The 288,358-nt window shown below is 37.7% G+C and overlaps 2 protein-coding genes and 1 long non-coding RNA gene across 8 annotated transcripts; 2 read left to right on the forward strand and 1 right to left on the reverse strand.

Annotated features, from left to right (window-relative positions):
* The first annotated feature begins 269 nt into the window (after nt 1-269).
* tbpl1 (TBP-like 1) lies at nt 270-32,107 on the forward strand. Of its 2 annotated transcripts, none has more exons than XM_028797741.2 (7): nt 270-503; nt 9,528-9,707; nt 17,711-17,796; nt 22,212-22,275; nt 22,527-22,630; nt 22,719-22,813; nt 30,313-32,107. In XM_028797741.2, exons 2-7 carry the CDS (start codon nt 9,573-9,575, stop codon nt 30,390-30,392), a joined length of 564 nt encoding a protein of 187 aa, XP_028653574.1. In that variant the 5' UTR covers nt 270-503; nt 9,528-9,572; the 3' UTR covers nt 30,393-32,107. The 2 variants fall into 2 exon arrangements, with proteins under 2 accessions (XP_028653574.1, XP_028653576.1); XM_028797743.2 differs by having other exon boundaries at nt 272-503; nt 17,714-17,796.
* Nucleotides 32,108-46,953: 14,846 nt separating this feature from the next.
* Nucleotides 46,954-230,884, reverse strand: sgk1 (serum/glucocorticoid regulated kinase 1). 4 transcript variants are annotated; one of them, XM_051924958.1, is made up of 14 exons: nt 230,406-230,884; nt 205,236-205,454; nt 166,126-166,341; nt 100,676-100,742; nt 52,177-52,252; nt 51,119-51,194; nt 50,808-50,996; nt 50,559-50,690; nt 50,148-50,260; nt 49,890-50,013; nt 49,381-49,476; nt 49,093-49,248; nt 48,553-48,642; nt 46,954-48,080 (listed from the first exon to the last, which is right to left on the reverse strand). In XM_051924958.1, exons 1-14 carry the CDS (start codon nt 230,478-230,480, stop codon nt 47,913-47,915), a joined length of 1,797 nt encoding a protein of 598 aa, XP_051780918.1. In that variant the 5' UTR covers nt 230,481-230,884; the 3' UTR covers nt 46,954-47,912. The 4 variants fall into 4 exon arrangements, with proteins under 4 accessions (XP_051780918.1, XP_028653579.1, XP_028653580.1 ...); XM_028797746.2 differs by lacking the exons at nt 100,676-100,742; nt 166,126-166,341; nt 205,236-205,454; nt 230,406-230,884 and adding an exon at nt 57,643-57,794; XM_028797747.2 differs by lacking the exons at nt 100,676-100,742; nt 166,126-166,341; nt 205,236-205,454; nt 230,406-230,884 and adding an exon at nt 53,986-54,218.
* LOC127527176 (uncharacterized) lies at nt 52,743-70,340 on the forward strand. 2 transcript variants are annotated; one of them, XR_007934478.1, is made up of 3 exons: nt 52,743-52,968; nt 67,784-67,951; nt 69,773-70,340. It is a non-coding gene; the product is annotated as an uncharacterized LOC127527176 (long non-coding RNA). The 2 variants fall into 2 exon arrangements; XR_007934477.1 differs by lacking the exon at nt 52,743-52,968 and adding an exon at nt 59,765-60,173.
* Nucleotides 230,885-288,358: the final 57,474 nt, after the last annotated feature.

Genomic DNA, 288,358 nt, shown 5'->3' on the forward strand with positions numbered 1-288,358 from the left:
TAATTACATTTGGGATCTGGGGTTTGTTTGTTTATTTGACTGCAGTACAAATTATAATACATTACAATTGCATAAAGTATTTTTCTTCTTTCTCATATGTACATAATTTTATGCATATATGACTGACTGACTAAACATACAGTATTCTCAATATACTGTAAAATCCTTCAGAAGTATTTTTCTTTTCACATAGTGTATATAAAATACCTCCTATACCAAAGCGTGGCGCTGTGCGCGCTCCTCTCTTCGTAGGCAGTGCTGCGACACGCTCTTTCTCACTCTCGCTGTCTTGTTGACCTTTTCGCTCTTTCCTCGCCACGGCAGGGGTTTTTCGGTTTCCTCTTTGACCTCTTTGTTTGAAGCGTAGTTGAGCTCGTCATGGAAATGCGCCCAGTCAACTGTGTGTAACCATTTTCGCTTCATAGGTGGCAAGGCATAATTTGGATATCCGCCCATGTTCGAGAGAGTCGTTTGTGTTTGTTTGTTTTTATAAAGGAACAGCGGTAAGAATACTTCGATTTTTATTCTGACATACAAGCAATAATATTCTGGTGGGCTGGGGGTTGCGCTGCGTTTGTCAGTATCTGTCAAAAGACGCAAAGAAAGGCAATTGGAACTGTGTGCGTTTATGTTTATATAAGAGGGTACCTCTTGGACGGTCCATGCTTTTGCCCATTATTACAAATCTATTTTGAAATCGTTTTTTTTCCAGTATATTATTTTGCCTTTTAGTCTAAAATGGCTGATTGAAGATTATTACATATATTGTTGTAAGTATTGTTGTTATGTCTCTAATGCACCTGCTTCTGTTTAGCAGTTTTTATAAGCTGCTATGCATATGCTATCTTTGTGCATATGATTCAAATTCGAGGGTTTTATATGATTAAATCGCCAATAATTCAGTTTATTTCGTGTGAGTAAAATCCGTTAAACGAAAAATACATTAGATCAAAGCTTACCACATGATACATCGTTATGCACTAGGATTTGCTAACGTCTCCTGTTGTATTTTGTTTTGGATGCAGTTGAAAGTTATATCTATGTGGAATTTTTAAAGCAGCAGCTTGCTTACAGAACAAAGGACTGGCGGTTGGAGAGCCTATCGATCTAACCCATCTGTGGTCGTGATATTCGAAACTCCTGTTTTTATCTTTGGAGGTCATACAGTGAAAGAGAAAATACCGTTGTAAGGGGGTCGGGGATAGCCCAGGTAAAGAGCTTCAGATCATGAGATACTTTTTCCTTGCCTTTCCATTTTACAGGATTAATTTGGCAGGACTATAGAGTACATGCTCACACCCCACCAACGTGACACAGCGATTTGTTCTTCTCATCACGCCATCTGTGCAGAGACGTTTGTTCAGGCCAATACTCAATAGATTTGTTTTGGCCTAAATACATTTTGTTTGTATTACAGAGATGTCTTCCATGAATGACTTGCTTCAGGTGCATGCCACAGAAATTCAGCAGTGGGTAAAACTGTTACCTTGGTCATTCTAAAATGCAAAATTTGTTTAGTATAAACCACTTCTTTGATATAGTTTTTTGTCTGGAGTCACTGTCATGTTGCATAATCAAAACTAGTTTAAGATCTAGGTTACAGATAGTGCCTTGATATCTATCCACCTTAATAAAAGATTAAGTGTCTGTGTGTCCGTCCTGTTGCTATGCCTTAGTCCTTCCAAAAATTTGTGCATCACAAACATTAACACTTCTTTTACAAATCCCAAATGGCATATAGCGGAGACATATGCATTGCATGGTGCACTGCAAACGTTCACCTCCATGAGCACAGCACATCTGTCTTTTTGTTTCTTTGGCAGGAATGTTCACTCATGGGGAGAATAGTGAAAGTTTGGAATTTCTTGTGCCTCGCTTAACCCTTGAAGCCTATGTACCTCATTCATAAAGCTTGTATATACACACAAAAAAATACTTGAAATATGTGTATGCAACTTCCCATGCAAACAACCACATTTATCAAAGAAAACTTGACAGGGGAACATGCGTATATGTATGGCAACGGCGATCCACGTGTATGCAACATTTTGGAGAAACTGGAAAATGGCGACACCCTTGATCAAGGAGGAAAATTCAGCCAAAACAGATAAATGTAGTGTGTATTGACATAACATACATATTACACTTCAAAAATGATGACTATGATGTACAGATTGTATTTTAGTTTCATTTTAAGAAGGCCAATGCTGGATATTTGCACTTAAGAACTGTTAGTTTTTCATCATTTTTTATCGGCTACCAGTTTCACTTCTCAGGGAGCTGACTGATAGGTCAGGAATATCTTAGGCAAGATTCCCTCTATCATGCCCATAGTTCTGGAAATCATTAGCTGACTAGTGAGGTGCTACATCCAGTTTTTGTATGACATGGGTGCATATACCCTAAACATAACACATTGTTGCCAACATTAAAATGCAATTTGTGGCAATGTCTGATTCTTCTAATGTAATCAGAGCAACTTGCTGTACTCATATTGCAATAAGGGCACCTAGTAAGAATGAAGCTGCTTTTGTTAACTCTGAGCAGTGACATTCTATTAATGCACAAGTGACCTGGGATGCAAGATTGAGACTGACAAACGTCATGTCTTAGTGGCCTGTGTCAGCCCCTGTTTCCTTTATTTTGAGGCAAAGTAACTGACAAATGTGATCTATATTACTAAACGACAGTTGTATAATTCTATGCACGGACGCAATTATGTGCACGGACGCCCCGAGGCGCAGAGCACCTCAGCGCCCCAGAGTCAAACCCAGCGGCTTCCCAGAGTCGGTAGGTGGCGCCCAAACAACACAACCTGTAAACTAAACATGCTCTAATCCACTGTGCCAGCAGTCAGTGTGGCATATTTGAATCACATAACGGTAATTCAGTATTAAAAGTACGTTGAATTATGATTCCTAACAGGAAACGACTTCTACCTAACGACACAGCCACAGAAAAACAAAAATGACACCGCATCGATAAAAACAATAAACGGAGGCTCCTACAACGCTCTTCAGAAACACCAGAAGCAAAGACGTCACGGCTCCAAAATGAAAGAGCTCAACTAACGGAAATACAAAAACGAGCCCGTATGGATAAAAACAATGAACCAAGGCTCCCACAATGCGCTTCTGAAACAGCACAGGCAAAGGAGTCACGGCTCCAAAAAGAAACAGCTCAACGATTAGAGATACAAAAACGAGCCCGTATGGCTACAACCTGTGAACTAAACCTGAGGTAAAGCGTGCACGCCAGGTTGTACAGTATATATGCACAGATGCCAGAGGCAACAGGCAAGCCGTACGCACTGCCACCGCTGCCAAATGCGAGACTGCATGGATAGAAACAATAAACGAAGGCGCCTACAACGCGCTTCTGAAACACCAGAACCAGATGAGTCACAGCACCAAAAAGAAACCACTTTAGTACAAATATGTTTACTTAATTAAATGAAAACTTTACCAGGACGCTCACACCCTCCATCATTTTTCATTCCTCCACAGATCGAAGGGAATAGAAACTGATTCTTGCATTTGCGATTCTTTAGAGAATCGATGCCCGAACGCGACCGCCCACACCACCGCATATACCACCTTCGTTTAGTAATGTAGCCCTCCATGCCCGGATCTGTCGCCATGGTCACTTCAGCACGCGAATCCGCCGCCGTCAGCTAACGACACAGCCATAGAAAAACAAGACCGCATGGATATAAACAATGAACGCAGGCGCCTACAACACGCTTCTGAAACACATCACAGCTCCAAAAACAAACCGCTTTAGTACAAATATATTTATTTAATTAAATGAAAACTCTCCCAGGACGCACCCGCCCTCCATGATTTTTCTTCCGTCCAAATATCGGAGGGAACAGAAAGTGATTGCCATTCTTGGATTTGCGATTCTTTCCAGAATCGCGGGTTTACTGGTGGTACCATATGTGGTGGTTGGCTTATTGGTAACCAAATTAAATGAATCTATTTGTTTTTTTTACATGGCTTATGCTGTTCTGTGTAATGGTAATCATGTCATTACATGTGCCAGTTAATAGTGGCTACAAACTCAGACGGTGTCACCTTACCCCTTTCCCAGACCTCCAGAACGCAGAAGAGTGGCGGTATAATGGCATGCATGATCTTGCAATCTTAGTTGCGGAGCACAGCCAGATAGTCTTCAGTGCAGGTTGCGGAATCTCAGTGAGTCAGGTGGGAGGCTGCTCTACCAGCCAATGAAGTTGTGGAACATTGTTGTTACATATGTATGAGGTTGACTAGCATGCTCCATCTAAGGATGTTTCAGTGCAGTGTTTGAAGCATGTTCACTTATGCACATTTACAACAAAGTTGTGATTTATAAATAAAGTAAATTGAGTAGAAATGTCCATATGGCAGGTTTTATATATATATTTTTTTTTAAGTTACACATTTTCCTGATTTTTTGGCAGGCACATACTTTCATGCTCGAATCCACACAAATTTTTATAAAAGCCACCCCTGGTCTTTAGAAAGGCTTCTGTAGCCCTTACTAAATAGTTTAATAGCACTTCTTATGACGTCCTTTGAAAAAGTGAAGAATTAAGAATAAAATGTGTTCGATACATTTTGCTAGTTTAGAGTCGGTGACACAATCTGAAGAATGTAAGAATGTTCAATTTGTAGTAAAAACAGCACATTAATGCCCTTTCTTTCTTCTTTGATTCAGGATCACAGGGGAACCAACGCTTACCCCAGCAGCACTGTTCATATGAAGTATAGATGAATGGTAATGATTGTGATGGCCAGGGACCCCAATCAGGATAATGTGCCAGTCAAATACTGGGAGCACTTAGTGCATACCCGAAGATACTTTCACTATGCCACCTTAGAAATGCCACATGCATCTTTAGGTTATGTGTGAAAACTGCACTTCTCTGGATTAGGGCATCACTGATAATATTCATATTACATGTGAATCAGAATAAGTATTGGTTGAGTTGGCATGGATATTGTGATGCTGAAAATTTCTGACACAAAGTGTGTTTGTAACGTTATTTTTCTAGTGTAAGCTACCTCTGTTTGAAAAGCCACTCCCCTTGACTGACATGCATAATGTTGGTAAACAAACTGTGTCTTAACAATGTACATGTGCTGATCTTCATCCACATTCAGAGGCAAAATTTTACAGATGATGCATAAAATCATTAATTTGCTTACTGTTATACTTCAAGTTCACAATTTTCCTGTTAAAATTATGTAATCCATGTCTGTCTACATTTCCTCAACTGCCAAAATGGCTGCTGCTCAGCTTACTCGCACTGTACACAAGGTTTTCACTCTGTAACTAATGTTGTCTTTGTTTCAAAGCTCTGTCATTTACTCAGTGCAAAACAACAGAGGTTTGTCTTTCAAATGGTTATACATTTGTCTCTATGCCTCAGTGATTGCTTTATAGAGCACTTTCACTGTGAGGGTTCACAGATGAGCATTCACCACTATTCCAGAGTTTGTTTTCTTTTCAAAGTGATGTGTAATGCAGGTCGTTATTCAGTCTGATATTTGTCAGCAGAGGTTTGGTTTCTGAGACATACACACTTGAATCCATATTGCAGCGACTGCTTAATAAGATGATTTTTTTTTCAATAAATACATGTCAACCCGCTGTATTTGACTTCAACCCAATAGCACGTTTTTTGAACTGGCAGTTCTTTCTCCTAAAATGTTACTTGCAAAGAGTCTGCACATTTTACTCTGGTTCTTGAGCAAATTTTACTTCATATGCCAACAAGCTTCCCAAAATGACTACTTGGACAAATAGTAATTTTTCCGTGTGCATCAAAGAAATTTTCTTGTTATACGTCTTTACAAAGCATGTATATTTAATTTTACACAGAGCTATAATGAGAAAAATGTCTTTAAGTATCCAGTAATTTGGCTTGGCTCATGAGCCAAAGCAAGATCTGTTGGCTTCTTAAATGTCAATAACATTTTCCAATATCATTACTTGTGATTGGTGCCCTTACTTTGCTTATGTTGTTAAAACACATTTAGATGCTACTTATTTTGCCATGGTCACTCATCTTGTTTTCAATCTTTCTTAGCTTGCGGGAGTCTGGACGATATGCAAATTTAAATGTTCCAGTAGAATATCAAACAGCTATCTTTACTTTCAGCCATCAGAATATGTGTAAAAAGCTGGTAAAACTTTTAAAAGACAAAAAATATAAAGAAGTTGTAAAATCCTATGCATGTACACTCCTGGTTGTATAATAATATGTACAGTTACTGTATATGCAGATAAATACATTTGAATTCAATTAATTTCATTAATGCACCTCTCAGGATATATATGCATGAACACTACTTCATTAATTCATTTATTAATTCCTTAAAATATGTTATTTCATATACTCAACCCATAAGAGTGCATAATATAACTTTGTAATCCGTGAAGTTTACTCTTCATATTTTAAGGCAACATGAACTATATTGTATTGTTGTCTTATAAACAGCAAGCTTACAGCACCTGCAGTATGCACTTGGGAGAGTGACAAACTTCAGATGTCTCTGTGCTTGGGGTTCATTAAAAAACACTGTCCTTTAACCTGTTTAAAGTTAAATTAAAACGTGTTCATGTGAAAATGTCATACGCTTAAACTTTTTCTTTTCTTTCTGATTTTTTCTAGGAAAACGTTTCACTTAAACACATCAGAAATATTGATTCAACATGTATTGGTAATCTGTTATCTTTGCTGCCCTCATATCATTATCCGTCTAAAAAAATCTTTATTGGTTAGGAACTAATGTGGATTAATACTGGCTCGACCATGGATAGAATGAGTGGATTGTACGCAAGCATTACCCCAGTACCCTGGGGCTATGAGGCAGCAGTGCTATTTTTAAAATAAGTCAGAAGATTCTAAAAGTAAAAAATTGAAAAACAAACTTTTGGCTTAAACTATATTAATGCTCATTTTTCATGGATTTTATTGTCTGTCAATAAGAAAACTGGTTAAAAATAATAAAAAAGGCATCATCTGACTTTAAAAAGAAAATGTAGATGGAGTGCTAAATACTATACTTCAAAGGGAAGAAAAATTATTTAATTTGTGCATAATTCATGAGTGTCTAACTTAGGTCAGAGATGGTGGCTAAATTAGGTAAGCTGCTATGAAAAGGCGATTCTCAATTATACAGGCTATTGTCCTAAACTAAGGCAATGTTAACTGTGGGGTAAACTCCCTCTTCTTTGCTTTACTCTATAGCAAAATTGTACTTGTCAAGATGACACTTGGTGTGCATAGAAAAGAACAGCAGGTATTGTACCTGCCTTACATAACAGTATTGGGGAAAAAAAAAAAAACATGTTAATTAGGAAACAACAGAATTTCAGCCTGTTCTTTTCCACCCACATAACATTTACAACACTAAACTTAGTCACAGATGGGATGCTTCTTTTAGTAAGACGTGTACGGATTTCTTTAGGAGCACCAGAAAATGTTTGTTGTCTTCAGATAATATTCCAATTTTCCCATGTGTTTATTTGCCAGAAGCTCTTAGAATCATTCTACATACCCTAGGCAGGCTTTTGCAACACCCTGTGCCTTTGCTTCTTGGCAGTCTAGGACCACACAGTCAAAATTATAGACACTGCTAACATTGTAGAGAAGGTCACTCTTACTTTTTTGGTTTCCTGCTTTGTTGGTATTTGTTGGTGCTACTGTTGTTTCATAGGCCCCACTTCCATTTGTCTGTCTGTCCTTGTAGCTTCATGCATTACAATTCCCTTGAAGATGTGGGTGAAGGTCTTTTAGAGTTGTGAGTTGAATTCTTAATGAACAGAGGTATCCACTAGACATTCCTAAGAGTACTTCAGAAATCTTGTTAGTCCCCAAGGTCTGTTTTTTCAGTGCTCAGGCTATATGGTCCCACTTTCCATCAGGTAGTGCTCAGTTCACAGCGTAGCACTAAATTTTATTAGACTTGTGTAAAAAAAAACCAAAAACAACTATATGGTCTGCCATTAGGTGTTCCAACCTAGTGTCTCAGTCATTCTGTTTGTCCATAAAATACTTCATATCCAAATATATATATTTGAGAAACTTTTAGTGTGATGTTTATTATAAACAATTCACAACTACCACAGAAATACCTTGTTATTTCTCTTTATCTTGGCCGTTTCAACCAGTGAACAGTAGTCTCACTATAGAACTACATAGGCAGTATGCACTTTGAACACTGCAGCTATTGTCAAAAGCTGAATACTTGGCTTGATTAACATATCACAGCCAAAAGCAGAGATGCCAAAGCTTTCTTTTTAGCATTTTTCCTTAAAAATCTAATTTGATAGCCTTGTGTATGTACATAAACTCTAAATCCACGTGTCCAGCCAGGTGCATATAAGTGTCCTTGCACATGCTTTGAGTTTTTAATGTGCGAAAACTACGGATATGTCCACACTACTACATTTTCATTTAAAGATAGTGTTATTTGACAGTGTTACACCACAAATGTTAAAGCGACACTTAAAAAAAAAAAAAAAAAATGTGGTCAGCTCTGTTTATTTGTAACCCCATACACTTCATTAGTTATTAATTTTGCTGCAGAAAGAGACCCTTCTTACTGATTAGATCAAGTATAAATAATAAACATTGATAGGAGGCTAGCAACTGAGTTATTTATAATGCGATTTTCACAAGGCTTTGAATGTTTCACTACAATGGTAATGCCAATGGCCAAGGTATTTATCACAGAGCTGCGGCAACTGGTAACCTATTTGCCTTTTGCACATGAGTGCGGCATTCACACAGTACAAAACACAACTTAAATGCAGCATAACAAACGATATGGAAAACAATTCTTCAGTACCTGTTATTTTGGAATATGTGTTTCTTTTGTGACCTGTCAGAGAGTGAGACGTTGTAATGAGTAGGATCAAATCAGAGAAGATCCTTGTAATAAGCATTTACCAACCAGAGGCTGATTGGTGTCAGCATTTTCAGAAATCTTCATTTTTGCCAGTCTACACTGAGGCAGCCCAATGGTGTTTTCTAAAATATTCAGTTCTTGAGCTCTTGCAAAGCCATTCGCTTGTGTAGGTTGAAAATGAAGTTGTAGTGTATACAAAAGGTGGAAACAGGGACTAATGTCTGTTTTTAAACAACAACATAGACCCTGTCCACACTACTAAGTAGTAAGAGAGAAACTGTTGCCAGTAGAGAAGGTGGGTCTCTAGGTTAATTCTTTATGTACAGGCTAGTCCTGATAATTACTGGGTGATTTTTTTTCAACTTCCAGCTAATGCTTCAACTTGTCCTTTTAGTAAAGTGGTGTTCATTATCCCAAGGACAATTTTCCTTTACCAGAGTCACCTGATTGAAGCAGTTTATGTGCTCCATGTACCTTGTTTAGGGTCACATGGGTTTCCCAGTTGAAGGGAATGTACAGGTAGATGCCACCTCCTAGCCTGGTAAAAGTGGTGAACTTTTTGATAATGTATCTTGAAATTGCTTACATTGCACTGATCTATTGTAAACTTTTTTTTTTTTAAAGGAAACTCTAGCATGTATGCTTGAAGAGAAATAATCATCATTTCTCATGGAATCTGACAATGATGTTGCCCTGGATATCATCATTACGAATGTTGTGTGTGTTTTTAGAACAAGGTGCCATTTAAATTTAAGAAAAATTGCACTTGAAGGAACAAATGTTATCTACAAGAGAGATGTTGGGGTAAGCATATTAGTTTTTAGTTCTAATTTGTAAATGACGTTACCAGTATTTCAGGTTGTATCCTTTTGTGAAGGATATATACTATTAACAATTGTAATCTAAAGTTGTGAAAATTATACAAATACAAATGGTTCCTTGAATCCAATTGAAGGTCCCTGCCGGATCAAGTGGAAAAGTTTTTTTTTTTTTCTTTCTATTTTCTCAGTGATATGTTAACAAAACATTTTTAACTGAACCTTGTTCATACTTTTCTTCAGGGTGTCAATTTTAATGTATTATAAGGTTGAAGTCTGTGTGCTAATTATTGTTCATTCAAATGGCCAGTGATTGGAATTAACTGTTTTAGCCCTTAAAGTAAATCAAATTGTCTTATAAGTATCTAATTTATTGCTGATTTTATGGTATAAGACTATAAACCAAATTCATGTTATATCAACCTGCTCATAAGTTTAGTAGGTTTATAACTTTAAAAATGAAGATTATTGTTTCAGTGTAGTTTTTCTCAGTCTTGCTTAGCAAGAATAATCCATTAAATTGGCCCCTTCATGCTCTTTCTATAAGATCCAAGTTTTGTACTAGTGTTATGCTTCAAGCCAGCGGTATTGGAAGATATTTTCATTTCATATATGTGCAAGATTTTTGCATGCTCGATTAAGAATCGTATGTTAAAAGTAAGTATGCTGGATGCTGCTAACCTTCTCTTTCATGATATCATGTTATATCATTCATAATGTGATTTTGGGTAGACGCTGATTTGTCACTTTAGCAGTTCATGTTTGTTTTAGGACTGTGTGCCAACTGCTGTGCTTTTATTAAATCTGTGTGTTTGTGTCCTAAAACTATTGAAACTCCCATGACAAACAATTAAAAATAATGTATTTATTAGTATTATGCAGCCAGTATACAGTAACTAATGCATTGTTTAATAACTCAGTTTGTATCTCCATCAACAGCACTATATCCTTAAATTTCTCACATTCAAGATAACGAAGGAACCTATATTCTTGACTTGATGTAACAAAATTTGATTTATTTTTGTTATATCTTGATAAAACAACAAACAAGCTATTTCAAAGATAAATGAAAACTTTTATTATTCCCAAGAAATTTAAGACATCTTTTTTGTCTAATAGTTATCAATGTTTGGTTTCTTGGGACCTACAGTGTAATTTGTTTTACAGTACGTTAATTATTGAACAATAGATTGATTCTGTGATATATTGCCATTTATTCCAAGTTTCAATTTAACGCAAGTTAAAGCTGAAATCTTATCAACATTGGCAAATTTGTCACTCTGTTTCATCTAATCAGAAAAACCACTTGATTCAGTCCATCTGACAGAGGTCTCGCCGCAAATGTTAGCATTTCTGCTGCGATTCCTGTACCACATGTTGTGTCAGGTTTTGGAGTTTGGGTTCATTTATAGATTTAACAGAATTGTGAAAGAAATTGCTTATTGTGAAACTTGATGTTTGCAAGTATTTTCATGTTGAATTAATTTTCTCCAGTACTCTCTAACATCAGTACTGTCTAAGTTTGTCACTAATAATTTTGTTACTTAGATTAACTCTGTTAAAAAATCCTTGATTGAAATTTACCTTCTTGAGTAATTGGAAAAGGATGTAAGGTAAACAAAGCACTGATGAGTGTCCCAGCAGAAAGTCAGAAATTGGACGCACTTCAATTTAAATGAAAATGCAGTGATCTGCCAACACAGTAACAAATTAGTGTACCATTACAGCACTGTGATTCATTGTCTAATTTAAATGATATGAAAAGCTTAGACAAATACAGTACTGTGCAAAAGTTGTAGGCAGGTATGAAAAAATGCTGTAAACAAAGAATGCTTTCAGAAATATAAATAATGATTGTTTATTGTTATCAATTTACAAAATGCAAAGTGAGCGAACAAAAGAAAAATCTAAATCAAATCAATATTTGGTGTTACTACCTTCTGCCTTCAAACCAGCATCAATTCTTATAGGTACACTTGCACAAAGTCAGGGATTTTGTAGGATTATAGTCAGGTGTATGATCAACCAATTATATCAAACAGGTGCTAATGATCATCAATGTCACACGTAGGTTGAAACACAGTCATTAACTGAAACAGAAACAGCTGTGTAGGAGACTTAAAACTGGGTGAGGAGCAGCCAAACTCTGCTACCAAGGTGAGGTTGTGGAAGAGAGTTTCATATCATGGCAAGACTGAGCACAGCAACAAGACACAAGGTAGTTATACTGCATCAGCAAGGTCTCTCCCAGACAAAGATTTCAAAGCAGACTGGGGCTTCAAGATGTGCTGTTCAAGCTCTTTTGAAGAAGCACAAAGAAACGGGCAACGTTGAGGATCGTAGACGCAGTGGTCGGCCAAGGAAACAGTGCAGCAGATGAAAGACACATCAAGCTTATTTGAAGCTTGAAATTTTTGGCTGTAGCAGAAGGCAGTTTGTTCTTGAAGTGCTAGAGAGCGGTACAATAATGAGTGTCTGCAGGCAACAGTGAAGCATGGTGGAGGTTCCTTGAACGTTTAGATTTGGTCAGGATTATTGGTGTTCTCAATGCTGAGAAATACAGGCAGATATTTATCCATCATGCAATACCATCAGGGAGGCGTATGATTGGCCCCAAATTTATTCTGCCGCAGGACAACGACCCCAAACATACAGCCAAAGTCATTAAGAACTATCTTCAGTGTAAAGAAGAACAAGAAGTCCTGGAAGTGATGGTATGGCCCCCACAGAGCAATGATCTCAACATTATCGAGTGTGTCTGGGATTACATGAAGAGACAGAAGGATGTGAGGAAGCCTACATCCACAGAAGATCTGTGGTTAGTTCTCCAAGATGTTTGGAACAACCTACCAGCCGAGTTCCTTCAAAAACTGTGTGCAAGTGTACCTAGAAGAATTGATGCTGTTTTGAAGGCAAAGGGTGGTCACACCAAATATTGATTTGATTTAGATTTCTCTTTTGTTCATTCACTGCATTTTGTTGATTGATGAAAATAAATGATTAACACTTCCATTTTTGAAAGCATTCTTTGTTTACAACATTTTTTCACACCTGTCTAAAACTTTTGCACAGTACTGTATATAACTTTTTACATGTGTTAGTGAACGTATTATAGCCTAATGATAAGGACCAAAATAAAGTATTTTGCTGGTTCTTAACCTTCTATCTTCGTATTCACAAAGACAAAGAGTCTGGGATGATTTTCAAACCTGTACTGCAAGTTTGATCATTTTTGCAATCATTTGAAGTAGACCATGCTGCAGTCTGTACAACAGACCATGGCTGGATGTATGGGGTGTGGCTAGTTGTAAGTGATGCACAGTCCCAGTCTCAGTCATTCTTACAGCTGATGCTGCATTCAAAGAATGTACTTGCATAAGCCTGCTGAATGGGGAGAGCTGGATCCACAGACAGCAAGTAAAATGCAATTGTGCATTCACATGTTGTAGTTCATATGAAATGTTTCGTGTGTTACTCAAATGTCTTTTCACATTATCTTGAGCCTTATAGCTCCAAAAGAATAATGAAATATTCTAATACTTCAGTTAACAAAGTAGATGAATTCCAGGACTTCAGTTCATTACAAGAAACTTCGTTTTCAGGGATAGATTTGCAAAAGGAGGAATATGGATATGTATTGTAACATCTTTGGAGGGCTTGGCTTGGGTTGGGGTTATCACCAGTTCTGCTACCAGTATCACAATATACCACGGTTTCTGATCTGCATATACCCTTTCTTGCATATTCATGCTGCTGGCTCTGTCCTGCACCTCAGAGGCAACACTGTCTTAAGGCTGGTTTTATACTTCAGGCGATACGATGCGTGCTCCTGCAGACGTTACTGCTACTCAAGCAGTGTTCTGTTTATACTTGCATGTGTGCTTTAAGTAAATCTGGAAGATTCCACCAGATGGCAGTGCGAGATATCATCATGGTGAAAAAACAATTTTCGACTTCGCTGTGATGTAAATTCCCAGGACACCTTGCCACAATATCTTTGAAAAAGATGGATATTTAATGATTATGTCCATCAATCCAGGGACGTGCTCATTCCAGCAAGCATTGGGCAAGAGGCAGAAACAATCCCTGGACGGGGTATCAGCTGATCACAAGGAGAATACAAGTACACACATACACTAGCGTCATTTTAGCATCACCAGTTCCCCAAACCTGCATATCCTTGGAGGGAAACCCGGAGTACACTGTGATAAGCAGCCAGGAGAACATGCAAACTCCAGGCAGGGAACACCAGGGACATGACTCCCTCTGAGGCAGCAGTGCTTTCGCTGTGCTGCTTTGCCACTCCCACATGTGTAATTATTAACAGTATTATCTATTTAAATGAGTTAATGATTTATCTGTAAAATGTAACATACATGCTTTAAAACATTTCATCATCAAAGTGATATCAAGTATAAATCTATATAAGGTTTCTAAATGTGCAGACAGCTGGTATATAATACATTTAATGTATTCTGTGTGACATTTGCTGCCTGCTGCTGCTGTCAGTGCAGGGGGAAGCCCCCAAAGCACGTAGCAATTAACAACTGGGTCAGTTTTAAGATGATGTTCTACTTTAATGACAAAATAAACTACGAGGTTATAAAGTGAGCGATAGCAATAGATAATGAAAGGCATTTTTTATTGTTTTGTTTAGGTAACTAGTATTAGGAGGGATGTTCAAAACATTTCTGCACTTTTTGTAACTCTATTTATTAAGAATTTCAAAAACAAATTACATCACTTTTCTACATAGTCACCTTCCTTGGCAGTGCAATTTTCCCAGCGTCGTACCAAATTTTTAATGCCCAATTACTACTTCTCCCGCATTAACATTTTCCAATGAAAAGTGCGGTAACTTTATGAATGTCACTTGTATTAAACTAATTCTGTGAATTTTCATATGTTACTGGTTTATTTGATCAAATAGAGGTCAGATCACCTTATTAAGGGATATTCAAGAATGAATTAGTTTAATAAAGCAGGGGAAGCCTGTATATACAATTTAAGGGAACCTTTCATTTTCAAAGTCTAACACCAAGTCACTAAGGCTTTAGGGATATTGATCTTTCCAGTTAGGAAACATTAAGCGATTGTGAATCAACTTCACTTGCTTTGGTGCAAATGAAAGTGACAACAGGTGCACTGGATAGGCAACAGCAAGACAACACCCAAAAACAGAATGGTTTTGTAGGTGGTGGCCACAGACAATTGAGGAGAGAAGAGAGGTTGGGAGAATGCACTGATACAGCGTGTTGCAGCACTCGCCACACGACAAGCCACCTCATGATCTCAAATTAGGACCCAAGTGCAGCCATGCAACGGGTGACACCTCAGTAACACACTAGTTTGAATTGAATGGAACAGTGAAAGGTTTTTACAGTGGCTGGAGTGCTAATCTTTTCACCAACCCCCAAGTTTTCCGTGCAAGCTAGAAGATCTGCTTGCAGGGCTGAATGCAGATTAACGTAACACCAGATGGAGCAGTGATAGATTAAGGGCCTTCCTCAAGGACCATCAGATTTTGGTAGCCCGACAAGAATTTAAGTAGGTTGAATAAAAAAGACAATTTCTTGATGTAGAAAGTTCGATACAGTCAAAAAATCTAAAATATTTTTTTTCTAAACACAAATTGCAGCAATCATACATAAATTGTTCAACAATCAAGCAACAGTCATCAACATTAATTAACATAAATATACATTCAGTTCTAACTGAATTGAAACTAGTATAAACAATGTGATGTTTCAAACATGAATTAGTCTGTGTCAGATTCTGAATCTGAGATCTCAACTGAAATCATAGATGAGAGAGTGCCACTCGACTTTGAGGGCATCAGTTTCTCCCTTGGCCTCTATGCATTAGTCTTCACTTCTCTGCTCTTATATTGCTTGGGTGTTATGTTCTGGATATCTTGATCCTTTTTCAGAATACATCCAGGAACTAAATGCCCTGTCAGGGCAAAAAGTTTCAAACGATGTCCCATTTATTGAGAGATGCTTGAAGTCCTTCAGTGTTTCAGATAGTAGAGAGGTACGGTATGATATTTTCACTTGGTTCATGCAAGAAAATCCTCTCTCACAAATGGCTGTAGATCGACTCTGGATTCTCAGTGAAAAGATCTCTGCACAAGCAATCTAGCTTGATACCCCGGTTCTCTAAAAGCCACATTTTTTTTAGATCTGTCCATTCTTGAGGAATTTTCTCCTTCTCTTCCTCATTTAGCAAACCAGCAAGATGTGTTACAAGATAATCCACCTCTTCATCACCATAATTTGCCAGTTCTTCACCAGGGCGGGGAAGAGTGGAAGGGTCAAAAACTTTAAAACAATAGAGGTTTTTCAGACAGATTTTTAAATCTGCTGTTCATGTACTTAACTGTATTGTCAATAAACTTCTGAAACTCTGCACGAAGGGTGTCTTTGCCTCTCACTTCTTCTAGTAGCTCGTTGGCTTTTTGTGAGCTGAGCTCCACAGTAGCACATGCTACCATCATCTTTCACTGTGAACTTTGTTTCCAAGGCTTTCTGTTATTCTCCTGGTTTTGTTCTCAAGCTGAGTAAACATGATGTGGTGCGCTCTACTATTCTTTTTGCTGTTAGAGTTTGTTCAGGGAAAGAAGTTGTAAACTGGGCCTCCATACACTTCTTGTGATGCACAGATTTGTTATGCTTTCTGATAGGGTCTTTCCTAACATTACTGCTTTGAGTAACAAAAGCACTTGTCAAGTCAGAAATTGCGGGGAATTGACGACACACCCAACAGAACATTGTGTCTTTTACTTTTATCATGTTCCAGCGATGGTAATTCTTTTTTTCATGAAACCAAAAAGCTACACTTTCTTTTTGCCTCATAGTCACATATTTTTTAATTCTTACCCTTTGTGTCAGTCTTCTCTTCTTCTTCTGTTCCCTGTTCTTCATTCTAACCTGTCTGTTTTGGCCGAGTAGAGCTTAAATATTGGCTTAAATTCATGCCGGCTTCTTCTCAAATTTTCACAGACGTGTCAGCAATTTCGCAGTCTGTAATTTAATTACCTTCATGACCCATGCAAACTCTATGGAGCCCCTAAAAGAACATAGACAAACAAAAAAAACCTTTAAACTTTTCTGTGAGCATCAGAAAGTTTCACGTACACATTGAAACAGTCAACTTTTTAACAAGAAAATCTTGCACATCAAGATTAATTTTCGAAACAGTCTGTACATAGAAAAATAATCTACTTAGATTTCTAAATGGTGAACTTTCTTTCGTCTTGCCCAGATCTTCTGTTATCTATGTCTGGTAAAATTCTGTCAACTAGTTTCTTAATAAACTATAGGCATCGACTTGGTCTTGGTCAGTGATTTTGAGAGAAAGTTGGTCTTGTAAATAGATGTTTTACCAGAAAGGGGGAAAAACTTTTTTTAAAAAATAAAGTTTTTAGTATTATTTTGTTCATCAGACATCACCCAGATCTACTTGCCTTTAATGTTAGGATGGCCCCCTCACTTCATGTTTTTAAATTATGTCTTAAAACTTACCTTTATTGCCTGGCTTTTAACTGTGTTTTAGTGCTGCTTGTTTACCGTTTGTCTTGATTTTAAAATTGTGTCATTTACTTTTGTTTATTGTTGTTTAAATTTTCACTTTTTGTGTTACCTGGTATATGGGTTGTAAAGCACCTTGGGTTCAACTCCTGTTGTTTTAAAGTGCTTTATATATAAACATAAAATTAAAATCATGCATCATTGTATCACTAAAGAATTTGTACTTCTTCTTATGTTTGAGAAGCAGAAACAAAAATTAATTTCCATTTGGTTACTTATGGAATTACTCTGCTGAGTGCTGTTATTGTGGTATTTTTAACATTTTACTGCCCTCTTGTGTGAGTGAATGTACATAAAATTTGTACATCTTTGTGAGTCCTTTATACTGTATATCTCAATTAGAACATGATGTACTGTAGTTTTTGGTTGTCATATTTCTGTGTTTATTTTTATATTTAAGCAGAAGGTTCTGATGAAACTAAGGAAACCAAGAATAACTGCATCAATATGGTCATCAGGGAAAGTTATTTGTACTGGTGCAACAAGGTAAGAATACATTTTGAATACTTACTAAAAGGTGACTGTTGCCATAAACCTGTTTGCTGTTTATAGAATTAACGATTTAGTCACTGAATTTCGTTTCCATATTTGTTTCCTGCTTCATTGACTGCTTTATATTCCTGTTGTTTGTCTTGTACAGTAAGTAAAAGTAAAATAAAACATTTCTGAATGAGGAGGGGTGGCACAGTGACGCAGTGCTAGTGCTGCTACCTCACATTAAAGAAGCCGGGGTTTGTGTCCCAAGTCCTCATTGTATGGAGTTAGCATGTTCTCCCCATGTCTGTGTGGGATTCCTTCGGGTGCTCCAGTCCAAAGACATGCAGGTTAAGTGCATTGGTGGTGCTAAATTGGCCCTAAGCTTGTGTTTGTTGGGGTGAGTGTTCTCACCTGCAATGAAGTAGAACCCTCTCCAATGTTTGTTCTTGCATTGTGTCCTAGGCTAGCAGAGATAGGCTCCAGCCCCAAAAACCCAAAACCCTGAGGAATATATAGTTTAAAAATGTATTTATTACAGTCTTGAAACTTCCAGCTATACTTTAATTTATCCCGTTTATCATGTTAACAAGTAATAATCTTTTTTAAACTTGTTTCAGTTACATGTGTGTGTTAGTCATGTTACTAAACTCTTTGCTTTAACTTATATAGCAAAACTAATAAAATTATGGCAGGCAGGTTTTGTAAATAGATATTGAACATTTCTTGGGTAATTCATACATGGTGGTTTTTGCAGTTTTCATGGGCAGGCTTGGAAACCTGCGTTTTTTTACCCTTTGATTGCTGAAATTTGTCTTGTTTTTGAGTTAAAACTTATATTTTTAGTCCATTATATAGTACAATTTTCCTTGTATAGAATTGCACTGCTCCACATATTAAAAATAAAAATAGAGTCCATTATAACAAAAAAAAATGTACATCATATTTAGTCCCCAAAAATGCCAGAAGAGATTCCACTCCATTGGGCCCTTGAGTAAGGCCCTTAACCTGCAATTGTTCCGTCTTGCAGGGAAATCTTAGGGGGTTGGTGGAAGGACTTAAACTCCAGTTACTGTAAAAAAAAAAAAAAAAACTCCTACTGTTCCTCTCCATTCGAACTAGTGTGGTGCTGAGGTGTCACCCATTGCACGGCTGTGTTCGTATCCTAATTTGGGATCCTGAGGTGGTTTGTCGTGTGGTGGGTGCAGCAACGTGCTGTATCAGTGCATGCTCTCAACCTTTGACAAATAATGTATGTGACATCTTCTGTCTTTTCAATTTCAAATGTAAATATTCAGTTTTGTCTAGCTGCTACCTCTTAGGTGGATTTTTGCAATTAGTGCCATCATTGGGCTGAAGAGAGACGTATAAACAATACGCGTGGAGATGACCATGATTGAATTTTGCTTAAAAACTGGCTGGGAACAATTAGATGGCTCACTGAGTGTCACATTTCTAAACCAATCCAATGTCTCATGAAGGTGGCACTCAAAGTAGGGTTGGTAATTTTGAGCTATAAAGATTAGAGATGCTCTTGTTAACCCAGTCCGACAGAGAGCAAGCTTCTGTTCACGATTAACTTTCTACAGTCGACAATTCTCCTAAGAAATCCCTATTAGACATGCAAATGTCTGCCGCATGTGCAGAGACTGCAATGCATGTTTTAAAAATAAACATAACCTGATGCAAGGGAAAAACCTTTTTGTATCATCAGATACGAAAACATCAGTGGATTAGTGGTAAACATGAACGATAAGTTGTTGCAGGTGCTCTCTGCACCCTCTGTTGTTTAGCGTTAAAATGATCGTGCAGGAATCGATGTAAGCTTGAAAGAACTGGAAGCAATATTAATGAAATATATACTACCAAATATGAATATGAAGTAAACGGTGTGTCACACTCCATTCAAAGGACTGTTGTTAAGAGAGCTGATATCAAAGAGCCACAGGAAATGTATATTTCAGTGCTTAAAACACCCAAATCAACACATCTGCCTAACAACACCAGTAGATGCTCAGATTAGACTGCACAACATCCACCTTCTGACTGCATTTCTAAATGAATCACTAAAGAAATTTAACATTACTATCTAATTAAAACTGTGAACATGCCATGACAAAATAGCCGCTGCGTTTTAACACATATATCCATAGACCACTATGCTTATCTGACCTTTATTTACTGTTGTCATGTCATATAGTGATGCAATAGTTAAAATGACAGAGACGCTTCTCAAAAGCTACTGTGGAGCCTAGTAGCTGTGGTGGTCTTTGTGTCTGTCTTTCTGTGTATGTGTTGTACAAGTGGCGTTCAGTAATGTACCTCAGTAGGAAAGAAAAGAATTTTCAAAAAAGTTTGCTTTATTTTTCAGTATAGTCCCATGATAGCTCAATACATCTCAACCACTTTTCCTGCAATGACTTTAACCCCGTTGAAAATAAATCTTCCATTTGTGACCTTCAAACCAGGACGTCACAACTGCCTTAACGTCTTCATCACTTGAAATCTGCAGTCCACGGAGAGATTTCTTCAAAACTCGGAATAAGGAAAAATCTGAGGGATCCAGGTCAGGACTGTATGGTGGATGGTTCAGCTGCTTGTACCCACGTTCTCAGATAGCAGTCTGTTATTGACATGACATATGAACTGGCGCATTGTCCTGAAGAACCTTACGTTATTCACAAAGGGGCTCTCCTGACATCCTGTCTTTTGGAATGTTAGACTCACACTGAGCCACAACTGTGCATTAGTAACCTTGAGACGTCACAAGATGCCCATACTTGTTTCAACAGGCTTGCTGCTTTCTTTCGTACTCAGGTAGATAAATTATTGAACACCCCTCATATGTTACAGCTCTCATTACAATATAGTAATTAATTATTAAGCTTCAGTTACCTTGTGCTACTGAGCTCCTTAATGGATAACAATTTTAGCGTTTTATTTTCTCTCCGCATCAAATCTCTTTTGTTTAGTATCTTTTGCTGTCCTCGAAAAACCGGCAATGGTTTAAAATGCACGGCCTGGAAAAATTAGAGCATGGTGTATTAGAAAGAAACCCTGTTGATTTAGTCTTTTCACACTTTTTAACAGGTTGACCCAATTTGTGTATACTTGTTTGAAAATCACGTTTGCCCCCCAACCCCAAGACTAGAATCATCATAAAAAGGCTTGTGCTTTATGTTAAACGTTGGTATTCTGATGTTACAAGGTTTGCAACACGTTTACTTGCTAAATTTTAAGCTTTGTGGAGTACCTATTCTTTGAATTTAAACTGAATGTTTTATCTTAGGTAGACATTCTTGCTAGTGGATAGGTATCAATTATTACATTATATTAGTGCCACATAAATTAATAAATAGCAAGATTATTCAGGATATTGTCATTTTTTCAAACTCTTTAAAGTTGATTTTGCAACTTTTCAGACCAAGTTTGTCTGAAGATCACTTAATCTTAAGTTTGTAACATTTGTTGTTAGGGTGTTTGTTTTAGCAGAGAGATTTACTATGTAATACAACTTATTGACTAGAAAAGTTTAATGAATTTGTCATATTAATTCAAACTTCAAATGTTAATTAAGCTTTAAGTTACCAAGTCTTTCCCACATTTTTATGTTTATTCCAACTTTAAGGCTGCCTTTGTTGTGAAACTTGCCAACTTGTGATTAAACCATCATTTCACAATTTCTGTAAAACACTCTTAGTTGTGTTGTTTTCTGTTTACCTCACATACGTGATTAGACTTTATTATTGAATATGCCTGTGCACTAATCCAGAATTAGCCTTTGAACTGGGCTTACCTTACTTACTTAACCTTAAGTATCTATCTATCTATCTATCCATCTATCCATCCATCCATCCATCCATCCATCCATCCATCCATCCATCCATCCATCCATCCATCCATCCATCCATCCATCCATCCATCCATGCATCCATGCATGCATGCATGCGTTGCACTGTAATTCAGTATTCATGATGCAAGTCCCGGAGGAGGTCCCTAGCGACCAGGCAACATTTCCTACCAACCAACATTTCTGAAATGGTGATGTCATGCACTTGCATTTAAATGAGATTTTTTTTTACTATTTCTTAAGCAAAGAGATAAAATTCAAATTATATATAAAAACAAAACTCCAAAATGTAAAAATCTCATAAAACCTAAAAAAAATTATACAAAGCACAAAAAAAAACTTTCTGATGGGTTTCCCATTTCTTTCCAATGACTTTGTGTGGATTTTTTTGGGAGTGTACCTTAACATAGAAGATATCTTGTCCTGATTGAGTTCCACAGTTTCACACATTTCTCCAATAATAGCATGTTCCTTCCCACAGATGTGTACTGGTTCATAAAACCCATGGATGTCTGATTTAATGTTCTGTATTGCTCATTTTAAATAACCTAAAATACTACTTCTGTTTTTAATACAGTGAAGAAGAGGCTAAACTTGGTGCTCGAAGACTAGCTCGTAGTCTGCAAAAATTAGGCTTTAAGGTAAGTCCTTTTATTATTAATATAATTATGTGTAAAGAAATATGTTCGAAATAAGAATAATGCATTGATTTTCCTTTTCAGGAGACAAAACTTTGCATTTGCAGTTGTTGTTTACAATTGTGTAGTACAATTTTGTTGGCAACTTAATGTATAAAAAGTAAAGCTACAATTGTAAATATGTTCATTAGTACAAATTAGTCTGCATATTTGAGTGCCAGAGATGTACATATACTCTTATTTTTTTCCAAAAGGTGAAATTTACTGATTTTAAGGTGGTTAATGTATTAGCTGTATGCACGATGCCATTTGAAATCAGACTTCCTGAGTTCACAAAAAGCAACAGACCTCTTGCCAGGTATGTACTAGTCTTTACCATTGGGCCTTGTTCCTATTAACATTATCTGCCTGGAAAAAGACATTCATTTTAAAATTTGATTTTCTAGTTATGAGCCAGAATTGCACCCAGCCGCATCTTACCGAATTAAAAATCTCAAAGCAACCCTTCAAGTCTTTTCAACTGGCAGCATCACAGTAACAGGTTAGTATTTGTACTGTATTGAGGATTTGTTCTGTTCTGTGTATTGTATTGTATTGACCCCCTTCTTTTTGACACCCACTGCACGCCCAACGTACCTGGAAAGGGGTCTCCCTTTGAACTGCCTTTCCCAAGGTTTCTTCCATTTTTTCCCTACAAGGTTTTTTTTTTGGGAGTTTTTCCTTATCTTCTTAGAGAAAAGCCAAGCAAAATGACACCTTTTATTGGCCAACTAAAAAGATTACAATATGCAAGCTTTCAAGGCAACTCAGGCCCCTTCTTCAGGCAAGATGTCTTCTTAGAGAGTCAAGGCCGGGGGGCCGTCAAGAGGCAGGGCCTGTTAAAGCTCATTGCGGCACTTCTTGTGTGATTTTGGGATATACAAAAATAAATTGTATTGTATTGTATCTAATCTTAACATTTTGTTATTTGAATATGAGTATTTCCCATGTAAAAACATTTTCTAAGCCATACTGATTAGTGAACTAATGTTTTCTGACAAGAGCACCTATCAGGCATGTAAAAGAAGAATATACTGCATACAAAATATACTAGTTGAAATAACCAAAATTTTACAATAATACTATGATAAATAAAGCATTGATGACCAAAGAATTGAAATTAAATGAATGGCAGCAGTGCTAACATGGTAATCATCACTAGCTTGAAGAGATGGTTCAAAACAAGAAGTTATTGCCACTGTCGGCAGACATCCTATAGTCCAGCAGATTAATTGACATGAATGGAGCAAACATTTTACTCGGAAGCCAAACTAGGGTCAACCAAAGAACTGCAAACAAATACAACCAGAAGATAAACACATTAAATGTTTTAAACATTTTTTTATTTGTAATATACATTTTTATATTTAATATACATCAATCAAGTGCTATATTCTATAAAAATGAATAATGAACACAACAGCAGAATGAGCATCAACAAGGCACATAGAACACGTACATACAGTATAAGCAGTACAAACACCAAGGCAAGTATGTGAATAGCAGACGCACAGCAAAGCATTTAGACAACAATAACAACTCACCACGTGGAACTTCATCTGTGCGTGTTCAGTATAACATGTTTAAGATTGTCTGTGACCAAACCGTCCATAGTGTACAAACTTGACACTGGTAATTTAATCTGACTCTGGCACCTCTATCATTGCTAATACTAATACAAGCCCAACTACTTGTTAGTTGGATTTTGTCTCCAATCGCCATAAATAACCAATTAGGAGACTAAGTCTTTTCTAATCTTGCCTGTAATAAAAGTTGCAAGGATAATGTGATGCAGCTTCTAATACTCATGCATTATTTTTTGAGAAACAATCTCTGCTCTCTTTTTAATTTTGAAGCATAAACTTCAAATTGTCCCTAGTGTGTCTACAGTAATCCCTCGCTATATCGCGCTTCGCCTTTCGCGGCTTCACTCCATCGCGGATTTTATATGTAAGCATATTTAAATATATATCGCGGATTTTTCGCTGCTTCGCGGGTTTCTGCGGACAATGGGTCTTTTAATTTCTGGTACATGCTTCCTCAGTTGGTTTGCCCAGTTGATTTCATACAAGGGACGCTATTGGCAGATGGCTGAGAAGCTACCCAACTTACTTTTCTTTCTCTCTCTCTCTGTCTGATCCTGACGTAGGGGGTGTGAGCAGGGGGGCTGTTCGCACACCTAGACAATACGGACGCTCGTCTAAAAATGCTGAAAGATTATCTTCACGTTGCTACCTTCTGTGTGCAGCTTTTAAGTATGCTGCACGGTGCTTCGCATACTTAAAAGCTCAAAGGGCACGTACTGATTTTTTTATCTGTCTCTCTCTCTATCTCTCTCTAACTCTCTCTCTCTCTCTCTGCTCCTGACGGAGGGGGTGTGAGCTGCCGCCTTCAACAGCTTTGTGCCGCGGTGCTTCGCATACTTAAAAGCAAACAGCCCTATTGATTCGTTTGCTCCTTTGAAGAGGAAGATATGTTTGCATTCTTTTAATTGTGAGACTGAACTGTCATCTGTTTCTTGTCATGGAGCACAGTTTAAACTTTTGAAAAAGAGACAAATGTTTGTTTGCAGTGTTTGAATAACGTTCCTGTCTCTCTACAACCTCCTGTGTTTCTGCGCAAATCTGTGACCCAAGCATGACAATATAAAAATAACCATATAAACATATGGTTTCTACTTCGCGGATTTTCTTATTTCGCGGGTGGCTCTGGAACGCAACCCCCGCGATGGAGGAGGGATTACTGTACTTGTTTACCCTGTAATGGACTGGGACACTGTCCAGGACTTGTTCCTGCCTTGCATCCTATGCTTGCTGGTATACGCTCTAAATACCCTGTGACCCTGCTCTTGATGTGAGTTTACATAGTTAATGGATGAGTGGACTTTGCACATACACAGAAACCCCATAATATAATGCTAAGTTACTGTTAGTACTGAATCTCCAGTATGGTTATGAAACATATTTATTGTTGCTGGAAAGGCTGTTTTTGATACATATTTAAAAAAAACTGTTTAATTCTATGTGAATTCACAACTATCCTCTTTAATAAAACCCCTGTGTGCGTCCATGTCTCTGTGTCTTCTGGTGAAGTGTGTGTGCGCGGGGCACAGAGCGATGCTTCAAAGGCCGCCTGACGTGTCACACAAGACAGAGAGGGCGGGACCTATAAAATATCGCGCGGCAGATCCAATCGGATTTTGATAAATGAGGTAAGACCTAAAACAGAAAACATGAAAAATCCAATCGGGTACTGAGACGCGGAGACCAGCTTCCCCATTGTTGTGCAAGTGTTCACTCTGAGGATGTCAGATTTGCGATTAAGAATCTTAGCCCAGTAAAGTAGAAGTAGATTTATTTTCACGCACATTAAATCAGTTGCTGGGGAAAATCTGCTGATTGCCCACTGTTGTCACAGAAAATTAAACGCATATTACGGACATCAAAGCCAGTATTACTGTCAGAGAAAATTACAGGCATTTTACGGAAAAAATTTAATGAGGTTAAAGGTCCCTTGCCATTTAATATAGACTGTTCCTACTAATGTTTATGGACTACTGTTCTAGCGCCCATTATTGTAATGGGCTTAATGACTAGTTTCTTTATAAAGTATTTGAAAAATAATGTTTAAATACAAAATAATGTTTTTCCTCATAAATAAATCATTGCTGGATGGATCTAGAAGTCTGATTGGTCCAGGGCTCTTTAAGGCTCTCCCAGAATGATATGTCTGTTCTGTTTTAAGGACATGCAGTATGTAGGAGAGAGCTGCTTTGAGCAGGATAGATTTAATATTTATACATATTTACATTAGATGTGGCCTTAAAAACATTTTTGAGGAAAAAAATACCATATTTGAGATTTACTTTAGCACCATTGTGTATCTGTTAGGGTGGGCCAGATCCCCTGGCCATCTGTATAATTATGTCCGTGTAGTTAATATACTGTACCTCACTGGCTGCATCAGAGATCGCTTCCTACCACACTGAATAGAATGAGTAGCTTAAATGCCTGTAACACAGGTGCTGTTCTGACTTTCTATTTAGTGCAGTAGTATCTCTTGCCTCTAAAGTTCATGTCACATTACATGACTTTTCCAGCAATTTTAGTTCTAGATTTCATTTACATAATCTTAACCAGTTGGTGGCACTCAGCATCCACCTACTCTGTGACTGGCTATGACAGAAATGAACAGTTTTAATTTTCTCTTTAGTTGAGAGGTGGCCTCTGTTTGCATGAGAGCTGACAACCAGTAAATTATCATCTGGAAGTCCAGTGCAAGGAATATAGCGACAAGGAATAAGGTATTCCTGTGCCCTGTAGCTCAACTCACCATACCTGTTAACCCTTCACACAGCACCAGTACAGCACTAGATCTGTCAGGCATCACAGGAGCCATTGATGTTGCAAACAGAAGAGAGTCTTGTCTGTCTGATGTCTCATGTTTCATGCACTTTGACAAAATTGCCAAAAACAAAAGCAAAGATTGCAGCTGAACTTTCCACAGCTGGTAATCCTTCCCACAGTACCAGCTCTGACAGGCAGTGTGCTTTTGGCTTTCAGAAAAAGGGATGAGTAAAACTGCAATGGAAGATTGAAATTCTGTTAGTGAATGTGATATGGGCTGTAATTTTCAAAAAGTTGCGTAATGTGACATCAGCTTAAGTATTTTTGAGAGTCTTCTGAAAAACAGTAATTCACTTGAAGAAATATATATTCCTTCAGTACAGGGAATTTTTCATTCACTGAACAGGTATTTTAAATACAGCCAGATTTTTTTAATCAATTTATTCATTTCCCCCAAGAAATTTTCTTTACTTTAAAGAAGGAAGGATTGTGGCATATTCACATGCAGGGCCTTCTGCCTTAATTGTGCTATTGTGCACAGAAAAACAAATCTTTAGGTGTTATGTCATAATCACTAAAGTAGCTGCAGCTTAAAGTAGTAGTATGCAACATAAGCTGGACAGCTGAATAATTGTAGGCTAGTTCAGTAAAGAGCACACTAATGGGACAGGTAGATTTTAGGTGACTGAGCGAGTAAAGCACTGTGTGTGTGATCTGCTTTAATATTGCAATAATAAATGTATCTAGCAGCTTTATTTAAGGATAGGAGTAAAAGTAGCCATTTGTGGCTGAAAATATAGTAATGTAATGAAACAAAAATGAAAATTTACAGATAATTCATTATAATCAAAGTAAAAATATTCTCAAAACATACTCAAGTAAAGTAACGAAGTTGATATAAACTGCTGGTGCTGGCTAATGGCTCTCATTAAAGATAACAGTAAGAAATTATTAAAGAAAATGAAACTACTAATCATTAAAAACAATAAAAACTACTAATCAAAATACAGTGATCCCTCCTCAGTTGCTGGGGTTGCGTTCCAGACTCCCCCGCGAAAGGTGAAAATCCACGAAGTAAAAACCATATGTTTATATGGTTATTTTTTATATATTTTAAGCCCTTATAAACTCTCCCACACTCTTATAAACATTTCCCACACAGTTATAAAGCATAAACCCTTTGTATTCTCTTAGATATTAGGTAAGATTCGTTGAAATTATGTATGTAAACACACTGTTCATATACAGTGAAACCTAAATGTTATTTTAAAGATATCGAGCGTCTCCGATATCACATATGTTATAGCCATTACGATAGACAGGGCACCAGCAATAAATACGTACAATGCAAGAAAAATTGTATACAGTATAAGTTGTGTACAGTGACACTAAACGTATATACATGTACTAAGTACTGTATTTAGAAAATTAATTATGGTTACCAACAATGACACAACGACTTGTCCGATAACGATAAGTTTAATTTTACTGCACAACTAAGGAGAGCGTTCTAGCTCTTCTAAAGGAGCCTCTCCAGGCGACTGTGTAGCACCGCCATTGTTCCCCTTCCGACAGTCTTCAATCCAAATTCCTAAAGCAGATTCCATCCGGACTACCGCCTTATTACGTCCACTTACAACTCGTTTTGCGCCCTGGTTAAAGGACACTGCGGCCATAGATCTTATATTCTTTTCCTCCTTTATAATAAAAAGAATCGTGGACTCACTGATGCCGTAATGGTGTCTGTTCCCTTCCTTCAACATATCCAAAACTTTTACCTTTTTGGCAGTCATTAGCATCTCCCGTTGGCGCTTGGGCACAGCCCCTGAAGCAGTAGCAGATCTTTTTTTTAGACATAACGAAGGGCTTGACTATGCACAAAGATATACACAAAAGCACAAAAGTTAACCCTTTACCCAGCGAAACACGTTGATGCTGAATGAGTGAGATGAGACTTCCTGGTTAATGCAGCAGAATCAAATTCGCCGCTCTGTCACTGAGCCAGTCAGCACACAGGAACTTAACAGCGTGCTCTGATTGGGTAGCTTCTCAGCCATCCGCCAATAGCGTCCCTTGTATGAAATCAACTGGGCAAACCAACTGAGGAAGCATGTACCAGAAGTAAAAAGACCCATTGTCCGCAGAAACCCGCGAAGCAACGAAAAATCTGAGTTATATATTTAGATATGCTTACATATAAAATCTGCGAAAGTCGAAGCGCGATATAGCGAGGAATTACTGTATTCCCAAATGTGATTCTAACCAGTAACAACAAAGTAACTGCAGTGTCACTGCACAAATAAACTAAGCACAGCACACAACCTGTATTAACTGAAATGTGTATAGAGGCAAAGATTTAAAAAAATAATAATAATAAAATCTTCAGCCGTGTACAAATACCCTGAAGTCCAAGGTGAGTCCGAGACCAGGCTCAAGATCTAAGGTCACCAGCCCCCTTTTTAAAAGCTGCACTGACATTCTTTGACCCCAACAGCCCTAGCACCCTCAGCAGAAGACAAATCAGAGCCACTGCAGGGACTGCTGGGAGTTTCAGTTTCAAATTCTATTGGCTACTTTCACCATCCCAAGCCGCGTTTCCTCTACAGTTGCTTCCTGTTCTCTGTACAGTACAGTATTGCCACGAGAAAAGCCATAAAAATTGCGGAGGATATTTGCGGTTTCCGCTAACAATTATTAGATAGGTTCTAAGGAAAAATCCGCGAATGACTGAGGCCGCGAACTCTAAACCGTGACTTTGCGGGGGTCTACTGTACATGACTTTTCAAAGATTTTCAGTTATAAACTTCATTTACATAATCTTAGCGAGTCATGGTATGCTCCTATGACTACCACTTACATAGATTAAAATAATTAAAATAATTATTGAATAATTAAGTTTTTAATCTTTAGCTGTATGTGTTTTGGGATGGGGCTAAATAACTACAGATACACTATTTTAGAAAATAAAATCATTTTTATCATTTGTCTCATGTTTATGAAATTGTATAGTGGTTGTTAACGTTGTATACTACTAGTATTCTTCCCTCAGACAAGATCATGCCATTAAAATCTTAATTATTGCCAACCTGGTTTTCTCATTAACACAAAAGAGATGTTTTATGAACCCAGAAGCTATTTCGTAAGCATTAAGGCTTTTCTTTTTAATTTAGGTTTCTGCATTGTTTCATAATTATTACAGATATATTGACTTAGTAAAACAAAAGTGTGTGACAAACTAGAGCTTGCCAAAGTTATGAAAAGTAACCCAAATTTCAAAAATATCACCATATGCTTCAGGAATGGCCAGAAACAATAACCCCCTTTTAATTTTTTTTATGCTTCCGTCCTTAAATACATGACAGGGTGTAATGTGAGTGTATTTTAATAGGTATCAACTAAAAGATAAAGAAGCAGCCTTATTCACTGCTCTGGTGTTTTCTTTGTCCTCCAGAAGGAAAAACAAACTGAAATAGTGTCAGTTTTTCCCCCAACTTTTGACATTTTGCATTTCCAATCATTTTCCTTTGTTTTTTTTTCTCTCTGCATAAAGGAATAAGTATTTGTAGTGAAAGGCTGTCGTTTGCAGTAGAAATGATGCTAGAAAAGTATAACGTCAAAGTTACATATTAATTGTTTTTTTTCTTAAATTTGACAGCACCAAGTGTACAGTTTGTGGCAACTGCTGTTGAACAGATCTATCCTCTTGTGTTTGAATCCAGGAAGACGGCAAGATAAGGAAACAATTTGTTTTTTTAAACCGAAGCACCTTTTGTGTTACTGCTGGAATTAAAAAAAAAAAAAAAGAAGAACAGGATAATTAAAGAGGACTTGGGATTATCTCTTTGCACATGTTCGAGGCAGTAATACTTTTTTTTTTTTCCTTTTACTGTTTACATGATATAATATTGCTGCTTTTAAGGAACGTGCAGCGTAATGTTTGTTTTCAAACAAGCTGCCCAGTATGCACTACATGTAAAAGTAGCTCTCGTTTTTTATATCCTTCCTTCATTTGTGTGTTTTATTGGCGACGAGCTCTGGATTTTATTTCGTGAAGGCCAAAGAAGAAAAACTTTTAGAATTTGTTTTTAATCAGATATAAGACATTAAATCTAGCAGCATATCCCAGTGTTCCTCTTTATGACACCAGAGTCTGTTTTTTTTTTTGTTGTTTTTCTCTCTTTTCCAGCAGAAGCTTTTTGTTGCAGTATGTGCTTGATTAAACATTAAAATGGTTTCAACTGTAATTACTTATGAAATGGTGGCAGTGCTTGTGATCTTTTTGTAGCAGTGTTTAACTTTTCTTCTCACGGGCTGCTAGCACACAGAAGAAGAAAGGAAAGTGTGCTAATAAAGAAAATAATGTGGATCAACACTTTACCATCAATATTAATAATACATTTTGAAATGTTTCTGTGAGTTGCAACCTATGCATAAGATATGTGGCTGGCTTTTTCTTTTTTTCTATGGTTAGATTTGGGGGAAACTATAGTGTACCAAGTAGTTTTGTCACCTTGCTGGTGTTCTGTATGGAGTTTGCATGCCGTTTAAAGGCTTGCTTTAGTTTCTTCGAAAAATTCCAAAGAAATTATCATTTACTGAATAACAAGGCTAAAGTTAGGCGTTGTTGAAGCAATCCCTTCACTAATCTATGCTCCAGGCAGCTACTTCATATTTTGCAGCAGTTGTCATCAGTTTAGGCGCAGGCACCTTGTGGTTCTAAATTGGATGATGATAGTTTGGTTAATTACCAACTATTCCCAATCTGTGACTGGTTCCTGCCCTTTGTGAATGGAGGCATGTCAGAGCTCATATGAGAACACTTTATAAACCCTTTGAAGCTGAGTGTTAGATTATGAGACCTGACAGCTCTCAAGTTTTATTTTTTTTTTTTTGTTTTTTTTTTAAACAGGTAATGAAAAATAAGTCATGCTAATAAGTTGTGATTTTCATTAATTAAGAGCTCTATTGGAATTGTAAAAAAAATAAAAGGCAAAAATTAAAAAACGCTGCCCACTTTGTTCCTTGTAAATATACATGAATGGTTTATTGAGAGAAGAAACAGTGTTTAAAAGTGAATGCCTCAGCTGATATAAATGCAGATATTTATATTTTAAAATGTATTGTCACATTTTAACAAATGACAAAAAGTAATGGATACTTCATGTTGATGAGTTGCGCTAAAATATTATGTAAGTTGTTGGAATGTGAAAAGGGTATGCTAATCATTTGTGTGTGATGTATATAATACACAATATTAAATACTGTATGTACAGCATGTGTGTGTAAATATACACACGCATAATTAGTACCTAAAAAGTCATTCTTTTCATATTAATTGACATTAGGAAATATTTTGCAGCTTGTTTACAATGTCAAAAGTGGGGGGGGGGACTTTAACTGTACACTTGTCTTTTGTATTTTGTACATTAAATAAAGGATAATGAAAAGGAGTTTGAGAGTATTTTCTAACTTTGAGCTATGCATACCAAATACATATACAGTATACACAATTTCTTAAGACTAAAGAAGTGAGTTATTCAGCTGTAACATATCAGCAAAATATTCCTTAAATTAAAATCAATGTATATGTTTTACAAAAAAAATAAGTTATAGATGTAACATCCATATTTCTCTAAAGCACTTGTCTATAAAATGTCTGCCAAAAGGTCAAGTGAATAATCAGTTTTAGTTTATTGTATTAAGGATACATTATGGTGGGCTTTCTTTGACCCAGTACACCAGTGTGAAGTTTTCTCAATGGAGTAATTAAAGTAGTATAGGTTGGAGAATAATCCTTATGCTGAAAATGTTACACTTGTATGTTGCGCTATTTAGTACAGCTCGTTGGTCTCAATTCTAACAGTTAACGTTCTTTCAGACTTGACTCTATAATATAATCTAGATTCTATATGTATTCTTAAGCCCCTCAATTCATTTGTTTCTGTTGACATTTCTTTTTAACTGTGTTCTCATCAGAGCAGCTCATATTTAAATTATGAAAGACCTCTTTGAAATTGCCAGTGCTAGTACTTACTCCCTGTATGTCACATTTCTTCTGCCTCAATACATTTGACTACAGCTAAATATTCTGATAGACTTGCAGGATTTTTCTTATCCTTGAGTTGTGGCTATGCTTCGGGTTCTGCAGTGTGCTCATGCCTGTTGTAATATCATAAAATCAGAATTTTCTCTCATGGGATCTGTAAGCCTTACATTTTCTTGTAAAATTTCTAGTCCTTTCAGATTGCACCAGCATCCTCTGTGGCGAGTCTTGGAGTTTGACCCAAGAGTAACATAAATTACTCTGTCATACTCCATGTCATTCTCCACTTCAGACAATGGGATAGTTATAATACCTATTAAATCACCACAGCCCTAACCATGAGCTCAGCTGCACAAATACCTTGTCATGTTTTACTATGTCTTGATTTAAGTGTTTTTCCTGCATAAAAATCAATAAATTGCAACACATTCAAAATGGGTCTTAACAGAGTATTTATCACATTAAAGGAATACTCCACCCAAAAATATATTTTATATGTCACCCAATGTGTATTTTGTAATGATGACTGATGAAAATTTTAATCTCCTGTTTTCATGGTGAGCAAAGATTAAAAACAAAGTTTGTAATATAATACAAGCCAATGGTGGCCAATGCCGTACTAACAACAAACAATAATAAACTCGCATAACTCATGTATCATAATCTTCATGTCTGTTTTTAAAAAAGTCAGTGCATAAACAGCAGATGCAATTCACATAATATTGACTTTTTGAATTGAAGACAGAACTGTTGACCAATGAATGAGGGGGGAGGCAGAAAAATAAGTTTAATTTTTCTATCAGCTGATACAGCCTTCTCAATGAGAATAAAGTGGATGCTGAACATTATAACAAATGAACAAGTACCCCCGTTACCTTTTTTGTTTCATGGTCTATGGATTCATTTGACTATTTCAAATTGTGTTTTACTTGCAGACTAAGAGAAGCCTTGATTATCTTCTAGCTCGGAAAGATTTGACACTGCCTTTGCATGTCTGTGTTATTCTCAATAAGGAAAAGTCCAAGGTTAATCATTTGGGTGCTGCACCCTCACATGCCGTATTTCAGATGAACTGTCTCCAGAAAATACAAATGCATTGTAAGGCAACTGTCTACAATAACCTGTAGGTCTAAAATCCCTGCCCTTGTGATTCCTGATGATTTGTGAGATGTGTAGCTTTGACCAGGTCTAGTGATTAAAAATTAGTTTAGACTTCACCATTGCATGTCACTTCTTGCATATTTTTTTTTCTTTTATGTGCTGTAAATGTTTAGCCAGCTAATGGGGTTTAATTTAAACTTAGTGGAGCTCACTCTTGTATCTGCCTGCCACTCATTTTGAAGTACTATATTATTTTGAAGATCTCTTGGTTCTGTCTCCTTTAGCATTTTTCACACTTCAGTGATCAACCATTGCTTCCTTATTGTTTAAAATCACTTAGTGTTACACAAGTGGAGTACTATACAGTAATCCCTCCTCCATCGCGGGGGTTGCGTTCCAGAGCCATCCGCGAAGTAGAAACCATATGTTTATATGGTTATTTTTATATTGTCATGCTTGGGTCACAGATTTGCGCAGAAACACAGGAGGTTGTAGAAAGACAGGAACGTTATTCAAACACTGCAAACAAACATTTGTCTCTTTTTCAAACGTTTAAACTGTGCTCCATGACAAGACAGAGATGACAGTTCTGTCTCACAATTAAAAGAATGCAAACATCCTCTTCAAAGGAGTGCGTGTCAGGAGCACAGAATGTCGCATAGATAGAGAAAACAATCTCTAGCAAACAAATCAATAGGGCTGTTTGGCTTTTAAGTATGCGAAGCACCGTGGCACAAAGCTGTTGAAGGTGGCAGCTCACACCCCCTCCGTCAGGAGCAGGGAGAGAGAGATAGAGACAGAGTTTGTTTTTCAGTCAAAAATCAATACGTGCCCTTTGAGCTTTTAAGTATGTCGTTTCAGGAAGCAGCTGCACAAAAGATAGCAATGTGAAGATAATCTTTCAGCATTTTTAGACGAGCGTCCGTATCGTCTAGGTGTGCGAACAGCCCCCCTGCTCAATCCCCATACGTCAGGATCAGATAAAGTCAGCGCAAGAGAGACAGAGAAAAGTAAGCAATCTAGCTTCTCAGCCATCTGCCAATAGCGTCCCTTGTATGAAATCAACTGGGCAAACCAACTGAGGAAGCATGTACCAGAAATTAAAAGACCCATTGTCCGCAGAAATCCACGAACCAGCAAAAAATCTGCGATATATATTTAAATATGCTTACAAAAAAAAATATGCTTATAAAATCTGCGATGGAGTGAAGCCGCGAAAGGCGAAGCGCGATATAGCGAGGGATCACTGTATACACTTTTATTTATATTGAGCATCAATAGTTTCTCTAATAGCACGTGTTCTGCTCTTCATTTCCACAGCGCATCCTGGAGCACCTTTAGTTACTGACCCATTCTACTGCAGTGGTCTCCGTTTATCATGTGTATCAGCTTGGGGACAATTAAAAATGTATCTGTCTATCAATCTATCTGTCTAGAGTCCCATGTGAAGGTTTGGACACCCCAAGCCGTGTTACTTATGTTGTTAACGTTTGAAGTAAAAAAAAAAAAAAACAGCAGTACAAATTTTAACAGCAAACAAACTAAAACAATGACATTTTATGAAAATGTGAATGTACATTTACAGTTTATTTGATGAACTGAAAAAATGTAAAAAATAATAAAAAATTAAGGAATAAGTGTGGTATTTGGAAAAGGTTAGGCTACATTATGTGCACAACACATTTTTAGATTTACCCAAAGATTTTTAATGATGCTCAAGTCTGGCAACCTCAGATGCCATTCCAAAACCTTAATCTTGTGATTTTTGAGGTTCTTCCTAGTAAATTTTATACATTGATCCATTCAATGTCTTATACAGTAATCCCTCGCTATATCGCGCTTCGCCTTTCGCGGCTTCACTCCATCGCGGATTTTATATGTAAGCATATTTAAATATATATCGCGGATTTTTCGCTGCTTCGCGGGTTTCTGCAGACAATGGGTCTTTTAATTTCTGGTACATGCTTCCTCAGTTGGTTTGCCCAGTTGATTTCATACAAGGGACGCTATTGGCAGATGGCTGAGAAGCTACCCAGCTTACTTTTCTCTTTCTCTTGCGCTGACTTTCTGTGATCTTGACGTAGGGGGATTGAGCAGGGGGGCTGTTCGCACACCTAGACGATACGGACGCTAGTCTAAAAATGCTGAAAGATTATCTTCACGTTGCTATCTTTTGTGCAGCTGCACGGTGCTTCGCATACTTAAAAGCTCGAAGGGCACGTATTGATTTTTGCTTGAAAAACAAACTGTCTCTCTCTATCTCTCTCTCTCTCTTTGTCTGCTCCTGACGGAGGGGGTGTGAGCTGCCGCCTTCAACAGCTTTGTGCCGCGGTGCTTCGCATACTTAAGCCAAACAGCCCTATTGATTTGTTTGCCAGAGATTGTTTTCTCTATCTATGCGACATTCTGTGCTCCTGACACGCACTCCTTTGAAGAGGATGTTTGCATTCTTTTAATTGTGAGACAGAACTGTCATCTCTGTCTTGTCATGGAGCACAGTTTAAACTTTTGAAAAAGAGACAAATGTTCGTTTGCAGTGTTTGAATAACGTTCCTGTCTCTCTACAACCTCCTGTGTTTCTGCACAAATCTGTGACCCAAGCATGACAATATAAAAATAACCATATAAACAAATGGTTTCTACTTCGCGGATTTTCTTATTTCGCGGGTGGCTCTGGAACGCAACCCCCGCGATGGAGGAGGGATCACTGTATCGCGTATTATTGTCTTTATAGATTTTTCAATTATGTTTAGGTCGGGGGCCATGGCAAAACCGTCTGCTTGTGCCTCTTGAGGTATTTCATTGTAGAGTTTGTTAGTGTTTTGGATTATCATCTTGTTGTAGGACCCATCCTCTTTTTAACTTATTTACAGATGGTGTGAAATTTGCTTCCAGCATTTGCTGTTGTTCATTTGAATCCATTTTCCCCTCTACCAATGACATGTTCCCTGTGCCACTGGCTGCAACACAAGCCCAAAGCATGATTGATTCACCTCTGTGCATAATAGTTGGAGAGGTGTTCTTCTCCCGGGATCAGCACCCTTTTTTTTCTCCAAGCATATTTTTGCACATTGTGGTCAAAACTTCTATTTTGACTTCATCAGTCCACAGGACTTGTTTCCGTAATGCATCAGGCATGTTTAGATGTTAATTTGCAAGCTTCAGGCGCTGAATTTTGTGGCTAAGACTTAGGAGACATATTCTTCTGCTGACTCTACCATATTTGTTCAGGTGTCGCTGCACAGTAGAACAGTGGACCATCACTCCAGAGTCTGCTAAATCTTCCTGAAGGTCTTTTGCAGTCAGGTGGAGTTTTTTTATTTGCCTCCAACGAGTAGATCTTTCAGAAAGTTTTCTTGGTCTTGCAGACCTCAACTTGACCTCCACCGTTCTTGTGAACTGCCATTTCTTAACATTATGAACTGAAGAAACAGCTACCTGAAAACTGCTTACTATCTTCTTGTAACGTTCTCCTGCTTTGTGAGCATCAATTCTTTTACTTTTCAGAGTGCTAGACAGCTGCTTAGAGGAGCCCATGGCTGCTGATTGTTGGGACGGGTTGAGGAGTCATGGGGTTTCCTAACAATGACTGTGAACAAGCCGTAGCCCTACTGAGCTAATTAAGGTCTGACACTGTAGTACAAATTATCTGGGACCTCAAACATTGCTGTGGTGCTCCTTTCCTTTTTGCACTGTACAATTGTACGAAACAAAAACAGTACATTAATACTGCATACAATTCTGAAAAGAAATGTGTCATCTTTAACGTTATGCCTTTTGGTGATCACTTCGTCTTCTGCTCCCTTAACTATTCACATTAACAAACATTTTAATCAAGGATGCCCAAACTTTTGCATGCCACTATACAGCTAATATAGAGTTGCCTTTTCACAAACATGAGGTAAAGGTAGGTACATGGGCATGAAGAGAAGGTACAAAATGAACACAGTAACCAGGACAGAAGAATGATGGGCATAAATAACAAAAATGACATAAGGATTGGCAGCATTTGCTGCTTGCATCTCCTGCCAAGGTTACGCTACAATACATCCAACTCTTTACCATTTGCCCAGGTCACCAAATTTAGGTTAATGTTCAATTTTATTGTTGTGTATATCTCCAATAGGTTAGTTACAAACAACATTTAGTAAATACAACTTATTCTTTCGGCTGCTCCTGTTAGGGGTTGCCATAGCAGATCATCTTTTTCCATTTCTGTATCATATTAGTAAATACAACACTCTACTAAAGTACAGCATCATTCAGTATAATATAAGCCACGATTATTCACATAGTAGTAGTAGTCTATGTGTGGCTGTTGAGTAGTCTAATGACTTAGTATAAAAGCTACAAATTAATCTATTGGAGTGAATGCTACTTGTCCTGTAAAGAAAGCATATTGCAACTGTGCAGGACAGCTGAGGTGTTTAATAATAAGTTATCCCTGCCCAGATTTGAATGTTGGAGTAAAACGATTTGCCTTTCTGAGGGCATGACATTATGTGTGTGCTGAACAGAAGGCAGCAATTTGCCTGTAAGAAGCTGAGCTGACTTTTCCATATTACGTAGGGCTTTGCATTCCTGAGCTGAATAGATGCCATAACCAGATATTATGTAGCCAGTGAAAACAAATTCCATTGTGCACCTGTACTGTAGAAGAAAAAGAATCTACAGGTAAAGACATCTGAGGCACTCCTGAGCCTTCTTAACGACAGCCACTTCAGTTCATCGCTGGTGGTAACTGTGAGAAATCAAAATCTGCACACCCTTTCCACAGCATCCGCTCCGACGTTCTGTAGATGGAAGTGTGTCTGCCCTCTGCTTCCTGATGTCTATGACCAGCTCCTTGGTTGTGCTGGTAAGAACTTGGTCCTGATACTACTGAGTGGGTCTGAAGGCCTTTTCTCTTTTAGACATCTCATCAGTGTTGATGGTGGAGCTGCATCTTGCCTCACAGAGGTGAACAAGGAGCAGTTTAGGGGCCTCAGCACATAATCCTGTGAAGTGGTTGTTTTGAGGGTCAGCAAGGAGGAGGTGATGCTGCCAATTCCCTTGTGCTGTGGTATACCAATTAGGAGGCTCAAAATCCAACAGCAGAGGATGGAAGTAACTCCCAGGTCTGCCGTATCTAAGTACCTGGTGGTCGGTTACAGCAATATTAAATATAGAGATGTAATCTACTGTAAAAAGAGGACCCCAGCATGATTATTCTGGAATCTGTGAATAGTATGAAGTGCAAGAGATATGGCTTTCTCTGTGGACTAGTTTTGGAGAAAAGCATAGTCATCTGAACATGCAAATTTAAACAAATATACTATTAGAAGCATTGAGTGTTTCCTGAAAATGGGAAAATAATAAATGGACAAAAATAAAGGAGCTATGTGAAACAATTTAAAGAAAGGTGTTGTCTGTGGAAAAAGTAACAAACATTGTATCATACATGACCTGCTGGGCTAACAGATAAGGTGACACCCTTGGCCAAAGTAATCAGCATCTTGATAGTTCTCGTTTCAGATATACTGTAAATACCATGCACTATACAGTAATTGCAGTTCAGGTTTGGAGGGGATCCCACAGAGCAGCACTGAATGCCATCCCATCTCAGGGCACTCACACAGGGGCCAGATTAGAGTTGCCCATATTATGTCAGGTCTCCATGGTATTTGGACAGAAAAGTTAGGCAGTGACCCAGCATAAGTTTCAAATCCAGGACTGTGGGACAAAGAGAAGAGAATTCTTTTGTGAATTCTTTGTGCCATCAGAGAATGGAATGGAAAGGGGAAACACTGGATAGCACAGCTGTCTCTCTGTGCCAGAGTCCTGGGTTTTTAGGTCTAATCTCAGGTACTGTCTGTAAAAAGTTTGCATGCTTTCACCATGACTGCTTGGGCATTTCTTCCACATCCCAAGGATGTGGATGTTCAGTTAGTTGGCAGCTCTGGAATGGCCCAATATGAGTGTAGGTATGTACATTAAGTATGCCCTATTTGGACAAAGGGATTATATTATATTATATTATCCATCCATCCATTTTCCAACCCGCTGAATCCGAACACAGGGTCACGGGGGTCTACTGGAGCCAATCCCAGCCAACACAGGGCACAAGGCAGGGAACCAATCCTGGGCAGGGTGCCAACCCACCGCAGTATATTATATTATATTATATTATATTATATTATATTATATTATATTATATTATATTATATTATATTATATTATGCACTTCAGGACAGGTAATCCACCTGAAGCTAACCATGTTAACACCTGGCCAGCTGTTGGATTGAAGACCTTCTAGGAAAAGCTTGGGTTGCTGTTGGAAGAGGTTTTGCTGAAGCCAACAGGGGACACTTACCTTGTGGTCTGTGTATGGATCCCAATGCCCCGGTGCGGTGACAGGGACATTGTGCAGTAAAAATGGAATCATCCTTCGAATGAGACATAAAGCTGAGATCCTGACGCTCTGTGGTCATATAAAAAATCTCAGGGCATCCTTTCATAAAGAGGAGGGGGTTTCCTGATGTCTAAGCTAAATTGCTCACCATGGCCTGGGCATTTTGACCCCCTAATCATCCCCTGCCGCTAATTGGCTTAATTTCTCTCATCTGTTCACCACCTAAAAACTAATGTGTGTTAAGCATGCTGGCACAAAAATAACCTGCCGTCACATCATCCAAGAGGATGCTGCACCAAAAGCGCTATACATGTAATGTCTTTTTCCTCTTTATTACAGTTGAATGGCTACTTTTCATTTGACTTTAACTTCAAGTGATTAATTAACTACCAGTATCTTTCAGCCATATGAAAGTCCACTATCTCATAACATTGCTTAAATCTTACAGACAATGAACTAGCTGAAACGTGCGCTTAGTGAGAATGAAAACCTGGAATCCATGAAAACATAAACCGCTGGAAGCCATGAAGCTTAACACAGCAAGATATGTTACCACCAGATGGTGCTTTTGTACTAGGTAATGCTTTTAGAGCACATCACCTTAGGTCTAGAACATGAGAAAAAGACATTTACTGCATTAACTATATTGATTTCTATGTAATACTCTCTTTAAAGAATTATTTTCTATTCAAAACCCGCTTTAAAGAATTGTTAGACATTTCTCTGTATTTATATATAGTTTTACTGTTTTAAACACTTCATACAAATTTTGAAATGATTAAACTCTTGCCTATAAAGTTGTGTTGTGAACTGGACAGAAAGCAAGCTTATTCTCAATGCGCAGGAAATGTCTGTGGGGAAAGATTCTTTGGCTGCCCGTTGGACTACATGGTGTTGTGGTAGATAGATAGATAGATAGATAGATAGATAGATAGATAGATAGATAGATAGATAGATAGATAGATAGATAGATAGATAGATAGATAGATAGATATGAAAGGCACTAGATAGATAGATAGATAGATAGATAGATAGATAGATAGATAGATAGATAGATAGATAGATAGATAGATAGATAGAACAAACTTTATTTAGTACTGTAATATTACAGCTCAATATTCCTGGATTTGTATTCCAGCTTGGTATTGACACATTTTCTCTGTGTCTTTTGAGGGTCTTCTCCAGGGACTCCAATTTCCTGTCACATCCAAAGACAAACAGATTAGCGTGACTTAAAATGGTGACATCAGTATTGGTGCCGCCCTGAAATAGGAAACCATCTTCAGAAAATGGATGGATATGAAATCTAACAATAGAGTGCAGTAGTTGTGGTAGTATTGTCAATTGTGCAGAGCATGCTGTAATTCACTATTGTGGCACTTACAATTGTACATAATGATTCTATAGCATTTCTGATTTCTTATTTCACCAGCAAAGGTACAATTGGGTCTAGACATCTAAGGGGAACTGAGCTATGCAGCCATTCTGAGGTTGGTTACTTCAAATTTTCATGCTAAAATTGATTTTCCTCACATGTAAGTGAGTAATACAAGGGGGAGTCAAGCTAAAGTTAGAAAATGGGATTTATCAGAAAATGTTACAAACTTTAACAAAACTGATAATGCCATTTCTCAATGTAGTCTCCACCCTTCTCAATGTACTTGCACCACCTGCCTGGAAGTGCCTGGAATTACAGCAGAGTAAAAGGTTTTGTCTTGTCATCGCCACCACTTGTGCACCACTTTCTTCACATTGTCATCTGTCTTGAATCGACGACCACACAAATGTTTTTTAGCTGTCTAAAAAGGTGGAAATCACACAGTGCCAAATCTGACGAATTAGGAGGATGTGGCAATACGTCAAACTTCAGTTTCTCCAGACAAGCCTTGGTGTTCTTAGCAGTGTGTGGTCACGCATTGTCTTGCAGCAAAAGGACTCCTTGAGACAGCAGTCCCTGCCACTTGGATCGAATGGCAGGCTTCACATTGGTCTCCAGCAAGTCACAGTAACTTGCACTAGTGACTGTAGTACCCCTCAGCATGTAGTGTTCGACAATAACTCGGGTGCATGAGTGGTTGCGAGGACAAGACCAAACCTTTTATTCTGCTGGAATCCAGGCAGGTGCCGCAAGAGCATTGAGAAGGGTGGAGGCTACATTGAGAAATGGCATTATCAGTTTTGTTAAGGTTCATTCCATTTTCTCATAAATCCCATTTTTTAACTCCCCTTGTAGAAGTGTTTGCCAGATAAATAGATTGAAATGTAACTTCTATCTCAATGAAAAAAATGTTTGCTGAATAATGTAACCTCACTATGTATAAACAGCAAAAGTCACTTTATTTGATGCAGCATTCTCCTTCTTCCTGTTGTGGTGCCCGGCGGGCGTTCATGCCCGGCCGGGACACCCAGGAGGAGTGGAGGAGGGCTTGTGCCTCCTCCAGGACACGCGGGGGCATCCTCCCTGGTTGTATTGGGGGCCACGGGTACAGAGCTTGGAAGCTCTACCCTGTAGGGGCTCGTGGCCACCGCCAGGGGGTGCCCTGATGCCAGGAGGACCCCAATACCTGGAGGACCCTGGACCACAGCACTTCCGCCACACCAGGAAGTGCTGGGGGGAAGAGGAACAGGGACACCCGGAGTGCTTCCGGAGAGACAGCCGGCACTTCCGCCACACTGGGGCGTGTCGGTGGGAGATTGCCGGGAACACACCTGGAGCACATCCGGGTGCTTATTTAAAGGGGCCGCCTCCCTTCAGAAATGGAGCTGAGCTGGGAGGTAGGAGGGCGAAGTGTCTGGGCGAGGAGGATTGGTTTATTGGAGTAGTTTATTGTGATTTATATGAGTAGTGTGGTGTGTGGAGTGCTTTGTGCACAGTTTAATAACGAAATAAATAGTTAATATACTTTCATCTGGTGTTCAGAGTGGTACCTGAGGGTTCAAGAGGTGGACAAATACTCTATCTGTTACACTGTACAGGTAAAATGGAACAGAAAATATAATTATAGTTATATCATAAAAAGCACTTTGCACTAATCAAGTAGAAGTATAAGTGTGCAGCTTTGGGGACTATAATACAAAGCATGTCCTACTCTCACAAGCTAAGGAAATTAGACTTATTTAGTCATAAACATAGAAAGCTGTATCTGGGAATTCACCCATATCTTTAAAATTATCATACCTTTGATCTGGCAAAAGGAAAATGTGAATCCTGTACTCGAACACAGCAATGGAAATTAAGGAGAAGTTCTTTTAAGGTGGAAACTGAGAAGCACAGCATCCTAAAAAGGATCATAAGAATTCTACAAAATTTGCTAAATTACGTAGGTGAAACACAGACCTTGGCAGATTTTCAAAGCTCCTGATGCAACCAATCAGTTTTGCTGCCCCTTTGAAATAGCAGTATCATCACAGCCAATAGGCAACATCTCATAAGGAGTAAATAGTGTATTGTTATGGCACTTCAACATTAAACACTCAACCCAAGTGTGTTATAGGACAACGTGGACCCTACAAGATTTCTGATGCTTTAATGGCGGTCCAATAGAAACACGCTGCACCAATTCAAATCTCTCTCTCTCATGCATGTGATAGATAAATTGGACGTCTAGAGATAATGTTTCAGCACAAACCAGGCTTAAATATCTAAAATAGCAGTATTAAATTAATAAATATTATTGTATTAATTAAGCTCACCTTTCAGAGGAATGAGCACCGGACCTACATTAGAACTTGAAAAGAATTGTGATGACCATTCAACTCCGACAAATTCACCCATCCTATTCAGCAAGATTGTCCAAAATAACATCAAGTAGAGATCTGAATGTCTCTAATTTACTATTCCCCACCATACTACAATGTGTCTACCGTTCTTTGCCTAACCTTTTTAACATTTAACATCAACCTGAACTGCTTCTTCTGTATCAAATTTTCTGTGCCAGTCCACGCTCCATGGAAATTGTAGCCTGCTGATTAGGACCATCCTCTGTCATTGTACTTCCGGGGTAGTCTTGCTTTATTTATTTACTTATTTTAACATCAGTTTTAGCTTCAAGAAGCTGCATTCACCTAAGGTTATGTTTTTGGCTGCTCATTTACCACTCTAGTTTCTTATATTTACTGGCAGACTGGTTGATTTTAATGTGTTGGATTGACTGTGTCTCACTCCACTCCTTAGAATTGGAGCCAGTGTCTTAGAGTCAGTGGTAGGTGACCTCGGCCATTCAACATGATTAGAGGAGAGCTTGATAGGATGACATGCTCAGCCAACAAGTTCCTAATGAGTCACTTGATAGTTTAAAGTGATCAATTTGGCTGCTGGTTTTCCTGCATGATTGCCTGTTTTGTCTATATGGATGGTCCAGCCCTGGATAGGACATTTGGACAGCTGAGTTAACAAGTAACCAAAAAAAAACTTGATGAAAACTGTCATTCAAAAAATTTCTTGTAAGCTCCATTCTTTCCCTTGGAGTCAGTGCTGCTCCCCATCCAGTAGTCTTCTCATTTGTCACATTTCTAACAAATTTCCAGTGCTTTATGATGTGCTATGAACTGCAGGGGACGGCAAATATATTTACTTATCTGGCTGATGTCTTTATCCAAGGCAACATCTGAGATACAGGTGGTTACATTTCTTTGGCTTTTCTAGTAGGAGGAAAGACAGGTGAAGTTACACAGTGTCAATAGCAAGATTTAAACCCACAAGTCCAAAGCCTTATTCACTACCCCACACTGCCTGCCTGATGGGGTGTAACACACTTTACAGTCCTCTCCAGAGGCCATGCAACCTTCACGTTACTCACGAAGTTACAGAATGACAAATTTGACATGGAAAATTTATATTAATGCACTGGAGGAAGAGTAGCATGGTTCACTAATAGGAATTAAAGCTCTGTTCAGAACTTGATTATTAACAATAAAAAATAACATGTATATTAACACTAATAGCTAACACCCTCATGTTATTAAACAAACAAATCACAAGTGTAGCTGTGAGTGACCCTGCAATAGATGAGCCGTGTCCAGAGATGGGACATCCCTCACACCTAATACTACCAGGCTTGGTTCTGGCCTAGTTTGGTAATCGGTGGAATCAGCATGGATCCAGTGTCCTAGGTTTGAATCCTGCATCTGTTCATTCATTTCAGCCACCAAGACCCGGAACCAATAGAATGACCAGCAATGGCCTAGAATGGAAAGGTGAACATGGAATAAGGTAAATGTGACTTGCTCTTTCTCTGTTCTCGTTTGAAAAGATAAATATGAAGAATTTTAAAATTATATTGTTCAGTTCTCATTCTTGAACACTTGTGTACTACAGGTATATTCCCATGGCATTTACCTTAGTATGGTTAGCATGTTGTGGGCACTGGACACTCTCAAGATAAATTATTCTAACTCTTAAACATGTTTACTTACAAGATAATATTATTACTATTTGTATATACAATGTGGTTTAAGCTACAGCACATTTACCACATTGTTTAGATAATTGAATATTGTTGGAGAGTGAAGTACTTCTTGCCCTTAAAAGCCTTTAAAATTTTAACGAGAACAAAAATGGCCCATATTTTACACTGCTGCTGGTCTTTGATTTTTCTTCCCCCCCAAAGATTGTTTGAGTTTCCACAAAGCATTTGCCATAACATAATATTAATATAAATTTATTTATAAACATAAATAGATACAAGTAATCTTGTAATTAGTTTTTATTAGAAAGAATGAAATTAGGTTTTAATAGAAAGGAATTTATCTTATTTTCTTAAATTAGTTATTACATTTCTATAGATCATCCGCTGTGGCAACCCCTAACGGGAGCAGCTGAAAGAAGAAGAAGTTACTACATGTCTATGGTACTGTAATCAGAATAAAGTGCAAGGAAATAATTGTAATTGCCTTCCGTAACAGGTCTTTAAACTATATTAAGAGTCCAGTAGCTCTTAGGTGTTTGAAAACTTTGTAATTAAAGCAACTGATTAACTCAAAATGGACACTTACATAGTGCAAGCTGAGTGCAGAACCCTTGATTTGGAGAGAAATGTCACCTACTAGAAATCTCAAAGCCATCACAGAGGTTCAACTGTGTATAATGAAGTCAGGAACTATAGCCCAGTATATATATATATACACACACACACACACACATACATACACACACACAATCTGTGATAGAAACAGCAGACATCAAGCATTGCAAACATGGCTACATTGTGAGCACCATGCCCACATAGTTTACAGTACTGTACATATATTTCCACAATTGGAGCAGTTGCAGGCTCAGGCTCACCCATTGAATGAGAGGTGTAGACTGAAGCATTATTGTTGTCATATATGCAACATGGCCTGGCACATTAGAAGAAAATACAGACCACATTCTATATGGTGAAGAACATATACTGTACTACTGAATGGTGAGACTGGACAAACATAGAAAAAAGTAATTTTTGGGTCATTGCTAGTATTTGTGCAGATTTAAACAGAGATATAGTGATCTCAACAAAGAAAAATGTTCAAGCTTGTAACTTTCAAACTTGTTTTTTAACTTTGATAAGCTGCCAGTGAAGTCTTCACAAAACATCTGGGGGGGAGGGGGAGAAATTGAATAATTGGATTTGTGAAATCTGATCTACAAATACCATTATTACACTAGAATGGCATTATGTAAACAGGCACAAGTAGCAGATAATAGGAAAATGAAAAATTACTTGCTGTAGTGTATATGTTGGACAACTCATTGGATGAAGAAAAAGAAAAAAGTTCAAGAGTCAGCTTAAAAAGCATTCACATTTACTGCAAGCCAACATTGTCACAGAACACAAAAAGCACATTTAACAAAAAGGGAAAACACATGAAAATATGTAACATTGAAACAATTCTTGCAGTTTGTTATAGGTTTTATTTTAAATACACAAGTTAGGCAGTAAAACAACTCCTATGTACAGTTCAAACTTACAATATGATGGAATGTAAAGTGTAAAAATGTGGTTTAATGTCATTTTCACAAGACAATTTACACAAATGTAAAAGTCTGACTCTGCTTATGGGGCATTTTAAAAATGTATACATTTTTGGTCCAAGAATACTATATATACACACACACACACACATTTATAGCAGCAGTACTCCACAAGCAATTTGTAGATTTATAACCATTTTATTCCTTAGTAAAAATAAAAAAAAAATAAAACATTTAAATTGTTTTTCATCTTCCAAATGTGGAAGAAGTATCCAATGCCCCACGTTGTAGTGTCAGTCTAAGAAAATCATGTAAGCAATAGAAGACTGAAGAGACAACGATGCCACAATTAATCCACTCAGTTCGCTCCTTTGTAGCAGTCCAACACAACGACTCAAACCAAAAAAACCTTGTTTAACTGAAGTCCTCCTCAGGTGTTCAAAATTAAAAAAGGCACATGGAACAAAATTCTCAAACACATAAAAAAAAATCCTCAAGTGTTCTCCTCTGGTAGGTGGTTATTCAACCATTCAGATAACAAGAAGGTAGCACCAGTCATTCCAGAATCAAGTTTGAAAATGAATAGACACATGCTCTTCAAAGATTTGATGTATTTTGTTGTCAGAAATACAACCAACCTCATAACATGTTAAAAGACTGCAAAAGCTGCCGAAGGGACAAAAAAAAAAAAAGTGCAAAACGTCCACTTCCAACTTGAGCTTCTGTGAAGCGAGATGGATTCTGAAATATTTACTTTGTTAGTTACAATTACAAGAAGGAGTCCACAGAGGGCGCATAAGAGAATCCAAGAAAAGCTTCAGCTGCCTCTTTGATACTGGCTGAAGCCAAGGTGCTGTCTGGAGATTGTCCAATTGAGCCAGGAACAGGCTCATCTGTGAACTCTGGGTCAAAGTGCCTTAAGTCATTTGGACCAGTCTAAACAGCAAAACAAAAAAAAAAAAAAAAAACAGACGACCATTAACAAGAATTGAAACAGAATTTGCAATTCAAATGCACAACACCATCATTGTCAAATAAGTCAGTCTCTCTCTGACCGAGAAGAAAAGTCTTTGGGTTTGGCTGTGCATGCCCTAAAATAATTTTACATTAATAGGTTGTTTATAGACACTTTCTCCTAGTCATGAGTCTAGAGGGAGCTGAAGACTTGTTACGCCAACAGCCCCGGATGATGCAATGTACCATTATACCTGTCCATAGGATACGGTACACTCCCTACTTGGAAGATTTACAAAGTCCCCCCCAAAAAAAACAGCCTTGGTGAATGAGAAAAACTGCACATAGATACTTAATCTTGGAATCAACCAGGGCTATACAAATTGTGTAGACAACATGATCTGCTCAACAATGCTACCCTGTGTTCAGCAATGTAAAAACAAATAATACTTACTACATTTGGATTAAAGGGAGGAGTAAGTTTCTTGGCGTTCAGATCATCCCAGTTAATTGGAGAAAAGAATATGTGGACTTTAATTTCCATCTAAAAAACAAAAATGTAAAAATTAACATTCATTTGTATCAGTGGTATTTTGGATGGATCAGCATTACCTGAACAATCATTTTCTAAATAACTGATTCACTTTTACAAAATTTTATTAGCAATAGTGTTGTGCTATTAAAGTAGTATAGCAAGAGAAAAAAAAAAATTCCCTGGGAAAAAACTGAAACTAAAAATTTTCACAAAAACAGCTTTTACATTTTCAGGTACATTTATTCTACATCCTTCATACTAAGCAAAATATAACTATAAAATTTTGGACTGTGAAATGTTAAAATATTTTAGCTCATTAAAACAACAGAGGTTTTACAGACATGTTAAAAACGAAGAAACACTAAAAATAATGTGGATATTAAAAACAAAATGCAAATTTTATTGCGTGTCACTGGTTTTTAAAAAAAAGGCAAAATATTGTAATAACAAAATACGTACAAAGTCATCTTTGGCTCCTAGTCGCTTTGTCCGATCCTTTTGCAAAAGACCTTCTAGAAGATGTCGGGCAGAATTTGAGATGTTTGGTTTCAGTTGTAGTGGTTTGTTAAGAATGTTATCATACATTTCAGCTGTATTTCGGCTATAGAAGGGAGGCTATAAAGCAGAACAGAGAAAGAAATCAATGAAGCAAAAAAGCAACAAGTTTCCAATTTCAATCTAAAAATTGTATTGTACAAACATGCAACATTTGACATAAGCAAAAAGAACAATGTTTCTAGGGCTTACCAGTCCATATAGCATCTCGTACAACACTGCGCCGAGGCACCACCAATCCACTGTTCGGTCATATGGTTGTTTGTGCAAAACCTCAGGAGCTAAATACTGCATTTAAAAAGAAATTAAAAAAATTAAATACTGCAGCGCCTACTGTACTTAACAAAATTAACTACAAACTCAAAGGGAGTTCAATCATTAAAATAGATGAAAATCTATACCAAGATAGGGTTTTCTCAAAAACAAAAATGACCCCCTTATGTATTTTTAGATAAAAATGAAGGCCTGATCTTTGCCATCAAAGTACAATAGGCAGTACGGTGCTTTGGCTATTAATTACTGGTAAACATTCAGAAAGCACTACAAAAAGTCCCAACAACCAATTTAAACTTGGAATCCAGAATATACAAATTCCAAGAGAATCTCCATCTTCAGACACCTGCTACATCATGGACCAAAAGTACTTTTTTTTTTTTTTTAAACAGTACTAAAGTATTAATTGAAAAAAATATTCTATGTACCTCTGGGGTGCCACAGAACGTTGAAGTAGTGCCATTGGGTTCTATATTTTCCTTGCACAGTCCAAAATCAGTAAGCACAATGTGCCCTTGGGAGTCAAGCAGAATGTTTTCAGGCTTCAAGTCCCTAGAAAGAAAAAAAAAAATTGCAGGCTTGGTCATTATTATAATTTAAAAGTTACCACAGATATTATGAGGTCTACATGAACAAAATTTCCAACACATGAGATATGCACTTGAGAACATATTGAATTTCCTCACCTGTAAACAATGTTCAAAGAATGCAGGTAGCCAAGTGCACTAGCAATCTCAGCAGCATAAAAGCGAGCTCTGGGCTCCAGGAAGCACCGTTCTCTTTGGAGGTGATAAAACAGCTGAAAGGGATGACAGAAAATGCCAACATTTACATGCTATGGCAAGAGCTGGATAACAGCATAATTAATTAACGTTATCATAGCAGGCTGCTTGGACAATTGTAGGAAATGGCCTTCCAGACCACAAAACATTTGAATCTAGCAAATCAATGTGGAGATGCTAATTCTAGTTTAAATATCTCCCACTTCAGGAAAAAAGGCATATCCTGTCATTAGCTTCCTTTTGAAGCAGGGTTATGTCCATAACTCTATAGCCAACCATGACAGGATTTCCCCTTTGTGTTCTGTTGTTTCTTACCTCTCCACCATTAATATAGTCCAAGACAAAGTAGAGCTTGTCTGCCGTCTGGAAGGAATAGTGGAGCCCAACCAGGAAAGGGTGTTTCACATTCTTTAAAAGGACATTCCTTTCGGACATGATGTGTTTCTCCTGGAAGACACCAAGAAAGACAGTAAGAAAAATTTCAGGAACTTACATGTTCATCATTTTGCATTGTCTATCAGAATTTGGTGGCAGACAGTTTTACTTAAGAGTATGGACCATTACCTCTTTTTTCTTCAAGATTGCCTTTTTCTGGAGGACTTTAACAGCATAGAACTTTTCATCATTCTTATGTAGTGCAAGCAGTACTTTTCCAAAGCTTCCTTTCCCTATGACTTTTAAGAAATTGAAGTCTGATGGTTTGGCATGGGGGTTGGAGGATGGTCCCAAGTTGATCTGTTGGGATGGGCTTGGCTAAAAAAAAAAAAAAAAAAAAAACAACATACAAATAAGCAAAAAATAAATACAAAAAAAACCAAAAAAAAAACAGTATTGTATCCATTTAAAAGGGAGATGATCTCGTCAATTAAACTTACTGGAGGTGACGGGTTGGCATTCATAAGTTCAGGTTCTGGTGGTGGGTTCATGTTGAGAATAGAGTGAACCTCGGGGCTAAAAAGAGAAAAAAAAAAGAGGAACAATTTGATTATGAGCTACAAAAATTGAAACACAACCTATCTTTAAAGTGGACAACTAAGCACACACATTTTGTCAAGCTGACCTGTGTTTGTCCACTTAATTTCAATATACTGCGTTTCATGACCTTTATAAAGTAAATTGCAATTAGGGATGCTAAACTAGTTTTTAATACGAGAAACATTTGTTTCCAGCATAGTTATACAGACTTGGTATGGCAATATGGACTCACAACTGACTTCTTCAAAAACAATACAAAAGAAGAAATGTGAATTAACAGAAATTACAGTGGTCACCTCTGCTGCCTTATGGTTTTAGACCTCCAAGCCAACTACATTATGTGTGCAATTCACAATCTTTTGCTTTGGTGCAACACATTCCATCCATAACTCACTGATGTACATTTTCTTTAAGTGGCAATTCTAAATTGCTCCAGTAGCAGCAAGTATGGGTGTGTGGACAAGCGTGCTTGCAACAGCCCATCGAGAGGATGTGCCTGATGCATTGGCGTTACCCACTTGCAACTATGTGGCGTATCCAAAGATTATCATCCACAGACATTAATTATTTTCCTATATCTCCTGCTACTATTTTTGTACAAGTAATGTTCCTTCAATGCACCTATCAATACAGAGTCACTTCAGGGTAGTCATCTGGCACTATCAATGCATAGAATCTATATTTTTATCCATTAATTAGTCTATAAATGCATCGGATTGATCTAAGGAAAAAAAAGTGCACCGGCTTTATTACGAAATGCCCAAATGCCTAAATACCTAGACTAATTGAGCAGACGCTACCTTTCTTCATTACACTCAAAACAAAACTTAGGGTGCCTGACAAGTTCAAAATAGTGCAGACAGCCTCGTACATTTTTTCCACAATTTACTGCAATGTAGCTAGGATGTTCAGCTAAAACTAAAGCTTTTGTGCCCTCCACCCCAACATGTACACTTACTGTTTGCAGGCGTATGAGTTAGTGGCCAGCTTTTGAATGAAGTCATTCAGTCCCATTCTTCTTTGCTTCATGAAGGCTGAAAATGCACGAAAAAGTACACATCAATACGTCGTTATTTAAACCAACATACTGTTAACTACAGTGACAACGATTTACAAAAAAAAAGTTCTACTCTGCAAAACTAAAGTTTCACTAATTATAGTTTCCTTAAAATAATCACACTGTAATCGTTCAAAATGATTTTGCATTAAATTACTAGCTTGAACCTGAACATAGTCTAAAAAAAAAACTTTCGGTATTAAAGCCCTTGCATTTGTGCACTTACCAATAAGAATCGCGACTATACCCCTCATTTTGGAGTAAGTTAATGCTGGTCTGGCGGTGTCGGCTTTGATTGTCATCGTTGTGTTGGCTGCAAGTTATCTCCCCACCCCTCGCCAAGACCTTTAAGTACTGAAAGAAACTGAGGCAACTGGATGTACAAATGTCTAACTTGGTATATATAGTAAGTTGAGAAGGGAGGTGGGGGAGAGTCCTAGTACAAAGAGAACTTCCTAGGGCGGATCAGACCGCCTTAAGTCGGTCGGGCCCCCAAAACGTCGTCAAAGTGCTCAGCCCCTCCCCTGAGGCGTCATATTGGCTGACGACGGACGGCAGCAGGCCTAACGGACACAGCAATCTTAAAAATAACAGCGGCCAGACGGTCAAAGAATGACTTTGTGTACGGATTTCGGAGCCCGAGAAAACACAACACCTTCTGACGGGGCTGCCATTCGTTTAGCGCATGTCGAGGTGTGTTGCATCAAAAACGTGCGTGTAAGTTAGTAGGCCTCAGCCGGCGAAATCTGCCCTGCCTGCTGTTCTTGTGTTACGTTGCACTTAAAAGTTTGAAAAGTTGATCACTATTGAGATTCTGTTCATTTGTATACAGTGGGTTAAACTGTTTTATGTAGTTTGTAACTTTGAAGCGACGCGTTATAGTGGTGCGATTGAAGTAGATGTTTCCCGAAAAGTCTTGTCAGTTTTATCTAAACCTAACTTTTTGAGTGCAGTTTGTCAGCGAAGGGCCAAGTCCGGTATACATCTAAAAAGACAGTCCTAATTTTGCGCTTTTCCACGATTATCTTGGTGAACGTGTTAGAACTTTAGCACCTGTGGATTTTAGTTGGAATCGCGGCGGGGTGGAGGGAGAAGCTTGCAGGGGTGAGCATTTTGGTGTAAGGAAGTAACCACAGGGTCGCAAATTCACGCGTTCGTGTCAAATGTAAAGTCGGAATGTTTAACACCAACGGGAAAAATACTACAGACCTAGTAGAAAGATGCACGTTTCCAAGGGAAGAACACGCAAACTGCTGGCAGATGGTAGCCCAGACCGGATTTAATACAACATCGTAGAATGGGGCTGAACCTACAGCACCAAATGAATCTCCCACCCTGATGTATTGCACACGATTGTATTAAGTGAAACTTAAAGATAGCGCCTAGGAAAGAAACAAAACAAGCTAATCGAATATTCATCGACTGCAGTCCTAACTCCCATGGGACATGACGTGGTAAACCAGAGTACAGTCCGTTTTAACCAGAGACCTGAAGATCCGCAACAGTTAATAGAACTGAGAGCTCTGTTTTTTATAAAAAGCACCTTCAGGCACCGTCTCTTAATCACCATAAAACAAACAGGCCCAGAAACAAGTGGATAAACTCCCTAAATTAAAGCAACATAGAACAATCTGTACGCATGTTTACTGATGACATCTTTTACTGTAACCCGACCTTCAAAAAAACACTTCAAGATTAGTAGGAACCCACCTTGCCATAATCTTCACCGGTTTCCGAGCAGAGAATGTGTGCATTGGCTTATCTTTAAACAGCGCCGAGAGCCGGAGGTCCTGCGCGGAGAGGAAAGCAAAGGGGGATGGATAGAATAACGAACATTTTGTTCGTGGAGTAGAAAAGGGTGTTTGTTCGTTTAAACAATAACTTTGCAAGGACTGGTGGTGAACAGTCATCGGGTGACGAATAGAACTGTGCCAGGCAGTTTGGCAGAGAACAGTTTATTTTTTTTTAACTGTGTTAGACAGGCAAAGTGAGAGTCTGATGCGCCCACGGGGCGGTCGTTTTAACTTATGCATTCTTTACCACCATCCCTCCTCCAGTATAATACACTACGTCATCTGTTTCCTTATAAATCTTTGTTATATGGCTTATTTACAGTCCAAAGCTGTTTACAAAACAGTGGAAAAAATAAGCACTTCCACGATTATCTATCCATCCATTTCGTGAACTACATTTTTCCCAAGTTAAGAGTTGCAGCGAATAGGTGCCTTTGAATACAGGAGTGACCATAATGCAGAAACCAGCTTTGGCCTGAAAAGCAGCCCATCACAGACTAGACACACACACAATGATGGATGAAAATCATTCATTATATCGTTTGTTTTTCAAATGGATAGATTTTAATGCAGGATTGTCAGGGGCGGAATCTCTGACGTTGGCATCCGGCGTAAGTCCAGATCCTACTGTACACTGGACGGGTGCCAAACCATTCCTCTCGCACAAATTATTCTAGCCCATACTGTTCTCCAAACCAGCTTATTATAATATGGGTCGATAGTACAGAGTTTATCCTGGCCATATTGGCAATGTCGATGCTAAGTTATTTTGCGCCCTATGCCAAGCTTATTAGTGAGCCAACCGACTGTTCGGTAGCAAACCCGTGCGGCTGGGTCCTTCCACCTTTATTATCTGCACCCTAATTACCTAGTTCGCCTTAATGGTCCTGCATATAGGACTAAAGACTGACAAGTGTCGCCAATCCACTCAAGAAATGCGTGTACAGATGTATCCAAAAAACGTAAAAATTGGAAACTGGCACTGCAAACTAAAGTGGAGCGGTTCTGTTCGTCTAACTTGCTTAGTGGGTGCGAGGATGACAGATATTACAAAACACCATAGTGGCTTTATTGTTATACCATCCATATATATTATTTTAGCATACAGTGGCAATTGTTATACAATCAAGCCCACAACCTATACATAAACACAGGACAGGTGCAAGACAGGTAAAGAACTAATACTACAAATAGATAGTAATAAATAAATATTATTGTGTTGGTGCTTCCTTGTAAGCGCTATCATCTATAAGTAATTTCACTATTGTCCTGTGCAAAATATAATTTAATAATTGATTAATATGACCCACCACTCTCAGTGGGTTTGTACTGAAAATTTACTGTAGGCACTGCCATTTATCAAGAATTTTAATTTTACAATAATTTTGATAGATTTCGTTCGTTCCGTATTTACCTTAAAATCAATCAACAGTGTACTTAATATTATTGCACTTCTAATCATATGCAAATCGAAAAGGTAAATTTTATTTAAATGCTGTGCAAATTGTAACTTAATATATGATATGCAAACAATTAGAATCATGGATCGTTTATATTATTTGTGGATAAATTCCTGGTGCGTGTAAGTCGTTATTAAATATAGATTACACAGTAGATAAATACATTCACCACGTCCTCAGGCCATTCAACTCATTTTGAGTTTGCGTTTATGAAACTAAACAACTTGAACTGGTGGCAGGGGTCAGATCAAGATGTCACCTGGGGCATGTGCTGGGATATACAGTACTTAAAACTATTGGCGAAAGAGTATAAATATATAAGAGATACAGAATTTAAGGAAGTCATCGCAGACAGTTTAGGTTACTTCTGAGTTTAAGGATGCTGTACGTGGGTAGTATAAACGTCTGATTTGACTGCTTAACAAATGTGAAAAGTATGTAGCTTTAATGGCAAATGACTGCCGGTGCCGATGAACCACATTCTAAAGCGCACCTTTTGTAAATAACTGCATTTAACAGAGATAACCGCTAAGGGGCGTTTGACGAATTATTCAACAGATATTGTGTCAGGAGAACACTCCGCTTCAAAATCATAACGAGCCACTTCAACATTGTTATTCCCTATCATTATACCTATCCGAAACTATTTCAATCGTATCCAGTCCAAGAAAAACAGTTTCTTCAGCCCCCCAGACCTACTGTGACATTTAAATCTACTGAAACTATCCAAACCAGCGTTTCGCCCGCTCTAATTGTGTGATCGGCTGTTCAGAAATGAATTATTTTACACAACAATAGCCTTTAATGGGGTTGTTGTCGAAACCGTGTTAATCGCTTTCACGAACATTTTGTTAGTTTGCAGTACATTTGACCCTAAGTCGCACACAAAGTAATGTTAAGCACCCTTTTCACCTACTGCTAAAATCACACTACTTCTATCTTAGATGTACAAAACAGATAAAACCCTCAGAAGTACAGTATCAACATGAAGTGCTTATTTGATGCCATAGTACACCCACCCCCCATGTCCATTATGTATAAAATGTTTTGCTATAACGAAAACGTTAAAATGGTTCAGTTCTACAGTTTACAGTGTGTTTGGAGTTTAGTTTGACTTAATAGGTGGTTTTAAGAAATAGTCATATCCGAAGTTTGGCTCATGATTAGTGCCAGTGTCACCGGCTCGACTCACTAGTGGGATAAGCGAGTTCGGGAGCATTCTTGTTTTTTGTTCTGTTACACATGCTTAATTACCACTAAGGTCTAATTCAGAAGTTGCAGAGAAACCTGCTGCTCTGGGTTTTTACTGCTGTTGTTATGCACCACTTGAGAAAATAGCAAAACTACACCAGTATAAAATCCATTAGGGAACAGTTTAATCCTTTAAAGCAGACACTACAAAGGGACAGTTGGAAAATATTTATTTATTCACCGAAATATCGCCTTAAAACATATAATTTGGCGACGTGGCATAACAAAATTAACGCCTACAGTCAACTTTTTAACTTATGGAAGGGAAGAAAGAGCAAAGTATGCTCATTGGAACTGTAACTAAACTTTCCATAGAGCGCGTCGGCAGCGCTAGAGGGGAGGTAATGGTGTGGTGGGGGATTTATGACAGCAGCACTTGAGGGCTTCATTTGCCACCCAGTGAATCAGTTTAGTCACTGAAATCCCGTCCCTCTCCACACACTCAAACTCGGACGGTGATCGTTAGATAAAACTAACCTCTTAATGCCGTTTTGTCGAGATTAGGTGTCTTTGCTTCGTATTTTATTTCCACAGTGGAAGACGGATTTATCGTTTCCCGTAAAGTTTTTTTTAGCCTTTGCTTGCACTGCTACTATATTTAAATAAAAAGCCTCGCGATTATCCCCTATTTGCATACAGTAGATAAGAGTGAACTCTGCTGCCGCATTATCTAAATTGTGCTTCGCCCCACGACTTAGAGCCATTATCTCAAGGCTGGTTGGTGTTCGGGCGCCGGGGATGCACATCTCCTGACCTTGATCTCCAGGGCACAGGGCAGGGTGTGCGAGCTCAGCCCCGTAAGCCCCGTGGTCGTTACCCCGAGCCGGATAGAGCGGCAAGAAGTTAATGGAAAATGAACTCACAGGAACGTGTGGCAGTGCCGGAGCCAGAAAATTTTTCACCTGAGCGGCAGCAGACAGACAGGCTCCTTCTTCAGTTAAGATCCTTTTAAGGAATCGAGCTTTACGTAATCACAGACCTTTCTTGTGCCCTTTCTCTTACTACCGGATACCTTAGGGCGGGGAGAAGGCGCTCTCCAGACTGAGATTCAAAAGAACAAAGTTTCCTTAAAGGAAGCAAGGAGTCTGTCTCTTGCTAACTTTGTTTAAACTGTAAAGAGTTCTGACGCTTTGATTTGCCAATTGCATCTTTGTAATAACTTAGCAGTTGTGCAAATCCGGCTTTTGTGAAATCCTCAGTCCCAGTTCTAAGCAAATTTTGTGTAATACATGCAGCCCTTAGGAAATGTATAAATACATACTACATAAACCATTCAAGGTAATGTCAGCCGTACAGAAAGTGCTAGTGTAGCTGTAAAATCCTTATGGGCATTCCAATATTTAGTAAATACTGGTAAAGCCATGTGCATGAAAAATTCAGTCGTACCTTTGTCAATGATAATGGAAGTAGAGCACTGACATATCCATCTATTTCCCAAACCGGCTTAGTTGGTTTTAGGTTTATGGAGAGCCTATCCTTACAGTTTCAGGTGCAACGCAGGAATGAAGCTTGAACAGGAAGCAAATATGTCAAATGCTACACTTACATACATGAATACAGAGACTCCACCAGTCACTCTAACCTGGATTTATTTGTAATGAAAATCTACATGAACGCAGTGAGAACATGTAAATTAGATTAGATAAATTGTGTTAATCCCATGGAGAGGTTCAGATGCATACAGCAGCAGAAACATAAAAAACAAGGATACAAACACACAGGACAAATAACACAGCCAAACAAATATTTAATTATTAAAAAGTTAGTTAAATAAATGTATGTTGTGCAGATATTTTAAAATAAACCTAAAGAGTACATCGGGAGGAAACATTGAATTGCCTGATAGCAGTTGGCAGAAAAGACCCCCAGAGGCACTTCTTAGTACACAGTGGTGGAGTGAGCCTGTAATAATAATAATAATAATAATACATTTTATTTATATAGCGCCTTTCCCATGCTCAAGGAAACGGCAGCATATACAGTATATAGCATTGTACAAACCAGATAAATAAATAAAGAAGATTAAGACAGTGAATTCTGAAAAAAAACAGACAACATAATTGATGGTCTTGCACACACGCATACAGGTTACATTTGCATCTTGACAGAGAAGTAAACTGAGAGAAGGGTAATAAAGTCAAATAGAGCTAAAAGCCTTCCTGAACAGATGAGTTTTGAGTTGTTTTTTAAAAGAATTCATGGAGTTAGCTGATCTAATCAATTTCGTTAGGTCATTCCAGAGTCTGGGCGCTATACAGCTGAAGGCCCTGTCACCCATGGAGTGTAGATTAGTGTGGGGCACAACAAGATTGCCAGAATCAGGGGACCTTAGTGGGCGGGCAGGCACATAGTGATGGAGAAGGTCACTGATGTAGTTTGGTGCGAGGTCGTTTAAGGCTTTATAGGTTATTAGTAGGATTTTATATTTGATTCTGTAAGACACAGGGAGCCAGTGAAGACGGAGCAGGATGGGTGTGATGTGCTCGCTGCTGCTGGTTCAAGTAAGGACTCTTGCAGCTGAGTTTTGAATAAGCTGGAGCTGTGATATAAGATTAGAAGGGGCACCTGCCAGTAGGGAATTACAATAATCGATGTGGGATGTGATAAAAGCATGGACAAGTTTCTCAGCATTAGAGGAGAGGAAGGAGCAAACACGGGATATGTTACAGAGGTGAAAGTAAGAAACTTTCTTAATGTGATTTATGTGGGCAGAATAAGAGAGGGAGGAACATATTCCATGATGTTATTTATTTTACTTAAAGCCTGCCTTTAGCAGCCTGTTGCACTGTAATGGAATACACTTATTCAGAAAATAAATGAGTAGATATATTAATCTTAGTTGGTTCTGATATAATTTGAAAATAATTTATTACGTTACATATAATATTAGGATTCTGCAATGATGCTGTGAAATGTTAGCGGGTTCTAGCTTTCTGTAGGTAAATGTAAATACACGATTAAGAACTCTAAAGCATACTTGTAGTAAAATCTTTAATGTGTACAATCACCTGAAATATCATCCATTACTTGAGTTCTGTGAACCTGCTTTTCCTATCCTTTCAGTATCGGACACAAGGCAGATATTAGCCTTGAATGGATTGACAGTCCAATGAAGTGAACATTCAGGCAAATGTAGTCATTCCAGCCTAATTAAGACTCTCCAGTTATCCTAACACAGAAATCTTTGGGATGTTGAATGTATTTAAAATAGCAGAAAAAGGACAATATCAGACCAAGGTTCAAGTTTGAACCTTGAACTATTAGACACCAATGAAGATCACTTAAACTCCGCACAGACAGTGACTGGACCTAGAATCAAACCCACACCCCTAGCACTCTAAGGTAGCAGAGTTAACCAAAGTTTCAGAAGAACTGGTCCATGAAAAGCCCACAGGTTCTTCCATATAGAGTATGTAAGTTGTTTGAATATGTATATAAAAATACTTAGCTGACATTGTAAGCCACCTGTTTGTTAACCACTTCAGAACTGTGGTTACATGACCTTTTTCCTGAGATGTTAAAAAATGTTATTCATTTTTATGACTTATTTACTTTAAAATATTTTTTTAGGTTTGTTTGTTGTTTTAAATCAGTTACATTCAATGGTTTTATGTATTTTTCTGAAAGACTTCAGTGAAATGTTAATATGCAGGTTACATAAGACAGATATTGTAGGATCAGCCGTTCATTGTTTGTACTCATTTTGTCTAATTCATGGCTGTAGGTTCCATAACCCATCTTAGCGGCTTTGGGCACAAGGCAGGAACCAGACTTGTATGAGTGCAACAGTCCATTACATGGCAGACACATGAATTTCCACAAGGGACTAATTTATAGTTATCAGTAAGGCTAATAAAATACCGACAGAAAACACAGGGAGAGTACAGACAAGCAGAATATGCAAAGTCCACACAGACAGCAGATCAGAATGTCCCATATCACTGTTAGACAGCAGTAATAATCACTGTACTGTGTTACTTATGTGGTTGCATTTATTTGCAAATTAATTTAAGCTGGACTTAATTCCAATATGTATTGATTTAAATTTCCTTACTCTGTTGGTCTGATAAAAACAAATATGTTCTGAGATTACACTTACTAATCATAGTGTTTGTTACTAAAGTAACAAACATAACACAATCAGGTTACAAAGACTCACCATGAACCAGGTTTCTCAAACTTTCAGGAGTTAAAGGCGTCATGTATTAATAAGCCTGAAGTAAAGCTCTGTCTCATTCAGTTACTTTTGCCCAATTCTTTAAAAAGCACTGGTTCTAAGCAACAATTTGTGCTTTGGAACAGACAGTAATTCCAAATTTACCACACTAGATGTCTCAATGAGGGCAAACATGCAAGAAGGAAAAGCATGAAGCACTCCTTTATACAGAAGGCACTGAGAGCCACAAAGAAACTCATGCAAGAAATTACTGAGTGAGTTATATAGACCATTTAACTGCTAACCAGATACCCTAAATGTAAATAAAGATGTCTAAATGAGTAAAGCAGAAGCAACAAAATTGCTTATAAGCTACAAAATGCTACATTCTTCACACTAGCTACTGTACATACTACTCAGTGAGAGGCTGTTACATATGCAGAATCACAGCATACATATTAGTCAAACAAACAGTGCCTGAAAAAGACAACAACAAAACAACAGAATATATTTTAATTTTTAAAATCAAATATAAGGTTTTTAGAAAAGGGCTTCTATAGCATGTATACCTCAGGAACTTCTTTATGGTACCACGCAGCACACTTTTAGAAAGTAACACATTGCAACTTTGCAATGTAGTCTGGAGTAGGAGTAATGCCTCCTACATTCTCTTATTTTTGTTTTCTGAATATTCATAACATAACAAGCTATAAATCTGAATAAACTAAATAACATAGCTTGGTGGGATTAAATCCAGAACCCAGTTTTTACCAACTGTATGGGTTTTCATGTTATTTTCATTTTTCTTTTTCTTTTTTTATTTGTAGAACAAAATGACATACAATTAAGTCTAACTTATATAATAACATTACATACAATCAAGTCGAACTTAACAAAACAGAATTCAACCAATTCACGAGAGAAAGAGAGAAGAGCCAACAGCTAGAGCAGATCTTTAAAAACAACAAAAAAGGAAGAATGCCCTTTTCCCCTGATATAAATGCTTATGTTATTGTCATCCCTGAAGGCATTTTTTCCAAGTAGGCTACTCCAGTTTTCCTCCCACATTCCATAGGTGTGTAATTAGGTTAAATGGCGGCTTTAAACTGGCCAGGCGCGCTGATGTGTGTGAATGCGTGTGTTTGTATGGATGTGTGTGTGAGTTGGGTTCTTTATTACCTTGGCAGCTTACAAACCTAAATTGGACAGAGCAGGTGTGAGAAATGGAAGTACAGTTACATTACAGTTTGTTTACTGTAAAGTATTAATGAGTAATTAGAGAGGAAAAACAGCAGAGGACTGCACTAAAGTACTTTAAACAAATGAATGAACACATCAATTGGTTCATCTGACAATCCATTAAGTTTTGAAATGATGTATTCTCATTTTGCTTGTGGGAAAATTAGAACTATTTGAGTGACTAATGGGGTAGTGCAAGATCTCACTTGGCACAGCATGCCATTTTATTATGGGACATTTTTCACATATCCTTGTATGTACAATATATTGTATGCCCAGTAAATTCCTAGGCAAACACAGTCGCTTAAAACTACAAAGGCCAGTGCTACAGGTTGATCCCCCATCATAGTAAGTAATATGCTGGCATCAATGGCTGTGGACTCTGTTTGGATCAGCAGTCACCATCAGTTTTATTTTTTTTGCACCAAAATTTGTACAATGGTACCTACAATGGATCTACAACTGATATGGATAAGGTTGCACTAAATTGTCACATATCCCACCAAAGACTTATCAGGAATTTTTAGTTCCACCTTATTATTTACATATTTTAAAGCATTATTTATGAAACTGATATGCAGTATTTTTATTTTTTATTGCATGCATAATCACAAAATAATCTAGACATATGGTTCACTGCAAATTTTTTTTCTTGGTTTAGAATGTATTTCTGTAAACATGCTTATTGTAGACTCAGAATGTGTAGCATAATTGTACTTTTTTCTTTGTGAAAAATGTAACCATCTATAACCACTCTCTGGACATTAAGTGAGCACAGAGGGAACCTCAAAAAAGTGGGGTTGAGAGCTCTGGGTTCCTCAAAGTTTTTTTAGTTGTCTTTTTGGAACATAAAACATGCTTTGAGCATAGGAAAGGTGCTCAGAAAATCTCTAGAAGATGTAATGAAAAGTCAAGCAAAATGATACTTTATTGGCTAACTAAAAAGATTACAATATGCAAGCTTTCGAGGCAACTCATGCCCCTTCTTCAGGCATTCACTACATTCATAATGGCTAACACGGTACAACACCCTACTACTACTAGAAGATGTAAACAATGCAACACACAGGTTGCATGTCAGATGCACGTTGCATATTTTATGCTAAAAACATTTCTCTTTACTCAATGAATACTTTATACTGTTTAGTAAGTTATGATTATGACTTTGGAATTGCCAAATTAATTCTTAGATCTGCTGATTCTACTTCTCCTTTAAAAGGTGAATTAAAACCAATATGTTTAGAAAAGTGTCCAACTAACATTTTTATCCTATATTTCTCAGACCAATCTTCTGATCAGCTCTTCTATGATGTAATCTTATATTTAGAATTAATTTTATATTTCCAGTGTGTCCTAGCAGTGAATATTTTAGTGCTGCTTATTGTTTTCCAGTGTCATTGAAGAATTTTGTGTTTCACTCAGTAATCATTTTATTTGAATAATACTCTTGATGTTCGTGTCTATCCTGTGTTAATTCTTAGACAACTTTCTCTGTGCTTCTATTCCTGTTGTGCATTTTAAGTATTCACAATTGCAATAACAAAAACAACAGTGATAATAATAATACACCTAGGAGATGCAAATGTTCACCCACATTTTAAATTCATGTTTTGATGAATGTCTCTTATACATTTTTCTTGACCATTCAAAACTTGGCACATCAAATGATGTCTCCCAAGCAGAATTCAAATCATTAGAGTGTCCCTTATTATTTGTCTGGTTTGTCTTGTGACTCTTAAATTAATCCCCAAGTGCGTCTGTTTTCTTCCAATAATTTCTTTCAGCAGTGGTAAAAATAATGACCAGATATCTTATTTATTATCCAAATCACCACACCAAAGCATCATAAATGCACTCAATGGGGCCTATACACACATTTTCTAATAAATCTGAACTTAAGTCAAGTCCTCTGTCAGGTCAGGTCAGGTTAGGAAGTATGCACTGGTCCAGCGAGTTGCCGCACCCACCACACAACGAAACAGCTTGGGATCCTGGTTGGCAACTCCCCAGGCAGACATGCAGTCCAGTCCCACCCTCTGGAAATTACCCTCTGTCTGCCGCTATGTGGTTGTCCCCTTCGCACCAGGACTCTCAAGACTTTGACCTTCGTCTTTTTGCATAGATATCAGGAGCACCACACACCTTTTCAAGCGACCTCATGACCCCCCATGCTCTCATAATCCATTTACTGACTTAATAGGAAGAGTCACCAGAGAGATGAATGTCACTGCAGAGGTAAGTAAACCTCTCAACAAGGTCAACACTCTCTCCGCAGACAGACACATTGCTGATGGCTGTGCCTAAGAGGTCATTAAAGGCCTGGAGCCCAGATACTCAGATTCCTCGCTCAGTCTCTCGAGAGCCCTGATCAGAGCCTCCATTGACTCTGCGAAGATCACAGCATCGTCGGCAAAGTCAAGATTAGTGAATCTTTCTTTACCAACAAATGCCTCACAGCCACTGGACCCCACGACCTTGCCCAACACCCAGTCTATGCATAGCATTGAACAGAGTAGGAGCAAGAACACATGCCTGACAAACCTCAGAATCAACTGGGAAAAACGCAGAGGTTCAGCCTCCACTCTGCACAGCACTCACAGTACCTCCCTGATGTTTTGAATTTTTAAGAAGTCTGAATTTGGGGTTAAACTTCAATATATATATATATATATATATATATATATATATATATATATATATATATATTCTCTTCCATGTATCAATATATATTTATATTTGTTCTTTAACTCCACAGAAGTAAGATGAGAGCAGCCTCAGGATAGGAGTGGAAAATATAAATCAAGTTTTATGAAATTAACAGAACAGAAAAAAAAATGAAATGGCTGGACTTCCATAATGTGAAAAATAATCTAAAATATTTGTAGTTATTTGCATCTGTTATTCATCCTATTATAGTTATTTCTTTGTTATTGTAAAAAAATCATCACTTGCAAGGTATTTTATGATATTTATTTGATTTCTTTATACTTTTATCACATTTACTAGCTATGCTACCCATCTAGGACAAGTTGAAATCTAAGTAGTCAACGGAGACAACAGTATTAATAGTTGCATTGCACCATCTATTAGAATGTATTTTGTAATGCATGCAGTAATGAATACTTTACATGCGTCATTCCAAAATATAACACATCAAAATCATTTGTAATAATACAATGCAATACTACAAATGTTTGTGATGCATTGCAGATGTCTCTTTTGTATGCCATTTGGGATGGGATTCACAAGAGCAGTGTTAATGTTTGTGATGTGCCACCTGTTGAAATTAAAAATGCAGTGCATTTTATTACTCCAGCTATTTGTGGTGCACCTTCAGTTGGAATGACAGGGACATAATAATAATAATAATAATAATAATACATTTTATTTATATAGCGCCTTTCCCATGCTCAAGGCACTTAACAACTTAACTTAACAACTGGGCAGACACACAGACACTCATTATTAAAGTGGATGTTTACGAATTACTTTCCTCAAAAGACGATTAATCCGTCATCTTTAGTACAGGGATACAGGAAGCCAAAGTCTACCCTAGCAGCATTTGGGAGAACCAACCCCAGAGTTCACGCTAGTCCAAAAAAAAGGTGCATTTACACATGTATTCACACTTGGGCAATTGAGGTCACTAGTTTAACATAAGAGAAGTATCAGTGGAAAGTGGAATACCTGGTGAAACTCATGCACACACCAAAATAATATGCAGCACTATATATCAAACTGCCACTCAATATTTGTCTGTTCATTTATCAAGTTTTTAAGGCCACCTTTTCCCAGTTACAGGGTCTGACTGAGTAAGAGCCAGTCCATGCAACATCGGGTACAATTGTGAAACGAATCCTAGAAATGACATGATTTCACCTCCGGAGTAATCAATAAATTGAGTGAGTGACACTCATTGACAATTTGAAATGAATGAATCTTTATTGCCAAGTAAAATAATTGCTAGGAATTTCTATTGGCATTACAGTCATAGATGTACCTATAGTAATATAAAAAAAGATAGCACAATATGTAATATATGATATCACCACAACATAATAAACTTTATTAATAAATAAATAAACATCAGCAGGCTCCTATCAATTATGGAAAATCCACTGCATCCACTAAACAGTATCATCTCCAGACAGAAGAGCAGCTTCAGCAACAGTCTGCTGTCACTGTCCTGCTCCATTGACAGACTGAGAAGATTGTTCCTCCCCCAAACTATGCGACTCTTGAATTCCACCCAGGGGGGTAAACGTTAACATTATATAAAGTTATTGTCTGTTTTTACCTGCGTTATTATCAATCTTTAATTTAATATTGTTTTTTGAATCAGTAAGGTGCTACTGGAGTATGTGAATTTCCCCTTGGGATTAATAAAGTATCTATCTATCTATCTATCTATCTATCTATCTATCTATCTATCTATCTATCTATCTATCTATCTATCTATCTATCTATCTATCTATCTATCTATCTATCTATCTATCTAAACAACAACAAAACAAAAATATAACATGTATTATATAGTAAGTGCAAGATATAAAAGAAAAAAAAGTATAGAAATTATGGAATTATCCCAAATTCCATAAATACCTTATAAGTAAAGAAAACCAGTATGGAATTAACAGGTGTGATAAGACTCTAAGATGCAATTTTCCTAAATCATTTCTTTAATTACAGTGTTTTGGGGAAGCAGAGGCAATCTTAGAAGTGTTGGACACAGACAGGAACCATCACTGGGCACCATCAAATATACACTGTAAGAGCTAGCCCAGCCACAGACAGACATGCCATCGCAATGTCCAAACTCACACATGTTCATTCCACTATTTACAAAACTATTTACAGTATGCTCACAGTCCTTGGTCCTTTGGGCCACCTCCACTCCTGTCTCGCAAGCTCCATCCTCTTCCACCCAACTCCGGCTCCTCGAATGGAGTGAGGCGGCCCCTTTTATAACGCCCCGGATGTGCTCCAGGTGCCTGATGACGAACTTCCGGCAGCACTCCCCAGTGTGGCGGAACTGCTGTCCTTGCACCCGGGAAGCACTCCGGGCATACACCATCTCTGGTCTGTCAGCACTTCCTGGTGTACTGGAAGCACTGTCCTCCAGGGATCAAGGACCGTCCAGGTGCCCAGGGAAGAGAAGTGCCGCCCTCCCGGTCCTTCCTTCCTCCAGGCATCCTGGTGGGGCAGGGTTTTTGGCCGTCTATCACAACACACTTACTCATACTGGAGCAATTTAATGTAACACATTTGCTTCTGGGATATGAGAGGAAACTGGAATACTTAGGGAAAATCTACTCAGTGCTCTGGCTGGGAAATTCTACATCCAGCTGCACCACAGTGCTGACTTCCAGATGTAACACCTAATTTATATAAAATGCATATTTGTAAAGAAATACACTATAACTATTATTTCAACATCATACAAGAGCATTCATCATTAAAAAGGCAGTATACACCGACTGCGTAATCAAAGTTTCATGAAGGTAGAAAAGTTAGAATGCATCTTGGTGTAAAAAGGAAAAATGTTGCTAGAAGTTAATTTCCCTTCTGCAGAATTCTAAACAATTAAAACATGTTTTTATGTTTTTCAGTGTGAAATTAACTTTTTCCTATGTGATTCTTAAGAAGGCAAAGCTACCGCATGAATGAATTAAGTTTTCAGTGATGTGCTGGTGCTTTAACTAAGGTCTCTCCTGTCAACTCTTTTAATCGAAACACTGAGAAACAGACGTCAAGGACATGACGTGAAGCGAGCAAAGGTAGATATGAGTGATAACATAAATAGCTTTAACCCTGCATAATTGGCTTGTGGAATGTGTGACCTTATTTTGCCATTTATACGAAGAGAGAGAGATTAGAATCCCAGACCTCCAAAGGAAAAAGATGAAGCCTATAGCCTGAGTTCACCCCATATGCTTTTAATTTGTTTCAGATGGTTTCAGCTGAACTATGTTTTAGAATGTGCAAAAACCAGAAAATGTGCTCAAGCCATTATGGTATAAATCATTAAAAAACACTAATGTCAATGTTTCTGATAATAGTTTTTTCAGGAACAGATATGGGTCTATTTGTAATGAGGCTGATGAACCTTTTAAATAACTAAAGGCAGACAGCGTTGTAACTGATTAAATAACATGCATATATTAATAATGGGAATTAGCTGAAAGGCACACTAGAGCAATATTAAAATAATAAGTAATTCACATATTATACAGTATGTGTTGACATCTGAAGCAAGACAAGGAAAGCTGTTTATGTGTTCAACATATGATGTGCCCAATCGGGATTAATAATTCGCAATATGAATGCACCTATGTATTTTTTTTTAGCCTTAAAACAATTCTTTAAAAATGTATCACTAAAACCTTAGGCTATATCCACACTACATTTAAAAACTGTTTTTAAATAAAAACAATCTCTGCCCATACTAGCATTTTCATATCATTTATGAAAGCATTTTCATCCATACTAAAATGACCAAAAGTGCATATGATGTAATCGCCCAACTAAACTGGATATGTGCACAGCTTAGATGTCTAAAACTGGGTGTACACTGTGCAATTTTGGCATGATTTTAAGCCCAATTTGCAGCTACTGATTTTCTGAGTTGGTCCAATTTTCAGCTTCATCAGCTGCCATTTCACATGCAGTTTCAGAGTGGTTGTTATGCCTGATTGGCCGTCACACAATCAGAAGAATTTCTGTCATGTCACAACTTTCATTTGGCTGACTTGTAGTGTGAGCAGTCTCACTATGTCGCCATCAAATTTCCCAAAATGCATTGTGCATTGACCGTAATGAGCTTGCATCATAAATACAGTATATAGTCTGAGCACCCACGTCATGGCATGTCAATTGGATCGAATGTGCTTGTGCAGTTTAAGCACATATATGAACGATGACTCTGTGTGAATTGTCACTTGACCACGATTTCTAAAAATTGAACAAAACTTAATTCAGATACTTACAGGTAAGCAACACAAAAAAGTGCTATGGATAGCAAATCTTCTGCGCCCACTGTGTTAGAATAGGTTTTTCTTCCGTGAAGGGTGACCAATTAAGGAGTGAGACGTTGTAATGAGCAGATCCAATCAAGGAAGGGTCATCTAATAAGCACAAACTAGAGCTTTTATCAGCTTTTCCAGAAGTCTTGGTTTTTGGCCATTCATGCTGAAAGGCTGCACTGGTCTTTTTTTAAAGTAACAGGCTATAGAGAGGGTTTTTAGAAGAATTCATTTTTGAGGGTTGAAAACGCCAGAGTAGTGTGGACAAAAGGCAAAAACACATGTCTGTGTTTTTAAAGAAAAACAAATTAGATTAGATTCCTCCCATTGACAGTTTACACTAAAATAAAATAAAGGGTTGTTTTATTTACTTGTGTTAGCAGTGTGGGTGGAGGAGTATTAAAACAGTTACTCAGTAAGACATTACTATTGTTTGTTTCACACAACAATCTGTCAAGGTCATTTTCTGTCTTGTTTGACCAAACGAACAGTGATGCCCACGCAACTAATTCACTGTAGGCATCTTTTGTACAATATAAAATTAAGACTAACTCAGTCGTGTCTATTCTCATACAGTAGAGCCTGTCCTGGCAGCATCAGGTGCAAAGCAGAAACCGTCCTAGATGTGACACTAGTGCAACAAGTGGTACGTTTGTACACATATGGATACTTATTAAGGTAATATGCATTTCTTAGGGGTCATGGAAAAATAAAAATAAGGTATAGACAAAGAGATTGTGCAGACTGTACAAAGAAAGTTAGGAAATAAACCCAGGCTTCTAGAACCGAGAGGAAGCAATGCTACCATGCACCTCAATTTTTATCTATCTGTCCTGTTCATTCATTTTCTGAGTCTGCTTTTTCCATTTGTAAAGTCAGCTTGAGGGAATAACTTTACCAGTACCATCAAGTGTAAGATGGTGGGATGTCAGTTCAGAATGTTAAACAAAGAACACACTCAAACTTTGTTTGGCCAGTTTAACCTAACATGCACTCTGTTGCAGCAAGGGAGGTCACTAAATAATCAGGAAAAATGAGAAAACGAGTGGGTTTTGAATCAAATCCATGTTTTAGTAAACAGCAGTGCTAATGACTGTGCTACCAATTAATCTTTATATGATCTTTTGAATGGATGAGATTTATTTGTGTTAACAATTTTAAGTTAACATATTTACAGTGTGACATGCTTTTGATGGTTTAGGGTGGTGGTAGATGAATTCTTTCTCAGTTGCCATGGACAGCATCAGCTCTGTATGTGACACAATTAATAGCTGGGCATACACAGACCATTTCAGTATTGCCATTGAATCTAATAGTATGTTTCTGGACTGTGGGAGAAGAAGCAAACTCAATATTAAGGCACCCTAATACTGTATTGTGTCAGTGCACAAGTAGTACATTATGACTTATTACCTTTTTTGTTTGTTTTGTGTACTTTTGGAAGTTAATTTGAATAAAATCTAGTAAATGTTAGTCTGCATAAGTAGTCAGTAGTATAGGAAGATGATTTGTTTTGATGAGGATTGGGTGTGGGTGATACAGGGCCTTAACAATTTTTACACATAAGTAAGCATTTTGTTCTACAAACAGTACTAACAATGAATGGCAATTTGTGCTTAAAAGTGGGAGAGTCCTTGTTATAAAATATCCAACTATGTGTTCATGCTAAATAGATGCACACCATTAGCACCTAATTTTATATATTTCTTCGGTGTCATTTGCATTCACGTCCCCGACTGCTCAATACTTTAAGCCACAGGTGTCAAACTCCAGGCCTGGAGGGCCGCAGTGGCTGCAGGTTTTCATTCTAACCCTTTTCCTAATCAGTGACCAGTTTTCACTGCTAATTCACTTTTTTCCCCTTTTATTTTAACAGCCATGTTAGAAGGATTCAGTTCTCTGAATTGATTAGTTTCCTCATTAAATGACAGCCAAACAGAAAAGAGATGTGAAACGAGCCAACAGATGACCAGCTTAAACTGGGGCTTCAAACTCCAACAAGTTTCTTTAATGAGAAGCCGATGCTTGCTTGCTGTTAATTAAACCCGTTATTTAATTCCACGGCTTATTGCTGCTCTCGTTCTGCAACAGCAGACATTTCCAAAACTGTTGATTTTCTGTTTTTTATAAGAACATCATCAAAGTTTTTTGAGATATTAACCTTACTGAGACCATCACCTTTCTTTATTTTCAGATATTGTGTGATGTGGCGGCTTGTTTTGTCTCTTTATTGTTTGGCTGGTAATTAAGGAAAAAAACTAAAGGGCCTGAGTCAAGTTAATTAAAAAAGTAATTAGCAGTAAAAATTGGTTACTAATTAAGAAGATGGTTAGAATGAAAACCTGCAGCCACTGCGGTCCTCCAGGACTGGAGTTCGACACCCCTGCTTTAAGCGCTGCTGTGCTGCTTCAAGAAGAAACAGAGAAAGGCAGGCTATTGAGTGTTTTTCAACTTTGTCTCGATGCATGCTCAATAATCCAGGTAAGGAAATCCTAGAAATTTGATTCTGTTCATCTGGATGAACAGAATCAGATTTCTAGGTTTTTCAACTTTGTTTTTGCAAGTAAAGTCAGTTTTTTTAAGAAAGCCTTCTTTTTTTGCAAAAAAAAAACCAAAAACACACCTCACCATGACTGCAACCCAGAAAAAAGGGTTGTGGCAACCTCAGCTTTGCCGTGACTATCATTAATAGGTTTACTCATATAAATGTACTGAAATCACTTGACACAGAAGACATGGCTGTTTTTTTAAATACAGCTTAATGAAATTATGCATGCAGTTCCTGTCTATGCAGATACAGTGAAGACTGTGTTTCTAAGGAAGTAGCAATATACAGAGGATACTTTCTTGTTAATCTATCTATGCAGAACATTACACTGTCTTCATAGTTCAGCAAATGCCTACAGACGTGCATCCACAATTGTCTTATGATTCTCGTTCCAACGGTTCCTGTTTCAGCTTTAACAAAAGATTAGCAGCTGTAGCATATATAGAAATAATTAACCAGTTGTGCACTGGTCCAGTCACTTCAAGGGTATGCAAAGCAGGTAGAAAAGAGTCCTTTGAATGAAGTGAAATTGGGTTGATCATGAATGGAATAAACAGTTAATAGTTGAAGCAAATTCTTTAAAAGAGTTTGAAAAATATGTGATTTACTGTACAAAGCATTTTTTTTTCACATCCTATGTGTTGGTTTGCAGTTGCCAAAATATTCTTGCTATGAATTATGATTTCTGTCTTATACAAACCAAAACCTTAGTTTGGTTTAAGCTACACTTATTTTATGTTTTAATGTCTTCTTCCTTCTAAAGTGTTCCAAATAAATAAATGCATGCACAAATAGTTGATTAAACATCCATCCATCCTTCTCATTATCTAATCTATTTAATCCATTTCGTTGTATTCGTGAGTCAATGCAATCTCACAATGATATATTCCATTTCAGGATTTAAGGAGCCAGAGGCTATGGCTATGTCCACACTACTAAGTTTTTTGTTTAAAAATGCAGATATTAGTCTCACTATTTGCTTTTCGACCACACTACCCCTCAGTTTTAACCCCCTAACATGAACACTTTTGAATATACTTTCCAGAGCTGTATACTTCTGAAAATGCTAGCTCAGCATTGCAATATGGACAGGTGAAAACAGACTTTCGAAATCTCATTCTCTAAAAGCACTCTGATTTGTTTGTGCTTATTATGTAGCCTTTCCCCTTGGATCCTGCATATCATAACATCTCATTCCCTGTTTGAATACCCTGCACAGAAAAAAAAGATTTTCCAACATGGCGGACATTGAAAAGCTGCATTCCTTAGCACTTATTATGTTCCTTACATGTATGCATCTAAATTGCACTTTGTACAGTTTGAATGTTGCATACATGTCTAATAGCCATATAATTTTCCTTTTAATACAGTTTTGTTATAAATCCTGTGGCTGACCACGTTACTGCCTCTTCAAGGATTTTTTTTGCCAGTGCCCACATGCACAGTTTAAGTGAACATCTATGTCATATGCATTTTTGGTCATTTTAGTGTAGACAGTGATACAATGTGAAAATAGTAGTATAGAGAGAGATTGTTCTTGTTTAAAAGTTTTTATATGAAAATATAATAGTGTAGATATCTTTTGGCTTTTTTTATTATTATTTTTTGTATTTTTGACCTTTTACATTTCATAGTTGGTCACACCAGTTTAAACATCCTCTATAAAAAGCATTAACAGTATATAAACATTTTATTAACTGTACTATTAACAATAATAAATAATTATTAAAATAGTAAGATTTTTAAAAATACGTTAGTCGTTTTCTTTGTTTTATTGCAGTTTAAAATGGACCATACTACGTTTTATAATAAGCAAGCTGTTAATAATTGAAGTGTTACTGATATTTTAGTGTGTTACACTCACACTAATTTAGCAGAAATTAATTTGAAAGGTTTTTACCCCTTGGGACTTTTCTTCATTTTGTTTCATTACAATGTACCAGCTTAATACATTTAATCTGGTTTGTTTTGTCATTGGTTCGTTTAAAAATCTATAATGTCTTTGGGATGTTTAAAATTAATGGAAAACTAAAAGACAAACAACGGCCAATTCCACATTGTTATCTATTAAACAAGCATCTACTATCTGATAAAAAAATCTGTACAGTTTACTACTAATTTCTTCATCCTGTTCTGAAAGCAAAAGTACATGTAACACATTGGTCCCAGAACGTTTACATACATACATGTGTTTTCCGGCCCCTGTAGGGACGTAGGATTTGCCACAGACAGAGCTGTTAGCCTGTCTTCTTCTCTTCTTCTGTTAAATCACATGGGAACCACCCAGGACAATAATACAGAAATCACAATAGGACAATGCCCTGAAGATTGACTGGTACTGTAAGGTCCTCCATAGTCTGCAGCCACACCCCAAGAGTATCAGATAGGATCGCCCACCTTGGAAGCAACAATGCTGTTCATTTCTTGGTGCTAAATAGATTTGCAAATCAGGCTAATAGGACACCCTGTTGAGACAGAATAAAACTGGGAAAGCCCATTGAAGGGGATACTGAGGACAACTCACTAATGAACTCAGTGTAGTAAACATTGGTAAGAGTCAGTCTTGGAAAGTAAAACACTAATACAGATATCTACCCACTGAATGGTGGCTGTGGCCATAATGAGTTAATGATTTATGTTGGCCATAAGGAGCCACACCTTATGTATGACTAACATAGCAAAACAGAAAGCAGCCCTGGGTGGCATACAAGTCAGTCATCAAGTACTGTACATACACACCCACTTCCACTGGACTGTCATAAAAGCAATTATCCAGAATTAAATCTGAGATGGACATTAAATCACTTTCAGTGTCATCAGTCCGAGATGTGAACATGGCAGAAATGATGCACTTTATTGATATGATATGAAAATGGGCAAAGTACCTGCACTAAATGATAAGGACCTTTCAAGACAGATAAAATACTTTTATTCTTCTTTATTCTTAAAAGACACCTTCATTCAAAGCAACTTGGAAAAGCAAACCAATTTACAACAAATATAAGTGAATATTTAGTAAAAGTACAAAGAAATAGCACAATTTAATCTGTGTTGCACGACAGTTTGTCTCCATGGTAAATGAAAACTAGAACTCAAAAAATGAAAAAGTTGCTTTATGATTGATGAAGTCAGTGCAGCTGTGGAAAGCTAGAAGAAGAGCAGAAGTGAAGAAAGTGTAAGCAGTCCCATGCAATCCCATGTTGCACTGTAAAGAATTTCTTCAGAATGCATCTGAACATCAGTGGCTCTGTGCGAGGAAGTTTGTGCATTTTGGCTTTTGCTTTAGTGGTACTACATCCTGGGTTCAAATCTTGTGTCCGATCACTCACTGTGTGGAGTTTTCACATTTCCCTCTGTTTGTGTGAGTTTTCCACCAGGTGCTCTGACTTTCCAGCCATATTCCAGAGAAGTACATATTAGGTTAATTGACAACTCAAAAATGTCCCAGTGTGGGTGTTCGCAAAAGAGGGAAATGCTTGTGCCTTGTGCCTAATGCTGTCAAGGTAGGGTCTCGCCTTTCATGACTCTGAAATGGAATAAGCAGATTTGAGAATGTTATATTGTGTTACAAGTTGTGGGATTTTGCCATGTTCTTGATGCTGCAGCAACAGACTCCTGCTCTCTGTGACCCTGAACTAGACTAAGGAAATTAAGAAAATGGATGAATATACTGTATGGACGAGTATGCAACAGCATCAAGCAGGAATAGGGGCAACCTCTGGCAAGATTGCATTTAACATTAAAATTGTTACAGTGTTTCAAGTATTCATTGTATTTGTGTTTAGATCATTTACTATCATCAGTGATACTAGGGTGTTGTACCGTGTTAGCCATTATGAATGTAGTGAGAAGTCAAGCAAAATGACACCTTTTCTGCAAGCTTTCGAGGCAACTCAGGCCCCTTCTTCATCTTAAATGTAAAATGTTGTATCTGTCCTGATGTCTATATAAACACAGGGAACTCTAGTTTCTGTATTACATCTTGCCTGAAGAAGGGGCCTCGAAAACTTGCATATTGTAATCTTTTTAGTTAACCTATAAAAGGTGTAATTTTGCTTGACTTCTCACTACTATCATCAGTGATAATTTTCAACCCCGTTTCTGTGAAAACCCATGTCATGCATTTTGTTTAGGTTTCTTTCTCACCTGCATTGGTAAAACATACAAAAATGCCTTGCAAAGTTCCCCATATCTGAGTTGATCCAGGATTGCACTAATATATTTGAAGGCTGATACACAAGGGATAAAATTGCAGTATTTTTTTATTTAAAGACTGCCGCAAAAGATCAGTGTCTTGGCAGCCTGTACTGTATGTAGACATAATTATCAGTACACCTTAGCTGATCATTTTTGGCTTGTATTATTAACAACAACCCTTTTAACTGAAAATGGAATGTTTGCAGTGTGAGCGATAAAGGTCAAGATAACATTGTCTGGTGTCACTCTGATTGTGATTGTGCGTCAGTTCATAACATAAAACTGATGCCACCAGGACTGGGAACTCACTTATCACTTGTGCAGCTCTAGAAAAATTTAGCTAATAAGTATAAAGGAGAACAGGTTTTAACGATGGGTGTATGGGAAAAACACCTTATAAATAAAATGCATTCCTAAGTGAACCGAACTTGTAGTATTGTTACACAGAGATACATTTCTTTTTGTCCTCCTGTTGTAATCAGCAGATGTACAAACCTATTGTTCATTTATGACTGTAAAGTTCAGTGTAAGTACATGATAGTACCTTGATCTATATCTCAGTTGTAATAAATCTGCTTGTTTTACTGCATATTCTGGTCATTCTTTCTAGTTTTTTGAAAGATAATAAAGGGCTATAGGATAGCATGTTGAGATAAAGCATCTTGTCTAATAGTTTGGTAAAAATAAAAAGTGGAGAATTCCCAAGCAGAATGTTCTAAGTTCAGTCCTGGAGGACCCCAATGCCTGCAGGTTTTTGTTTTTTCTTCTCCTATTCTGCCTTCAGAAAATGACAATAGTGTAAGATTTAAATTTACAATATATTTTAAAAAATATTACTGTTTCACGCTTGTGCTCAATTCTCTGTTTTTATATTCCAGTATTCCAGTTAACTCACCTTTTCTGCTTCCTTAATTTTATCAAAATAATATCAATTAACCTCAAGCAGAATAGACACCAGGGTAAATAACACTAAACGTGATCAGTTTTAAAACCCCTAAAATGTTCATTAGTGTATTATGGTGTAAATAACCAGAACCTCAGAGGAACACAAATCATGATGATTAACATGAAAATTTGAAATGCTTGCTACTTTCCAATAAAAATGTATAAGTTATAGGGTTATTATCGTAATGTGTACAGTGACATTCTCAATTGTATGTGCTAATCACCACTCTCTGGTTCAATGACTAGTGAGTATACCTGTAACAACCTACTTCAAAACTTCTACGGTATTTTCTTTACCTGAAAAATCTCAGAATACTGTTTGCAACACTATCTATGATTAGACATATTAAGTTTCAGTCAAGTGCTGATGGTCACAAAAGCATTACACTCACGGATTTGTGAACTGACTAAAAATTACAAAGGTTCTTGCTGCTCTTGTGTACCCATTAATTATTGCCAGAACCCGTTCCATTATACTTTAATAGAGCATAAAAATTGTTTAAGTGCCTGAACATTGTACTTTTACCATAGACCATGTTGTTTAGAATATTTTTATTAAGTTAAATATGTGCCAAGAATAAATAGCAAACCAGTTTTAATTGTTCTGTATTGACACCATAACATAGAAACTGGGAAATAACTTGATTAATTAATATAGGAACCACTGAATCAAAAGTTAAATCATTACTTATTTTAGTTTTATTCTTAATGACAAGGCTGGATAGATTATTTGATCAGGGGCTGATTTTGATCTCCCCAAATTCAGTTCCCACCCATGCCTCACTGTGTGGTCCTCAACAAGTCCTTCAGATAGATTTTGTTTTCATGCCTTTTCTCTCATACTTAACATATTTTTTTCTCTGAAAGCTATAGGATACACATTGCAAAAAAAAAAAAATCAGAGTGCCCAGATTTTTGGGATCTGGGAATTTACATTTTTTCTAAACTCATATAGTGCCTATAAAAATATTTTATTGTTACACAATAACATTTTTTCTGCACATTTTCATACACATTTTCTAGCTCAAAGTGCTTTACAAAGTGTCAAAGATATACATACAAGAAAAGAAAACAAGGCAAATTAGGCTAGAATGATAATAAATACAAAATAAATAGATATGGGTTTACAACATTGAATCACAGAAGGGTTAATTTGGCTTATTTCTCTGCAAAGTGGTCTAAATTAATTACAAATATAAAACACAAAATAATTGATCATGCCAGTATTCAGCCCCTTTAATGTGACACCACTAGTGTAGCCAATTGATTGTAGAAGTCACAGCATTAGTTAAATGGAAATCACTTGTCTGTAGTCAAGTGGATCAAGTTAATTGCAGTATAAATGTGCGGTGGTTGAATGTGACAACTTTTGGTGTGTCAGTATGGTGTCCTAAACAATAAAGATAAAAGAACACTCCAAGCAACTCTGTGAAGAGGTAATTGCAAAACACAAGTCAGGGGATGGATACAAGAAGTTACTGTATCCAGGTCACTGAATATCCATTAAAGTCCAGTTAAATCAGTTGTTAAGAAATGAACAGAGTATGACACAGCTGTAAATCTGCCGAGAGCAGGCCATCTGCAAAAAACTGAGTGATTGTTCAAGAAGAAGAAGACAAGTGAGGGAGGCCACCAAGAGATCTATGATAACTCTGAAGGACATACAAGCTACAGTGGAAAGACTGGACAGACTCTGCATACAACAACTGTTGTGTGGGTGCTTTACCAGTTGCAGCTTTATGGGAGAATGACAAAGAGAAAAAACACACATATCATCTAGGCTTGAGTTTGCCAGAAGGCACATAGGAGACTTTGAAATCAGCTGGAAGAAGATTCTATGGTTTAATGAGATTTGAGGGTGACATGGCTGCCAAAGGTGCATCTACTAAATACTAATTTGAAAGGTGTCAATACTAATCAATTGTTTCATGTTGTGGTTAGGTTGAATACTTTTATAGGCACTGTATTTACAACATATATTCAAAAGTATTTTTTGTTTATTTTCACATCTTTATATTAGTATGTTGAATAAAAATAGCATCCTATGGTGCATTACTGTACATGTACAATATTAGATAAATAATTGCATTATGTAAACATGGAAGGAAATTACTTGTTCACATTTACACATTTGTTAAACAATGAGAATTTAAACTGTAACATAAGGGTTTGTATTATAACTCCTTAGCCACAAAGAGTGTTGCTCTGTAACTAATGACTAAAGCTTTGGACTTTAAACCACAATGTTACTGATTTAATTCTGGCTTCTGACCCACTGTGTGATTCAGAGCAAGTCACTCAACCTGCCTTTGTTAAAATCATAAGAAAAAACATACATTAAGAAGACTGGTTTGCCTTTGTATGTATAAACTGCATTAAGATAGTGCTTAGTTTAAGTGGTGCTATATACTGTATTACAAGAGTATTTATATTTTTGTGCATAAGGCACCACAGTGGAACTGTTATTAATATTTCTTTCTTCTAAGCTCCGGAGACCTAGGTTTGCTACATGTCCCCCACATCCCAAAAATATGCAAGTTAGATTACCTGGTGTCTCTGTATTAACCTAATATGACTGACTTTTGGTGTTTGAGAGGGAGTTGTTATTTGTCTGTCATAATGTAATAATTTGGATTTATTGAACTTCTCCCTGGTACAAATAAAGTGCTATCTATCTATCTATCTATCTATCTATCTATCTATCTATCTATCTATCTATCTATCTATCTATCTATCTATCTGTCTGTCTGTCTGTCTGTCTGTCTGTCTGTCTGTCTGTCTGTCTGTCTGTCTGTCTGTCTGTCTGTCTATTACCAGATAAAAGTGACCTAAAAACAAGCGTTAAAACCAAATCACACCTGTGCCTTGAACTGATCATTCTTTCCAAAGTGGTCAGTTCAAGGGCTGTCTAATCTGGTTTAGTCTGGTCACCTCTTATTTGTTTTACTGCCCTCTTCCAGCTAGTTAGATTGTGGGAAATAGTAACCAATTAGCATTTTACACAAGATCAAAGGATATTGAAAGATGACAGAAAACACTATGTCACCTTTGCAAACTCCCCAAATAGTTACTTGATAGGTCATCGAGGACAATTAGCTATAGCTGAAAATACTATAGTACAAGAAAAAAAATACAGCTTACTTAGAATGCATTATGGAACATCCCCTAGTATTTCTAAACTAAATAAAAGTACTGGGCTGCATGTACTGTAGTTTATATTGGTTTAGCACTGCCATAGCAAGCTTACTTAGTGTGGATCTTCTGTATTTGATTATTACTGTAATTAATGTCATTTTTATCTTTATTTTGTTTCCTCTTTACCTTTTCAGGAATTTAAACAAGGGTGCTTTAGTGTTATAGTGTTTTAGGGCCTAAATTATTAAAAAGCTTATACCATTTTTGCAAGCTTTTAGAACATTAAGGTTTATCCCTTTTTACATTTTACATGGTCTTAGGTACTGAATAACTAACTGATAAGTCTAAGCGCATGTGCTCTATGCTGTTGAATTTCAACTGACTGGACCAAAATTAATTTCCACTTGTGGACTATCCATCTACTGTATCTTTTGTAAATGCAAAAGGGTCATCATTAGTCTAGAAAAGCAGATTTGGTGCACTAATTGTAACTTGGATGTTTTTAAAAAGTAATTCATTTTTGTCTACTCCAGAAACCAAAATTAAATTTATTAATCTGACCCTGCTTTTCATATTTTTATAGAAGATTTAAATAATTTCATTCTACAAGTCATTTCCAAAAATTTGACACTGGAAAAATTTCTTTCCATGCTCACTGCCTGCTTTCTGGCCTAGTTTTATAATTTATAAAAAATATTCTGTTGGGTTAGATTTGTGTGTCAGAACATCATACAAATTTAATTTACTCTGATATTTACCAGTGCTAGCATAAAAAGTGTGCCCTGCCGGGTGCACTACAGCTTCCCCCAAACCTGTAAACATGCTATTGATTACTCAGACAACCAATGGATGCCCACATAAAGGAAGAAGGGTGGTTTATTAAAACACATGGGTTTAGGTATTATATGTGGGGTGAGAAAAATAACAAAACTAGATAATTTTTGGACTGTCTAAGCAGCAGTGTTTTTGTCTAGCCATGTGGAGTGGTTAGTCTGCTTTCCCACACAAAATTCTCCCTGATACTTTTTCACTTGTCTGACATTCCTCCAAAACCTCTATGGCCACTTTTCCTCCCAACAAGGCAAGTCGTTGCTAGCAGATACTCCAAGTTCAAATGGCTCATGACCAGAATGTCAGTTTTGATACCAACCCAAATGTATTTCCACGTCTTCCATGGAATCAATCCTTCCAGAGCTGTTCATGGTGGCCCATACAAAATGAAGGAGTCAGGTAATGCTGCAGAAACCCAAATACCATCATCTTGGTATCATAGTCATTGTTTGGTTTCACAGACTATGAAAAAAACTCCCAAGAGGAAGTGCAATTCCAAAATTTCATGGAATTCTTAGTTAACCATTGGGGTTGAGCTTTATATCCTTTTTTCATTAATTTTTCAGTCATTTCAGTCTCATGAATCTTGTTGGTGTATGTAAATGAGCTTTAGTTGAAAGTTTATTGCCACTTTTATTTATACATATTTGTGCTGCCTTCCTGGCTGACTGGTTTTGTTTGGATAGCCTTCTGTATGGCTTTAGCATGTTCTATCTGGGTTTTTTTTTTAGTGACTGCAGTTTCTTCTCACTGTCCATGAATATTCTGCTTTGATGATTTTCTACTTTAAATCACCAGAGCCGTCAGTTTTTGGTTAATAGTTGGATATGAAGGTCATCAAAGGCTGGTTAATGCCTTGAAACCTAAGGATGACCATGATTAGATAAGCAGGCTGAAAAGTAGATGAGTGGATGAGAGAAAGCTGAAGGTGTCTTATGTATTTACTAAAATAGATTTATTTTTTATTAAAATGAAGCATATTATTTAAAATAGAGCATATAAAGGAAGCAATGCTGTCTCTTTCTCCAGATCTGATTAGCTAATCATTGTGAATTAATTTTCCCTCACATCCCATTTGCAAATTTCCTTTCAGGTGACATTAGTCTACCTTGACTTTTGTCTTTGAGCGCTGCCTTATTATTTCTTTATGTGAGATGTCTCTTTTAAGCCTGCAGAAATCATATTTATTTCTATTGTATCTATTCAGCTGCCTACCATAATTACTTCCCACGTCAAAGAACAAGTCGTGTATCATTTTTTTCGTCTGTTCTTGTTTAAAATACTTTTTGGAAAGCTGAAGATTTGGCAGTGAAAAGAATACATTTCAATAGAACGTGAGACTTTTGTTAGACAACCACGTGATTCTCATATACTATATTATTTGGCTTTTTGTACATTATCAAAGAACTGATATTAGTTAGTTAACCTCTCGCATGTAAATGCTGTTTTATTTATCTAGTAAATTGACAACAAAAATGTGAATTTTGATATTTTTATAGATTAGTTTCTGAATGAAAGTCTATTAAGAGCAATAAGATGAATTATAAGAGTCATGAGTGCTTCACAACTGTCAGCGAGACTTGTTTTTTTCCTGGTTTCATTGCATTTTAACTGTTATTTTTGTTTTTAACGTAAGGTACAAAAAAGAGCAGGATACCTCTTGAAAGTATGTCTGTAGCTTAGAAGGAATTTAGGTAGCATGGCTGTCAAACCTGTAACTGTGAATTTTATGATAATCATTGCATTTTAATGGTGTTACTCATTTGATTTAATATTTGATCAAGGTAAAGACTGGCAGTTTTCTGTTTGATGAAACAAGTAAAAATTCTAAAGGTAAAAACTCTCAGCAAATATTCCAAGAAGCACAAAATGTCTGTTGTGTCAACACTTTATCAGATTGTGGTTAATCAATAAGAAAACTTTGAGGGGTTACTTTTAATATGAATATATTTATTGATAAGCCCACATGCAAGTTGTGCAAATTGGCCATGAAGTTGATAGGTAACAGTTTAATTTTGTGAAGATTTCCTCCTGTTCAGTATAGAACAGTCATTGAAAGCTATTCATTGGTTCCATACTGCAGATTTTGTATACAAAGGCCTTTTTTCTTTTGTTACAAACTGAAATAAGAAGGTAGCACTTCCCTAGTACCGTACTGGAAATTTTTCTTTGCATGAAAAATGCATAGTGGATAACTATATTTTTCCTGTAAGTTTTTTTTTTTTTTTGCAGACTACTAACATTAAATAAAAGATCAACACCACATCTACTGTGGCAGTGCTTATGTAAAATGCTTTCAGATCTTTTTCACTATTGAAGGCACTGCTTAAAATGAAGCTTGCCTTCCTGCTAGTTTCATGACCTTGAATAAGTCACCTTCTTCTCTTCTGACAGAAGAGAAATATACAGAACCTCTGTTGTTGTATTGCTCATGTTAAGTGCTCTGGGGTGGCATTCACTTTGAAATGTGCTGTAAGGTAAAGATTTACTGATGTTATAAATAAGCCTTTAAAATGTCTAGGTGTATGGTCTGTTTGCATTGAATCTAAAAGACATATTCAGCACAGTCACTTGTGCATGTTCTCTGACTTGTTCCAGGCTCCTGGATTCAAAATGAGTAGACTGGGGAAGGCTGTGATGGAGAATGAAATTTGATTTTACATTGCTGTCATTCACAGTGGGTACTCTTCCTGCAGTAGCTCTTGTTTTTCTGTACTTCTTAATGTGTTTTAAAAAATATTTCTTTTTTACTGTTATTATAATTTTATTCAAGAAATTATCGAAAGTAAGTAACATATTTAATTGTACATAGGGCTTATAATAGTTTTTCAAATGCTGTCACAGTGTCAGGATCCCTGTCAAAAAGACCATGAAGTAGTGATATCTGTATGCTAGGGAAGTATAAGAGAAGGAATAAACATAATAATACATCAAAAAAATAAAAGTTTCTAAAATATACAGGCAATGTTAACACTTTGACTTAGCCTGGGTATCAGCTCCCTTGATCTTGCCTTCCTCTAGCAAAGTACAGTATGTGGTTTCTTACTCTATCACAATATTGTCCTTCTATCTCCAAATCCCTGGTAGTGTTTCTCCTGCCAGTATACCCTTAATAATAATAATTATTATTATTAATTAATTAATTGATTAATTAATTAATTACATTTATATACCACTCTTCTAACCTACTCAAAGTGTTTTACATACTGTAGACAATGGGGAACCACTTCAACCTCCACCAATGTGGAGCATCCACCTGGATGATGTCACAATGGTTAGCCAATAAGGGACAGGGGATGATTATGGGGAATGTGTAGGACGTGGTGAGCAACGTTAGCCAGGACATCAGGAAACACCCTGCACTTTTCAAAAGATGTCCAGGGATCTTTTTGGCATAACCTTCCTCCTTACTCCAGACCCTCAAGGGTGTTTGTTTAACCTGATCCTAAATTCACTTTTACAGTACATGAGTTTTGAACATTGGCTAGAACATTCCATGCATTTGGCTCCCTGCCTTTTAAATTCTAATATAGGTGCATTTTCTAAACCTGCTTTGACCTGAGCAAGGTTGACGGGGATCTGGAGCCTAGCAATCATAGGGCACAAGGCAGGAACAGTCTCTGCACAGACTACTAGTGCACCACAGGGTACACACCCACACACTATAAGCATTGGCAATCCATCTAACTTGCATGTCTTTGGACTGTGGGAGGAAACTGGTGTATGTCGAGGAAACCCGTGCAGCACTACCACTGCACCACTATGCTGCCCCCATATACAGTAATAGCAGGAACTGACATACTACAACTATATTGTAATGAAGGAAAAACTAAACTGAAAAACAAATATACCTATCAACTTTAAGCAGATTTCCGTCTGTTTGTCAGTTACACCTGGTTAGGCATACCCAGCGTTGATGTTTGCGTTGCACCACCTTCTGAAATGTATTTTGGAATACATGTAAAATTTAAATGCTTTGCAATTTTTGCTATATGTTGTGCACTGCTTTTTAAAATATATGAGTGAGATTCAAATTAGCAAAATCTAGAAGTGTCATCTGTCAGCCATAAATAGATGTAGGAAAAGAAGAGGATAAATAAACCAATTTCTTTCCATCTGAAAGTTACTTTCTATCGGGTGTATTAAGCATTAAAGTTTGCAATATTTTGTAATACATATAATATTAAAATGCAGTGCATTTTTCATTATAATAGACGGTACATTGCAAACATTAGCACGGCTATTAATGTTTGTGATGTGCCATCTGTTGGAATATAGTTTGTAATGCATTAGTTTTATCATGCAAGATTAATGTGTATATCTAATGTGTCATCCACCATCCATATATGAAGATTAGGATAATTCTTCTGAAATATGCACTGCCTTCTTCTCACCTCAACATTGAACTAGATTAAGCAAGTCTAAAATTCTTCTCATAGAAAAATTGTTAATGAACTGTTTCTCAGCTGGTAGAGGATGAAAATTCTAAAAAGAAATAGTAGTCTGAGACAAGTAATAATGAAAAGATCAAAATGAACTTTCATTTAAAGGGCAAACCAGAAATCAGTCTATTGTGGTTAGCCAGGAACTGGAAATTCAAAACATGAAGAGTATTTCCTAAAGTTTTTTTTGCATAGCTTGGCTCTGAAGTAGGCTACATTCAGTATGTTGTCAAATCACATTTGTGCAGCAGAGCCCTGCAACAAGAAAGCATCCTTGCTGTGACATATAACCTAAAATGCAGCAAGACATTATCAAGTCGCAAACAACAAAAAACAGAAGAGATTTATGCAGTTCATTTTCAAAGACATAAAGCATGAAGGAATTCCTCAAAAAGCATCTTAATGCATTTAACTCACAGAGAATCCTGACAGATTGACTAAAGTCGACCCTAAAAAGGACCAAAGCCACCAGCTCAGCACTGCCTTTTTAGTGGCTCCTGTGCACATTGCACTCTTGATCCCAAGTTCTACTTTAACATGTCAAACAAATGTAATTGCCCTCTGGCTACCAACATTAAGCTATGCCATCTGAGATTCACATTAACATCTTGATATGGCATGCCCCTTCATTTGTTAGTAAGAGATCACATACAGTACCAGGGGACTGCACGTTTGACTGATATGCAGGAACACACAAGAAAGGTGCCACCTGATGATTTCTCATGTGTGAACCCCATGTTAGCAAAGAGCCTTAGACAATGAATGAGAATTGGTTTTCAGTGACATCTCTGCTTGATTGTATAATCTGGAGCACCACTCCCCAGGTGGGCCAGTGAATGGCAGAGTCCTGATGTTTATTCACAAATTACTATTGATATTGAACATGGTCACAAATTTACAAAGCATTTTTAAATCTTCAGGGGCCATTTTCACAAGCAGGTATTAAAATCACAAATCCTTTCTCTATCCATCTATTTAATTAATAAATAAATATGGGCAATTGTAGGGGTACAAGAATATTTTACATATTAAACCCACACATTATGCCAAGCAGTCTAATTTAAAATAAATCCTGGTTGTACATTTTTGAAAAATTAAGTTTATAGATTGACTAAAGGACTAACTTTATACAATATTGTAGAAAACTGATTTTGTTTCCTTTTAGAGCCCCCCATTGAGATTTGATTGTGCTAAGTTCAACACAAATGTTGATGTATTTGCAGAGATGCCTTTGTCCTCAGATTAGTGTGCTTCTATTATATTCCAGTAAACCATGTAAGGCATTAGGAATCGAAACAAGTGACAAAGGTGTGAAAAAGGCCATTGTCAGTGATACACAATCGGATTGTTGTATTTAAAATTGGATAAGGTGTGGCAAGTTAACACTTCTCTTGGTGAGACAAACACCTAAAACTGTAAAATAAAATGCTTTTATCTCTGTTATTACACATCCTTGCTATTTATTTAAATAAAAAACCTTTTAAATTAACTTTCTAAGAGATTCACATAGTTATTTTTATTATTATTGATTGCTGACTTTGTAGGTAATTGACTAATTTCTCGCTCACTACAAGCATGAATGGAATGGACAATTTAACAAATGTTTGGATATTTTTCAGTTTGGATTGCCATACTCATTTTTTCCCTGAATTTGTATTCTGGAGATGACAAATCTGTCAGGCCAGCTTTCCATCAGAATGAGCCAAGGATATTTGCTAAGCAACCCAGTTTGTTGACATATTTCTGTTTCCACACAATTATTTGTACTGCTGGTATGGTCTGATTTCATTTTCTGTTACTGGAGACAGCACTTCAGGGAACTGATCTGATCATTGTCTATGCAGAGTTTGCACATTTTTGTTGTGTTCATGTGGGTTTCTTTTCATACTCTAGTTTTTATCTTTCCTCCAAAAATCATGTATGAATTTAATTGGCACAGTCTATTGGAGCAAAGTGATGAACTGGCATCCACTCAAGGGCTGGTTTCTTCTCCTAGATACTTAAAAAGACTGAAAGCAGAGTAATAATATAAAGATACACACACACACAAATATGTATATGTAGAAGGAGAATATGCATCCCAGCTGGGAAGAAGGATGGTTTCTTACCCAGATGGGAAACCAAAACTGAAAGACTGACAAGTTGGCTGGCCAAACAAAGAAACAATTTCATGCCCAGCTGGAAGAAAATAGTGCTTGGACCAGTGGAAACCAGAAGTTGGGAACAATTCCATCCCCTATACAATAGGTGGCTGTGGTCCTCTTGTGGACCCCAGTTGATACACCCACAGCGGTGCTTCGGAGTCGGAGTCTGGAAGTACAACCCTGTCGGGGTCCCTGGGTGCCAACAGAGGGCGCTGTCGAGGGAGGACCTCCCTACTTTATATATGACCCAGAAGTGCTTCTGGAAAAAGACATGGCGTGGCACCTGAAGCATTGCCAGAACTGGCTTGAAAAGAACACTCAATGGGAGAAAGAAAGGAGGAAGAACTGGTTTGATTTACAGTGGAACCTCGTGTCACGACCGTAATTCGTTCCAAAACTCTGGTCGTAACCCGATTTGGTCGTGACCCAAAGTAATTTCCCCCATTATTGGACCATTATGCTCATTATAACGCATTATTGTTTTGCCGCACGACATGCTTCTCGCACTGGGCTTCGAACATTTAGACGACTGAGCTGCAGCCATCCTGAGATCGCACTCTCCTGTGCAACTTTGTTACCTAAGCTTGACAGTAGATAGTATTATGGGTTTGGCATGAACAAACCTCAAAAATGAATATTGGAAACCTTACTAGGAGCAAGCAATGAGAAGGTTGTTGATCAAAGGAACAGTATGTAACCAAGAGGCAGTGTTTGGTGACATGAGGCCAGAAATGACTCAAGGATGGAGTATAAATGGTTCTCCCTTACAAGCTCAACCTTGGAAATGGATAAATGTGCCAAAGACTACTGAAAGACAGCATGACAAAACTGGGGATGATGAGTTTCATTATGGAAGCCATTTTAGGGTGAACCAACATGCAAGTTGACAGAATTGATATTTAGTTTTATTGGAGATCAGCTGAACCTAAGCAAGGTAGAAGGCTTACTGAGTTTTATTTATCCTCTTAAGCTCTGCCTTTTATACCCTATACTACTTTATCATGCTGTTAATCCAATTTATGGTTGCAGGGACCCTGGAAGCAGAAAGAAGCAATCTGTGAGAAGGTGCCATTCCTCACAGGGCCCACTCTTATTTGAGCCGAGACTCACACTCAAATAGGGCCAAACAGCAGATGCAGAGAAGACATGCAAACTCCACATGGACAAACACAGGGTTTCACCGTTGAATGTTGGATCCATGAGATGAGATGATTGTGCTACCCTCTGTGCCAACATTCTACCCACACTCTTCTAGCAGATCAAATGAAAGGAAAAGAAAAGAATACATTCCCTAAACATAGGCTCGTTAACCTTTCTTGTGTGTCTCAAGATACATCCCATCTATACCAGTTTTGTAAACTTTTATCCTTATTTGTAAACAATCCTTGAATGCTATCATCCCATTAAGCCAGATAAATACATCTCAATTTAAATTGGAATTCATAGCTTTAACACGCCAGACTGCAACACTGGACAAAGTAAACTTGTCACGTAAAATATATTCAGCAACAAAATGCTACTAATGTATGAAACAAGGTAGTCAGAAGGCAGGGTCAGAGGGCTAAAAGCACACCAACTGTGGAGTGACAGGAGATATTACATCTAAAGTTACAGACTAGGGAGGTTACTCCGGGGGTAATGGTCTAGCACCAAATTAGCTGTAACACATTTGCTATAGCATGGCTGCTCAAGAATCCCAACCTGGGAACACTAAATGTCAGCTAAGAGCGACTTTTATGCTTTGAATTATTGCACAGCTGGAGTTGTATCCAAGGTTAGGTGTTTAAATATAGATGCTTAGATAATAAACTCATTACCTCTTTGTACAAAACAAACGATTAATGTAAAAGATTAAATACCTGTTTAAAGAGAAAGAAAATCTCAGTCTCAGTATGCATTATATATGAATATCTACTGTCCATCACCTTGAAAATGAACTTAGCATGTAACTTAATAGGACCTGGTTTGTTTAAAGTTTGTCAGACCTGGAAGTTGAGATCATTGTCATGTGCCTAGTATTTCCAGGAATACTTACACTATCTGCATCTCTAGTTCAGACTGAGTAGGAAAGAAAATGGATTATAATGACACATAAAGAAGCAGCAAATTGTTTTTACACAATACCTTTCAGTAACTCTTGGCCAGCCTTCTGCCACATGAGCTGCACATGTTTTGCATATCATATAGTGCATGAGTAAGCAGTTGCAGAGAGTTTCAGTCTCGTTGTGGTATATGCATACATTTAGCTTATTAAATAAAGAGTGGAATTTAAATTAAGGTTTATCCTGAGTGCTTCTTGAAGAAAATGATAAATGACAGACCTGTTGCTTATATTTTTTTATTTTGATATGGTGTGTTTTATCAATTATTCACTCTTCATTTAACATTGTCCCTATTACTATTAAAATTGGTATGAGCAATAACAGGGAGAACTTTCAGTGGTTAGCATCAATGGATCATCTGGATCCAATACTGGAAAGTTGCAAACTCCTGTGTGTGTTTGATTGGTACATTGTTGGCCAGCAATCAGTCTTCTAATATGTCTCTTTTACTGTGTCTCTGTTTTACTTTTGGTCTTGCTGTGTCTGTTGTGCCTCTTTTTCTGGTCTGGTACAAATGACTTTTGACCTGATAATGACTGTGACGTCTTTTGGGTGGAAAAGGGTTGTTTTACTACTTACCTTAATTGCTAATTTTTTACTTACAGTATATGGATTTTTTATGGCTGTTGTTTTTATTTCTTTTAACTTCAATAAAAATTTGATCATACACAAAAAACAATACAAAGAACTTATGTCGTATATGCAGTGAATGGCGTCTGGGTGGATGGCTCATCCAAGAAAAAGACAGAGAAAGAGGGAAAGAGAGACAGAATAAACAATTGCCATTTAAGAGGCTAAAGTCCTACAAGGCCAACAAAGGATAGTAGTTAACAGGAGCAAGGAGTAGGCAGAAGTAAGAGCTGTACCAATTGAAAGCAAACAAGCTTCATTTTTGTCTATTTAACAAAACAGGGTTCTATGAATATAAAAGCTTCTTTACTGTGTATAGAAATTCAGTTGTAGGATCTTAAATCTGTAGCCAAACACACTTTTATAATAACTGAATGTTTTTTAAAAAATTGAAACAATTTAAACCAAGAAGCCTTCACTTATTTACAACCCCAAATCAGAAAAGGTTGGGATAGTATGGAAAATGCAAAAGAAAAAAAAAATGCTGTGATTCTTTGTTGCATACAGTATGAACCCAAAATATTTCATGTTTGTCTGGTCAACTTCATTTCATTTGTTAATGTACATCCATTTCTGAATTTCAGGCCTGCAACACATTGCAAAAAAAAGTTGGGACAGTAAAGCATTCACCACTTTGTAATGACGCCATTCCTTTTCACAACACTTAAAAGATGTTTTGGCATTGAGGATACCAAGCGATGAAGCATTTCAGGTGTTGTTGTGTTCCATTGTTCCTGCAAACACATCTTAAGGTGTGCACAGTGCAGGATTTACGTATAAGCTACACAAGCTATAGCTTAGGGCCCCCACCTTCTTGGGGGCCCCCAAAACAAATTGTCCGAGTGAGCAATTGTCATATATACTTAAAAATACTACAGCATTATTTGTCCCAATCAGGCCCGGCGTTAGGCATAGGCGAAGTAGGCGACCGCCTAGGGCCCCGGATCGACTCCTTGGTCTAATTTTCACGCATTTCACAGAGCTTCCAGGGGGGCTCCACCCCTGGACCCCCCTTTCGCCTAGGGCCCCATAATACCTAAGACCGGGCCTGGGTGTGCAACAGTACGGGGTTGTCGTTATTGCATTTTTCGCTTCAAAATTCTCCACTCATTTTCTATTGTGGACAGGTCAGGACTGCAGGCTGGCCAGTCCAGAACCGCTGCCATGTTCTTCCACAGCCATGCCTTGCAATGTAGGCAAAATGTGGTTTTGCAATGTCTTGTTCAAAAATGCATGGACGTCCCTGGAAAAAATGCCATCATGAAGGCAGCACATGTTGCTGTAAAATCTCAAAGTACATTTCTGCATTATTGCTGGCATCACAGAAATACAAATTAGCTTTACCAAGGTTACTGACACCACCCCATAACATGACAGACCATGGCTTTTCAACTTGTGCTTATAGCAGTCTGGATGGTCCTTTTTCACTTTGGTCTAGAGCACACGGTGTCAATTTCTTCCGGAATTCTGATTCTTCTGACCACAACACACATTTCCACTGTGTGATGGTTCATCCCAGGTGCCTCCGAGCCCAGAGAAGTCAAATCTGCTTCTGGACAGGTTAACATAAGGCTTCTTTTTCCACAGTAAAGTTTTAAGTGGTATTAGTGAATGTAACTCCATATTGTAGTGCTTGACAAAGGTTTGCCAAAGTAATCCCTCACCCATGTGGTTATGTCAGCTATTGATGAGTGACGGTTCTTGATGTAGTGCTGTCTGAGGAATTGGCGATCACGGGTGTTCAGCTTAGGCTTGTGCCCTTGTCCTTTATGCACTGAAATTCCTCCATATCTTATTGTAATTTTATACACTGTGTAGAGAGAACTATGCAAATACCTTCCTATCTTTCTTTGAGGAACATTGATTTTAAACATTTCAATAATTTTCTCACACATTTGCTGCCCATCTTTGCTCCTTAAAGACTCAGCCTTTCGTGAGTACAAATCGTGATTACAATCACCTGTTGACATCATCTGTTTGAAATCACACCATTATTTAATTATTTTACCTCATTACCAGCCCTAATTTGCCCCATTCCAACATTTTTTGGAATGTGTTGCAGGCATGAAATGCAGGAATGGATGTACATGAGTAACAAATGAAATGAAGTTGATCAGAGAAAACATGAAATATCTTGGGTTCATACTGTTGTGCAATGAAATAAAAGTCAAAGTAAATTTAAGTATCACTGCTTTTTTCCATACCATCCCAACTTTTATAGGTTATAGGATTTGGGGCCCTAAAATTATAAATACCAACAATGATATGCACTTTTGACCTTATTCTACCATAGCCAGTCTTTAATTTTCATGGCTATTCAAACTGCTTCTGAATACTTTTCCTTTCTACTGTGCAAGTTACACCTACTATTTATCATTTTATATATTTAACAGACTGTTATTTCATAAAAGTTTGTCAAGGGTATTGATAGTGGTTAGAACAGGTGGGTAACTACAGCTATCAGGAGAAATCTTTTGGAAATGTAATATTATTTTGCATTGTACACTCCTCTCTGACTCCAAAAGTTCTACAAAGTTCTTGTGTCCAGTTCTTTAAGCACCCTGCACTTTTGTACTTTCAACTTATCAACCACAAAGCAATAATTTCACAACACAGAAAAGACTACCTAATTAAAAGACTGCCAGTCAACATGATTTACATCCTGACAATGAAAGCCAGACGTGCTTTCTGGTACTGATATTGTCACAGAATAAAGCAGCTTGGGTTCATCATTCTCCCTTGTATGTGCTGCAGAATCCAATATGCAAAGTCCGTTCAGGGCCTACTCAGTCTGTAAAGGCCCACAAGGGTTCAAAAATCAAGGAGTGTGTAGTGATCATGTTCCACTAAGATCATGGTTTTGAAGGAACATACTAATTTGCTGTTTGGTTCAGTTTTACTCCCTTTTTCCCAATTTTGAGAAGCATCCATTCATCTATTTAATTTTCACTTTTTCTAGTAGAACTTTCTTCACTGAGTAATAGTACTTACAATATAAAATTGAAATCTCAAGCTGCTATGCTAAATTGATAAATTTTCAAGTGCATTCATATTGAAATGGGATTGTTTATGGGCTGCTGTTGTTAAACTGTATTGTTGTATAGATATTTTATTAGTATGAGTTTCACTAAATCAAATTTTATGTCACTGTTGTTGTTATGGCAAGTATACATTGACAGGTATAACGGTGGCATGGTAGTACATTGGTTTGTGCTGTTACTTCACAGATGAAGTATCCTGCACTTGAGTCATGCACCCAGTCATTCTTCATGTAAAGTTGTAATGTTTTTTCCAGCAGGGTTTCATCCTACATCCTTAAAAATGTGCTGACTAGGTTAAATATTAGTTCTTAGTTGGCCCTGTGTGGGGGTGTGTGTATGAATGGGACCTGCTGTGGAATTTGTTCCCAATTGGACTCTGAATTGGATTATGTGTGTCAAAGAATGCTATGTTATTAACATGCGTAAGAACTCATTATGTATTTCTATTATGCAGGCACAAGACTTTGGAGTGCAACTGGAATATAAGGACGTAGTCAAAAAAATGTAGTGAGAGTCAGACTCAGAAGAAAACCTATCAGTAACCTAAGCCAAGAATCCCAAGACAGAATCAAAGTCAGAAGGAGTGCAGAGGGTTCAGAAAATAGAGAAACAAAACAAAGGACACTTTTCAAAAACATTAGAAGGGTTTTCTAATTTGAGTAGTCAGGTAGAGGAGCATACCCCTGGATGACCTTTGATCCATCATGATCAACAGGTCACAACCTCTAAGGACACACCCACTCCGGGACAGTCCTGGCAATGGGAACCAACAATAGTACTGTCAGAAAGGTGGTGATATAATGGCCCAAATCAAAAACCAAAATTACAACTATAACTATATTTCAAAATCAAATGAACCAAATGGATACCTCGGAGTATAAAATTCCCCAAAGGAAGCAAATGATGTTCAAAATAGGAGTCCCTGCCAATTGAAAGGATGTACATTTTTGTCTCAACTTTCCCAGTGAGAAATGTAGGAAATGTCAATTTAAAAAAACAAGAAATTAGAATTTGAGCAAACAGAAAATATACTGTAGTCTAAGCTGGCATTTTGAGAGAGAGAAAGAGAGAGGTTAGGAGCATGCATTGATACAGCGCGTTGCAGCACCCACCACTTGACAAACCACCTCAGGACCCGAGTGCAGCCATGTTGTGGGTGACACCTCAGCACCACACTAGTTCAGATAGAATGTAACAGTGTGAGGTTGTTTTTTATGGTTTTTGAGCATGGGAAAGGCACTAAATAAATAAAATGTATTATTATTATTATTATGGTGGCTGGAGTGCCAATTCTGCCACCAACCCCCAGGTTTTTCTCTGCAGGTTTGAGGGCCTACATGCAGGGCTGGATGCAGATTAACATCATACCCAGGATGGAGCAATTGCAGGTTAAGGGCCTTGCTCAAGGACCCAACAGAATAGAGTCACTTCTGGCATTTATGGAATTTGAACTGGCAACCTTCCGATTGCCATTGCAGATCCCTAGCCACACGGCCACCACTCAGCTCTGGCATCTTAAGAGAGGAAACCTAAAACTTAAGTTCACAGGTATTCTTGAGAAATAAACCTCACAGGGTCCATGATAATATTAATATAAATATAAATTCTGGCTGACTTAGGACACATGTTAGTGTCCCTTCTGTAACTGTGTTGTAATTATATGATAGTCTGATGCTGTGTGCCACCATTAATGTGAAAGTTTATCAGCCATTTAATCATCTTCTTTTCTGGTTAATATCAAAATAGCACCGAGTGTCACTACACGACACAGAGAAAAAAGAAATAAGAAAGGACTAGAAACAGTTAATCATGATGATTACCACACTTTTAGTTCAAATAGACATTTCTCAGCAGGAGCAGCTAAACCAGCAGGTCTAATAAGCATATACTGTGCTAAAGTAATATCTTTTCAGTTTTGGGTTAAAAGTGGACATGTTTTTGGGATTAAGGTTTCTGATACATTGCATGTCATTTTACAGAAAACATTTCATTCAGGAGTCCTCCTTCCGAACTGTACCACTAACCTGGTGTCTGTGAACAAAACTCATCTTGTGCTGGTCATCCTAAGAGCACAATGTTCTTCCATGAAATGCACTGGCATTTCACATTTTTTGAAATGCTAATTCTCTTAGCTAGTTCCATTTAGGTATTTCAATGAATAAATAAATAATCCTGTTTATCAGGAAATGGAACATCCTGCACATTTTCACTTGGTGCTCCATTTGCTTGACTATTGAAAAAGTTGCAGTGTTCATTACACTGTTGGTGAACGTACCAAAACTGACCTTTTAGTCTTTTTGAATATTTACCTTAAAAAGAAATCTGACCATCTTCAGGCTAGAGCCTGTACCTTCAAGTAACTCAAATTATTAATTAGTGGAGTACTGTACACAGTTAATAGCATAAATTAATGAGACATAATTTCATCAGAATTGTAGTTTTTGAGCACAGCTTCAGATTTGAATGAGCAGAAAGTTAATGGTATCCAGTCCTTCTTCAAATTCATAGTTAAGCTTGTTATTTCAGAGGAATTTTTACCTCATTATTTAAATGATTACATCAATAAATCATTTTTAAAATTTAATTTTGCAATATTCCAAATAATAATGAACGCTGTTAAACCATTTTAAACTGAAGCCATGCTGGCAACTCAGAGCGTAGATGCTGGCATTTGTTTCTGCACCAGCTGTTGCATAGCCACATTATAAAGCATTGGCACACACAGTTAAGGATAATATATGTAACTGCTCACAAAATGTTAATGACAATCTAATTTTTTGGAATTTCAGATTGTTGTCAGATTAAATGTACCTTGGCGACTCTGTGGGTAGGATTTCATAAAAACATGCTTTTAATAGAAATAATGTTAAGTTCGTAAATAGAAAATGATATATATCAACTGAGAATGCTCCACAAGTGACAAGTTTGCATAAAGCAGCCCACTTCTTTCTGATCTGTGTATGAACTTAAGTCAAGTCAAGTTTATTGTTGTGTGTACTCAGTATATTAAAATTGTTACTTGCATGTCTCCTCAGGAAGTTCACAATAAAACAATACCAACAAGACACCCAAAGAATAAAAATGTTCTGTGCTGTCATCACCACCTTCTACGGTGTTTTATGTTCCTGAGCTGAGCAAGTGCAATATGAGAATGTGATGCAGCCAGGATGGACTCTGCACTCATGTACTGTGCACCTGTAGGTTGGTGATAACAAATGTAGAAATGCCAGCTGTCTTCAGACATCTAAGAAAGCAGAAATGCTAGTATGCCATGTTTACAAAAGCCAGAATATGTTGTGCCCACTTCAGTTCCTCAGTTATGATCAGTGTAAGAAATTTTAATTTGCTCACCATTTTGACCGCATCCTCTTCACTGCAGTTCTGCTTCCTGAACTCTACAAACAGCTCCTTGGTTTTGTTGGCATTAAGAATCAGATTGTTGTTCTGGCGCCAATTAATTCAGCAAGTAGATCTCTTCTCAATAAGTCATCTCATCATTGTTGGTGGTCTGGCTGATGACGGTGGTGTCATCGGCATATTTAATGATGGATTTGGAGCTGTGACTGGCCTGACAGTCAGTGGTGATAAATGAGTACACAGAGGCTCAGCAAACTTCCATGTGGATTACCAGTGCCAAGAGTCATAATGGAGGAGGTGATGCTGCCAATCTGCAAATTCCAAGACCTATTGCTAATGAAGTCCAAAATCCATTGTGAGGTTGACTCTAAGTCCTGAATTGAGGGGTTTGATGGTCAGCTTTACTTATACAATAGTGTTAAATGCTGAATTGTAGTCTATAAATGGGACTATGTTGTAGGAGTTTGTATTATCCAGAAATGCCAGGATGATATGAACTACAAGGAATATGACATAGTCTGAGATGATATGCAAAGTGGAGATGATCATGACTATCTCAGTATTATGTCTAATTTGTCTCAGTCCAAGTCTCTCAAAGTTCTTTATTCTATCCAAAGTGAGTGTCACCAGTGTGTTGTCATTCAGACAGTCCACTTTTGTTTTCCAAGACACAGGCATAACTTACTCATATGTTCTTTTGAAGTAGACAGAAGCCTCAGATTCTCTCAGAGAAATATTATGGATGTCACTGAAGACGTCAGCTAGTCGGTTGCCACAGAGTTTTAGAACACATGCTAAAATTCTTTCTAGACCAGATGCCTTGTGGACATTAACTTGTTTAAAAGTTCATAATGTTGTAACACCAGTAGTTGTTCTGCTGATAATTCTAAAAAAAACTTATGCACTAGCATCCTTCGTGAAAATGTTTCAGCAGATGTGTTCTGTGCCTACTTGGCCTGTTCGATTCAAGCTTCATCCTGTAAAGATTTAGATTGACTATTCTGTTTGAATATGCCTAACTGGCTGGATTAATAGAATTTTCTATCCACGTATCGCCATCAGATTCTTTAGTTTAATTACCATCACTTCTTGTAAAATTGATTCATATCTTCTTCAACAGCATCCACTTTAGAGTGCTTTGCAAATTCTACTGTTCTTCTTTTAAAAATTATATGTAAAAGTAGAAGAGTATGAAGTATTTCTCCATGGCATGGTAACAATGATTCCTTTGGGCCACCCATGCATTGGGTACCTTCCCAGTTTGGTTCCAGTTATGAATGCTATGCATAATAATTATTAATGATGTTGTTTCATAAGAATATAAAAGCTGCATGCATGCAGAGTTCAGCGACTGGGGTTTATGATCCATTGCCGACTATTAAATGCACTTTACTTTTTGAGAGCTGCCAATTTCTGGAATATATTGAACAAACTGCAAAAAAAAAAGCACTTGACAAGATCTTTCGGAGTGTTAAGAAGTGCTTTCACTGTAAAACACTGAAGAGAAACTGCATCTGCCTTCAGTCTAAACACAAATCTTGATTTATCTGTTAGGTTACATTATAAGCGGGAATTCTTCGATTTACAAAGACACTCCTTGGACATAGAAATCATATTTGTCATCAGTTTAATAGTAAAAATTAATCTTGCAATTTCTTAGAGTCAATATTTCTCCTGTTTATGATCATAGTGGCTAGCATCATTGAATTCTTCTTCTTCTTTTGGCTACTCCCATTAGGGGTCACCACAGCAGATCATCTTCTTCCATATCTTTCTGTCCTCTGCATCTTGTTCTGTTACACCCATCACCTGCATGTCCTCCCTCACCACATCCATAAACCTTCACTTAGGCCTTCCTCTTTTCCTCTTCCCTGGCAGCTCTATCCTTAGCATCCTTCTCCCAATATACCCAGCATCTCTCCTCTGCACATGTCCAAACCAACGCAATCTCGCCTCTCTGACTTTGTCTCCCAACCGTCCAAATTGAGCTGACCCTCTAATGTACTCATTTCTAACCCTATCCATCATCATCACACCCAATGCAAATCTTAGCATCTTTAATTCTGCTACCTCCAGCTCTGTCTCCTGCTTTCTGGTCAGTATAAAGAATAATTTATTTGTGAGGTTTCACAATTTTGTCATTTTTTTCAGTGCATTAGAATTCCAATAGACCAGTTCTGAGTCTCATTTGAAAATAATAAGATCAATAAGAAGTTAACCAAAATGTCTTTTAAAAAACACTCTTGAAAGGAATTTAGAATTTATAAACAAACACAGATAAATCTCCAAGCCACACTGGCTTAAATAGCCTGATCACAAATTGTAATTTTTGGGAAGTGCAATGTTAGCAACTGCAACAAAGTTCATGACAGGCAGTGTGGTGGCAGGGAATGTGGTTAAGGCTTTGGGCTTCAAACCCTAAGGTTGTGGGTTCAAATCCGGCTACTGACACTGTGACCATGAGCATATTACTTGTTCCAATTGGAAAACCAAATGAAATATAACCAATTGTATCATAAATATTGTAAGTCACCTTGGATGAAGGCATCTAACAAATAAGTAAATGTGGCACCCTTGGAAAAACAAAAGGGTGACACAAAGTAAGACAAGCATAACAATAAAATTAATTGATTCCAAAAACAAATCAAAAGTGAAACAAAATGTCTGTAATTTAAAGCTCAAAGAAGATAACAAAGTTCAAGGGAAAATGTATTCTATCTCCAAAAATGCATAAATAACAAAACAAAAAAAGAATTTCATCATGGTTTAAGTTTAAGTCCTTGAACCGGATGCTTCTTGAACAGGCTCATCACCTCATGGCTGGGACAAAGCAGGAATAGAAAATTAATGAATGATTTTTTTCAGCTGAGTGAAACCACATCCTATTGGTTGGTTAAAGAGCAACTGAGTAGTCTTTCAGAAACGGGTCAGAATATAAAAACACCCCCTTTTACATTTTTTTGCCTGTGAATGAAAAGTAGGGGAATCTTCCAGAATGCAAATAAATGAAAATACAATTAGAACAGGGAATAAACTTTACATGTTGGCATTTTTATTATATATTTCTTTATACCAAAAAACAGTAATTGTTTATAATATTAACTTGTACATCTGCTAAGGCTTTTTTGATTTTTTTTTGGGTGGAATTAACACTGTTATACCTACTATACATAGGTCAGATTGAATAGTCAAAATGTAAATGACCACATGGGAGCAATTTTCAGCAATATACTGTACATATACAATGAAGAATCGGTTGATTGCGACACTTTTGACCCTTCACAGCCGGATTGAGAGCATTAAAAAATGTAATTTGTAGTCAAACTGCCTTTTTTATTGTACTACACTGTTAAAAATGGTCCTTTCCCATTTTAGTAAATTGGGATTTAATTTTCTTTATTATTATTAAACTGAACATACTCTATGATCTTAATCATAATTATTTTTTACAGTTTGTAGTTTAGAATACTGCATAAAGTACTTGTTTCCTAAGTATAACAATACACCATTCTGTGCAATAATATTTACAGATTTACACTTTTCAAAATGAAATTCCATGTACTGTTTTTCTTTCTATTGTTGCTATCATTGACTGCAGCTGTTTATAGCTATCTACAAAATAGACATTTTGATTTGAGTCATGCTGACTTCAACAATATTCATGGTGCTAAATAAAAGTAGGCGTAAAAAAAAATCCCAGTCTCCCCATTTGAGCTTTGAGAGCAGTTAGAAAATGTGGACATCCAGTTTACCTCAGTGTAGAGCACTTTAAAAATGTTTTCCTTCTGAAGAGTTTGTTGAAAAACAAACTTTATAACATCCTCCAGAAGTTTCCCTTTGCAAACAATTCTGACGAATAAACACATGGAATTAGTGGCTAACATGATGGCAGTCCATATTACCAGAGGGTGCAAAAAAACAAATATGAAACCTCTCTCAGGAATATGAGAAGAGTGTGTTTCCCAGGAAGAACGCTTAGACATCTAACAATTAAGAACATGGTGAGAATTATGAAACAGTAAACCCACAAGATGAGCACATAATTTTTCAGAAAATCACAAAGATAATCACTAAGCCCATAATTACGTTATGGGAAAAGGCTGTTACCTGGCTCCTCTGCACAGCAGTATGATCTCTCTCTCGGCATGTACATTGGATAGAAAAGATCCATTGCCTGTTGAAGGGAAAAAAAAACACTAAATACCATGTTGCTTAGAATCCATCACACATCATTCCTGCAATTAATACTTTTCATTACAGTAAAGTGGGATAATCATAATTAACACTGAATTGATCTGAACTGACACTGTGCACGATTACAGTGGTTAATGTTGCTGTCTCATGAATCCAGTGTCTTGTTACCTTTAATGTCAATTGGTTTCTACCTTTAGAATTATTCTTTTTAAAAGTCTGGAGTAAATTATGTCATATGATTTGTTTTTGTTTACTACTCTGTTTGCCTGTTCAGAAAATTCTAAAAGATTGCTTTGCTAGAGATATCTTCTTGTAAACCATAACTGACAGAATTATATTACTATTTTCATTCAAGAAATCTTGTAATTATTTCTGATTATAAGTCTGTCCAATGTGTACATGTTTTTTTTCCCACATACTTGTTTCCTTTGCACAGCTCTAAAAACATGGATGTTAGGTTGTTTGGAAATTCAAAATGCACCCTGTATGAGCATGTTAGTGGACTATGCATGGACCGGTGCACCATTCAGGACTGGATTAATGTCAAATGATGCCCCAAGCACAGCTTTACAACAGTGCCCCTCAACCCTTCCATTGCTTAACTGACAACACATTAAGACTCAATAAGTACTAAATTAAAATAAGAGATTAAAAACTCACCTTGTTTGTGTGAAAAAGCAGGAAAGCAAATAATAAAATTAAGAGCTTAAGGGTCCTTTACATGAGATTAATGCTAGCCAGACCCTGCCAGCTGTGTTTACACTCAATGGAAGTATAACTCTTAACACAATGAGAAGGAAACACATGTGATAGAACATCTTCAAATCAGATTTTTAAACTTGTGTCACTTACCGTGCCCAATAAAATGTTTTTTAACAATGCAGATTAAAGTTGAACATGACAGATAAGAACAATTACAAAAGATTCAACTAAACCTGAGCTTGGCCATAAAAGAATTAAGGGCATGATAGCTAGGGGAAAAACTCTGTGGTGCCCCGCTACTCTTCCTGCTTCAAGCTCCTGCTTATTTTGCTTAATGGTTAATCATGGGCTGCTCCCTTGCACACAATTCAGTGGTTCTGAGATTGTTTTGCAATGTCAAAAATTAAACTGAATTGAATATTCAGTTATACTCTACTAGTCATAGCTAAGTGAATGCAGCGCTGACTAAACAATATAGATCCTAAGCACTGCAATAGAAAGTGGTGCCCTCATGGTGATCCAAATCACACTGAAAGATGATAACAAGGAGGCCAAAATTATAATAACAGACAAAGAAGGAAAAGTGTGATGTATACAGAATGTAAGCGAAACTCTGCTGCAGTTCTGGGTCTGATTACACATCTCTTGAACTTTTATGTGGCCACTGGGATGGGCTTCTAATTTCCGAATACCTCAATGTACCCCATTTCTTATTTCTCTTTCTTTCCCACAATCCAAGTATCTTCCTCATCTCACTCCCTATAGTTCAGATCCAAAAAGCATCAAGCAATGAGACAGCTTTAAACCTCTTCCTAGAGTCTCTTCTGGCCAAGCTCCGGAACAGACTCTAGGGACTACAAAAACAACAGGCAAGAATCTAACAGTATCTGGTGCCCCAGTACCCTGACTTTTCAGTTGCCCCCAAAAAACTAAATCTCTTAGTTACTCACTACTTCCATTCCGGTCCTATGCACTGGCACTTTAAGTACTGTACATGAGATTACTACTTTATTTTCCTTCCAGTCTACAATTAAAAAAAAAAGAAAAACAGCGTAGTCCCACTTCTCAGCATTTGACTGTTCCAATCTCTTTCTTTCTATGTAGAGGGTCAGCATCCTTAGTGTCCGGGGATAATTAACTATTTCCTTAGTTAAGTCTTACTCTTCCCTCTCCTTCTCTGGCACGCTTTTCTATTGGCCTACCATGACATTCAGTATATATTGTACACATACTCTGTCTTACCTGCTTCATACTACACTGGCCATTTCTAGTACATGCTTTGCTATCTCCCATAAAGCTTAGCAGGACATTGTCTCTGTCCACTAATGACTTTTGCTGCCTAGAATCTCTTTGCATGCTGAGGAACCTATTGTAGCATTTACTGTCTTTGTTCATTTTTTATTATTTTACTCCTTTCTTTTTGTTGCCACATTAAAAAAAATGATTGTTGGTATATATATCAGTTTTTGAAAATTCTTTATATGTGTTTTGTTTCAGCAGGTAGTTGAGTTTATGTGACAATTCCTTAAATGACTTCAAAAAATTAAAACTTACATCATCCTAAATCACTTATGTATGCAGTAAAGGACACATTTAATAACGACATTTCAAAAGGAGAACCCAATGGCTCACACACCATTCATCTTAGATATTTGAAAAATATCAAAATGCATTTTAGTAACTTCTCTACTGGAACTGTAGGTGCAATGGAAATGAAAACTTGAAGACATATACTGTAACATGTTCTGTATTTATGTTCAGTGAGTTGTGTGTTAGCCCAGGTTCCTCCCCGGGTTATGTTTAAATGTCATTTTGTTTATTTTAGATCCATTAATTGCAATCATTTATGTTAATATTGTCGTGTATTTTTATTATTTGTTTAATTAAGTATTTTATGTCTGTTTTGTTTATTATTTGTTGTCTAATGGTTCCTGTATTTTGTAGGAGGTTCTCTAAGAGGCGGGGCCACCTCTCCATCATCATTGAGGCACTGCTCCCAACCCAATAAAGGCTTATGGGAAATGCAGTCTCTTGCCAGTCTTTGAATGTACTTGGTGAGTTCTCCTTTTGAGTATTGCTTTTTTTAGATTTACTGGTTTTTATGATGTTTTGCTACTGTTTTAAGGATTCTAATTTTTGGTTAAACATATTGGGATTTTTTGCTGAGGATTGCCTTTCAGGCAATTCTTTTTTTGACTCCTTTTAGATAGATAGATAGATAGATAGATAGATAGATAGATAGATAGATAGATAGATAGATAGATAGATACTTTATTAATATTTTTAAATTTTGTTTGTTAATAAATCTTCAGTTGTCTGTATCTCCAGCTCCAGTTTTTACAGTTTTCCCCAAAGAGAAAAATACTTTAAGCTTTTGATACTCACTATTTCTTTTGAATTTAAAAGCCTAACCTCCATTCTGAGGGCTTGTAAGGCCTATAGCCTCCCATTGACCTGGCACCAGGCTTTCCTTGGAGTGAGACCTGTTTTGTGGGCTATTTATAAGGCTTCACACTTTGGCATTTTGTGCAGCCATCATACTAAAAGCACTGGTTAGGCTATTTGGCAAACATAAATTGGTTGAGTGGATCTGTGCATGAGTGCCGCTTGCTATGAAGCGGTGCCCTGTCCAGGGCTGATTCCTGCCTTGCTTCCAATGCTGAAGGGAGAGGTCTGGTGTTCCGTGACCATGTAAAAATCAAGTGAGTGTGTCATGTTGCAACATTCAACTGTAACTGTGCATATAATGTCCTTATTTTAAGTTTGCCCAAAGCCTCTGACTTTCTTAAAAATTGACACCAACAGAACAGGAAATAAAAATATTGGGACTTTTTTCAAAGTATTTTCTAGAAACCTCTTATAATCCTGTGGAGAAAGGTAAGTTATGAGAACAGTATACAATAGGTATAGTGCACAATCCTGTATGTAATGAGAATAAGAGATACTGTATGTGTAAGTATTTCCCTGTATCATTACTCGACATGGTAATAATACCCATTTGCACAGTAGTTGATCAGGTAATTGCTGAATATTTACAGTTTATGTAGACTTTATTAAAAGATACCTAATACAGTAGAATTATAGATACATGGATAAAATTAAAGTATCACATTTTAAGCAGCACTTTTAAGTCCCTTCTGATGTTAAATATCCGTTATTTGTATATATTAGATGACTGGAAAACAATGAGCTATGATGAACTGAATGGCCTGATTCAAGTAATGTTTTTGTGATTGTAAAAAAATATTGTGTTAAATATTTTTGTTGTATCCATTGTTTTCTCTTGTTCTCTATGTTTTCTCATTTATTCTCTTGTTTTCTTATTTAATCCTCATGAGATGAACTAATGCAAAGTAAGATCCATGTTAAAAAACTATGAGATGTGCTTCGGAAGAAAATGTCAGGATCCTTGTAGCTAATACACTGAGCATTTCCATGGCGAAGTGATAACTAGAGATGCTCATTTTACAGGAAGTGCTGGCAGTTGACATATAAGTATTGTGAGCACTGTGTCTGAGTACTTTTGTGTCATTGGAAGAGAGATTAGTGGATAAACTCTTATAGCAGTGCATACCAGAGGAGCCAGAAAGGCAACACAGATTTGTAAGAGACACAAAATAGGGGATAAACACCCACTCTGAGGTAGACGGCAGTTCTGCCTGAAGCTAAAGTTCATCTGAGGAGCATGAAGGCATTTTACAGAGATGTAAAAGAGGAAGGTGACTGGTAGAGATTATCTCTTTGAAGAAAGGCTGACTAGTCACCCACTCAGATGTTACATAATCCTACCATTCAATTGTTTTATTCCCTTTTTCCTACTGGGGAAAAGTGAGAAGATAAATAATATCCCTATGTATTGATCAGTCAAAAAAGAGGTGTAAAATGGATTAGTTAAGTCTTTTTAAATGTTAACTTACCTCAGTGTGTATAAATAGATCAATCCTTTTTAATTCTTTTGAGGACTGAGCTTGTCAGCCACAAATTGATGACCACATACACTCCAAATGTTGGATTTGAGCAGCATGATAAAAATGAAAGTGCAGCAGTAAAGACATCAAACACAGACAAGGGGGCTTTTAGCAGCTTTTCTTACTTTTTAAATTTCTTCCTACTATATGTCAATAAGAGTTGTGCTTCAGTGACAAGTACAAGCTTTTTCTTAATGTAATTTAAAGCAAACAATTCAAAGATAACAAAATATGTGTATAAATATCAGCCTTTGCACAATACTGATTAAAAATAATTTTGGACAGTCTTGAAAGACATTTGAGTGTAGTGTCTATTTTTCGTACAGACTGCTTTGGACTTAATTATAATTATGGGTTTTTGAAGCTTGGAAAATGTTAACATACTTGAAAGTCTGTTACCAGTTTTACTCAAATATTACTTGGGCTGTGGCGGCACGGTGGCGCAGTGGGTAGCGCTGCTACCTCGCAGTTGGGAGACCTGGGGACCTGGGTTCACTTCCTGGGTCCTCCCTGTGTGGAGTTTGCATGTTCTCCCCGTGTCTGCGTGGGTTTCCTCCGGGCGCTCCGGTTTCCTCCCACAGTCCAAAGACATGCTGGTTAGGTGGATTGGCGATTCTAAATTGGCCCTAGTGGGTGTGTTTGTGTGTGTCCTGCGGTGGGTTGGCACCCTGCCCAGGATTGGTTCCTGCCTTGTGCCCTGTGTTGGCTGGGATTGGCTCCAGCAGACCCCCGTGACCCTGTGTTCGGATTCAGCGGGTTGGAAAATGGATGGATGGATACTTGGGCTGTTGCCTATTCATTAGTAATGGCACAGCTACATTGCTGTGACATTTTTTTTAATTGGATCAGCAGCCATTCCCAGTCTACTAGAGCCTCCAATGCATAAGGGGACTCAAACAATTTTATTATTTGCTCCAAACATTATACTTATAATAAACAAGAAACCCAAGTAAGTAGCATATGGCGTGGAAAAGCAGAAAACATCTTTACTTCATACTACTTGGAAATCAAGTTGCCTCTTGCTTATGATGTCTTCTTTTTAGAATTTGTCTGTTCTCCTTGTATTTTAAAAGATTTCCACTTGGGACTCTTTTTTAATTCTACCATTAAAATAAAGACTGTTAGGTTGATGGGTGCAAATCAGTTCACCTACCTGGATGATGAGTGCTAGGATATGCCCTAGAATGAATTGGTGTCATTTCCAGAGCTGCTTTACTCTCTCTTCCGGGGCTCTGTGAGTAGGTATGGGAAGTATCAGTTGCATTAAATGGATGGTTGTTAAAATGGCACAGTATGAAAATGAATGCAAGAGTGAACTCAATAGGCTTGTATCCTGTCTGGGACTGGTTATTGTTTATGTCTGCTTTCTCCAGAAAATCTTTACCTAAGCATGTTTAAAGCAGTAAATGGTCATAATAAGAAGCCAGTCCCATCACATTCAGGTAAATACAGAAGCCATCCCTGAACAGGATACAAGCCTATTGTAGGGCCCATTCACACACATGCACACACACACGCACATGAATAATGAGGAAGGAAAACCACAGCACCCAAAGTAAACCCTATGCAGAAACATGAACACAATGCAAAGTTCACATAGAAAACAACCAATAAATCCTAAACATGCCTTCATCAGAAATCACAAGGGTGTGTCTCAAAAAAGAAAGCTGACAAAGCCAACACGCATTGTTCTGTTGCATAAAAAGGTGATCTTTCCAACTTTGGTAACTATAGGCATAATTATTATTAATTACAGATGCGTTAATTGATGCAATAATTAGAGATAGCGATTGTATTAAAAGTGGTGGTATACTCTATGCAGGGCACTCTGTCTATTTTTAAATAACCATGAATAATAAAACATAAAAAAGTAGAAATAAAAAAGTAAAATGTATTAAAAAGTAAATAAAAATGAAATTACATTAACACCTTGGCAAAAACAATATTATGGATTACTTTATCCTATAACTTATATTCTATAAACGTTGCTTTTTTGCATTTCTGTTCCCATATTATTCGGGATATTTTTCTCTTTCTTGTTTATTGGACAATTCTCTTTGTTCTTCATTTTTATTATATGCAACTCTTTTTTGTTCATTTTCTTCTTTTCGATGTTCATTACCAGCTCTTGCTTCTGTTTTTCTATCACAATCTAAAATTCAACGCTCTTGAATAAATAATTTGCTTTTCTGCCTTGCCATTATACCTGACTGCACTGAAGAGCAAGTTAGCACTAAGACTGTCACAGGGTGGTAAAGAAAGAGGATGTACGCAGTAGGAGTAATGATTGGGCGAGTGGTGTGGAGGGGAGTGATCAAGGCTGAATATTGTGGACATGATGGAAAACTTTTTTAATATAATAATAATAATGATAATGCATTTTATTTATAGAGGACCATTCTAAATTCCTTTATAATGTCAAAAGCAAACCACTAAAATCAGCTGCAGATCAAATTTCATGTGATTGTTAATTGTAGGATAAAGCAATACAAGCTTTTAATTCTAGAGGAACATAAGAACAACATCTTACCTTCACTCTTTAATGACATCATGTCTGTAATTCAGTTTGTGTTATACTGCTTTTCATGTTCAACCCCATTTTTGAGCACATTTACAGTGCAATTAAAGCACATGCAAGTTAATCGATTTATTAATAGTCACAGAGAATTTCAGAAACAAATATGAACGGCAATGCTGTAATTAAAGGACTAGCATCGTACTGATCAGTTCACAGTTCTTTCCAATGTATAAAACCATTCCAGAATCATGGTGAAAGGGAACAGATTTTTAGACAAAAAAACTAATGGGTAAAAAGTCAATAGATGGGAAAGTTGGAAATACACAGTACATGGCCAGTATGAACATATTTTTAACATATACAAATTTTAATAATATATGCATAACAGTATTTTCTAAAGAAACACCTTTGTTCTTTTTACTTCTAAGTACATCCTCAAGTGTAGCTTTGGTTACTCATTTATTGTCCCATATTTAAAACAAGTAGGCAGATGACAGTTTATTTTAATTGTTTATTTTAATATACACATCTGTAGTGTTTTTGATTTGTCAAATTACACCATTTGTTGTTTTAAAATGTTTAAATTTGACTAAATATAATTAATCATACAGTTAGAGTATTTGCTGTATTTATAAACTGTATCAAATTATTTTTAAAACAGTTAACTAATTTGTAATTGAAGTTACATTGAATGTTTTTTGTTATTAAGATAGATGAGTTCACAAATTTAACAATGCTTTTTAATTGGTGACTTTGACATTTTTAAACTTTGTACAGCATGCTGTATTAGAAATATCTCAAATGTCATATTTCAATATTAGTAGTCCACTGGAAGCCAAGTTATTTCATGTCTGTCACATAAGCAATCGCAGAAGGTGCTTTTTGCTTTATATTTAAATGCGCTCAAAAATAATTAAAAAGGTATATGTATAGTGTATGTATAATATACAGTCATATGACAAAGTTTGGGAACCCCTCTCAGCCTGCATAATAATTTACTCTACTTTCAACGAAAAAGACAACAGTGGTATGTCTTTCATTTCCTAGGAACATATGAGTACTGGGGTGTATTCTGAACAAAGATTTTTAGTGAAGCAGTATTTAGTTGTATGAAATTAAATCAAATGTGAAAAACTGGCTGTGCAAAAATTTGGGTCCCCTTGTAATTTTGCTGATTTGAATGCATGTAACTGCTCAATACTGATTACTTGCAACACTAAATTAGTTGGATTAGCTCATTAAGCCTTGAACTTCATAGACAGGTGTGTCCAATCATGAGAAAAGGTATTTAAGGTGGTCAATTGCAAGTTGTGCTTCCCTTTGACTCTCCTCTGAAGAGTGACAGCATGGGATCCTCAAAGCAACTCTCAAAAGATCTGAAAACAAAGACTGTTCAGTATCATGATTTAGGGGAAGGCTACAAAAAGCTATCTCAGAGGTTTAAACTGTCAGTTTCAACTGTAAGGAATGGAATCAGGAAATGGAAGGCCATAGGCACAGTTGCTGTTAAACCCAGGTCTGGCAGACCAAGAAAAATACAGGGGTGGCATATGCGCAGGATTGTGAGAATGGTTACAGACAACCCACAGATCACCTGCAAAGACCTGCAAGAACATCTTGCTGCAGTTGGTGTATCTGTACATTGTTCTACAATTCAGCACAATTTGTACAAAGAACATCTGTATGGCAGGGTGATGAGAAAGAAGCCCTTTCTGCACTCACGCCACAGACAGAGTTACTTGTTGTACGCAAATGCTCATTTAGACAAGCCAGATTCATTTTGGAACAAACTGCTTTATACCGATGAGACAAAAATTCAGTTATTTGGTCATAACAAAAAGCGCTTTGCATGGCAGAAGAAGAACACCGCATTCCAAGAAAAACACCTGCTACCTACTGTCACATTTGGTGGAGGTTCCATCATGCTGTGGGGCTGTGTGGCTAGTTCAGGGACTGGGGCCCTTGTTAAAGTCGAGGGTCGGATGAATTCAACCCAATATTAACAAATTCTTCAGGATACTGTTCAAGCATCAGTCACAAAGTTGAAGTTACGCAGGGGTTGGATATTCCAACAAGACAATGACCCAAAACTCAAAGGCATTCATGCAGAGGGAGAAGTACAATGTTTTTCGAATGCCTGTCACAGTCACCAGACCTGAATATCATTGAAAATCTATCGGATGATTTGATGCAGGCCGTCCATGCTTGGCAGCCATCAAATTTAACTGAACTTGATAGATTTTTTATGGAAGAATGGTCAAAAATACCTCCATCCAGAATCCAGACAGTCATCAAAGGCTATAGGAAGCGTCTAGAGGCTGTTATATTTGCAAAAGGAGGCTCAACTAAGTATTGATGTAATATCTCTGTTGGGGTGCCCAAATTTATGCACCTGTCTAATTTTGTTATGATGCATATTGCATAAAACTGCATATTGCAATAAATTTAATGTCTCTGCTGAAATACTACTGTTTCCATAACGTATGTCATATATTAAAAGGAAGTTGCTACTTTGAAAGCTCAGCCAATGATAAACAAAAATCCAAAGAATTAAGAGGGGTTCCCAAACTTTTTCATATGACTGTATATGTATAGTGATACATATACAGTGCCATCTGTTATTTTGTACAATACTATATATATCACATTGTAGCATCCAGTGAAAAAAGTACAGTATAATAATACACCAATGAACAGTGATCATGGAAAGTAGTTGTTTTAAATGGAGTGGTTTTAGTTATTAAAACTGTGTACTGCTTGGAGGCATTTTTTGAATCTGCTGGTTTAAACATTGATGTTGTGAAGGTATAATGGTAAGAGTGCAATGAATTTAGACTACTGTATTAAGTAAAAAGCGGGGCTGCTGATCAGTATTTCTAATTGACGGCAAGACAAATTCTATATGTTTCTACAGGTGTCATGTCTGAATGTTGGGTACTATATGTATTCAAAAAAGGACGGAAAATGTATATACCTCCTGCAATTTTGTATGAAAATATGACCATAGAAGAAAAAAAGGAAGAATATATTTGGAATGCCTTTGAGAATCAGTACATTTACATGCACACACAAAGCCCAGATAAGGTGAGTAACCTGGTTTGGGCAGAATCCTAATTTCTTAAAAATTCTCGTTTACATGGGTAGGTATGCTTCTGGAGCTCCCCTTTGGCAAAATACTCCTACGTTATTAAACTGCACAAAAACAAGCTAAAAGTCATCATCAGCAGCCAATGTGAATCCAAAAAACGAGAATGAAGCCTGTGATTTTTTTGTATTTTATAGATACCTTTAGTTCTTTATGTGCTGTGAAGTAAATAACATTCATCCCCTTTATATATCACCAAAAGACCCGAGCCACAATTGATTTGCAGTATAAACACTGACTACTACTGGTCACCTTATTACACTGGTTAAACATATTTAACTTACACTATTAAAATGTTTCTGTTACTGGATTACATGCAGCATACTCTTTTCTACTTGGCTGTGCAACTGAACCCTCCAAAGGAGCGGCATATTGGCATGTGTGCGTCTTGCTTTACATCCAGTTCTGCTGAGATAATAATAACACAGCTATTTTTACTTCAATAAAATACTCATTGAGTTAGGTTACTTGGAAAAGAAATCAGGTGATCACCTGAACATTTGCCACAGGAAATTTATCTTTGAAGATGGTTTTACGTGTAGCTGCTGAGAGCATGTGCAAAGGTAAGCAGGTGAATCCAGTGCCTCGGACATGCGCAGACTACAAAATCCTTAACTGTAATCCAGTTAAGGGTTTACATCGCCAAATAACCAGGTTACTTGAGGAGAAATTTATGTGTGTTAACCAATATTCTAGTTTCTTTAACCAGAATAAGGGTATCCATGGCATTTTTGAAAATGGATTTCTGTGAATAACCAGATTTTTTAAAGCTTGTGTAAACACACTCAATGACAAGATAGTCAGCCTGACATAACGTCTTAATTCTTACCATCTGTTTGCCAAAAGAATATCTGTTTAAAGTCAAGCTTTAGAGATGCAACTTTCATCCATGCTATGTTTATAATTCAAAGCATAAAATAAAATCTTTAATTTCTGTGAAACTTATTTGTCTCCCCCAGTAAGGAGCTGGTGTCAGCTTTGCATTTTCCTTTCATAAATGTGAATGTCAGTACTTATTCTTTGTCTCAGTTTGCTTGGTTTAAAACATTCAACTCCTTCTGGTTTGGTACATTATTTATATCCTTAGCCCTGGATTAAGTATTTCAATTTCTTTTATCATTGTTTTATCCTTCTTATGATATATTGTCAAGAACAAAATTGTACAAAGCATTTTAGTTATTATCATACAAATGTTCAGTTAATTTTCTCCCAGGCATTTTTATATGGAATCATCAATCACAATAATTACACTGAACTATAAAATTTTGCTATACCAGTATCTTTTTATTTCATGGTGTTTTTTTTTTTTTTTGTGCTTACTGCAAAAATTCTCATACTTTTTGTGTCAGCTCTTACTATTAGCCAATTTCTATGAAAGTTTCTTTATTATTCCATATTTCACTTCAGAGCTACAGCACTTCCAGGAATATTCTTTTATCTCTGCTTGTTATACTGCATTGCAATCTTTTTTGTGTTATAAAATCTTTTGTTATAGCAGACACTGCAGCAAATTAAGTAAAACAGTAAAACTCAGCTCATTTCTTACATTTTCTGTATGTTGTCTGGCCACAAGTTGTGTGACTAATGAGCTTACAAATCAGCATTTTGCAAGGAGCGTACGTTCCAATCCTGACACCCTATTGTTCACATATGTGTAATATTTTCATTTGATATTTAGAACGTATGAAGTGGGTTGGAAAAAACAGCAGCTGCTAGGGAAACATTGAACCGAAAGTGGAAATCGTTGATCTGGAACTTGGTTCTGCAGGTGTTTTCAATATAGATTTTTTTGAGAAGTGCCGTGTTATTTGTTTAGCCTTTGTAAATTTAAAGGTTAGACTAAATTCTCACCTCTTCTCTTCTGGATTGCAAAGTTTTTATTCTTAATCAGTAACACATAACAGTACGATTTGTCTAAATCTTCCATTGCTGTTTGTGATTTGCTATGATCGGCAGGTATTATGGTTTTTGTGACTAAGCAGCTGTGCATGAATCAACAAACTACAGTTCTCTGGTTCTCTTTTGTGGTCTTTGGCAAGCCAAGATCTGCCTGTAGTTTGACATTTTTTTCCTCTTCAAAATTTAATTTACAATATAAATAATTACAGTCAATTTCCTTCTGGTGGGCTGCATATTCAGTGCTTGTTTTGCTTGGTGGTGCTGCTCTAAGTTACCTCATAAAGTTCTTCTTGATAAGTGTGCACTGTGAACAGAGCAATAAACAATAAAGAACAAATGAGTGTTTACATTTCAGGTTGATTGAAATTCTAAGCTGTATCCGTGCTTTTGATCCATTCAGGTTAATCTACGTGGACAACTGCAAACATTCATCTGTGATTTCTGTGCTTTTCCTCTTGATCTTTATCAAGGGATCTTTTAGTAATGTGTTCTAAAATCAGCTTGAACTGCACTGGAAGAAAATACCGAAACAGTCAGCTATTAACTTTTTTTTAACAATGCTTAAACCTTTCTGTTATCCATTATCAGTGTTCAAATGGCATATCTTCCCTTTCTACTCTTGGAACTGATTGCCGTATTATCTTATGTGTGTGTGTGTTCATGCTACTTTCTTTATATACTCTCCATCTCTGTCAGTGGCTACCTGATAAATAACTACAGGTGAACTAAAAAGGCAATGAATTCAAAATATACAGCAGATCTTAAGAGTATGTGTGCATTAAGACAAATATGACTGGAACCAAGAAAAGAAAAAAGTCCAAATAGCACATAAAAGGAACCTCAGTGCCTTGTGTCCTCATTTAAGTTACCATGTTACACTGGCCTGTTGTAGATATTGCTGTTCTCCTCCATCTTCTTTCTATTTATTAACTCATCTCTTGTGTTTATGATTAGGAACTGTGTATTTGACTAGGCAATGAAATGAAGATGCTTCATCTGGTATCCTTAGGCACATAAACCATTTGTCAATAGAAATGTAAGCTTCTTTAATCCTCAAAAAGCCCCAGCTCTTATTTTTACCTGAGTTTGATCACTTCTGTATGTGTTATTGTTATTATTATTTTTTACCTTAAAATGATCTCAGGAAGTAGGATGGAGTCATGGTATGATCGGCAAGGATGTCATTTATTTTAAACGACAATGTACAATTTGAAGATTAATATAGAAACTAAACAACAAGAAATTAGTTGAAATATTGAGCTCAGGTCTATAATTGTAGCAATGGTGAGCTGGACCTTCCTTTGTGCTCTCCTGGCACTGCAGACCTTGAAGTGGCATTTCACACCATTCTCTTTGTGTATAATTTGCAGCTAGGCATCGTCTTGTCATTCCCACTTCTTTCTTTTGCCTTTCCCATTTTTATCTTTCTTTTAGTAGGTTGTTGTACCATGTTAGCCATTAGGAATGTAGTGAGAAGTCAAGCAAAATGACACCTTTTATTGGCTTGCCTGAAGAAGGGGCCTGAGTTGCCTCGAAGGCTTGCATATTGTAATCTTTTTAGTTAGCCAATAAAAGGTGTCATTTTGCTTGACTATCTTTCTTTTGTAAAGGTTGGGTTGTGTATTGTCACTTAGAGGTCCTGTATTACACACATGCTTGGTGAGACAGGGGCTACAGAAGACAGTGTGATGTGCCTAGAGTGATGCCACTTTTGAGGTGGCTGTCTATACCACTGCTCATACTAAAATGCCACCTCTTTAAAGGAGTGCATCTTTCATTACAATATTAACACGTATTCTTTGCAGAAACGGAAAGCATGATAGCACCCTGGCAAGGTGTGATTTCTGAAGGTGACCATTACATTTGTTTGGAAATCAGCAATGAATCAGCACTTCCTCAAATGGTGTCTGTAATCAAGTCTCTGTTCTACACAAAAGGTGAGTATAAGGCAAAACAGATTCACACATGTGTTGAAAAATTATTCCAAAAGCAGATGGTTATGTCTAGTGGTCTTTCTGTATTAATGGCAAGTGGCTCACAGATGTTTTGCAAAATAAGCAATAAGCTTCCCTCTGTAATTTATTATTAAAATGTTTATAACAGCCCTCAACTTTGTCTTCTTAAGCAGTTTTTTCCAATTTTCCCTAGTCAATGTAATTTCATATCAGGAAAAACATCGCTTTCTGTAGTCTGAGAAATTGATGACAAAGGCGGTTTGAAAAGTTCAATGCTGTTTACTCCGTTAAAAGTAGCCACAGTAATTAAACGAAAAATAAAAGCAGATCACTATTGGGAATACATTGAGCACAAGATATTGCATTGATCAAAATGAGGCTGAGTGGCATCTTGAGCTTCATGGACTGCTGAGCAGGACTTCCTGATGGTTTTAAATTTGAAAAAGCCCCAAAAGAAGACTTACATGTGCTCTTTATGCATTTTGGAAAAGACACCAGAAGTATGATGCAGTTTCCAGGTGTGGAAAGAACAGGTATTTACAGAATAATTTTTACACTTCTTTGCAGGACTCACACTGTACAGCAAACACCTTGACGCACAGTGGTTAGTCTTATGTTCAAATTGTGCAGTGCTTGTTCCTTCCTTGTTATCGTGGCTTGTCCTTTTTCACCTCAAAGTCATCTGATTCTAAAATTCAGGTACTGCTCTTTCAGCTTACACGTCATTTTGCACAGTGGGTATTTATGAAGCTCTCAGTTTAGTTAGCATTTAAATCTATTTTGCTGTACTTTTTATGATATCGATGATGTTAACGTCAGAGGGTATCATAATTATCTGATGCAAACTGAGATCAGCATTCCATGGTTTGATTGATTATCTATGGTACAAATGGTGTTTAAGCTTTTAGTTATTACTAAAAGAGGGGCAAGTATTATTAGGTAGGTAAGTTAATTTGAGAAGTCTGCACACATAAGGGTATGGCTCCTTCGAAAAACACATCTGGTCATATCTTGTAAATAACAACTTATATTGAAGCCATTCCATGAATATGAAATCACTGGGTCAAGTCTGACATGCCCCATGATAAAAGGTTGCAGAATGTGACTTTGGCTTAACAGGAGGTTTAAGGACTAGCTAACTGTCAGTAAATGAGTAACTAATCCAAGCACTACAATTTCTACTTGCTAATGTGTTGTCATTGATGCTTTATATTAAGACCTAAAGCATTTGTTAAGATTTTGTTAGACAGCAGTAAGCTACTAATTGATGTGCCTAGGTAGTTCCTTTTCCAAAGTGTTACTTGAAAAGAGAGACGTTACAGGACGCAAGAATATAAAACTTACAGGAGTGCCCTTCATCTTTCCTGCCCTGCATAGGCCTTTAATACATGTTAGATCTTTTCAAAGTAATTTTAATGCAGACCTTGAGATTACTATGTTGCTCTCTGTTAACGCTTATTCGGCTATTGGATTCTACTCTACAGAGCTCTCTGCTTAAATTTTTTTTTTTTTTGCATTTTACATTTGCTTCTCCCCTTTTAATTAATTATAAAATGTCTGATTTATTGTCTTTAGTACTGATGATGACTATATAAGGGGTCTATTCATTCTTAAATGTGTAAGAGAGTACTCTGTGAAGGGCACTATATAAGATAAAGAGTGGTGGATTAATAGACTTGTCATTGCATGTGTTCAGTTGACCGCTTTATATTCTGACCTGATTCATTTGACTTTAAATATGTAGTATGCTTCTTAACAGACTGCACTGCTATCATTCAAAAAGTTACACAAATTGCATAAATACTCTATGGCATTTCCAGGCTATTCAGTGTTACTTGATTATTTTTTAGGCTTTATTAATCATGTAATTACTGATGCTTTAAATTCATTTTGTTTGCTTTGCTTTAGAGATTTGTCAAGATGTTTGCTGTGAAATATGCTATCCATAAGAATGAAGATTCATGCACTGACTTCCAGCAAAACCTATGCAGTGGTTACAAAGCCTATTGTAACAGCAATGTGTTCAAGGTAGAAGACCACCCTAGGTAATAAACACATTCCCCATCTGTATTATTTTGATAGTATTATATTTGTACATATAACTGATATACTTTTACATCTTAGGTCACAGGCTGCACATGTGCACCGATATAATGCCATTTTAATTTTTCTGCTTTTTCCTAGGTTTTTCAAAGACAATTTTACTATTTAAACAAATCGAGTGTGCACCACCCTGCGTCCATTCATTTGTCTATAGACAGATGTTCTGTTTTACTCATAAGCGATGGCATTGTGGCAATGTCTGAGCCAAGCTTGTTGGACCTGAGTTCCTACGTATTTTCTCAGAGTTTTAACAGCTCAGATAATATATTTTTAGTTTTATTTGCCAACAGTAATTGGCTTTATGTTATGTGAGACTGTCTATAAGTGAATCCTCTTCATGACTGACCCTAAGGAGGAAAAATCAGGCATGAAAATGAACAGAAGGGTTATCTTAATACTACTACTATACATTGATTGCAAATGTTAACAGAAAACATTTGAAAGAGAAGAAAGCTTTCGTATCCAGTAGCTCATTACCTCAAAATACACAACACACATTTATACTGACTTTCTGTTCGGTTCAGCCACCTATTTTAATTAAATCAGGGTACACTTCATATTTTACTAATCTTTTTTTTCACAAACCAGCATGCAGCTGTTCCCTCACAAGCAATTAAAAAAGATGGAAGGGAAATGGAATAAACCAGTCTACAAAGGCGGTCTTCAGAACCCACTGTCTTGGCAGCAGCTCTTGTTTGTCTTTCTTTTTGGCAGCACTACTGCCCTTAAGAAGCCTAACCATAAAGATCTGGCAGTAAGGGTAAATTGAAATAAAAAATAAAAAGAAAAATGAATTGCGAAACCTGAATAAAAAGAAAATTGATCTTCTGGAACAAATTGAAATACACTAGCCCAATATTGGGTGTTTCCAATAATTTAGTGAAACATTCCTCCATCTTATTAGGCCGGTGTCACACTACGCGACTTTGAACACAACACATTTAACAGTTACAGTTGCTAGAGGCTATTGGTTTAAGAATGTCAGATTAAATGACTAGGAGTTGCAGAGAATGATGGTTGACATGATTCTCTCATGACTTTGCAGAATAGTTTCAATTTTCTTATTGTCCCATTTAACTGTTATGAGGTCAACATATTCTGACAGTCATTCAATGTGTAGGTTCTTTTTTTTCTCCTTTCTGTACTGGTATGACAAAAATGAAACAGGAAAAAAGTATTAAGCTCCATAATCTGCTTCTTTGTGTAAAACACCCATTTTCCTTCAAATGCAGAGGCTAGAGGCTCTCTAGTCTTCTTCTTGTAGTCGATTTGATTGAGTTATTCTGTTTTTGTGGTCATTATACACCCGGAGCCTTCTTCTATGATTTGTAGGATTGATTTTGCTATAGTAAGTGAAAGGGCATTATGACTAAGTAGCTAGGGATATCATACTACATAAAAGTGAAGTCCCAGGCACCCACTGCAACGGTCTACAACTTACTAAGATTATGACTCAAAATCAAAAAGGTCATGCAGTATGATGGGGGCTTTATCTTTTTTGTGACTGCATGTACTACTGTGGCATCACCAAATGCACTTGTCTATCATTGTACACGCACCCGCACACAGATGCGCTCTAGAATTTAGTCACTAACCAGTCTGGGTTTATGTCATTGGACTGCAAGAACAAACCTGATTTCAAGGAGGAGACCTGTGGAAGCATATGAAGAACATGCAAAAGTCATATATTAGGTATTTCTGCTGTGAATCAAACTACCAACAGCATGTTGGTATATTGTGAGATTCTTCAAGAGACACCAACCAAAGCTGAAGGAGAATGTGCAATAGTCACATGGAAAGCAGGAGAACATAATGTAACATTCTTTTTTAATCCAATTAAGAGTTGAAAGGGGGATCTAGCCTATCCTGACAGTATGAGGAAGAAGACAAGAACCAACCATGTGCTGAGCACCAGTCTATTAGAAGGTCTCAAAATATAATAATGCAGGTATACAGTGAGTTCAAGTTTGTACTTGAACTGTGGTTAATGTACTGGCTATATTTTCCTGGGAGGAATATCCTGCATAAATATAATGCAAGATGAATTAGGTTAGTATTTTCTTCTAATTAATTATGATATTCAGACATGAACAGCTTACTATAGCTATTATGAAGTTAAAGGTGTATCTAAATGGTGTTTCTTTGGATTAAATTATAATATGTATTGTGACTTTTCAGAAATACCCTCTTAAACAGTATTTCAATGGGAAACAAACGCACTCTTACACCTTTTTGTGGGATCAGCTGCAGGCTTTTTGTCTTGCTGCACAACATACTCCTCACGTGGGGCTTCGAACATTTAAAAGACCAAGCTGCGGCCATCCTGAGGTCTTACTCTCCTGTCCTCTCTTCCCCCAGACTCCCTCTGCTCCTGTTGCTGCTTCTAAGCTGCTGTACCCCCTTGAAGTGGAAGACTTTCTGTTCTTTTGACCAGGAGTCGGTGCCGAGGCATCACGTTTGAAAGCTGTGTCCAGTCTGGCCAGACCATTTCTAAAAGAGTCTTGTGTTTGTATCAGGCAGAACTGCAATAAAGCTTCTGCTCCTTCGAAACCCTTCTGTGCTCTCCTGTGCAACTTTGTGACCCGATCTTGACGGTGTAAGTAGGAATGCATTTGCCTATTTTTGGCCTTTTCTTAACCAATCTTCCCTTGTCTGTGTAAGGGAAAAATATGGTTTGGGTCCAATCTCTTCACACTCTAGTATCTCAACAGTGTTGTAAATTTCATGTTTTCGCTTTTGTGAATTGCCATCAATATTTCCTGTAAATTGTCAGATAATGCAATTCTCTCTTTCTAAGTGTTATGCTCATCCTTGTACCTACAAAGCAGTGGCAATAGTAGTGAGTACTTCACTAGACATACATACTGGATAGAGTGTGGTCAGTGCTAATAAAGCTACAGAATTGCAAATGAAGATTGAAATCATTGGTAACAGAGAAACATTCCCAATCAAAAATATCACTGGATTTGTTACCATCCATATGTTTTTAAAATAGACTATTTTATCTTCAGGGTTGCAGGAATGTGTAGAATTTCTTTCAACCTCAAACACAAGAAGGAACCAACCTCAGGCTATGAAATTGTCCCATCAATCAACATATTTTGTCCTCATTCAGTGTGAGCTTAGACTCAGTTGTTCCCTTAACCGGTACATCCTTGAGTTGTGTATAGAAATAGGAGGACTCAAAGAAGACCCTTTGGAGACAGGAAGGGCATAAAGAGACTGTACAGAGGTAAGGATTTGAAAGGGTCCTGGAGGTGTGAGGCAACTGTGCCATCCTGCTGCCTATTTTAATAACATTGTCAGTGCCAATAAAACAATGAGCTCTAAGCTCTATTCACCCCCTTAGAGCTTTTCACATTTTATTGTTATAGAACATTAAATTTCAGTGTATATAATTTGGCTTTTTGTCAGACAAAGACTGGTTATTGTCAAAGTGATCAATTATTTTGTATTTTAAATTTGTAATTAATTTTGGTCATGTTGTAGAGATCTGCTTTCACTTTGGCATTAAAGAGTCTGCTGTGATTCAACAATAACAATAAAATGTGAGAACCTCTGGGAGGGTGGATACCATTTATAGGCACTGTAATGTTAATTAATAATATTTAAATTAATATAAAAAGGTATATTTTTTAAATTTATTATTATACAGCAAATGTCATAATCACTTCAGGTAATAAAACACTATAAAACAAAACAAATATTACAACATCTACAGTAAGCTTTTTAGAGTAAACATATAGTACATTTGCTGTGCAGTAGCATGTTCATTTATCAACACAAAGTCAAAATTTATTGCTTCTATATTTAGTCACTTATCGAGAGTAACTCATTTTATAACTATTGTTAAACACAAAACTTACACATTTTATCATTTAACCGGTAGCGTCATATTTTGCAGTTATATACAGTAAATATGACACAGAAAAATATAAAAGCTGGATGGATGAATAAATGGAAAAAATCAATTTGTTATACACTAAAATGAATGGTCACTTATGAGACATTTTAATTCCATTAGATGTAAATGGTTGTTCTAAACATGGTTTGTGATGTTATTTTTGTCATGCCTTCCAATTAATTAATGTATATGTTCAAGAAGTTGTGCTTACATTTTTATTAAGTTCTGTTTCTGCCAATATGTCACTGATTTATTTAAGATGATGTGTTGTGTGAGGAGATGGGGTCCCTGAGACCCTTGTGCTCTTGTAAAGAGTATTGTTTTGTATACCTGACTCCCTTACCATGAGCTGCTCCTGGGTATAAAAATGTGATTCCTGCACACTTCACTGGAGTCCTCTTTCACTCCACAGCTCTGATTTCCAGAGTATTCTATTTATTAAGCAATACTATGTTGTAAAAAATGAAACTATTATATGTATATGCAAAAGATTAAATCTGGAAACAGTAAAGATAGCAAGAGTAGAGATCCATAGGTGTAAGTGAAGGTCTTTTCAGTGTCATAGAGGCATGAAGAATCTTCAGTTAGGATTTGAAGATTGAAGAACCTTTACAGAAAGACACGAATAAAGAGTTAATGACAGTAGGTGACACAGGGCTCTGGAGTTGTAGGAAGGCAACTTTGAATGATCTTACAGTTGTGAAAATAGTGCTGATGAGGTCATTGGGATTTCATGCATACTCCTTGCAAGATGACCTTTGAGGAATTCTATGTCTGAGATATAATGTGGCATGTTTCAGTCTAAATGATACAAATTACAAGGAAATTTGCAGATGATATGAAATAGTTTTTAAAAACAGATGTGATTTAAAGTTTGCGCCACAGGTGAGACTCCAAAGCCAAACACAAAAAACATCGAATAAACAATCAGGTATGATCTGTACAATGGACTAGCTGTGAAATTTTCCTAATTTATACATTTGTCAGGTTTTAGATATAATTTAATATTATTTTACTGCGATTGTGTTTGATTTTTGCTCAGTGGTCTTAAACTTCGGTCCTGGAGGGTTGCAGTGGCTGCAGGTTTTCATTCTAACCCTTTTCTTAATTAGTGACCTGTTTTGCTGCTAATTAACTTCTTTTGAATTAATTTTAATTGACTTGCTCTTGAAGACTCAGGCCTCTTATTTGTTTTTCCTTAATTAGCAGCCAAACAATAATAAGATATAAAGTGAACCAAAACGTGACCAGCAAACTGTGTCCATCATACAATATCTGAAAATAAAGAAAGGTGAAGGTCTCAGGAATGCTGATCTGCTCAGATCCCCAAAACATTTTAACAGTGCTCTTAGAAAAAAGAAAATTAGCAATTTTGGAAATGTATGCTAGTGCACAATGAGAGCAGCAACAAGCCATGGAATTGAAGAATGGGTTTAATTAACAACAAGAATCGGCTCCTAATTAAGCAACTGGTTGGAGTGAAATCGGTTTGAGTTGGAGGCCCTGACTTAGATGGACTTCTGTTGGCTCACTCACTTCACATTTTCATTCTGTTTGGGTGCCATTTAAGGAAAGAAATGAAGCAACTGAGGGAACAAATCTTAAAAAACAAGTCAACTAAAATTGAAGGAAAAGAAGTTAATTAGTAGCAAAAATTGGTCAGTAATTGAGAAAATGGTTAGAATGAAAACCAGCAGGTACTGCGGCCCTCCAGGACCCGAGTTTGAGACCACTATTTTAGATTATAAGTTATTCAAAATTATTTTTTACTATAGTTTGATTCACATTTTACAGTTTTGAATTGTATCTCTTTATGACTCTGTTTTCTTGTTTTATCACATTATTTGTTAAGGAGGCAGCACCCATTATCAAGAATGTTTGTCCATGTATCAATATGTAAAATTAGCATGCCCTCTTATTTTGATGCGAATTCATTAGAACCCTATTTGCGTTACTTTAATAAGTTTTTGAATGTTATTGTTGTTGATGTTTTTGTGTCTCCATCTTTGGGTTATCTGTCTTTTCGTTTTATTTTCTAGATTTCCTGCTTGCCACCATTTGATGTGTTTTTTCTCTGCAATTCAGCATGGGTTGCTAGACACATGATATACAAGTTTTGTGACTCGCTGGCATTTTGGCAACTGGGTAAAGAATTTGGTAAGACTCGTGAGAGACTAAGCGCAAGCAAATATAAAATTTACCTAAGGAAATGTTCCGGCTTAAGAATTTTAGTTTTGTCTTGACTTCCGAGTTTAGCTAGCATTTTCGCTTTGGTAACAATCTCAGATATTAGTGTAACAGACTCTGGATTCCACTTTGACTACTTTTTTTAAACATGTTTGTTCATCTCTTCCTCTCCAGAAAGCACTTTTTGTCAGTCCACTTCAAACATAATATATATAAGAATGACCTCCACATTTTTATATTGTTCTCACTTTGCAAAAACAGAAGCTTACTCCTTCACTAGAGCATTCTTACTAGGGTGAAATCTAAAGAAATTCAGGAATTTGACCTTGAGTCATTTCATACATTATTGAGTTTTGTTTGTCCATGTTCAAATATTGTGACTCATTTCGTCACTCAACATCACTGTTTTCTAAAGTTTTACTAAAGATTCAGCAGTCATTGCTAGAAATGTTTGAGCAGGTATTGACATGTGACATTGGCGTTAGAATGAGCATCACATTTCCATATTGTATGAACTTTAAAAAAAAAAAAGAAAGCCACTTGTTCATGAGAAAATCCATTTTTGAGTTTGTTTAAAATCTCGGGAACATTAGGAAATTCATTTGATTCCTTTAAAGCATTATTGCTTTATTATTGCTTTTCCTGATTTCAATTTTTTTGACAGATTTAGGTTCTTTGTTTCCAAAGTCTTGTCATTTTAAAAGACTTTGTCAATGGTAAGCATCGTGGTCCCTTTTCTCATTGACAGAACAGAAAGTAAACAAACACTACTCCATTGTTCTGTTAATTTTTACAAGAATTCAACATAACGCCATTATTCTTCTTGTTATTTTGTCATTGAACTGAACTGTGAGGGTTACAAGTCAGTAAATGCCTGCACATCATCGTGTCCTTTGCTCCTTTTGTAAGCTGAATGAGGAACATAAATGTTTTTCCTCAGCTCTTCCTTAATGCTGTGACTAGCTGTGCTGCATCTTGGTTCATCTGCGTGCGAAGTGCATGGAATGTGCTGCAGGTACTAAAGGTATCTGTCACACCACACGGGCAGAGCCAGCATTGTAAAGATGTGCCAAAATGTAATGTAAAGCATTAAATAAAGTCTTTTATAGCTGGCATGAACAAAGGCCACTAACTCAACTGGTTTGAAAGTCTGCCAAAATATTTGGCAGCAAATCTAGGTCATTCTGAAATGTTACCTTTAGAAATATGATATCTGTGACATACGTTTCCAGACTATCAAAATAAAAGAAGATTTTTAAGACTTTCATTTTAAATTGTAATATTGAAATAACATTCAGTTGTTTGTGCTAAAAAGTGAGCTGATTTTAGGCTTCATTGCACAAACATGGAGTTACAGGAGAGTAGTAACTGAATTGCCTTGTATTAGCTTTTTATCTTTATTTTATAATGCACTATTATCAGCATGGACCCTTACAGGTAAAGCAAAGTTGTACCTCATTCCCTATAGAAGGAATTGAGAAATAACATAAAAATAAGAAAGCAAATGCAAAAGTGCAACACTAACAGGTAACAGAAATATTAAAATGCTTCATAAAACTAAGTTTTGGCAACACGGTCACACTGTTATTGGCTAGAGATTACGTTCTCCCAGATAGCAGCCTCGAAGCCTCCTTCCTTTCTGCCAGCCCTCAACATCAGCAGAGAGCATCTGGTATGTGTGTTGTACTGCCTCTATTTCAAAATCATATTGACATACATTTTCATATTGTTAGTAAGCTTGAAACACTGAAGAAGCAGCAGCTAGTGCATTTCAAAAAGACCTGGGCCACCTTCAAAATGGGACAAACACCTAGAAAAGCAGAAAAACAAGCAAAAGTGCGACATAGGAGAAAAAGGAACAGGAACCAGACTCTGAAAGGCCAGAGGGTTTACCTTGACGCAACTAATAATCATCCAGGGAGAGCACAGAAACAATTAATAAGACAAGTTAATTACTGAATATAAATCAAGCGATTCCAGACAAAGAACCTTTAGTATGACCACATCTGGAGCATTGTCAGTAGTTCTATGAAAAAGAAATAGTAGTCTTAGTATCAATACAGGAACAGAAAACAGACCAAGACCAAAAGACTTGCCCTACTCGGACAGTATAAGGCTATCAAAACTTAGTCTTGAACCAAGTAGCCTATGTGAAGTCTTCAGAATTCTCAAAAGCTGTGACAGAGCTGATCCATCAGAATTCCTTCAATTAAAAATGAAACACATTACACTTTAATACATCAATGGAGTAGAAGTGGAACTAAGTAGTCATGCAGATGAAGCCAGAAGGTAGACAATGTTTAAAAACATCAGGATGAGATATTGGGATCATTTAACATACTGTATATTAACCAAATAATCTGGATGGACTGAAGTGTCTCATTTGCTAAACTTGTTACGTCCTTACATTTTCCAATGTATGATCAATGATAAACAGGATTCTGCGTCCTTCAATACATCATATCAGCAATTGGTTGGAGACAGTGGCACTGACCAGAAAGCAGGAGACAGAGCTGAAGGTGGCAGATTTAAAGATGCTAAGATTTGCACTGGGTGTGACGAGGATGGGTAGGATTAGAAATGAGGACATTAAAGGGTCAGCTCAAGTTGGATGTTTGGGTGACAAAGTCGGACGGTTGGGAGACAAAGTTAGAGAGGCGAGATTGCGTTGGTTCGGACATGTGCAGAGGAGAGATGCTGGGTATATTGGGAGAAGGATGCTAAGGATAGAAATGCCAGGGAAGAGGAAAAGAAGAAGGCCTAAGCGAAGGTTTATGGATGTGGTGAGAGAGAACATGCAGGTGATGGGTGTAACAGAATAAGATGCAGAGGACAGAAAGACATGGAAGAAGATGATCCGCTGTGGCAACCCCTAATGGGAGCAACCGAAGAAGTGGAACAAGAGCTATATGTGCTTCCACTGGCAGTCATCCAGAAAGTTCTGGAATCCTGATTGTTCAGCTTGTAAAGATGATACTATGGCAATATTATGTGCTGATTAAAGGCAATAGGACTTTCTACATAAGAGCACCCAAACAATTCAGAAATGGCTTCAGTTAGGTAAGTATGTCATTCAGTGTTATGTCATATTGTTTCATTGTTATATAAACTTCATAACTAGTACTTAAAATTATTTTTTTATATCATATGTAAATATTTCTTGATATTTTTATGTTATAGTTTATATAGAAACAGTGCACTGAACACCAAGCAATCAGTTACTATAGAGATTGACAAATGATTGACATTATTGTGAATAGTTGAATTTGTGTAACAGTTGTGGTGGATGGCTGGGGCTCTTGCCCAGCCAGGACGTCTGGAGGATGTAAGGACTGGGAGAGAGACAATACCTTCCCCAGGACACGAGAGGGTAGCCCCCTGGTTTGCATTGGGGCCACGGGATTGGAGCTTGAAGCTCAACCCGGTTGGAGCCCATGGCCGCCACCAGGGGGCACCTGGAAGATTCCAGTGCCCTGGACTGTAGCACTTCCAGCACACCAGGAAGTGCTGCGAGAAGATCATCAGGGAGCACATGGAGCACATCCAGGTGCAGCATAAAAGTGGCCATCTCACACCATTCAGGGAGCCAGAATCGGGAGGTGCAGGACAGAGCTTGCAAGTGGAGGAGTGAAGGTAGCAGAGAAGAGAGAAGTGAGAAAAAGACGGGACCGAGCTTATTGTTGGTGATTTGTGCACTGTGTGCGAAAGGAGAAATAAAACCGTGTGTTTTTGGATTTGGGTGTCTTGGTGTCTGTCTGTGCCTGGGCTGTTACCACACAGGATATACAGGAGCTAAAAATTCTATCTATCTATCTATCTATCTATCTATCTATCTATCTATCTATCTATCTATCTATCTATCTATCTATCTATCTATCTATCTATCTATCTATCTATCTATCTACATTTGACCTATTTATACTGAGCAATATTTCATTCTTGGACATACAAACTCTATATCCATCCATCCATTTTCCAACCCGCTGAATCCGAACACAGGGTCACGGGGGTCTGCTGGAGCCAATCCCAGCCAACACAGGGCGCAAGGCAGGGAACCAATCCCGGGCAGGGCGCCAACCCACCGCAGACAAACTCTATATGGACACATATTTTTTAAACGAATGAACCTGATTAGAATTTTGATGTAGACCTGTATTGTCATGTACATCAGATTTTATCTTGTACCTTACCTTCAGTGAGCCTTGTCCCAAATTCACTTTTAACTTACTGGCCTCACTAGTTTCTTGAATGAAGTGTCATTCTATATTGAGAGCAGATCAGGGATTCCCCTGTAATAATGGCCCCTGAAAGTTTAATCTTTTAGCACATTCCTCTTAACCATGAATAAGTAGTCATTATGTCCTGTGCCCCCTACTTTAACCGCTACCTTATCGTGGTGGAGGGGTTTGCGTGTCCCAATGATCCTAGGAGCTCTGTTGTCCGGGGCTTTATGCCCCTGGTAGGGCCACCCAAGGTAAACTGGTTCTAGGTGAGGGATGAGACAAAGAGCGGTTAAACAAACCTTCTATGATGAATGAAAACTTTGGACGACGTTTTCCCTTGCCCGGATGTGGGTGCCAAGCCTGGAGGTGGGGCTCGATGGCGAGCACCTGGTGCCGGGCCTGCACCCATGGGGCTCGGCCGGGCACAGCCCGAAGAGGCAACGTGGGTCCCCCTTCCCATGGGCTTACCACCTATGGGAGGGTCCAAGGAGGTCGGGTGAAGTGTGAGTTGGGTAGTGGCTGAAGGCGGGGACCTTGGTGGTCCGATCCTCGGCTACAGAAGCTGGCTCTTGGGACGTGGAATTTCACCTCTCTGAAGGGGAAGGAGCCTGAGCTAGTGAGCGAGTTCGAGAGGTTCCAGCTAGATATAGTCGGACTTACCTCGATGCACAGCTTGGACTCTGGAACCAATCTCTTTGAGAGAGGCTGGACTCTCTACCACTCTGGAGTTGCCCCCGGTGAGAGGCGCCAAGCGGGTGTGGGTATACTTAATGCCCCCCGACTTGGAGCCTGTTCATTGGGGTTTACCCCGGTGGATGAGAGGGTAGCCTCCCTCTGCCTTCGGGTGGGGGTACGGGTCCTAACTGTTGTTTGTGCGTATGCACCGAACAGCAGTTCGGAGTACCCACCATTTTTGGAGTCCCTGGAGGGGGTGCTAGAGGGCATACCTTCTGGGGACTCACTCGTACTGCTGGGAGACTTCAATGCTCACGTGGGCAATGACAGTGAGACCTGGAAGGGCGTGATTGGGAAGAATGGCCCCCCCCGATCTGAACCCGAGTGGTGTTTTGTTATTGGACTTTTGTGCTCGTCACGGATTGTCCATAACAAACACCATGTTTAAGCATAGGGGTGTTCATATGTGCACTTGGCACCAGGACACCCAAGGCCTCAGTTCGATGATCGACTTTGTGGTCATGTCGTCGGACTTGCGGCCACAAGTCTTGGACACTCGGGTGAAGAGAGGGGCGGAGCTGTCAACTGATCACCACCTGGTGGTGAGTTAGCTTCGATGGTGGGGGAGGATGCCGGTCAGGCCTGGTAGGCCCAAACGTGTTGTGAGGGTCTGCTGGGAACATCTGGCAGAGCCCCCTGTCAGAAGTAGCTTCAACTCCCACCTCCGGCAGAACTTCAACCACATCCCGAGGGAGGTGGGGGACATTGAGTCCGAATGGGCCATGTTCCGTGCCTCTATTGTTGAGGCGGCTGACACGGTGCCTGTCGTGGCGGCAATCCCTGAACCCGTTGGTGGACACCGGCGGTGAGGGATGCCGTCAAGCTGAAGAAGGAGTCCTACAGGACCTTTTTGTCCTCTGGGACTCTGGACGCAGCTGATAGGTACCGGCAGGCCAAGCGGAATGCGGCATTGGTGGTTGCTGAGGCAAAAACTCGGGCGTGGGAGGAGTTTGGGGAGGCCATGGAGAACGACTTTCGGACGGCTTCGAGGAGATTCTGGTCCACCATCCGGCGTCTCAGGAGGGGGAAGCAGTGCGGTGTCAACACTGTATATGGTGGAGATGGTGCACTGCTGACCTCGACTTGGGATGTTGTGGGTTGGTGGGGGGAGTACTTTGAAGACCTCCTCAATCCCACTAACATGCCTTCCAATGAGGAAGCAGAGCCAGGGGACTCAGGGGTGGGCTCCCCCATCTCTGGGACTGAGGTCACCGAGGTGGTCAAAAAACTCCTTGGTGGCAGGGCCCTGGGGGTGGATAAGATACGCCCAGAGTTCCTCAAGGCTCTGGATGTTATAGGGCTGTCTTGGTTGACACGTCTCTGCAACATCGCATGGACATCAGGAACAGTGCCTCTGGATTGGCAGACTGGAGTGGTGGTCCTCCTCTTTAAGAAAGGGGATTGGAGGGTGTGTTCCAACTACAGGGGGATCAGACTCCTCAGCCTCTCTGGAAAAGTCTATTTGGGGGTTCTGGAGGGGACGGTCCGTCTGATAGTTGAGCCTCAGATTCAGGAGGAACAGTGTGGCTTTCGTCCTGGTCGCGGAACAGTGGACCAGCTCTACACCCTTAGCAGAGTCCTGGAGGGTGCATGGGAGTTCTCCCAACCAGTCTACATGTGTTTTGTGGACTTGGAAAAGGCATTCGACCGTGTCCCTCGGGGAATCCTGTTGGGGGTACTCTGAGAGTATGGGGTACTGGACCCCCTGATAAGGGCTGTCAGAATTGACAGAATTTCTAGGCGCAGCCAGGGCGTTGAGGGGGTCTGGTTTGGAGGACTCAGGATTGGGTCACTGCTTTTTAAAGATGATGTTGTCCTGTTTGCTTCATCAGGCCGTGATCTTCAGCTCTCTCTGGATCGGTTCGCAGCTGAGTGTGAAGTGGCTGGGATGGGTATCAGCACCTCCAAATCCGAGAACATGGTCCTCAGTCGGAAAAAGGTGGAGTGCCCTCTCAGGGTTGGTAGCGAGATCCTGCCCCAAGTGGAGGAGATCAAGTATCTCGGGACCTTGTTCACGAGTGAGGGAAGAATGGAGCGTGAGATCGACAGGCGGATCGGTGCGGCATCCGCAGTAATGCGGGCTCTGCATTGGTCTGTCATGGTGAAAAAAGGAGCTGAGCCGCAAGGCAAAGCTCTCAATTTACCAGTCGATCATTGTTCCTACACTCACCTATGGTCATGAGCAATGGGTAGTGACCGAAAGAACGAGATCGCGAATACAAGCGGCTGAAATGAGTTTCCTCCGTAGGGTGTCTGGGCTTTCCCTTAAAGATAGGGTGAGAAGCTCAGTCATCCGGGAGGGGCTCAGATGAGTTGGCTCGGGCATCTGATCAGGATGCCTCCCTGGTGAGGTGTTCCGGGCACGTCTAACCGGGAGGAGGCCCAGGGGAAGACCCAGGACACGCTGGAGGGACTATGTCTCTTGGCTGGCCTGGGAACGCCTTGGGTTTCCCCCGGAAGAGCTAGAAGAAGTGGCCGGGGAGAGGGAAGTCTGGGCATCTCTGCTCAAGCTGCTGTCCCCGCAACCCGACCTTGGATAAGCGGAAGAGAATGGATGGATGGATGGATGGATATGTCCTGTGCTAAATCTGAAAGTTTCAACAAATTCATAGTTGAACTAAATGTAAAGTAACAGTCTGCATCCACTATGCTATTTCCTTTCATAACTTTAAAAATTTCAATCATGTCACTTCATAATCTCCATTTGCTTAAACTGAAAAGGTTCAACTCTTTTAATCCTTTCTTATAACTGATTTCACTCTGTCTTGGAATCAGCCTAGTCCATCTTCTCAGGGTTTTTTTCTAGTGCTGTTATATCTTTTTTGAAAAACTAGAGATGAAAAGTATATATAGTACTCCAGATAGGATTTCACTAGTGCTTTATAATGGATAAGCATAACCTCTTTTGACTTGTCCTCTACACATTGTGTTATATAACCTAACATTCTGTTTGCCTTCTTAATGGCCTCTGAACACTGTCTGGATATAGATAGTGATGAGTCCACATTGACTTCTAGATCCTTCTCATAAGGGGTACTTTCAAATTTCAGACCTCACATTGTGTATTCAAACGTAATATTTTTACTTTTTACATGTAATACCTTGCATATACTTACATTAAATTTTATCTGCCATTAATCTACTCAAGCCCGTATGCTGTTCAAGTCCCTCTGTAATGATGCAGCTGAGTCTGCATTATCTGCCATTCCACCTAACTTGGCAACATCTGCAAACTTAACCATCTTGTTATTTATATTCCTATCCAGATCATTTATATAGGTTAAAAATAGCAGCTGCCCCAGCGGTCACCCCTGAGGGACCCACTTTTAACATCACTTAATTCTAATAAGGATCCTTTCATCATAGACAATTTTACCACCATCTACACACTACACCCTGAACTCCCACTTTTAATTTGATCACTAACCTCTCATGTGACACCGTACAAAATGCCTTCTGAAAATCAAGATAAATAATATCATATGCACCCCTCTTATCATATACTTTTGTTGCTTCCTAATACAATTCCAGTACAATAGATAGATAGATAGATAGATAGATAGATAGATAGATAGATAGATAGATAGATAGATAGATAGATAGATAGATAGATAGATAGATAGATAGATAGATAGATAGATAGATAGATAGATAGATAGATAGATAGATAGATAGATAGATAGATAGTAAAACACAACCTTCCACATCTGAACCCATATTGACTATCTGCTAATACACCTGCTATAGACATGTGCTGCTCAGTCTTTTCCTTAGTAATTCCTCCCTTGAGTTTTCCCATGATTCCTGTAGTTGCCCCTTTTATGTAATGTTATGATGTTTGCTTTTTTCCAGTCCTTAGGAATTTGCCCAATGTGTGAAGTGACTTTCTAAAAATAGAGTTTATGTATACATTCATGTGGATCTTCACGATGCTGATATGTTACTGGATATAGCCTGGAGTTCTGGAATGCTCTCTCTTTTTACATCTTGTATTCGTTCCAAAGAGTCAGCTTGAGTTACAAATATAAGCTTGGCAAATATGCCCCTATTATTTTAGTGTTGTGTTTCCACTAAGCTGCTTGATTTTATTGATACTCGAGTATTGCTGTTGATTTACTCACTTTACGGAATAACTTATTCCAACATAGATCTATGAGCTTATCCCAGTAGAATGAAGAACACAACCAATCCTGGACAGGTTCTCAAACCTTTGTAGGGCACACGTATACACACATATATGTTATGCCCGCCTAATGTCGTCACTCAACCTAACTTTTATGTATTTGGAATATGAAAAGAAATCGTACCTGAGAAAAAACCCACTCATACAATGGAAGATCCTGGATATTTCATACAGTCGATGCCAATGCCAGTATTTAAAAGTAATATTAATAAAATGATGAAGTAACAAAACAAATTGCTGTGCCATCTTGTACTGAATAAAACTTCTGATATTTTAACTGTGTAAATAGTCAGTTTATGTAAAGAAACCGTCAAAGATAACAAGACAGTGTTGACGTGAGCCAGCTCTTCCGGTTATGTGGGTGAATATGTTGTGCAACACTGTACATCATGGACACAAGAGAATTAATCACATTACTAAATATTTCCTTGTCTATGAAGCAATTAAGCTTGAAGCTGAGAAAGGGAGTTTGAAAAAGTATTCTACATTTGCCCAGAATCTTTGAGGAGCAGCAATAATTTATCAGATGATCCTCAAAGCAGGAAATGGAAAGTATGTGCAGGTTTTTAAAAACACAGATGACTGATTATTTTTCTAGAAACTGTATACCATAGCACCTCTGTATGCTACTCTGACCCGACATGCCAAAGTCAAAATAGAAAGCCAAATAAAATGACAGCAGGGAGGAGGCAGATCATCAACATCAGCAGTATTCCTTAGGTAAACATTTGCAAATACTTTGTGACCATTTATATATTTTTTGTAAAGTCTTCTTTCTTGCCACTTTACTGTAAAAGTTCTTCTTATGGAATGTCTTATTGTTGATTCAGCCAGTTACACGTTTACAGTTCATTATTGGTTTTATAGCAGCTAACACAAGAAATGCCATTGTTATTTGTCAAGTAAGCTAGAGCAGCATTTTAATGAATAATGTGTCCGTGAAAATGAGCTGATTGTCTTCAATCCATAAAGTGTTTACTGTTTTATATTCCTACTCCATGATTTTTTAAAGCATTGTAGTATTTACATAACATAAGATTCTCAAAAATACAGGGGGCTGGAGGCTTTCCTGCCAAGATTGGTTTCAAGGCAGAAACCATTGTGAACTAGGCCAGTTTTTTTTTCTTTTAATTTTTCTGATCTGTCATGATATGTGAAACAAGAGACATCAGATGGATGAGCTTCTCTTCTGTTTGCAAGGTCCAAACCGCCTGCATTCCTAATTCCTAACTGCTGTATTTTATGTATTGTACTTCCAGGTGAGCCTGTGTTAGTTGTCAGTTCTCACACACACAAGCCCACCTCTATGACATAAGACAACATCAAACCTGTTTGATTTTGTCCATGTGCATCACAGCCTCATTGGAGTGAGTCACTGGGGTTGTCGGACTCAATGCTGGGTGATGGGAGTGCACTGTGACTACCTACTTGGGGTGGGATTTGGAATCTTGAAGCAGCAGCATGAGCATTCTGTCCCTCTTTGTATGGATATTTCCCTTCATTTAAAAAGCATTTTAAATCAAGCTCTCTCTCTCTCTCTCTCTCTCTCGCCCTCTCTCTCTCTCTCTCTCTCTCTCTCTCTCTCCCTCTCTCTCTCTCTCTCTCTCTCTCTCTCTCTATATATATATATATATATATATATATATATATATATACAGTACATAAAAGTATTGAAGGCGGAGTGGTGTATCATTGGCTATAACTGCAATGGTATCTAGAAGGTCGCTGGTTCAAATCCTGTTAGTGCCAGAAGACATCCCACTCCATCTGGCCCTTGAGCAAACAACTTAACCTGAGAATTACTCCAGGGACATGGTATGTACATTGGATGGCCTTCCCAAATGTCATGCAAAAACACAATTTCTTCTCAGGGGTTAATAGAATATATAAAATTAAAATATATTACTTTTTGACAAGCTTCCACAAAATTGCAATAGTTAGCATTGCTGCCTCACAGCTCCACAGATCAATTCAGTGTTTATTTGCCTTTTATACACATGCACATAGGAAATCTGACTCAGTCTGTCCAGAAACATAGCACCAGATCATCCGTCTACAATACATGACAAAGCAAATACTAAACAGAACACTTACATGACTAGGTATGTTGATGGATGTTTAATGCATGTACAGTTCACATATTCCAACTGTGGCACACATTATTGAGAAAACAGACTGCACAGGGGAAAAAGCTCTTCTTGAACCGAGTGGTGTTAGCTTTGTCTGACCACATTTTGGAAAACAGACTATGTCCGAGGTGTGTAGGGTGACACAGAATTGCATCTGTCTTATTTCAGCAGCATTTGGTGTACACTTTATGGTTTCTATTGTGGGAAGAACAGAGCCAGTGATGCATGGTTCCTGTTTCACCACCCTTCGTAGTGATCTGTTTTCCTGGGCTGTGGTGTTCCCATACCAGACTGTAATTCCTCCTGCCAGTACACTCTCAATAGTGCTGTGGTATAGGCTCACCAGTATTTGCTTGCACATACCACACTTCCTCAAGCTGTAATTTTTTCAATGATGGCCCTGGTGGAGGAGTGGTGGATCTAAGGCTAGGGATCTGTGCCGGCAATCGGAAGGTTGCTTGTTTGAATCCTGTAAATGCCAGAAGTGACTCTGGTCTGTTGGACTCTTGAGCAGGGCCTCTAAGCTGCAATTGCTTCATCTTGGGTATGATGTTAACCTGCATCCAGCCCTACAATCAGGTCCTTCAACTTACAGGGAAAACTTGGGGGTTGGTGGTAGGATTGTTCCAGTGTGGTGCTGAGGTGTCACCCGTTGCACTGCTACACTTGGGTCTCAATCCGGGTGGTTCGTCGTGTGGTGGGTGCGGCAACACAATGTAATCAGCACATGCCCCCGACCTCTCTCTCTTAGTTTATCTGATATGTGCAAACCGAAAAATTTGAAGCTGCCCACTCTCACCACCACTGCCCCATCAGTGCAGGCTAATGACTGGCTTAACTCTCCCCTCCTGAAGTCCTGAATCATTTATTTCCTTTTGTTTCTGTTCAAAGTGAGGATGTTGATGTGACACCAGCCTGCCTAGCTTGGAAAGTGCCATTATTGAGTCAGTATTTTTACCCAATGTCTGTGTGGATTTGACCTGATTTCTCCAATTCTCTATCATATTACAAAGGCATTGGTGAGCTGTAAGGTTTTCTGTGAGTGTGCTGCACTAATAACCAGAATCCTGTCCATCATAGGCTGCTGTCTCATAGACCAGGCATGTCAAACACGCGGCCACTGGGCCACATGCGGCCCGCAACAGAAATCTGTGCGGCCCGCATGACAGATCCTAGTTAGCACTAAACTTGTACAAAATGATTACTATCGTTTGTGATTGAATCATTCTGCATCTTCGGCGTTACTTATTGACTTTTCTTACTTCTGACAAAAGTGCGTTTTCCCATGGCATTACGGTACCAGAAACGCCATCAGCTAGTATAGCCACGAGCCTTGTCCAAAGTTAATGAGCCGCGACGTCGCAACTGAAGTATTAGGCTGCAGCAGGGGCAGCCTTAGGCATGTGCAAACTGTGCACCTACACAGGGCCGCCACGCCAATATATATTGAATATAAAACAGGAAGAGAAAATAACGACACAGCTGACGGCAATGTGGCCGAAAAACATTGTGTTTCTTGTTAATTAGTACGCTGTATTTACTAATGTCGCTCAAGTCGGAGCAGTAAGCTATATGTAGTATTATAACATTCTGCCGTAATGAGAATATCATGGGTCGCCACTTGGTTTTCAAGTTTCGGACACGCGCATATAGAAGCGTGTCATGAGCACAAGGTGACCATGCAGTGTCCACAACAGATGTGGCCATCCGCCGTGCATAAGATACCATATTGACATTGGCGGGCGAAGGGGCCACCGATTCTTTCTCTGCCCAGGGCCACCACAAGCCTAGAGCCGCCCCTGGCAGGCTACACTACTGACTGGGCTGCTGAGACTGGCCACTGGGCAGAACTGACCAGCACAAGTAGTAATAGCTCGCATATTTTCACGTTTTTTTGCTCTAGTTTTATGTAATTTTGTGCTAGTATTGTAACGATTTTGAGTTTGTAAAATTAGTGTAGGTCAGGGGGCTTTTTGCATATCGGCTTATTTTACAATATAAACTTTGAAGCAAACTTAGTACAGTAAAATATGATTTTTGGAGGATTTGTTTTTCCAACTTGAATTACTGGGCAATGAATTCAGTGAGCGTTTTTGTAATTTCAGTTCACACAAACAGGAAGTTGGGCTGTATATGTCACCATACTCTTACAACGTTGAGAATGCGCCTGAGAATATCCAAATGGAATTGATTGAACTGCAGTCAGATTCTATTCTGAAGGCAAAATACAACGAAGTTGGTGTGCCAGGCTTGTATGCTAACCTGCCACCCTCGTATGTCCGTAAGTTGGCATCGATTGTACGGTCTATGTTTGGAAGCACTTACCTTTGTGATCAATTGTTTTCGTTAATGAAAGCTACCCAAAACCCCACATCGCTCAAGACTTACTGTCAAGCACCTTTCATTCCTCATAAAAGTTGCAGCTACACAAGATTTCAAGCCTGATATTGACGAACTGGTTACTAACATGAGATGCCAAGTGTCGGGACAAAAGAAATAAATCTCACACTGTAAGACTCCTATATAAGCAATGAATATAATATAAAATTCATATAATAATATAAGGACCTAGTTAAGAGACTAAGACTCTAATTGTACGCTGTTATATGGAGACTGTATGGAAATAAATTGCTTTTCTTTAAACTTTAAGTGTTACATTTTTTAAAGTTTTCAGTATGTTACAGTGCGGCCCGCTGACACACATATGGCAGTCGAAGCGGCCCACCAATGGTAGTGAGTTTGACATGCCAGTCATAGACTTTACTTCTGGGATGGACTCCAGGCCAGTGATATTTTCATAATGAAAACAAGAACTAGAACTAAAATATTGTTTTTTGTTTTACAAGCACAAGAACTGAATATAAGGCAAACAGAGAAACTAAAACTAAATAAAAATAAAAATTAATGATATGTGAACAAACTAACAGGAGAACGAAAATTGAGTAAAAATGAAAAAACAGTAAAAGCATTTTTTGTTCAATCCGGTTCAGTCATGCAGAGGGGTCGTTTGTAGCTCGCCCGGAGCGCTCAGTTACATTACGCTGTTCACTAAGCAGTGATCTTGTACCTTGGGCTTACTATAGTCACATGGTGCAACTTCTGTAAAAGATTGTTGTTTTGTTGAGCACATTTGGTTCATCGGGTTGAAGAAGTGGTTGACGATGGCAAGTTTTTCACAGATGTTTGTAGGTAGAAAGCGAGAAAGTAATGCATGGAAATAATTTCATTACAGTGCAGATGATAATAAAAGCAAATGTAGCGTGCAAGAAGAAGAAAAGAGTCTCTGAGTTTCAGTGCAGGACCAGCTGGATCAGTGCTTAGTGGAAGTCCAGCACTTCTCTGGCACCATGATTGCACTTCAGTACTGGCAGCAGAAATTGTCAACATACAGTCTGGTGGTGCAGTGGTCGAGGACCTTGTCTGTGCACCTGCATCACAGGCGTTCGTCGAGTGAATATTTTCACTGTGTGGGTAACAGTGCAGTGGACGTTGTTGCAATATAAACAAATCTTTCGAAATGCGTGCTTTTTTAAAGCTTAACAGCAACGTGCTTGCACAGACTGGTTTCTTGGGTTGAAACATTTGATCTTCCTGATTGTACTCATTAGGCCACTTAATCTGTTAAGTTGATAGTCAAGCTGTGTTTGACAACATTATGAACTGTGAGTGTATTTTGTTGACTGAAACATAACTTGCATTGAAATATGTGTAGGCCAGTATTTGTGGCAACAGAAAAAAAACTAGAATTGTACTAATATTATGTAAAAAGGCCAAAACTAAATAAAATAGAAACTAAAATTTTAAACACAGAACTAAATAAAAATTGTTGACTCCACTGAAAACTAGAACAAAATAAAAATAAAATTGATTTCATAAAATAAAATAAAAACGAAAAAAATATCAGAACTGAAATATCACTGCTCCAGGCCTCCCTTGACCTTGTAATGGATTATGTGGGGTCAGAAAAGGAATGTAAGCATTTTTTTTTTATTTCTTGTCTTATTCTTCTGTGTTTGTAAAATTTTCTTAGGTCTTTTCTGTGAAGTGTGCTATATAAAATTAAAAAATAATAATTTGTGGTGGGTGATTAGGGGGAATTTTCCTATATTTTACATGTAAACCTGATTTAATGTTATTGAATTTGATGGTCTTCACTATAGAAAGTTGTCTAATAGAAAATGTTATTAGCTTAGTTATTTAAATTCAGCAAACATTTTTTAATATATATGTATATTTTTCTGGTATGATTTGGTCAGTGAAAGGGTGTTTCTAATTAAGTGCTGAGTGTTGGATATATGGCAGGCTGCTTCAGCAGTGCTTGCAGTACACTAATTCATCCATAATAACAAGACAGAATGAATACTTCTCTGATATCATCATGTACTCTACCAGGAAGGTCAATGAAATTTACAATATTATGCAAGCTGTTGATTTATTTAATTCTGATGATGCAGCAGGAAGGCATTTTGATCTGTGGACAGATAAAACCTTGCAGATACCAAATAAAAGAGCTGAATATTGTAAAAGGACAGGTGTAGCCTCGATTGCATGTTATCTTACGCGACCTGCCTCCACAATAGGCCCCTGATTTCCATGTAACTAAACATGATGGTTAAAAATGTTCATGCAGTATGTAAGGACAAGTTATTTTCAAAATCAGATTCACCTTCCTGGCAGCTAAGCCGTCCGGTTCAAACACTTTCCAAGGTGAAATTTAATCCTTTGGCACACTCATCTGCATATATTTAAAAATATTCTCTTGCTAAACTCTATTTGAGTTATTCTGCACTGGCAAAGCAAAACACTTCATAATGCAAGCTGGAAAATAGTGACACCAATGGAAACCAGGAATTAATAAGAGCATGACAGAAAAAGGAAGTTAGTGTAAAAGAATGTAAAAATAAACCATAGTTAAGCAGGAATATGTGGCATGTGTACAGATATCACGATTATCCATTTCAGGTTTATTGTGAAACCTATCCATTTGGAAATGAAGTGTAATTCAACAGGTGATTTGGTGGAGGAGCATGGTCACTCAGAGACAGGAGCCAATGAGCAGGGCCCTCACTCATTCCTCCCACTCCAAACAAGCTGATTAATGAAAACTTAATTCAGCAGCACATATGAGTAGCAGGAACACTGCCAGAAAAGAAGAACAGAAGGAGAGGGAGAGGAATGTGCTTCAGTGGGGGCTTTGCAGGCATTTGCCTGACTGCTATCTGTGTCATATAGAAGTTTTTTTTTGACAGATAGTTTTTAGAAAATAGCCCATCACTTCTTGGAGATACACAGGAACAATCCCTGGGCAGAGCGCCACTCCATCGTAGGGAGAATAATAATAATAATTCTTTGCATTTATATAGCGCTTTTCTCATTACTCAAAGCGCTCAGCAATTGCAGGTTAAGGGCCTTGCTGAAGGGCCCATCAGAGCAGAGTACCTTTTGGCATTTATGGGATTCGAACCGGCAACCTTCCGATTGCCAGGGCATATCCCTAGCCTCAGAGCCACCTAACCTACATATCTTTTGATTAGAGGAGGAAACCCACACAGATATGGCGTGAACATACAAAGTCCACACAGGGAGGACTCAGGAGGTGAATCCTGGTTTCCGTACTGCAAGACAGCTATGCTACCATTGCACCTCTGTGCCACTCCAGTTAAATATATTGATTACCTTATAATTTTAAACATACTATGTAGGTGATTTATTTGAAGAAGAATCTAAACTTTATATGGTGTCTAACATTGTCAATACCACAACAAGCACATGATGTAAAATGTGAATTGTTTCATAAGCTTGCAGAATAGGCAAGGTAAGTGGACAACTCAGAGTCGCACAGCTGGTCACTGTTGAGGGGGGTAAACTTTGTGCCTTGTGCTTCCTCATTAAAACATTATTAGTCCACAAACTGTGAAAAATATATTTTACATTAATATTCTCTTAAGAACCTCACCTATGGATAAATGTTTAAAGGGAATGGCAGAGAAGAAGATGTTCTTTGTTCTCCAATATCATTGCTGGTACTCATTTGTATATCACGTACTGTCAGACCACCAAGGGCAACCCCCCGGCCAATTTTCTGAAGATATGGTTATATGGATATGGTTTCTAGAATATTATATATGTAGGAGGCGGATGTACTGTAGATACAATTAGGAGTACTGACAGTTCTTTTTTGTCCACTTCAGCCACTGCCCAATTTTATAGTCCATGCCTTGCCAGTCCATCACGTGTAGGTGAATTTTCATTTGGGAGATCTGACATATGCAAAACTCTGAGCAAGAGGAACAAATTTAGCAGGCTAAAGGCTAAAAACACAAAAAAAGGACAAAGATTGCAGTTAAACTTGATGTTCCTGGAAAGTACGAGGCACGATCAAAACGTTTCTGCACTTTTTTTAACTCTATTTTTTAAGAATTTCAAAAACAAATAACATCACTTTTCGACATAGTCACCTTCGTTTGCGATGCACTTTTCCCAGTGTCGTACCAACTTTTTAATTCCAAAATACTACTCCCGCATTCACCGTTTCCAATGAAAATGTATAAGTGCAGAAACTTTTTGAACGTCCCTCGTATTTGTACAGCACCGACTCTGTCAGGAAGCACGTTATTTTTTGACAGAATAAGTGTGAAACTGTGCTGGAAAGTCATCAAGGAGACATGTAATATGACATTTCCTGCAAATTCTGGCTAGAGTAAGTAATCTGACATCTTTGGGCAATGAGATCTGGAATGCAGTTGTCAAGTTTGACATCCCCTCTGACTAAAAGTTGTGTAATGTGTCATCGGCTTTAGACAGCTGTACTCTACACCTTGAACCCAGAGTTCTGAATTGCCGTCTGTGAGCTCCAAGCAAATTTGCGCAACTCCAAGGGGAGCCACTCAAGTGAATTTTTCATCGGCTGCAGTCCCCATTTTCTTTTTCACATCTAAATTGAAAATTTTAATTTTTGAATTGCACATTAGTCTTTAAACAGCAACTCACAAAAAAGAAAGAAATGTGTAGAATAAATATATAATAATATTGAAAATTAAGAAATTAAATATGACTGGTTAAGAATTCATCTTTTGGTTCAGCATTTTGTTGAACCTCCTCAGACTTCCATAGTAGCCAGTAAAATTTTTGGATAGTTCTCTATTAATTTTTTACATCTCGACTGAGGAATATTCGCAAATTTCTTGCAAAATTGCTGTGTCAAGTTAGATGGAGATCAGCAATGGAGAGCAACATTGAGATCTTGCCACAGCTTTTTAGTGGGGTTGCGGTCTCAACAATCAAGCTTCATGAGTTGAAATTCTGCTCCCGGTTTTTGTCTGTGTGGTGTTTATGCATTCTCCAAATCTCCTTTAGCTACAATAGTTTTATTCCCACATCTACAAAAACGTAGAGATTAGGTTAACTGGTGAGTCTAAATTGTGTGAGAGTGGGCCTATGCGATTAAACTTCCACTCTGCCCATAGTTGGTTCCCATCTTGCACCTGATACTGTAGAGACTGGCACCCCTACAAACCTAAATTGCGCTAAGTTGGTTGAAGAAAACTTTACATTATATTATTTTAAATTCTATACTTTATCAGGGCCACTCAAGGAAATCTGTTTGCTTTATTTTAAGCCACTGCAGCATTTCTTGGAAAATATGCTTTGCACAACTGCCCTATTGCACAATCAAACCCTGTTCTGCATTTTCTGTGTCCTACGAGAGTACTGCTGGTAATTTATTCATTGTTTCTCAATGTTATGCTCCATTCATTTTTCTGATAGTCTTGACAGGATTGCTAGTCACTGCTGCTGAAAAGCATTTGGATATCATGTTACTTCATCAAGATCATCTCTAACGTAATCCACAATGAAAATTCATAGGTAGTTTGACAGTACCATCACTAAAAATATGATCATTTTGTCTAAAATTAGAGAGATTGCTACTTCTAGATAGTGTGTCATTTGTTTCACATTCATTTGCCTTTCTACATAATGGTCTGCTCTGAGCTCTGTGGCTCAACAAACACCTTTAAAATGAGTTTGGAACCTTCCTGATTTTTGTTCTGTTTTCAGATCTCTGCATTGCTAAGAATCTTCATCAAGTCTCCAAGCTGGGAATCCTTAGTCAGAGAGATACTAGATTCAGTATCACAGATTTATACAAGATGGACCATCCACTAACATCTTATTCACCCAAGGTTCATCATCAGATTGTTTATTTTTTCAGGGTTATGAGATTTATTTGATCAAATTTAGACTCCCAGTTACAAAAACAATTAATATTTACCTAATTTTTTCCTTTTGTATAAACTGTTTCATTTGATGTGATGCAAAAATGTTTTGTATACCACAGATAAAATATCCTAAATTCTACTTCAATCTACCTAAATTCCTAAATCTTTTCTAAATTTAAAATATGAGACAACAAAATGTGAAAAAATTGTTTCTCAAGGTACTGTGTAAGCTCAACACAAATTATATTAATCAGAGTTAAGCATATTATGTTATGTTGTAATGATAAAAAATAATAATGATGATGATGATACAGATCTGGCTTCTGTAGCATTGAATCGGATGTAGCATGTCTGAGAATGTACATGTGCACTGTATTGCATGTATAGAACAATAATACTGCATCCAGTTCTTCAGTAAAGGATGGATAAGTAGAAAATATTTGTAAATGTATTTGCCAAATTAGATGCACTAATGCTGTATTAATATTTATAATAGAATGTCCTCACCTTTCTCAATGTAACAACTGGTGATGAGGCTTTTTAATTACCGGTATTCCAAAGAATTCACATTCCACGTCTTGCCTAAGTCAATGAAGCCATAAACCATGGCATTTTTATATTCTGAATGAAAAGTTACTGAATTAGTGAACTGGATGAGTTGGACCATTCACTGATTCTCCAAGCAGTCCCAGTCTAGCACCACTAGACTATACTCATGAAGTAGTCTTGCTGAGCCAGAAGTATAATATGTATGTCTGGAGACAACCATAGGGAAAGTTTTCTTAGAAATGGGTGGGAACAATTAAATAGTTCACTGAGTGTCACATTTCTCAAACAATCCGATGCTTAATGAGGTCGGTGCTTAAAGTGGAAAGAACAGTGCTGCACTTGTTGACCTGATCAGACAAAAAGTATGCTTCTATTTTTTATAAACTGTCTACGGCCAACAAGTCTTCTAATGAAACCCCTAGTATCAGTATAGGTTGGTATAACTGAAGACCAAGTGAGGAGATAACTGAGGAAACTACACCCAGGAAAAGCTGTAGGACCAAATGGAGTCAATCCTTGAGTTCTTAAGGCCTGTGCTGACCAACTTTGGTCCTATCCAATGTCTTCTGTTCAGTCTGTCCTTAAGGCTTCAGAAAGTGCCACTGCTGTGATAAAACCCTACATTATTCCTGTTCCAAACAAGGCAGGTGCCTCTTCACCTAATGACTACAGACCAGTGGCCCTTACGTCTCACATCATGAAGACCTGTTCCTGCACTATATGAGTCCTCTTGTGTTAGACCACATGGACCTTCTGCAGTTTGCCTATTAGACGAACATTAGAATGGAGAATGCAATTATCTATCTGCTCCAGTGCCTTCAATACCACCCAGCAATCCCTGTTAAGGGGTAAGCTCAGAGACAGACTATTTATCTGTTGCTTTGATATGGATGTGAGTAATGCTAGAGCATCAAAATGAAAAGTCCTGTCTCCTTTTCTCTTCACTCTTTACCCCACAGACTATAAATATAACACCAGGTTATGTCATTTGGTGGAAAGGTGGAAAGCTTTGTTTCTTGGTGCAAAAAGAATTCTCTGCAGCTTAACATCAACAAAACCAAGAAACTGGTTGTTGACTTTCACCACACCAAAGCGCTTATATGTCCTGTCACTATTCAGGGAGTGGATGTTGAGGTGGTGCACATCTACAAGTACTAGGAGGTCCACCTCAATGACAGGTTGGACTTACAGTACCTCAAAACACAAAGGAACTATATAATATTGGACAAATAAGACTCTTTTTTTCCTTTGGAGACTGCGTTCCTTTAATGTGGGAAGTGACATCCTTAATATCTTCTACAACTCTGTGATGGCCTGAAAGAATGTCTAAGCTGCAGTGTACTGGGCCAGTAACTTCACTGAATCAACAGACTAATTAAATGGGCAGGCTCAGTTATGGGACACACTCTGGACCCCTTGGAGGTAGATAATTAAAACAAAACTGAGTGCCATTATGAACAATGCCATACATCCTCTCTCTGACATCCTCTATTAAGCACATAAATGTGTGTCATATTTGTGAAGAGCACACTACATGCGTTAAAAATAAACAACCTGTTGTACCGGAAAAATCCTTTCTGTAAAATCAGATTATACTTTGGTATTTGACGTCATCAGTGGACTATTGGTAAAAGTGAACAATCCATTGTTGCTGTTGTTGACAATTATGACCATAGTGTCAGATGTAAGATTGAAAGAACAGGCAGCTACAATTATGAAATATGAATTCCAAATTATGCTTTCAAAGTAAATGATGTGTCATACCCCATCAAAAGGAGTTGAAAGACACTACTGTTAATAATAACAAAGACCAACAGGAGACGCAGATATCAGTATTTGAAACACACAGATCAGTAAATGTGCCTAACAATATGGACACAACACCAGCAGAATCACAAAAGAGGCTGCACAGCATCCACCTTCTGATCGCATGTCTAAATGAGCAACTACATTACTGTCTAATCGAAAATGTAAACATAAAACATACCATGCCAGAATATAGTCTCAGCCTTTTAATATGTGTTATATACATAGACCACAATACTTATCTAAACTCTTTTTTTCCTGTTTTTATGCCATATAGTGATACTATAGTGAAAATGACAGAAATATATCATAGCAGACAAAAACACTTCTTTTTAATTAGCCAAGTACTTGTAGTGGTCTATGCGTGTGTGTGTTTGTTTGTCTCTTCTGTCACGGCACTCATTACAATATACAAATTAATCATTAAACCTCTATATTGATTACAACAATATTAGGTTTATATTTTCTCCCAGTGTCAATTTTTGTTCAGTTTCTTCTTCTCTCTTCCATTATTAAAAACAGAGTAGAAATTGAACACTGTAAAACCAAACCTTTTAAAGTGTACGGACTGGAGTAAATTGAGGGTGGGATTTGAGGAAGAAAAAGGAAGAGATTTCGCCGCTGTTCTTTACAAATTATCCCCAGATGTGTATTCTTGTTCGAAAATCACATCTGTGAAACTACTCAAGAAGGCATATGTGAAAAATATTGTCTATGCTAAAAAATTGGTACTTAAAGTCATTGCCATAACCTCTGTTTTAAAAGATGTGGGAAGTTCTTTAACAACCTGACACGTAAAAGGGGGATTCAGGTTTAATCTGCTTTGATATATCTGACACGGAATTGGTCTGGCTTTCACTTTATATATTTCTTCAGCCATTTGTGGCCAGTAGCCATTTGCTGATTGCAAGGATAGGTTGGCCTCCAGCAAATATATTAAGTAAAACTTTTACAATTATCTGTCATAAATAACCTTTGAGCCCTAAGGTAACAATAGCAGAGGTAAATCACTATAGATTGTTACCAGCTGCAATGGGTTAAAAATATTACTAAGGGCCATTTTTAAAGTTGCTGTATAATTAGTGTAAACCTCTACAGGCGCCTCATAAAAAAGACAGCTATAACTAGGTGTGAAGCAGAGCTTGCACTCATCTTGTAAAATATATGTGTCCCCTGGTGTAATGGAGGGTTGCCAGCTGAAAATCCTTTCTTGTCTCTTTGAAACAATTGTCATTTTTTTGAACTTGTATATGTTATTTTTCCTTCATATTTATCTTGCTAGGCACAGTTCAGATGAAACTGTTTGCTTGCCACAGAAAACACTATGAAAACAAAAATCAGGTAAGTGTTAGCAAAAGAAATGTTTCAATGATAGGGCATGGCTTTCACATTTTCTTTAACAGAAAATCGGTGCAATTCCCTTATATATATGTATATATACTGTATACAGTAATATTTGTAGGAAAATCAGTTTCCGTGAAGAATAGCGATTCCCAGTAGTTGATGTTCCTGTATTAGTCATTTGCCAATCACTTAATTTGAAAGCAGGGGGTTTCAAAGCAACTTGCAGACACCAGAGTTTTAGGCTCACTTCAGTTCTCCTCATCCACATTCTGAGCCAGCTGTTTTTATTAAAGAATTGTAGGGAGATGGAGCCTAAAGTTTACATGGTAGCTCTACAGTATGGTAGTTCTATGATGGTTGTAAATGAACAATGGTATTAGGTTCCCGAGCAATGTGCTTCTATATACTGGTGGCCTTGTAGGCATAACGTAATTCATAAGAGGGACAAAGGGCCAACTGGGTCACGTTGAAGGTGGGGGTCAACATGAAGTGGAAACCGTTGCCTGGTTCAGTCTTTCACGCGTTATAGCTACCAGGTTGAAACTCTTGTAAGGGAGTGAATTGGCATATACTTTATTTGTATATGACTTGGAAACTTGTTTTATGAAATTAACACTGAAAAATACAAATAGAAAAATCAACCAAATTTAAAGTTTGTCAAAACACTGGCCATTTTGACTTTTAGTATCCAACTTCCACTTCAGCTACTTTTGTGTCTTTGACCTTTGTCCTCTGATATACCTTAAATAAGGAAACATGCATTATTTTAATGAACCCTGAATATATTGGCTTCATCAGAACACATACACTCATCTGCCATTGATGGACATTAAATGATATCTGCTGTGACAAAAGCACTTCTCCTTTTTGTGATCACTATTGCATTGCAACATTTTCCTGCATATTTGGACCTTTAAGTTAAATGTTTTATTGATTTCCTAGGTAGCTTTTATCTGGAGGTCTATGTCTGGATAGCTTATTCATGCGTTCATCATTATACTTTGCTTATATTTTTTAATTCAGTGTTGCAGTTTATGTAATATTAGTAATGGATTGCACACCTTTATCCTAACAATGCTTGAGTATGTCAGCTTTACAGAAGTAGGGCAAGGTGCTACACAGCCAATCAAAACATACGGACTATGTTATTAGGGAATTGTGGACAGTGTGTGATGAACAGAAAACTAACAATGACAACAAAACAGGCAAAAAGCAACTGGACAAAGACAAGATCTGTGGTTCTCTGTTGTATGGCCCATCTGCTATCACCTCGATGATTCAAAACTACGATTTTGTGGTGCATCCATTTACTTGTTGAATTGCTCCACTAACACACCCGGTTCGGTTAAAGACCATCAGATGATCTGAATCACGTGTGCTGTTAGTGGGATTTGACAAAAATGGAATGGCTGGGACACCTCAAGGACAAGCTGGGGAAACAAACTTGTGCTGATCTAGTCAGTTCACAACATATCAAGAGGTTTTGGGGAAACTCAAAATATTCTTTTTACTTTTTATTGTGTCAATATTTATTTGTTTTTATTTTAATGGTAAACAGTTTTTTTTACTGTCCAGATAGCCAGTTTTAAAAATGTTTAGCAATTTTCTTGGGTGAACTAACATTTTTGCCCAGCAGGATAGATAGATAGATAGATAGATAGATAGATAGATAGATAGATAGATAGATAGATAGATAGATAGATAGATAGATAGATAGATAGATAGATAGATAGATAGATAGATAGATAGATAGATAGATAGATTAACCTTGATTTTTTGATTGCTATTATTCTTCCTGTTTGCTGTCACTATTTCTGACACTTCTCGTCTTTGGTAAAGCAGTACAAAGTTGGGAAATAAACATCAAATAAAGCGTAAACCGCAGGAAACAAGTAGCAAAACAACATCGGATCAATAAACCTGGTCCAAAATAATTAATTCAAATAGTGAATCACATACCTGAGGATAGTATAAGGAAATTAATGGAAAACTCATTCAAGGCACAAGCCAGGACTGAAATTTAATGCTAGTGAGTGGACACGGGCGAGTCAACTCTATAACGTCTGAGAGAATTCCTGAAAAACAAATTCTACTGTATATAGTTATTTCACTATCATGATTTTTCATTGTATAAATTCAGAAAAGAAGAAAAGATAGCATAGGCATATCAACGATAGGGTGGTGTCTTATTTCTTTTTTTTTTGTAATTGAGTTTTCTAATGTATCATTACAGTCATTGTGTTGCATATGCCTGGGCATGAGCACGATATGATTACTGGTTAGAGTACTGTTGTATTTTATTTTCCTTACCTTCATACGTTCAAGTTTATTGGCGTGTTCTGCTGCGCTGAGGGCGGCTCTCATCTTGACTGCGCATATTGATACACTTGTCTAAGCCACACATATGCCAAAGTACATCTATATAATAGGGTGAACAGATTTTATTTTTCAGACGCTCCAGAGCAGGAATACAATTAAAACTGGACACACACCTTCAGTTACAATGGATCTTTATTAATTTTCTCATCAATTTTATCATTTTAAACTTTGTACTTTATATTCAGCTATTTACTAAAAAATTTAATAACTTGCAGAGTTGGTATTTCTCTTCCATAATAACAAAAAAGGAAAAACACAAAAATTGTATTATTTTAAAATGAATGTGTTCTTCATAGCGAACATGAACTTTATGTCACACATGACAGGACTCCATGGTAGTTATGTCCCAGCCAAAAACATGGGTACTACTATTATTTTTATTATTGTTATTAATTAACTTGTTTGTAGATGTGTTTTTTTCATTTTTTAAAAACATTTTCCATTTATAAGTTGGTGTTATATATTAATATATCTCTGCCCAGTTTTCTTAGCTGTTACCTGAGTCAATCTACTTATTTTTAAACAAACCCTGAGCCACACACGAGTTACACTGACAGGAATTTCAAAACAGACATGTGTCACAAAGGGTTCAAAAAAATCTGTAGGTCTGCTCTATGTTTACACAGTCTAAGTAATAATCAAGACAAAAATTATGGAAGATTTTTTTGGATTTCAACCAGACCACTATTTTCACTCTCATAAAGAGGACATTGTTGGGAAAAAAAACAATATCTGGTCATTCTTTGTTTATTCATCTATATTCTTATTTACAATTTTTTGAAAACAATCTCAATATGCCAACTTTGATTTTCTTATATATAAACGTCTACGCGTGGAAGTGTGTCTGTCTGTCTGTCTGGCCCGGAAGTGAGTGGTGGAGTTGAGGTAAAGTCTCCACCTCCGAGGATACACAAGTGAGGCCAGCATGGCATCAAAACGAAACCTCTGAAGAAAAAGTCACTCACTTAGCCACTAATACACAAGCTAGGCGAGTACATTGGCAAAACAAAACCTCCTAGGAGAGAAACGCTCAGAGTAGTTCCTTTCAATAACCTGACATCTCTACATTTCATTTTTTTTTCTGACGATTTCAGTAGTTTCTAGGACCCCGAGCTTTTTACAGCATGGGCTTACACAGCTAGTATTATATAAAAGAAAGAAAAAAAAATGTAATTTTTTTCCCTCCTTGCAGATTCTGCAATTTGAAGACTCTTCTTAGGCTATGTGTTTGATTCAAGTGCCTTTTAAAGAAGAAAGTAGGAATGCAGCAGGGGACAGAATGGAACCCTACATTGGGTGCAAGATGAATTGGCTGGGAGCAGACAGACAAAGGATGGAATTTTGTCCAAACTGGCTAGGAGTGGGATGAAACCATAAAAGGAAGCAATCAAGAGCAGGACTGAAAAATCCTTACCGTACAGACATCTGCCAGGAGGGTTGTGAGAGTCATGTGATGAACAAGAAAGCTTGGTAACTTTGAAAAAGTATCTGGCTGTTGGGATAACTTAGTTATTTACTAACCAAACAAACCTGATGAACTGAATGGTCTTCTCACATTTGTCAAACTCATATGTTCTTATATAAACAGAGTATTGTAAGATCATTCAGGTCTTGACTAGACATTATATTGGTCATATTTGATCTCATGGAACCATTTAGATTATTACCCTAGAGCACAGTTCCATTGGGTTTCAGGTGGCCGCTTTGGGTCGTGTAGGGTTGCGAATCACCATTGTATTTAAGGGGAAATGGTCGTGTACTGTTTGTGAAGTGCCATGCAATGAGTTGTCACTTGTTGTTTAAGCGATCAACATTACTCCACTATGGCATCAGGGTCAATTCTCCAAGGAGAACAACATCCTTGTTCTGACAGTTGTCATATACTGGGTGTCTTAGACACTAAGAAGGGCAAGTCTGTGTCGCGAGAAACACACATCATCGACTCTCAGTTGTACAAGACCAATTTAAATTTGCAAGTTTATCTAGAAGAATATCATCACACCATTTGAAGAAACTAGAGCCCCTGCAAACATCACCAAGAAAGGAAATATCAAATTGAGGTTTAATGGTTTCATGCTTGCTACCATTTTATGTGTCTGGTTGTTATTATGCTACATCAGCTAGGCACATGCCCCATGATTTCACAGCACATGCTATAAAACATGACCACACATGTGATGAATCTGATTATTTATCCTATGCAGAATCGACTTCTGCAATTGTTTTGCACTTTTAGTTTCATTTTTTTAGTCTCCTTTTGTTTACAGGAATGGCCATTTTGTGTTTGGTTTCCTGCCACAAATGCCACCATTTTTTGATGAATGCAGCTATTTTGCTGTTGACTAGCATGCTGGATATTTTCTACTCATCTTTGTGTCCATACACTTTTTAGGCCACCTTTCCCATTATAGGATCATAGGAAGCCATAGCCTAACCTGGCTGCATAAGGTGCAGGACATGAACCAGCCCTGGATGGAACGTTAAACTATGAATGGACACACATATGCATAAGCTCCTGGTCAGTCAAATCAAGATACAGTACTTTAGTGTCAGTCTAGCAGGGGGTGGCATCACTGTAACAAAAACAAATGAATTTATTTTATACAAAGAACATACTCTAGATATCAGATGGAGATAACCGTTTTAAGTAGTAATGTCTACTTCTATCTTCATCTTCAGTACTTTTAAATATTTCTCATTATCAGCTGTTATACATTTACATTATATTTATATTTACATGTATTCACTTAGCAGAAGCTTTTATCCAAAGCAGCTTGGATAATCATCTGTCTTAGGGACTGTGTTACAAGAGAAGGTTATGAAACTAATCATAAGTGAAGAGCTTTACACCAAACAGAACACAAGACTAGTTCACCTCTCCTTGGTTAAAAGAACCTATCCAAATCATTATCAGTTAGACCGACATTCACACAACAAGAGAGTTCTTAAAAATATTGAGGCAGAGGTGGGCAGTTTGGTCCAGCCGCTCAGTGCTACACGTAAAAAGGGTCTAGACTGTGATGTGATACCACACAGAGGTGGCATCACTAGTGACTGATCACTAGCAGGCCTGAGTAGGCGAGAAGGAGCATAGGACCTCACAAGTGTCTCCATATACAGGAACCAAGTGTAGCGGACTGAAAAGAGGAGCGGCATGTGTCTGTCTCGGCCAGATTGAACGCAAGATGTGTCACTGCATTTTGAATCTGCAGTGGCTTGGTAGCAACTGAAGGTACTTCTGCCAGTAGAGAATTGCAGGTAGTCCAGATGTGACAGGGTCATGTTATAGTGGTGTTATATATTATTTATTTAAATGTGTGTATATACACTGCTCAAAAAATTAAAGAAACACATAATCATCACCTGCGGTGGGTTGGCACCCTGCCCAGGATTGGTTCCTGCCTTGTGCCCTGTGTTGGCTGGGATTGGCTCCAGCAGACCCCCGTGACCCTGTAGTTAGGATTCAGCAGGTTGGAAAATGGATGGATGGATAATCATCACAGTCTAACAACAAGTCAATTAAGCTTCAGGGATGCCAATCTGTCCATTTAGGAAACCATAAGCGATTCTGAATTAATTGCTTTGGTGCAAATGAAAGTGACAGCAGGTGCACTGGAGAGACAACAGTAAGGCAATCCAAGAAAAGGGAATGGTTTTGCAGGTGGTGGCCACAGACAATTGCTCTCTCCTTATCTTTCATGACTGATTCTTCTCTAGTTTTGCATTTTGCTATTGTTCTTGCCACTATTGGCAACATGAGGCAGTACCTGCAGCCGATTCAGATTGCACAGTATGCTGATAAACTCTAACACAATGCAGAAACAAACCTCAGACTGCAAGTATCATCAGCATGATGATAGTCTATAATGGCACCTACAGTGTTGTTTTTTTATTCCTACTAAATAAGCTTAATACTTGGATATTATATACATTTCTGATTAAATGCAATTAAGGCAGTTAGAAAAAATCTAAAGCATGTTTAGAGAACAATATTGGTTATTTATATTGTAATTTTTTTATTCCTACAAGCAGTGTAATGTAAAGAAATGTTGTTTTGTGCATTTTAAAGAGCACAATAATGAAAATAAATTAGAAAGAACTGAATATTTAGAGTCAAAAACAAGCATAAACACTTAGTCACAAAGACACAGGAAATGTAAGGAATGCCTGAAAGGCACTGTGGCTGGAAAAGGGAATGTTAATTATAGAAGCAGCCGACATGCCTTTATGGGTAATTAAGAAAGCAGATTAAACGCATTGCGTTTCTGTTGAAGACACTATGGACAGAAACAAGTTAATTGATTAAATGTGTACAAGTTGTACTAAAACTCTCAAACATGCATAGCAAAATGATTATTGTGCACTAATGCAAAATTAGTCAGTTATAATTAGAAGTATTGTTTATCTTGTTAGCAAATACAAATACTTTGTCAACTGTCGGGTTTTAGCGTACTGATACAGAAATGGAAGATGAAAAAAATAAATAATGGCAACTTGATAGGCTTTTAACATGAGATTGATTACGGCAAATTAACGCACTAAATAAAATGCATTTTACTTAGCTGTTCATTTACGTTTTTTATAATGTATAGCAAAGACATTTATTTTTTAATGAATCTCATAAAATGTGGAGAATAACCTCTGCACTGCTTTCAAATTTAGATTTTTTTGTGTCTCCCTAGAACACCAACTGTTCAACTGTGAACCAACTTGTGCGCAATGTAAAATGTAATTTTTTTATTCCAATTATCTCTATCTAGTTTTTCTTTTTAATTTCCCCCGTGCTTTCATTATCATTAAGCCATCCCTGTTAGGGGGTAAACTCAGAGATATTCAGGTGGATGAGCGTATGGTGTCCTGGATAATGGACTATCTGTCAGGCAGACCATAGTATGTGAGACTCAGGGACTGTGTTTCTGATATGGATGTGAGCAACACTGGAGCACCACAAGGAACAGTCCTGTCTCCTTTTCGCTTCATTCTGTACAACTCAGACATTAAACAGATCACCAGGTCATGTCACTTGCAGAACTTCTCAGATGATTCTCCACTTATTGGGTGTATTGATAAGGTGGGGGTAGGGGACAGACTATACGAGTCAGGTGGAGAACTTTGTTTCTTGGTGCAAAGAGAATTTTCTGCATCAAAACCAAGGAACTGGTTATGAACTTTCGCTACACCAAAAAGCCTCTATGTCCAGTCACTATTCAAGGAGTAGATGAAGAGGTGGCCCACTCCTATAATCAATCAATAGATCTTTATTGTCATTGTCACTTTTTACAAAGGAACAACGAAATTGAAGGTGCAATTGACTCAGTGTGAGGAATAAGAGTTAAAAAGACAAAAAGACAAGAAGAGAGAAAAATAATAACAAACCGAATAGTAATAAATATACAAATTGCACTTGTTGATTTAAGGTCTATATTGCACATTGGTAGAATAATATGGAGCAGTTTTTTTCTGAGTTCAGGGCCATGATTGCTTTCGGATAAAAGCTGTTTTTAAGGCGGTTTGTCCTAGTTTTCATAGCTCTGTATCTCTTGCCCGATGGCAAAAGCTGGAAGAGGCAATGACCGGGATGTGATGAGTCCTGTGAAATGTCTATTGCTTTTTTGCGGCTACGGGATGTGTAGATTTGTTCCAGAGTGGGGAGGGTACAACCAATTGTTCTCTCCGCTATCCTGACGACCCTGTGGAGCGCTTTCTTTTCTGAGGAAGTGCAGCTGCCGTACCACACACACAGTCTGTACGTGAGCACACTCTCGATGGAACAATGATAAAAAGCAAGGAGCAGATTTTTTGGGAGATGGTTCTTTCTGAGAATTCTCAGAAAGTACAGTCTCTGCTGTGCCTTCTTTAGCAGCTCCTTGGTGTTGGCGCTCCAGGTCAGGTCATCCTCCAGCTCCATACCCAGAAACCTGAACACCGGGACCCTCTCCACACAGGACCCGCCAATGATGAGTGGCTGGATGTCAGTTTTGTTTTTCCTAAAGTCAATAACAAGCTCCTTTGTTTTTTTGTTGTTGAGGAGCAGGTTATTGACTGTGCACCACTCTGACAGTCGGTCCACCTCGTCCCTGTATGCTAGCTCACCCTCCTTGCCCGAGATGAGTCCGACCACCGTCGTGTCATCCGCAAACTTTATAATCTTGTTGCTATGGTGAGTGGGGACACAGTCATATGTGTAGAGGGTGTAGAGGAGCGGGCTGAGCACACAACCCTGTGGCGTCCCAGTGTTTAGGCTGAGAGCAGTGGATGGGTGGAGGCCCAGCCTGACCCTCTGGGAGCGACCCGACAGGAAGTCCAGTATCCAACTGCAGGTGAGTGATGGAAGTCCCAGATCTGCCAGTTTGGACACCAGTCGTTGTGGGAGGATGGTGTTAAACGCCGAGCTGAAGTCTACAAAGAGCAGTCTGGCGTAACTCCCCTGCTGCTCCAGGTGGGTCAGGGCAGCATGAAGGGCTGTGGCCACAGCATCCTCTGTGGATCTCTTTGCTTTGTAAGCAAATTGAAATGGGTCCAGGTCTGCTGGCAGGCAGGCGATGATATGACTCCGCACCAGTTTCTCAAAGCACTTCATGATGACAGATGTGAGTGCCACTGGGCGGAAATCATTCAGACTGTTCGTGTTGGATTTTTTCGGCAGCGGAACAATGATTGAGAACTTGAGGCAGGATGGGACAGTGGCCTGGGACAGGGACTGGTTGAAAATCCTGGTGAAGATTCCGGCCAGTTGATCTGCACAGTCTTTCAGCACCCGTCCAGCCACACCGTCGGATCCTGCAGCCTTCCTCGGGTTCACCTTCCTCATCACCCGCCTCACCTCACACTCTTCCACTGTGAGTATATTGCTGTTGTGAACAGGCTGTTGTGATGGAGCTGCTGTTGGTGTCGCCTCAAAGCGGGCAAAGAAGATGTTCAGCTCCTCTGCCAGAGAAGCGTCTCCCTCAGCGGCCAAGGAGTTGCTGGATTTGTAGCCGGTGATGTGCTGGACACCCTGCCACCCCTGCCTGGTGTTGTTACTCCTCAGATGATCTTCTATCCTCTTTCTGTATGCTGCCTTGGCTTCTCGGATGCCTCTCTTCAGGTTCACTCTGGCTACACTGTAAAGAGCCCCATCCCCAGACCTGAAAGCAGTATTCCTAGCTTTCAGCAGACTCTGGACATCCCTCGTCATCCAGGGCTTCCTGTTAGGATAAATCCTTATGCGTCTGTCCCTGGTGACGTTGTCCGTGCAGAACCTGATGTAATCCAAGACTGCCGTAGTGTGGTACTCCAAGTCTTGGTGATAGAAAACCTCCCAATCGGTTCTCTGGAAGCAGTCCTGCAACTGTTGGGAGGCATCCTCGGGCCATATGGTAACAGTCCTGGTCATAATGGGAGCTTGTTTCCTGAGGGGAGTATATGCAGGGATTAGAAGCAGAGATGTATGATCAGACTGGCCAAGGTACCTGGGGGTCCACATTAATGACAGGTTGGACTGTTCTCTGAACACAGAAGAGCTATATAAGAAAGGGAAGAGCAGGCTCTTTTTCCTTAGGAGACTGTGTTCCTTTAACTCTTTGAGGGCTGAATATTTTTCCAAAAAACATTGTTTTCTGAAACGCAATGGCTTCACACAGAAATCAACATAAAACGTCTGTTGCTGCATGCTGTGGCTGCCAGTTTGTCAAGAATGTGCAGCAGGCAAGCTGCCAGGCTGTGTTTACATGGCTGCACAGGGCAGCAGCAGCAGTCACGGTCACAGTGCATTGCAATCTGGTTTGTACCTCTTATCATTGTTAAGTGGCAGTCCTCCCAGGCGAACAGTGCCAGCTACATGAATCTGTTTAGCACCACGATTAGCTGGGGACCAATGAGCTGAAGCTGCAAAACCTCATATTCGTTAGTCTTAGTCCAATTCAGAGAGAACAGGCAACTCGTCATCCACTGAGTATTTTGCTTTACGCATTCTCTTTGATCTCTCGCCAGATGTCAGTGCCATTTTTGCCATTGTCTGCACCTTGCTACTCACGGGAGTGCAGGAAATCTCGGTCAAAACCAATGAAGCTAACTAAAATGTAACGATTGGTTTTATCATAGTTTACAGTTGATTACCGATTATCATCAGGTCCTCCTTATGACAAAAGTCGATATTAGCCCTGAAAGAGTTAATGTGGGAAATTATATATTTCAACTCTATATAGCAGTATAATTGTCTACACTTTGGTGTGCTAAGCTTTTAACATCACTTCAAGAAAGGCCTACTGAAACATCAAGCAAATATAAAGTGCAGGCTCAGTTATGGGGTGCACTCTGGACCCCCCACAGGTCGTAGCAAAGAAGAGAATTAAAACAAAATGGAGTGCCATTATGAACAATGCTGCACATCCTCTCTCTGACACACTAACACCGAGGACTTTCAGCCAACAATTTATTCTGTAAATGTGTGTCAAGAAACGCTACTGGGGCTCCTTTACACCAACAGCAATACACTTGTGTAATGCCTCACTGTGACTCTCTTTAGTCATTTTGGTGCATGTTCAGATCATTGTGTGTGTCAACATATTGAATGGACAGGAGAAAATATTTGTTTTATTATTACATGACATATAATTATTATTATTTATCATCATTAGATTTTATAAAGAGACATCAGTAAGATTTAAGACTTTTTCCAAAAAATGTTTGCTGCAACATTATGGAATTTTCAGTTTAAAGTTATTTGATGCAAATCTCAAGTTATGAAATAACGGTTAATTGTTCAGTTTTACAAGTTGGCTAACTGATATAACAGCAGTAATTTTCGTGTTTTCTGTTGCAGTCTGATTCTTTGAGATTTCATATTTTTGATTTTTTTTTTGTTAAGAGATTATTCACATTTCAATGCTATTATTGCAAATCATTGGTTTCCCATAAATGCTGTGATCCATTTCAAAGGTCTTGTCCCAACCTAGAGGTCTCTACATGGCTCATCTTACACGATTTGTTTTTCACAAGTCTTTGATTTACCTACTTACTGGGAGATTTCACTATTTATGATTTTTTTATTCTCATATTCATTCTGTGATTAAGAACTGCTTCCTATTCTATCGATCATCACTTAACTTAAGGAACTGGACAGTTTGACATCCGTGGCAGAGAGACGGGCGCTGAGCAGGCTCCTGTCAATTATGGAGAATCCACTGCATCCACTAAACAGTATCATCTCCAGCCAGAAGAGCAGCTTCAGCAACAGACTGCTGTCACTGTCCTGCTCCACTGACAGACTGAGGAGATCGTTCCTCCCCCACACTATGCCACTCTTCAATTCCACCTGGGGGGGTAAATGTTAACATTATTCAATGTTATTGTCTGTTATACCTGCATTTTTATCACTCTTTAATTTAATATTGTTTTTAATCAGTATGCTGCTGCTGGAGTATGTGAATTTGAACTTGGGATTAATAAAGTATCTATCTATCTATCTATCTATCTATCTATCTATCTATCTATCTATCTATCTATCTATCTATCTATCTATCTATCTATCTATCTATCTATCTATCTATCTATCTATCTATCTATCTATCTATCTATCTATCTATCTATCTATCTATCTATATTAACAGTATGGGTCATCACCCACTATTTAAAACTGATTTTTGATCACCTGACTACCTCACCAGTCAGCACTCATAGGAGTTTCTTTTCAGCCTACAAGTACAGAAGGTTTGCTGCTTCAGAGAAGCACATTTCAGAAGATGACATCAAAGCTGTAACGGCAAGACTCTGTTTTAAGTGTTGCATTTAACTATAGCAAAGCATCCATAAACAAATGGGATAGTATAGTTATCCTACTTTGAGTTGACAAATGGATATTGATAACTAAAATAAATACAATTGAATTACTTTCAAAAATATCTCAGATTTACCATTCACATCTGACTCTGTGATGTTACGGTGAATTCAATTACCAACAGCTAATCATTTTTTCATGGATGCTGCTACTTAGCTGCACTTTGAAACTGAAACAGCTGGCTCTGTCTTTGATTTATTGTGCTTTTCCCTGTTGGTTGCCCCTTCATAGTCCAGTAATTGTGCTGTCTATACTTGTAGAACTCAAGGAATGTTTTCATCATATTGTATTGTTTATTTGTTTTTTGTTAAAACCATCATCATGCATGCATGTCAGAAGACCTCTTTATAGGTTTTCTTGAGGTATGAGAGGAGGTGCTATCACTAACAGCGTCATCTCCTTCTCTCCTCACAGTGTTGGAAATCCACCCAGTGAGGACAACTGACCCCACCCCTTCCAGTTCAGCCTCTGTAAAAGCCTGAGTTTCTCAGAAGAAGGTGTCATCTCTGGCAAAAGCAACCCGCTGGACAGAGCTCTGCTATCAAAATTACGTTGTTACTGGCTAACCAGCCAAGCTACTTTTTATTTTGAGTTTAAATCCTGCTTTGTAGGACACGCACACCAATGAACGTTGATTTTATTTCTTTTGTTGGACAATAAATGGGACAACCTTGTTGGCACTCCAGATTTTTCCAATTCATGGAACTGTCATTCCTGCACCCGGCCACACCCAGTTTTTGAAGTGATATAATTTCAGTTTTCTCTTTAGTTCATAAGTTGTTCTTTTCAATATGGTTAAATATCTCAAATACTCCTTGAAATTTTAATTATGTCTCTATGCTAGGTTTTTATGAGAGTGTACGTGAATGTGTGCTGTGATGAACTGATGCCCCAATCCCCTTTTGGCTTCTGCCTTCTGCCCAGTGCTGCTATAACTGGCTCCAACTCCTGTAATGGGAAAAAAGTTTAAGAAAATAGACAAAATAATAAATGTTCTTAATGTTATCCTTTACACACACATATTAGTCGCACTTGCCTCTTTTTTAACATTTTCCACATTTATTATATTTCTGAAGGCCATAGCTGTAAGCATCAAAAATGAGGACCGCATCTTCCTACTCCGGAGTTACGTTACTTGATCTGCAGGTCTCTGCATTAACGTCAGACTAAACTAAGTAATCATAAGGTCTTCATTTGAAGAAAAAAATTACTTTCCATGCGTTATTTTCATTACTTTTTGAATTTTGGGTTGTTAATGGATTTTCACATAAAAGCTAAAAATACAACTGTAACAAAGCCAAAGTAATAAGCTTTTTTTTTCCACAAAATGTGCTGGGTCTTCATTGCTAAGGTGTGGGTTTGGAAGAACAGACTGCTTTTTTAACAAAAGTACTTGAGAGAAGAAAAGAAAGAAAGAAAGAAAGAAAGAAAGAAAGAAAGAAAGAAAGAAAGAAAGAAAGAAAGAAAGAAAGAAAGAAAGAAAGAAAGAAAATGATATAAGCAAAACTCAATGAACAGAAATGCAACGGTGATGGTCATGGTGATAACCAAAAAATGAAAGTTTTAAATTCCTAGCGACTCTGAACTGCATTCAGCAGGTTTAAGAATGTTATATTAAATTTAAAACAATGTAAAACTGAATAATGCCAAACTTGTAATAAAATAATAATACAAAAGAATAACAACAGGAATGCAATTGTGCTTGCATTTAGTAAACAGGTGCTGAAACAACCAAGTAGACAAGCAAATAGAAATCACAGCAGGCAAAATGGCTTGCTGTTCTCTATGGCAGGTGATAATAACAAGTTACACAATTTTCTCTTTTTTACAGGATCTCCTGATACATGAACTACAGAGTAAGCCATGTCAAAATAAACATTTATCATTAAAGCCAGTGAAGGTTAGTGACAAGCTGTTTTTCTTTTTCATCCAACTCTCATTTTTCTGCAAGAAATGTTTTGTTTTACTGTGTGCATGTACTTGCAGTTAGTATTTAACCAGCATTGTCTAAGTTGCATCTAGGAGGGTGTAAGATAAATGACTTCATCTGTTAATGGACTCAAAACACAGCGGAGAACCTGAAATTTCCTACCAGTATGAGCTTAGTGCATTTCTATAACAGAAGAAGGCTTCCATCATTAGGAGGGCTGGTGCTTTCACAATGGCTCTCCTAAGTAGGCTGTGTAATTAATCTCAGATAGTTATGTCAGCTTGTCTCCTATACATGTGGGTGATACTGCACCTGTTTGTACTGTTAATATTTCTCCTGTTATCTCTCCCCTGAGCAGTAATTCGCACACAGTACTTTTTGAATTTGTTGCCTGGAGTAGCATGCATCTGACAACACTGTACCATTTCTTTAAAATCCATAAGAAATCTGTCAAACATAATAAAAAATAATGCAACTGTGCAATAATGGACATGTTTTTTAATTCACATGATTCCTTTGTTAAAGCAAATTAGGTGTGTTTTGAACGGCTGTATATTCAATATAATTATGTTGTGTAGTTCAGAGTTTATTATTGTTGGCAAATGGCACACCAAAGGCTCACATGACTAAAATAGAATGGTGGCTTTTCATCTTGGAAAAGGGACTGCCTTACAATAAGAGAGGGGAAGGTCAGGACTGGTAAAAGAGATCCCCATTAACTGGCGTGAATGTCAGAAAAGAGATCATGCATCAGGTTAGGTAAGGCGATTCACTCCAGGTAGCAGTAATCTCATAATTTACATTCAGTGGTTAAGAGCTACACACTAGGAGGGAGGACATTGGGCAGACATCGGACAGGCCAGACAACTTGCCTAAAACGTTTAGGTGATAAAATAGACTACTTTCTCCCCTCTTTGTATTGGGAAGGACTAGCAGCTCAGAATCATTTCCTGAAACAGAATAATCTGATCTAAGGGATTTAGGAAAGTCGGATAGCTAAAGCGAAATTCTACTGTAGTGCAGGGGTGTCAATCTCCAGGCCTGGAGGGCCGCAGTGGCTGCAGGTTTTTATTTTAACCCTTTTCCTATTATTGACCATGTTTCAATGCTAATTAACTTCTTCTCCCATCATTTTAATAGCCTTAAAGGATTCAGTCCTCTGAATTGATTCTTTTCTTCATTAATTGACAGCCAAACAGAAATGAAATGTGAAACGAGCCAACAGATGACCAGCTAAACTGCTCCAACCAATCTCTTAATGAGAAGCTGATTCTTGCTGTTAATTAAACTCGTTATTTAATTCCACAGCTTGTTGCTGCTCTCATTCTGCCACAACAGACATTTCCAAAATTGTTGATTTTCTGTTTTTTCTAAGAACGCTGTCAAAAGGTTGAACTGAAAGATCAACCTTACCAAGACCATCACCTTTCTTTATTTTCAGATACTGTGCAATGGGCACTAGTGGGCTGGTCATGTTGCGGCTTGTTTTGTGTCTCATTATTGTTTGGCTGCTCATTAAGGAAAAAGTAACAACTAAGGGGCCTGAGTCAAGTTAATTAAAACTAAAGCAAAAGAAGTTAATTAGAAGCAAAAAGTGGTCACTAATGAAGAAGATGGTTAGAATGAAAACCTGCAGCCACTGCGGCCCTCCAGGACCGGAGTTTGATACCCCTGCTCTAGTGGGTTCAAGGCTTTTTAGTGTCTCCTTGATCATAGAAGTGATTCCAGGGAAGAGACAAAGTTAAACTATAGGTAGGATGAAAAAATGCCTGCCAGAGTTAACTAAACAGAGTTCAGATGAGGAAGAGGTCCGGGCAGAAAGTGCATTCAGAACGTATTTAGACCTCTTCACGTTCTGCACACTTTATTGCAGACTAAATTTTAAACGAATATATTTGTCATTTTTACCCATTAATCTACACCTATTAACCCATAGTGACCAAATAAAACTTGTTTTCAGAAAGGTTTCTTAAAAATCAAAAGATGAAATCTCTGCTTTATATCATTGCTTATACCCTTTGCTGTAAAACTCCAAATTGTGCTAATGTGCATCCTGTTTGCGGTAATTATCCTGAAGATGTGTCTAGAACTTGATTGGAGTCCACCAGTGGCAAACTGAATTGACCGGACAGTGTTTAGAAAGGCACACATCTGTGTATATAAGGTCCCATAATTCATACTGCATGTCAGTACAAAAACTAAGCCATTCATTTCAAGGAACTCTCTGTAGGCCTCCATGATCAAATTGTTGTGAGACACAGATTAGGGCAAGGGTATAAAACTATTTCTAAAGCTTTAAGTGTTCCCAGTAGCACAATGGTCTCAATAATTGTAAAACTCTTTCTAGACTTAGCCATCCAATCAATCTGGATGGCTAAGATGGGCAAGAAGGGACCTGGTCAGGGAGATGACCAAGAACCCAATGGTCACTCTAACAGAGCTTTAAAAGACCTTTGCTAACATGGAAGAACCTGTCAGGGAGATGACCATATCAGCAGCACTTGATCAATCAGGCACATATGATAATCCATTTGGAGTTTGTCAAACAGCATTTAAAGGAGCTGAGAGTTTGAGGAAAAATATTCTCTTTTCCCTTGAGACAAAAAATGAACTATTTGAGCAGAACTACAAGCACTATTTCTGTCAAAAACCAGGCACAACTCATCACCTGCATAATACCATCCAGTGAAACATGTTAATGGCTGCATCATGCTATGGGTTACTACTCAGTGTTAGGGACAGAAAGATCATTCAGAATTGAGGGAAGGATGGATACTGCCAAATGCAGAGAGGTCCTTGAAGAATACCTCCTCCAGAGTACACGTGACCTCAGACAGTTCACCTTTCAACAGAACAATGACTCAAAGTAAACAGCCAAGACAATGCTGGAGTGGCTTCGAGACAACTCTTTGACTGTCCTTGATTGGTCCAACCAAAGCCCAGACGTAAACCCCATAGAACATCTGTGGAAGCATCTGAAGATAGCAGTATACAGATACTTCCAAATTCAATCAAATGGAGATTGAGAGGATCTGGAAAAAAGACAGGGATAACTGCCCAAATGCAGGTTTGTAAAGCTTGTGGAGACACACCCAAGAAGACTCAAAGATGTAATTGTTGGAAAAGGGACTTCTTCAGAGTATTGAATTAAGGATTTGAATGCTTATATGAATGAGAGGTTCCAGTTTATAATTTTTAATAAATTTTCAAACCTTTCTGAAAACATGCTTTCACTTTGTCATTATAGGTTACTGAGTGTAGATTTAAGGGCAAAGATGACACAGTTATTCATTTAAAATTAAATCTGCAACACAATAAAATGAACTGTAAGTGAAGGAGTCTTTATGAATCCTCTACATGTTGCAGGGAATTAACTGGTCCATTGCAGGACTTACTAATTCAATCAATTCACAGTCACTAATCTACCTAACACACATCTTTGGGATGAGGGAGGAAACCAAAGTATCTGGAAGTACCTGGAAGTACCAGGAGTCGAGTGTGGACATGGGGAGCACAAGTACATTTGTCACAGCCATTTGATTCCAGGTCTGTAGAGCTGTCCAACAAGAAACCTAACCATTGCTTTGCAATGCCAGCCAAAAAATGTAGCATTGGCACATTCTAATATTCAAATTGTGATTAATGGCCAACATTTTTTCTCTTGCATTTTAAGTAAAGGTTGAGGTCTTAATTAAGTGTCTGTGCTTTGCTCATTCATTTTTTGTTCAAAATGCTTATGATGGTGTTTCTCTGAACTGACGTTTAGTAAATATTGGTGGCTGCAAAAACAAATTATTAGTTAACCAGTAACGGCGCACTGCACGATAACGTGCAGTGAATACCCTTGACTTGACTATTCATAGTTTTCATACTCGTTCTCTGTACATTTAGCATTTGTTTGCTCAGAGGTCGATGTGCTTGCTGCTTCCTGAGCAGCTCTTCTTTTCTCCAACATATAGTGGCCCGCTTCTTCTCTTCTTTCGTCTGCATCTTTCCACATTAAAACTGATTAAGTCAGTGTTTGTGTTGCAATTACTTAGTACGTTTTCCTTAATTTTTCACTTAAGCTGGCACTTAAGTCTTCAATCTGCCTCAAGAATGATTTATGATATGAAGAGGTAGGGGAAGTGACGGTGAAGGTGGTATGGATGAGAACAGTGCCCTTATGCATGTGCTGCACAGCCGCCCTGATGGCCGCTGCTGAGAGTTGATTCTACAATAAAATTAAATAAAAATAAAAAAAGGTAGGTCAATCATCACCCCGAAAGTGGATAGTAGACGTCACGTAGTATATGTGTACCAAATTTCAGGTCAATAGTTCAAATGGTTTGCGAGCTACAGGTGATTTAAAATCCTGGAGAGACAAATGGACAGCCACGGTAGCTTATTACATAAAAAGATTGCATAGCCATTAAACAAAACTCACTAATATTACAAAATATTTCTATGTAATGCACTATATAGCTTAGTTTGGTGTCCAAAAAGTAAAAATTAAGCAAAAATGATTAGCATTAGTTAACTATCATTTTACCTCTGTAAGGTATGCCTATACTGCTCAATTAATTAATACATAATGTAAACATTATTAACTCTTTCAGACATCCTAAACAAACTCCTTACATCTTACTTAATAACTTTTTAACAGTCCATGCCCAAATTGGCAAATGCGTAGTTAAGCATAAAATCTAGAAAAATGGAACACATTAGTTAAAAATGTTATGCAACTGAGGAAATAACCTTGGATAGACAAAACAGAATAGACTGAATCTGCAGTTTGTACTGAGTGGGGCTGAAATCTGCTGATACAATAAGATTTGCATGTCAAAGTTTTTTAGAGAGTTTTTGGTAGATTTTCCTGGCAGTCGAGCAATGGAAATAAATGTACTGCGCTTACACATCAATTAGAGATATAGTCCTTTCATAAAACTGTTACTTTGGCAGCCTGCTGAGGGCTTTTCTTTCATAAAATAGACACGTGAATTTGAGAAGCAGCCTAATTTTGAAGTCTACTCTCATACAATTATAATGAGTTTACTTCCAGTAAAATATCACAAAAGCCATAGCAGATTTTTTCAGAAGGCTAAAGACATCGGATTTCAACTTGTACTCAACGGATCGTATGTTATATAACCACTGACTGGGGGACTCTTGTTTTCTATAGCACTTTTCAAAAGAGACCACCAAATCAGACATAATATTTTGTGCCTTTACAATTTTGCTGATCCAGTTTAGCAAGTCAAGAGGATGTGTAGCATAAAGCAGAGCTTGCAACTCATTCCCAAATTTTCATCTGGAGAACTCATGAATGATTTGCCAGATTTTGTACCCCATTGTCTAGATAGCTGGCATGTGAGCATATCATATTGAAATAGCAGAAGCCCATTCGGTCTTCATAGTGAAAATGTCCCAATATCTTATTTGTCTGCTTCTTCTGAAGCCATGCTGCTCATTTCACCACACCACTTTTTAATGCAAGCAACTCTTTCATGTACTGATTAATATAAGTGAAACCACCATCACCCTGAATCACATTGCAACTCCCAACAAATCAATTACTTTATGTTTCAATAAAGTAAACAAAATGCATAAGTATTAAAAGTGGGGTTTTCATAGCTTTATTAAAGAAATTATCTCCCCAAGATGCCGATAAGAGTCTTAGCTTTTGTACCTGTGTGCGGCTCCTTGTCTCCCAGATGTCCTGGGCCATGCAGGTTATAACTGGAGCACTGCAGACACAGCATTCAAGCAGGATGGGTTGAGCCAAACAAAGAGCATGTCTCCCTGACCAGGGCGAAGCCAAGCACACTTCCATATTATGCTGTCTTACAGGATTATTTTGTTTATTATCTGCATGGTGCTTATTTGTTGTCTTCCATTTTTTTGCCTGTAAATAGACAAGAGTAGATAAACAGAAACATTATTAGCTTTGCAAAATTATAGCATCAGAGACCATTAAAGCATATCTAGCCACACGTTAAGCTCAGGTTCTTTTGTTTTGATGACACTGTCTACTTCATTTTGGTGGAATTTTCTTTCCTTTCACACATAATGAGGAATGCTCTGTAGAAAGCCCTCGGGGAAGACAAAATGAAAAAAAAAAAAGTTTTCTTTTTAATCTTTTTTTGCTAAAAGGAGATTCAAAAGAGCTGTCAGGCAGGTAGCGATTGTTTCACTAAGAAAAAACGAACTGGGAAAAATTAATTGTTAAACAGGCAAAATACCCAAAACCACTACACCTAGCAATATTTAGTTCAGCTCAAATAGTAAGGTAATGGCATTGGAGAATCTTAACTTTGACAAAAAAATAGTGTAGCTGCTAAGCGAACCATGATCCAGTGTTATGAAACATGGCCAGCGTGACACCACATACAATTCTGAATGATAGATTTCTCAGAATGGCACTCATAATGATGAATATAGTGGCCTTTGGGTGCCAATAATGTCTTGCCAGGGCTTTAACCTACCAGCCACACAAGATCCCCAACAACATAGATGCTACGAACACCAAGAAGATGTACATGTTCATTGACAACTTTTATAGAGCAGAAGATAAATCGGGACATAGCAAGCAGCATAAAGCATGGACTAATTTGTAGAGTTTATAAACCAGAAGGACAGCAAACTGAGTGATCAAAACAAGAGCAAGAAGCAGAATTGTAGCCAAAAACCTAAGCTAAGCAAAAAGAAATTCTATTCTAAAAATTGTTAATTATACCATTACACAACTCTTCAGCAATTTTTAGTTGTAGCCTTTATTTACATAATCTTATCAAGTCTTTGGCAATTGGTGGCATTAAGCTGATCACCTAATGGGACCCGCTATATCCTAACTACAGGGTCACAGGGGTCTGCTGGAGCCAATCCCAGCCAACACAGGGAACAAACCCCGGGCAGGTCGCCAGCCCACCACAGGGTGCACACACACACACACACACACACACACACACACACACACACACACACACACACCAAGCACACACTAGGGACAATTTAGAATGGCCAATTGGCCAATGCTCCTAACCTGTATGTCTTTGGACTGTGGGAGGAAACCGGAGCACCCGGAGGAAACCCACACAGACATGGGGAGAACATGCAAACTCCACGCAGAGAGGACCCGGGAAGCGAACCCAGGTCTCCTTACTGCGAGGCAGCAGCACTACCACTGCGCTACCATGCCACCCACCTAATGTGACATACTTAGCAAATCCAACTTGTCTGTGACTCACTCCATTAAAATCAAACAAGTCTGAATTTGTCTTTATTTGTGAGGTGGGCTTTGTGGGCTTTGGAGTGAAGAACCAGTGAATGTTCATCCAGAAGTACAATGCATAGAATGCAGTATGGAGGAATAAAGAACTCAGGTATTTCGAAGATCACAAACAGAAGATAGACTTGTCTCTCTAATGTCTTGTGTTTTATGCACTATTATTTATGCATTCTATAACATAGAATGGGAAAAGAAAAAAATCTGAACTCGCCACACATATTAACCCTTCCTACAGCACCGGCTGTTGGTGGTGAGAAAAAGAGATGTGCACGACTGTGCTAAACAGTTAGCATATGATCACTAAATGTGATTTTCAGTTGATTAAATTGACATGGACCAGTGATGATATCAGAAACTGCAAATCTGAAATAACTCTCAACTAGAAGCTGCATAATGTGACATCTGCTTAAGGCTAACATATGTTTTCTTGAAAGAACTGGGCGGAGGGAAAAGAAATAATATTGTGTGAAGTCGCTGAGTGAGGACATCACAAGTCAAGATAATGACTAAGTATGTGGTTTCAATGAACTGCATCCTTATAAACAACATGTCATTGGCTGTCTGAAAATACGACACAATGGTGGCGATTATGGAAGAAGACCTTAAAATATAGCACTGCAGTGATGCCACTCTCCCCTCAGAAAAATTAATAAGCAACAGAAAGAAACACATATAAAATTTCCAGAAATGAATGAACTGATTGTCAATTAATGCCTAATTCAGATTTATTGCAAGTAATATAAGGATCAGTAAGTTACAAAATCCCTTCCCACCATCACTACCGTAGAAGAGATTTGTGTAAAACTTAGATATTCCAAGGCAGGAACATAGTAAAGAAAAGCATATTTTAATTCAGTTATAAATTAGAAAGTGTACTAAGCACATGAATCAAACTGTGGAAAAACCTTAAAGAGCCCATTTTAACATGGTAACTGTTATGAAGAAGCCTTGGCTTTAGCCATTTTTCAGTCTTTGTTTAAATTAGCTGTGGTGGTAGGAATGCTGTTTTGTGTTCCACATCTGGTTTATATTGGTTCCAGACAGTGCAGTCAGGTGGCTGAGGGGCTGCAATTGAAACCATAACTCTGCATGCTGTTGGCTCATTGTGTGATTCAGACCAACTGACTAACCCTCTTGGGGCTCGAATGTAAGCATTATTTCTGGAAATGCTTTGGCAAGTCTGTCTCAAAAGATGGTGAAATGAAACCATTATATTAGGGACAATTTGTCCCCCTATATATATATATATATATATTTGCATAAAAATACAATAATATATATTATTCAGGCATTAAAGTACTTGCGCTAGACTTTTGCTAGAATTGCGCTATTAAAAATGATGGTAACAGAGTAGTTTGAAGAAAATTCAGATTTGTTAAGATTTGCAACTGTTCTAAATGTACAACTATCAGGTTCATTTTTGGAACATGGGTATCTGCATTCTCAGAGTGGGTTGCAAATTTGCATTTTGTTATTAAAGTCAATAAAACAGATGCACACTGCCAATTGTCCAACATTTTGAAATAGTCTTTTAAGGGTCATCCTTAGGACTTTCTGGTTATTTTTAGTCAAATTGTTTATTTTACGAAGCTGCTACAGGCTCTATTTTACAATGTAAAAGCAAATGATCTTTTTCAATGCATTGATGTGGAGAACCTACTTAACTTTACTGGGTACAATAGTGCTTCAACTCTATAAATTTATAGAGGTAAATTGCTATGAAATGAAATGAAAAACAAGAAAAAATGTACTTCACAAAGATACAGATTTAATTTGATTGCAGCAGATATTTCTGAATTGGAACTATATATATATTTTGAAGAATATTTTTTTTTTTTGCAAGTGCTTTTTTCCTTTATGTATGTCAGTAATTTGCTTTATGCTATATACCTTTTAACTGTTTTTTGCAAACACTCTTGTATCACGAGATTGTGCTGAAAAACAAATTAATTGCTCTTAACTGTGAAAGGACTTTTGGAGACACAGTGCTTAGAGTATTGGGTTCAAATGCCAGGTCTGGACACTGAGTGTGTGTAGTACTACATGCTCTTTCTATGTGTGTGCTGTTTTTTCGTTTAATCTGTTTTTTCCTCCCACATCCTCCTGCATATGCTGGTTAAGGGTGAATATGTGGCTCTAAAGTCGCTCAGTATAAGTTAATATGTTGTAGAATGGGCTAGCAGCCCATCAAGGCTTGGTTCATAATTTGTCTCTAATTTATTAGGTTAATTTTGGAAAGGTGAAAACTAATACTGGAGACTGAAGTGAGCAACAGAAATGACATTTTCTTTAAGGGGATATTCAAAAGAATAGTCAAACAGCAAACAGTGGTTGAACCATGAAGGTCAAGAGAATCAACACACAGCATGTTATCCAGATATCAAAGTAAAAGATTTAGAATTTTGCCATAACCAAAGTAACCCCTTTGTTAGTTTTTTAATCAGATTTAAACCTAGTGTATTGTGAGTTCTTTTTTTATTAACAAAAGTTTTGAACATGATTTTATTGTCATACAGTGCAGCACCTGTGGTGGGTTGGCGCCCTGCCCGGGGTTTGTTTCCTGTCTTGCGCCCTGTGTTGGCTGGGATTGGCTCCAGCAGACCCACGTGACCCTGTAGTTAGGATATAGCGGGTTGGATAATGGATGGATGGATGGACAGTGCAGCACACAGCAGCATGAAATATCGTTATGCAGGACTGTGGTGCAAATTATGCAAAAATGTGTGCAAGACAGGTAAATAACTATACCATACTATAATAAATAAGTAAACAACCTGTTGTTGTGATATTATCCCAAAACTACCTTTCCAAAACCAGGAAAAAAATAAGTACAAATTAAATTTGATTTATTTAATACTTTGCCGACAATGCTGTGATCTTCACGGAGTCAATGGAGGCTTTGATCGGGGCTCTTGAGAGACTGAGCAAGGAGTCTGAGTGTCTGGGCTTGCGAATGTCCTGGATAAAAACCAAGATCCAGGCCTTTAATGACCTCCTGAGCACAGCCATCAGCAGTGTGTCTGTTTGTGAAGTGAATGCAGAACTCATCGAGAGGTTTACTTACCTCAGCAGTGACATTCTTTTCTCTGGTGACTCTTCGTATGAAGTCAGTAGACGGATTGGGAGAGCAAGAGGGGCATGAGGTCGCTGGAAAGGGATGTGTGGCGCTCCCAATGTCTATGCAAAAGGTCAAAGGTCCAAGTCCTTAGGGTCCTGGTACTTCCTGTTTTTCTATATGGTTGCGAAACATGGATGCTATCCAGTAACCTGAGACAAAGACGGGACTTCTTTGGTATTGTGTCTCTTTGGAGAATCCTTGGGTACCATTGGTTTGACTTTGTGTTGAATGAGCTGTTGTTCATGGAGACTGAATGAGGCAGATTACCTGCATTGTGAGAGAGTGTAACTATGGCCATGTGGCACAATTCCCCATGGGTGATCCGGCTCATAGAATCCTCATTGTTGAATACCCAAACCAGGTGAAGGAGTCACCCACATAACACCTAGCTAAGGCAGATACATGGTCTTCTGGAGGGTGGGACTGGATCGGGTGTCTGCCTCGGGGGATGCCAACCCGGGAGCTATTTCATCATGTGGTGGGTGTAGCACCACACTGTACCAATGCATGCTCCCCCACCTGACCTATTTAACCTATTTAACACTAAAGTAACAGTAATAATGAGACTGAATCAAATAAACAAGGTAATTTTTTAAAAACCTCAAGAAAAGATAGAAACCAAAAATAACTGTAAACATCCATCCATTATCCAACCCGCTATATCCTATCTACAGGGTCACAGGGGTCTGCTGGAGCCAATCCCAGCCAACACAGGGCGCAAGGCAGGAAAGAAACCCCAGGCAGGGCGCCAGCCCACCACAGTAACTGTAAACAGGAATAACCAAACACAGAACAAGAAAGAGAACAAAAGAAAACTCCAAGAACCAAAACCCTAAACACAAAATTCAAATCCATACCCTAAACACATCATTGCACAATCTTTTAACTCAGAGTAAGCAAACTCAAAGTGTATCAAGGCTGAAACAACAAACCAAACAATATATTTGAACTAGTAATGGTCAAGAATCCAAAGAAGCCATGCTTACAAGAAAATCTTTAAAGACCTACTTTGGGTGAGAATGAGAAAGAGCCACAGGCAATGCCCCAGTCAGGAGCAGAAGCAGACATATTTTATATTATATATATATAAGATAAGGAGATATTTTATAATTTAGCTAGGTTCCTGCAGCCCTGACTGCTGTAGTACAAGAGGTCCCTAATATAATACAAAGCTCCCTATCTTGGTTTGTTCTTTGGTTACCAAAGAACAGGGGCAAAGGGAAACAAAATAGGGAATAGTAGCAACATGATGACATTACATGCCAAACAATATCAGCTCATGTGTCTCTTATTGTGCACTGTCACTTTAGACAATATGGTGGCAATCATGATAAGCAATTCCCAAAATGACAGTGCCCATTGGGAAACAAGAAACAAAGCCACATGATGTTATCGGGAAAATAATAAAAAATTATTAGTAACACTAACAACAACAAATATAGTACAAAAAATAAACAAAAGGAGATTACAAAAATAGGTATCCTTGACATAATGTTGCTTTTATAAACTATAACTTCTTACAACCTTGAAATGCATTAAGCAAATTTAATGACGAGTCTCTTTGTAAGGAAGTTGCATATGATATGAGCAAGAGAATAAGGGCTGGCTTCCATCAATAATGTAGGGTGGGTTTTGTTGACCTTGATCCATAACACAAGGAGACTAGTATGGGACAACATTTACATTTATATCTGTCTCGTGAAGTTTATTATTACTAGCGACCAAGTTATTAAGCAATAGTCTCTGTGTGCATAGTTAATTAAATTTGCATGTTTTCCTTCAGGCTTAAAGTATTTTTGGCAGCCAGAGCTTTTTTAACTTGGTTTCTTTGAAGAAGGTCAATACTCTGCTGATGTTTTCATTGATAAAATCTCCAAAGATGTAGCTCTGCAGTGGTTCTGACTGACATCAACTGATTGGAAAACATCACAATTGCATTTTGTAATAATCAAGAAAAAATGCATTGGCACAAAGCAAGGGATGCATGTCCATTCTCCTGATTGGTTATGGTTAACGAGTGCTGTATCTTTTCTTGTATCATCTTACATCTCAAATAAATGTGCTATGCAAAGGTGAGTCTTCTACCGCTGCTGTATATTCATACCTCTGCAATCTAATAGCTCTGTCAGACTGATGATGGGACTGGAAAAATACAGTGTTCTGACATATGTGTTCAAGTGCTGACCTTAAGGTTTGAGCACTCTCACTAGATTCCCATCTATTACTAAGATTGCTTTCTCTTAACCTTCATTCTGTCAAAGTGACATTCTGATGCTTAATGCTTTCTTGTGTCCACCCAGCCACTTATTTTAGGTATCTCTGTACATGGAATTGAATATATTGTTTCATTGTTGTCCTCATTTTATGCCACCTTTGGGTTTCTGTAATATTTATGTCATCTATTTTCATTTATTTTGAAAATGATATTAAACTAGATTAGCAGATACCCACAGAACTATAAAACTATTATAGATGAAAATGTGAACTGGATAAATATGTTTGAAATGATCTGAACTGTTACACACTTTGAAGTCTTCCCAGTGGGCTCATCTCTTTGAGAAACAATTAAAAATACTAATAGAATGTGTGAGCTTATACATGGGCACACTATGCTGCATGGAGTACAAGTCAAGGGAGACTTGTAACACATCTAAAATACTGTGTGCAGTTGTAGCCTTCTATTAGAAAAAGAGAATATAACATTACTTCAGAAAGTCAAGAGAGAAACTGCTAAGACTGGCGTCACATTACATCACTTTGAACTGGAGAGCTTGTCAAACTTAGTGACTGTAGTTGCTACATTTCATTGACTATAGGATGACAAATTACACCAGGAATTGCAGGATATGATGGAAGACATGACTGCCTCATGACTTTTCAGCACAGTTTCAGATTTCAAAAGTATTGTTGAGCTTGCTACATTTTGACAGCCAATTAACAAGCCATCTGACAGCACTGGTGGCAGAACAAAGATGTATGGTGAATTCAGCTGCAGTCTTGGCCAGTCCTTTTTCTTTTTTTCCATTCTGTTGTGGTATGACAAAATGAGACATTGGATAGAAAAACTTCTCTTCTGTTTGTGTAGTTTAAAACAGCTGTTTTACTTCTTTCCTTACATCAACATTGTGTATGTTGTATTTCAAGATGATGTTAATATTTGTTGCTTTAATGTGATGAGGGAGACCTTCTGTGACATGATGCGGAACATTGCTAAAGGTTGTGTTGGTGTTCCCAGTGTTCCCAGAAGGAGGTGTTTCATCTCGCAGGGCACCCTAGATATCATCGAGAGGAGTTGAAGCGGACGGCTTGATGGCAATTCTGGTATGTACCAGGAACTGAGAAAGATGACTACCATGGCTCTGAGAACAGATAAGGAAGTCTTTGTTAGCGGAATCTGTGAGCAAGTGACACACCGTCTATGGTCTAGTGACTCACATCCTACTTATAGAAGAATCGAAGCATTACACTCATCCAAATCTGTTTCTCTGAGAGTCACAGTTAGTTTAGGTTATGGAACGGTGGATTGATGACACTGCAGTTGTGACCCGCTGGTCTGGCTACTTTGAGCAGCTGTTAAAAGCTGAATCTCTGGCTAGGACACTGGACATCTCTGGGTCCACAGTTCTTGAGGCAGATTCTCCAATTAGCAGTGAACCACCCAATCTCACTGAGATTGCACAGGTGGTGAACCAGCTGAGGGTAGGGAAGGCTGCAGGGATCTGTGATATCTGGGGTGAACTTCTCCAGGCTGGTGGTAAGGCTGTCTTCCTGGCATTGCAAGCAATCAACTAACTGGAAAATGGGACTTGTCATCCCTATCTGGAAAAGGAAGGGTAATCACCTGGATTGCGACTACTATAGGTGGATAACACTGCTCTTGGAGCCAGGTAAGGTGCCTGCTAGGGTCATCCTTACTAGGATGAGGATTCTCATGGAGCACAAATGCAAATATTGTCAGTTTCTTTGCAGCCTTTGTCAATTTTCACAAAGCACTTGACTCAGTTGATTGCTCATAGACTCCCAAATAAGCCACATTACCTGCATTGTGAGGGAACATCAGTTATGACACTACACCCCAAGGGATCCTCATTGTTGAGGACCTGAGTGGCTGGACCAGGCCAAGGGGTCTCATACATAACACCTGGCTACGGCAGATAGTGTGTGTTTTCTGGGGGTGGGACTGAACCCCATGTCTGCCTGGGGGGTTGCCAACTGGGATCCTGAGGTATTTCATCGTGTGGTGGGTGCAGCAATGCACCATATCAGTGCATGCTCCCCAGGCTGACATGACCTGTTTATATTTGTTGCTAGCTTTTGCACACACAAGAACCCACCCCTGCAGACCACTATGACTGAGTCACTTGGGATGTCACATCACTAGTGGTCATGGGTGCATACCGCAACTCTCTATAATTCACAAAGTCTAAGTAAATTAAGCATATGACTAAAAATTACTGGAAAAGTTGTGTAATGTGGTGCTGATTTAACCTAAGTTCTGAACTGTGTGAAAAGACTGAAGGAACTGAATCATTGATCTTAAGCAAATGGGAGTTAAAAGTGACATAACAGAAGGATTTAATATAAAGAAAGGAAACATTAGAGTGGATGCCATCCAAAAATCTGTTTTTCACAAAAACAGATCCAAACAATAATTATGTACAACTTTTAGGACGTTTTTCTTCTCATGTACTTATTGTATGCAATACATTGTCAAGTAGCAGCATCTTAAATATCTTCAGATCTAAAGTTATCAATACTTGGGTAATATTAGATAAATATGGAATGGGAAATCTATGTTTGGCTGGATGTCCCATTAATACTTCATTAAAACCTTTCACGGGTCATTATACACAGTATGTTCTGTTATCCTATCCTTTAATTGAGTTATGCCATTAGATAATTCAAACCCTTCTTAATTTCAGACTATGACACCACTTGCTCTTTTTTTTAATATTTCATTTTCTTTCAGTTTCATATCAACACTAGAGGAAGTTCATAGATGAGCTACTAGATTGACCTATTTACCGCTACATGAAAATATTGACAAAATCGGAATTTCTCACTTTAAGCAACCTCAGACTAATAACTGAAATGATAGAAGTGTTCAAAATTATGAACAAAATTAATACAGAAGATGCCAGCTGTTAATATATAATGAGTTGTTCACCAAGACCAGGTGGCACAAAATTCACCCTAGACAGTTTCCAACCAGTATAGTAGACAGTACTGCTTTGGGGGGCTTCAAATTATGACAGTGTTTAGAAAGAGTGTGTTGTGAGGTTGTTCTGTTCTTACTTTTTTAAAATGATTATTCTGCTTTTGCGCTTGCATTAATTCTTTTTATAATACACAAAAAGCGCAGTCAAAAATGGAAAAAAAAAATCCACCATCCATCACCAAAGATACTCAATCCAGTTCAGAAAGTTGGAAAAAAAAGAGAGACCATAAAAACATGTGGCACAAATCAAGAAAACAAAGCTTTTTATCAATGAAAATTGAATTTATACACATTTTTGCATATATTATTCTTCATTTAAAGTGGTGTCAGTTCCTTCAGTTTCAGCAATGGTAACCTTATACATCTGGCATTTGGTGATTAGGAGCTTTTTAGAACATTTTAGAGAATTTTTTAGTACAGAGTAAAAAACTTGCAGGCAACAAAGGTGCTGATACTCTGGTGGAGCTCAGGCTGTTATGTTGTAGCAGAATTATTGCTACAACACGCATAGAAACCATTGAATGGTTGTTGGGCAGCAATGTACCTTGCGACTGAGCTCTGCTGTGTGGCGTAACTAAGAACGTTGGCTCTTATACAGATAATACATGTCTGTGCGTGCTCTCTCTTATGCAACATCACAAAGCTTTCCAGCAGTGACGGGTCTGAATGCTCATATGGGTTTGTCCGTTTTTGTATTTAATTTTTGAGCTGAGGCAAAATCAAGATGCAGCAGTATACAGGAATACTGAGAAAAGTCCTACTGTGAACAAATATAGCTTTGCCAATCAACCACAAAGCAAAGCTTTGGACCTAGGGAGGAAAAGTAACAGTAGCATGAGGTAAACTTTTTGAACTCAATGCAGAAGGCATCCACACTGAGAACTGAACTGGAGCAATAAAATTCCCTTAATGAGACTTTGAAAGCACATTAAGAAGATGGATATATGGCTGTGATCTTGGGCTAAGGCTACAGGCTTACTACACAGAGAATAAGTATAAATAGGTATAAATGCTTTTCCAATTGTTTCACTATGTAACACAATATAACATTTCTATTATAGATAACTAATGTTGCCTTCCCAGCTGCCACTTCATTAAACTAAAAAGAATGAAAGAATGATGATTGAGAAATTAGAAAGTAAGCTAGCTGGAGTTTATTATAGGCTTCATATACATAAATAAGAATTCTTACGTTACTTGAAAGTCAAGAGAGGAACAACCAGGTCTGGAAAGCAACACAGAAACAAGGCAGTGTATTATCTTTCAGAGGGATGCATGAACTCGGCATAATTAACCGAGCCTGACCTTGCTGTAAATGAACTGACCCACATTCCAAGTGAGGACAGGCCTGCTGCAGATAGAGTCAACTAACATTTGGCCTCTTTCGTCAGCTTCCCAGCAACAGGGCAGACATTGATATATGGTAGCAAAGTATGCAAAAAAACTCTGTGATTATGTAACCACGGTTACAGATAAGATTCACTAATAATACAGCAGCAACTCACCCATGCCTTGTCATTCTGAGTCATATTAATTTTCCATTTTGCTAAATAAAGCATCATAACATAAAGCCCACTTAATGATAACATCGAATCATTTATTTTTATTCATTATATAGGCCTGATGAAATTAAAACTGCTTAGCTTTTTCTTTTTTTGCTTTAATGACAAGGTAGTTATAGCCACTGTATATGTAAAGCTGCATGTCCCCGATTGACTCACTGACTGACTGACAAAAGAATTCCTAGGTATTTCCAGACAACCTAAGGAAAAACATGTTTCAATATTGGGTCAGCCACATGGCCCTGCGGTCCAGAAAAATCCAATTACACCGAAAAGTTAATTTAGTGGGGGAGAAAATCACAATTATGTTTCACACTTATCAGATGGAAACGGTCATCGTAGTTTCAGTTTGTGATGGCTGCAGAACAGCGCAAAGCGAAGTATGTCTGACTGCTAGTCAGTGCCTTGATTTTATGAGTCCCACCTGCATCCTCTTTATTATCTTGATCTTATTTATATTTCATATACAAACATATATACAGAAGAAGAATTTTCAACACTGCATAAGTAAAAGCAAAGATATAAAACCAGTTGTGCGTTCCTCTACAACATGCAGCTAACACAGTTTACAAAGAATTAATATAGATATTTTAAGAAATAACTAACTCTATTAAAATTATTTATTAAGTAAAACTATTCCTTATTAATATCTGCAATGAAAAGTACACTGAACTTTGTGCCACTTAAGAAGAAGAAGATTAAAGAATTGTTATCATTTTCTAAAAAAGCATGCAATAATCAAGTTTAACACTTCATATCATGTTCATAATAGTCAATCCATTTCTCATTTTGTATATCATTTAATAAAATCTTTTGGTTTCCTTTGAATTTTCCATCACCGTCTTCTGTTTCCTTTACCATTCCCTAGTGCAGAGATATTTGATACGATATTACAGTCCATAATGTTAATTTAACACAGTTAAACAGTAATGTAAGCAGGAGCTCAGCAGACATATTTTAGAATAGACAGATAAAACATTATTTGTCCCCAGCAGGAGATTTGGCTTTTCAGAGAAGTTCAAAAAATAAATAAATAATACAAAACAACAAACCCCTTTCAAATACATTTCAAAATGACTAAAATGATAGAAAACTAAAAAGAAAGAAAACATCTAACTTGGCTAAAGATAAAATGAGCAGTCACAGTGAGGCATTATTAAGACAGATTGTTGTTGGCGTAAAGGAGCCCTAGTAGCGTTTCCTGACACTTCTGCTGAAACACTCTGGCTGAAGGTACTCAACATAAATGTGTCAGAGAGAGGATGTGCACTCACATGGCACTCAGTTTTGCTTTCATTCTCTTCTCCAGGGGGTCGAGTGTGTGTCCCATAACAAAGCCTGCCTTTTTAATTAGCTTATTGATTCAGTAGGCCTCTTCTGAAGTGGTATTGTTGGCCCAGCACACTACAATGTAGAAAATCGCACTGGCCATCACAGAGTAGTATAACACGTAAAGGATGTCACTGCTCTCATTGAACAAGCACGGTCATCTAAGAAAAAAGAGTTTGCTCTTTCCTTTCTTATATACACTACGTCCTCTGTGTTGTGAGATGTGGACCATTCAGGTACTTGTAGCAGTGCACAATCTCCACATCCACTCCCTGAATAGTAACTGGACAAAGAGGATCTTTGATGTTGCGATGTGAAGCTTCAGGCAATTCTCCTTGAACATTAGAACACTCTGGACGAGAACAGGCCGTTCAACCCAACAAAGCTCACCAGTCCAATCCACTTAATTCTTCTAAAACAACATCAAGTTGAGTTTTGAAAGTCCCCAAAGTCTTACTGTCTATCACACTACTTGGTAGATTATTCTAAGTGTCTATCATTCTTTGTGTAAAGAAAAAGTTCCTAATGTTTGTGAGAAATTTACCCTTAACAAGTTTCCAACTGTGTTCATCCCCCGTAGCCCTGGAATCAGCCTAGTCACTCTTCTCTGCACCTTTCCTAGCGCTGCTATGTCCTTTTAGTAGCCTGGAGACCAAAACTGCACACAAAACTCCAGATGAGGCCTCACCAGTGCATTAGATAGATAGATAGATAGATAGATAGATAGATAGATAGATAGATAGATAGATAGATAGATAGATAGATAGATAGATAGATAGATAGATAGATAGATAGATAGATAGATAGATAGATAGATAGATAGATAGATAGATAGATAGATAGATACTTTATTAATCCCAAGGGGAAATTCACATACTCCAGCACCAGCATACAAAAACAATATTAAATTAAATTAAAGAGTGATAAAAATGCAGGTAAAACAGACAATAACTTTGTATAATGTTAACGTTTACCCCCCGGGTGGAATTGAAGAGTCGCATAGTGTGGGGGAGGAACGATCTCCTCAGTCTGTCAGTGGAGCAGGACATTGACAGCAGTCTGTTGCTGAAGCTGCTCCTCTGTCTGGAGATGACACTGTTTAGTGGATGCAGAGGATACTCCATGATTGACAGGAGCCTGCTGAGCGCCCGTCGCTCTGCCACAGATGTTAAACTGTCCAGCTCCGTGCCTACAATAAAGCTTGAGCATAACCTCCTTTGACTTTTAACCTTCTTTGCACCAAGAAACAAAGTTCTCCCCCTAACTCCTTTCCTCTACCTCATCCCCCTTATTAATACACCCTATTATTGCCAATTCACCAATGAACTGATATTTGCCACATTGTAAATGAATGTGGATTTTTTTTAGTAGTTCAGAATGAACACTGAAGGGTGACTTGAGGAAAACAGTAAAGGAAAGATTTGGAATTGATGATTGTATAGATGAACAATTGGTTGTTTCAAAAAACGATAGACAAGATAGGCCCATACAGACAGTTATTTTGCTAAATTGTCGTTCATTGTTTGTGTGCATGAACCAGATATGCACAAATAAAACATAGATGGTGTACCTGTGTATCTTGACTTTCATTTCAGGGATGATTGAATTGTAAAGCATCATACCACACTTCCAAAATATAGTTTTAGCAAAGTCACTGCTTGTAAAGCGGCTTTGGTAAAATTATATACACAAAAGTTACATCGAGACACTGTATCCTGAACTGGACTACTAAGACGGCACCTTATGCCTTGAATGGGAAGCAGCTTGACACAACCACCAGACGGATCAACACAGATGAACTACCCTAATAGTAAATTAGAAAAACCTGTATCTAGCTAGGCTTATACCTGAAAGTGCAAGTCTTTCTTATGTAAACTAACCTGCTCAGTGTCTCTTAATGTCACAGTGCTGCGGTTCTCAAACTGTGGGGCGAGCCCCCCTAGGGGGGCGCGAAGTAACAAAAAAGGGGGCGTGAATGTTACCATATGTGATGTAATTTCGCTATTCGTAGGAAAATTTTAAACTTGTAGCAGTGTATTGACAGCAAAAAATATAGGAATAAATTTTATTAGGATTTCAAAAAAACGTTAGTGGGGCCCGATTAAAACTGTTATGAAAACTCGGGTTGCAAATACTTAAAGGTTGAGAAATGCTGTCACAGTGTATCCTTTACTAAGGTCTCATGGGAGTGGACACCCAAGGAGAATAATAGCAAAGTCATGTGTATTTCTTATCTCAGGAAAGAAAAGGTGATACCTGCACACAACACACCTACAAATGAAACTGAAATTAAATATTCAAAGAGATTCTTACCAGTAACTACAAGAACATTCTCCTCTACAAAGTTGGACAATGATTCAACAGTCAAGTAAGCAGCTCTTTAGGCTGCACAGTATGCTTTCTTTTCCTTAGGTGAGGGTTTCTAATAAAAGCAAGAACTGCTGACAGGGATACTGAATCTGTGTTGTCAGTTTCAGAGTGTGTGGTATTCAGACTATTGTAGTAAACATTTTAAAAGCCCACGTGTAGTTCTTTATAAGTTTAAGGTTTCAGTTATGAGATACCCATATTGCTCTCTCAAAATACTATCTTCATTAGAAACTCACATTGAACTAATCTGTTGAAAAACACCACCATTTTGTGGCACAATTTGAACTGAATGGAATTACAGTCCTCTTCCGAGTAACAACGCATTCTGTATTTGAATGTAAGATTTCAAGTGCAAAAAAAGGAATATCTTAATTGATAGAGTGCTTTCCCCACACTCAAAGCACTTAGCAAGATCAGGACTCACACAGTTTACATAAATTTGTGTTACAATTGCCAGACCTCAACTGATTGATGCCTTGTCAAGGTACTGTACTGTGCCAAGTGCTGCAGGGATAGGCAGTGACCCCATATGATCCTGAATGGATTTCCACAAAGCTAAGAATGTAATATTATGGATCAAGGTCAAGAAGAATGTTATGTGTACCTAGTATATTTATAAATCTTATAAATATATTACAAATGGAGCACAGGCAGATGTTTTGATCAGGGTCATCAGACATATGCAAATTATGTTTTAAAATTTAAGGGCCATTGCCTTATACATTTATACATCTCAATTACCTGAAGAGCCTAACATAATTCATTCATGAAATTTCTGGATGTGTGTTTCCTTTACATGGCTGCAAAGGCAGAGCATTGCTCATTGGGCATCATCAACTATCAACCAGATCTGAGGAATTGTGTCTCTCGGGGCTGTGTACACTTACTCTCAATTTAGAATTGCCATTTAAACCAACATGCATTCCTTTAGATTTTGAAAAACATATTGGTGACTATTCATTCATGATCCTTGGTCAGCCATTGTGTAATTACATACTATAACCTGTCCAGGCAGCTATCAGATAGAAGACAGGAATAAACCTTACAACAGGATGTCAGTGTATCACACACACACAAACACACACCAGCACTCAGTGTTATCGGGCCAGTTTAAAGTGACTAATTAACTCTCAAAAGCCCACTAAAAGTCCACCTGAAGACGGAAAAAAAACTGTAAAGACAACCTAGGCAGTAACACAGCTAGAAGCTAAATCTGAGTCTCTGGGACTGCAAGGTTGTAGAATTAAACACTGTGTCAGACTAATATTACTAATTTAATAATATTTATTTAATGTAATTAATGCAAAATATAAGAATATACTTGGGCTTTGATTATTTACTTTTTTCCTAGTGTAGTCACAGTGAACATTATAGTCTATACTAAAACCATTGGCCACAGCACAACATAGATTAGCATATCTTATCACCAATAGCACATCTGAGCATCTAAACACTGAAAAATATACCAATTTAAATTATTAAATTATTTGAAACAGAGGGATGGATTGAAACACATATTTTGGTTTTACCGTCAGTTTAAACCTTTCTTGACAACAATATTTACTTACTTAAAATCCCTGGGGTTACTTTTAATGTCATTCCCATAGCAGTCCTATTTTTGGTAATAATGGATAGAGTATTACCGCCTAATGAACTATTTATTGTGGGAACCCTCATAGCACTGCTAGCTCACTCTCTTTTTCTTCTTATCTGAAGGAAGCCTATCTATGTTAACTAATGTTGTCTTATTTTAATTTCTTATTTTGTCTTTTATTTTTGTTCTCTTCATTATGTAAAGCACTTTGAGCTACTTTTTGTATGAAAATGTGCTATATAAATAAATGTTGTTGTTGTTGCTTATGCACCATGGAAGAACAACGTTTCTGGCATCTTAGATTATTTTTAATTGTTTTTTGAGTAACTTTAGGACCTTTTTAGTTTTGTTTTTAACATTGCCATCAGTTTTTGTGTTTTAGATGCATGATGCTGCTGCTGTAATCACTCTGCTACTGTGGTTGTTATAATTATTTTTATGATCTAGTTAGGGCTGCAATGATTAGTCAACTTAATCGATGACGTTGACTACAAAAAATCATCAACGTGGATTTTTTATTGTCGACGCGTCATAAACAGAAACTTCAATAGACGCTCCAGTCACAAAGAACCACATTGGTTTTGTAACTGTAATGCACTACAGTGATCCCTCCTCGATAGCTGGGGTTGCGTTCCAGAACCCCTCGCAAAAGGTGAAAATCTGCGAAGTAGAAACCATATGTTTATATGGTTATTTTTATATTGTCATGCTTGGGTCACAGATTTGCACAGAAACACAGAAGGTTGTAGAGAGACAGGAACTTTATTCAAACACTGCAAACAAACATTTGTTTATTTTTCAAAAGTTTAAACGTGCTCCATGACAAGACAGAGATAACAGTTCCGTCTCACAATTAAAAGAATGCAAACATATCTTCCTCTTCAAAGGACTGCGCGTCAGGAGCAGGGAATGTCAGAGAGAGAGAGAGAAAAGCAAACAATCAGAAATCAATAGGTGCTTTTTGGGCTTTTAAGTATGCGAAGCACCGTGCGGGAAGCATGTCGCTTGACAAAGCAGCTGCAAGGAAGGGAGCAATGTGAAGGTAGTCTTTCAGCATTTTTTAGACGAACGTCCGTATCCTCTAGGGGTGTGAACAGCTCCCGTGCTCACAATATAGTTGAGGAGTTTTATTTAATACGTAATACGTGCTCTGACTGGGTAGCTTCTCAGCAATCTGCTACTAGCGTCCCTTTTATGAAATCAGCTGGGCAAACCAACTGAGGAAGCATGTACCAGAAATTAAAAGACCCATTGTCCACTGAAACCCACGAACCAGCGAAAAATCTGCGATATATATTTAAATATGCTTATATATAAAATCCGCGATAGAGTGAAACCGCAAAAGTTGAAGCGCGATATAGCGAGGGATTACTGTACATGAACGTCTGGTGGCAGTATCGTTTGTTATTGTTTGTCAAGACTGCACACAGTCCTACCAACGAAAAAGAACGTCTGAGGAGTAGAAGAATGTAGAGGAAAATAAACGTGGTTGTAATGGCGAGTCAGATAGAGGAGGGAGAAGGAAATGGAAAATAATTGAGACAGAAACTTTCTAAAGTGTGGGAGCACTTCACTGAAAAAGAAAAAAAAGTTGAATGCACATCTGAAACGCAAGCATCCTGGAGCTGTTTTAACGAGTAAAGTTAGTGTCACGTGTTAACATTGCTGTTTGTACTATAATGTGTATATCAAGGTTTCGACAATGATAGTTAACCCTTAAACCGACACATACTTGGCAGTTAATGCACCCCTGGATGCTGTGACAGATACCCTCCGACCACACGTTAGACACCAGATAAAAGTCCAAATATTATTTATTATAATATTAAAGTGCACAAAGCGCCCTCCACTCCACAATACTTCCGGGTCGGGTGAAAACTCCTTTTCTTCAGCCCGGAAGTACGTCATTTCCTCTGTCCCTGTGACTAGGACGTACTTCCAGGTTATACGGAAAATACAAGTCCTTGAGCCTCCCTGCAGCGTCCCCTGGTGGCCCCCACGGTATCCAGCAGGGCTGTGATGAAAGACTCCAAGTTCCATGATGCCCTGCTGGAATTCAGGGCCCCTCCAAGTTGCAGGGATGGCTCCATCTGGCGGCTTGGGGGTATTGGCCGGGATAAGCTGCCGGCCATATTCCACAATACTCCCCCCTCAGCAAAGAACCATGGTTCAAAGTGTCCAGCCCCGCAAGGGATGTCTTCCTCCAGGAGGAGCTTCTGGTCGGGCCTTGGCTATTTTCTGTAAAGTATTCCCTGGAGAACCTAGGGGGAACATTATACCAGTGAGACACTTTATCCCCTGTTCTCCAAGGACAATTTCGCCAAATGTGGCCCGGCCGGCGGCATTCGTAACACTGCCGCCGTCCTCCTGCTATTCTCCCTCTGTGGAACTGGAAACAGTCTGGAAACTCTGGCTCCGCCCCTTTTCTCACTGAGCATGGTTCCACAGCTGCCTCTGAGCTCTCAGCTCCCTTCTCTTTTTTATCAGGAGACCCCTGTTTCTCTTTTGGGATCTCCTTTTTAATCTGGGGCTTGTCCACAGTTTGGGTCTCTCTATGGGTATGAGAAAGCCCCTTTACTGTTTGAATCCCCTTTGATTTATAAATGACTGGTGGTGGCGTCTTCAGAACTGCATCGCTCCATGAGACAGCACTATTCAGCTGCTCCAGCTCGATCGATCCTTCCCCCACACACTCGGTCACTATACCCATGTCATTTGTAGGGATCACGGAGAATTGGTACCCGCTACTAATCAATCACGGGCCCATTTCACTCTGCGTCCTCTATTCTGTACAGTACGGGTTTCACTTATCTGTACCACCGAAGTAATTAATACAGGAGGCTCCCGAGAAAACCGCCGCAGGTACTCATCTAGCTTCTTGATAGGCGCTTCAGCTGCTGCTCCCAAGTCTGCGACGATCTTCTGGCTTGATTGCACCACCTGCAAAAAACTGTTCATAGGCTGGATTAATTTCTCCAGCTCGGCACACGTCCATTTTATTTAAATCAGACGGAGGCAGGCTCAAGCCATCATTCGGTTTACCTTCCTGCCGGGAGCCAATGAGCACGCCCGCTCCTGTCACGTGCTCGGTTGGGCTACGCACAGGCATCTTGGAACTGGAGTTCTCGGAGGCCCGTGGTGCCACCTTTGGCTGACTACGATCCGCCTGTCTCAATTTATCGGCGGACCAACCAGTCATTTCCCGGACCTCCTTACCTTTTTGTGGGGTGAGTGGTACTTCGCTTGCCTCCCCCTCCCCCTTCGGAAAGCTCAAGTCTGCCTTCATTTCGGCGAGGCTGTCTGCAGTTGTACACGGACCATCTCTTTCCCAGAATCCCCCGGAGCAGGTCACGTGTTCCTCGCCGGCACCCGACATGCGGAAGTCTTTCTTTTTTTTCGTCGGCTCGAACAAGAACGCACCACCATCTTTGGGAGTTTCTCGAAGCCTCCGGATGACCTTCTCCTAGGTATATGCATGGGAAAAAATGAGTTATTTTAAAGATGTGATCAACTAGATCGCCGGCACATACCTTGTTGTAGTTATCCTCATCCAGAGGCCTCTTCCAACCCGTGTAGTCGCTCTGAAGCTCATCCCAAGCATCGGCCATGGTGAGCTTAGGACCTCCGCTGGGGCTGCCACTCTGCTTAGCCTTTTTCTTTTCCATGACGAACTTGATGAACGTGGGTTGTGGCGATTTGTTTCTGAGTGTCATGACGCTGTCTTCTTGGGGTTTTCTGTCCACAGAATTTTTTTTCCCAGGTCCTCTGCCAAACCGATGAACAGAGAATCCAGCTGGCTACGCCACTGTGATAGATAGGGGGTGCTGTCGTCCCCTTGAACCCTCAGACAATGCGTCAGACACCAGATAAAAGTCCAATAATGATATTTATTATAATACTATTGTGTACAAAGCACCCCCACTCCACAATAATCCACAAAAAACAATCAATAATCATCCAATAATACACTATTCCTCCACTCCCAGCAGCTCAGTCACCCTTCCTCCCAACTCGGCTCGACTTGCTGGGGTTTCCCACAGTCCTTTTATAGTACTTGACCCGGAAGTGTTTCTGTCCCTCAGTCCATGTGACTTTATAACACTTCCGGGTCGGGTGAAAACTCCTTTTCTTCAGCCTGGAAGTACGTCATTTCTTCTTCATTAGTTCCGGGTTATACGGAAAATACAAGTCCTTGAGCCTCCCTGCAGCGTCCCCTGGCGGCCCCCACGGTATCCAGCAGGGCTGTGATGAAAGACTCCAAGTTCCATGATGCCCTGCTGGAATTCGGGGCCCCTCCATGTTGCAGGGATGGCTCCATCTGGCGGCTTGGGGGTATTGGCCGGGATAAGCTGCCAGCCATATTCCACAACGCCAAATATTTTTTAGCTGCAATTTTTAAGTAAACATCACAATTCACAAAGAAAATGTGGAATTTTAATGGAACACATATTTTTTTTTCATGCAAAGAGCATCACAATTACTGCAACACTGATCATTTTACACACTGCAAATGAACTGTAAAAACTATAAAAAACTACTGCAATAATCTATTATTATATATTCAAGGTGCAACTGAAGTCATTGATGAAATTCAGTAAATCACCGAGCCAACTGCACTTGAACTAGCTGGCCTGCACGCAAACACACAGAGGTAAATGCTGATGATTGCAGGCTCATCTAGTGCAGCAGCTGAATCCCAGAGATAGTGCTGCTGCAGTTCTGCCAGGGCCGGCAGTGCTCATGAGCTGGCTGCTCAACGAATGTATGGCACTGACTGATCAGCTCTGGCGTGCTGCCAAATTGCTCTGTGAAGCAAATATAGCCTGTTGCGGGGTTCAATGAATGTACGTCGCCGAATATACTCGCCCCCTGCGTGCTGGCAAATTGCACTGAGAAACAACTGTAGCTGGTTGCGGAGTTCAATGAATGTATGTCGCTGCATATACTCGACTTCGGCGTGCTTCCAAATTGCACGGAAACCGACTCTAGCAAGTTGCGGCGGTTTAAGGGTTAAGTGAATATAATTTCAGTTATGTTTGCTAACGTGTTTGGAGCTATAGTAAACGAGTGAATAGGAGTAGCTGAGTCGTCCTAGTTTTTTTTCTTCTTTTTTTCGTATAATATTTCAGTTCATATGAATAGTAAACTATCTCTATCTAACGTTAGGTAACTTGTGTTTTGGAGTATATCAGTAGTTAGCTTGTTACATATTTTAGTCCGTTATTTTTTTATTTTGGCATAATATAGTACATGATGTGATAAACTACAACACTTTTCCTTCAGAGTGTGATGATTAAAACATCTTTCTCTGTCTGTAAAATCATTCTTGTGTATTCCTGCTACCTCTACTCTGAGCGTCTCTTCGCAGCAGCTGGGAACATTGTCTCAAAGAAGAGAGCTAGCCTCACACCAGAGCATTTTGAAATGCTCACGTTCCTGCACTGCAAATAGGAATATATGAACTGAATCTTTTATAAACTTTAAGACATACCAGAGGCCATTTTTGGTTAAGTTAAATGCACTTTTTTTGTTTAAAGACTATGTGCACTCTAGTTTGTATTGTTTAATGTATATCTTTTTTATTGTGATGGTCACACTAATATAAAACATCTGATTATTTTCAAATTCATATGTTTCATTGGTTGTTATTTTAATTTGATTATTATTAATTTTAATTGTGTTACTGCAGAGACATCAGGGTGATATTCACAGGTGGACAGACGTGAGCATAATAAGGTAAGACATGCACTGGAGCCCAGAACAGGATGTGCAACCACAGGTTGCAGGCATCAAAATAGTCAGGCATGAAATAATCATGACTAATCGACTAATCGTTAAAAAAATTGAACGATTAGTCGACTATCAAAATAATCATTAGTTGCAGCCCTAGATCTATTAGTGGCTGTTCATCTGTGTTATGTGTTATCGGTGTTTAGTCCTAATGATTACACATTGCTCTTCCAAGGAGTTACATTTATAGGAAAAAAAATGTTAGCGACTGCTGCATATGGTACTCATGATACCTATAAAGTGGATGATAAAACAAGGGTAAAGGGGGATGATAAAAAAGAAAAAATGTCAAGTGTTTCTTTGCTTTTTGAATTGTGGAAGAGATTTCTAGAATATGTGAACCATAAATAAAAGTGAAAAGAACTATCGCTGACAGATCAATAAATTAACAAAACCAGTAGACTAAGAATTAGAGTGAACTTTTCAAAGAATGTTGCACAATTTCAGCTCTGGCGTGCAATACTTTGGTCAGTCTGGTTGACAGATGTTTATTAGTCATCAGAACTTTTTTGCCTAAGACAAATTATGAGCATTAAAAATGTTAAGTATTTAATTGCTCTAAGTTAAGGATTTAAGACATGATTTTAGGCAAGTTGGGAACAGAGAGGGAAAATAGAATGGTCTGTTAAATGAGAAGCAAAATAGTTCCAGGGATTGCACGAGGAAGGTAAACACACGCTTTTTGGAAAAGGTGATGTGAGAAAGAAGATGTAGAATATACTTCTTATAGAATAACCACAGTACATCTTATCTAACCAGACTGACTGAGGAGAGGAGAAGCTTTGCAGGCAGGCAGTCATGATTCATTGTTTTTGAGGTGTGCCATACAACTGTAACAACTGGCAAGAAAGAGGATAACTATTCCTTTGAAATCCAAACATCTTGCTGTCTGGCAACACAAGGCAGAACCCAATTATGCTAGGGGTTTAGTTATCATTTAACTTTTGACTAAGAAGAGACTTTTGTTTTCTTTTATGAAGACAGTCAATACTTCTAAATCTATTCTATTTTAAAGTTCTGTCTTGTCTACCATAAAATATTTTTATTTTCTATTCAATCTTTTTGACATTGTCTTTCATTAATTCTGTTGCTAAAATGATATCACCAAATTTGCTCCTAACATGCCACTGTATGATGCTGCAATGACCAAACTACATACGTTAAAGGAGCAGCTGACCAATGTGACAAGTTTCTTTAGAGGAAATTCACATATCACATTATTGCACCATCCAGTTCAATAATACCTATATTTTATCAGTACGGGCTTCACATAACTTATTGTATTTCAGATATAACTGTTATAGGAGAAAATGAGACAAGACACTGTGAAGTGTCATGGTCTCCTCGAGATCCCCATTTAATAGCTGCAAGCTAATAAAGCAATGAAAAAAAGAAGAAAACAAAGTAACAGTTTTAGCCAACCATGCTAGATTCTTTAACATCTCTGTGGACTGATGTGTCTCTAGAAGTTGCAAGTCCGATATTAAATGCCAAACTCTGGCCATTGCAGTATGGATCTGGAGATGAAAGAGACTAGACTCCCAGAAAATGTAGGTGTCCTCATTACTCCAGGATTCCTCCTCCACTCTCACATTGAAAAAAGTATAACATTGATGTTGTTCATTCAACGTAAATGTTCTCTTTCAAGCAACTTAAGATTAGTCATTTAGTGTTGTAGCTTGAAATATTTGGTTTTAGATCTCAATGATAGTAAAAAAAATTGTTTGTACCAAAGTAAGTTATGGTGGCGGGAATAAACATAAAAATCCTATTTCAGTTAACCTAATATTTTAGGGTGTTTGTGTGCTGTGTGGGAGGGGACGTTTGTATATTCTTCCGGTTGAACTTTCCAGCTTGCTGGCTTTCCAATTGCCAAAAAAGAAGAACACTTTCCCGAGTGGAGTGGACGCGGCTATACAGCTCTGGTCATTTTCAGCAGCGGACTTTTATAACGGAGGATTTCTGGTAAGTAACCCTGTTTCTCAACTGTTTTAAGTATAAGAACTCGTAATAAAACATGCTTTCAAGAAAGCTGTAGAAACATTTAATACTTTTTTGATTGATGTTTAAGATTTACACTGCAAAATGCTTGTGTATTTGCACTAGATTTTTAAATAAATGTAAAAAGTACAGCTTTGAAATGTATTATGTTCATAATATTTCTAATAGCATAAAAACGACCAATAAACCATTTTAAATTGTAACAACTTAAAAAAATAGATTAACTTCAGTATAAAACAAGTGAATTGCACCCAATCACTCTAAATGATTTGCCTCAACTTAAAAATTGTGGAGTTCAATAAGATAAAAAGAATTATATTGGTTCAGATTGAAAATATTAAGTGTGAATCATTACCTTAATTATTTTCATTTGAATGGAGGTTATACTTTTTTCAGTGCAGGCTGGAAGAGGAAGACCAGTTAGTATGTAGGTAACACTTTAGATTAGGTACTCATTTACTCACCTGTATGTAGCAAGACACCCTAGCAAAGACTTCTTTTGGTTTTCATAACACTTATAAGACAACAGTAGATAGGTTTTTCATCTCTGTGCAGTGTGGCCTATTGACATGATGTTAAAATAACTTGAGGGATTCAACGATCTTATAGTAAATCTCTAAATGTATAAACTCCAATGTCTGTCTGTCTGTCTGTATGTTTGTCCGCTTTTCACAAGAGAACTACTTAACGGATTTAGATCAGATTTTTTTCTGTAATTTGCTTGAACATTCCGGTTGATTTTGCGACTTCTCTCATCGCGCTCCCTCAGCACATGCGAGTGACATTGGTAAAAATTTCTGTTCATCAGTTCCTTCATCTCTCCTCCACACTGAAGGCTCATTTAATTTATTGCAAGCTTTGGCAACCTTATCGTTTAGTGTTTTACACATGCATTTATTTTTCACACTGTCTAATAATCCATGATTCATTATTGGCAATTCCAGTTTTGTTCCTTTTTCTTTATTATCTTAAATTAAAAAATGTATTTATTAAATATGAATACATCACAAAAATAATTTCGATATGTGGCAATAAAGTTAAAACATATTAATTTAGTTGTATGCTGATAGAAAATACTCAGCCAATTACTGCACTTACTGTTTTGCTTTGATATGAAATATCCAACATGTCAGTGGAAGGCACAAAAAAAAGTCTTCTTTTAAAAATGGTCACTACATGAACATTTGCGATTTCAGTTCTGTGTCGCATTGCTCACCTGGGGTCAGTAACAACACCACCTGCCACACTTTCCTGAACTCTGTGAGCTGATCCAATGCCTGGATCCTACACAATTATTGCTGGTGACCATGGAACCAGGCCAATTGGTTTTAACACCACAGATGTGCCTTTGAAGTGCTTGTAGATAAGTGCTAATATCTGTGCCTTCCTCTCTCCCTTCCATGCTCAGCACAGGCTGCTTTGATGGGTGGCTTCTCTGTGTGGCTCATTCTGATATTTTTAGGACATTGCTATATATATCAGTAATAGGTAAAAAGACAAAGTATTCATAACCAATTACACAATTTCTGTTTATTTCAGCAGTAAACAAACATAAAACAGTTGAGAAGAAATCTCAATGCTTCCTGTCTCTCCAGTCATACTATCTAGTAACAAACCTTTTATGTCACAAACACGCTCAATTATTATGTGAGCTAGTTTTATTTTTAGCTGCAGAAGTATAAATTATTACTACTGTCGAAAAAGCTCACTTTCAACTATTGAAGCTTTAAAATAATGCTGTAATGGATTCTAGTAGCGATGTGTTTGTGAATTTATTTATTAGTGTTTTTACCTTGTGCAAAAATTCCCTGACTTCAACATACAATATACTGTATCTCAGTTTGAGAGGAATATCATTGACAGAGTTTGAAAGTAATTGATAAACTACAAGTAAAAATTGCATATGAGGAACTCAGGCTGTAGACCTTCAAAACCAAGTCCTGTTGGCTTTTTTACCTGATAATCACAAACCTACTCATTATAAATTAATCCATCCATCCATCCATTATCCAACCTGCTATATCCTAACTACAGGGTCACAGGGGGTCTGCTGGAGCCAATCCCAGCCAACACAGGGCGCAAGGCAGGAAACAAACCCTGGGCAGGGTGTCAGCCCACCGCAGGGCGTGCACATACACACACCTACACACCAAGCACACACTAGGGACAATTTTAGAATTGCTAATGCACCTAACCTGCATGTCTTTGGACTGTGGGAGGAAACCGGAGTACCCAGAGGAAACCCACGCAGACACGGGGAGAACATGCAAACTCCACACAGGGAGGACCTGGGAAGCAAACCCAGGTCTCTTTACTGTGAGGCAGCAGCGCTACCCACTGCGCCACTGTGCCACCCTTACAAATGAATACAACTGAATAATCCATCATTCTATTTTGTTCCAAGGAAAATGTAAATATTCACGTAAAGCTTATATTTATGCTAAATTTGTAAATAATATGGCAAAAGAAGGGCATGCTTTTTCCTTTACACTCTCCTGTTCCTCTGTATAATAAATTAACAGGGCTGACTGGTGTCATTAAATATTGAATATAAACTTCAGGTTTTTATAGCCTTTATTTAGTGAGAAGTTAAGCAAGATGACACCTTTTATTGGCTAACTAGAAAGATTACAATATGCAAGCTTTCGAGGCAACTCAGGCCCGATTACATTTTGCCTGAAGAAGGGGCCTGTGATGCCTCGAAAGCTTGCATATTGTAATCTTTCTAGTTAGCCAATAAAAGGTGTCATTTTGCTTAATTTCTCCCTACATACATAATGGCTAACACGGTACAACACCTTACTACTAGGTACATTCCTCACAAAATCTTGTCTTGAATTGTATATACCATAGTTCAAGTAAAAAGATTCTGATTTTGCCATTTCTTTATTTTGAGAACTTTACAATGTTCACATCAGTGTATTCATTTATCATCTTCTCACATAACACATCACATTGTATTGTTATGAAGTGAATATGGAACTGTGTAGATAAGGCATTTTGATAACTTTATCACGATTGCCTACAGTCTGAAACTTACACCAGTTTAGAGGAGCTATCTCTCTCTGTTTCATCATTCTCCAAAATCTTACCTTTCATGTCAAATGCACCCTAGATATCTGATTATTGAGATCTTTGTACAGATTAGTCAGATTCATTATACCTAGCATATGTACATTATTATCAGTGTTGGTAGTAATGCATTAAAAGTAATGGGTTTTGCATAGTCAGATTATAGTCAGATACAGAAGCACTCCAAGAAAAAAAAATTACAACGTTGTTATGCAGAAGCGTTGCCTTTTTCAGCAAAGTAGTTGCATACCACTGTTGAAGTAACATTGTACATGCGTGCACTCCAGCCATCTGGTGACAGCTAGTGTGGAAAAGGTTCAACATGTGTGTTGCATGCAATCAATTAAAAATACTGAATAAATGTTATAAGTATACATTTTATCACCCCAGTTTAGGGTCACAAAGAGCCAGTGATCATCGCAGCAGCATTGGGTGTAAGGTAAAAAGCCAATTGGCTTTAGCACTTAGCAGACATCATTAAAGTGCTGGCAAAGTCCTGTGTCAGTGCTAATGTTTTTTATAGTATCCTTCTCCAGGTAATTCCACTCCCTCTGACAGGTCCATGACATCTGAGGAGCGTTTACCTGTGAGGTCTCCACCCAGGGGCATTGTAGTATTTATAAAACATAAGAAATGATCAAATTTGGCTGAGTTTCTGGTCAGTTTCATGAATGTTCAGGGGTTTAGGGTTTAATAACAAATGTTACCCAATGAAATATGCAGTTTTTTATAGAAAATAAGAAAAAGTAACGCAGCAACTTTAACGCGTGACATTTTATAATAAGTAGCTATGTGACATATTTGGTACTTTTTTTTTGGTAAATAATGAGTCATGGAACTAAGTTACTTTTAAAAGTAATGTTCCCCAACATTGATTATATGTTTATAAGGTCATAATTGTCACATGTACAGAGTACAGTGAAATTGTTGCTTGCATGTGCTAATCAACATACACATATTAAAACTAATAATTAAATACAGTATAATGGTCACAAAAAGAATAGGCTCCATTTCAATATTCCAAACTTACAAAAACAGTGAACACTTACAAATATAATAAATTCTTGCATTTTATTGAGGTACATTACATGGGAGAGAAGTCTAAGTCACAGCACCCATGTGTTCAGGACCAGTTTAGCTGCATCTATAATTCTAACATGCACATCTTATGGATATGGCAACAAAATGGGGTGCCCAGAGAATAGCCCTCCTATAACCACAATAGTGAAGCAGATTCTCTTTCATCATACATTCTTAGACTCAGAAACCTTTTGCCTTTTGTAAGAATGCTCTCATTTGGCAGATGTCCATAAATCGTTCTGTGATTGCCAGGTAACCTTTGTACCGCAGTGGGAGGTGAGATGTAAGCTGAGAAAGGAATGCAAAGCACATTTGGTGCATTGCATTCTATCAGTTTCTGATTTTAGCTTATACATGAAATATGCAGATGATTTGTTGATTTATTTTTTATGAAGGGAATGATAACTCAGGAAAACTTGCAATAATTTATTCTTCGGGCTGCAGTGGAAGTGCTGAAGAACAGCACAGGCAGCAATTTAAAATGAAATGATACAGATTTTGTAAGGAGTTTGTTAGGTAAATTCTGACTTTTTAAAAGTAAGCAAATAAAGCAATTTAATAATAATTCAGCTTACAGAATATATAATAATTTTTTGAACAAGACTACTTACAATACTAAATTGAAGAATATAAAGAAAAGCAAATTGTAAAAATACGTTACTGCTCTTGGACCTTAAAATAATTCGAAATCAGATTTTGAAAGGTCAATGACATACTGATTTTATGATGAATGTATGACTTGTTAGGAAGAGCATAATTCTAAAAATGTATGTGCCCACTTCTCTGACGTTTTTATAATCACACATTGCATTATGGGGACTCAAGACATTAGCTATGGATCAAGAGTCAGGTAATAATATAGTAAGCTCCATGTGCAGGACACAATTAATGTTTTGAGACAGGGTAGGAGAATTTGAATTTTCAGTAACTTTGAGATGAGCAGGAAAACATAGTTTTTGGTTTTTTTGTGGGGACAGTGTGTTAGCTCCCTCTACCCTTAACCCCGAGGCTGAAAGTTGAAGCTTATCATCTATTGTCATGTTTATTAGTAATGCCAACTTTTGTACTTGTAATTTGAATAGTACTATAAAGTGGAATAGTAACTAGGACTGTTATCTCATATCTCCTAAAAGCTTGAATTTAATCAGAGCCAGAATCCTGTCTGTGTTGAATCTTCATTTGTGTGTGGCTCTAACCCTAGGTGCTCTGATTTTTTCAAATATATGTCCTGGTATGAGTGAGGGTGGATATGAGGATATGTGAACCCCACGATTGACCAGTGTCCCATTCAGGGTTACTTCCTACCTTGTATTAAATGTTACTATGACCTTAATTGAATAAACCATTCTCTGTAATTTAGGGTAATGAGTCATGTCTCTGGGAAAAATGAGTTTGTTTACATTGTGGGGTTCTAACCAAGACTCAAAAAGTATACTCATACCAAAACTGCAACATTACCCAGGAACTGAAGTCAAAAATGAGAGCAAAGGTTCGAAATCAGAAACACTAAAAAAGCCTCACTTGTAAGTTATTAGATGTTTGTTATCCAAATAACAGGGGATGACTGAAGTCTCACGTTAGTATTTCAACCAGGTGGAGAATTTTGTTTCTTGATGTGAGGAGAATTGTCTGCACCTAAACATCAGCAAAACCAAGGAACTGGTTATTGACTTTCACCGCATCAAAGAGCCTCTATATCCGGTCACTGTTCAAGGAGTCAATGTACAGCTGGTCCACTTCTACAAGCATTTGAGATTCCACATCAATCATAACACAGAGGAACTATATAAGAAAGGACAGCGCAGGTTCTTCTTCCTTAGGAGACTATATTCCTGTGGGAAGTGACATCCTTAACATCTACTATGACTCTGTGATGGCCAGTGCAGTTTTCTATTCTTTGGTGTGCTGGGCTGGTAACATCACTTCAAGAGAGGCCAACCGAATCAACAAACCATCATGTAGATGTTATCAGACATCAAGATGCGTGGATTTGCACCCACTTTGACAACTATAAACAGCATGGTGGTACACTTTGTGGCCCACCAGGCTGGCACCGCCAGCTAAACCTGACACAGACACACGTGGGACATAGGTTCAATGCGCACTCGGTTTATTTTTTCTTTTCCCCTTGTGGGAAACGCCTTCCCCGTTCCCTACAAGTATGACACAGTCCAAGCACAAGCACAGCACAAACAATTAATCCCTTCTTTTACTCTTTTCTTTCACCTCCTTCACTCCTCGGGTCAAGCTTCGTCGCTCCTCCTCCCGACTCTGGCTCCCCAAGTAGTGGCTGCTGGCTCGTTTTATAAGTGCTCCAGGTGCTTGATTACTCGTTTCCGGCAGCACTTCCAGGTGTGGCGGAAGAACTGACCATAACGGCTCAGCAGCTCCTGCTGCAACACTCCCTGGGGGCACCTGCAGATTCTAACAGGGCTGTACCACACTCCAACTCCCATGAAGCCCTGTGGGAGTCTGAGGCATGATGCAACCCAGGTAACGCTCTGGCCATGCTTACTCCCCTGGTCCTCCAAGTGTGGAGACATCCCTGGCGGGCAAGAGCCCCGGCCGCATGCTACAGCTTGAATAAACCAAATGGTGTTGCAGGACTGAATAAAAATGTAAAAAATAGCCCTTCCTTCCAGAATTTACAAATAATAGAGAAAAACGGGTGTTCTTCAGGCAATAAAACTACTATTTCCATGACTAAACCTCACAAAGGGCTAAGATCCATCCATCCATTATCCAACCTGCTATATCCTAACTACAGGGTCACGGGAGTCTGCTGGAGCCAATACCAGCCAACACAGGGCGCAAGACAGGAAGCAAACCCTGGGCAGGACACCAGCCCAGCACAGGGCATACACACACACACACCAAGCACAATTTAGAATCACCAATGCACCTAACCTGCATGTCTTTGGACTGTGGGAGGAAACCCGGAGCACCCGTAGGAAACCCATGCTGACACGGGGAGAACATGCAAACTCCACACAGGGAGGACCCGTGAAGCGAACCCAGGTTTCTTTACTGCGAGGCAGCAGCACTACCACTGCGCCACCGTGCCTAAAGGGCTAAGATAACTCAGGAAATAATTTTTTAATGTTTGCACCTCTAAGGTATAATTGTAGCAGCGTAAATGGAAACTCAATTTATGTTAGTGAGTAGACAACCAAAAATCATGTTAGGGAATGGCAGGCCAATTGTGGAGACTAGAACAGGGAACAGTGCTTAAGGTGCAAATAGCTGTAAACCTCCTAGCTAAGATGATGAAGATTAGTTTTCGCCTGTAAATAGATCTGTCTTCAGTAGAATTATTTTTATGTGAGTTAACTAAATGTGTAGGTGCACATGTAATCTCTCCAACACATCAGCATTATCAAAAGTATTGCTCCTTTCTATTTAACTGTGGTAAATGTATGTTTCAGAATGTAAAATATTTGTTTTACATACTTTTACATTGAAAAGTAACATATGGGAGTATTCCTGTTTAGAAGGGCTGATCATCCAGGGGACTGCATGTTCTACAGGTTAAGTGTCCCAAGTGAAAAAGCTAATTTTCATGCATCCTAGGCAAAATGGTATTGCTGTTTCTCATGTTGAAAAGTGAGGAGATTAATTTAAAATGTCAGTCTCCAGTCTGTTAGCTTCTTTCTTCCTTTTCTCTACACGTCTATGTTAACACGCTCCATTAGAGCATGTTAATAAATCAGGGAAGTTCCCTATTTTGCTGTTTTCAGGATGATTCCATGTCCTTCAGTGTACTTTAGTTTCATAGTAAATATTTTCCAACATAATACATTTTAAATTTTGTCTATTTGTCTTGCTTTATTATCTTTTCAGTGATTCACTTCCTGCTTTAATTAAACCAGTGTTATGCTTTATGGGTGTAAAAAAAAAAATCAGAGTGTTATAATATGTTTGGGTTTGTGCAAATATCATCAATTCTAACAAATTTCTGTTCTTTTCATAGTGTCTGCTAAAGCCTACTGATTTTTTCAAATGCCTTCACGGTTCAATAGGATATCTAACATTTATTTAATTTGCGTAACAATATCGCAGAACATGTATTTATCATGAGGCAAATAACAATCTAAAGCTCAAACAGTGAAGAACAAATACGTTGTTCAGTCTTGTACAATTTGCATATTAGCATGCTGTTCACATTCTTTTGCACACCAAGGGATCACTGGTATCTTCTGGAAGAATGTGTTTTTCCTTTCATTTTGACATGCAACTGAAAACAACAGAATTGCTGACTAAGATTTTAAAAACTTCAGAATTCAAGAGAACTCTCTTTGGCAAGCAGACACTCTTGCTTTATTAACATGCCATGTTTCTATGTATTTTCATTATAAGGTTAAAATGCACTTAGGTAGTGTGTTGTCTGCGGTGGGCTGGTGCCCTGCCTGGGGTTTGTTCCTGCCTTGCACCATGTGTTGGCTGGGATTGGCTCCAGCATACCCCCGTGACCCTGTGTTAGGATATAGTGGGTTGGATAATGGATGGATAGTGTGTTGTGTTGTTGTAGGTAGGGTACTGAACTTTAAATCAGAAGGCTGTTGGCTCAGTTCCCACCATTGACCTACTGTGTAATTTTGAGAAAATCATAGCCATCTATAGAGGAATTAAGAGAAAAAAAAAAATATATATATACAGTATATACATAGAACACTGTGTAAATCAAAAGTAGAAACTGACTCGGCAATCATCGCTGGGTTGAACTGGTAACCATCAGCTGGCACAGAATAAGTAAATTATTGGTTTGGTAATATAGAGCTAAACTGCTAAACATGTTATAATGATAAAAAAACGTCTATATAACTGCAATTAATTGTTTTTGTATTGTTAGCACAGCTGTGCAGTAAGTAGAGCTGCCACCCCAAGGATTCAGCATATTGGTTTTGAAACCTGTACCTGGTCATTATCCATATTGAGTTTGCACATTGTTTCCTTTTCTCTTTGGGTTTTCTACCCATATCCCCCATGGTATTCTGGATAGGCTGATTGCCAATACCCAATTAACCCCTGTAAGAGTGTGATGTGTGATATATGGAACATGTTGTTTGTTATCAGGGTTCCATTTCTAAGGCTTACTTTAAGTTTCAAATTGTTTTCACAGTGTTTTATTCTTCTCCCGAAAATTTTGTCCCATCCTGTTTTTTATTGTTTATGTGACAATGGATACATCATGTGTCTGCAATCGTTACGTTAATAAAATTAAGACAGTGACGCTATAAATAGAGCAGTGGGTTCAGTATGTGTTGTCCCTTAGTGCATAAACAATGTCTTACAATTCTCTAGGGTAGTTAGCTTTATTTCAAAGTAGACCATAGTGCCAGGTTTTGGCTTTGACTCTCATTTTTGGCGATTCTGATTCTGATTACTGAATCAGCACAGCATGTAGTTATTATCATAAAACATAATTCATATATTAATTTAAAGTAGTATTAACTACTATAACAGTAGTTATCTGTTTTTATATTTCCTGTCTTTAAAAGTGACTCTCAGCATGGCTCCTATGTCTTTACTCCTACTTGTGTGTCCCACACTTGCACTTCTTCTTTTGATCACGTTACCAAAACCAAACTAACCAATCAAATTGCTTGGAGAGACTGGACACACACAAACACAGATCTCAGTGTTTTATTATATAATAGATAGATAGATTAACACTGACCATAATATTAAATTTTAATTTGTTAAAATCACTCCTATACCGGATGCTAGTTGCAAATGGGGCGCAGTAATGTAAGCTAGTAAAATTAGTATTTGTCAGTGAACCTAACTGCATTACTTTAGAGTGTAGGGGGAAAGTAAAATATACAGAGAAAAGTACACATTAGGACAACAATAGCATACAGGTTCCATTCAGACTGTGTCAGACCAAGAATCAAACATAGCTCCTTAGGAGCATCTATGTTGCTTATTTTCTGACATATTTTATTTATTGTACCATTTGTATTGAAAGTAAAAATAAGCATTTACCATAAAGGATTATGCTAGTCAATTATGAAAGTGCACACAGACTACACTTGGGACAAAGTAAGCGGAAGAGATAGGGTATGGAGGAAATTAATATGGACTCAAAGAACTAACGGTTTTAATTTTTACAAAAATATTGATTACTAAATTGTAAAGAAATTATATATGCTTCTAGAATATTGACAGAACAAAAGCGTGGATATGGACAACACTATAGAGAAAGAAGAATCGTTTACAGGTAGATCCAGTGTAAGCATGATAACACAGTTCTTAGTCAATGTCAGGCTAGCACTAATATATCTATTTTCTAAGATTTTATCAGAAATACACTGGTACAATATATTGAAACATACTTCATACAATAGAAAAGAATAAATATTAATGATTTGGCAAAATCAGATGAGAAGATAAATTTGAAAACCTTTTTTTGGTTTAGTTTCATATACTTTTATCATTTTATATAAAAAAATACAAATGAAGACTGACTGTTTATTCCATCTAGCTCATTTATCTACTGACATTTTAATACCCAATTTCATATCTGCTCATTTGTTAATGTAATGCAAATAAAAATCATAAATATATCTATAAATGGCCTTATTTAAATTTTTATACTATTGCTTATTTTAACTGTGAGGTGTGCATCGAATCAGAAAAATGAAGAAAACTGGCATGTCCTAAATCAGCCACTTGTGTTCATTTTCAAGACTTGTGTAGTAGATTTATTTGGTTGATCCACTCATCAGAAGTTGCTTGCATTCTGCCTTTGATTATAGAAAACTACAATATAAAACTACTACAGAAAACATTTTTTTTTCAGTTCAGCTGAAAGAGAATTTGTTTTGCTCCGTGATGTTATGTTATGATTTTATATGTATCATGTCCTGTTGTATTGAAATACCTGTTATACTGTATATTCCTTTCTTTACCTATTTGCTCCAGCTACCTTTCATTCTTTCCCTTTGGAGTAACGCAGTTAAGTTAAATGAACCTTATTTTATACCTGGTGTCTATTTTTGCTCTACGGTATTCGTTTGGGTGACATTGTCATATCTTTCACAGCTACCCAGGCCATGTGCCAAGCACTCACCCCCATTCTTCCACCTGCTTAATAGAAAATGGCACAGAGCCCCAATGTTGGGTGCCAGTATGGCAATCTCTTACTATAATTTATTCATGCCAGCTGCCCCTGTTCTCTCCATGCACATAACACAAGCCTGCAACCTGAATATCACTCCGATCCTTACTATTTATGTATCACAGTTTATTTTCATATTTCTGTGTTTATTGTAAAGTTAATTGAACTTCAGTGATGGCTCTAAGGAGTGTCTGAGTTTGGCTGTGATGGTTTATTTATATTTCTTATTTCTTTCACCAGGATAGGGGCCAGTTCATTGTGAAAGTCTTATTGTAGAAAATGACTTAAAAAAATTGGACATCTCAATGGTTGAAACTCTTTCACTCCCTCTCATGGATTCACATTCTAAAGTTTTACTGGAATCTTAACATAAATACAGCGGGCACCACAATTTTAAACAATCCAAAGATTAGGATGCAGCTACTGTATATATTCAGTAACATACACAGTCAGGATCTAATTACCACCAATGGTGTAAAATCTCTAAATATCTTCATTGTACAGTTAAGATTTAACTGAATTGTTTAAAATAACTAAGGCTAAAAGGTTTCGCTTTCACTTTGCTGCCTTTTCTCATATTATTTGCTCTGTTCATCTGGCACAGTACATTTTCCAAATGCACATCAAATAGTAATTTATATGCAGTTGCTAAATAGAGTGCTACCCAGGTGGCCTTCACTGTATTCCTTATTATCCTACCTTTGGCTGCATTGCTAAATCGGTCTAATCACTTATGTTGCTGTCTTTTTGACTTTAGGTAGTTAGCATTTCCCTCACTCAGGGATTCTAGTTATGGTTGTGGTTTTTAACTTAAAACTACACATATATTTCAGTTTCAGCCTTTCAAAACAAAAGTATAGAATAAGTGGCATTAAAACAAAAATTACATTGCCTATTCAAATTGCAACTTTTGTTTTGTTACTGGTCGAGTCAAAGTAAACATTAAATTCCCAAGGGGTGAAAATAATCATAGAATTAACTAATTTAATGTATTTTAAAAGAAAACTCAGAGAATTAATTCATATAATGTATTTTAAAACACAACTCTAAAAGTCTTTTGTTTCAGTACTGGAAGATATACAGTAGATCAAGCAAAAAATGCAGTCAAAAAGAAAAACACCACTCAAATATAATGGTCCCCACTGACCTGTCTGTACAAAATGTTACACAATCCAAGTTCATCTCATTAAAGATCCTATTTTTCTCTTGAACTCTCATCTTTATTTTGCAGTTAACTGTCTGTTACTTTACTTTAAAGATAGGTTTTTGTGCACCAACTTTTCACACAAGGTAATTCAATCTGCTTCATTAATGATGAGCAAGGAAGCCTTTAGAAGGACTACTGTCTGTCTTTCTCTGTCTCAGCACTAGCAAGATGACTTCACTTTCAGGCCCAGTAAAAGGTCTATTTGAAAATGTTATATTCTTTCGGAGTTTTCGTAGTTTTTCTACAGGTACCCTAGTGCCCTACCTCACCCAAAGTTTGCTTGACATGACTGGACAATGAGTGTTGGACTGTATGGGAATATAGCTTCTAATGGATTGCCGTACCATCCAGAGTTGGTTTATGACATGCTGCTCAGCTGAGGTCAGGATGGGCTCTCATAATATAATATGTCTCTTTGGATTATGATGACATATTATATTTACAGTGCCTATAAAAATTATTCATACCCCTTAGAAGTTTTTGCATGTTCACAATATTGAAACAGAGTGGATTGGTTTACACTGATCAACTAAAAAAAATGTCAAAATGAAAACAGGCCTCTGTAAAGTGATCTAAATTTATTATAAATATGAAGCACCTAATGACTGATCGAATAAGTATTCACCCCTTCAAGTTAGTGTTTAGTAGATTCACCTTTGTTGGCCATGACAGCTCTGAGTCTGTATGCACAGGTCTCTGGTCAGTTTTGCAAATCTGGACACTGCAGTTTTTTTCACATTCTTCTTTCCAAAACTGCTTAAGCTATTAACAAATACTTAATTGGAGTGAGATCTGGACTCTGACTTGGCTACACCAGAACATTAACATTGTCATTTTTAAGCCATGTCCTTGTAGCTTTGGCATTATGCTTGGGGTTAATTTTCTTGCTGGAAAATAAATCTTCTCTTAAGGTGCAGGTTCTTCCAAACCTCAGGAATTTCTCTGTATTTTTTGCATTCATTTTATCTTCTATTTTCACAAGCCTGCCAGGACCTGCTGCACAGAAACATTATCACAGCATAATGATGCCACCACCATATGTCATAGTCAGGATGATGTGTTTTGATAATGTGCAGAACTTAGCTTACACCAAAGATGTTCATTCTGATGGCCAAAAAACTCAATTTTGGTCTCATCAGATCATAAAACCATCTTTCAACTGATTTTAGAGCATCTCATGTGCCTTCTGACAAAGTCTAGCCAAGATGTCATGCCCATTTTTTTAACAGTGGCATTATCATTGCATCTTTCCCATAAAATTGTGACTAGTGAAGCACCCAGGTAACAGTTATATGCCCAGTCTCTCCAATCTAAGCCCTTATAGCTTCTAACCAAGGGCTGTTGGTGGCCTCCCTCACTAGACATCTTCATCTTGCATGGTCACTCAGGCAGATTTACAGCTCTGCTGTACCCTTTCCATTTCTTAATGATTAATTTAACTGGACTCCAAATGATATTCAGTGACTTTAACATTTTCTTGTGTCCACCCCCTAACATGTGCTTTTAAATCAGCTGTTTGCAGAATTACCTGGATTGTTTTTTGGTCTTCTTCTTAGGCCGCAATACTGACTCACAGTCCACATTTAGGCGCATTTATACTAAAAGCAGATAAAAACCCAGATATGTGGTCTGCATTTAATTAATTCTGTGACTTCTAAAACCAATTGGCTACGTCAGTGATGATTTAGGCGTGTCATGTTACAGGGAGTTAATACTTATGTGATGAATTATTTTGTGTTTTATATTTTCAATTCATTTACACCACTATACAGAGATCTATTTTCACTTTGACATTAAAGAATCTTTTTGTTGGTCAATGTCAAAAAAGCTAAATTAAATTCACTGTGATGGAATGATGCATAACCATAAAATGTCAAAACTCTCATGGCGGTGAATAATTTTTATAGTCACCGAATACACACATATATATGACAGGTTGCCTGGCATATAGGCAAAATAAGAAGGGACTTATCTAAACCTATACCGGGAAGCAAGAATTCACTGTGGTGACAAATAGCTCCTGCAAGATGGAACCTGTTGCTGCACTTACATTACAGTTGCTGCTTTTGTCTACAACACTGGCTGTTTCAGTCTGACTCATGTTTCTTGTGTAGTTAAGATGACCGCAGCTGTAAGCAGGGTACTGCTTATATCGAAGTTCCTGATCCAAGGGAGACTTGTGAAGCATACTGGTTGAATTGGAATACTTCATATTTGTGCTGTGACTCTTCTCCACATTCACTTTGGGGTTTCGGATCCATCGTCTGACCTAAACAAAAACAAAACAACAAATTTCCATTTCACTTGTTTGTTTTCTGTACAGTTATGTAATAAATAATTACCTTACTTGAAGTTTAATATCCATTCATTATTGAAAGAAATAATGAAAGAAAAAATGTCAGTTGTTGAAATTTATCAAATGCTTTGATCAGTTTAATACTAATTTGTCAATGTTTATTTTACAATAACTGGCAAATATTTCGATGATATAGTTTCTGATTCATGAGATTAATGCATTAACTAGATACTGCATGTGTCTTCTACATTTCACACTTGAAGCTAAAGTAGGTTTTCTGTTAAATAAAAAAAACACTTATTAAGGAAATGTTTAAAATCATCATAATTTGGGATGTTGTAGCTGTATGGAGGACAGAGTCATTTTTAGTGGCATAGGGCAGGACTGGTATTATGGTGAGGGAGTAGGCCATCGGCTACACGATGATGCTGGCACACATCTGAGAAAAAAATCATCTGATTTGAAATTAATATTGAATCACATACACACACAATCCTAAATGATGCCTCATCCGATGTCAAGTACCACATTCAATCAGTTTTTCCAGTTTCCTATCTGTGACATGAAGTGCAAGTAAAGAAGGGTGACTGTTTAGTATGACATTTGCATTCATTGTCAGGTCTGCTGTGTCTGTGAAAACATTGTGAGCAAATTGCCTTCCAGCTCTGTGCTCTTCATGTGCACCTTGCTAGGTCCACACTGTGTTTGCCGTTACCAAGTTTAATTTGATACTGGCTGTGTGCTTCATAAACTACCAGCTTTGCTGTTATATCAGATACTTGGTACACTTCCTGCAGAACCACATCATGCATTATAAGAAAGAGCAGAACATAACCATTGATGAGTGATTCCCAATGAAATGTTGATGTCCATTCACTCAGTGTAAGCCATGCAAACCCAACAAGTCTGGTAACAAATTTTGGGTAAGGAGGTTTCAGAATGTTATGTTTAAAATGAATTTGCAGCTAATGAAATACATTCCTACAAAGTAATTGTTTGGAACAAACTGATGTTAAAAATATATACAATGTCACCACTCAAGGACCATGGCTTCACTTTCTGTACCTTTCCTTTGTTTGGAGCTTACACAGAGCAAAGAATCTACAAAATTGTCATACTTTATTCAATGTTAACAGGACATATCTGCAACTTGTGCGGTTAATCTGAAATGTCCCACTTGTTACTACAGCACTACAGAGCAATCCACTTCCCAATGCTTGAGCAGGTAGTCTTAAATGGGAGGTGTGTGATGAGATGAGCTGTTGTGACATAGAAATAAATCAATGAAGAACATTTCAAAGCTGCCAAAAACGTATTTGGATCAACTGCTGCTTACATAAGAAGCTCGTGTCCTCAGAAAGGCCAAGCAAAGCTATCATGGACATGCCTTAATATGGCTGGCCAACACAACAGTCACTCTGGCAGTACTTCAAAATGCTAATGACATAACATTTTTTTTGTAAAGTCCATGTCTGACAGTAATAATCATTCTCTGATGGCATGAAGCATTTGCAATCTTTGCTTAGAAGAAAATCAAATGTTGTTTTCTAATATTCTTTTATCTTAAAAAACAAGAAAAAAGTGAAGAACATCTGGACTAATTGAAGGTAAGTCTTGTGCTGCTGGGATATGCTATACTGTAAATATCTAAGGCTGAAAATCCTACCATGGCTCAGTTTGTGCAGAAAGCCAGTTGCTTAATATATCTGTGCTCTGAAAATGTCTCTCTCTCTTTTATTCTTCAAGTCAAGAATTGTGGGATCATGCTTACGACATAAACCAGAGTTTAAAATTATATTATTCTATTTACTGTATATTTCATCACATCACACTGTCATTCACCATTTCTGGTGAGGGTTACAGAGGCAAGATGCTGAGACAGATAGACAGGGCAAACCAACTTGTTCTAAGGAACTTTTTTCATCTTCTCCTGTGGAATTTCCAGATGATAGCAGACCATTCAAGAGATATAATTCCTCCATCTTGGTTTTCATCTGCTCATTTGCCTTCTTCTAGTGAGCTTTAGGCAGCACAATTCCTGAGGGAAGTGTCATATTAACTACATGCACAACAAACCATAGCTGGCTCATTTTAATCCAGAGAAAGAGTGGTTGTGTTCCAAGGTCCTCCTGTATTACTCACTTGCTCACCTTGATACAGATAGCCCACCAAAAACCATGGTAAAACCTAATGTCTACCATTTGTACTTGCTAACTCCAATTTTGATCACTATCTTCTAGACCTTATTATCATATTTGTAGATTGAAATTTTGACTCCTACATTTAGTTACTTATCTTTTACCTGCATGGAACAGGCCACTTTTTTCTGAGAGAGGATTGTATCCTCAGATTTAGAGGTTCCATTTCTAATTAGAAGTACATTACACTCAACTACAAACCATTTCAGCCAGTGCATTTACATGCATGCTAAAATAAGGAATAGAGTGAGTAACCCAGTTAAGGTAAAATTCTTCACATGTGTGAGTCCACCTATGAAGTTCTTTCTTTCTTTCTTTCTTTCTTTCTTTCTTTCTTTCTTTCTTTCTTTCTTTCTTTCTTTCTTTCTTTCTTTCTTTCTTTCTTTCTTTCTTTCTTTCTTTCTTTCTTTCTTTCTTTCTTCTCCAATCTCTCTCTCTCAGACCCTTTAACCCGCTGCACCACACTAGGTGCATATGACCAAACAACAAAGTTTTCATTTCTGCATTTCAAAGTGACAATGATGTGATCTTTTCAACTATCAGAATGGATTCCAGCTGTAAGACACCCAACTAGTCATTAGTTAATTTAGCCACACCAACTCATACAATCTCCACTAGGCATCTTCAGAATAGGACAGGAACCATCCTTGCCCAAGAAGTCTGATTCTAAAGTCACTCACATGCATACAGTAGAGGTGAGACTAAAAATTTCTCTTTTTTTCAACTGCCTACACAATCTCCAACTTCCTTCCCCAAACTTCATTGCCAAGGTTCAGTATGCTTGGTGTCTGTCGCACTATTGCTAGTTATCTGACAGTGGTAAGCCTATATGACAATAATGCACAGCTTCTTTGGGCAGACTACGTGGGTCACCTATCCACCAGGCACTTGCTGACCAACACCACTCCAAATTCTGGCTTCAGGAGAGGATACTAATATCTACGTTCCAAAAAGGGTTCTCTTAATTTTTTTTGGAAGCCATAATATTGGGGTTTATTTTGCCTGGCTGCTACATGTAAACCAGCTTACCATAGATAATCCTTTTAGGAGCGCATATTTACAGAAAACATACTGTAACTGTAAGAATCATTGATCCTCACAAGCCTTTCCATCAAATCAAGATCGCAATCGTAGAAGGGTAACATTACAGTACACTCTTAACTCTTTGAGGACTGAATATATTTTCCAAAAAACTCTGAAAAGCACACAAAGCAATTGTTTCACAGAAAAATCAACATACATGCTGTGCTGTTGCTGCTGTTGGCGCCTGTTTGACATTTCTGGCAGCAAATGCTATGTGCGATGGTGGTGGGGGGCTTAGGGGTAGGGCTTGTTGGCCAGCAGGAATGCCCGGCGGGCCTACTGCGTGGCTATCTTTGTGCATTGGTGGCAGTCAGAGTGTGACGCAATCTGGTTTGAACCTCTTGTCATCATTAAGTGGCAGTCCTCCCAGGTGAACGTTGCTATATGCGGATCCGCTACACAAATGTGTTCAGCTCCATGATAAACTGATGCTGGTACATCACTTTCGTTTTCAATCTCCATTTCCAGATCACTTGCATCAAAATCAGAGTCTGACAAGTCAGAGTCCGATTCAACGATAATATTCAAAACATTGTCCATGGAATATTTTACTGTGTGTATTTGCTTTGGTCTCTAGTTAGATGTCAATGCCATTTTAAAGGTTGTTTGCTCTTTGCTACTCATACATGCACAGGGAATCGAATTCAAATCAATGAAGCTAATTTTCTTTCTAGCAAAGAGAGTCAAACTAAAACACAACAGTGAGTTTTGTCACAGTTTTCAGCTGATTACTTTCTTCTACCCCTGAATTTTGACAAAAGACAACATCCGCCCTGAAAGAGTTAAAAATAAAGGTGCTAGAATGGTTCTTCAGAGTAATGGCACAGAGGAACCATTTCTGGTTTTCCAAAAGACTTACCCACATGAAGGATCCAGAAAAAAAACTTTATTTAAATCTGTAATAGGCTCCATACAGTAAATAACCATGAATGGAGTGGTTATGAGATACCAATGGGTCATTATTTTTAAAGGACTCTTACTGTAGATGATCACACAGGGTAAATTCGGGTTTTCTTGATCTGCTAGTGTCGTGCTACGTTGCCTATAATTCATTAGAGATTTTTCTTCTGCATATTAGGAACTTTTCTAAAAATCCAACTTCATGTGCAAAGAACCCTTCTGATAGTGAAATGGTTCTTTGTCAAGCAATGGCTCTATAAAGAACCACACAACCCAGTAAAGAACCATTATTTTTAAGAGTGTAATTACAACTGCAAATTACAGTTAGTGTATCTTTGACAAATGTTTGAAAAAATACTTTTCCAGGATTATAGAAATGGTTGTCAAAAGTAGTGCCTGTGCCCTGAGGAAGGGGCAGTGGGCCTCAAAACAAGTCTGTAATTTAGTGATTTACTCTGTAGGCCTAATTAAAGCAGCCTTTGTTATCTCTAAAGTAAGTCGGCACTTATGATTTATGTGCTATTATGTATTTAGTAGACACCTTTACCCTAGGCATCTAACAGACTATGTTAGTATACTATATATATATTTTTATAGATAGAGCATAGGTACATTGGGACACTTGCTCAGATTCACAGAAGCGAGTCAGAGGCTGAGACTAAACCTGCTGCCTTGTGGCTTCAAGTATACTGCCGTAGCTTATACTCTGTGATTCCATGGTTGTTGCAACATGTTCCTGTCTTTCTAAGTTATGTTTAAATATTGTGGTGATGTATTGAAGTAAAATTTCAAAAATATGCTCTTATTAATTCTGCGAAGAAAGGCACACTTCATACCTTTTCTGTATGATCTCATCATTGTTTATGCAATCCTAGTCATCAGATATCTTTAATCTGGGGAATTTGAAAAAAAGCTAACAGGTTCCACTGGTGCTCTTTTAATAAAGACCAGGATGTAGTTCTGATTATGTCTTCTGAAGTTCACAATGAGTCTTCTTTGTCTTTCTGAATTTAAGCCAGGATGTTATCTTTATACAACAATGTCAGATCTACCACTTCCTTCCTTCCATAATATGCGCAGTATCATGGCCATTCCTTATAAGCCCAATCACTGTGATGTCAATAGCTAATTTGATGGTGCAAAGCGTTACTATATTTGGCTGTACAGCCATGACTGAATAATGAGTTTTATAGTCTAGGGCTGCAGTGTTAAAAATCAGCTAGGCCGAGATATTCTTGCTTGCCTTCGCCATCTGTGGTCTACTTGTTAAGATATCAAAATGAAGTGTCACAGATCCTGGTCTCTTAAATTTTAGAAATAAATTGTTTTGAAGGCAGAGCTACTGTAAAATGAACAAAATAATGTCCTGGAATGCAGCAAGTGTCACGACTATCAAGCTTTTCAAAGATAATGTGTTGGGCTATAGAGGTAATTCTGTCTTTAGTAAAGGAAGATTGCTGTTTTCAACTAAATAACAGTATGTTGTGTAAAGCATGATAATTATATTCTGTCTGTGTGCTTATTCACCTAATTATTTGGCTACACCTTTGTACACTGTAAACATCCATGCTCAAACAGGGGGATTTCACCCAGCTAGGAGCACAGTACTGCAATAGACTTTTCATGTAAACTGTTTATTAAGTAAAAGCTATTATCAACTTTAAGTAAATGTAAAATCTTAGTATAATAAAAACAATCATCCACTAGTTTTTATTAAAATCAATTATCCATATGTTTAATAGTAGAGACTACAGCAGAAACACAGCCAACCACAGCACTCTGATCTCAAAAATATCAACTCATGGCATTGATAGAGATTGTAAATGAATTATAATGTGTAAAATGACCAGTAGAATGGCACAGTGGTTATCTTCCAAAAATCTGTCAGATTTTTTTCCATATCACAAACACTGTAAGTTTAATGCCTGACTCTAAACTGGTGTAGTTGTCAACGTCTGGGTGAATATGCCCGGTGATGAACTGATGATGTCCCATTCACAGGTTGTTCTTGCCTTATGCCTCATGCTATTTGGATAGGCTCCAGCCCTTGCACCCTTGAAATGGACAATCACCATAAGTTTAAAATTATTTATTATATGATGATGGAAGAGAGGTCAAAAAAGAGTGCAGGCAGGGTGGAATGGGTGGAGCAGAGTGTTAGGAGTAGTTTGTGACAGAGTGAAAAGGAAGGTCTACAGGATGGTGGTGAGATCAGCTATGTTATATGGGTAGGAGATGGTGGCACTGACTAAAAAAACAGGAGACAGAGCTGAAGGTAGCAGAGTTAAAGATGCTAAGATTTGCGCTGGGTGTGATGAGGATGGATAGGATTAGAAACGAGTACAGTAATCCCTCGCTATATCGCGCTTCGACTTTCGTGGCTTCACTCTATCGCGGATTTTATATGTAAGCATATATAAATATATAACGCAGATTTTTCGCTGCTTCGCGGGTTTCTGCGGACAATGGGTCTTTTTACTTCTGGTACTTGCTTCCTCAGTTGGTTTGCCCTGTTGATTTCATACAAGAGATGCTATTGGCGGATGGCTGAGAAGCTACCCAATCAGAGCACGCAGTTAAGTTCCTGTGTGCTGCTGATTGGCTCAGCGACGGAGTGCTGCATTAACCAGGAAGTCTCATCTCACTCATTCAGCATTAACATGCTCCTGCTATTGCTTCAGGGGCCGTGTCCAAGCACCAACAGAAGATGCAAATGATTGCAGAAAAGGTAAAAGTTTTGGATATGTTGAAGGAAGGGAACAGCTACACCGCTGCAGGACACCATTATAGCATCAATGAGTCCACAATTCTTTTTATTTAAAAAGGAGGAAAAGCATATAAGATCTACGGCCGCAGTGTCCTTTAACCAGGGCGCAAGTGGACGTGATAAGGCGGTAGTCTGGATGGAATCTGCTTTAGGGATTTGGATTGAAGAGTGCTGGAAGAAGAACAACGACAGTGCTACACAGTCGCCTGAAGAGGCTCCTTTAGAAGAGCTGTAACGCTATCCTTTGTTGTGCAGTAAAATTAAACTCATCGTTATCGGACAAGTCGTCGTGTCATTGTTGGTGAGTAACCATAATTAATTATCTACGTACAGTACTTATTACATGTACATAGTTTAATGTCACTGTACACACATTTTACTGTATACAATTTTTCTTGCATTGTACGTATTTATTGCTGGTGGCCTGTCTGTCGTAATGGCTGTAACATATGTGATATCGGAGACGCTCGATATCTTTAAAATAATATTTAGGTTTTACAGTTTACATACATAATTTCAACGAATCTTACCTAATATCTAAGAGAATACAAAGGGTTTATGCTGTATAATTGTGCGTGAAATGTTTATAATAGTGTGTGAGAGTTTATAAGGGCTTAAAATATATAAAAATAACCATATGAACATACGGTTTCTACTTCGCGGATTTTCACCTTTCGCGGGGGGTTCTGGAACGCAACCCCCACGATGGAGGAGGGATTACTGTACATTAGAGGGTCAGCTCAAGTTGGACGGTTGGGAGACAAAGTCAGAGAGGTGAGATCGCGTTGGTTTGGACATGTGCAGAGGAGAGATGCTCAGTATTTTGGAAGAAGGATGCTAAGGATAGAGCTGCCAGGAAAGAGGAAAAGAGGAAGGTCTAAGCGAAGGTTTATGGATGTGGTGAGAGAGGACATGCAGGTGATGGGTGTCACAGAGCAAGATGTAGAGGTCAGGAAGATATGGAAGAAGATGATCCACTGTGGCAACCCATAATGGGAGCAGCCAAAGGAAGAAGAAGATTATATGATGACAATTCTTCAGTGTTAGTGCTCCTACAGGCAGAAAATATAATTATTTAACTCCTTTAAAATTTGTAACAGCCTGGAGACATCCCTTCGTAAAGACACACTAACACCTGATGATGATTTTTCACTAAGTTTCATGATATAAAAACAGTTAATTATTTGCAAGCACAACATTCCATCAGACTCTCCATGAGATAAATTAGCATTTCTAAAAAAAAAGTGCTTTGATCATAATGTGATAAATCTTCAAACTGTTACCTATTAGGATATTCATTTTGGAATAATTTTATTTTTGCTGTCCTGAAAAAAGTAGCAAAGCTGAGAAAGGGTTCATTTATTTTCCGTGTGCTTGCTAAATAAAAGCCCACGTTGTAATTTATTCAAAAAGCTGCTCAGTTTCTGATAAAATGAAAAATATGATGCATAAAAGCTCTCCATCTTCTGTTATTGACTGTGCTGCATTTTCCTCAAGCAGTATGACAAGCACTGCGCACTTTTCTTCAAAGACTGTTGAAAAGACCCTAGCAACCATCACACCAAAGGATTGTTTTGGAAATACATAGTGTTCTGTGACTCATGGAAGCTGCAAAATTTACAGTAACTCTAGACATGGATGGAGGACACCAAGCTGCGGGGAGTTATGTAAACTGGGGCAACTAGAGAAGAGGAAATCAGCATGAAGCTTCTACTTTATAAACAGAATCAAATCTGCACATTTTCATTCATGTTTTTATAAGTATTTTTGAGTTTCAGAGTGTTACAGTATGTGTGAGACTTCTCAAGTATTTTCTGTGACGGAAACTATGATGGTAGTTATGGGATTGTGGAGGTGGAGGGTTAAATAGCTATGAATGTCTTGTACCATCCGTCTGTGTTATACAGTATGTCACTTTAGCTGTGAAATGTCTCACACTGTGAAGATATTTTGCTTTTGATTGTGAATGTCTGGCATCTTTGTTAAGCTTCCAGCACTTAATTCGCCTTTACTTCAAATAGTATACATGCTGTACTATGCTGATATATCATATAGAATATTTTTCTGGTTCAAAGTGTTTCTTTCACACTATGTATATTCTTAAGCCTGGTCCAAAAACAGACCCAGGATAGGACTAAAGGCATAGAGAAGGTCCCACTGTGCAACACCTGTCCACTAAACATGTGACGTCAACAGTAAGCTGAAGGACTGTGGAGCATGAACATTATATTACCCAAAACACCTTGGTCCAGCTCATCATTTTTATTTTTTCAGAAATATTTTAAACATTAAAAATAAACTAGCCAATCATACAATATCTTAAGGTATGTTGTTTCAAGCCCAGCCTAATATATAACTTTAATATCATGAGTTCAGATTTTAGCATCTTTCTTTCAAGTCTCACCATTATAACCATATTTTTACCCAATCCAAATAAGCAAATCATTGCTAAAAGATTCAAAGAGATTGGAAAAGCTACTCACAAAGGATAGCAATGCATTTCTGACACAAAATACCTTTCTAAAAATCATTCTTTTTTTTTTGTTTTAAAGAGTTATATTAAGTGTTCTCTTTTCTGCAGAAGTAGTGTGAACAGCACTTCTACCACAAACATTTACTACATATTTGTGAGTCTGTAAAAAAAGCATTATTTTAACTTGTTGAAAGATATTTACAGATGTAAGTATGTACTGAACTGCCAGAAATAAAAACAAAAAAACAAAACAAAACATGGTGGTAAGACCGTGGGATTTTGTTGATTGACATCAGTTCAATTGATCTTGCTGTCATAGGAAAGCATATATAGTCATTTTGTGAAAAGGGAACCTGAAATAAACCTGACACTAGGGCTTTGAAGAATATCAGTTTAAAGCAAACACTATTGTGAGGTTGTTCAGGCGGAAGGAAAAGAAAGGTTGCAAAGACCTGAACAAAGACCTAAGTAGGTACTGCCGACTTCGAGTTTTATTAATGACTTGTGAATATAATATGCTTTAAGAAGATGAAAGGGAGGAGGAAGTAATGAAACTGTTCCTGCTTGGTTAGCCATGGAAAGGAAATGTTCAGAGTCTTAATTACAATTCTTCAATTAGCCAGTCACCCAAAATATGGTACCAATTTATATTATTTTAAGTCTGAGATGTTACTCAACTGCTGCTATACATTTTAATCATAATCATATACAGTATTTCAGGCATCTTTAACCTATTCAGTACTCAATTCATGTAAGTTACTTGGTATTCCAATCCTTTAAAGACTTCTGTATTGACAGTATTAGAACATTAGCACCATTTTGACAATATCAGGCCATTCAGCCTGACAAAGATGGTCGATGCTATTGACGTTTGAGGGTCCCCAAAGTACTATTGTTTAAGTGTGCATCTGTTGAACAACTAAACACAATATTCTAGTAACACTTCATTTTTACAAATTTGAAAGTTTGTTAAAAGAAACCTTTCCAACTTTACTACTCTTCCATTAATATCCATGCCTGAAGCAATTCTATTTAATAATGATAAATATATAAACAGCATTTAAAGAGTTTCATCGCAAAATAGCCTTTATATATAGCCTTATTGTTGTGGTGAAATGCAATGGAGAATATTGACCATATAAAATCTGACTAGTGTATGAAATCTACAATTAAACAGAAATGAGGCAAAAATTAATGTAAAAAATGTGATACTTCCAGAAATAGCTATTTTACTGAGCTTTTCACAAAGTGCTACATATCTATAGAAATAATTAACACAGGCAATAAATGTAAACAATACAAAGCTAAATTTAAATAAAATAAATGTAATACAGTAATCCCTCGCTATATCGCGCTTCGCCTTTCGCGGCTTCACTCCATCGCGGATTTTATATGTAAGCATATTTAAATATATATCGCGGATTTTTCGCTGCTTCGCGGGTTTCTGCGGACAATGGGTCTTTTAATTTCTGGTACATGCTTCCTCAGTTGGTTTGCCCAGTTGATTTCATACAAGGGACGCTATTGGCAGATGGCTGAGAAGCTACCCAACTTACTTTTCTTTCTCTCTCTCTCTCTGTCTGATCCTGACGTAGGGGGTGTGAGCAGGGGGGCTGTTCGCACACCTAGACGATACGGACGCTCGTCTAAAAATGCTGAAAGATTATCTTCACGTTGCTACCTTCTGTGTGCAGCTTTTAAGTATGCTGCACAGTGCTTCGCATACTTAAAAGCTCAAAGGGCACGTACTGATTTTTTTATCTGTCTCTCTCTCTATCTCTCTCTAACTCTCTCTCTCTCTCTCTCCCTTCTCCTGACGGAGGGGGTGTGAGCTGCCGCCTTCAACAGCTTTGTGCCGCGGTGCTTCGCATACTTAAAAGCAAACAGCCCTATTGATTAGTTTGCTCCTTTGAAGAGGAAGATATGTTTGCATTCTTTTAATTGTGAGACTGAACTGTCATCTCTGTCTTGTCATGGAGCACAGTTTAAACTTTTGAAAAGAGACAAATGTTTGTTTGCAGTGTTTGAATAACGTTCCTGTCTCTCTACAACCTCCTGTGTTTCTGCGCAAATCTGTGACCCAAGCATGACAATATAAAAATAACCATATAAACATATGGTTTCTACTTCGCGGATTTTCTTATTTCGCGGGTGGCTCTGGAACGCAACCCCCGCGATGGAGGAGGGACTACTGTAGTTAAGAGATTTAAAAGAACATATTTGAAACAAAACAGCACAACTGGAAAGCAAAGCACAAGCAGGAGGGATAAGCAACTGCAAACACACTGTATCTTCAGAAACACCCAGCAAAGAACATAACTTTAAGCAGGAAAAAAAGGTCAGGAAAAAGCTTGCTGGGCACCATTTAGGACATTAATCATTCTTAACAGTACAAACACTCTGTGCTGAGATACTGCTATGAAAAAAACTTATAAGAAAGTACACACAATTTCTAAACCTTTTTTCCAGCTGTTAAGTGCTTATACCTGGCAAACTAAGTAATTTTATGCACACCATAATTCAATTTAATAAATTCACTATTAACAATATGCATTTACAGTGTATGACGCAAAATTTCAATACTTGCATGCCTCAGAGCAGACACGGAGTAAACACCACATGATCAATGCCTGTGTGTTGAATAAGAATGCAAGGAGCTGGACCCATGTGGTGGCAGTGATACCCATTGGCCTAACATGCTGCCCTTTTATAAACTTAGTGTAAAAATTAGAGTATAATACAAACTAACTTTTTGTCATAAATTTTGTGTTGGTGACACTTCTACTTCAGCTATGCCTGCATGTTTTGGACATCAAACTAGTGTAGCGATGGTCCAATCACAAATTGGCATGCGTTTTTTAAAAGATTTCCAGGTTAAAATGCACAAAGTTGCAAGTCATTCTTAGTCATATGTTTCTGGTTCAGTGAAAAAGCACAAAGTCACATTTGACTACTGTTTCTTTTCTTTATGCATTTAAAGAAATTTCAAGCTTATTGTCATATGCACATACTTTCATATCTCCCACAGACTAATGACAATAGTACAATACCAACAACAGACAAAAAAGATAACAACTACATCACCATACTTTGAATGCAAAATATACTGCATATACGCAAGGAAAACAATCATGCATTTCTTCAGTATAAATGGCTGTTGAATAACCTTATGATCTCCAGAAAAATTGTCCTTGAATCTACAGATGGTGGTGAAGGCAGCATATTATATCATCTGCACACGGTTGCAAACTATTCAAGACCTTTATAACATAAGGTGCCTTAGAAAGGCAAAAACTATTATTAAAAAGACCTCAGCCATCCTGCACAGTCACTTCTATCCTTCTTCTTTTCCAGTAAATGACACAGAGCTAGGAACAACAACTGTCAGAAACAAAGCAGAAAGCCTTACTTAATATTGCTTTTGCAAAACAAATTAAACTGAGCAATCTAACACTGTTAACCTTACACCAGCACTGATTCTCCAGACAGCATTTTAGGAGTTATTAACCTGCCAGCTGAGCCTATCCAGTACACTGTGTATACTGACTTTGTTAGCTTTGTAGTATTTCACATTACAAAGCATTTGAGATTGCACAGATATAAAGTAAATGGAGATTCTGCCAACTTGGAATATTCACTAATTTACTGTACCTCTGAAAACCACAGTTTCTTTCAGATATTCCTTATACCTTTCGTTTCCTTGCTCCATTCTCAATGGTTGGAGGTTAGTTCCTCTAAAATACAAAGTATAATTCAAACCCTGACTAATGTTATCTTCCTGTATAATGCAGACAGTAATAGTTAAAATAAACAGAAATAAACAGTTTTTGTATTGTAATACCATTACATTTGCTTGTTGCTACACACATAGGTATTGAATATTTTATTGATATTATTTCATGGATAATCTTTACCACTTTTGGCTCAAATAAACTACCTAGTAATGTAAAGGAATGTTCTTCTTATCAAGTTATTTACTCTTCAAACTACAACAACATTTGACAAACTTCTGCATGTCAGATACAAATTTATTTATTTGATATTACTATTGTGACCTGCAGGGGTGTAGCAGCACGCCAAACATTCAACACAACTGACATGACAACAATCATGGGTTCACATACAATCATATTTGTTGTTTCCCGTACCATTATAGGTTTTTGTAGAACTGTACCACGCAACACACCACAACAATAAGAATAAAATTCTTCTTCTCTGTCCTATTCCTATTCCTCCAAAAAAAGTATTGTCTTCTGCCTCCCAACTCCAACTTACTGATCTGAGCCGGAGTGACATCTTTTATCTAGGATCTGGGAGTACGTCCAGTGTTAGGACATGGTCCTTTGGAATCACTTCCCAGTCATGCAGAAGTCCCACAATGTAAGGTTCACAGATCACTGCAGCACCGCCTAGTGGCACCCATGGAATCCTACAGGGCCAACCTGCTGGACTACAGATCCCAGCATGCCCTGCGGGTGACCGTACAGGTTCTGTAAGCCAGGAATGCTGCCATCTTGTATCTTGTTCTTCCGGTGTAAGGGCCTCCTGGCCGGGCCATTGACTTCCAGGACATCAGCATCTCTGCTGCATCATTGGCACCTTCTGCCCATCGCTTGGTTAAAGCAGAGAATATCCTGCCTTTATTCTTGTCCCAGTATTGGTTTGGCTACCAGGCTTGGCAGGAAACCTTGAACCATCCAGGCTGGGTCACCAGCCCATGCTTGCCTTCCTTTGCAATGTTGCTGTAGAAAACGCACTGCACCTGCTTCTCATGACATTACACCACATCAAACTACCATTCTAATTACAACTCTGTACTTTTGTGAAATAAATGAAAAATCCTTTTTTATAAAGAAAAATATTACAAGATATATCCATTTTCAGCACACCAAGAAACCTAACTAACTAAACCGAACTAACTAAACCTAACTACAAGTTGTGCTTTCTGAAACCATTAAAGAAGATATAAATGTTCCAGATTACAAATAAGCATTTCGTACATGTCTGTTGCTTAATGTATTTTGACCTTCTCCATCACAGTTTGGTATGGCAAAGTCCCTGCTGTATATAAGATGCAACTGGAGTGGTATGCAATGCTTCTTAGCAAGTCAGAGGAAGTAGTGGTATGCTCCTATAACCGTCACTCAAGTAGTTCGACATACCCAGCAACTAAGTGTAATGAGTCTGAACTCACCCTGACAAAATCAAATAAGTGTGGTTTAAAATTAGAGGTTTTATTTTTGTCTTAAGTTGTAGGGGTAGGCTTATTTGTGTACAAGTGCTGAGAACCAATGAGTGCTCAGCCAGAGGAACAATGCATATAATTAGGAGTAAGGAACACACGTGTTTTGGACCACTCAAACAGAAGAGAGGCTTGTCTGTAATGTCTTAGGTTTTATGTACCATGATGGAATGGGAAAAAAGAAAGAAGTGTAGGGATTGCGTCTGAACTCGCCATCCTAGGAAACATTTGCACAGCACCAGCTCTGTCATCTACACTATTGACTGTTAGAAAAAGGGGCAAGCCTCCAATATTATGGAAATGTGAAACTATCCTGGAAAGTCATCACAGATTCGTCTGATTTGTCATCTTCTGTGATTCCTAGTTATGTAATATGAGATCCTCAGACAACGAGATCAGCAGCAGCAATCATCAAGCCTGACATCCCCTCTGACTAGAAGTTGTGCAACGTGCCACCAACCTTACCGTACTTTTCCAGACTGAAACATAAATTCCCTAAGTGCTTTTCCAAACCATTACATTCCATACACTCTCTATTTACTCTCTTTCCGTCTGGTAAATGGCTTAAGTCAATCATGTAAGGGTGTTTAATATTTTATATTACTACTTATCCACAGGCTGTGAGATATATAAACATCTTGTCCTTTAGCGATGTCAATAATAATTATAGGAATATGTCGAAGGATGCTTCTGTTAATTGTTTAGATGCAAGCTGTCGGGAAATTATGATTACAGTTGTCCTCATGTTGCACGTTTGTATTGATGGTGTTTTCTTTCTATCAGTTGCACTAAATCAAATTTCATGCAACTGATTTAGTATGGAAATATAGTAAACTGTGCTTTTGTGCAAATGAAGCTGTGTTCTTAATAGTATTAGTTAATTTAAATGATGGTACTGACGTCAGCTCTTGGCTTCGGGGACTGCACACACTGGTAACAGTAACTTATTTGTTGACCTCTAATTTACTGCAGTATGATTTAATTGTATCCATATAGTAGTTATATGCATTCTATATTTAGTTTGACATGCACATGGAAGCAGCACTACTAGTTCAACAGTGTGTTTTTAATCCATATTGTTAAAGGGCTTATGGGCTGACAAGCTAAGCCGACAAGCTGCCGCACTGATGAGTTGAACTGCAAATCTGAACACAGTCGATCAAAGTTGGTACTTACTGTATATACAGGTTAAACTACAGCTGCTGCCAGGTCTGCAGTAAAGGCAAAGTTGAAGGTTGAGAGGAATATTTTATTAGTAACTGCTGTTCTCTTCAGCCCTTGTGATTGATATCATTTTAATCAAATGCATTTCATTTTTGTATACTTTTGGGATCAACGGCTTTACCGCCTGCAGAGAAGGAGGCTGTACCATACTGTAGAGAGTCATTGAATGTCTGCTTTTTAGGACATTAACCAAGCAGGAAAATTACCTCCTGCCTTTTGCTAATTTCACTTCGAATTAATGACTTTACGCTAACTGTGTCTTTGGAAGTGAAAATCACTGTAGCTGACATGAGGTGAGAAAAAAAGCCTCATAAGGCATCTGCTGAGGTTATAGAGATCATTAAGTGTGGCACAGAAATTAAAGGAACTCAGCACCCTGGTAAAGGCACTGCAAAGGTTTGAGACCAGTGGTTAATCTTCAAAACCTCAGTAATAAAAAGATCACTGCTGGCCATGAGTGTGTCTTAATTGATTTGCCTCCTGAATTGTTTTAGCATGCTAGAGGAGAGACTTCACTTGGGAAGCAGTGTTGTGTGTAAAAGAGTCACAAATCATCAGAGCATTTGCAGACAGCTGGTTTTTAAACAGAATCTTGTGACTATAGTATTTTTTAAGTAAACATGTCCTTCTTTTGCCATGTCAGAACGCTTACACATATTATTAGTGTTCACTGTCGTGTGCCTTTTTTCAAGGTTGTGATCATGCATGGTTGCTCTTGACAGATGAATTGATGGCACAAAGTGGACCATTCATAAAAAAGACGCTCATCTTGCCCTTTGTTGTTTTTCGTGCTGACTCTCATTCATGTTAGGTTTCATTACATACCATAGCTGATGACGTTTTCTGGTTGAGCGCATTACACCGCTTAAACTCATTTATCGTCCACTTGTCAGACTGTTGTGTTAATATCTATACGCTTCTATACACAGTTAAAAACATCTTCCTCTGCAACAGCAAGGAAAGTGATTATTATCTAATGGTGTCATTTAAAAAAGTATACAGTACATAATGCCTATACATACAATATGATCCAATAAGATTTGCACCGTATGTGACGAGGATGGACAGGATTAGAAATGAGTATATTAGAGGATCAGCTCAAGTTGGACGGTTGGGAGACAAAGTCAGAGAAGTGAAATTGCGTTGGTTTGGACATGTGCAGAGAAGAGATGCTGAGTATATTGGGAGAAGGATGCTAAGGATGGAGCTGCCAGGCAAGAGCAAAAGAGGAAGGCCTAAGTGAAGCTTTATGGATGTGCTAAGACAGGACATGCAGGTGGTCAGTGTCACAGAGTAAAATGCAGAAGAAAGGGCGATATGGAAGAAGATGATCCGCTGTGGCCACCCATAACGGAAGCAGTCGAAAGAAGAAGAAGAATACAATATGATTCAATGTGAGGACATTTTACTTCAGTCAATTATCTAATTGTTGCTTGTACATTTTCTTTAGCTTGGAAAAAGATTTGCTGAATTTTTCCTTTCAAATTCCCAAAAAGGTGCACTTTAAATGAACTGGTGACTCAAATTTTCCCTCATATGACTTGTGGGAGTGTGTGCCATGTGAAGGACTGAGGCACTTCCGTGCACCTAGTGCTGCCATTACAGACTTCATCTCCCTGTGACTCAGAACTGGATTAACCAGATCTGAAGATGCATAAATGTGTCCGTGTAAGCACTAACCAGCCCTCATGAAGAACACAAAAATGAACAATGTGCCATGCAGAGATAACTGAATCCTCATTTAGCCTATAAGGCTAGTATTAGGGCTTGTTTACCCCTACATTTTTCTGCAGCTGGATAATGCAAGAAATCCACAACACATTAATAAAATCAATTACATTTCTATAGCCCTCATTCACACAACTGTGGTGGGCTATAGCACATTTAAAAAAAATGACATGATACATATTATCCACATGGAGATTAATAAAGGGGTATCATCATGCACATTAATGTGGTTTTTCTTTAAGAATTGCACAACATAGGTAGAGTGTCCCAAGCCGTACAGACCTATCAGCTTAGAGCTCTCAATCCAGTATCATCTCAACACCAACATAGGTTTAGTACTTCAAACACCTTGAGTGCCATCATTATTTGGAAAGCTAAAAGAGCACCAAAACGTTCTAAAGCCACAGGAGAAAAATCCATCCAACCATCCATCCATTTTCCAACCTGCTGAATCCGAACACAGGGTCACGGGGGTCTGCTGGAGCCAATCTCAGCCAACACAGGGCACAAGGCAGGAAACAATCCCGGGCAGGGTGCCAACCCACCGCAGGACACACACAAACACACCCACACACCAAGCACACACTAGGGCCAATTTAGAATCGCCAATCCACCTAACCTGCATGTCTTTGGACTGTGGGAGGAAACCGGAGCACCCAGAGGAAACCCACGCAGACACGGGGAGAACATGCAAACTCCACGCAGGGAGGACCCGGGAAGCGAACCCAGGTCCCCAGGTCTCCCAACTGCGAGGCAGCAGCGCTACCCACTGCGCCACCGTGCCGCCCATCAGGAGAAAAATGGCTGTGAAAAATGATTCTTTATGGACCAGTAGATGGGAGAAACACAATTGTGAATGGAAACAAAACTACAAAATTAAAACTAAAACTATTTTGAACTGCCAATTTACACCATTTAAATTGATGAAAAGTTCTTAGCTGTGTACCAAAGCCCTAACACTAGCCAAAATTTTGTTGCAAAAAATGTCTTTCCCCTAAATTTAAGACTCAGAAACACTAGTCAAAACTGTTTGCTATCCTCAATCTTGGACAATCAAGTGGTATATAATGTTGATCTATTGACAATACAGGTCACAACCTCCAGCCATCCCGTGATAGCAGCCAACCTAGCAACAGCATACAAAGAGCTTACAAAATGACATTACCCAATAATTAACCGGAAATGGCTTCAGCAATTGTTCTTTAGCGAAAACTTTATTTAAATACACAGGCAAATGCATGCAGAATTAGCGCATGAAAATAAATAAACCCAAAAAAACACATGAAAAAAGCATCTGCATTAACACACGTCTATGCTTTGCCATAGTTACTGTCACTGTTAAACTGGTGTCATTATTGGTATTTCTTGTGATAGGCTGATTCTTTTGCTGATGCTGCTACTGTCAGAACAGGGCCTAGTCTTCACCCCCAACACTCCTTTCAGGTGCTGCTTGTAGTATTTAGTCTGATTTATGCGTGTGTTTTTGTCTGGTTTTGGGTTTTGAAACATGATGAATTTATAATTGATCTTCATTACCATCTTGTTGTTTTTTTTTTTTTGTTTACGCAATGCCTGGTTACTTAATCATGTGACCATGATCATCATGCTGTTGATGTCATTCGAAGTGACAATGTAAATATTATACACTGTCTTATCACTCGGTGGATTTAAAACTCTTGATTTTTCTTAGTGATAGTTAAAATTCAAACAAGTATGCACTAGTGGTAGGATTTGTGATCTAGTTAAAAGTTTTTTTCTGTATTTTACTTAAATTTTCACCTTGTCTCTTCAGTTACTGGTTTCTCAGTTTTGTTTAGCTTCCATGGTATTATAAGCCTTATTGTACTGACCTTGACTATTACAACTTTAATCATCACCTTTTTTATTATAGTCACAATAATCCTTGGCCACCTTCATTTGTCCTTAACACTGCTTAGTTTTGATTCCACTCACCTAAATGTGTTTTTTATTCAAGGATATTCAACCTGTACTCATATAATGGAATTGAGACATGAAATAAAAAGGGAGTCTGGGTAGAGCTTAAACATTGTCCTCCTAATCTTTCAGAAAGCCATATGATCTGTTTTCTAATGTTCAGCATTTTAGACGTTTCACTTTTCTATTTTTTAATACTTTAATCTGTGCTGTTCTCTGATTGCCTTCTCGTGTTCTGACCATTGGTCTGTTCTTTAGTTTATATCCCTTGGACTTTATTAAAAATATTTTTTGTATCTGTTTTGTCATGGCACCTCTCTATGCAGTTGTTTGACCTAATCTGCAATCCTTCCGACTTGCCAAGTGGTGTAGAGCATTGTACTTTCTACAGCACAGAAGTACCAGAAGGTTGCAAGGTCATGCTGAGGGAGCGACCACCGCAGTAGGATTAATCAGTTGGTGTGAGAATGACAGCTTCAGCATGTCTTATCATTTTAAATGAAAATACAAATATTTAATTAATGAAAAAGTGACTAACTGGTAAGTTGATTCATCTGTTATAGTGAGGTTGGAGTGAAAATGCATTACTTAAATACAGAAGTCCATTTCTAAATGCAAACTGCACTGGTGAGAATATGGAAGGAACTGCTAAATGTGGATATCCAAATACATATACTTAAAATCAAAAAACAGATGAAGGATAGTTTAATTTTCACTTTTTTACTGAACAGTGGTAATTTGGTTACTTTTTTAATTGTTTACAAAATAACATAATATTCTCAAATTTGTTTAATATGATTTATTGTTGGGTGGGGGTCAGGTACTTTTTTAGCAGTAGTGTGGGCAAGACAGGGACCAACCATGGCCAGTCCATCACAGGGCACACTTATGCATTCAAATTCACACATAACCAGTTTGGGATCACCAGTTAACCTAACATGCATGTTGGTGAGAATGTGGCAGGAAAATCAGAGTACCTAGAGAAGGACAAATGCAGACACATTGAGAACAAACAAACTACCCACAGACAACAAAAAGATGTGAGATTCAAATCCAAAGTGCCCACTCCATGAGACAGCGTTTGGGTTTTTCAGGCATCATTTATAAACCTATCAAATTACCTAGCTTGAGGACCCCCAGATTCATCTAAAGGTATCTCACGATCTTTAATTAACAAATTTTGAGTTTTTCCCTAGTATGAAATCGGTACACCACAACTTGACCAAAGTAAAAGGCATTCCTATGTCCTTTCAAGGTACACCTCAGTTAACTGACTATAATTGGAAATTTATATCCTGTGCATACACTTCTTTATCATACAATGCCAAAAATTAATATCAACCTTTATAAATAAACAGGTCACTACATCTGTAAACCTCTATTTTTTTTTTTAAGCTGTATGTTCCTCTTTAGTGTACATCAGAAAGCCACATTTGTATTCACTAATGAGTGCAATCCTCTTGCTTCATGTATACATTGCCACATATGACAAACTTCAGTGAAGGATGGTATTCAATAATAAAAGATGTGTCATTAATGAACACAAACACTGAATGGCTGCTTTATTAGGAACAACTGTCCTTCTTCCAGAACTAACTTGTTCATTTAGTTACCACATCATATTTAATATTAGCTCTTCCCCGCAGCTCTGCCTGCATAGTAGTGAAACAGGACAAACTTTAAAAATCAATAAACAAAAAGGTATTGCTAGCTAAGCGGAGGCAATTTAATCTCCCAAACACAGAGGCAGACTGACTCCCCACTCCTGACATCACGCTTCCCCCTTCCCTCAGCCTCTGTCTCGGAATAGCATGAATATATCGCTCCTACAAGCGAATTATGATGCTTAACACGATGAAAGAAGTCTCAAAATCAACCGGAATGTTCAAGCAAATTCTAAAAAAAAATCTGATCTAAATCCGTTAAGTAGTTCTATTGTTTGCTACCTACGCAAATGCAAGATACGCCTGAGGCTGGCAATTGAGTGAGGAGGGCCCCACCCCCCTCCCATCGGCCTGCTGCGTCACTCTCGGATTCATGCAAATAAATCGGTACCACAAGTGAACTATGATACTTAGTGAGATGAGAGAGGTTGCAAAATCAACCGGAATGTTCAAGCAAATTATAGAGAAAAACCTGATCTAAATCCATTAAGTAGTTCTCTTGTGAAAGCGGACAGACATACAGACAGACAGACAGACAGACAAACGTTGGATTTTATATATATACAGTAAAGATGGGTATTCAGGGATCACACTGGTTGTATATGTATGTTTAGATTTGAGATATAAAATGAAACACTACAGCGTTAAGTGATTTTGAACGCAACATAATAGTGGTCACCAGAGCAGCACAGTGTCATTTTTAAGAACAGTCACCCTCCTATAGCCTTGAAATACTGAAGTATCATGGCAGTCTTAAGAATGGGCAGTCTCATAGCCTGGAACCCCTGCAGATTTTATTTTTTCTCCAGCCGTCTGGAGTTTTTTTTGTTTTTTCTGTCCTCCCTGGCCATCGGACCTTACTTTTATTCTATGTTAATTAGTGTTCTCTGATTTCATCATGTAAAGCACTTTGAGCTACATTATTTGTATGAAAATGTACTATATAAATAAATGTTGTTGTTGTTGTTGTTGCTGCCAAATGCCCCCAAACATTCATGCCTTTGTAGTCAGAAATGTTATCAAAACAGACAAAGGGAAGTTAATACATCTTGTGCTGAATAACATATAGGAAAGGAACCAGATAAAGCAAAAGTCAGAGGTCAGTAATGCTGTTGGTAGCAGTTGTATACAGAAGGGGTTGTTTCTGTGACACACATGGGCCCCTGCAGAAGTAGTGCAGTGTGAAAATGACATGAGATATCTGATCTGATCTCACTGCATGCACGAGTGTACTCATCACAAATCTGCCCTTTCAGAAGGATTATATTGCATGCCAGAGGCTAATAAAGTCCTGCCTCCAGGAGCCTGACAGTGGATAGAATTCTGATTTTAGTTCAGTCAAGAGTTTATGAGATGAAGCTTAGACAGCAACTTGGAACTGACATAAGTCATGCAATATCCATGCCTTGAAAAAAAGTCGCTAAAGTGTAAACATACTGTACCTACTTAAGGGACTTGATGAATTGAGAGAGTAATGATCTTTAAGTACATCACTTTTCAGGTACTGCTATGTACCATGTGCCATGATTAAGTATTTTAGTGTTACATTCCATCAATCATGTTTAAGCATCTATGTATTGGCTTGAAAGTTATTTGAAAATGTAACCCTGTGCTGTTTATTTGATCTGCCATGAATAAATGATTTTCTTTAGAGATTTACTGTATGACAGGATTAGATGCCCTTGTGGGCTGATTTGGACTGCTAAACCTTCTGTAAATAACTTCCAGTAAATTCAACCACTGATCTGAAAAAATGAGTGAGATGTACAAATCTCCCCTTATTGCAAATTACACAAAAGCATAATAATAATAATACTACATGAAATTGAATTAGATTAAGTTTGATGATATTAGAATAATAAACTAAAATGAATTTTTGCTCTAAATAAAGAAAAGGCATTTTATAGATAGATAGATAGATAGATAGATAGATAGATAGATAGATAGATAGATAGATAGATAGATAGATAGATAGATAGATAGATAGATAGATAGATAGATAGATAGATAGATAGATAGATAGATAGATAGATAGACTTGCTTAGAGAAAGTAAAGGAGATAACCAAAAACAAAAGAAACAAAAACAAAAGAGAAACAAAAGAGAATACTTGGCCAGTCTACTTTCAACAGCATTTAGTGAATCTGTTAATATTAGTATAAGAATGTGTACTTTCAGAATGGACTTATTCCATTTCAGTAATACTAGGAACCAAAACCTGTCCCAGCACCTTTGGATGAAAGGCAGGAACCAAACCCAGACCAGACGACTGTATATTGTAAACCACATACACATAACAGCAGTCATTCATACTGTACTGCCTTTGTTCAATCTAACATCTTCAGGATACAAGAGATACACAGAGACAATTGGAGAACATGGAAAATCCACGCTGCTAGTTACTGAGCAATGATTTAGAAACACATTTTAAAATATTGAGATGGAAGTAATTTTTTGGCCATCCTATAGACTACACTAAGAATTTATTATCATAAAATTAATGTAAATATGGTATAAAACAAGAAAAGTTACCTCGGTGGTGTACTGAAGTATTTCTTACTTTATGAGGATTGTCAACACTCTAACAATATAAACCTGTATTTTCAAACTGAGTTTTAGCAATTTTCTTTTCAGTTTTATGCAAAATGCAATCAACACTGAAATTTAGGGCAGAAATGATAAAATATTGTGTTATCTTAATAATTACTCAGATATAATTTTTCTTGCAACATTTTGTAAATGCATTGTACAAGTTTTACAAGTTTTTTTCTAAATATTATTTTTTATTAAAAGAACCCATATCAGCTGAAAACTTGTAAACAATTATATATACAGTATGGAATATTATTTCTGTGAAGAGGTAAGACACCCACTCACATGTAAGTCTGAATAGTTGTTATACTTCCTTTCTCTTTATACATAAACTTTAATTACAGACTCAGAATAATATTAAAACAACCCAGTATAAATATCGATTCAAAGAGTGAATGACTTAATAATAAAGAGTGCAGAAAGTGTTATCATATATGTATCAGTAGTAAAAGAAAGTGTGGTAATTAAAATACTACATATATTTTTACATTTGTTGTATTGTATGCAGTATTTAAAATATAGAAATTATCAAAGTAATAAAAATAAAAAAATATTGATCATTGCTTCATTATAATTTTACATACTGTAAAACCATATAATTTTTACCAGACATATTCAGTGAAATAAAATAGTATAAATAATATAAAATTATATGTTTATGAAGGCAACTTTTCTTGTAAGACCAGAACATTGTTGTCAATATCCAGTAATAAAATACAAACAAAGAAGTCAGTAGTGGGCATTAAGAATCATACAAATTTCAGTCCATCTGTTATTCACAAGGCATCCAGTCTTTTAAATTTGAAGTAACCAAGAATTTATTTAAGTTATACTGTCAGCATGACAGGAGATACTGTATTTTCATCATGCTTATTTCACACAGATTAAGATAAGAAGGCAATCACTTTCTTGACAATTTCTTGATAGGCAGGCATATATAAAGATTCTCATTATTTTAAAGATGCAGATGACAGAAACGTAATAATCATTGCCATAACCCTGACCTCTGCCCTCCACCTCATTGCATTAGTCAAGACAGTTACAAACAATGCACACCAGTATCTTACTGTTTGTCAACTTACTAAGTGAAATTGGATCAAAAGAAGAAATAGCACTTACCTTTCTTTTCACAAACTGAAAGGCTGAGCATCGTTTTAAAGAAAATCCATTCATGTCTCTGTTGACCATTTTCATCACTACTATAGGCTTCTCCCAAGCAGAAATAAAGAAGTAAACAAAAATAAAATAAAACTCTTTGTGGCTTGACTCTGATTATTTATGTAACTATTGGTTTTCTCTGTGGTTGTCAGTGTTGCCTTCTCTACATGCCTTTTCTCTGCATGTTCCCTGCACTCCTATCTCAAAATAATTTCTGGAGGAGGAGAGAGGATCACTGAATCATATATATTCTGTTCAGCACAAACTTGCTCCTTTTGACATCCTTTGGTAACCCAGGTACATTCCTGATTCCCTGCAGGTTTGCCTCTAAAGTCAGCCCTGCCTATCAGTGTGAGCTTTGATTTTCCTCCATGTGAACAGAGAGTAGTATTAGGGACAATATTTATAAGCCATCTGTGAATACCTCCAGTTTATCAATGAAAGCTGCTGTGTCTCCTTATCATACTGAACGCTTGCACTCTCCCTCTCTCTCTCTCTCTCTCTCTCTCTCTCTCTCTCTCTCTCTCCCTTTCCTTCCCTCTCTCTCGCTCTCTCTGTCTCTCTCACTTTCAGCCTCACAGCTGGATTATCTATGCGAGTGGTGCATTGCCGGGTTTAGTTGCTTCAAGATTTTCAATTACGCACCAAAGAAGACAAATACTCAGCTTTAAACAAAATTACAAATAAAGCATAACCTGCACTGTCATTGGTTGACATTGCATATCTGACTGACAAATCCAGTTAAATCAACAAACAACATCTATTGCCTAACAATATAACTTGAATGCTCATGCAATTACATAAGATATCCCTTAAACGTGAAATAATGTACAATACATTTTAAATTAAAGGCATGAAAATAATGAAAAAAAAATTATATACAAAGATGTACTTAAATAATGAATTACAATTGTAATGGTGCTTATCTTCTTTTACTTAAAATAATCCAGGGAACCTTTCCATTTTATTTGAAGAGCACTGATATTTCTTTTCTATATTTTCTTAAACAGCTACCTTGTATAAGATTTCTTATATATAAACATATAAACATAACTAAACAAATCCAAATCATATTATGTAATATCATCTACTGTTAAATTCTGCTTCGTACTTGTAATATTTTTATTTTTACATTGTATTGAGGATTACTTGGGTTCTGTTCTGTGTATTGTATTGTATTGACCCCCTTCTCTTTGACACCCACTGCACGCCCAACTAGTGCTGGGTGGTATACTGGTTCATAAAGAAAACTGTTTTTTATTTTTGTTATGATATGGATTTTTCTTATACCGCAATACCGGTTTAAATAGCCTAAACAATGTTCGGAATGTGGCGCAGCGGGAAACTGTTTAAGGGGGGACTTTTTCCAATGCTACGCCACTAAAAACGCATGCAACGGAGTACATGCGTTAGTGGAGGTATTGAGCAGTGAAAATGGACGGAGAACATTCTGAAACTGAAGCTGTAGCAGACGATAAAGTTGAACATGATGACACAGAAGAACTTTTGCCGAAAAAAGGAGCCAGGTCTGTTGTCTGGAGATTTTGGTTTTAAAAGGTCAGATGTGGACCAAACAACTATTTACTGCAAATGGTGTTGAGCTAAAGTTGTTGCCAGAGGCGGCAACACGAGCAATTTGCTGCACCACCTTAGCCGCAAACATGCTTTGGAGTTCCATGAATGTATGGAACTAAGATTGGCACCCTCCATATCCTCAGGTAAAACTGAAAAAGCTAGAGGACACTTGAGTCAGACGTCACTTGTAGACCCATTTGCTAGATGACTGCTTACGACAAAAAAAGCAAGCGGTGGATCGAGATAACCAACACCATTACAATCCATATAGCTAACGTGTCAGTGGACAGAGATTGTTAACATTTACAGAAAGTGTAGTTGGTTTACAAAAAATATTTACTATTTATTCCTTTTCTAAGACATGTTCAGTGCAATACAACTTTTGACAAGCACCTCTGAATATTTTACTAAGTATAAATGAAATGCCTCTTTGGATGGTTGAAAATATGTTGTTTGCAAAATTTGTTCAATAAAATGGTTCTATATTTTGACTGCAACTGTAATGCAATGTGATTCCTTCTCTTCATTAGTGCCACCCCCTTGAAAACTATCACTTTATGAGGCCATGCAAACCTGTATTACGTGTGTGCACATTAAAATGTTTTCTTGTACAATGTATAATTCTCATGACAGTGGAACTGGTTATTCTTAGCCAGTCTACTGCAGTAATTGCAATGGAAAATGTGGTTAACATCCACTCATGCATGGGAAAAAAATACAGTTGAATACCGTGAAACCGGTATAATTTTGAAAAATTCTGTGATATAGAATTTTGGTCATACCGCCCAGCACTACGCCCAACCTACCTGGAAAGGAGTCTCTCTTTGAACAGCCTTTCCAGGTAGGTTTCTTCCATTTTTTCCCTACAAAGATTTTTTTAGGAGTTTTTACTTGTCTTCTTAGAGAGTCAAGGCTGGGGGGCTGTCAAACGGGCAGGGCCTGTTAAAGACCATTACGACACTTCTTGGGTGATTTTAGGCTATGCAAAAATAAATTGTATTATATATATATATATATATATATATATATATATATATATATATATATATATATATATATATATATATATACACATGGCATTCGTAGTATATATATATATATATATATATATATATATATATATATATATATATATATATATATATATATATATATATATATATACACACACACACATATATATATATATACAGTATATACCAGTAACTGAGCAGCCATAGGATGCACACTACGTCCCCCAGCCCCACTGGGTTGCACTGGGGCCACAATTGTGGAACACTGGAGTTCATCCCTGTTGGGCTCCGTGGCCACCACCATGGGGAGCTGCACGGCTTCCTGAGCCTATGTGGGCTGTAACGCAGCCACACCCGGAAGTGCAGCCTTAATTAGGTTAAATATCACCTGAAGCACTTCCAGGTGGGCTATAAAAGGAGCCTGCAGCCACTACTCAGTGTGCCAGAATCGGGAGGAGGACAAAGCTGCCTGGGAGGAGTGGAGGAAGAAACTTTATTGGTGTTTTTCTTTTGTGTGTTTTGGGGACTGTGTATGGCCTGTGGGACATGGGGAAAATGTACCCCACGGCTGAAGAAAATAAAATCTTTTTGTTATCCTTTTGACGTGCCTCCAGTGTCAGTCTGTGTTGGGTCGACACCAAGAGAGCGCTTATTCCACAGGACCATGGATATGTGGCCAAAAAGTCTGAAAGAACTTTGTGGTGCTCATTAGTCAGAGACACAACAACATCATATCAAATCTAGTTCTCTATTGGAGGAAAGTTAACCTCATTCATGTTCTCAGACAATGAGAGATCCCCCTTAAGGCCTGCTAAGCTCTTCTATAAAAAATGAAAAACAGAAGAAGTGAGGGAAGATGACAGCTCAGGATGTGTCAAACTGAAGATTATGAGCCACTTTGCAGCCAAAGAAGCCAACATTACAGAGAAAGAAGATTCTGTTACAGCTAAATTTCCTCTTGGTACAAGTAAAGTACTGTCTATCCATCTATGTGTAAGGAACAGTGGCAGATGGAGAGAAAGGTCTGGAGAAAGGATGTCAGTAGCATAGGACTAAACAGATGTCACACAGAAAAAGTCTGAGAACATGTGAGAGTTCCATGAGTATTGAACGAACAGAAATTGCAAATTGAGTAATGGGATAAATCCATTAATTGTCCTTAAGGACAAGGTGTAGTTAATGTACAATTTTAAACTGCATGCGCTGTTTGGATTTTTGGAAGAATCCTTTATGTTTTGGGAAATGAAAGTTTAGCCCTATGATTGGCTGGGAGATCACAAAGCCAATTAAAACAGCAGGGAGGAATTTGAGAGAAGCTCTAATAAGTAGCAAATTTAAAAGAGGATACAAGTTTTGATTTAGAAGAGAAGGACATAGCAACACAGAAAGGAGAATGAAGAGGAAGAGCAGAGGTTAATGACCAGCCTTACCTGAAGGAAAAAGAACAGGGGAGGAATAAAATACAACATGTGGACCTGAGAGAGTGAAATGTCTCAATCCCTCCGTCACCAAAGATATCCCCTAGTGTGTAAATACTCTGTGCACAGCAGGGGTTAAGACTTGGGACAGCCTCCAATGTTAAAAGCAGTATTGTGAAATAGTGGATATGTCGTCTCAGAGTTTGGCACCACATTAGGAGGGCATTAAAACAATGGGGCTAACTAACGTAGCCTGATGGATTTAATTTAAAAAAAAGAAGATTTTTATGGAACTGTCATGATTGCTTCCAAAGATGACACTGAACTATCAGTATTGCTTGAGTTTCCCATTTCTGAAATTACACATTCTATACATTTCCTCAGCTAGAATTGGCTTTTCTAGATCACAGAAATATAAAGGCCGAAAAATGACAAAAATAAGTAATTTTGAATAGGAATAGTTGCAGCAGGGCGGCACGGTGGCGCAGTGGGTAGCGCTGCTGCCTTGCAGTTGGGAGACCTGGGGACCTGGGTTCGCTTCCCGGGTCCTCCCTGCGTGGAGTTTGCATGTTCTCCCCGTGTTCTTTGTGGGTTTCCTCCGGGCGCTCCGGTTTCCTCCCACAGTCCAAAGACATGCAGGTTAGGTGGATTGGCGATTCTAAATTGACCCTAGTGTGTGCTTGGTGTGTGGGTGTGTTTGTGTGTGTCCTGCGGTGGGTTGGCACCCTGCCCGGGATTGGTTCCTGCCTTGTGCCCTGTGTTGGCTGGGATTGGCTCCAGCAGACCCCCGTGACCCTGTGTTCGGATTCAGCGGGTTGGAAAATGGATGGATGGATAGTTGCAGCAAAAACACTTCCAATAATAACAAATCTGGGAGCTTGTTACTATTCAAACTATTTCCTTTGAAGTAATCAACTAATCATAAACATAGCTTAGTATCCTTGGCAGTACTGTGTAAAGAAAACTTGTTATTTCAGCAATTTTTCTCCTGTCAGAAAAAGATTCTAATAGTGAACAATTTGTATACAGTATTTTGGTTACCAAATACCAAAAACAAAAACATGTCAGAGTAATTCAGGTGTACACTGTATGTCCTACAAGCCAATTTCGGTTAAAGTATTAGCCGCATCTCTTCCTCAAGGAATGAAAAGTTAAAAAAGTTCAGTAATATAACTTTAAGGGTTTTAGCTTGTATGAATATGGGATGTTTCAGTAGGAGGTAGTTGTAGCAACCAGTAAAAGTAATCAGTCTGTCAGTCTGTCTGTAGTGACTTTTTTGTTAATTATTTTTATATATCTCCACATTCACATGCATGTACCGTACATATATTTACCTCACATATATAAAAGTTTTAAAAAATATTTACTTAAATTTGGATGCTCTATTAAAAGACAAAGAAGGACTTTTTAATCTGTACTGACAAAGTCAGTTTTCATGTTAAAACAGCAAGAGACCCAAGGACAGGTAGGGAGGGAAGCTGAAGGCTAGGGATCTACACTGGCAATCAGAAGGTTGCTGGTTTGAATCCCGTAAATGCCAATAGGGTCTCTGCTCTGTTGAGCCCTTGAGCAAGGCCCTTAACCTGCAATTGCTGAGCACTTTGAGTAGTGAGAAAAGTGCTATATAAATGCACAGAATTATTACATCTTCTCACATAGCAGTTTAACTAAAACGTGAAAGGGTTTTCCAGTCAAACACCAGTCCATTGCAATGTACACTAAATCATAAACTCGGTCATGAAGGAAACCCCATAAAGGAAAAGTGCCACTATTTTTACAACTATGAACTGGAATACAGCTTGGCGTATGTCATAAAACACACACACCGTTTTCTATTGCAGGCTCTTATACTGCAAAACCAACCATAATGTAGAGAACACTAACTGTGGCCACTTTTGGAATCAATAAATTACATAACAAAAACAGGTTTAAGAAGAAATTGAAGGACAAGAAGAAAATCTATGGAGCCAAGGAAAGAAAATGCAAACAACAGGCAGACAGTTAGCAGGCAGGGGCTTCAATTTACATTCCAAGGCCACTTTACCTTACCTACAAAACATTGAATTAATAGTCCTTTATTAATTCTTGGAATGCCTTTCATCTGGATTTTTAAAAATGTTCAGTTTGTATATATTTCCTTCATGTATTAAACACATGTCACATTGACTGAAAACCATGTAAGTGTGACAGTGTGACTTTTTTTACTGACATTGAGATCCCAGAATACAAACACATGAACAATCAGCTCAAAAGAGAATGCACAATGCTAAATTTGTAGGTTTCTAAGTTGAATCTCAATGCTGGAAAAAATGGGACCATATTTAAAATAACAAGAATTCCAAATATCTGAAGACCTGTTGGAAAAAAGGACAATCCACTGAAATCACTCTATAAAACACCAGTATAAGAGAATTTTAAAAGTAGAGCAGCAGAAAAGTCTTGTGCTTCTGTACCTGATCAGAGTAGCAGGAGTCCCAATGGCATTAAATTAATTCTTCTCAATTATTTAATCTTATTGACTCAAGTGGGGCTGAAATAAGGAAATCCCTGAGGATTGTATCGTCTAAAATGTATCCTGGGGCTTCCGTATCAGAAGAATTAGAGATTTAGAAGAGACACCATTGTATCTAAGTAACTGACAGCACTTCATTTCCTGAACTCTTTTTCTTTCAATGAAGTGATTTTTTTTTCTTTTTGTGGCAGAACAAGTTGCAAATCAGCATTCCTCTTTAAAGGAGTGAAATTCACAAGTAAACATAATATTACTGGTAGAAGAAGGCATGCAAAATTCGCAAGCCATTTCTCATTGTATGTGCAAGAAATATGGGGAGGAAGGAGGTTAACATGTGTGACATTGTTTTCACTAAAGTAGAAAATTGCATGAGCTAGTGAAGAGAAAGCTGATAAATAAAAGGAGTAAATTAAAAAAAATAATGGCGGACACCAAGTAAGATACAAATACAAAGCAAGTACTGATTACGTAACAAAGCACAATGCTATTATTCAATTAAGCATTAACGATTTTATAAAATATTAAGACATTTTGTGTTATAATAAGAAATTTATCCATCCATCCATCCATCCATTTTCCAACCCGCTGAATACAAACACAGGGTCACGGGAATAAGAAATCTAATATTTCTATAATTTGTTTGAGCTAGGGAGAGTCACCATCTTTGTGCAGTTTGCACACTACCATCAAACCTGTGTGGGGTTTCTCTTCGAGTTTGCTGATTTTCCTCCCACATACCCAAAGACGTGTGTTTAAAGTTAATGGGCATTTCTAAACTGACCCTATGCGAGTTTCACTTAACTGGATAAAAATCTTTCTATCATGGAAAATGGATAAAAAGATTGCCTTTTTTACATAAGATTAGAAAAAAATATGTTTACTTTATGAGATGCATTCCAGAAATTTTTTAGGGTCCTGCAAATGTTTATCAATTTTGTCCACATTGGTGGAACATGCTAAACCCTTGCTGACCTTTTGTATACTTCAGTATATGCATATGCATGATTACCTTTTATTAAGGCTTTTTCTTACTTTACCCTCTAGAAAAGCAGAGGAGTGAGTATTTACTTTAAATAAGATGTGATATTGGTGGACTTCTAAAGAATCCTAACAAAGAGTAGGCCAGTTCTTTAACATTTCTAAATATTTATGTATGCAAAACATGTGACTTGTAGCAAATAAAATGTTTCTCTTCACCTTAAACACAAATCTATGCCATTATATCCTAGCAGTAATGTTTACCTTCGCCTTTGTTATAACCTGAATGGCCACATTTGTGTGTGTTGTTAGGCCTGTTGGTTGGCTTCTTCTCAATCCATTCTATAGTCATAAAACACTGGAAAACTGGCCTAGTCTTTCCAGCAGAGGAACAGTTATTTATAGCAAGAAAGTGCAATGCCCCTGATGCGTCTCACGGTCTCTCTCTGACATTTTTAAGAGTTGCTTACCGTAGGCCTAGCTCAAAGGCTTTGCTATTGAACATGGATGAAATAAATTGCTATTCATTAACACCACCTTCAGCTTTTAAGTTCTCAATATACAATCATTCTAATTCTAATTCTTTAAAACAAGTCACACACAACATAGTAATATGTTGTAATAATTGTTTAAACAGTAAGTAGCCAATATTACTTACCATTTTAATTGCTTGTCTTTTTGTACTGTTAATTGCCCTCAATCTGTGATGGATTTGATCTACAATAACACCAACGTCTAGAAAAAGGCAAGGTGTTAGCCAGTATTGATTGCTTTGACTTAAACTTTAAATACAATTTGAAACAAAAATCAAGAAGATGTTCACAACACAAACCTGAGTAGATAGATAGATTAATATTTGTCTTCAATTAGTTTTACACTTAAAAATCCAACTCTAAACAGTGCTTCTTTCAGTATACACATTATTCATTTCTATATACTGTACCTTTCCACATTGATCAATCTGAACATACATATATAGTACCACCTCACCTGAACTGGTGTATTGCTTAGTGCTTCTACCAGATCCTGAATCCTGGTTTAGAACCTCATGCCTGCCGATTGTCTGTATTTGGTTTGTACATTCTCCCCATATCTGCACAGGCTTTTCTTCTTGTATTCTGAGGCGCATTAGGCTGATTAGCCCTGTGTGAATCTGAGAGTATCTGTTTACTTTGGCCCTGGTGCCATTTCTAGGATTGATTCCTGCCTCTTCATCTGATGATGAAGGGATAAACTCCTACCAACAATCTGGATTTAGACTAAGTATATTTGATAATGTTATGCTATACACATTTCTGGTGGTTGGAAGTGGTATTGCATCTAAAACTCTGGAAAATTATATAATAACATCCATATGCATTAGTCTAACTGACAATATTTCTTTAAGGTTGGTCTCAACCACAAACCTTGTCAAACTGCTTCTATTTAGCTGTATGTACAGTATCAGTAAAGAAGCTGGTCGTAAATTAATTGTACTTTTAGGCTATGTCCATACTAGCACAGTTTCATGTAAAGACAACGTTATTCAACTAAAACGATCTCCATCCACATGAGCGTTTTCACATCATTTACAAAAGTATCTCCATTCACATTAAAATGACTGAATATGCAAATAGCCTAGATGTTCTCCAACACTGTATCAACAGAAATATCGTCGACGGGATGGTAACGGCACTGGGAAGGTTATTTATCACAAAACAGTAGCGACTGTTACATTTTTTGCCTTTTTACTTGTATTTGCCTTTTGAGTGTGTATGCAGCAATGAAACTGTACAAAAATCAATTTAGATGCATATAGTTAAGCAGCAAAACATGTGCTAAAACATGTTCGCTATGTGGGAATATGATTTTCTTCTGCGAAGGGTGACCAGTCAGGAAATGAGATGTCGTAATGAGTAGAATCCAATCTAGAAGAGCTAAATAACAAGCATGAACAAATCAGAGAACGATTAGAGACTGTGTCTTTAAAAATGTGTGTTTTTGTACGTCCACATTGCAATGCTGAGATGGTGTTTTTAGAAGTAGGCAACTCTGGAGAGCATATTCAAAGTTTCTGCTTTCAGGGGTAGTGTGAAAGAAAGGCAAGAACAGAGATTAATAATTTTGTATTTAAAGAAAAATGTAGTAACCTTAGTACTGCAAAAAGACCTCAAAACAAAGTTAAACTACCAAGATTAACATGTTTCACAGTGAAAATCTTTAATAACAAATGTTGTGCTGGCTGGGATTGGCTCCAGCAGACCCCCGTGACCCTGTGTTAGGATATAGCAAGTTGGAGAATGACTGACTGACATGACTGTTACAATACAAACCACTCAGTGTATGTGGATATCTTGTCATTATCAAGATGAGTTTTGGTTAAAAGTGTTGTGCACATTTTTTCTCATGATGCCCTTATACAATTTTTAATTTTTAACTGGAAGTGCTAACTGTGGTGGGATCATTATACCATAAAAAGCATGAATATGTACAATATGTTCACACTCTCAGCGATCACCTACATTTGATTATGGTGACATTATTAGTCAGTCAGTCAGTCATTTTCTAACCCTCATATTCCTGAACAAGGTTGCAGGGGACACTGCCATTTTTATATTTTAGTAATTAGCCACACAATACAAAAGCAAAACCAAATGAAAACTTTTTTTTCTGTAACAAAAAAAAAAAGAAAAAAACAGTACTGACAGGCTGCTTCTTGCTTTTCACCTCCCTAATGCCCCTCTGCTCCCATGATCAACACTCCACCAGCAAGGGTTACATCACTCTCTGTTATGAGGGTGTTTAAATTTCAAATACATTCCACATTTAAGAGTAAGCTCTAAATCTGTAATATGATTGTTCAATTAGCTTGTCCATGCTGTAAACTTTGTTTTTCCAGGAGTGTTCTACTCAACCATTGTATCACAGGTCTGAATTGGTTTCTGTTCATTTACATCAGACTGAACAAAAATGTATTTTTATTGTTGCATTGTTTTTCATTGAAAGGATTGACTGTGATATGTTTTAACATTATAATTAGTGAGCATGGGGAAAACAAATTGCTTGCTTTGGTCATAAAAGCATGAATGTTGTGAATGAAAAGTATTGTTATCTCTTAAGGTTAAACCAGTGGATAAAGAGCTCATTTTAAAATGATGAGAATATTTTAATTGAACACGTTTTCCTTAAACGGTGATAAAATTTCTTTAACTGAGAATTTTGTGATGAGGTTTTTATTACAGGGAATTTGCTTTAATGCTGCTGAGCTAGGTGTAATTGAAAAAAATATCTTATATGTGCTTTAGTAACTATTACACAGTGGCAGAGAGCAGCTGATGTATTCCTTTAATCAGATAGGACTATGGAGAGGCATAGTGGTGGCATTCTTTGTTACTGTATATGAGGCATCAGTCCTTTCAGAATAATTTGAGGAACAAAGCACACATCTCCCATTGATTACCCTAACCTAATTACAGGCTCACAGGGAGACAGAACCTATTCTGGCATCACTGGGCACAGAGCAGAAATTAGCACCGAGTGGGACATCAGTATATCACCGACCACAGTCAAACATACATTCACACTTAGAAAATGTACAGTTTCCAACTAGTTTAAATTATATACATGTATTTTGGATGTGGAAGGAAATGCCAATCCACAGAAGGATATTGTATGTACACTCAGTGAATCAGGGTCTTGGAGCTGCGATTTTACTGCACTAATTATTATGCCATTATGACAACCATGACCAAAACAGTAAATCATTGCATTTAGATAGATAGATAGATAGATAGATAGATAGATAGATAGATAGATAGATAGATAGATAGATAGATAGATAGATAGATAGATAGATAGATAGATAGATACTTTATTAATCCCAATGGGAAATTCACAATGTTTTGTTACCACTTTCTCTTAAAACTGTTATTTTTGTTCATATTTTGTTAACACTAGAAGATGGGGCTTTAAAGGTTAGGTATATATTTCTCCGTAGAGGATATGTGCAATTCGATCCTATTTTGTATAACTTGTATTGGTGTTTATATCTATTTATAATTTTTGTAGCTTGTATAGCTGTGGTATGTGTTATGTGTAATGCTTGACAAAAATAGAGTGGCTTATATTTAACACGCTTCCAGTCTGTGTAATTGTATATGGATTATTTACTTAGTGTGGGGCACATAGGGGCAACATACTGTATATGGGATTCTGTATGTCTATAGCTTGTGCAGAATTACTCAGCTGTTCTGACTGAGAGAAACCGCATAAGATTTCCAATGCACTGTAAAGTGCAAATGGCAATAAAGATTCTTGATACCGGTAGAGTGGACTCATTTACTCAGATATTGCTACATAACACAAACAAAATCTATATCAAAGAGTTGCTGCATAACAGTAATTTACTATTTGGTGACCCAAGTTGGCACCACTGTGAAGTCATACCCATATTTCAATATCTCACCTGTGACATTTTTATTTTGGCCCATGGAGTCTCAATATTGTCTTTCTTCTAAATCTAAGTTACTCAGGATAATGGAGTATGGATGTTTGTGCCTTACAATGGGCTGGTCTCTTTGAATTTGGCTCTGGTTGTCATTGTCCCAGTGTAGAATATGCAAATTACAAAAAGAATCCGGGCTGAAATTTGGACCCAGCTACATGTCTTCATGACACCCTGTCTTCCAGAATACTGTATATTTATTAATATTTTGGAAACTGTAAAAGTGTAAAATTCAACCACCTTAAAATAGCTGCTACTACTTACCAAATTATCTTTGTGCTGACAAGCACACTATTGTGAATGTCAGTATGGGATTTGTGCATCTCTTAAAAAAGCAGGTTCATAAAGTGAATAGGTTAAATAGTAAAGATAAAATAATAACTCTTAAGATACTGTTGGCTTTAAAAACAGCTGATTTTTTTAGAAACTGTTAACTGCTGCTCTCATTAGCATGGGCCTGTTATATGGGACGTATAGTGCAAAGCATGATGGGCTTGCATGAATGTTTGCTTACATCCTGCTTAGCTACACACTTCCTATTTAACTAAATTTGTATCATTAAAGCATACAGGACAAACAAAACAAGTTGATGCTTCTTTCTACTTTTAGAAAAGGTGTTAACCAATGTACCAATTGTATTATTTTTTGCAAACTTAGCTCAGAGATTTAATATTGTTCTTTTAGGAAGAACATTTAGACAAATGCCATCTACTGAATGGTGAACTTTCTCTCCTAGCTTGTGTACTGAAGGAAACTGTTAAACTGATCAAACCTGAATCCGGCACCATTTTTTGAGAAGAGTTTTTGCCTTCATACAGCTCATTTAATGAGAATTATAGCAAAATGACTCATTTTATTGGCTAACTAAAAAGATTACAATATGCAAGCTTTCGAGGCAACTCAGGCCACTTCTTCAGGCAAGGTGTAATCATTACATCATTACAATTAATTACATCTTGCCTGAAGAATGGGCCTGAGTTGCCTCGAAAGCTTGCATATCGTAATCTTTTTAGTTAGCCAATAAAAGGTGTAATTTTGCTATAATTCTTACTACATTCATAATGGCTAACACCCTAGTACTACAGCTCATTTATAAATTCCTTAATATATAAGAAGTTTGTAAAAGAAAGAAAATCACACTACCATTTTCAAACACTTTACATATTTCAGGGAACATGTTTATTGATTTTTGATTTATTAATTATAAATCTTTGGACCTAGAGTGTGTGTAAACTTTTATTTTGTGTTATACTAAAAAATTATGCAAAATGAAACTTTACCTCTTTATATAGTTTATTAAATCTTTTATATTTTTCTACAGGTTATATGCAATTTTTTTTTTCTGGCCATTTACGGCGTTTGAAATGTAGCACTTGCACAGTTTCATTCTGCTGTAGATGACAGCAGGTCTTCATCATTCTCGAGCCTCATTCATTGCTTATTGCTCCTGCATTACTCCTGTGCATTAGGCCACTAAGCTAATGCAAAGATTGCCTGCCTTGAGCCCTTAAGTGAGAATTCCACATGCTGTCTTTTCTGAAGTACATTTCTTCACCATAGCTAATAAGTTATATGTGCTACACAATTTCCCATTAAATGTTGTGGTTCAGTCCACTGACTGCAAACATGCTGCGATTCTTTTTCTGTCCCCTTTCATTCTGTTGTAATGGATGCACAATTGATTGTTACGAGTGGTCCAGACAGAAGTCATGTTCAATATAACCCATGGGGGACAAGATGGAATACCATGCTAACAGGTATATTTATTCCTGCTCAGGAGGCAACTGATTGTGTATTTTCTTCTTTGGATTGCTTATTCTTACACTGTAGGGGATGACTACACTTTCAGGGATATTCAAAAATCTCAGCATTTGTAAACACAGGACATGTTGAATGGTAAAGCGGAGATTTATAGTGGCCATCAGGACTTATGTAGACCATTCAGTTCGTCAAGCTAGTTTGGTTAGTTAAAATTGATAAAAACAGTTCTCAGGCATAATTCATACCCTAATAAGAATATTTATGTGAAAAACAGAACAGCATTGTCATGTAAGTTTACTCCTGGAACTACATACCCATTACTGACCAGGATGTCTTGCAACTTCTTGTCTTTCCTCTTTGTACTCTCTTTCAGTCTCTTTCGATATATGTCTATGTTTCTCTAATGAGACAATGAAAGAGTGTTGAACCATCCATCCATCCATTTTCCAACCCGCTGAATCCGAACACAGGGTCACGGGGGTCTGCTGGAGCCAATCCCAGCCAACAGAGGGCACAAGGCAGGAACCAATCCTGAGCAGGGTGCCAACCCACCGCAGGACACACACAAATACACCCACACACCAAGCACCAATTTAGAATCGCCAATCCACCTAACCTGCACGTCTTTGAACTGTGTGGGAGGAAACCGGAGCGCCCGGAGGAAACCCACGCAGACACGGGGAGAACATGCAAACTCCACGCAGGGAAGACCCGGGAAGCAAACCCAGGTCACCAGGTCTCCCAACTGCGTGCCGCCCGAGTGTTGAACCACTTGCCCTTTATCATCCTGAGGAAATAGGCTTAATTCCATACAGGGGGGCATCTCTTTCTCTCTCCTTCTCTCTTTCTCACACAAACACACACACACCATTTACCTTCTGTAGAACCCACTACTGATAGAAGCCCCTGTGTTCTCAGTCTGGTATATGTAGGACCTCTCCTGGTTCCAGTGTGGCCCATTATCTTCCCTAGAGGTTTTGTGTCATGCTGATAGTATTCTTGAACCTAACAAGCTCTTGAAAGCCAGGAACATCCTCATATTATCTTCTCAATTCTTTAATCTATCTGATGTCTCTAACCTTTTACTTCACTGTAGACCAGCTTTTCTCAGCTGGGGTTCCATGGAACCTTAGGGCTCTGCGAGACATCGCTAGGGGTTCCGTGAGAAATGGTAATGAATAGCAAGTCAAGTCAAGTCAAGTTGGGGAGCATGCACTGGTACAGTGCGTTGCCGCACCCAATACACAACAAAACAACTCGGGATCCCGGTTTGCAACCCCCCAGGCAGTCACGCGGTCCAGTCCCACCCTCTGGAAATGACCCTCTATCTGTCGCAGCCAGGTGTTACGTGGTCTGGTCCAGCCACTTGGGTCCCCAACAATGAGGATCTTACGAGCCAGATCACCCTCAGGGAAACGCACCACATGGCTGTAGTGCTGTAACTGATGCTCCCTCACAATGCAGGCAATGTGCCTCATTCGGGACTCCATGAGCAACTGCTCATTCGACATAAAGTCAAGCCAACGGTAGCCAAGGATTCTCCGAAGAGACACAGTACCAAAGGAGTCCAGTCTTCATCTCAAGTCACTGGATAGCGTCCATGTCTCACAACCATATAGCAAGACAGGAAGCACCAGGACTCTAATGACTTGGACCTTCGTCCTTTTGCATAGATATTAGGAGCGCCACACACTTCTTTCCAGCGACCTCATGACCCCCCATGCTCTCCCAATCCGTCTACTGACTTCATAGGAAGAGTCACCAGAGACATGAATGTCACTGTCAAGGTAAGTAAACCTCTCAACAAGGGTGACACTCTCTCCGCAAACTCTGCTGATGGCTGTGCCCAAGATGTCATTAAGGGCCTGGATCTTGGTTTTTATCCAGGACACTCACAATCTCATACACTCAGACTCACTCAGTCTCTCGAGCACCCCGATCAGAGCCTCCATTGACTCCGCGAAGATCACAGCATCATCAGCAAAGTCAAGATCCATGAATCTTTCTTCACCAACAGATGCCCCACAGCCGCTGGACCCCACGACCTTGCCCAATACCCAGTCCATACAATAATTGAACAGAGTAGGCGGAAGAACACACCCCTGATGAACCCCAGAATGAACTGGGAAAAACGCAGAGGGCCTTCCTCCACTTTTCACAGCGCTCACAGTACCAGTGTACAGGCCGGCCATGATATCCTGCAACCTCAAGGGGATCCCGTGAATCCTCAGAATGTCCCACAGGGCAGCTCGATCAACTGAGTCGAACGCTTTGCGAAAATCGACAATGCCAGGAAGACAGCCTTACCACCAGCCTGGAGAAGTTCATCCCGAATACCACAGATCCCTGCAGCCTTCCCTACCCTCAGCTGGTTCACCACCTGTGCAATCTCAGTGAGATTGGGTGGTTCACAGCTAATTGGAGGATCAGCCTCAAGGACCGTGGACCCAGAGATATTAAACATCCTAGCTGGAGGATCAGCTTTGAACAACTGCTCAAAGTAGCCAGCCCAGCGGGTCATAATTGCAGTGTCATCCGTAAGGACCGTTCTATCAGCCGCCCTGACTGCGACTCTCCGAGGAACAGATTTGGATGTGTGTAATGCTTCGATTCCTCTCTAAGCAGGACGTGGGTCGCTAGACCACAGATGGTGTGTCACTTGCTCTCAGATTCCTCTAACAAATGCCTCCTTATCTGCCTGCAGAGCCCTCGCAACCATCCTTCTCAGTTCCCGGTACAGACCAGAGTTGCCATTGAGCCGTGCACTGCGACTCCTCTCGATGATATCCAGGGTGCCCTGCGAGATGAAACACCTCCTTCTGGGAACACTGGTAACACCAACACAACCCTCAGCAACCTTCAGGATCTTGTCACGGAAGGTCTCCCACATCACATTAGGATTGGCAGTCGTAATGAATAGCAGTGGCAAAAAAATAAGGTTGAACAGTGGAAGAAAATAATAAACCTTCTCTAAAATAAATAAATTCAAGTTCAACTAACGCTAGTGTCACTTATGAGTTAACTGGTGCTGGTTAGTGCAAACTAGTGCAAGCAAGAAACCATGTGAAGTTCTGTCAGTCTCTTATCAATCTTATGTGTTTTCTAGTGTGCAGGTATGCATTCACTCATTAATATGAAACGTTTTCCCTCTCTCCACGTTTTCCAATGTATTTCTTTCGTTCATTTTTATTTCGGCCGTGTTTTTAAATTACTCGATCAACAGTTTGAGTATTCAAATGTAAAAATTGGCACTTTTAATTTACTTTGATTTATCTTATTCTTTTGGAAATTGCAAATAGACGATTGAGTATAGCATTTATTAATGTTATATTATATATCTTTCCTTATGATCTTTAAATTTATAAATTAAAAAAATACTAATAATGATATAATTATTATGTAGGAGTTCCCTAGAACATGAATATTATTTCAAGAGTTCTGTAGGGGCAAAATTGTTGAGGAACGCTGCTGTAGACTATTCATCTGCTTGCTGTTTTCCTGCCCACCAACCTTCTCAAGCCTCACTCTGTTTATATTACACAAAATTATTCTGGCCAGTCAGTCTTGAGACTGTATGCTCCTGGTGCTTGGATTCTCTAATCTAGCTCCACCATTGCATAGCTCTTGGTCATACTGGTAATGGCTACCCTTTTTGTGCTTTGGTGCAGAGTTTGTTTATGTGTTGCTTTTACTTGACATTACTACTGCCTTAAGGTTTATTCAGTATAACACTGACACAATACACCAGATAAACTAAACTGTACTGGAACATGCTATATTTGGCTACTGTCCATGTCAAGATGTCATGCCCTTTACTCAGGTACCCAATATCTACTGGGGTGAATTATTATGGCAATGTGTGTGAGTGCTCCTTGCGCTTTGCCTCCAACCCAACCAGTGGCTCCAGTTTCCTGTGACCTTCCATTGGACTAAGCAGGTTCAGAAAACAGACCTTTCATATTTTGTTCTGTGGTCTCTACTTCATGTTTACTTCCCTATGCTTTATCACATATTTCAGTAATCATATAGAACAGTTTATCTTACTGCTTTGGATTATATTGCCATGTACTGTCGTGAAAGTTAGATTTTTTTTAAAATTAAATTCCACCCAGAAAAACATGACACAATTTTACAAAAAGGGAGATTTAAAACACATAAGTATCTGTGTATTTTCCAAACTGAGTGCCTTTAACCAGTGGAAATTGCATTGGTAAACAAAGTGAAAGCAGAATGCTTGGACAGATTGCAGAAGTCTGAACTTTTGCTTTGTGCTTGGCCCCACAAAAGGAAGATCTGTTAGTCATTGAACACCCACAGGTTTTTTCCATAAGACATATTGGTTGCACACATTTTTTTCCACTCATTTTTTGTCTGATGGCAGTAACACCATTAGTGGATAAGAAAAAATAACCATTATGTCCTTCTTCTCAATTATTCTTTAAAATATATTAGGCTTTCTGCTCTCACAGTTTCATGGTGTTCATGAAATGACAGGTTAAATAACTTAAACAGGTTAAACAGATAACAGATAATTAAAAAAACATAAGTATGGAAGTGTTTAGCATTAATAGTTACACCAACCATCTTTTTAATAAGAAGGATTTCATGCAAAAGTTAAATAAAGGTATGTGTTACCAGTCTCAGGCCTAGGGGAACTGTTTGCGTCTGTTGCTACAGGGGGTAGCCACAGCAATATGATGCCAAAAGCATAAAAGAATCAGGCAGCAGTCTGGAGTTTCTGGCCATACTTTTTTTTGTTTTTATTCTGATTTACCCAGAGGTATATATCTGCTTCAGTCTCGGCCTAGATCAACATGATTATGAGTTAAACAATGGTACATATCAATTTTGTTTTCTGACCAACAGTGTAAACACACTTTCTTTGATTAAACAATAGCATTGTTGTCAGCTGTCAAGAAATACTTATACCATTGTATGCTGATTAGAAACCAATGTCTCCAGAACTCGTTAATTTTAAAAGCAGGTGTCAATTTTGCAACACAGGTACGTATCTATGTCCTGTAGATAGATAGATAGATAGATAGATAGATAGATAGATAGATAGATAGATAGATAGATAGATAGATAGATAGATAGATAGATAGATAGATAGATAGATAGATACTTTATTAATCCCAATGGGAAATTCACATAGAACAATCTACATATGTAGATAGCTATCAACAATAATATGTAACAATTATTCAGGAAATTTGCCTTTTCATCTATCATCCCAGTCTCTCTTGGCTTTTACAATTTATTTATTTATTAACATAAGTTTTTCTTAAAAGCAGCACACATAAATGTCCTTTTCTCTAAAACACCACTTTCCAGTTCATTACACATGTACAATATATTGTATATATAAACTTTATTAAAATGAATTTCATTCATAAAGTTATTTTTGTCCTAAGACAAAACATTAGTACTGTGTGTAGCACATAGAACTGAATTCACTTTTTTAAAATATTTTTTTAACACTGTGCTCGTAAAATAAAAATTTAGTTTCAAATGACCATTCATGACCAATATCAAAATAAACCCTGGAACCCTTCACATATTCATGCATAAAAAACACAAAAATAACACTTTCTTCTTTCTTTATCATTTACCAATATGAGTATTTCCACATAATTTATTATTATATGTTTTAAAGCCACTCAGACCCATAAACTTTTGAAGTGCTTCATTCTGTGGTTTGGGCCTGTATTTAGATTTTCAGATATACACTGTATTTAGAGCGTCAACAGAGCTAGGAGTTTAACTGGGAGCCTTACAGTTTAATATAATGTACAGTATACAATTAATTAAGTTATAATTATGACTATTAAGGTATGCAATACAAATGCCACAATCTCCAAAAATATTTGAGTCCATACTTAATTTAGTTTGGTTTTTTTCACAAAGAAATAAGCAGAATAATGAATAGAAAATATAGCCTGAATAGCCATGTTTTGTTTACCTCTTACCAGATACTGAATTTCATACAGTTATATTTCTCATTTATATGATACATCAAGATGTTCTCTTATTTGTATTTATTTGTTTTATTTAATGCAGCCTATTCAAATATATTTGTGATTGTTACTGTGTCACACTTAAGTTTTGGTAGTTCAGAAATGCTTCTATTACTCATATACTATTAGCACTTCTTTGGTTCTTCATAACACTTATCTCTGCAATATGACCTACCAACACTTCAACTTGGAGTGGTTTAATGGGATGTAACAGACACATTTCTCTTGATATTACAGGTTTGTATAAGACCAGTGATTTCTTCATATTACCAAGTCATTTTACCATCATGCAAATAGGCCACATTGCACAGAGATGAATAACCAATCTACTGATGTTTTATAAGTATTATGAAGACCAAAAGAAACCTTTGTTAACACTAGAATTACCAGAGCCTACGAGAAAACTCGTAAATCCAGCCCACCTTAAATCCTTTCTCACCTCTCCGTCAGCGTCTTTTGTCCTATAAATGTGTCGATAAGCAGCAAGCAGCCTGGTAAACCCCAAACCCCACCCACCGCCGCAGTTCAATTCGCAAAGAAGTTTCTCAGTGCTCAGTGTTTATCTTCGAGTGAAGTGCTGGAGCTTTATAGGATAAAAAAGTACATCGTCATTTGGAATACATACATTTCATGTGTGCTCCGTGTTATCAACAATCTATGTAAAAACATTGTTAACACAGAAACTTTTTTCATGTTTTAGTAATAATTGACAAAATGTAGACATGAAATGTATAATGTGTGAAGCCTGAAATACAAATATGAAACAAAAACCTTTCTTAGAAGGTACAAGTATAACAAAACAAGTACACTTTTATACAAAAATTTCTCTGAAGAAAAAAGAAAGCAGGTTACAGTAGGCGGTTGATACAACAGCTTGCATGGTGCAATGCAAAGAACTGCTGCCTTCCAATCAAGAGGTCACGGTTTTGATATCAGCTGCTTCCCAAACTTACCATTTTCAGTAGTGAGCTGCTCTTATTGTTAATATCATACAATAAAAACATACATTTGATTTGCATCTGTAAATTTATAGTACTTGTCAAAGTTAGCGTTTTGTTTTTCAGTTTTATTCTCTCACTCACGTTCATGCTCCCACACACTAGTCCCCTACCCCGATCTGACACCGTTTTCAGATAAAGACGTGGTATAACAAACAGACTTGTTTTGTTATACCCCCTCTTTATTTGAAAACCATGTCAGATCTTGTGCGCGAACGAGACTGGGACTGGGAAAACTATGGACGTGGATGTGAGTGTTGTGCGTAACTGAGAATGACTGTGGATGTGAATTTTTTTATTCAGTTTTATTGAGTGTTCCTGCTCACGCTGAATTAGTATGCACCTTCTGATCCATGATGTCAAAGCCGCACTGACAAAAAAAGAGAGACTTAGGTATATATGACATTTGGAATAATTCATTTTATGACCTGTATTGTACATTTTGGAAAACGTTGTTGCACTAATGCAATATTATATTCATTTGCATACCTTCATGTGGTTGTAGTCAGTGACCACGTTTGTTTTTTTGTTTTTTTTTCTGATCTTGGCCAGTGTTCTCATGTTGCGGTCACTGATTACAAGCGCAAGAGGGCATGCGAATGAATATGAATAATATGAATAATGTTGCATCAATGCCACAATGTTTTCCAAAATGTACTATACAGGTCATAAAATGAGTTATTCCAAATATCATATATTATACCTATGTCTCTGTTTTTTTGTCAGTGCAGCTTTGACATCATGGACCATAAGGTGCATACTAATTCAGGTGAGCAGGAACACTCAATAAAACTGAATAAAAAAAAATTCAAGTGACGGTGAGATACGAAGATGGCAGATTCACCAGCGTTTGTGTGTCAGCTTTTATCCCTCCAGATCAGAGAATCTCCAGTTCCATTGCCTCAAAACACCACTCACATCTACAGTTATTCCCAGTTTCAGATAAAAAGTAACGCCGTCAGATCTGGGACAGGGGTGGGTGTTGTATCGTGATCGTGACTGAGAGAATAAAAGTGAAAAAAAAATGCTAACTTTTACATGTTCTATAAATTTACACCGGCTCTTACAGACACAAATCAAATGTATGTTTTATTGTATAATATTAACAATAAGAGTGACTCACTACTCAAAACGGTAAATTTGCGGGGAAGGTGGTTTCGAACTCATATCCTCCGGATTATAAATCAGCAGAGCTAACCACAGCACCACGGAAACTGGCGTATTGTACTTCCACCGTTCTTGAAAGTGTTTATTTGATATTTGGCCATCAGCTTTCACACATTATACAGTTCATGTCTACATTTTGTCATTTATTACTAAAACATGAAAAACATTTCTGTTTTAATACTGTGTTTACATAGATTGTTGTAGACACAAAACACACATCAAATTATTTCCCCTTACAATTCTGGGGAGCTCACACCCAGATAATCAATCAAGGCAGGAACTGGGAGAACTTCTTGCCCGTTCTGAGTCGGTGGGGGGGGATGGTATAGCAGGCTGCTTGGGCTTATCGACACATTAAGAAGACAAAAGACACTGATGGAGAGGTGCGAAGGGATTTAAGGTGGGACGGATTTATGAGTTCTTTCGTTGGCTCTGGTAATTCTAGTGTTAAGTTCTGGTTACATGAAAGTAAATGAGTAATAGATGCATGTTTGCAGTACCTAAAGTACAGTGTTACCAGTTATGACTAAGAAATATGCCTGCTGTAACATAACCGACTAACATAACATGAAGGTGCTAACAAACCTAAAACTGTGTAAGAATAAGCTTCATCACAACCATCTTTATTATAAAGGTAATTAATTGACCTTTTTAACCATTTAAAAACTCTTTTCTTGGAGATGTGTACACATTCACCATCTGTCTGTATACTGAACCAACTTAATGCTGTATCTAGAGCTTATCTCAGTAGTACAGACAACCAATTTTAGATGGGGCATTCGTTGATAGGAAAATTAATGTATTATTACATACTAATACTGCATTTACAGTTGTACCACATTTTTTGTAACGTTATCAGACAACTCCAGAGTTGATTGAGCTTTTATCTGAACATTGTGAATTATTTATTGTATATGAGGAGTTTAATGATTAATTAGATACTTGCAAAATTTTAGCAATTTAGTTGCATTTTACATCAAGGACACTTGAAATATTAATTATGTTTTCACATGAGAAATCATTTGTGCATGAGGAGACAGCAGCGTTTTTTAACAATAAAATGGGCATTTTGAAAGCAGCTAAAAGTAGTGATAGATTACAAGTTTACAAGCATAGGTGGTCCGCAAACAAGCTTCATTTTACCTATAAAGTTTGCATATTTTTCAACTTTTTTTGTGGAAAAAGAATGGTGGCAAAAAGTGGATGCCATCATGAAAAATGCATTTCATTCAAATCAGGAGGTGCTGTCTTGGAGCACTTTTAGCCACAGGCTCATTCCACCACGGTGTGCTACGAAGCACCTCCGGAGATTGTTTCTGTCTGCTGCTATCAGGCAATTCAGTGCTTCCTCACACACCGCAAACTAAATGCTGATACTCTTTAAGTTCATTTTGCTATTTCGGCAAAATATACAGCATGTTTGTTTATATATCTGTCTATTAATTGATTGTATTATTTTCCCTGAGATTCTGTCTATGTTTTTTTTATGTTTCTTCTGCTATATGCATCTTAATTTCCCCTTGGGATTAATACATTTTATTTAATCTAGCTTTAGCTCTTAAGAAGCATATGCAATTTAGGTTTGTCTGAATAATTAATGTTTTTGGTCAACTTCACTGTTGAAAATATTTTAAGATAAATTAATGCATATGATAATCTTCACAAGCAAATGCTTCTGGCCTAATAGTTTTGTTATTTTGCATTATTTGCTGAAAAAGTATTTACATCTTAATACATTTTAATACACATTAAAGTCACAATAACTCTTTCTTGAAGTTCCAGTTATTGGTTTGTAGGGTGTGTAGGGTCATTGTTGTCACATGTACAGGGTACTGTGAAATTATACAGTGCATATGTGACTATATGTGCATATGTGACAAATTTAATAAATTAATCTTTTTTAGACTCTCAAAAAATGAAGCCTAGTCTGGTATTAGTCCAAAGCAGGACCCATACTACTGTTTGATTGCATGATAAAATAGTGTTACAATACAGTTGTATGTATTTTGACTCAATTCATTTTAAATATTTACTAGATTTTACCTAATCATTTTCATATGGCAGTGTTCATGGCACTGTTTATAATCTGTACAGCAGGTGTGTTTTTTCATGTTGACTGTAATATATACAGTATCATAGATACAGGTAAATGAGGCTTGTCTTGGAAGCAAGTGTATTGTAGTTGACTATCCATCTATTTTCTGAGCCCACTTAATTTACTGTTAACCTTATAAAACTTGAACCTATCCCAGTAGAACACATTTTTAAGATAAAATTAGAATTTTTTTTATAAGCTCTTTTTAAAATTCAATACACAGTATGACTCATCAAAATAGTTATATAAACTAACGTCTTTTTATTATTGCTAGATGATGCAGAAGAAAAAAACAATAGAACATATTAGAATATTAACATGTCAGTCATCTGTTTTAATAACAATCTGTTTTAATAAAGACATATTAGTGACTAGTACAGTGTCAAATCTCTAAAACTGTCGATGATGACATTATGGTGCTGGAGATCAGAAAATCAAAAATTCATGAAATTTACAAGCATGAGTTCCCCTCATTCCTGTCACTTTATTTCATAATACTGATGAATGAGGGAAGAATTCAGACTGTGGTACAGAATTTGGATGGAACAAAGTATACAGTACATTATAAATTGTTTTGAGATGAAAGAATATAATTGTTGAGAAGGAACATCTTCACAAATTTAATACACACCGATTCAAAATTCAAGGCTTAATTCTTGAAGTACCATGTCAACAAAGGAAACTATAAACAATTCCGAACTTTGTCGAAGATCTGGTTTTCAAACATTCTCAGTCAAAAGCGAAGCCATTTTCTTTACCTAATTGTTTACTAACAATGGGGCTCCTGTGTTGCCTTGTTGAGATTATAATTGTAACTTATACAATTACAATTGTACTAATCAACATGAAACACATTGCCACACTGCAGCACCATAATTAATGAGTCTAACCATATTACCTCAGAACTTCTGTCCTTCTATGGAGCTAGAGTAGGTACTTGTAGATTTCTATGTTATATTTCTTTTGTTAGAGCTCCGACAGATTCAGTGATATTTCTTTCTTTCTTTTTCTTTCTTTCTTTCTTTCTTTCTTTCTTTCTTTCTTTCTTTCTTTCTTTCTTTCTTTCTTTCTCTTTCTACATTAAATGATGAATTAGACAGGAACCTCACCCGGAGCCTCGCCTGTCGTCTACTCAGTCACTGCGCCTTCTGAGTGAACAGTATGAGCTGCAGGACATGTGGAGGGCGATGAATGGGGGCACTAGACAGTATACATGTGCACAGGTGAGAGGTGTCTCTCTCTCTCTGGACAGGCTGTATACTTTTAAACATCATTTTACTCTTTTTACTTCCTGTTTTTGTAACCCCCTACATCCCTTTCCAATCACAGAGTAGTGGAAGGTTTGTCTGTTCCGGCACATTGCCGCACCCACCACATGACGAACCAACTCAGGATCCCAGATTGGGACCCGAGTGTAGACATGGAGTGAGATCCTATCTAAATTGCCTTCGGGACTCCAGTAGATGAAAGGAGGCCTGAAATATCTTGCCGTTAACCTTGGGGATGAGGCTTTTGAGAAAAAGACCTGGGAAGGAGTGCTGGACAACGTGAAAAGTTGCTTGAAGGTTTGGAAATGGCTTTTACTGCAGCTCTCATACAGAGGAAGGACTTTGATTATTAATAACTTAGTAGCCTCAGCCATGTGGCATAAATTGATGTGTCTTGAACCCCCTCCTGCACTTTTATTTAGTATTCACAGAGAACTCCTGAACTGAAGGCATTGGCTAAAACATTGTGTGTCCTATTTACCTGTTTCTGAAGGAGGACAAGGACTTGTTGATATCTGCAGCCGAAGAAATGCGTTCCGGCTGCAAGCTTTGCAAAAACTGTTATATTATCCGACAGACCTGTCCTGGAGGCCACTTGCCTGTGTTTTTTTACGTCAAGTAGGAAACCTAAATATTGACAAGGCACTTTTTTTTTAATGGACAACAGACAGCTGTCAACTTCTGGCCTTCTGACTTTGTACAGCAGTCTGCTCAGAGCTTGGAATCTTCTTGAACATCAGAACTAAGTGTTGCTTTTTTGGGGGGAGTTGGGATTTTCTTTGTTTGCTTTACTTTTGTTATTGTAAATGACTTTTTAAGTATTTGTTGTGATGTAAGATTTTGCATATAACTTGATAAATATTTTGTATGTCTTTATTTGTAATTTAGGCAAAGCAATGTAATTTAGTGTTATATTAGTGAGTGTTTACCCCCCCCCCCCCCCTTTAAGAATGGGTCTCTTTGAATTTTACGACAGAGATGGGGGGGAATGTACCTTAAACCAGTTTGGTAAGTATTTCTTGGCTAAAGTCTTTCAACCCCCGTAAGGAAGCCAGGTTACTTTAACATATGGTTTTGGGGGATGGCAGGTGTTAAGATTGTCTTTGCCCCATTGGTCTGAAGCATGGCTGTTTGGAATTGGTTTCTATCAGAAGCTTTTAAGTACCATGATGTCCTATTGGCTGTAGGGGTTGGACAGAGAATCTATAAATCTGCTTGTTCAACCACATTCTTTTTCTTACAAACCAACATATGATGAAAAAGCATCTCTCTTACCAAACCGATGAAGACCATCACACCATGAACTGAAGAAGACAACACAATGGAGAGCACAACTCGGCAGCCATATTGAGACAGGCAATGCAGCCTGTTCTGAAGAAAGCTGAATGATGCTTTAACTAGAGATATTTTTAAGTAACTAACAAGTCTGTGTGCCACCTGAAACTACACATCACCATTTAATCAGGTTGTATGGTTGCTAATATTCAAATGTACTTTGCATATTGTTATTATTTATGATTATATCAATAATACATTTTTTTATGTGTAACTTAACTCCTGCTTGTTTTTTACTACACCTAATTACCTATAGATATAGAAGGGAAGGTGGGGATAAGTTATATACTATAATACCTTATAAACAGAGGCAAGTCTGTGAGATTAGGCATTCTGACAAAGGCTACTTATTAATAATACAATAGGGGAAAGTACAGCAATATATTACTCTGCTGAGACAAAACAGTATTGATTAATAAAGTTCAATTCAAAATTAAAAAAATCTTTTTCTTTCTTTCTTTCTTTCTTTCTTTCTTTCTTTCTTTCTTTCTTTCTTTCTTTCTTTCTTTCTTTCTTTCTTTCTTTCTTTCTTCTATAGAACTTCCATTATTCAGTACCATATGCTTCTAAAAGGTCCACATTTCAGTCTGTGACACCTTTTTCAGGCACTATGCAATTTGGCAAAAACCTAGCAATTAGCTTAACAATCTTCCCCACTGTACACGGGTAATGCATAACTTAATTTTATGCTTTTAAGAATATTTGGAATTCCATATGTCTATTGTAGGCTCATCAGCAGTGACAATAGGTAAGCAGTGCTTCTTCCTCCAATATCCATTAGTAAATTAAAGTAAGAGACAGAGTCTATCTGATTTGATACATCCTACTACTAACACTCAGCAAGAACGAAGATTCTTTATGACTAGGGTGCATTTCTTTCATGTTTGTCCTAGTGTCCTGGCATTGCTTGTTGCTACTCATCATTTTTCTATAATGTGACATCTGGTATTCTGTAGAAAATGAACAATTTTAGCAGAGAGCATCAACTTGACCCTTGTTTGAAAATCCATTTAATCCCTTGCTGTGCTTGGTTAACTTCTTCACAAGACAGCAAGATTCTCAAAGAACCAACACAGGATGAGGGGTGTTGCTTAATTTGGTGTCTTTTAATGACTGACACATGCATTACATTTTTTTCATATTTCTAAATTGCCTGCTTTAATTCTGATATTGAAACCCATACCTAAATCTTTCAACCAATTTAACACTACTCACACATACAACAACATCATACGAGTGGAAAGAGGTACCACATAGCCACACAGATTATATGATTTTTACATATTAATACATTATAGATAACATGTTGAATATACCAGAACAATAATAATAATAATAATAATAACAATACACTTTCTTTACATAGCATATTTCCCCTGGTCAAAGCACTTCACAAAAATTCAAAATAAACAGTAGGAAGAAAACAGAAAAATAGATGAAATACACAACACTTCATACAACTTCATATCAGCATAAAATACAAAATAACAATAAATACAGGAAACACAACTCTCTGAATTAGAATGACAATAATCCAGAATTAAACACAAAATATTACAAGAAACCCCTGAACAAATAACATAATTTGGCATACAATCGCATATCATTCTGAGCTCTTAAACAAAGCAGGTTAACTGAAGGAGGGGTCAGAAATTAAAGGGTAAATTAAATACCTTCCTGAACAAATCAGTTTTAAGTTATTTATTAAAATATTTAGGTAGTTGATCTAATAACATTTGTGAGAGCCATTCCAAAGCACTGGCACATTAGAGCTGAAGACTCTGTCACTTATAGGATGGAACACGATAAGAATTGCCAACATCAGCGGACCATAGTGAGTGGGCAGGAGCAACAGGAGGTTACTGACATGGTATCCTATGTATGGCATTTTAAAATTTTATAGATTAGTTACAGAATTTTATATTCATTCCTATAAGACGTAGTGAACCAGTTATGGCAGAGCAGAGTGGGTGATGTGTGTTTGCTGCTGCATGTCTATGACTTTTGCAGCAGATTTTTAAACCAACTGGAGCTGTAATAAATGATTAGAATGGGCACATGCCAGTGGGGTATTACAGCAGCCAAATAGGGATATAATAAAAGTATGGATAAGTTTCTTGGCATCAGAAAAGTAGGTGAACAAGTAAACATGAAGTATATTTATTTTACCATGTGTTGAGATTACTTAAGACAAAAGGTATCAACTTAGGTTCTTTTCTTAATGGGAGATAGGAAGAAACGTCAAGATCAGTTATATACATGTTGCCTTTAACCTCTTACCTGTATCACTATCTGTATTGTAACCCCTGGGAGCCTCTATTTAGCAGGCTGCTTGCTCAGTGAGTCTGTCTTTTACTTCAAACCAATAGAGTACTACACTCAAGCATTCTCACGTGCCCTTAAGGGACCAGAACAAGACAAGGAATGGACTCTCCTGCACTGAGCTACACTAAATAATAATAATAATTATTTGATTTGTTTCAAACCTAGTTTTATAAAACTTGACTTGCTTGTATGGAATATTATTTGATTTTAATAAATTCAATAAAATGTTAAAAAAGCAAAAAATAAATAATAATCAGACACTCAAGCGTTCTCACGTGCCCTAAAGAGACTATTGCAGGACAAGGAATGGACTGTCCTGCTCTCAGCTACACTAAATAATAATAATAATCAGACAAAGGCATTTACAGTTAAGCTTTTACTTGTAAATTATATGTACCGTATATACTCACATATAAGTCGGGTCTTGAAACCCGAAAAATCAATCATAAAATCAGACCCTGACTTATACGCCCATTCAAAAATGTGACACTTAAATTTTGTTTTTTTACATCTTCTTGCCTCTTCCAAACTCGCATCAGTTTCTCAGACACATCGAATTTTGTTGCAGCAGCACAGTTACCAATTTCTTTCACTACTTCAACAACGTTTAATTTAAAACCACCTTCAGATTTTCTTCTGATCAAACGCTCCATCATAGATAAGGGATGCTCTTATGATAAAGGTGTATGAAGGTGTGAGATACAAAAAACACAAATCAGTGCAAACATTGCTTCAGAATAGATCTGTTATTACTGGGTGGTCACGTAGGTACAATACATAGAAAAAAAAAGGCAGTGTGCTCCGTGGGCGTTAGCAAATCATAATCTCTTGGACCAATAGCGTGAGTTTTACATATTCGACTTATACAACCAACATTATCAAATACTAGAAATTATACGGTAAATTCAAGTCCCAACTTATCCATGGGAGAACTTATCTGCGAGTATATATGGTATTTGCATTAAAAGCAATTAACAGCGTATAAAGAGCAATAAACAGAATCATACAACCTGGGTGTTTTAAATCTTCATTCAGTTTAACCAGAAGTAATAAGATTCTGGTGACCACATTCGACTCCCATGTGTCTTCCTTTCTTTCAGTTTATGTTTTCTCAAGAAAGGCAAGGATATAACTAGCAAGAGATAGAGAACTCTTTGGCAGTTTTAGCTGATACAATGGGTTGGAATGGACTCTCTAAGATCATCTTTGCCCTTCTCTCACCCAAGTGGGACACACACACTGGTAGCAGAACATGTTGATATTAACTTATGCAGTTTCTCACAACAGATGAAAATTCTCCTTACATTGGTATCATCAGAAGGTTCAAGGTCAAGATTTAAGATTCACATCTAAATATATAAAAGAATAAAATAATAAAAAATACTCTAAAGTCCTGCTTACTGTTCCAGTTTCCCCAGCATGTATTGCTATGTTCTTAATTGACAAAACTTTAGACTAAGAAGCTAAAAGGCCACTTACCTGAACAGTTTAAAATATTTATATAATGTTGCAGGGCTACAACTAAGAATGTTTCTTAACATGGTTTATGTGGGTTGAATAGCAAAGGGAGGAATCAAACATGAAGAAGAACATATGATGATATCATCACCAAGAGTGATTAAAAAGGAGCTCTTTTTCTGAAGCTGGGCTTTACTGCCAATTAGCATGACTTCTGTTTTGTCACAGTTCAATTTTAAAGAGTAAAATTCCATCCAGTCTAAAATCATTTGTGAGATGAGAATACTCTGATGAACATTAACTGAAAAATAATGAAGTATCATCCCCATTAACATGATAGCCCAGTACAAAGCTGCTGCACTAAGATCTAGCAAACCATTTGTTATTTGAAGCAGAGTAGTTTCACAACTGTGCTGTTCTCTGAAACCGGACTGAATGGGTTCCACCAGCTTATTACAAGTCAGTGTAAGTAAATGATAAGCTGATAAGTCACAACACCCTCGAGAACTTTAGATAGAAAAGACAAGTGAGAGATGAAGCTGAAATTGTTCAGACTGTCAGCATAATGACTGGACTATTTTAGTATCTAAAACACAAGTAATATGCCTTATCTTACAGAGCAGGTCATTGATAAATGAAGATGAATCTGTTGAAAATTTGGAAAACGAGATGATGGAAAGGAAAGGCATAGAAAATATAAAAAGAAGATGTAATTGTATTGGTTGAAATTAATCACAGAAAAAGTTAAGGAATTTTTCACAGTCTGCAGAGGAAAAAGTGATGGGGCTAAATACATGTTGAATTAGTTTATTAACGGAAGCAAACAAAATCCTCTGGTTATCATGTCTGTCAATCTGCCATAGTATGCATTCACGGCTGCAGTTAATATATCTCTGTAAGCATTTGACAGTGAGAGAAAGCCTGGGCCTGTCTTATGTCCCTGCTGCTTTCACAGATTGTATTGTAGAATTACATCACAGAACTGAACATTTTAGGGGAAACCTCACTGAGTTTAAAAAAAAAAAGGTGTTTCATCCAGGATTGACTAGTGGGTTGACTATATAAGAAACATCACCTGGATGCACTGGGACGCATTATCAGTGATGTATCCTGAGGCTTTTCGGGTCTCACAACATCATACACCCTTGCTCAGGCGACCCAGCCGGAGTTGATCAATCCCCAACATGCATTCCAGTAGCGATCCACGGATCAGCCCTCTTTATCAAAAGCCACCTTGAGGCTTTCTCTGCGGCTTCACTTGTGGATTTAATGGCCCTCTTTTTGGCCACTCCTGTTATGCCAAGCCGTGTGAGGACTCTGCAGAGTGGGCATCCTGCAAATTCTCTGCAGCCAACTTCTATGAGTTACAGTGATCAACAAAATTATCTAATGTGAACAGAAAAAGGAAAGACAGAAAAAGACCAGAAATAGAACCATCGGGGATAGAGGTGCAGACTTGAAGTTCACAGTTAAGAGCAGAAAGAGGCTTTCAAACTTTAAAAAGCACTACTTTATGGTCAGAGAAGCACAAATCAATTGCCAAATGATATGGCAGATGTGCAGACCAGAGTGGGTAGGAAAATTAAGATGCAGCGCCAAGTCAAAACAGTCCAGGAGGAATAGGAATTAATTTGTCAGCTTACATATAGGAATGTCAATGTAGATATTAAAATCACATACAAGAATGTGAAATTAACTCACTTGTTAGCTCAGTTAGATCATTTAGAAAAGACACGACATCTACTGTATCTTTAATAAAGAACGATAAGTAGGATAGGACTAAATTTTGTTATTAGTTTTAGAGCCAAACACTCCATAGACATTCAATAGGCATTCTTTTGATATTTAGCTAAAATGTAACTATTACTACCAGTCACCTTATTTATAAAAGCATACCCATTAGGTTTTTGACATGCTTCAGGTAAGCATAGCATATCAAAATAGTAAATCTTAACAAATTCAGACATAACCAGTGCTTTACCATTGATAGACCTTGTGTTAAGCAAGGCAATGTTAGCATATGAGAGTTAGATCCACATCTGGACTTTATGTTTATAAAATGTGGATTTGGCACACTGATATCCTTATGCCCAAAACTCTGAGCATGATGGCATACTTCAGAATATACTGTATGCTGCTGATGAACTTCCCACCAATAGTTTGGTGACGTCCACAGCGTGTATACTTCCATCAGCACAAAATCCTGAAATGTTTTGCAGTATTCCAGTCTGAACATTAGATCTCAACATAGAGGTTAACATAGAGCACTTCACTATGAGCTTATTACAGCATAGTGGAAAGCCACTTTGAAGCAGCAAAATGGATTTAAAAGCAGAGAAGCACTGCAAGTACTGACAGTAAATGCAGCTAGTCTGCAAAGGAAATACAAACTGATGCTGCTGGTGGTTTGACCCAGTCAAAAATGTGGGAAAATGACATGATGCACAGAAACACAATTACCAGAGCTCAGAAGGTTTCAATTCACAGCTGTGGGTAATCAATAGGTGATGTTCTTAGCACCGCAAGTCTCCATGGAAAGCTGATGGCAATGGGATAGCAATCCACTCAAACGTAAGAAATATAGCATGAAATGCAGAAAAGACGCAATCACAGGAGTTGGCAGAGATACCATATCTGTAAAAGATTCCATATGTGAATGCAGGCATCAGCACCATCTACACTACAGACATACACAAATGGTACTGGTAGAATTTTCCTAAAATTAGATCTCCACGTTGTAAAAGAAAAAATATTTATTAATCAGGCATCAAACAGTGATTGGCAATTGAAAAAGTTTCATTCACTGAGCCACAATGAGATTCAAACCAGTAGCAGTAAAGATTGTGACATAGATTCAGTTGTAAACCAAAAAAGAATACAAATCCAAGATGAAAAATAGCAATTCTTAAAAAACACATTACAGAAAGAAAATGAGTAGTAGTAAAAAATGAGCCAACACCTCGCCCCACGATCAAATCAACACAACAATACCAACAAAATCCAAACCAGTAGGTGAAAGTGTTGACATAGGACTAACATTGTTCTGTGTCTGAAAGCTTCATAAGGGCATCGCAACTGTGTGGGTCAATCATGTCCATTTAGAATAGAATTGATGAAACTTGTTTTCCACCATAAGGGCCATGTGCAACAGTGTACACAGTGCAAAGAATGCACAGGTTAATGCACCAAGAAATCAGTCAGAAATAGAATACAGGTCAGGACATCTTAAGCAAAGGCTGGTATATAGCACTGTAACAGGATGCCTAATCACCCTACAATGCATCACAACCCAAAACTCTAAATCAAAATTGTAGTCAAACTACCTTTTAATGTTTATTATTTATCTTTTCTAAGTTTATCCAATGTTTCACAGCTATCTTAAATAAGAAAGGAATGATATCTCAATACGTTGCATGACCTTAGCGTCATGGGACTAGCAACAAGGAGGATGACACATAATGGTGGTCACTATCTAAAAAAATCAGAACACAAATAGTTATACAGTTTTGTGGCTTTACTCCCACTTGCAACTCTAGATGTAGTGAACCTATAGGGTCAAAACATCCTTAATTTTTATCCTTTTAGTCCACATCTTATTAAGTCTCGTAAGTACTTCTGGGGGTGTGAGGTTGCAGCAAGGACCCCAGGTTAGAGCTCCCTCTAGAATCTCTAAGATGTCATTTCCCTTCCAAGGATTATATTTCCAGAGCAGTTCTCACTTTTCAAAGTGACAACACTGTCCTTACTCTATCAATATGGGACCTTATACAGGCCTTCATTGGTCATGTCATCTTGTCCCAACCCTCACTTATCTCAGAGTCTGTTTATATACTGTATTTTTTCAGTAGAAAGATGAAAGAACATAGACACCGCTCTCCTCAAAGTCAGAATGCCCCTTTTGTTGCATGTTGCAGCAGTGTTATGTTGTTTGTAAACAGAAACATTGCTTGGAAACAGTCAAACTACTGGCAATGGCACATGCTGGATTCCCAAGAATAAATCACATGTTGTTCAATAAAAAGAAGTTTTATACTGAGAGGCTTACACTATACTCTTCAGAAACACATAACCCCCCCACCCCCCACCCCATAATGCACCCCGCCTCATTTAATGCATGTTTTGGTTTGCTTTATGTTAGAAAAGGCCAATGCTATTCAAGGATCACTGATTTGCTAATCATATCAATCAAATGTTCTGAAAGGTGTCCAATGCCATGAAGGCAAGGTAAACAATTACAGGAGAAATGAAGGATATCATAAAGATGTTTGAATCTGTTATATTTTTTAAAAAGTCCTTACAAAGAAAAAATGCCTTAATACTCCTTTAATTTATACCAGCAGACAGACAATATTTGTTTTTATTATCTAAAAAATCCTTTTTACCTACTGAGATGTTAAATTAAATACCACAAAAAGAAAAATGAGCTGCATTTTTCAATGGCTTCCAATATCCATTAAACACTCCTGGTTACATTAAAATGAGAAATGGGTGCTATTGCAAAGCAATAATATCCATTGGGTATGAAACAAGGTAATGAAAAACAATTTTTGAAAACAACTGAAAGCTGAGAAATGAGGGAGAGATAGGTTAGCATTTGATATTTTAAGGCCAAACACTGTAAATGTCTATTATCTGCTTGACTTTGGAGAGCTTTGTGTTACTTTTTCTAATGTTCCTTGTCATTTGTTTCAGGTCTTGAGCAATGTTCTTTATAACATTTTTGACATGTGCATAATTGAGAATTGATGTCTCTGTATGTACTGTATGCAATGCATGGGACTCATGGAAATGCAAAACAAATGGTAGAATGAAAGGAACTATGACACAATGCAAATGAAAAGTAAACCTGTGACTTAGCGGATCTTCCAAAACAGTGATTGGACATAAGTTCTTCTTCTATAGACACTAACAAGTTACCATCATCTGCTGTTTGAACATTTCTAAAGTATAAAAGCTACATTTTTTCAGAACCTGTAACTGGATAACAAACTAGGAACCTGAAACAGTTGAAACATAATCTTAAAACTGAGCATCAGGTTCATAAATTGAGCGAACACAAAAACAGTTGGGTTAACCCAAGCAGGCTAAGCAGAACATTACAAGCAGAGAAATAGAAAGGATTTTTTTGAAAGGCTGGACATTGCTAAAATGAAAAACACTCACCACAACTTTGTTAAATATTAGTCCAAATTAACGAATGGTGTGGCAACCTTGTCTATGAGAGGGACATACAGTATGAAATTTATCCTAGAAATGAAAGACCAGAGCAATAGATCTACCATATCCTCACTTTCTACTATACACAAATGTTGCATCTTCATTTTATCTACTTTTTGGCTTTGGTAGTGCCATGTGTTGACAATACTTGCAATGTGTTTGGTTTTGTTGCCATGGGCATACAGGTAATAATGTGTGATGTCATGGGCACCATCTTATATAAAGTACTTTGCACACAGGAATTTCTCTTTGTAACTTTAAAACACTGCTCATCTGTGCATTTTTTGTTTTTGAGACAAAAGTAAAAACAGAGCTTGTTATGATATACAGTCTTAAACACAATGTAAAGGGTTTGTGACCTCCAAAGACACCTTAATGGTGGGCCAGGACCTTCACACGCCAGCCCAAAAGAGGATCACCCAGTTTAGCTTACTCCCAACTACTACTAGGAGGCTTTGTCCTGAATAAGTCCCAAAATGGGAAAACTGGACTAAAGTTAAAAAAATATACTTATATATTCTAAAATGCCTCACAAGAGGGAGAAACAAAAAAAAGACTCCAGTTTGGTGCCAACAATGCAACAAAGGTTCTTTATAAATGAAAGATATTTAATTATAAACAAAGAAATTTCAAGAAAAGCTCAAAGGAGCAAAAAAAAGAGTTGCCTAACAAGGCAATCCTAAAGCAAACAAGTCTCACAACACTTACACAGAAGACAAAATCCAAGAATAATAACTCAAAGATAAAAAAGACAAAATCAAAGCAAACATAATACTGACAAAATGACTCCAAATAAAGTTAAATGAAACAGCCTGAGCTCCTCTCTTATGGGTTTAAATAGCAAAAGTGTGGGTTTAGAAGAAATGACAACAGCGTGGCCCTGTCTCTTAGGAAGCCACTCTCAAAACACACGGAATAGAGGCACATGTAAAAAGACAGAACATTCATCAAAATATGGAAAAAAATTATTTATAAAATTACACAAATAACAACAAAACACAAACTCTAAATGGTGCACAACAGGGCTTTGTTTTGTAGTAACCTTAGAGACACGTTGTAAGAGTAGGCTCTTAACAGGAAAATAGTTGAATACAACTTGAACTTTGTACCTCGGGAAAGTTTTTCTGTTCTAAAATACAAAAAAGGAAATCGTGGTGCCTCTAAACTGACATGACCAAAATAAAAAAAACATATTTCTTGACTATATCCTGTGATTAGGATATATTTTTGCATACAAACAAGAAAGTTTCACATGCTCACTACATTTTTTTGGTGTACAAATGAGAAAGTTTTGTGTGCGCAAAATAATTTTTTTGTATGCTCATGCTCTACAAGTGAATACATCAGTCTTATATGTACGGTATTGGCATTTCAGGAACTGACTACATGTATTTTAAAAACATTTCCATTAGGGCTAAAATTATAAAAAGGAAAAATGTTTTTGTTAGCCTTTTTAACAGCTTTAGTTAGAGACACGTAATAAAAAAAACAGTTTTTAAAAAGTGTAACAGTGTGTCACTGAAATAGAATATTTGAGCTAGAAATTTAATTGATTAGAACATTAGAACACTCTAGACGAGAACAGGCTATTCAGCCCAACAAAGCTCATCAGTCCTATCCACTTATTTCTTCCAAAAAAACATCAAGTCGAGTTTTGAAAGTCCCTAACGTCTTACTGTCTGCCACACTACTTGGTAGCTTATTCCAAGTGTCTATCGTTCTCTGTGTAAAGAAAAAATTTACCCTTAAAAAAGTTTCCAACTGTGTCGTGTGTTCTTGATGAACTCATTTTAAAATAACAGTCTCGATCCACTGTACTAATTTCCTTCATAATTTTAAACACTTCAATCATGTTGGTCTTTATTAATTTAGTGGTTTAAATATTTATTGTCGTATTTATAATGCACATCAAATGCTAATGGAAATCACTGATTAAAACACGGTGCTTTCATGATCTTGCCACCTGCCTTGACTTTGAAGTGAGGAGATGAGATATCTGGGACTTTTATTCTGTTGAATTTCAGGCTGAGCAGAAGTGGGCGTGTCCATCTTCTGTTGCTTACTGTTGCCAGCTTCACATTACTAAAAAATATGTTGAGAGCCTACGGGAATTTTCTTTACGCACACCAAAATATCTCATGAGCACAGGATTTTTTTTTTTTTTTTTTTGTTACGTCACTTTGGGAGCTTCATAGGAAAAAAATATAAAAAATTATGAAAAGTTTAGTGTATGAGCAAAAAAGAACACTGTTTCAATTTTCATATCATTTGGCCGTGAGAGATGGGTACAATTTTTACACTCATAAGTGTCCTATTTTACTTCTTATACAATTCAAATAAAACTGAAATATCAGAATTGTACCTTTTGCAGCTATTGTATTGTCGAAGTCATTGTAATTTTTGTGGGAGCCCAAGTTCATGGTTAGCTGCAAATGTAAAATGTTCACTGTATTCAGAAAAAGAAAATATTTAGTTATATGGAAATAAAACTGAAAAGTTACTAAAGCAAACAATAGGAGTTTCAAAAATTCTGCCCAAAGAACAAATTAAATCTTAAACATGATGATTTTCACTTTTTATTCTTTATGTATATTGTACACGCACATAAGTAAATACTGATAAAATATACTTTATTCATTTAGAATATTTCATAAAATTAGTTTTGTTGTAAGTTTTCCATTACAAGAAATGATTCTGGGTCATTATTTATTATTTTTAATCAGTAATTCATATTATTGTTACTTCTTAGCATTTTATCGCTAATGTCATTGACGCCATTTTGAGTCACATCCTTTTTGTGAGCTTCTCTTGCTAATAACTGCTTGTTTGCTAATTGTACTTAAGATGGTGTCACGGTAACACTGGCATCGGAGTTTCTGGATAGATTCTAAAACATTCTCTATGTGATTGCTTTAGTTATTTAGGTAATGTCTTTCAAAGTAGTAAGGAATACCTTTCCTTCAATTTTTGAGCTTCAAGTTTCATTTAATTTTTGTTACATGTTAATTGTTTCTCTGACTTCTGAGTCTTTGACCATGGCTTGTTAAGTGACTACTTATTGTTTTTGTCACTCTTGTTCCTAAAAATTAATCCTTTTCGATATGTTTATTCCATCTGATTATAACAATTTTTACTTAAATATTAAGCTATTAAAGTTTCATATTATTAGACAAAATGTAATGAACAACTCCAAAAATACCCACAGAATCAGTTTTGTAAATCAATGCATCAATTGGGAGGAAAGTAAAAACCAACCCAAGGTGCTACAGTACTCCACTTTACAGGTAACAACCAACCAAACATGTACGTTTTTGGTCAAGAGAAAAATAGGAGTGTACCAAAAGGTACTAACCTCATTAAAATAAAACTCAGGCAGTACATAAGCCAAGATTAAACAGAGTACGCCAAACTTATTATTAACACGGAAGGAATGTGACCGTTATTTTAGTCCTGTCATTTTAGAAGTTTTTTGTATTTCTCACTGGAAGAGTTTCAAAACAAGATAATTTGTAGATCATTATTTTAGAGTTTAAACAAGTGAAACATTTAGTGGGACGAATACATTTTATAGCACCTTTATTAATGCAAAGGTCTTGGAACACTGAGAAAGAATAATGCATATAACCAACAAAAAAAGAACATATTGGAAGCAATATCTCTTTTGAAACCAACACAGTGGGACTTGTACAGAATACAACCTGGAGCAGGCTGCAGCAGATAAAGTTTTAATGTAAGTAAATATAAGGTATTAAATTTAGGAAGTAAAAATATTAGATTTGAATACACAATGGGAAGTATGAAACTTTAAAGTACACCTCATGTGAAGAACCTTGGAGTTGTAATGGACTTGTCACTATCTACATCCGGGCCATGTATAGGAGCCATTATGATGGCTAACAGGAAGTTAGGTTATTCAGCACAATATGTAGAGTACAAGTCAAAGGAGGTTATGCTTAAGCAACAGTATATTTAGGTCTAATCTAGAGTACAGTGTACAGTTTGGTTCTCCATATTGCAAAAAAGGCAAAGCAGCTCTAGAAAAAGTCCAAAGAGCAACTCGACTGATTCTAGGACTGTAAGATATGAGTTATGAGGAAGGTTTAAGCAAAAAGAGACTAAGAGGTGACATGAGTGAAGTTTTTTGATATTTTTTTAATTATGAAGGGAATTAGTACATGGATCACAGCTGTTGCTTTAAAATGATTTCTTGAGCAGGAACATAGGGGTAAATTGCACACAGATGGTAGCCGAGTAGTGTGGTAGGGAGTACAATTTCAGGAACTTTAAAATCTCAAGATGATGTTATTTTGGAGAATTTCAGTCAATAGCTTGTTGGGTCTGAATGGCCTGTTCCCATCACATTTGTTCTCCTGTTCTAATGTTTACTCTCTATACACATACAACTAGAATGTGGCCAGAGGAACACATTCTAAGTGACATCTCAAAAAATTAGCATGCAATAATGATCATGATTTAAAGCTTCTTTCCCTCCTAATGAATAACATGACTCAGCTCCACTTCTGAAATGAATTGTAATGCTATTTTTTTTACCAGAAAACTGCAGTCCTTTCTGTTTCGTCTCTAACAAGTGGATTCTTTATTTTTTTTGGCAAGTATGTGTGTATCAAATGCTGCCCTCAAACAGTCTATTTCATTTATTTAATAAAAAATGCACAACATTTAAATAAAGTAGGCTTCAGTTGCATGAAACACTTTCATCTGGATATTCTTCAGTTGTCGGCAAATGCTCTACAGCATTTACAGTATTTATTTAATAAAGATCTTCAGGTTTGAGGGAAATATGTGAACATTTTCATTGGCAGTGAACTGAACTAATAATGTTGATATGGTTAATAGCTTTGAAAGCAGCACTTCACACTGCGTCATCACTCTATGATATATAGCTCTGCATGGCTTTACTAATTATGCCGGTTGTATTGTAGGTGGAAATGAATAAAGCGGAAATGTACGTGATGATGTAAAATATGGGCATGACTTGAATAAATAAAAAGTGAAATCAAATGTGTGGCCTGCCCTAGGGTTAACAACTGTTCATATTCTATTTTGGGAACAACCATAAATCTGCTTATTTACTGAGTGAGAAGTGTTCATCTGGTTCATTATAAAAAGTAAAAGATAATTAAAACAGATCCATGTCCTCTGACCAAAATGCATGTACTTTGTTTCTATCACATTTTAGTGTCTACTGTATATTACTTACTTTTAATTAATGACTTTTCAAGAGAACAGACTTTCATTTGATTTCCTGTATATAATACTAAGGATTAAAGCTATCTAGTACTTTAAATTACTTGTTTTCCTCATATGTAGGTGTGGGGGTTATGAAGTGAGTCCTGACACATTTGCCACTGCTATGTGTTTTCTCTAGAGGTGGTGGTACCTAAACGGTTATTTTGCAGCAGATTCTGTGTTATTTTTGTTGTTTTAGATTCTTTTCTGCTCTGCTGTTTATAAACTTGCAAGATCAGTTTTACTTTTCTGGACTAATTTTCAGTGACCCAGACATAGCATGTTTTCATGAGCATTGCAATGGGTTGCCATCTGTTTGTGGAAAATGTTTAGATAGATAGATAGATAGATAGATAGATAGATAGATAGATAGATAGATAGATAGATAGATAGATAGATAGATAGATAGATAGATAGATAGATAGATAGATAGATAGATAGATAGATAGATAGATAGATAGATAGATACTTTATTCATCCCAAGGGGAAATTCACATACTCCAGCAGCAGCATACTGATACAAAAAACAATATTAAATTAAAGAGTAATAAAAACAGGTAAAAAACAGACAAAAATTTTTAATTATGTTAACGTTTACCCCACCGGGTGGAATTGAAGAGTCGCATAGGTTTGGGGAGGGACGATCTCCTCAGTCTGTCAGTGGAGCAGGACAGTGACAGCAATCTGTCGCTGAAGCTGCTCCTCTGTCTGGAGATGATACTGTTTAGTGGATGCAGTGGATTCTCCTTAATTGATAGGAGCCTGCTCAGCGCCCGTCGCTCTGCCACAGATGTCAAACTGTCCAGCTCCATGCCTACAATAGAGCCTGCCTTCCTCACCAGTTTGTCCAGGCGTGAGGCGTCCTTCTTCTTAATGCTGCCTCCCCAGCACACCACTGCATAGAAGAGGGCGCTCACCACAACTGTCTGATAGAACATCTGCAGCATCTTATTGCAGATGTTGAAGGACACCAGTCTTCTAAGGAAGTATAGTCGGCTCTGTCCTCTCTTGCACAGAGAATCAGTATTGGCAGTCCAGTCCAATTTATCATCCAGCTGCACTCCCAGTTATTTATAGGTCTGCACCATCTGCACACAGTCACCTCTGATGATCACGGAGTCCATGAGGGGTCTGGGCCTCCTAAAATCCACCACCAGCTCCTTGGTTTTGCTGGTGTTCAGGTGTAGGTGGTTTGAGTCGCACCATTTAACAAAGTTCTTGATTAAGTTCCTATACTCCTCCTCCTGCCGACTCCTGATGCAGCCCATGATAGCAGTGTCGTCAGCGAACTTTTGCATGTGGCAGGACTCCGAGTTGTATTGGAAGTCCAATGCATATAGGCTAAACAGGACCGGAGAAAGCACAGTCCCCTGTGGCGCTCCTGTGTTGCTGACCACAATGTCGGACCTGCAGTTCCCAAGACGCACATACTGAGGTCTGTCTGTAAGATAGTCCACGATCCATGCCATTAGGTATGAATCTACCCCTATCTCTGTCAGCTTGTCCCTAAGGAGCAGAGGTTGGATGGTGTTGAAGGCGCTAGAGAAGTCTAGAAACATAATTCTTACAGCAACACTGCCTTTGTCCAAGTGGGAGAGGGATCAAAGGCAGTGGTGCTGTAAGAATTATGTTTATTTTGCTTTTCCAATATAAAACTGAGAGAATCACCAAATCAACTAATGTTATGTGCCAAAAAGTAATGTGTGCGGCAGTAAAATGGACAGACTAAAGATTATGCAACTTGTTAGAGTACGATAGACATGTTGGCAAGAGTATACCAAAATTAATGAATGTCCTGGTATTTGTATACAGTACATCATATTGTTTCAGGCCATCAGCCTAAAAACTGCATGGTTAGAAAAATACTATTAAGAAAGGAGCTGATGATGGCTGATATAAAATGTGCAGATTATCAACCAAGCTATAGTAATTTAACTAACAACAGAGTACAGTGATGGTCTTGAGTAAAGCTTACCACTAGGCACAACTTGTTGTACCTTCTTACGTACTGCATCTGGTATGACAACTGATGGCACAAATGAGCTCCAAGTTTTTTAGTTACAATTAAATAAGTTGTGGTTGGAGAGTGCTAAAGAGCAGGAATACAGGAAGAGTAGAAAAGGTGGACTGGTCTGGTAAATCATGGTGCCTGCTGGTGAATGCTGCTGAGGTCCAAGGTATGGCATAAGTCTTATGACTTCAGGGTCCAGCCAGTTAGATTTACACAGCACAGGACTTGTGATAAGAGTGCATCTGTGCAGACAGAGCTTTTTGTTACCTACTGTATTATGTCCTTTTACACATTGAGATCATGCCAAATGATATCTGAACATTGTTACCCATATTTTGGTGCATCCATTTATGAAAAACAATGGATCCATTTGTGAATAAATCCTTTTATGCTAAAAATCTTTAAATGTCCTGAATTGGACATAGGAATATGAGACTGAAATCAGCTAAATGTAGTGATAACCTTCAGTCACCAGATCCCAATTTAGTTAAAAATCTGTGAGTCTAAATGGAACCAGATATTCAAACCCACAACCAGCTAATTGGTAACAGTCAACTTGTGATCAACACACTGAAAGTCGCCATCCCTGGGCCACATTTTCATACATTGTGAAGTTTGTACCCTATTACATTCAGGCTGATCTGAAAGCAAATGGAGCACCAACTCTCTATTGATACATTAAGTGCATACCATTTATGTATTGTCATGCATGCTTAGGGAACAGTTTATGGACTTTGGTGATATTATTTGTCCACTGCTCCAAGGGTTGGCGCTGCGTGATAACACCTTCTGCTTTCCTCCCTCTGCACACCAGAAGATTGACTGCTTTTCCTTCACCAAAATCACTTCCACTGTCCTGTTGCCAGGACCCGACTCTTTTTGCCGGAACCCATCATATCCAGAAGCTCTGTAATCTTCACGTCAGATCAATATCAGACTCTCACCTGAAAAGACGTTACTTTAATGCTTTTCAATCTTATTTTGTTTATTTTTGAATTTCAGTTATATAGAGTTTATCCATGGGTGCCTCAAACCTTCTTGTTGTGTCCTCTTGTTCTTACAGTATATATAAGAGGAGACATCAATCAAGCAATATTTATTTATTTTTAAACAAGAATAAAGTTTTGAACATGTAAGCAATGCATAGAAAAAAGATCCAATTTGCTATCAGTAATATGAACATAACTATATCTAACTTTAAAATATTTAAATTAAATTTGATGAATAACAGTGAATAATTGAAATGAATACATACACTGGTGTATAGCTTGTATTTTGTAAATTTCAGGGTTGTAAGCTTGACAGTTAAATTTAGCAAACTCTTAAAGGGCAAATTAACTTTCAGTTTTGGAATCCAATTCGGCAACATAAAATGCAGCTAAGAAAATCTTTGTGACCTTCCATGAGCTGGTTGGAAATTAATTGAGAAGGCAGCTGTCTCTTTGAGTTCTTTCAGTGTGCTAAAAGTGTTCAGAATCTGTCAGTAAGTGTTTTCTAGTTCAAAGTAGATATTTCTCTCAAATAAATATAGTAAAGAATATTCAGATTGACTGTAGTCAAGTAACAGGAGAGATATGACATGTGTAAAACACCCAGCTCTTTTTAATTTTCTGTACCCAATGCATTGGTTATCACATACACAGTGATGTGCAACATGTAGTACCATCACAATCGATATACATACTCACACATTCATTGTGGAAATGATGTTATTTTAGTCAGTAACAGCTATATTTGGGAACTGCATTTATCTGAGTTGCTCATATCTAAACACAACTATCTGGAAAAAAATTACTCTGGTTAATGTCTGATAATAAATATTTCTACAAAACATTATTACCTTGTATTTCTTTAAACATTTTTGTTTTATTTACAAGGAATTAGTGCTACAGGTGATATTTAAAAGGTTACAGTTCAGGTAGTGATACATATGGAACTGAAACTCTGCAATTAGCTCAGATGGCGCAGCTGTTTTAATCGAATCTGCGCCTCCGGATTACAGTTTTACTCGTGCTGATCGCCAAGGAAAGAGAGGTGGCGGGTTAGCAAACATTTACTCGTGCCGGTTAAAATGTAAAAATATCAGTTTTGGTAAGTTCAAGTCTTTTGAGTATCTCGCCATTGTTATTCAGGGAGATTCTCACATTCTAGTATTATCCGTGTATAGACCTCCTAAATTCAACGCGTCTTTCTTTGAGGAATTCTCTGACTTGATGTCAATCTTAATTACGAACTATGACACACTCTTAATAGTCGGCGACTTTAATTTTCATGTAGATAATCAATGTGACCAAAAAGTAAAAGAATTTATGAACCTCCTGGACTCTTTTGATTTGAGACAGCTCGTTAATCAGCCTACACATAAAGCAGGTCATATGTTAGACTTAGTAATTACTAAAGGACTAAAAGTTGATATAAAGCAGGTCATTGATACGGGTCTTTCAGACCATTTTCTTCTACTTTTTAATATAGAAATAATGATAGAAAACACTCATGAGAAGCATATTGTTAAAAAACGCTTCTTTGACTCATCAGCAACTTTAAAACTTACAAACATTCTAACCAATCAGTCCGTTTATAGTGCCAACTATAATAGCGAGGAGAATGTAAATAGTAAGGTGGAAAGATTTAATACTAAAGTGAGGGCTGCTGTTGACATAGTTGCACCTGAAAAGACAGTTAAAAAATCTTCCAGCATTGTTATACCTTGGAAGACCCAAAGAGTGTCTGATTTAAAGAGAACATGCCGTAGAGCTGACCGTAAATGGAGGAAGACTAAACTAACTATTGACTATGAGATATTAAAAGTTAAAATAACAGAATACAATAACACAGTCCGTCTTGAGAGGCGCTGCTATTTCTCTAAGATTATAAATAACAATGCTAGTAATCCCAGAGTCTTATTTTCGACAATTGATCATCTGTTAAACCCAGGTAACTCAAAGGAATGCCTCCTAAGTACTTCCAGTAAAACCTGTGAGGCTATCGCTGTATTTTTCAATCAAAAAATTAATGATATTAGAAATAACATAGTATATCTCCCCAACACTAAGGATCCTCCGAAACCCCAGTACTCCATAATAAATAAATTAGAGTCTTTCACTAGGATAGATTTACCTGATTTATATAAAATAATTTCTCAAATGAAACCATCCACCTGTGCCCTTGACCCAATACCAACAAATTTTTTCAAAGAAGTATCGGGTGTGCTTAGTGATAATGTTCTTGACATAGTAAATTCGTCATTAGATACGGGGGTCTTCCCAGACTGTCTTAAGACTGCGGTAGTTAAACCCCTACTTAAGAAAAAGAATCTCGACCCCTCTGCTCTTGAAAATTATAGACCCATCTCTAACCTGCCTTTCTTAAGTAAAATTCTAGAGAAGGCAGTCATTATGCAGTTAAATGAGCACCTCAATAAACATGCTATTCTTGATAAATTTCAGTCAGGTTTTAGAACAAATCACAGCACAGAAACTGCACTCGTTAAAGTAGTAAATGACTTGCGGGTAAATGCAGACAGAGGCCATTTATCTGTTCTCATCCTTTTAGATTTGAGTGCCGCATTTGACACCATTGATCATAATATTCTTAAGAATCGCCTTAGTCAATGGGTGGGCCTCTCTGGCAGTGTCTTAAATTGGTTTGAATCCTACCTGGCAGGGAGAAAATTCTTTGTTAGTTGTGGTAATTATAACTCAAAGACACATGATATTCTATATGGTGTTCCACAAGGCTCTATCCTGGGTCCGCTGCTCTTCTCAATCTACATGCTTCCATTAGGTCAGATTATCTCGGGACATAACGTGAGCTACCACAGCTATGCTGATGACACACAGCTGTATTTATCAATAGCACCTGATGACCCCAAATCTCTTGATTCGCTAACACAATGTCTAACCTGTATCTCAGAATGGATGAATAGTAACTTTCTCAAATTAAATAAAGAAAAAACCGAAATCTTAGTGACTGGCAATAATGGATACAATGAGGCTATTAGAAATAAACTGGATGCATTAGGATTAAAAGTCAAATCGGAGGTAAAAAGCTTAGGGGTAACCGTTGATTGTAATCTGAATTTTAAATCGCATATTAATAAGATCACTAGGACAGCATTTTTTCACCTAAGGAACATAGCAAAAGTTAGACCTCTTATATCATCGAAAGATGCAGAGAAATTAGTTCATGCGTTTGTCTTTAGTCGGCTAGATTACTGTAATGCACTCCTCTCAGGACTACCCAAAAAAGACATCAATCGTTTGCAACTAGTGCAGAATGCAGCTGCTAGAATCCTTACCAGGAAAAGAAAATCCGAACACATTTCTCCAGTTTTGATGTCACTACACTGGTTACCTGTGTCATTCAGAATTGACTTTAAAATTCTGCTTATGGTTTATAAAGCTTTAAATAATCTCGCCCCGTCTTATATATCGGACTGTCTGACACCTTATATTCCAAATCGCAACCTCAGATCCTCAACTGAGTGTCTCCTTAGAATTCCAAGAGCAAAACTTAAAAGAAGTGGTGAGGCGGCCTTCTGCTGTTATGCACCTAAAATCTGGAATAGCCTGCCAGTAGGAATTCGCCAGGCTAATACAGTGGAGCACTTTAAAAAACTACTGAAAACACATTATTTTAACATGGCCTTCTCATAACTTCACTGTAATTTAATCCTGACACTCTGTATATCCAATTCATTATAATAACTATTCATTCAAAATTTGTACTAACCCCTACTCTCTCTTCTGTTTCCTTTTCCGGTGTCCTATTGGTGGTGGCACAAGCCACCACCATCTACCCAAAGCACCATGATGTTCCAACAATGATGGATGGATTAAAAGCCAGAAGTCTGTATAACCATCAGCATCAAGTGACTCCGTGAGAACCCTAACTACAAAGAGAACTATTTCATTTATGTTAGGTAGAATGCCCAAAGGGGACTGGGCGGTCTCGTGGCCTGGAACCCCTACAGATTTTATTTTTTTCTCCAGCCTTCTGGAGTTTTTTTTTGTTTTTTCTGTCCACCCTGGCCATCGGACCTTACTCCTTTTTATGTTAACTAAGGTTGTCTTATTTTAATTTCTTATTTGTCTTTTATTCTTCTTTTCTTCATTATGTAAAGCACTTTGAGCTACTTTTTGTATGAAAATGTGCTATATAAATAAATGTTGTTGTTGTTGTTGTTATTTATATTTTTAACTGCTAGTAAAATTACTTTCTATCAGACTATACCAAAATTGCACATTCTCTGTATTTTCAAACTTGCTTAATACAACTCAGGGTTACACAGGGCTAGTGCCTATCCCAGCAGCACTCGGCACAAAGCAGGTGCCAGTCCAAAACAGGTCCCACTCATGCACGTATGCAAACCTAGATGAATATGTGACAGTGTGAGTCAGCTCCATGCTCCCACTCCATTGAACCTGACACCATCGATAGTCATGACCAGATGAACTTGGCAGATGAGGACAAAACACCTACAAAGCAAGGGGATGGTGAAAAAGTGAACAGTGCTTTTATTAAAAGACCATTCAAAAACAAAAGTGTCCTAAAGTAGTACAATGCTTTCAAATGTTCAATAAATAAATCAATAATCCAAAAATAAAAGGTGCTAATGGTGGTTAAAATCTCATACAATAAATCCATTAAAATAACTGTGTAGAAAGCTGTCCTTCAAAACATGAGCCCTGGTGCACTCCTTTAAAACAACGTCTCCTTAGCTTAACCCTTGCAGCCAAGGAGACACCTATCCAGTAGTTCAGCCCACCTTCAGTGCTGCTACTATAGGCTCAGGCCCCTTGTAGCTCTCTCTGGCTTCAGGCAGGGCACACCATCAAGCCTCTGACTCCCGCTGCCAGGCTCATGCACGGTGTGGTCCTACATATGTAGTATTGCATGGTCCATGTTATATTTTTGTTTTTGTCTGAACGACCATTTTGGCTGTTATGGGTATCACCATTTTGCTATCTCAAAAAGTTCTTGCTATTGGCAACAACTTCAGTTTGCTACTACTGCTGGAAGTCTTGACCTGTGGTAGTATAAAGATTGGCACCCAAGACTTCCTGTTCTCTAAGATTCTGGGTATTGAATGTAGACGTTTTTGCAATGTCACATAAAATAAACACCCCCTAGGGATTGTAGACTTTTTCAAGACAACAGGTTTAGTTAGCACTTTGACTTTGATTTATTTGGGCTTTTTTTGACATCTTGGCTTTGTATCTGCTTCTGTATTTTGACCATGAGTTGTTTTACATCTTCTGACCTTCTTTGTGTTATTTTTTCCCTTTTCCTGTTCTATTACAGGCTGTAAATCATATTATTTTCAGTTAAGAACTACTCTGGATATCCTTTCTAGTTGGTGAATATGCTTTTTTAAATTCCTTTTAATTTCAACAAAGCTGGCAATTTCTAAGACTCTATCAGAGCATTCACCATATATTTTAAATCTTAATCCAGAATTCTGGGCTTTCTAAGCAAATTAACTATTTTTAAGACAAAGAATAATGAACTTTATTTATAGATGAAAATTTTAAAAATAATCACTCAAAAATGATAGTATTGACATTTGCAAGTCTTTCATGATTATTGAAGAAACATAGGATTTTATTTTCTGTTACTTTTGCAATATTTTAAAGTTTTCTCTGTCTGCGGTTCTTGGGTAAAGCCAGAGTTCTAAGTAAAAGAGGGACCTGTGTGAGAAAAAAAGCTTTAAGCCAGCACTTACCTTCCTGACATGTAAAAAATCTTCCAGAAACTAAAAGATTGCTCAGCAAAACTAGAATTTTCGTCTTTGGTTGCACAGTAACATCAAACCATAAAACAGCAATACACAGCAATACTTTAGTTGGTTGTATACTAGGTACTGTGTATTCAAAGTAATTCGATATAGATTGACAACCATAATATCCAGTCTTTTAATTTGTTGTCTGTTATTCTGTGGACTGATGCGATTTGTGATCTTGGCAATGAAGAACTCTGATGGAACTGGTAGAGTACCCACTCATTTCAGACTGTTTGTACTTATCCTAAAATAAGTTGCTTATGGGCTTCAATGTCCAGGGTTTCCTCATGTTGATTTAGATGACTTCATCTGCTGGGCTCTTGCTTCATGCGCTGGATGTTAATAGGAAAGACCTACCCTATCCTATATCACCTTGATAACTTAGGTGTACACAGTATACACATTTCAAAGCTACATGGGCAACATTCCTTTCTAGAAGCATGGATTTGTTTCACAGGCTTTTTGCTTAGAATTTCTAAGACAGACCCTTTGGGGTACAAAACTGCAAATATATGTGTATTTTAATTGAACTCTTGTTTCTTGTTTCTAAAGAAGGTCACACTATCTCTACATTGAACAAAAGTCAACCTACAGGGGATTAAGAAAAAAAACTGCTTCTTTGAATCTTATAAGTGCCAAATGATGTTAATCAGAAATGGCAAGAGTAAGGGAGGGTTGGAAAAGCCCTGAATTATTGTGTGAGGAATGAGTAGAAGATGACGATGGCATTAAAAAGGACTAGGCAAAGTGAAAGTCAGGGAAAGACAATGGTCAATACCAGTAAAGTATGTATAATGAAATAAAAAAAATACAGCAAACCAAAACTTGTAGTCTGAAACACATCTAAAAGAAGAAGACATTCATTAGTACACTTCCTACTAAATGACACTAAGAATGCTTCTTTCAGATGTTTTTTTTTATTCACTGAGGGATACAGAAGAAGAACCCTGAAGATGTCAGGTCCTGTCTCTGCCTGTCAAATGACTAGATAAAAGAATATGGTGGCCTTGGGGAATAAATGAGACACAAAATGAGAACAACAAAACATTGAAATTATTAAGCTTTGTTAAAATTAATAATAAAGAAATATATATAAGCTCTATTATAGGCACGGAGCTGGACAGTTTAACATCTGTGGCAGAGCGAAGGGCGCTCAGCAGGCTCCTATCAATTATGGAGAATCCACTGCATCCACTAAATAGTGTCATCTCCAGACAGAAGAGCAGCTTCAGCGACAGACTGCTGTCACTGTCCTGCTCCACTGACAGATTGAGGAGATCATTCCTCCCCCAAACTATGCGACTCTTTAATTCCACCCGGGGGGGTAAACGTTAACATTTAACATTATACATAGTTACTGTCTGTTTTTCACCTGCATTATTATCATTCTTTAATTTAATATTATTTATTGTATCAGTATGCGGCTGCTGAAGAATGTGAATTTCCCATTGGGATTAATAAAGTATCTATCTATCTATCTATCTATCTATCTATCTATCTATCTATCTATCTATCTATCTATCTATTCCAAAAAATGAAGAACAATATTAAAAAAAATAGGAACTAAAACAGCAATATTATAATATCTGGGAAATTGGGCATGTACCAAATTAACATCATTCTGGACCAAAATCTTTGAATGCCTATCAGACAGCCTCGGTGTCACAATCCCTCCTAATCCACTAACAACTGTGTTTGGTGTACTTCCAGATGGGCTTAAAGTGGAGAAGGATAAACTGTAATTGCCTTTACTACGCTATTGGCACATATACTTATCTTACTCAACTGGAAGAATCCTAACCTTTGTTAAGTCAGTGGATAACTGATGTTATATATTATTTGAAATTGGAAAAAATCAAATTCTCACTTAGAAGATCTGTTCAAATTTTTTTTAAAAACCTGACAGGATCTAATCAATAACATTTTAGAATAAACACTTGGATTCACTTCCCTCACTTCTACTCTTAAAGTTTTACTTCCTCTCTTTCTCTTGATTGGGGGTTGAATTGAATTTAGTTATGTTGAGTTTGATTTGTTTGTATGGAATGTTACTAGATTTTAATAAAATTAATTTAAAAATGGCTGGGAAAACTTAACATTTCATACTCTAATTCAAAGGTCTAGTTCATACATTATTAGGTTTTGGCACCTCTTTTTCCTCACATAATGCAATATAAACATCATCTTGTCAAACTTACTTTCTTGACACATGAAGTTCACAAACCTTGGTGAGCTTTGACAGCCAGATGTTAACCAATATTTGGTTTGTGTCAGATACAGACATACTGTGAAAGACTTCAGTTCCACCCAGCAGTTTCAGTTTGGCCCACACTAGAATTCAGAATGGAGAGAGGTTGTGTATAGAGGCAGAGGATTACTGCGTGTGAATTCCAAATCTGTTGTAGTTGAGTGCCACTGAAAGCTAAGGCCAAAAGGATAAATGCTCACTTCCACTTTCTAAACAAATTATCTTAAATTTTAGGGAAACGATGAATGCATTTTAAACATTAAGGGCATTGAGATCTTAAACGTGTCAAAATTAAGGTGTCAGTTCTAGTTAAATGGAAATTATTCTATTGAAGGGCTATTAAAAAAAGTATACTGTATACAGATTTCAGAGCAGCTCAGAATTTTGTTAGTACTACAGAGAAAACATAAAGTAGCTGTCATAGAAAAATTCTCAGAAAACAAGAATTAATAGGAAATAGTATTATTGAATCCAGCACTAAGCCCCGTAGAAATCTAATTGGACATTTTCTTAGTTTTATTAAATGATTTTAGGTCATGCCTGTTAACTCAATAAAGTTTGTGGATATATTTGGGAAATATTTGTATGTCTGACTTGCACTGTAAAATAATTATTTTAGCTTTTTACATTTTATTACTTTAATGTTATTCTGATTTTATTTACATTTCATAGGCAACACACATTGACTTTTATGTATTATTATTTCTATAACTATTACGTCATAATATTGTTCTGGAAGCCAAAATATTCAAGAATACATTAAGAGCAGATTAACCATCCCAGTCTCCAGTCTCTCATTGAAACCGTATATTTTAGTGGAGTGTCTAATTTTTTTTATTGCTGTCCACTTTTAATCAAGTCAGAAAATGAAGGAGTGCCAACAATTTAATTCAGATTGAAAAGGGAGATGAATTGACAGGTCCAAGGTGGAGTTGCTAATCAACTCAACCTGTATATATTTGAAATATGGGAGGAAAACCTACACAGATAAGGATTGAATGGGCAAAGTCCACACAGGCAGTCATCAGCTGTATTTGAACACAATAAACTATAATGTGCCTAGGCTCTGTGTATGTTACTTTTTCATGCTTTTTTAAATAATTATTTATTTTTCATTAAAAGTCTTTCATTTACATTATGCAATTTTATGTTTCTAAGTGTAAAATCATGTTCTCTTATGTCCCTTTGTGGTTTGTTTTGAGTGTTTTAATTTTTTCATGAAATGGAGTTTACATAAAGACAGAATGGATGTGAGGTCTCCAAAAATACACTGAGAAGCGGGCCTGCCCAAAAAGAGGCTTATCTTAACTCCACCAGACCCCACATATTACCTGCTGGCTATAGTCAGAGCAGACCCCAGTAATGGAAAGCTGGCAAAACAACTCCCCCACAAGAGGGAGGATAACCATTAACCCCCGGCTTATGAAAAAGATAAAAAAAAGTACCTGTATAAAATGAAGGTTTATTAACAAAATGGAAAACTGAGCAAAAGTGCTCAATGGAGCAAAGAATGTGCCTAAAAATCCAACCCATAGCAAACAAGTCCCAAAAACGGAATCTGCAGGCAAACACAACAAAAACAGTGAATCCAAACAGAAATAGCAATAATCATTGATACCCCCAAAACAAAAAAAAAAATCTTCACCTCCTGAGCCTATTCAGCAGACTTAAATAGCCAGAGGAATGGTGATGTCAGGGTGGAACCGCCTCCTAAGAAACATCCCTGCTCTAAAGTGTTTGTAATAGAACAGGTGCACATGTGCTGCCTTCTGTTCACCCTCAAAGCCTCAATTTATATATGTATGTGACTCAGTAGTAAAACAATGTGTTAGGTGGTGCCATGCCACTTCTGTAAAGCTATCTTTTTAGAACGTTTTGCAGTTTTGAACAAAGTTTCACTTATGTCTAACTTTTTAAAGTAGGATTTTTAACTTTATATACAGGGATTCTCAGAAAACAATATGAGTTGTGGAATGATATTTATTTTAAAAGTATTAATTATCAAAGCTAAAGGGAAATGAAGGGATGACCAGCTCCATAAGGCATTTGTGAAAATGGACAACCCTGTCTACTTTCGTGTTCTGGTCTGAAACTGTCAGACTGTGTAATTGTCTGAAATAGTCAGAATGTGCATTGTTTATCCAAAGAGAGGCTTTACTGATATGTATAATAATTTGATCCAATCATATTTTGGGTCTGAACCCAAATTCATATAGCACTCTATCAAAAGCTTTTTCTCCATCCAAAGATAAAATGACGTCTGGAAGTTTAGATACTGAAAGGAATATATTACACTAAACAATCATCGAAGGTTTGATAAGAGATGTCTGTCTGTAATAAATCCAGTTTGAGCTTGTGATATTATAAAGGTGCGCTCTTTCTCTATTCATTTAGCTAACACTTTCACCATATCTTCATTTAGGAGTGAAACTGATCTATAGGGTGCACACTCAAAAAATCTGTACTTGCAAAGTGTGAGAAAGAATAGTAAGTTATTATTAATAACAAAACAGTAAATTCCTGAGTAACTGATATTTACTGTTAAAAAAGGAATGTTGTCTTGAATATGAATGGACAAACATCAAATATCCCAATATACAGTAATCATGGCAGTTTTGGATGGTGTAGTTGCAGTTGTTGATGACCTATCTAAATTGGTGTTTGAAACACAAAAACTGGTTTCCTGCCTGTATATGCTTATTGTACTTACTGTATGAGGTGTCAGCAGCTTTAAGAGGAATTGAAATTAATAGATGTTGCTAAGCCAAAAATGTCAAGTTAAGTGTCAGAACCACTAAGACTAATAGTTAAGTAAACAGTACTTGACATGTTTCAAAAACAGCAGTCAGGATGCAAAGCTGTAAGGTTTGGTAACCAAAAAATAATAAGGAACATGAAACCAGAGTCAAAGTGGTAAATCAAATATGACAGCAACAATATTCATAACCAGGAAGTTAAAAACAACAAAGATTGAGCGGAAAGATCTTTTTGGTTGGATTCAGTCAAGAATAAACAAGAACTGCACAACACAACGTTTATCCTCTTAACCTGGAAATGTTGCATGCTGCACACTTCCGGCTGACCTTGCCTAGTAACAGCATTACATACAATGGTCCACAAGTACTTCTTAAGATGGCAGCACCCATTAGAAAAACAAAATGGCATCATGGAGAAAACACCAAAATAAACATGACCACAGCATTAATTGACCTCAAAACACATAAAACAAAGCCAAAAATCCTTTACTTATGAGAGTATATTAGGAATTTTAGTAACAAATTTAACCATGAATTCCTTACAATTCAAGTTTGGTCCAAGTTTGGTGTATATAGCAGCCTTCAGGATCCATTATTATCTCTTACCCAGAGGAATTATTTGACTTTTTTTGATGTTCTTACTATAGTTGCAGTGAAATAATTGGCCGAAAGAATCTGAGTTCAACTGAGATCGATTCTTACTATTTTAGTGTGTCTTCTCCAAAAATACTCATTCTGACCTAATTTAGCTAAGGTGTGAAAACACTTATGTTACCTCTTGATTTTAATGAATAATCAATGACTGACCCAGTTCCCCCAAGACTTCCAGCATTGTCTCTTGAAAGAAAGAGTGTTATCCAGACTTACACATTTTATCAGTTGTTCCATCTCGCTGTTTGAAAATCCTCTTCTCAAGATGTAAAAGTGTTAAACTGAGGATTAAAATGTAATGTGTTAATATGATAGGTCATAATTTGTGATATTTTGTACAATAATTAACTCACATAAGCTTTAAAATGACAGCACTATATATATGATTACAGCAATTATTGTAGTTTTGGAGGTAGAACAGAAAATTGAAAAACTGAAGAAAATATTGATGAGAAAATGAGGATGAAACTGTGCCTATTCCAAGATAGCAAGGTTAGTACTTTCAACTTAAGTTTAATAAGATAATGGAAAGGTATACAGTTTATAAATTGGTTTCAATTGTTTTTTCAGTTCTCTTAGCTCTGTATCTGAATGGCTTGACTTAAAAGACTGAGAGCACCTCATCTCTGCTGGCTGATTTAATGGATGACGTTTCAAGGTTGTTTTGACAAGGCCCAATTAGCCTGTACAGCAGCTATTGGAAAGTGGATGTTCAGAGTAATGGTGTACTTTGGTCCCTTCAGTATGACAAGACTTTATAGATTATTGTGCATCATTATGCCTGAGTACCAAGAATTTGTTGCATTCAGATGATTTTCTAATATACGCCTGAGTTTGAAAATGCTCTAAGAAATCTTTGGAGAAAAGTGCATTTAAGAAGTGGCTTTAATATTATTCTGCATAAGGACTTGCTATTGCAGACATTGGGCAATGCAGCTGAACCAGAGAGAGTGTAATAGTAAAACAGATTAATAATGTATCAGTTTAGATTCATCCATCCATCCATCCATTGTCTCCCGCTTATCCGAGGTCGGGTCGCGGGGGCAGCAGCTTGAGCAGAGATGCCCAGACTTCCCTCTCCCCGGCCACTTCTTCTAGCTCTTCCGGGAGAATCCCAAGGCATTCCCAGGCCAGTCGAGAGACATAGTCCCTCCAGCGTGTCCTGGGTCTTCCCCGGGGCCTCCTCCCGGTTGGACGTGCCTGGAACACCTCACCAGGGAGGCGTCCAGGAGGCATCCTGATCAGATGCCCGAGCCACCTCATCTGACTCCTCTCGATGCGGAGGAGCAGCGGCTCTACTCTGAGCCCCTCCCGGATGACTGAGCTTCTCACCCTATCTTTAAGGGAAAGCCCAGACACCCCGCGGAGGAAACTCATTTCAGCCGCTTGTATTCGCGATCTCGTTCTTTCGGTCACTACCCATAGCTCATGACCATAGGTGAGGGTAGGAACATAGATCGACTGGTAAATTGAGAGCTTCGCCTTGCGGCTCAGCTCCTTTTTCACCACGACAGACCGATGCAACGCCCGCATTACTGCGGATGCCGCACCGATCCGCCTGTCGATCTCACGCTCCATTCTTCCCTCACTCATGAACAAGACCCCGAGATACTTGAACTCCTCCACTTGGGGCAGGATCTCGCTACCAACCCTGAGAGGGCACTCCACCCTTTTCCGGTTGAGGACCATGGTCTCGGATTTGGAGGTGCTGATTCTCATCCCAGCCGCTTCACACTCGGCTGCGAACCGATCCAGAGAGAGCTGAAGATCACGGCCTGATGAAGCAAACAGGACAACATCATCTGCAAAAAGCAGTGACCCAATCCTGAGCCCACCAAACCGGACCCCCTCAACACCCTGGCTGCGCCTAGAAATTCTGTCCATAAAAGTTATGAACAGAATCGGTGACAAAGGGCAGCCCTGGCGGAGTCCAACTCTCACTGGAAACGGGTTCGACTTACTGCCGGCAATGCGGACCAAGCTCTGGCACTGATCGTACAGGGACTGAACAGCCCTTATCAGGGGGGCCGGTACCCCATACTCTCGGAGTACCCCCCACAGGATTCCCCGAGGGACACGGTCGAATGCCTTTTCTAAGTCCACAAAACACATATAGACTGGTTGGGCAAACTCCCATGCACCCTCCAGGACCCTGCTAAGGGTATAGAGCTGGTCCACTGTTCCGCGACCAGGACGAAAACCACACTGTTCCTCCTGAATCCGAGGCTCGACTATCCGACGGACCCTCCTCTCCAGGACCCCTGAATAGACTTTTCCAGGGAGGCTGAGGAGTGTGATCCCTCTGTAGTTGGAACACACCCTCCGATCCCCCTTCTTAAAGAGGGAGACCACCACCCCGGTCTGCCAATCCAGAGGCACTGTCCCTGATGTCCATGCGATGTTGCAGAGGCGTGTCAGCCAAGACAGTCCTACAACATCCAGAGCCTTGAGGAACTCCGGGCATATCTCATCCACCCCCGGGGCCCTGCCACCAAGGAGTTTTTTGACCACCTCAGTGACCTCAGTCCCAGAGATTGGGGAGCCCACCTCTGAGTCCCCAGGCTCTGCTTCCTCATTGGAAGGCATGTTAATGGGAT

The sequence above is a fragment of the Erpetoichthys calabaricus genome, chromosome 3 (assembly GCF_900747795.2).
Source record: "Erpetoichthys calabaricus chromosome 3, fErpCal1.3, whole genome shotgun sequence".
NCBI lineage: Eukaryota > Metazoa > Chordata > Cladistia > Polypteriformes > Polypteridae > Erpetoichthys > Erpetoichthys calabaricus.

Excerpts from the sequence above, each read along its gene's own strand:
- tbpl1 (XM_028797741.2), top strand. The coding sequence starts at position 9,573 with ATGGAATCTGACAATGATGTTGCCCTGGATATCATCATTACGAATGTT. Across the intron at positions 22,276-22,526 it reads TGCAAAAATTAGGCTTTAAG|GTGAAATTTACTGATTTTAA; the intron begins GTAAGTCCTTTT and ends TTTTTCCAAAAG. Across the intron at positions 22,631-22,718 it reads AGCAACAGACCTCTTGCCAG|TTATGAGCCAGAATTGCACC; the intron begins GTATGTACTAGT and ends TTGATTTTCTAG.
- sgk1 (XM_051924958.1), bottom strand. The coding sequence starts at position 230,480 with ATGAAAATGGTCAACAGAGACATGAATGGATTTTCTTTAAAACGATGC. Across the intron at positions 51,195-52,176 it reads AACTCATACGCCTGCAAACA|CCCCGAGGTTCACTCTATTC; the intron begins GTAAGTGTACAT and ends TTCTCTTTTTAG. Across the intron at positions 50,691-50,807 it reads CAATCTTGAAGAAAAAAGAG|GAGAAACACATCATGTCCGA; the intron begins GTAATGGTCCAT and ends GGTGTCTTCCAG.